The 234,407-nt window shown below is 34.4% G+C and overlaps 22 protein-coding genes and 1 long non-coding RNA gene across 33 annotated transcripts; 11 read left to right on the forward strand and 12 right to left on the reverse strand.

Annotated features, from left to right (window-relative positions):
* The first annotated feature begins 12,128 nt into the window (after positions 1-12,128).
* Positions 12,129-68,548, forward strand: LOC129244498 (MAP/microtubule affinity-regulating kinase 3). The gene is given in 17 exon segments (XM_054882154.1): positions 12,129-12,268; positions 14,427-15,777; positions 37,818-38,033; positions 38,136-38,356; positions 40,090-40,371; positions 40,554-40,738; positions 42,254-42,366; positions 42,428-42,608; positions 44,817-44,940; positions 45,033-45,160; positions 45,252-45,414; positions 46,312-46,422; positions 51,783-51,853; positions 54,206-54,329; positions 66,260-66,409; positions 66,487-66,605; positions 67,370-68,548. Coding segments are annotated over 16 exon segments (4,272 nt in total). The 5' UTR covers positions 12,129-12,268; positions 14,427-14,601; the 3' UTR covers positions 68,278-68,548.
* Positions 68,549-81,245: 12,697 nt separating this feature from the next.
* On the forward strand, positions 81,246-84,556 carry LOC129244949 (TAR DNA-binding protein 43). Of its 3 annotated transcripts, none has more exons than XM_054882875.1 (7): positions 81,246-81,353; positions 82,338-82,589; positions 82,672-82,982; positions 83,044-83,248; positions 83,306-84,018; positions 84,070-84,231; positions 84,292-84,556. In XM_054882875.1, exons 2-7 carry the CDS (start codon positions 82,349-82,351, stop codon positions 84,385-84,387), a joined length of 1,728 nt encoding a protein of 575 aa, XP_054738850.1. In that variant the 5' UTR covers positions 81,246-81,353; positions 82,338-82,348; the 3' UTR covers positions 84,388-84,556. The 3 variants fall into 3 exon arrangements, with proteins under 3 accessions (XP_054738850.1, XP_054738849.1, XP_054738851.1); XM_054882874.1 differs by having other exon boundaries at positions 81,317-81,662; XM_054882876.1 differs by having other exon boundaries at positions 81,317-81,662; positions 84,082-84,231.
* A 5,078-nt stretch (positions 84,557-89,634) lies between these two features.
* Positions 89,635-111,580, reverse strand: LOC129243725 (calpain-A). 3 transcript variants are annotated; one of them, XM_054880971.1, is made up of 11 exons: positions 111,447-111,575; positions 110,327-110,515; positions 100,174-100,350; positions 99,754-100,076; positions 98,823-99,687; positions 98,524-98,642; positions 97,810-97,855; positions 93,654-93,804; positions 91,194-91,421; positions 90,775-91,104; positions 89,635-90,688 (listed from the first exon to the last, which is right to left on the reverse strand). In XM_054880971.1, exons 2-11 carry the CDS (start codon positions 110,498-110,500, stop codon positions 90,603-90,605), a joined length of 2,499 nt encoding a protein of 832 aa, XP_054736946.1. In that variant the 5' UTR covers positions 110,501-110,515; positions 111,447-111,575; the 3' UTR covers positions 89,635-90,602. The 3 variants fall into 3 exon arrangements, 2 of the variants coding, with proteins under 2 accessions (XP_054736946.1, XP_054736947.1); XM_054880972.1 differs by lacking the exon at positions 111,447-111,575 and adding an exon at positions 111,175-111,340; XR_008582337.1 differs by lacking the exons at positions 89,635-90,688; positions 90,775-91,104; positions 91,194-91,421 and having other exon boundaries at positions 93,728-93,804; positions 97,810-97,882; positions 111,447-111,580.
* Positions 108,781-112,680, forward strand: LOC129243728 (uncharacterized). Its single transcript, XR_008582338.1, has 3 exons — positions 108,781-108,984; positions 112,344-112,440; positions 112,499-112,680. It is a non-coding gene; the product is annotated as an uncharacterized LOC129243728 (long non-coding RNA).
* On the reverse strand, positions 112,189-113,180 carry LOC129243727 (deubiquitinase DESI2). The gene is made up of 4 exons (XM_054880973.1): positions 113,043-113,180; positions 112,674-112,982; positions 112,529-112,617; positions 112,189-112,466 (listed from the first exon to the last, which is right to left on the reverse strand). The coding sequence occupies exons 1-4, from the start codon at positions 113,175-113,177 to the stop codon at positions 112,385-112,387; spliced, it is 615 nt and encodes a 204-aa protein (XP_054736948.1). The 5' UTR covers positions 113,178-113,180; the 3' UTR covers positions 112,189-112,384.
* Positions 113,181-115,160: 1,980 nt separating this feature from the next.
* LOC129244970 (transcription elongation factor SPT5) lies at positions 115,161-119,475 on the reverse strand. Its single transcript, XM_054882901.1, has 12 exons — positions 118,968-119,475; positions 118,772-118,896; positions 118,526-118,663; positions 118,020-118,470; positions 117,883-117,953; positions 117,648-117,814; positions 117,337-117,509; positions 117,003-117,256; positions 116,742-116,937; positions 116,369-116,684; positions 115,890-116,303; positions 115,161-115,818 (listed from the first exon to the last, which is right to left on the reverse strand). Exons 1-12 carry the CDS (start codon positions 119,370-119,372, stop codon positions 115,250-115,252), a joined length of 3,279 nt encoding a protein of 1,092 aa, XP_054738876.1. The 5' UTR covers positions 119,373-119,475; the 3' UTR covers positions 115,161-115,249.
* A 3,848-nt stretch (positions 119,476-123,323) lies between these two features.
* LOC129246165 (benign gonial cell neoplasm protein) lies at positions 123,324-127,970 on the reverse strand. Its single transcript, XM_054884737.1, has 5 exons — positions 126,449-127,970; positions 126,035-126,391; positions 125,000-125,977; positions 123,727-124,501; positions 123,324-123,660 (listed from the first exon to the last, which is right to left on the reverse strand). Exons 1-5 carry the CDS (start codon positions 127,953-127,955, stop codon positions 123,525-123,527), a joined length of 3,753 nt encoding a protein of 1,250 aa, XP_054740712.1. The 5' UTR covers positions 127,956-127,970; the 3' UTR covers positions 123,324-123,524.
* Positions 127,971-129,101: 1,131 nt separating this feature from the next.
* Positions 129,102-132,767, reverse strand: LOC129245398 (actin-related protein 5). Its single transcript, XM_054883524.1, has 7 exons — positions 132,623-132,767; positions 132,379-132,563; positions 132,165-132,312; positions 131,457-132,085; positions 130,934-131,404; positions 129,432-129,612; positions 129,102-129,374 (listed from the first exon to the last, which is right to left on the reverse strand). Exons 1-7 carry the CDS (start codon positions 132,717-132,719, stop codon positions 129,145-129,147), a joined length of 1,941 nt encoding a protein of 646 aa, XP_054739499.1. The 5' UTR covers positions 132,720-132,767; the 3' UTR covers positions 129,102-129,144.
* LOC129245399 (NADH dehydrogenase [ubiquinone] 1 alpha subcomplex assembly factor 3) lies at positions 129,877-130,958 on the forward strand. The gene is made up of 3 exons (XM_054883525.1): positions 129,877-130,180; positions 130,233-130,431; positions 130,497-130,958. Exons 1-3 carry the CDS (start codon positions 129,948-129,950, stop codon positions 130,635-130,637), a joined length of 573 nt encoding a protein of 190 aa, XP_054739500.1. The 5' UTR covers positions 129,877-129,947; the 3' UTR covers positions 130,638-130,958.
* A 1,114-nt stretch (positions 132,768-133,881) lies between the features above and the next one.
* LOC129244815 (elongin-C) lies at positions 133,882-135,004 on the reverse strand. The gene is made up of 2 exons (XM_054882682.1): positions 134,667-135,004; positions 133,882-134,065 (listed from the first exon to the last, which is right to left on the reverse strand). The coding sequence occupies exons 1-2, from the start codon at positions 134,867-134,869 to the stop codon at positions 133,924-133,926; spliced, it is 345 nt and encodes a 114-aa protein (XP_054738657.1). The 5' UTR covers positions 134,870-135,004; the 3' UTR covers positions 133,882-133,923.
* Positions 135,005-136,309: 1,305 nt separating this feature from the next.
* LOC129246106 (trifunctional enzyme subunit beta, mitochondrial) lies at positions 136,310-139,657 on the forward strand. Its single transcript, XM_054884654.1, has 7 exons — positions 136,310-136,495; positions 137,468-137,642; positions 137,722-137,896; positions 137,954-138,154; positions 138,391-138,565; positions 138,686-138,816; positions 138,876-139,657. The coding sequence occupies exons 1-7, from the start codon at positions 136,405-136,407 to the stop codon at positions 139,377-139,379; spliced, it is 1,452 nt and encodes a 483-aa protein (XP_054740629.1). The 5' UTR covers positions 136,310-136,404; the 3' UTR covers positions 139,380-139,657.
* A 183-nt stretch (positions 139,658-139,840) lies between these two features.
* LOC129246105 (focal adhesion kinase 1) lies at positions 139,841-152,199 on the reverse strand. Of its 3 annotated transcripts, XM_054884652.1 has the most exons (18): positions 152,168-152,199; positions 151,984-152,099; positions 150,982-151,112; positions 150,496-150,911; positions 150,155-150,426; positions 149,833-149,942; positions 149,528-149,775; positions 149,147-149,453; positions 148,843-149,070; positions 148,637-148,769; positions 146,932-147,064; positions 146,658-146,799; positions 146,392-146,596; positions 145,706-145,842; positions 144,299-145,635; positions 142,325-142,797; positions 142,155-142,265; positions 139,841-142,023 (listed from the first exon to the last, which is right to left on the reverse strand). In XM_054884652.1, the coding sequence occupies exons 3-18, from the start codon at positions 151,043-151,045 to the stop codon at positions 141,504-141,506; spliced, it is 4,836 nt and encodes a 1,611-aa protein (XP_054740627.1). In that variant the 5' UTR covers positions 151,046-151,112; positions 151,984-152,099; positions 152,168-152,199; the 3' UTR covers positions 139,841-141,503. The 3 variants fall into 3 exon arrangements, with proteins under 3 accessions (XP_054740627.1, XP_054740625.1, XP_054740628.1); XM_054884650.1 differs by lacking the exon at positions 152,168-152,199 and having other exon boundaries at positions 151,984-152,147; XM_054884653.1 differs by lacking the exon at positions 152,168-152,199 and having other exon boundaries at positions 139,843-142,023; positions 145,484-145,635; positions 151,984-152,144.
* On the forward strand, positions 147,058-148,060 carry LOC129246108 (uncharacterized). Its single transcript, XM_054884656.1, has 2 exons — positions 147,058-147,474; positions 147,953-148,060. Exons 1-2 carry the CDS (start codon positions 147,123-147,125, stop codon positions 148,027-148,029), a joined length of 429 nt encoding a protein of 142 aa, XP_054740631.1. The 5' UTR covers positions 147,058-147,122; the 3' UTR covers positions 148,030-148,060.
* Positions 152,200-152,613: 414 nt separating the features above from the next.
* Positions 152,614-153,786, forward strand: LOC129246107 (60S ribosomal protein L11). Its single transcript, XM_054884655.1, has 3 exons — positions 152,614-152,763; positions 152,824-153,121; positions 153,608-153,786. Exons 1-3 carry the CDS (start codon positions 152,683-152,685, stop codon positions 153,733-153,735), a joined length of 507 nt encoding a protein of 168 aa, XP_054740630.1. The 5' UTR covers positions 152,614-152,682; the 3' UTR covers positions 153,736-153,786.
* Positions 153,787-154,660: 874 nt separating this feature from the next.
* On the reverse strand, positions 154,661-157,156 carry LOC129244637 (WD repeat-containing protein 47). 2 transcript variants are annotated; one of them, XM_054882373.1, is made up of 5 exons: positions 156,989-157,156; positions 156,312-156,469; positions 155,842-156,238; positions 155,231-155,454; positions 154,661-155,159 (listed from the first exon to the last, which is right to left on the reverse strand). In XM_054882373.1, exons 1-5 carry the CDS (start codon positions 157,031-157,033, stop codon positions 154,934-154,936), a joined length of 1,050 nt encoding a protein of 349 aa, XP_054738348.1. In that variant the 5' UTR covers positions 157,034-157,156; the 3' UTR covers positions 154,661-154,933. The 2 variants fall into 2 exon arrangements, with proteins under 2 accessions (XP_054738348.1, XP_054738349.1); XM_054882374.1 differs by lacking the exon at positions 156,989-157,156 and adding an exon at positions 156,835-156,978 and having other exon boundaries at positions 154,662-155,159.
* A 581-nt stretch (positions 157,157-157,737) lies between these two features.
* LOC129245684 (uncharacterized) lies at positions 157,738-159,317 on the forward strand. The gene is made up of 2 exons (XM_054884010.1): positions 157,738-158,411; positions 158,472-159,317. The coding sequence occupies exons 1-2, from the start codon at positions 157,818-157,820 to the stop codon at positions 159,132-159,134; spliced, it is 1,257 nt and encodes a 418-aa protein (XP_054739985.1). The 5' UTR covers positions 157,738-157,817; the 3' UTR covers positions 159,135-159,317.
* A 3,493-nt stretch (positions 159,318-162,810) lies between these two features.
* LOC129243789 (tubulin beta-1 chain) lies at positions 162,811-165,925 on the forward strand. The gene is made up of 2 exons (XM_054881101.1): positions 162,811-163,000; positions 164,522-165,925. The coding sequence occupies exons 1-2, from the start codon at positions 162,944-162,946 to the stop codon at positions 165,806-165,808; spliced, it is 1,344 nt and encodes a 447-aa protein (XP_054737076.1). The 5' UTR covers positions 162,811-162,943; the 3' UTR covers positions 165,809-165,925.
* A 1,170-nt stretch (positions 165,926-167,095) lies between these two features.
* On the reverse strand, positions 167,096-177,059 carry LOC129244606 (probable ATP-dependent RNA helicase DHX35). Its single transcript, XM_054882329.1, has 6 exons — positions 176,943-177,059; positions 174,696-174,916; positions 171,116-171,292; positions 170,453-171,035; positions 170,050-170,379; positions 167,096-167,815 (listed from the first exon to the last, which is right to left on the reverse strand). Exons 1-6 carry the CDS (start codon positions 176,980-176,982, stop codon positions 167,133-167,135), a joined length of 2,034 nt encoding a protein of 677 aa, XP_054738304.1. The 5' UTR covers positions 176,983-177,059; the 3' UTR covers positions 167,096-167,132.
* Positions 172,324-177,059, reverse strand: LOC129244607 (ceramide phosphoethanolamine synthase). The gene is made up of 2 exons (XM_054882330.1): positions 176,943-177,059; positions 172,324-173,809 (listed from the first exon to the last, which is right to left on the reverse strand). Exon 2 carries the CDS (start codon positions 173,615-173,617, stop codon positions 172,505-172,507), a length of 1,113 nt encoding a protein of 370 aa, XP_054738305.1. The 5' UTR covers positions 173,618-173,809; positions 176,943-177,059; the 3' UTR covers positions 172,324-172,504.
* A 352-nt stretch (positions 177,060-177,411) lies between these two features.
* LOC129244608 (uncharacterized) lies at positions 177,412-177,906 on the reverse strand. Its single transcript, XM_054882332.1, has 2 exons — positions 177,864-177,906; positions 177,412-177,688 (listed from the first exon to the last, which is right to left on the reverse strand). Exon 2 carries the CDS (start codon positions 177,674-177,676, stop codon positions 177,512-177,514), a length of 165 nt encoding a protein of 54 aa, XP_054738307.1. The 5' UTR covers positions 177,677-177,688; positions 177,864-177,906; the 3' UTR covers positions 177,412-177,511.
* A 5,785-nt stretch (positions 177,907-183,691) lies between these two features.
* Positions 183,692-202,483, reverse strand: LOC129245359 (alpha-catulin). Its single transcript, XM_054883472.1, has 7 exons — positions 202,280-202,483; positions 201,059-201,176; positions 200,629-200,815; positions 193,878-195,388; positions 187,614-187,919; positions 184,540-184,746; positions 183,692-184,181 (listed from the first exon to the last, which is right to left on the reverse strand). Exons 2-7 carry the CDS (start codon positions 201,083-201,085, stop codon positions 184,053-184,055), a joined length of 2,367 nt encoding a protein of 788 aa, XP_054739447.1. The 5' UTR covers positions 201,086-201,176; positions 202,280-202,483; the 3' UTR covers positions 183,692-184,052.
* Positions 202,484-203,230: 747 nt separating this feature from the next.
* On the forward strand, positions 203,231-205,915 carry LOC129245471 (5-aminolevulinate synthase, erythroid-specific, mitochondrial). The gene is made up of 2 exons (XM_054883650.1): positions 203,231-204,578; positions 205,345-205,915. The coding sequence occupies exons 1-2, from the start codon at positions 203,321-203,323 to the stop codon at positions 205,734-205,736; spliced, it is 1,650 nt and encodes a 549-aa protein (XP_054739625.1). The 5' UTR covers positions 203,231-203,320; the 3' UTR covers positions 205,737-205,915.
* Positions 205,916-215,947: 10,032 nt separating this feature from the next.
* Positions 215,948-229,988, forward strand: LOC129244989 (transcription factor Ken). Of its 4 annotated transcripts, none has more exons than XM_054882927.1 (3): positions 215,948-216,114; positions 223,455-223,624; positions 228,103-229,988. In XM_054882927.1, the coding sequence occupies exons 2-3, from the start codon at positions 223,464-223,466 to the stop codon at positions 229,628-229,630; spliced, it is 1,689 nt and encodes a 562-aa protein (XP_054738902.1). In that variant the 5' UTR covers positions 215,948-216,114; positions 223,455-223,463; the 3' UTR covers positions 229,631-229,988. The 4 variants fall into 4 exon arrangements, with proteins under 4 accessions (XP_054738902.1, XP_054738898.1, XP_054738899.1 ...); XM_054882923.1 differs by lacking the exon at positions 215,948-216,114 and adding an exon at positions 216,641-216,795; XM_054882924.1 differs by lacking the exon at positions 215,948-216,114 and adding an exon at positions 217,393-217,432.
* The last annotated feature ends 4,419 nt before the right edge of the window (positions 229,989-234,407 follow it).

Below are 234,407 nucleotides of genomic sequence, written 5' to 3' on the forward strand. Positions count from 1 at the left end.
ATTTTGTTGAAAGCTGGGATAGAGATGTTACTGCGTATGAATCGACTCGACTTTCTCGTCTTATATTTTGCATTCAACTCTCTCCCATTGTTTTACCTTAGATGCATCATACAAAATGTAGTTATTGGGTACAAATTTCGAAAATTCAATTGTTTTCAAATAATTTGAAGTAATAATTCATATGATTTTACTATTCAAACAAATTTGTAATCACACATTTTTCAGCACTTGTTGTCTAGTATTGTGTTATGATTATTTCATATAAACTAAATCTTTTTGCTTTTCTTACAGATGGCCGTTAAATTTATCTAGTGAAATCGCAGCTTAGGCTTGGTGAACATCTATCGATGTATGGTTACACATTTTCGGTGTTCACTGATGCCAAAAACTAAACAAAACAAAACGAAACGGAAAGACTTTTAGTACACCGCGAGGAGAGCAAAGGAGCAATAAAAAAGCATATTGTTGACACACATACATACACTCATACACCGCAAAGAAAAAGCAACGGCAAAGGCAATCGTTTGCGCAAACATTGTCCACTTTTGTGTCGTATTAATTTAAGATTAAGTTGGCGTTGTTTGAAATAAAATGTCTGCTACAATGCGAGCGACATTACAAACAGTTCCTGAAACCCTACCAACCGAACATGTATCCTCAACAACGGATGCGGTCGCGGTATCATCAAACACCCCAACGACAAATTCTTTAACGGCCACTACCTTAAACACTTCTCAGCAGCAGCAGCAGCAGCAACAACAACAACAACAGCAGCAATACAGCAGCACCATCAATAGTTCAGTGCATTCAGTCAAGGACCAGCAACATGACACGGCAAATGCCAATATTATTGCACTGCCACAAACCACAACAACAAGTGTCGTTGTTGCGACATCAACAGCATCCACCCCAATAGTTGCGACCAATATAACAGCAAATACGACTGTCAACACAACATCCCAATCACAGCAACAACAACAACAACAAACACATCAGCAGCAGTCACATCAGCAACATAGTCATCAACATCAGCATCACCATCATCTTGTGAATAATGCGACAGCAACAGATGGTGGTGGACGATTGCCTCCAAATAATACGTCTACAAATACGGCGGTTATAAATCACCACCAACATCACACCTCCGGCCTAACAAGTGTCGGAGGAGGTGGTGGTGGTGGTGGTGTCGGTGTTGCACCGCTGCCCGTTGTTAATAAAAACATTTTGGCTTCACACTCGAATTCAGCGACGATGAAACAGCGAACCTCTTCGGCTAAGGTGAGTGGCCTTCTTTTTTAATTAAATATGTATGTCCGTTTACATACTATTTGTTACCAGTTATACGACATACTACATGCCATGTAGTTGTTGATTAGATCTCATTGTGGAACCTTTTTCGAAATTTCAACGATAATTTTTCAAATCATACTTCTAAGCATCATACCCCAAAATACATAGTTGTGTATTCAAATCGATAATTCTTGCAATCCTCACACGCCCGTACATACATACATACATATACGTATGGATTTATGTATTTTTTCCATAACCGTGGACTTTTGACTAACCTATTTGATTTTAGCAGTTTTTGATTTTGGTGCAATTTAAATACTTAATTTTTTATTTGGTGCTTCTTAACTTATTTGGAAACTGAACTAAAATTAAATAAATGAATGATAAAAACTTTGAATTGAGAATTACTAGTTACTTCGTGTCTCACATGTAGAAAGTGCTAAATTGAAATAGGTCGTTTTGACAAATTTCCAGAGATATATATGTATGTAGGCACGTACATATATATAAATGTATGTATGTTCAAGGCAAGTGTGTATTGTGCATTTACATAGTATGTAAAAATGTGTTGGTTTAGTAGTGTCAGTTGCATTTACCATATACTTACCTATACTCTTATACATTCGATGTGTTCTATAGTTGTTCTGTGCGCTTCCATTTGTAGTTTTTTACCAATCGCAAAAAGGGTATCGGCCAAAAAAGTGTTCCAACCATTACTATTTCATGAACAATATAAGAATAATATGAAAATAATTAATTCATATACATGCTTATAATGTGCTTGTATGTGTGTACTCTTTTTTTTTTGAAATGTGCTTACAATTAGCAGGTGATTGGGTTTTCAATAAGAAAAATGTTCAAATATAATCAAAGTATATACACAGATTTCGATGAAAAGGCTAATAAGTCTCAGATAGAATAATGCAATGACAAGAGAACGGCATGCAAATCACGCTGGGTAATTGAAGTTTACGGTAATATAAGACGGTTATACTTCCTAGGGTGTGAGTGTAGGTCATGCGTCGGAAAACAAAATCAAGCCGAAAACAAATTAAAATAAAAACTATACAAAAAGATTAAAACAGATAGGATTTTCATACATATTTACCATAAAGAAGGAAATATGCATACATACATACATAATTTTGATGTCAACTGCATGATAACACAGTGCAATGCCCGCATAAAAGCGCGGCCCAAATTTATTTCTTACAGATTTAATAACCTTTATTAAATATGTACAGTAAATTACTCTATATACGTAACCAAAGGTTATTTTCTTCAAGGGAATGCTTTATTTCAAGGAATACTTAAGTTTGAAGCAAGCATGCAGGATCTATAATCAAATTCAATAAATTCGACAAAAATACCACTAGATCGTGAAAACGTATCAGGAAGTACATATTTCTTCAACTACACCGACGAGATCCTAGACCAAACACGACTGCCTCTATTGGATCGGAAAGTACATAGATAGACACTAAAAGACATTCAACAGGAGATGGTTGTTGTTGTTGCAGCAGCATAAACATTCCCCATACATATACGAAGAATGCTGCTGAAGTGACAGTCCTTGGCCGGATATAAGTCCGAAAAGCCAACTGCCGTGGGAACGTCATCAGTAGTCTCTCATCATTTTCCTCCACTCCCGCCCTCGAATGTCCTAATCGGAGTCCAAGTACCTCCTGCTGCAGACGAAGAGCTTCAGCTGTTTCGGAAAACTGGCGCACAGTGCGGCCGATTCCCGAAAAGCTGGCCAAAACTCAAAAAATTAAGTAATTGATTCAAAATTTCTTACTCGGGGGTTGTCGGGGTCGCTGATTACGAATTTGATCTTAAAATTTTGAAAATCCACCCCCTTCCACCCTTATTGGCCAGCCCCTCACGTGAAATAGCGTATATTCTAGAACATAATCAAGATGCATGTAAATTTATATGTTTTCGGGGTCGCAAGGTAGCAAGTGGTAGCAGCTGAATCTTGGTTTATTCAGTAACCATTACTTTTTTGAGTAACCTTTAATAGGTTTCAAAGCAGCATATGACGGCGTTGTATTACTATACAGTTTGAAAACTCAAATTTTATAAAAAAAATTGCAAAAAATGTATCTACGTATTGCTGCAGCTAAAAATTTTGTGTCGAGGTATTGATATGTACTAAAGATTTCTCGTATTTTACTAACCTTCCGAAGATGATTCCATTTGGTTTTGTTCAATTTACTCCATTACAAAATCTTTCAAATGTGTACAACTTTCACTATTCATCGACAGTAATACGATGCTCAAACGAAGGCCACGTTGCGACTGAAAATACAGAGGATACTTAGGGTACAGGACGTTGCTATGAACGGTTTTCACTACTCAAGGCATTACTGTAGCCAACCCAAAGACAAAAAAACTCTATCTAGAAACTTTTTTTTTTGACTTTTGGACAGCTTTTTGGGAATCGGCCGCACTGTGTGGCGTAACCATGGCTCAATTAAGATGTGGATATTGTAGCAGATTAAACTTCTTCCAGAATCGATCGGATCAATATATATCCGGCATGTGAAGGTATCCCGCACGATACTAACCACTTATTCACATGCCCTCTTAAAACCACTCACCTAACACTCCTCTTCTGCTGTACCCAAACTGTCGAAATAGCTCGTTTCCTGGGCCTACTATTAGATGAGTTAGACGATGACGACGGTTGACTACACCGCACTGGGAGGGCCTAGTGAACTGCTACAACAACAACGATCAATGATGTTGGGTATCATGCTTGATTACCTGATCTGGCCTGCGAGTGGGCAAAGCCTTCTTGAGACTGCTTAAAGGAAAGCTGTTTAAAATTTTAAAAATTTCGATCGCTTTATAGTATAGTTGTTGCTCTAACAGCATGATTGTTGTTATTGTAGGGTTAGTACATCCCCCTCAAGTGGGTGATCCGTTTAAACAATGGTAAGATGGTTACCTAATGGTCTAGGTGAATGTGCAGTTTTCATTCAGTTATAGCGGATTCGGATCCAAGGAAAATAGTTATTGATGATATAAGCCTTTATATTGAACGCTCAACTGCAGTTTACATACATATATATACGTAATTGGTGCGTACACCCTTTTTGGGTGTTTGGCCGAGCTCCTCATCCTATTTGTGGCGTGCGTCTTGATGTTGTTGCGCAGTTTGCAGTTCTTAAATATGACAAGTACAAGGAGTTTCCCCAGGTTTGAAGTTAAGTCTAAAGATTCATTTTTGCTTACGGTTAAGGTTTGCTGATGACAACAAATGACTACCAGAGCTGTATTTTTTATAAATAGGGACACGTGAAAAATTTGTTTAATTGGTTTAATTTTTCAGCATTTGTTATTTCCTTATAGTTGTGGTTGTCCAATACGGCGAATGACAGTCCTTGCTTGGATTTAAATTTGGGTATTTCCGGTAGCGTTGAACTAATTGACATGAGCACGATTTCCACATAGTGGAAGTATTCAATTCGTTCTTTACAGCAGGCACATATTTATGCTAAAACTAAGAGAAAACAATAATTTTTTGCAGTTCTTCCACCCAGAACTTATTTAAAGTTTCCTCTTCTGCTTTCCTCTTTTCCGACTCTGCTTCGCCTAAAATCATTATATAAACATTTTTACATATGAGAGTTCACCAGTTTTGACACAACTACAATTGCATATGACTAGGAATTTAAATGCGGTGTTTAACAGTAGTGAAAAGTACTCGTTAAAGTTTAGGTTCGACGGAAATAATCTGTGAGATGAGTTGATTTAAGCAGCCAGAAGTTGAAATGAAAGCTAGCATCGTTCGGGGGCTCCATTCCTTATCCTAATTTCGGGTACCAACTGTAGCTATGGGAACAGCAACAATAATAAATAATATTCCCCAACGAGAATGTCGGTTTGACTTTGCCGAGCCGTATGAATAGCCATGGAGATTATTTTTGAATCAATAAACTCTACGTATAGATATAATATTCACAACAGGTTGCGTAAAATGGAAAAACTTAAAATTATACGTCAGCTGTTTGCTTGGCGGTGCCATGATTGTAAGTTATTTCCTCTTACCGCACAATGTTTGCAATATACTGTAGATTTATGTGTAAACATACTCTCTTTGAGTTCTAATAAAATATACGAATATTATATCATACGGTTTTAAATTATATTAAATGACATGACAATATGGTATTATCCTAATATGTCGTAAGAAGGGCATGAGAATAATTAAGTATATATGTGTGAATGTGTGCGAATCAGATTTAGAGCCACGAGAAGCATCTTCAGAAATTCATTGTACACATACATATACACCCGTTCCAGATAATAAACAAGATAAGATATGAAAGATAGACTGCTCCAGGGCAATTGTCACGAGTGTATGGTGACAAAAAATTACACAAAGGGTTGGATTACATTAAATGACGCAAATTAAGTAGCTTTGTAATAACTTGGGGCAAGTTTATGTTCACAATGTATCCCGTATTTGATTAATTAATTTATGCATTAAATATTCGCCTGTTTAAAAGAATCGTACACTAATACTAGTGGAATTGTAGTACAACCGATAATTTCAGTAAAGTGTTTATGGTGGAATAGGCGAAGCAACTAGAAAGTATGGTTAGATTTTGTAGCATCCTTTGAATTTCCCAGATTTCTTAATATTAATAATGGTTTCTCGCAGCCATTCCTAAAAGGTGCCTTAGGGCTAAACTGCAACTTATGATGCGTGCCACAGTGTAATGCTACCTACAAACAACAAATGGTTTCGTAAAGAAGTCTGTTACATTACGGAGCAACCGGTTTTCGAAAACTCTATATAACTGGGTTTTTAGAATATTTGAAAAAATTTAGTTTCAAAGTCTAGGCACAAGTAAATTTCTATTAATTTAAGGCAAGATACAACAAAACAGAAAGAAACAAAAACTAAGAAGAAAAGAAACCATAAAATATACAGTCAACGTCAAAAGAAAGTGTACATCAATCATATATTGATAAGTTTTGACTATTTAGTTTGCAATTTTAATTCTTTTTTCATAAAAATTTAGTTAATACTACAAAAGAAAAAAAAACCATATTAAGCAAAGTTGCGAACTTCGTACAAAATTTGTAAAAATTCTTCAAATTTTCCTCAAAATTTAAAACTTTTTACTTAGAATTTTTAGAAAAATTTGGGGTATGCAGTTTTGTAGATCATTGAATTTTGATAAAGTGCAAGTTTCAAGTAGATCAAAAATCCCACTGGTTTTTGAGCATTTTTTTTGGTCGCGTTCTTATGCATATTCTCCATTTCACGCCTGCTCCACATTTTTTTATATGGAAGAAAACACTCAACTCTGTCAGCAGAAAAATTGTCAAAAATCAACGCAATTTTTGGACCACTGGAAACTTGCAATTTACGCAAAAGTCAGTATATATTTTTCAGTCAGTCACTATATTTTTATAAGAAAATAATTGAAATTATACACTAAATAGTCAAAACTTATTCTGAGTAAAAAGTTTTAAATTTTGATGAATACTTGCCGATTTTTTTTAAATTTTATACAAAATTCGAAACTCTGCTTTATATGGGTGTTGTGCATGAATATATTTTTATTAAGAAATAAGCTGCCGTAATAATGGCAGTACAGTTTTATATCAAAACACAAACACAAATTTTACCACCCAAAAACCAATTGAAACCAATTAGAATCAGTGCAGAACTTTTATAGTGTTTAAATTTACTATCCAAACTTAGAAGCGGGACGGGTCGGGAAACGCACGTTTTATTTTATTTAGTTGAGCTGATAATCTTTGGACGAATATAATCCGCGTCGTTCCGTTAACGTAGAATTGGCTATCGTGGGAAAATTAGAGTCACCGCTTTGAATGTTCCGACCTTGCAATATTCTTTAAAGTCAAGCTAAATAAAACCTTGCTCCAACTTGTCGTCGTGGAATATGCGCGTATGTATAGGCTGCAAGATATTCTGTGGGGAGCTGCAAGATATCGCAGGTTTACTTTCGTCTGCGAGCGAATCGTTTATTGGCCGAATCATAACGATAGTTTGTGCTACAAACGGTGAATTTCGAAAATTCGAAAAGAGTGTGAAAAAAATTAAGTGTTATATATTTTTTTAATTGTATAATTGGGTTATAATTTCTGTTTTATAAGATCCAATTTAAGATAAAAATACAACATTCAGTAAAGTTGCATTTTAATAGGACTACCCTCGGTAGGCAGGCGATGCTGCTATCAAAAAAGATACTTTAATTTTTTAATTACTTCAATCTTATATGCATACATTTCATACATATATTTGTATATCACTTAATTATTAATCTGACAATGAAATGTAGATGTTAAAAAATGACCCTGATTGACACAATTATTTTTACGGCAATCGAATTGATTTAATCGTTTAATATCTAATTCGATTAAAATTTAAACTAAGCTTTCTTTATAAATAAGACGCGTGTGCGTTTGTAAGTTTCAACATTGAGACACCACAAATTAGAACAGTAGAAAGGCAATGTGACAAATTTGGCCATAAGTGAATAATGTAGAAGCCGTTAAGTGCAAATGCACCATCTACGCTACTTTTGCTAACGTTACACGATATTATCTACATACATATGAGTGTGCGTATATAGTGCATATGAACTTTCGCGTCTATAAATAATAAAAAAATAGAAATTTGTAAGTAAGCCACGTGCCCCGTTTTTGGTACAAAACGTGCATACCATTTACATCTGCATGTATGTGTGGCTGGGTGTTTGCCTTTCAGTTATATGCAATTCTCACGATAAAATTATCTAAGTCCACTTAAATAAAGCTAAGTCTACTTAAAAAGAGGGTGCGTTTTCAAACGTACATACATACATATGTACCATATGTATATGAGTTATAATTAGGATATCTGTCAAAGTAGCTGTTAATTGAGGCATTGGGCTGTCTGCTGATTAGCTGGCTTTTAAGCTCGCAATATGTTCGACTTTACTTAAAAAAATTAATGCCATAAAATGTTCAAGCTATTAAAGTCAAATTAATGGCGATTTCATTAAGTATTTTTCTGTCACGTTCGAAACAAAGGAGCTATACTTCTAAAAGAACACCCGTTGTATTGTGCTTATATATAATATTATGTACGTATATATGACCGTATGCACCTCACTACTTTATTTTTCCCCACTATGTACATATATTTTTTTTCTGCTGTCATTTTAACAAAGATAACGACAAAAAGATAAATCACAAGATAAGCTTTTTAGACATTAGCTTACATATGTACGTGAATACATAGATATACTCACACATATGTATGTAGGAAAACATATACATATGTATGTATGTATAGAAACTAATATGCAATTGTGCTTTTTAGCCACTTTCGTATGGGCAAAGGTATAATATACACGTATAAATATACACATACATATAAATATATACATACATACATATACATATGTAATATTTATTAGCGCAAGTTATGTGAATAAGAAGAAAGGCACAAGATAGATAATGCAAAGTAAAGTGCTAAATGCCATAAGAATAGCACTCTTGGAAGAGTGAGAGAGGCTAAAACACTACTGGAATCATTGGATAGTTCAGTTGTTGACATAGACCCGACCGACACTCTCTCCGTATTATTGTTGACGTTGGTGTTATTGTCGTTGAGAATATGAGCGCTTCAAGTACGCTAAGTGGAAAATTCAACACAACCACGTTTAAACAACCATAATGTTTATTTGGATACTTTCGTATCATATACAGATTTACACACATCTATGTATACGGTTATATGTATGTATTTACATATCGCCATACATATGTATTGACTTGTATGTCTGTCGTTTCTAAAATTAAGTACAGGTTTTTTGCAAATTGAGAGCAGCTCGTCACGTTGGTTATGCGGTAAAGCTTAAACAATACATATACACACTCGATCATCTATCGAATGTACAAATATCATCATGACTGCATTGAAAATGAAATTACAAAAAAAAAAAATGATTTCGAAAAAGCGTAGCTTTGGCAAGAGGTTGCACAAGCGTATATGTATTTAGGTAGTCATTTATACGAGCGAATATGTAGGTATGCGTGTGCTGTCCAGATGTGTGCAATAGGCGGACATATTCAGTTTGGTTGGAATGCAACCCAATAAGCCTTCAAAAAGTGGTGTTGTCTAAGACAACCTAGGTATTTGTATTAATGATAATTTTGAGGTTTTGTGTACTAAACAAATATCGAAAACATTGTATTCTAAATTTATGTAGTTATGTAGTTTAGGGAGAGTGGAGGAACCGAGAATTGAGGGCGTGTTACCTGAGCTTCTGGGTGTGCTTGTTTACAGATTGTTTATTTGAGCTTGACAGCTCAGAAGGCTTTTTAGCGCACATCAGAGTGATACGGCTAAATATATTTTAATGCATTGATTGAGTCTTGTGGCGCGGGTACTTCTTTTTGAAAGAGTCGCTTTTATTGGGAAGAGCTTCTTAATCCGCCGCTTTTAATTTACCATTTCATAAACCATTTGAAAGATGCAACCATCAGCTAGGCTAATGAAATGTTAAACAAAAGCGCAACTTGCTGTATGCTTACTGGTGATAAGAAAATGAGGAGGAAGTCCCTCACTCAGCTACCTGGAGATGATATCACTAAAGTCATCAAATTCGAAAAGAAGTGAATTGAATTGAACGATAGGTTAAACTGGAGTAGACCTGCATTTGAAAAGAAACTCCAGAAGTGTAACCTGCACTGCTGCACAGATGGTTCGAAAGCCCTAGAAGGCATAGGCGCTAAACTTTACGCTCTATGCCATCTGTCTATATGCAGAGATAAACTTAGACAAAAATTTCCGGAATGAGCGAATCTCCATTCTGAGCGACAGTCAGGCGACACTCATGATCATATCATCCTGTGAGATCAATACCTCACTGGTTCTTGAGTGTATCAAGAAACTTAGTCAACTAGGAACGCACAATTCAATCCGGCTAATTTTGGTCCCAGAACACAGGGGTATAACTGGGAACGAAATAGCGGACGCATTAGTGAAAGAGGTCGCGGTGTCGCCTTTAATAGGATGCGAACCCTTCCTTACTATGGGACAATAACCCATGAAGGAGAAGCTTAGGAGTGAAGAGTCAGGGCTAAGGGAGGTTTGCTGGCACTAAACTATGGGGCTACGCCGTCGAAATCCTTACTAGGAGGGTACAACCAAAAGAGGTTTAAAAACTCTTAACCTTCCCCAAGGATAAACTGAGAACACTTACGAACATTCTCACAGCAAACTGCAGACTGCGACGTCATATGCACATGATTAAGATTTGGTCTACGGGCTCTTGTCCTTTCTGCTACCAATCTCAGGAGACTCCAATACACCTTATCCTGAAATGCAGGCCTATAGCGCAGGTTGAGACATCTTGGCCAACTGCAGCCAGAAAAAAGGCACATACGCTCAATTCAACCCAGCTCTATCCTGAGTTTAATAAGGGTACTGGGTCTGGATGAGGTACTGTGATGAATAGAGGGTGCAAAGGACCATGAGGTCGAAGTGCAAACCTCTTAAAGTATCTATCTATCTAATAATCGAACATACTTTATGTGCCGTAGTGAATAAATGCGAGTCAACTTATATCACTATTGAATGTCAGTGAGACAGTACGCCGGTGGTGACGTCGAAAACATTGCAACTTCAGTTAAAAAACAAAAACAAAAACAAAAAGAAACTAAATCAATTGATTCCATGTCATTCATAGGATTTGTTGTTGTTGTAGCAGCATAAACATTCTTCATACAAATACGGGGAATGCTGCTGAAGTGACAGCCCTTGGCCTTATATCCGGGTCGTTCCGGTTACGCAGAACCGACTGTCGTGAGAACGGGATAACTTTTAGTCACCGCGTTGTACTGAATTTTCCGTAAAATCATAATTGGTGTATGTCAAATCCTGACCTGCCATGGATGTTGTATTCAAAACTAAATTTACCCAAGAAGTGTTTTAGTAATTTGAAGTATCGAAGCATCGACGTACGAAGCAACGGCATGTTATGCTATATTTTGGAAGCTTTTTCGTGTCTCGTGAAAACTAACGTACCTTGAGAATGCCGATTAAAGGCTAGACTTTTTCCCACTTCGTCCTCATTTGGACCCTGCTGTTTATATTTTCTCCTGCCACTTTTAAACTTTAACATAAACGTTGCTGCGTTTATTGCTTTTGTTTAGCGCTGCTATTAGTGAAATTGACTTTGCCCCGCTGCCTTGTGTCCAGTCGACTCGGCTTTTGTTCGTTTATTTGCATTCCAACCAGGACATATGTATGTATGTATGTGTTAAGGATTGTGCATTTATCAAAGAAACATTTATCTGACCACATTTTCCTACACAACAACTTCATTTGTATTTTAATTAGATTATAACACATTTGCTTTTATTTTTTTCAATGCATAAGCAAGGCATAAACGCTTACTGGGACACTGCTGCAGACAACAAAAACACAATTACTTGTTATATCTACGTTTGTTGCTTGTGTCTGACGCTGCTGACTTCTGACTTGCGGCTTGTGGCTCATATTTACACTTGTCTCAATCTAAATTAGTTTCCTCATCGAACTGAGAGCTTTTCAACATTCTCTTTCGTACGTTTGAGAATTGCAAAAAGGTCGAGAATTAAAAATTTCTATTCAACATTATATGTATGTTGAATCTTTATATGACTACTCCGCTTGCACTATATGTAGGTGTGCTTGTGTGTGAATATGAATGTGTGCTTATGAGTGGAGGTATGCGTGCTGGCCCGAGCCACAGTCAGACGGACAGTGGTATGAGAACAAGTCTAAATTGAATAGACTTCTCAGTATCATGGCGACGTTTAAAGCCTTCGTATTATAATAAACTTTTCGTTGTTGAAGCGTTGAACGGTTCGGTGCTGCGCGTACAATTTATAATATAGTATATACAACTACGTACATATACGTGTGTGTAAATATGTGTATACATATATGGTGAATGTACGAGTAATTGTGCTTAGCATAGATTATATATAAAATTTAATCAACAAGTGCAGCCCTAGACCATTACTTGAAAATGTGTAAAATTTTATAACAAAATTCGCTTAAACATTCGTGGCATGGCGAAGTGGGATTCATTAAAATCCGTGAAAATTAAATTGATTTGAATGAATGGAGAAGAAAGAAAGGAATATGTGAATAAGTTACACCTATACCCATATAACATTAGTCATAAAAGTTGAATTGGAATACAAAAAGAGCTTTGGTACCCTAAGTGATTTAAAGTTTTTATAATTTTTTTATTTGTTTTTTTTTTTTTTACCTTTCTTAAAATTTTGAGTGCAATCATTGTGTCTAATATGTTTTAATAAAAATCTTGATTAACTTACTTTACGTAAGTGCTATAGAGTACATCAAAAATTTATCAAGTGTGAATAAGTGCGAATACTTTTTTCCAAATTGTTCAGTATACTCACCGTTGCTTCGTTGCAAAAGTGAAATAATCCCCAACACAATGATACATTTTTTGTATGTTAAAAAGCGTAAAAGTGTAAACGCGTTGTGAAAAATGGTGCATAAGAATCCCCTCTAATCTACAAGTATAGCGTAAAGTGAAAACGATAGACTAAATGGACAGCAAAAAAGCAAAAATCGCTACTTAAAAAAGCTCCTACAAATATTGTTGGTCTGTTTCTTTTTGTTTTTGTTTAAATTAGAAGACAACTTACTGCCTGGCGAGGCCTGAAATAAACTACACTTGTACCGCTTGGCTTTAGCACATAAAAGTGCATGCGTTTGTATGTTACATATTTATGTATGCACGTACACAAGTATGAATGTAGTTGACGTTGACGTAATGTAAAAATACGAAACTAAAGCCGGAGATCAAAAATTGCGATAGTTACTTATTCGCTAGTGTCTATAATTTTTGCTTGTTCAATTCGATTTGAAATTGGCTATGAAAGACATGACACACGTTTGTTTTTTTGTTTTTAATAACATGTGAGCTTTTAATTGAGAATAATGTTTTTTTTTGTATTTGATACAATCGCAGAGGTAGTGAATCGCAGAGGTAGTGAATCGTGCAAATAATATGTTAGTTTGTTTTTTTTTTGCTAAACAAGTGGGTAAGCTTTTTCTGCGTGTTGTCATTTTTTTAGCGATATTGCTGCTTTGCTGACTTTTAATCTACAGTCTTTTGAGCTTTTTCTTTTGCTTACGTACATATTTACATACGTACATACAAACACGAATTGTGTAATTTGTGAAACATCTGTATGTTTGGTCGTCCCAGTCGCACCGATGATCAACAAACCACCCAACCAACCACTTGTGTATTTTTTCTAAGGTAGAAAGAAACACCTCCGAAGTGTGTATTTCATACGGCGCAGTTGTTTTAAACCGATTTAGCTCGAAGCCGAGCTCATCAAGCAAGCTTTTGCAGAGCAGACCGGTCAACGGGCGACTGGCCGGTCTGATGAAAACAGAATGGGAAAAAATCACAGGTATATCCCAGAAAGTCGGCGCGCAAGGGAAAAAATACATGCTACGATAAAAGTGAAGTTCCAAGCATTGCCATGTCGCTGGAATTGGTTACATAGTATATGAATGAATAAGAAAGATAAGAAGAATTGAAAGAAACCAATCAAACGTACATGCGCGCAAAGTGACTACGAACAAAGAGGAGTTAAAAGAGCGGCGGTTAGTTTTAGCGGTTTTAGTTAACTTTTTTACATTGGCTTCTACTACGTTGAAAAAGTTTCGTAAGGAAAAGCACGCACCAGAGTTCAAATGTACAAATGTATAAAAAGTAAACAAGCAAACATTAAGAAAAAAAGAAACTCCATTACTTATGCCGCGTTATTACTTAACGTATATTAGTTTCACTTAAAAATACATCACAATGATTTTCAAATAACGTCTGTAACGTACAATGCAAAATGTATAACAAGATTTTCCGCCCACTGGCGTCATGTATGTAAAAATATAGCACAACCACTCGTTATAAACACTGGTTTAGAGCGCGCACTCTACGCTTTAATCTCCTTCGAAACTCAACAAAGAACTTTGGCAGCAACCTACGTACATAAACACATACATACGTATAGACTTGTATCTGTATTCAACTCTTTTTTGATTCACCATTTTCAAAATCTAGTTACAGCAATTAATCGACGACTTGTATAGTGATTTTTATACCAAAAAAAAATATATGTATACATGTATATATGAATATATAAGTATGTATAAGGGCTTATACAATGTTCAATATTAAATTTTTGTCTGCCAAACAAAAATAAAGTAGTGTATAATCAGGTTTTACTTCTGCCAATATGTGCAAAGTGGAACTGGGACGAGAGGTATACGTTAAAGTTGTAATATATAATATAAAACAAGTTATGGGCCAATTATCCAGCCACCACGACAAAAGAAACAATGAGAAACGCTTGTCGACCGCCACACACTTCAGCAACCGTAATCACTCCATACGGAAGTCGAAGGTGCACAACAACAGCCATTCAACACTTGAATCACCACCCTCTGTCACCAGCACGGAGGAGTCATCAATACTGCGGGTTGGCAACCCACGCATCAAAGGTCTCGCCAATGGGCGTCCAGTTACGATCAGTGAGATTGGCAAGCGCATAGATTTAAATACCAGTGATATTTTCGATATTAAGGACAAAGATACGAATAGTGTTTGTAGTGGTGGCGGTGTTGGCGGTATTGGCATTGGCATTGGCGATGTCGGTATCGGTATCGGTGGTGCTGACCGTGATTCATGGTCCAATAGTAACTTGCAAGTGCCCAAATTGGCGGTGTCTTCAGCAGCTACACCAACAGCAACTACACCAATTCCATCAGCGGAAAATGTTACGGATGGTGTTGGTGCACTCGCGAGCGCGACAAAGAAAACGGAGTATTTAACCATTGGCGATAGATATCACAAAACAAACAATTGCTACTATCGCAGTCCCAATGGAAATTTCCATAAGTTGCCGTCAGATTCCTATCATAAAATGACTGATGGGTGCTATATACGTGCTTCCGATGGCACTTTTCGTCGGTTGGAGCCACCGAGTACCGTCACAAATGGCGGCGGCGGTTCGAATGCTGGTAAATTGCATCAGCGGGGTGATGCTAGCGGCAGTTCAACACGTATAAAAAATCATATGCTTAAATTTTTGAAACGTTCCAAAAGTCATACACCCGCAACCATGAAGGAATTGGAGAAGGAGCGAGGAAAGGAGAAAGGATTGAAGTCAAGTCGTGGTCGAAAAGCGCGCTTCCCATCTACAATACAGGAGAATTGCCCCACACTGCCCACGAGTGGCGGCAAAACGCCCAGTGGTAGCATAACGGCCGGTAGTCGTAATAACAAAGTAGTTGTTACTATGATGGAAGGTGGTGGTTTGCCAATAATAGCGACCAGTAAAGCGGAACGTTCGAAAAATAAAGATTCTGCAACGGGCAGCACAGCTGATGGATCGCGCAGTGGCCGATCGAGGGTATGTATGCTAATGCGTGTGCGTGTGTGTATGCGTAGATAAATTGCATTGATATGCAATGCTCAATCGTTAAAATATATTCACATACATATTTAGTTCATTTTTGAAGATTTTCTTAATAATAATAATACGATTCTATTTCCATATAATAAATTAGCTTTGAGTAGTGAAAATGTTGCGACTGTTGTCTTAAGCATTAAACAGCTGTAGTGAGGGGAATGGTGGCAGTATATGATTTTCTATCTACATATGTATGTACATCCAACAGTTTTTATTACGTAATGACATTTTCTCAGAGTACTTTGGTCGAACCTCTTATGCTTGGGCACATATTTTTGGGTCTTTACGTTATCAAAATTTTACATTGTTTTGTATAAAAAAGTATATATTGAAATACGAGGGCGGATCAATAAGTCCGTGACTTTTTGTATTTCTGACCTCTTTACTGAAAAAGAAATACTGCTCCTGTCAACAGGCATCTGTCAGTTGACTCCTGTCAAAATTTGAACGTGCTGCGTCAGTTAGTTTGTGTTTTACAGCTACCTTTATCAAACTACCCAGTAATTTGAGGAGAAAATGGAAAAAACTGAATTTCGTGTGCTTATTAAGCCGATTCACCCTTAGAAACCCACTGTTTCGACTGCTGTGATGGATCCATGTTTCGTCCACGGTTACAAAACGGCGCAAAAACTCCTCCATATTGCGATTAAACAACGTCAAACCTTCCTGTGAAGTTGTTACACGATTGCGTTTGTAGTCGACTGTGAATTACTGGGTAGCCTGATAAAAGTAGCTGTAAAACACAAACTAACTGACGCAGCACGTTCAAATTTTGACAGGAGTCAACTTCTTTTTCAGTAAAGAGGTCAGAAATACAAAAAGTCACGGACTTATTGACCCGCCCTCGTAATTCCTACAGCACTAAAAGGCAAATATGCCCCTTCTTTGCTTTGTTTGAGTTTTGGGAAATTTCATTTTTGAGCTCAAAAATAAAAATAAGAAGTCACGAGCGCTTTTGTCCCGAAAAAACAAAAACATTGCAATTATTGTTATGACATACACGTAAAAGGGAAATGCTGAGGTAGTTGGCTCTTTCTCTACTTTATTTGAATTTTTGAGAAATTTAACTTAGCAGCTCAAAAAATAAAATTTATGAACGATTTTGTTCACTCACTTTTTATTTGCTTTTGAACTAAGTTTTTATCTACTTTTTCGGCACTTCGATTTGGCTCCGAATTGTTGTTGTTACGTATGTCCATATACGTGCACGTGGAATCCTGCGTGAGTGACAGTCTTGGTCTGATATAAATCCGGGTCGTTCCGGTAACGTAGAACCGACGGTCGTGGGAACCTTCTGCGACTTTAATTTGTAATGGGTTGAGTCAATCTGTGGGAAATCCGGAAATAATAACAAACACACTTCCGTGATCCAATACTTCAGCTTATAAAATATTGCCATTTTCCGCTGTGAGTTTCCGATGAAGGTACATACATATATGTACGCTTTTGATAAATCATTTACTACCCCAACTCAAATTGAGATGGTCCGAAAATTTTACTTCCATTATCACAGCGTGGAAGCAAGACTTTTAAGAGCTCCAATGGCATTAGTGCAGTACGACATGACCTAAAAATTCTTGATTTGGCCGTCTACGAAGATGGTGATACTGTAAATCGTTAAAATATTCACCATCAATTTGTGTGGAATACTGTTGAAGTTACACTCCCCGGCCAAATTGAGAACCGCGGCGTTCCGATAACCGACCGTTTTTATTTGTATATTATAATATGTATTTCTTTAATCTATGGTTTACTTTTGTAAACATGCCTTAAATAAAAAATGAAAAAACATAAATATATTTGACTGCTCCTAAAATGGCATCCTAGCAACATCCGATATACCAAGGTAGGCAAATCTCTAAACCTGCCCAATTAAAGTTCGATAAGAGTTTTTGTGTAGTTTCCTTAGCTAATCAGAGCTCTCATACGTAATGACCAGTGGCTGATAAATATGATAGCAAATGCTGATTACTATAAGTAGATGTTTTGGTACCCCAAAACCGGATATTAGGTAAATTAGCTGCTGAGAAATATATTTGATCACAAATATTACCTCTATCGCATACAGAATATTATTTAAAATTTTATTTTTGATGTACATATATTGAACTTAGCACTTAGTGAGTTGATACGGGTGAAACTTTCTTTCTTATTCCATTTCTCTAACAATAATTTTTCCTATCAAAAATATTCTGACAAGCTTTCTTAATTATACATTTCGTTTAAATCAAGTATTTATTTATTAAAAATTATTTAGAAAATAGCAAATTACTGTCGGGAGCGTGGGCCTCTCATACTTGTGATTTCGTTTCCATCTTTTTGCTTGAAAATTTCGAATTTTCTTATCGGCAAACTATATTTTTATTCATTTACGTTTTAACTATTAGTGGTAGAGTTTCAAATAGTGGCTATGCACAATTAGAATATAAACTTAACTTATGGTTGGATTTGCTTATCTTTGAAATATACAGTTTTTATTCAAAAATCTGAATGTACGGTGCTTTCTTGAATATTTTCTATTTGAAAATAATTTTTTAAAACGAAACAAAATTTTAGCGTTTTTTTTTTATTATTATCTTCTATACCTGACTTGGTTTTGTTTGCCACACATCCTTTTTCTAGACATATGTACATATGTGCATTTGAGTATATCGATACGCATTTGAGTATACCGTTGTAATTAAAGCGAACAAAGGGCTTTATCGGTTACTGAAATAAATAAATTTTCCTTTAGATTCTGCAATGATGTTCCGCAAACATTATTTATATAGTGCCGCACACATTATGGAGGGGGTAAGGTTAGTTCGGTAAAAGAAAATATGTTTTTAATAGTACTTTTTTGGCGATACAGATACAGTAAGTGCACTCAGTCAATTTCCATAATGTACTACAACATTTCAACATTATTTTCTTAAACTTGCTTTGCAAAATATTGAAAATTGAGCGAGTGGCAGTGAATCTCCGAAGACGCCTCGAAAAAAGTAGTTGTTATGCGGTGTACTTATACATACTTCATAACTCGCACCAGAATCATCTGAAACAAAAAAATTAAAATGCATTTGCTAACGGATATGTTTTTCGAGGTATCCCTGGGAGAATTGTTTTTTGATTTTTCAATTTTCATAAAAATGAACAAATTTTCATAAAAAAGGTGTAATAATTTACCCTCGCTTAAATTTATAATGTAAACCAAACCAAGCGGCGACATTCGCTGGATAGAACGGCCCTGCCGATACATTATTCTAGCGATTTTTCTTGTGATACTAAGGCTACGGGCTGTGCGATGATTACTATTTAGCGTTTTAAGTCTTAAAGCATAGTACTAAGTTCGCGTTTCACGTGAAATGGCTGTACAAATCTATACAAATTGCATAGCCATTAAATATGTATGAAATATCCTATGTACCTCGCGACAAAGTAGTGAGTGTAGTGCTCAGTTCACGCCTTAAAAACACCGCGAAACATGCTAGTAACATGTTTTCACACCTATTTACAATGTGACAATTCGTTTGCGAGTACTCGTATCTGAATACTCCGAAGATATGGCATTTTTAAGCGAAACGTCTTCGCAACGAGTCTAGGTAAATCTTCTTTATATCTTTTTTGTGTCAATATCTGTATTAAATTGCATAAAAACTTTTTTCTTACAAAAATTTGCCAATTGTTTCTGGGGCGACGCTCACAAAGTTGACGTTTCTGCTCATGTGACAATCACTGTTGCTGGCGAAATTTTATGGCAAACCCAATGCATTTTGCTGTCGAAATTTCATGGCTGCAAAGTTAGTACTAGCTTTAAGCTCAGGGTTGAAACACATGTGTGATAGGATTTTGACTTTCAAGTTCTTCCTACATGTCGCATTGAAGGTTCATGCCGTAGCATAGCTTTAGGCCTCTTCTTTTCGCCAACCGTTAGCAAGTGGCGGATAAATGATGATATCTTGGCAACGCTGGAATAGAACAGGTCTTCACAATGAAGTTTGACATCAACCGACTTTCTTCTAATAAAATTTGCTATCAGCTTATTGCGATACGAGTGGCTGCGCTCCGACACACTTCCAGTTTTATAAATAGGAGTCGGTTGGAAATTGTTTCGTTGTTGTTGTTGTTGCTGCTGTGACATCATACAGGATGCAGCAAAAAACATTTTCCATCAGTTTTTGGGGAATGCCGCTGAAAGAAGTGATAACCATTGGCGGATTTTAAATCTGGGTCCTGTTGGTCGTTCCATTTAATTTTTTAAGTTAGTTTTAGTTGTATAGGATAAAGGTTGGTTACTAAAAACATTAAGAATCCAAAAAATTTACAATGTTTAGTTTAAAAATATGAAAAGTAATTGAAGAAAGCAAACCCACCCGTTATTTATGTAAAACCTAGTAGTCCAGGTAGCTGTGTGTAGACAATGTTAATAATTTGTTATACATCTACAAAACTTTGATAAACCTATCGATCGTATGTTTTCTTATAAAGAAATATTGAAATAAATGTTCCTATATATTTATATACATAGATATATATATATATTATATTTAACCGAACAATTTTGTTAGTTTTGGTTCTTACGCAAATGCTAAAATGCAAGGACACAATTAAGGAAACTTTAATTAATGCATATACTCGTACATCCATACATATGTACATATGTATACAGTACATACACATATGCATTCAACTATCTATGACCTCTCTTTGTATGTAACAACTAAAAAAATGTGACTCATCAGCAATAAACAAATGTATAGTACACATTTTTGCTGCGTATTCTATGTACATTCATATGTATGTATGAGCCACGGGCAATCACTGTAAACACTCACTTGTTTTTTTATTGTCTTTGGTGATAGGATGAAGCTTTTTTATGTTTGTATAACTATTTTACTTGTAATTAATAATTATTGAGTTCTCTGTAAGCACATGTGTTTGTCTTATTACATTAAAAATGTATGTACATATATATTAATATATTTGATCTTTATCAAACATCACATTTTAAAATTGAAAAATTGTGCACATTGCCTTTTTAATAATTAAGCTATAAATATCGACCTATATTCGAGCATCATTTCTCCAATATCGTGTACTTTTGCCTACTGTCTGTAAAAATTAATATATTTTAACTGTTGTCCTTTTTTCTCACAACAATTAATTTTTTTTCTTGTAGAAATTTAACAAGTGAACCGTAAACTGAAAGCTAATTTTTTGTTGTATTTAATTTCAGATATTTCAGCTACCCACCCTAATTCCTAAACTACTTTAAGCGAATGCAAAAATATTTGTTATTTACATATAGATTATATTTTCCTAAAAGAAAAATTACTGTATAATTTCGCATGTATGATAGTGCTATGACTTTTGTTCTGTACAACTAATCACTGAAAAATGCTTAGCTCTGCAAAAGTGCAATTGCAAAATGCACCAAAGGTTTATTAATAGTTTAATTTAATTTAAACAACACAATGGATCCTATAAAGTTTTCAGAAAATAAAATTAAAAAAACTTAAATGAGCTTACAGGTAACCAATTCCGCAGTTTAATTATCACCATCAGGATAAAATCATAAGATTTGATAGGAAACATCTTCGCTTTATTTCTACGCTTTAGCAAGCGATTTATCGATTTTTTTTGTATGAGGTCTCTTTTCAAATTATGATTAAATTGTTCAAAACTTAACACCAACTGTCCATTTTCAATGCATTACAATTATTGTTTTCCAATTTTGTATACTTGAGCGATATTTTGTATTGATTGACTTGGAAAAAAAAAACATTTTGTAAATTTTGTAAATTTTTTTTTTGGTAATATTTTTTTTCGTTAATTTAATTTTATCTTTTTGTTATTTTTTTTATTTTTTTAATTTTATTTATTTTTAATAATTTAATTTTATTTTTGTTAAATTTATTTTGTTTTTGCTAACTTAATTTTTTCATTTAATTTTTTTTAACTTAATTTTTTCATTTAATTTTTTTTGTAACTGAATTTTTTTTTTGTTAAATTATTTAAATTTAATTAAACTATTTTTTGAATCTTTTGTTAATTGTTTTTTTTTTTTTGTTAATTGTTTTTTTATTTGTTAAGTTTTTTGTTTTGTTCATTTATTTTTGTTAATTTTATTTGTTTGCTATTTTCTTTTTTTGTTAATTTTTCTTTTTTTTGTTAATTTAATTTGTTTTCTTAATTTAATTTTATCTTGTTTGTTAAATTTTATTTTATTTTTGTTAATTTTATTTTATCTCTGTTAGTTTTATGTACTGTTTTTTGTTGAATTTCTTTTTTTCTAAATTTAATTTCTTTTTTTAATTAAATTTTTTTTTAAATTAAATTTCGATTTTTTTAATTTAATTTCTTTTTTCTTAATTTAATTTTCTTGTTTTTTATTTAATACATTTTTTTTTTTAATTTTTTGTTATTTATTTTTTTATTTGTTGATATTTTTATTTAATTTTAATTAAATTTGTTTAAATATTTTTTTTTGTGAATGCTTTATTGTTTTGAATTACTTATTGTTAATTTTATTTTTTTGTTAATTTAATTTTTTTGTTTTTGTTTTTGTTTCTGTTAATTTTATTTTTTGTTATTTATTATTATTCGTTTTTTTTACAATCGACCAACAGAACTCCTCAAGTATAGAATCAATCCTAGTTACTTCTCAGCTAAATAATATTCGTATATAATTAGCGAAAATGCCAACTAGCAATTGAAATATTTGAAGAAAATTACCTGATCCTGAAACACGGAACACCTATTCGTAATCTACGACCCACAACGTAATTTAAGAATTTGATATTTTGCCTAAAGTGTTATAAGTATTTGACTTAAAAAGAAGTTGTTAGCAAGAATGATAGATTACAAGTTTGGACATCCGAAATTGTGAGATTAACTTCGGACTTTTTAACCGCGCCTCAGAGTGCCTTTTGGTATCCGGATAGCAGACTTCACAAGTATGTCTGCACTCGAAAATCATTGCCAAGCTGATGCGTTAGCTTCGTTCAGACGTAAAGTGTTATATTTTGTGCCGCGGAGATTCAATATTAAGCCTTTGCGCGAAATAACTGTTAATATCATATACAAAATGAATGTGCGCGAAGCTAAATGAAAAACTGCACTCTGTGGATTTGAAATTATTGTTTGAGTTAGGTTCGTTAAAAGCCTAGCATAATATTTAAATTCAATCTAAGTGCATCTAGAGCAATTTACTTTAAAGATCCATTGTGTTGGCGCATATACCTACTAAGTACGTGCATATATCTATCTGTAGTTATTGGGTAGTAATTTTAGATGGTCATTTGTGTTTGTGGTGTTGCAGTATTGCAAAGCTTGCCTCGCATAGTTAGCTGAAGCGCACCCACTCCTAAGTGATGGGCACATTTAAGTCAGCCTATTGTGCTTGCCCTGCTCCCCTAAACGAATATTTTATGCTATGTTATTTCAATTATTTTTCATTATTTTCTTGCATACGAATGCCTATCGCTAAATCTTCAACGCTAACATCAAATTCGGAAGATTTTAATTGCTCTCTGCAGTATTTGTCTAATAGGACACTAATATAACAAGCTGTAATTTTTCACATTCACAAAGGTTGTTTACATTATTTAAATGTTTTATTTTTTTTTATTAAATTTTTTTTTTTTAATTTTGTAATATTTTTAGTGCCGTTTTTTCGCATTGTTTCTAATTTTTCAAGTTACCAAATTCTTACAGATATGTCTGTATGCGCTTATGTACGTATATGCTTTAATTATAAGCTAATTTTTAAGCTTCTTACTATAGGTTAAGTAGAAATTAAGGAGGTACTCCGCACTTCAAGGCTATGTGTAATTTTGTGCTTTAAACGTGCAGATCTTTAAGAGAGGCCTTTGATTTTCACAATATTTTTTTACATTATTTGATTTTAAATACCATATTTACAGTATTAAAACTAATTGAAAAATTTATAGTTGTATGCATAAATTTATAGTTTAAAAAAGAAGTGGAGATCTCACAATCTCATAATGAATTACTATCACTAAAGCAAAGCTATAAATAAAATGGCTGCTGGTGAAATGTAAATGGAAACGAAACTTCGTCGTATGCTCAGTTATTTACCTTACCTAGTCGTATACATACATTTTCCTAGTTCAATTTCAACTAATACCTTTATTATTCTTTCTTTTTTTTGTTAGTAATATCCGGGACCACAGAATCGGCTGACATACACAATACTTAATATTTTTAAGTGCGCGTGCCTTTTAATTTTGATTTTAGTCAAACCAAACACCCACACATTTTTCGTATAATATCTAATTTTAATTTTTATAGCAGCACTCACGCATGGATCCTATGCTCGATGAAAGTGTGAGCGGTAACAATGTGAAATAAACAGCTGATTTTTGTTTATGCTAGAAACGTAGTGATGCCACTCTTTGATGCAATTTATGGTTAGATTTGTATAAGCAAATATCTCAAAAATGCCAACAAGAAAGAAATGTAATATTTTTATAGAATGACGAGCAGCCTTGAATATTTTGTTTTCGTCATAGTTAGCAAACACACAGACATACATAGGCATGTAGATATGCCTTGTACTCGAATGCAAATCAGCACAGCGTTGCTATAGTAAATTTTTAGTGCCTTAATAGCGTGACACTTTAGAATTGGAGCATTGCATATTATTTTCAAAAAGTTTATTTTTAATTCATAGTATCTTAGTTTTTTGGCGGAACTACGCAATCCCATTGGCTGAGAAGCGCATTCACACCATATCGCCCTACATAATATTGTTCTCTGTTTGAAAATGAATTGATTTACAAATAAATAAGAATCAATTGTTTGGCATTAGTTGACTCAGATGTTTATCTTCAAACAATTTTTCACACAAATCATTAATTTTTGATACTTTTGAATATTGACCACATACATAAAAAGTGTTCTGCCTCTTGAGATAGGCGCGGTAATATGAACTTAGAACAAATACAGCCACAAACGAGAGCGATTAGAAGTCTCACTTACATGATAGAAATATGACTTAATGAAAAATTCACCTGGCTTCTGTTAACGTTTTTAATAGCCGTGGATGGGAGTATAATAGCTGGTTGCGGGGTAACGGAAACATTTCTCTGGCAAAATGTTAAGTTGTATCATTTTCCACTGCTGCCATATGAGCAGGTGACATTGCAGTTTAGTATTATCCTTGTGTGTCTCTCCAATATATAAGGATGTCAAATATATCACTAATACTATGGACCAGACATAGCTTTAAGATCCTGAAAACGAATTCAAATTCACACAGTAAAGAATTGTGCGTTTTATTTAAATTCCGGCCGTGAACTTAATTTACTGAAATAATATTTACAATTTAACGGACAAAAGCAAAATACACAATGATACTATCCGGTTAATGGGCTATTGACTAGTTTCGGAGCCCTGCAAGAGCTCATTTCATATTTATTGTGCAAATATTTGATACTGCAAAGATATTACGGAAAAATTGTCCACATTTGCTCAAACAGCAGTGTAGTTTTAATAAGGGTGCCGATGAGCTTTAGAAAAACCTTCTATGGTCAATGAACCTTCTTGAACAATGAACCTTTTCTGGCCTGAATACATGTTATCTATTCAAAGCGTTACCATTTGCTATTTTTTGCATACTTAAAAAAATATCAATATTTTTTTAACTTTATTATTATTAGTTTTTGATTGTTTTTGTCAATCGTGCAACTGTCAAATTAAGTTTTAAATTGAGGATTAAAATGTCCTATAGTGATGCCGGTCAATAAATCTGAATTACCAAATAATTTATATCACTTGAAATGAAAACACTTCTTATAATGACATTTCTGTCTTAGATTGTGTTATCTTAACATTGGAAATCCGTTGGAAAAATCACTTTCATTCATAATTTAGACAACTTTGTTTGCCGTTATAAATGTGTGGTGACTAAATTACTTTATTTTATTCAAGACTATTTGTAATTAATTTCAAGTATTTTCGTATTTTCATTGAGATGCGATAAAGTTTCAAAATTACATCCAATTATATATCCCTCAAAGCGTAAGGCCTGCACTTTAAATTACAAAGCGATATACAGTTAACTTAAGTATTTTGTAAATTGTATAGGGTACATTTATGTACGTATGCAAAATCGAATGTAAAATTATACAAAATGGCTGCATTTGTGAATTAATATAGTTAAAAATATTAATTAGTACTTAAACAAGTCGTTCTAGCACTTATTTTGTCACATTAATCGTGTATATTAATTAGCGTAAATTTATATAATGTTCTATTTTCACCCAGCTATATATAAGTTAATATTATTATATTCATGCGCATCACAAATGCGACAGTGGAAAATTTCGCATAACAAAATATAGTTTGAAATTAATTCTAGAGCAAAAATTTTACTATAACGAGAAAGACATGCTTCCTTTAATTTCGTTAACTTTTCATAATTTCATTATTAGTCAGTATCTAATTAAAGCTGTCAACAAATGCGACACAGTCACATATTAAACAATGCGCATCATTTTTGCGACTTTGCACTTTTTCGTAGTGAACACAAATATGTACATACATATGAATACGTTAAGGTCTTCGGGATAATTTCGTTTGTAAATACGTAATGCTACGTTTACACTTGGCCGAAAATCAAGCACTTAGCACTTAATTTGGATGAATTAATTTGCAAACATAAAATTTGCCCTAGCCGAATAGGTTGGTGCGTGACTAGCATTCAGTAGTTCCCAGGTTCGAAACATCTGGCACGAAAAACCACTATAGAAAATATTTTTTCTAATAGCGGTTGCCTCTCGGCAGGCAATGGCAAATCTCCGAGTGTATTTCTGCCATAAAAAGACTTCTCATAAATATCATTTGCCGCTCGGAGTCGGCTTAAAACTGGCTTAGGTGTCTTCATTTGTGGAAAAGCATTAGCACCCACACCACAAATCGGAGCAGGACCTCGGCCAAACACAAAGCAATAAAGTAAGCGCCAATTATATAAATATTATATAAAAAGGACCGATTTGTATTTTTAAATTTTTTTTTTGTATTGTTAAATGTAGTACGAAATTTAACCATGAAAAATGTCTATTATTAAAAAGAAAACAAAAAAAAATAAATATCAACAAATGATATCTCAAATCTTACTGCATGCATAATATTGTGGCATCGCAAGGTTGCATTTACGCTGCCCTTGTTGTGGTACTAGCATAAACATTCCCCATAAATGTTTGGAGAGCAGTGCTGGAGTGACACTCCTTGACCGCATATAAATTTGGTTCGTTCTAATAACATACAAATTAATCACCCTGTCGGAGGATTTATAATTTTTGCAAAAGGCGTACGTCAATCATATTTGACACTTGTGAACTACAGACGTCAAATATACAGACTGACAAGCAATGGAGCGCGTAAGGTTTAAAATAAATATTCCCATCGCTTTAAATAGTTTATTTAGTAAAAAAGTTACTCAAAAACAAAATTGGATACGCCACCTTGTAGAACCGACTGTCGTATTATGGCGCTGCAAGTTTGCGTATTCGTTAATAATTAAATTTTTCAACGATGTTCATTTTGCTAATATTTGCATTTAAGGAACACAAATTTCCCTTAGTAAATATTCGCAGTAGTTTCTTTAAGAACATTTTGTTTTTGTAATATTTTACATTTGTATTATATTTTATATGCCTAATGTACGAAATAGCGCTTGGCGATTTTTGTGACAATAAGTTCAAGAACGACTACATTGTAACTAGTCCATAAGTTTTATGTTCCGAACAACTAAACTTAAAAACATTTTCATGCGCGTAAATTAAACAACTTTACCGTCGCTATGTCTGGTACTCTTTAGAAATACATACAATCACCCAACTAATATTTCTATCGTGCACCAGACTCCGGTTCGATGTAAAATTGTTTAGTTCTTATATCTAAACATATTTTTGTGCAAACACAGGTTATTTTAGATTGAAGTAAAGCGAAATACAGTTCCTGCTGCATCTCGATTTGCTTACATACGAATACGCTTTATATGCGCAAGTGTGTTATCAAACGGAGTTGCAACGCTTAAAAAGAAAAATTTAAAAAAAAAAAACAAAAAAAAAAAACAAGTAGCTGCTTTGCTCCAATATTTGAGTATTTGGCCATGAGAGAAATGGAGACTCCCGATTTGAATCGCGCTGATAGTACGCGAAAGAGCTTCCGCCTACCGACGCATCGTAAAGGCATGGCACCAGCACCGCCGACCATTACTAAAGTCGATTTAGATATCGATGACAAAAGTGATGACATGGCATCTGCCGTTGGCGAATTTGATGGAGAGCAGCAGTCAGCAGTAATCAACGCTGGTGCTGTGGACGAAGTTTATTCAGCACAAGGCATGAGCGGTAATAATACTAAAAATAATATGGAAATTATTCCGCGATCCAATCGGATGACTTTGCCAAGGGATAACGATATTATTATAGATGAAGATGTGGTGAGGTTGCGCAATAAGATACCAATTACTCGAAATGCAGCTTCATCTATAACACCGTCGTACACAATAGCAGCAATGCCAACAACAAAAAAATTGACCAAGGAACCCACCTTAGTGCTCACTGCCGAAGATGATGTGAATGTATCCTTTGCACTCGGCTCCATTGAGAAGCATATTTTCGAAATGGAAGAAAGTTTTAAGAAAATGGAACATGTACGCCAGCCAAGTATCGAAGAATTAAAGTTGGACCGGAAGAAGCAAAGTAAACGTTATGGTGAAACAGAGAATTTACTACAGCCTGGCAATAGTGAAATGGCCTCCGGCACCGGTTTCAGCTACCTGCCTCCGCCCTCTGATATGGAAAATTCAAGTGACTCCATTACTGATTTCCAACGTGGCACCGGCGCACGCAGCTCTGTCGGTGCTTACTCCAAAGGTGTTACAGCGCCATATAAAACGAAAATTACACGCACATCTTCCGACACTAAAAATAGCGAAACAATGGCAATGCGTGATATCATAAAGCAAAAGAAGACTGTGGCAGCTCCGCCACAGCCAAGCATTAGAGAGACTTTGCGTTATGGCAACGAATCGAAACGGATTATTACTTCAACGAACACTCCGCACACCTCGCACACCACAAACAACACCACTTCTCCCAATACTGGCAAAACGATCTCGCATGCAGATGCAGCTTTAATTGATAAACATCGTGAAGAAAATTTGAAAAAGTTTGAATCGATGATTAGTCAGAGGGCGGCAGCTAATAAAAGTGGAACTGCCAAACATGTGCCGTCGACGCGTGTCACGACGGCCGCCGTGCCAACCGAGCGTGAGAAAGTGCTGGCAAGACCAAATCATATTATAACTACGCCAAAGGTAGCAGCAGCACATATGGCACCAGCGGAAAGGACGACTGGATCGAATGCCGTGCACACTGTTTACAATAATCGACACATTGGCAATGTTGTACATAATAACCAGGTAAAGTTTGAGCTTCTTGAGTAAGCACCTTTGAGAGCAAATTCTCTTAGGATATGAAACCGTTCTTTAAGGAACCCTTTTTTTGTATTTCTTTTTATACTCAACCAATACTATAAGTAATAAAAATATGAAAGATTTAGTAGTTTTAGTCTAAGTTAGCTTTGCAATATAATAAATAACACAAATAATGGCACAGTGGTGAAAGCATAAAAAATAGTGTTGTGTGTAATTTGCTTTTACTCATATTGTTCACCTCCTTCTCTAATGCAGGAAGTGTTAATTTTTGCTACAAAAAAAGTGCCTAACTGCCTAAAGCCTACTCACAATCACTAGCCATGCATGACAGGTTCTTTTAAGCTCGAGTTTCTGCTATACATTTTTATTTAATACGTATGAGAACTAATTATTTCCTTATGGACATGCAGACATAGCAGAGGGGTCTTCAATTTATGCACAATAAATGATATTTTCTCTACCTCGATAATTTCGCAAGGAAATGGTCCTACAGAAAATTATAAAATTTTTATTGATTTTTCCCGGGAATTTCGTTTGCAATAAATTGTTTGTTTCGTTGGTGGCGTGGCATGTCCCATCCAATATCTCTTTCAAACCACTTATCGTCAATATTTACACCATGAATAATAGCCCAAAAATCGTTGTTAACTTAACTCGGTAGACGGTGAGCGAATTTCCAGCTGGATTTGGTCTCAATCTTCTCAAGTTCAATGCTTTCCCTTAAGATGCACTGATGTTCCTAAATTGTATGCCTAGCCAGCCGGTCGACTATAAATTTCTAATTTAAATTTTTATTTCGGGATCTGTTAGAAGATTATAATGGCCCATATTTACAATTAATTGTAGTTTTATTGTAGAAACGCTTTCGTAATGTGATAGCTATCAGAACAAAACACCACTAAAAAGAAACTCGAACTTGAAAGACCCTGTAAGTACTACACTTCTCATATAATAAACAGTTTCGTACTGAAACCAACTACCTGCGATTGAACCAACACTTAACAAAATTGTTGCATAACCTAACATTCGTGAATATATGAATATAAATTAACAAAACTCTTTAATTTGAAAAGTTAACACTAAAACTCTTTAATTTTACAAACATTTTAATATTCTGCTGGAAGCTGCTTTCATATTCACTAGCCGCATAGCAAGTTGTGAAAAAAAAAAAACAAAAAAATGTCCTTGAATCCAACGTTACATACAATGTGGCAGCACTGCATTATTATTATTATTATTTTTTTTTTGACAGAGGGCAAACAATTTTGTTAGAAGCAATTTGTTGTGATCAAAGAGAAGTAAACGAGACAAAAATACATCTAAATTTGCAAATAGACATAGAACTATTAAATTTGGTGAACAAGGATATTAAAAAATATCCCTCCCTATACTTGGAAGCACTGGCCTAAATGTGTCTCTTATGAGATAAGAAGCTAAAAACAGGATTACGTGAATACCGCTAAACTATTGTTGCTTTCACATAATACTTCGCTTAGCGAGCAGGGGAATTCTCTTGCAACTAGGAAAGTGGTGAATCCAAAGCCGCTATATTTGTTTACAGTTATGAAGAAAATCTCTTGTGGTGGGTTTATATACGAAGGAGTCATCGATGAAACAAATCACAAATATTTATAACTTTGAATGCACTGAGGGAAAATTTAGAAAGAGTATCGAAATGGGCAGCCAATCGGGTAACTAATTGATTTAGCCACCGATAGCGTATCGCTAAATGAAAAAGTGGTCTGTTGTTGAATGCTAGACATGAGCAGAGATGATGAATAATAGAATACAAGATTAGGCAGATTTAAGCGGAATTTGCTGTGACGGTAGATGAGCTGCGGGAGAGAACTAAGTAGAAATACCATATGTCAGAATAGTGAAGTTTTATAAGTAATAATAAATGTGCGGTTAGACTAATTTAATTATTAGAAGAGAAGATATTCTTTTTTTTTTTTGTTTTAATAGATTTGATCAAATTCAGTGTGAGTGTGGTGTAATGATATCGCGATATGCGCAGTTTTATGTGTTTTTTCAACCGTAATTAAACCATCTACAAAAACGGCCATGGTCAAGGAGTGCGAATGCATAAAGTAAAGTAACTGTGACCAGTCGTCTACGCCGTGAACTCGTCTATGTAAGAGGCATTGCATATTTTTGGGGCACAACTAATTTATTTATAATTATTTTTTGTGTGTTCTTGATTGTAAATGTTAAGAATTGAAAGCAGCTACAACTTACTTACCTATTTTGGGTTAAATTAAAAAAAAAAGTGGCGCGCATCAGTTAAATGAAATGATGATATATAGTAATTAATTTGCCAGTTTAGCAAAGGGTGCTTTATAATATATTTGGTGTGCAACTAAGTTCTCGCTGGTTTTTTTTTATGAAAATACAACTTTATTCTGAAAAAAAAAAAAAACGTTACAAGTGAATCTTTGAAAGTATTGCCCATCGCTGGATACTACTTTTTCCCATCTTTCTGGTAGATCTCGTATACCGTCGCAGTAAAACTGTTCATCTTTGGAGGCTAGCCACGGATAAAGCCATTTTTTGATGTCTTCATATGAATGGAACTGCTGGTCAGTTAGACCATGTGCCATCATCGGAACAGGTGATAATCGGACGGCGCAATATCTGGAGAATATGGCTGGTGTGGTAGGATTTCCCCATTTCGGTGTTTCCAGGTAGGTTTTAACGGGTTTGGCAACGTGAGGTCGAGCGTTGTCATGCTGTAGAATAACTTTGTCATGCTTCACGATGCGATGAAGAAAACCCTTCCTTTTTTGCCGCTGGAGCAGTTGTTCACAGGCGAAAAAACGACATTCAATATCCCTTGGTTTTAACTCATAAGGAACCAAAGTCCCCTGTTTCTGAATCATTCCCAAAGTATGCAATTCCTTGGAAATGGATTGGCGGGTAACTTCTAATGCTGAAGCAAGCTCTTCTTGCGTTTGACACGAATCCTCCTTTTTGTAGCTTTCGATGCGCTAGAGCCGCCATTTTTTTTCGAATGAAAGCACTTCCCACTTCGGCACACAATCAGACATTTTCACAAAACCAAAAGTATATGATATCAAAAGAAAATCATTAATGTGTTGTTGTTGTTGTTCTTGTTGTTGTTGTAGCAGCATAAACATTTCCCATACTTACATACGGGGAATGCTGCTGGAGTGGCAATCCTTGCCCGGTTATAAATCCGGGTCATTTCGGTAACAGAGAACCGACTGCCGTGGAAAAAATGCATTAATGTGTCGAAGCAGTTTGTTTACCATATGTCTAAGCTTAATTTATGACGTTTAGGTTATGTTAGAATCTACTAGCACACACTGCTGGTGGCATCTATTGACAAACAGCGGGAACTCAGTGGCACACCTTATGGTATCGACTTTTTCAATTTGGGATGTTTTAGTTTGTCTAATAACTGTCTTTGTCTTGTCTTGAAACTGCCAATTTTGTTTTTTAAAAAGCCATATTTTAAATTTAACAATTTCTAGTACAGTAAGCGAAATAATGAAAACATAAAATTTTGATTCAATACAAAAGAAAAAATATTAGGTTTTCTAAAAGGTTCGGTAATAAATTTCAGCAAAGTGGAAACATTCTTATTTGTGTTGTCATATTTTATTTGATTTTTTTGGTTGATTTTTTTTTGTTTGGGTAGAATCATTACACCAGCATTGCAAAATCTCTCAGATTTCTTCTATTTTACTTTTACTCATTACGCGAGTTTTTAAGAGAGATCGAAGCAAACGATAGTTTGTAGATGCAGAAGGCATTCAAACTTTCCCATCAAGCTTTCTTTCCAGTCCAGTGTTGCCCTGACGGATATCACGCCGTTGCTGATTTCTAATTCCATCCGTTTCATTGAATCATTGTTGAAATCAGCGGAAATCGGAAATTAATCTTTTGGTGGTTATGCTATAAGTTCTCACAACAGTGTACGTATATACCCTTCCTATGCCAGCAAACATACAATGTTACCTCTCTTAGCGTAAATTCCACCTTTGTTAATATTTTAGAAGGTTTAGCCCCGATCTTTTGGGTACGCCATTGTCCTATGTGATCCTTTCTTAATCAACCAGTGTTCATTCTATCGAAAAGTTGCTTGATTTCGTTTCGCTTCAGCAAAGTTTCGCAAAAGAAAATTCAGCCCCTCAATTCATTTGACCCACCCACACCTCGAACTTATTTTTGTATAAGGATTTTGGTTTTGTTTTGTCAAATGGGTCAAAACTGTTTGGTGATGCTGAACATCCCTCTCTAGCAGTGTAAAAATTATTATTTCGTCGCGATCTCTTCTCGAACTTTTTCTATGATTTCATTTTTTTAGTAATGGGTCGTTGAACTAACAACATTTTTTGATTTTGCTTCTTTTAAATTACAAATGTTTTTAGCAGTCTTTCCAAGAGATGTTCGAGCCACTTTTAATAAATTACTTCCGGTTGTTGATTATTAATCAGAAAAATTAACCGAATAAAAGATAAATAAAACTAAATAAATAAATAACTAAATTAATGAGTAGTTAACACGAAACCTATTTACAATTATTTATGACACCCCCACATGAATAGTAATTTTATAAGTCTCCAACAATTGATTGAATATTTTAAGCTTTTCCTGAGCGCGAACTAAGCTTGGCAAACATGCAGTTATTTAAGTAAAAAATTGGAATATTATTGTAAAAGTTTAGACTCATACATACCTCTTCCCTTTCCTCTTCCCCTTCTTCCTTTCAATGGTACCACAACATATTAATTAAAGTTCTCGTCCAAGTTATACGAGTATGCATCCATTTATGGGCCATATAACGAAGCCGCGACCTAAATTTGTCAGATTTCCGTATATGGGATTCATAAAGAAAGTACGGAAAGATAGGTGCGATTTTCAAAGTCAGCTTTACTGTTATGCATATGACACGCAACCGTGCATAATAATTTATTATAAAAAAGTAAAAAAGGGTGCTTGTGTTGGTTATAAAGATTTACTATTTCTTATATTAAATGTTTGATTGTTGATATTCTATCGATAAATCGATATTGATGGCAATCATCTGATTTTACAGGATAATTCGTGGTTTTGTTGTTGTAACAGCGTAGAAAAATGTCCAATATATTTTTGGGAAATGCTGCTGAAGGGTCAGTTCTAAGCCAGATTAAAAACTTGTTTTCTCCGGTAACGTAACGCCCCTCGTCATCACTTAATAAAGAATTTAAATATGAGTTTAACTGCAAACCCAATTTACTAGTTCTCCAACACCTAAAAAAAAAATACCTAAGTCATGTCTGACTGAATGAATATAAAATGTAGAACTATCGAAAATTAGCTGTTATTAACATCAAAGCTGTCGCTGCGATTGAAAAATTATAGGACCTTTTTTGTAGTAGAGAAGACACATCGATTAACAAGCCTACTAATGAGACGCGATGCCTGCCGCGATACTTGCTGTTGCTGTTGTAACAGTATACTTAATATACCGCGATACTTGCTCTTCAAGCCCCATTGCCCAAATAATGTAGGGTTGTAGTTGGAAGTGAGCATAGGCTTTAATCTGTTTGGTTTTTTAAGTGGTTTCTCGCCGAAAAGTGGGCGTTGGAATTACATAATTTTCCAAATACCGCATCGCAGTGCTCTCAGATAGTCGGGATTTTGGTATATTCAGCCAATCGATGTTAATTTAGCAATTGTGCCTACAATTTTAGCGGGCATACAATCAGGTAATCGAGGGTAATCCAACTTGAGATTCTAATAATCCAATTATTCCCCGCAACAGTTAAGCTGAGATGGTTGAAATGGTGATTTTGAGTAATCTTCCAATTAGAGTGATAAGCACCTGAATTTTCTGCAATTGCAAACGCCCAAATATCAAATGTAACGAATATGAGCTGAAAAGATCGTCCAATCTGTAAGTAAATCTCATCAATATCTTTACTGAGCTTAATGACGATTCTAGGAAAAAATGGAAAAAATAAACAGGATACTTTGCAGCTCGTACTCTGCAAATATTAAACTAAAAATGATCACGAAACTGTGGTTTTGTTTAGGTAAAGTCATATGGTTGCATAAGAGAGCGTCCACTTAAATATTTTCCCTTGTGGTATCATTGCAGCGGAAAAGGGAGATGAGGGTTATGAAAAACAAAAGACCGGGTGATGCATAATCGTGGTCGTGTCGACTGACTCATGTCGCTGCTAATAAAATTCATCAGATGGTTAATACGTGGGCCTGCGTAGCAAGGAATTGAATATGAAGGGGCAAATCCTAGCGCTATGAGAGCAGAACAGTTGAGGAGAAGATGCTGAGATGATTCCAGCTCGAACTCCCGGCAATTGCCACAAAACGGTTTTGAAGTAAGGCCGAGTCTCAACCGAGTGTACCTAGCAGACAATCTCCGACTGGTGTTTTGCTAATCTTAGGAGCTCCCTTTGAGCGCCTCTAATCCACATTTAAGATCCAGAAGGATTCAGCTACCTTGCAAGTTGTTGTAGTTGCGCAGCGCTCGCTAAGTTTACGCGAAGTCCATCTTTCCAGGAGCAGGCCACAAGTAGTGAAGGGGATCCCACTTCTCTTGTTTTGCGAGGAAACTATCTCAGAAGCTCCTCGTCTAGCTCACTCGCCCAGCAGTTTCTCGGAATGCTCCTGTAGTCAGGTACCTAATTTTGAAGCCCACGGATGTGGTCGAGAGCGACGTCAGGCATTCTTCCCTGATCCATTTCGGACGCACCATTATCGTCCCAGGGCCCTAATTGCTACTTGGCTGTCGGAGTAAATGTTTACTTAAAACTGTCGAGTACTTTCTGTACATCTGTTCAGAAGCAGGCCACCATCTAGCGAGCATTTGAGTACAGATCTGTGCTGGATCTGTATTCGTGCTCACTTTGATGGATGGTGCTTGTTTTCTTCAATATAGTCATTTAATGTTGAAATGGCACTGAGTTTCTATTTAAGTGTTCAGTTTTATCGCCGACATCATCTTAACATCAACTATAGTAATATTCAATTTCATTATGCATTAAAAAAAATTTAAATAATTTTAATATGAAACGCACTTAAAACCCATTTGTGGACTATTTTTTTAATGGTTCACAAATCATCTACTACTTACTTCTAAAACCAAGATTAAATTATATAGATACTAAATAATAAAATATCGGTAAAGTGTACAAGTTAGAAATGGATAACCACAAAATGTATAGAAATATTACCTACATTTATTTTGCTAATTGAACAAACCCAATTTATAAAAAAAAAACATACAAACTTACATATATTAACCAATTTTTTAAGCAACTACAAAAAGAACATACCCAAAACTATAAATAAATTTGCATACATCAGTCAGCCTTATCACTGAGTCCGTCGTAGAAAAGTTACGAATACAACCTTCCGCTACGACCACGAATTCGGCCATACTACATATATCCGGCCAAGGTCCACCGCTCCCGCAGCACTCGCCGTACATATATGGGGAATGTTTTTGCTGCTACAACAGCAACAAACCCGAAAAATCTATCACTGAATCCATGTAAACTCGGAAAAAGTGCTGCCAGACTCCAATGCCAAATATTGATGTTTCGACACCAGCTGGCATGAAGTAACCCAACAAAGTTTAGTTCTTTACCGTTATTCTACAATTATTCCCCTTTACTTGCGAATCAAATGAATTCTTTTGGGAGAGTGGGAATATTTTTGCATAAAGAAAGGCAACAAAATTTAAGAATACTTCAAATGCAGCTGAAAACATTGAGAAATGCCTTTTTAAAACTTTGTAAATGGTGGAAAATTTGTGAGGAAAATTCTTATATATAATAATTCTTATAATTTTACAACTTTAAATTGCAGATTTGTTACCATTTTTGAATGAATAAATTCGCTGATAGGCTAATCACCTACAGCAAATATCAAAAAAAAAAAAAATTGTTAAATTTGATGCTCACATTTCACTAATTTACCACATTTTTATAAATTGGTTTAATAAAAGAGATTATTCCTTCTAAAGTTATTTTTTTTAAGCTTTTCCGACAACCAAAACACGTCATAAGAAGTTCTTCGAAATGGCGCTACGAATAAACTCAGTGAAGCCACTCTACCAATCTCGAATTTACGACTTAACCATTGGAACTCAGTGATACGATTTTTTATGAAAATCGTTCTATCGATAGGTTCAGTGATAGGGCTGAGTGTTTACTGAAAAACTTTGTCTTCGTACCATATAAAGGCATATTCTGACATTCATCTGATTCATTTTGTAATGAACTAAAAATTTGAGAAAAATAATTAAATTTTGCAGTTGAAACAGGTTGTGACGTCACTAGCGCTTAGAAAGTGACTGCAATTCACTATCTTGTAAAATGAATCAAGTTCATGTGAATTTCAGAACGTGCCTTGAAATTAGGTTTTATTCATAACCATCACATAACACATAAATAAATATTATATGCACATAGTACATATGTACATAGTACATATGTACATATAATTCACGTATGTACCATATATCACATTTATTACATTTCACTTTTCTCACTTTCAGGGCTCTCCTAATATGCAACTGCGTAGCAGTGCTCCAATGCGTTGGCGTGCCACAGAGGAACATATTGGAAAATATAAGCTTATAAAAACAATCGGAAAGGGCAATTTCGCTAAAGTAAAATTAGCAAAGCATTTGCCTACTGGTAAAGAAGTGGCTATTAAGATCATTGATAAAACCCAATTAAATCCGGGGTCCCTGCAGAAGCTCTTTAGAGAAGTAAGTTGAACGAAACTTTCATATATGTATAGTATACCTTTAGACGGTATAACTTTTTTTATTAAATTAAAGGAGAATACTAAATTCAAATTTCTATTCAAGGTTAGAATTATGAAGATGCTTGATCATCCAAATATTGTGAAACTTTTTCAAGTTATCGAGACCGAAAAGACATTATATCTGGTTATGGAGTATGCGTCCGGTGGGGAGGTATTTGATTATCTTGTTTTGCATGGCCGAATGAAGGAGAAGGAAGCACGTGTTAAATTCCGACAAATCGTATCAGCTGTGCAGTATTGCCATCAAAAGAGAATTATACACAGGTTGGTTATGAGAGAATGAAATCATTTTAAACAAATTACACCGCAATTCAATATGGCAGCGATCAAACAGACTGAATATATGCGTTTAACCCAACGTAAGGGTCAAGCTCCATCTGGTACCACTAAGGACCAATAGGTCTATGTGATGGCTTTCAGCCAGCCATGTCAACCTAACCTAGCCTAACCCATTAACATCATTCAAAATTCAAATTCAGAGACAAAAAAAAACACTTTTGACATATTTTCGTTTCTGATTGATGGCAGGCTTTAAATAAAAAATGCCTTGAGCACCACAAGTTGATTTTATTGAAGAATGATACGAATTTCAATCAGTTGCTATTTTCATATGCTTTCATTTTTAATTTTATATTCAGCCTCATTGATGAGAATCCTGTGTGAGCAAATTATTTGCATCAGTTGAATCATCATTATTTGAAAAGTCCGTGCAAAGCCAGAGAGATGGCAGTATTGGCACATATCGCGGATATGTTTAGTTGGTAACATCTCTTAGAAGAACACACACCAAGTTTCAGGCAGAGCGGTATATTTCTTTGTGTTTGGCCCCACCTTTTTCCGACAATGCACCAGCTTACGCCTCAGCAGTTGAGGTCGCAAAATGAATGGGCATAGGGCTCCAATTCGTTTCTCATCCCTTCTTTCCTCTAGACTTGGCTCCCTGGTGTTTTTTGTTGGTTTCTTAGAAATGTGAACGTGATGCTACGACAACCTCTGTGCATTTCTATTATGAACAAGTTTTTCATATTAGGAAAAGGCATTATTTGTTAAACAAATAGTTTCAAACAATTCGTGGGCAGAGGAGAACATACTCACATGCCAGTCCGACTCAACGATTTCCATGATTTTATCAGCATTTTCTATGATTGACCTATCAGAATGGATCCATTGGAATCTCCTCTTTGCTGTTGCATTTGATGCTGTATTGGGACCATAGAAATATAAATTTTTCTAACGCACGCCACTTATAAGAGGGGGAGCTCGGCCAAAGACCTAACAGAAGTGTACGCACCACTTATTTTTATTTACATATTTTTTATTCGAAGAGCATAACAAGTTCCGAAGGGTGTAACTTTTAAAAGGCCCTTTATTTGTTCCACACGACCGCCGTAGCCGAATGGGTTGGTGCGTGACTACCATTCGGAATTCAGAGAGAATGTAGGCTCGAACCTCAGTGAAACACCAAAATGAAGAAAAAGTTTTTTCTAATAGCGGTTGTCTCTCGGCAGGCAATGGCAAACCTCCGAATGTTTTTCTGCCATGAAATAGCTCCTCATAAAAACCATTTGCCGTTCGGAGTCGGCTTGAAACTGTAGGTCCATACAACAACATCAAGACGTACGCCACAAATAGGAGGAGCCGGCCAAACACCCAGAAAGGCTGTACGCGCAAATTAAATATATATATATATATATATATATATATATATATATATAGATAACGTAGAACTGCAAAACGTGCGCGAAAAAACAGAAATGTAGCTGCTACTATTTATTGTATTTTATTTGTTCTATTTTATTATTATTTTATTTTATAATTATTTTTATTTTATAATTTTTTTATTTAATTATTATTTTTATTTTATTATCATTTTAATTTTTTAATTATTTTATATTAATTTTTATTTTATTATTATTTTTATTTCAATATTATTTTTATTATAAATTGTTTCAACATTCTATACGCTTTTTTTGCTAATTTTATCTTGTTTCTTGAAGGGATTTAAAAGCTGAAAATCTGTTGCTGGACAGTGAATTAAATATAAAAATAGCCGATTTCGGATTTTCAAACGAGTTCACGCCCGGTTCTAAACTGGATACATTTTGTGGCAGCCCACCATATGCTGCACCTGAATTATTCCAGGGAAAGAAATATGATGGACCTGAGGTGGACGTTTGGTCTTTGGGCGTGATTTTGTACACACTAGTAAGTGGTTCATTGCCATTTGATGGTTCCACATTAAGAGAGCTTCGAGAACGTGTGCTCAGAGGCAAATATAGGTAAGTTATGCACTTACATAGCACAAATAGTGATTTCAAATGAGAGTAACTAATAAAAAACATACCTTAAATATCAGCAAACTAAAAGGAAATAGATTTTCCAATAACAAGAGTTAACCACTAATGTAAAAAGAAACATCCAAACTTACAAAAATACGTTTTCTGTTACTTTACTTCAATAGGATTCCCTTCTATATGTCAACTGACTGTGAAAATTTACTTCGTAAATTCCTTGTATTGAATCCAGCCAAACGCGCCAGTCTGGAAACTATTATGAGTGATAAGTGGATGAATATGGGGTTTGAAGATGACGAATTAAAACCCTATATAGAACCAAAACAAGATCTAGCTGACCCCAAACGGATAGGTAAGACGGGTACTGTACACAAACTAATACCTTGACTTTTTATGTGTGTGTAGTTAGTTAGCAGTGTTTTCTCCCTTAATTAATGCCTGCATGCATTTTCAATTATCCAAAAAGTATTATATTATAGTATAACTTTAATTTTGAATGGGGTAGTAATCAAGTATTAACAAATGTATTGTGATTGAGCTGATTTTGAAATCACTCAGCAAAATTTTGTACAGGCCAAACTACAATACTACATATGTGCGATAAGGTCTAGTGAAAATTTATTTTAAAAATGTATAATATATAGAAAAATATATAGAGAATTTGTGCGATAACAATTTATGCGTTTTCTTCAACGTAACGGAAGGATTGATGTTGTGCCCCAAATGTGTTTTTTTTTTTTTGTTAATTTTTTTTATTACCTTCATGTATAATATTTGTTTTGGATTCGTATTTCTCTATGACAACTTATTGTTATAGTTTACATATTTGTTTGTATATTTAAAACGAATAAGTACATATAAATACTTTCCTAACTATTTGAAATAATGTAAATACCATAGTACAAAAAACTCGAGCACGAGCCAACAACAAATGTTGAAGTTGCGATTAATCATTGTGAGTATAAATTTAACTTGAATTTCCATAAAAAACATTTAAAGGCCACATACAAAATTACTACACATACAAATGAAAAGTATGTACACACAAATTGGCACACGGTATATGATATTACACCCAATGTATCTGCCTTTTGTCCGTTTTAAATCAACTAAATCAGCTATAATATGCATATTTGCGTTATATTTGCTGTACTTTAGATGTTTGGAAATTTACAATTTTATTTCAATTAAAGGAAAAATACCATTTATGCATCAGCGTGAGCAAACACTGGACTGTATGTATATAGGAAGGTTAATTTACAGGATTCAAGGCCTTTGCATATTGGGGTTAAATACTAAACGAGCTGACGAAGATGCTTTATTTTTAGTATATCAATATTTAAAAAAAAAAAAAAAAAAAAAAAAAAGCAGCACTAGCTAAAGGCCATCAGCTGAAATATTAAACAAAACAGAGGCAGATGCTGTTGTTGCGTAAAAAATGTATTTCAGCAATAAATGCTCCTTGAAACTTGTCGTCGATTGTGTATATAAAAAATTGATAAATGGCTAAGTCAAATTGCATCCATTTGATGTATAACACTTGAGTTGGGTAAAAAATAAAAAACGACTCATGCAACACCTGAGCCACCATTGCCATGGAACGCAATACAATCCCCCACAAATACTGTTTCCAACACATGTTCATCTAAAAAGTTTGGCTAGACTATCAGAAAGTAACAACATTCATGTTTTATACATGCATATATTGAAAACACCCAATCCTGTTTAGTTATGTTGAAAAATTATTAATTGTTTGAAAGCATTCGAATTTAATTAATGACCTCAATTGAATGGATATTAGTTGAATGTAACATTTTATGCAAATGTCTAATACACATTTTTTTCTAACGAAATACATAAACTACAGAGGCTCTAGTGGCAATGGGTTACAACAGGCAAGAGATTGAAGTTTCACTATCCCAGGTGCGATACGATGATGTCTTCGCAACTTATCTGTTACTGGGCAGAAAAAGCACAGATGTAAGTGTTCATAATAAAACCAAAAAAAGAGAAATATTCCAGTCTTTGTATTTTATTTCAGCCTGAAAGTGATGGTTCACGTTCTGGTTCGTCACTATCGTTACGCAATATGGGTGGAAATGATGCGGGCGCCACCACGAACGCGTCCGCACAAAGCCCCACACATCGTGGCGTGCACCGAAGTATCTCCGCTTCAAATACGAAACCAAGTCGACGTGCTTCATCTGGCGCTGAAACACTTCGTAAGTGTTTGATTCTCTATAGTTTTTGTTGTTGTTTTTTAAGCATTAAGTACATTTGTTAGGATTATTGCAAGGATTATATATTCTCTTATACCTAATACAGTTGTAGCGAATATCAAATAAATGCAGTTTTAAGTGTTGCTGCATTCTGAGGGATAAAAACTACAATAGAAATTGATAAGATAACGAAATACATTTAACTATTTCGACCCCATTTTTTTTCTTTGACTTTCATTTTCTTTTTATTCTCTTGGAATCTTATTAAATGCATTCTAAAAGTGTCTACATAAAATTTCAAGTCGCTACTCCATTTATTTGGGCGCTATACAACGTTACTTGTGAGCAAATTTGGTCAATGGTGACATAAAGTTTGCTCGAAATAGTAGACGACGACTTTGATTTTCCACTTCTCTGCTTGCTACATTTGAGCACTGCTCACTTGACGAAAAATTTGCATATGAAAGCAACAACCACAAAGTTATGAAGTAAGATTCGCCAAAGTTGAAGCAACAAATGTTTCTCTGTCTGAACGCGGTCTTACTAATACTCCTTAGGTACCTCCGAAGAAATGTAAATTTTTGGCAACTCTTCAAGTGCTGCCAACATATGTTTATTTATGCCAGTTGCTTCATCTATTCTCTAACGCATGACGAAACGAATACGGCTAATTATTAATTCAACGTTTGCTAAAACTTACTGCATTTGCATATTTATCATTTTCATTAAAATTATTAGAAACCATTTTATATATAGGAACGTCTTGCTGAAATTTGAAAAAAAAATCGCCAGCACTGCTGCAGTTTTTAAAATATAGTTTTAGTTTTTAGTAGCAATTTTCACTTAAAAGCAGCCGGAAACTATACAGTTCATAATGGTTTTTAAGAAAAATTTTTTATGCGGTGTTAATCGTGCAGCTGTTTTAATAATAGCTCTTTTGACCTCATTTTCTTAGACTGTCCAGTCAAATTTGCAATTGTTTTGCCGTCTTAACAACAGCATTGTCGAAACTATTTAAACGGTTGCGGTCTAGACATAATTAGTATAAAAACATAGAGCAATATTTTTAAAAAATTTTGATAGCAAATTTTCGAATTCCATTACTCAGTTTTTGGGTCACTTACATATGCGCGTTCCGTTTATCATACTTTTATTCAATACTTTACTTACTTATTTATATGGCCTGATTAAGGATCACAACCTGTTACCGGATTAAGGCCGGCTGTAACAAGTCTCGCCAGGCGTCTCTGCTTTGCGCGCGCCTTCTCCAATTTTTTACACCAAGCGATGATAAGGTTCCCTCGACTTGATCCTTCCATCGGAGGCATGGTCTTCCCCTACGTCGTTGTCCTCTAACTTGCCATCCGAACACCTTCTTTGCTCGAGTTTCTGCATCCATACGCTCGACGTGACCCAGTCAGCGCAAGCGCTGAATATTTATGCGCTTCACTATGTCCACATCGTCGTAGAGCTCATACAGCTCGTGGTTCATTCAGCAGTAGTAGTTATCGCCAACACGAAGAGAGGCCTTATCTTTCTCTCGAATACTTTAAGAGCTGCTGCATCCGTCTGCGACACAACCCATGCTTCAGTGCCATAGAGTAGCACCGGTAAGATGAGCGTCTTGTAGAGTGTTAGTTTTGTCGGACGAGAGAGGTCTCTGCTACACTACTAAAATCATAGTAACACCTATTAGCAAGCGTGATTCATCGGCTTATCAATTATTCAATAATTGACCATTATTTACAAAAACAAATATTTTTGTATGCATATTTTATTACAATAAGTATTGAATTCGAGTAAGCAAACTTCTTATTTAACTCTAAATTTGATTGATCAATCGAAATTAGTAGATTTTTCATAATTCCACACTTTATTTTTGCGAAATTTACTATACTCGCATTTTATATTATTTAATACCGAAAATTCGATACCCACTTATTCATATTCACATAATTTAATATCAACTCCGTTAAATCATTTCAACATAATTGCAATTTTTAACTCAGTAATATCTATTTAATGCGCCTTATCTACTTTTAATTATATTTGTGTTTTAAAGCCGTGCTACTTTTGTTATATTCGTACAAGTTGTGGATAAAGTTTGTATCGTATTTGTAGGCACATATTTTCAAATCATCCCACACATTCTCATAACATAACATAACATAATTTTATGATGTTTAGAAATCTTTCAACGTTTTATCGCAGGTGTTGGCCCAACAAATGCGGCAGCAGTTGCAGCCACAGCCGCTCCTGGTGCTATAAATGCAGCGCCGTCCAACAACAATTACGGTGGCACTGGCTCGGGCTCATCCGCTGAGCGTTCTTCAATGTGAGTGCTAATAAAAGTGTATTATGTTTTTTTTCTCTTCATTTTATTTATTCGCTCCCTTTCTCTCTCTCTCTCTCTCGCTCGAATTGCAGTAGCAGCAACTTTAAACGTCAGAACACAATTGATTCGGCTACAATAAAGGAAAATACTGCGAGGTTGGCAGTACAAAATCACAGACCCTCATCAGCTACTCAAAAGCTTTTAACAACTGCAGATACAAGTAAGTACTCGTACAATATTTATTAAGCTTAATCAAATGATCTTACAATGAAAGAGGTTGGTAACGTAACTTATTTCATTCCTTTTCATAGCGCTTAACAGTCCTGCGAAGCCGCGAACTTCAACAAAATACGACACATCAAATACTAATCGCACTACTGTTGGCACAACCGGCATGATACCGCGTCGTTCAACTACATTATATGAAAAGACTTCATCAACTGAAAAAACGAATGCATTGCCAGCGGAAACAAAGTAAGTGATGTGTCAAAAATTGATCGTAACAAAATCATTTCGGTTTTTTTCATACACTGAGGGTCAGTTTTTCCAACTCTGCAATACATTTTAGCTGGAAAGCAGGGTTGCTTTTGCAATGAAAAACTGGCTCCAAGTAGTTTGCCAATTTGATAGCCAAATATTTAAGCATTTGTAAGCTAGATTTTAGTAGAAATGTTTGATTGGAGGAATCTTTATAGCACAAGATAAAAAGCTATTCATTGTTTTGTTATTCTCAAAAATTTGAAGAACTTTTTTTCGCAAAACATATTTAGAGTTCCGTTAGAAATTCACTCTGAGGCGACTACACCCTACACAATTGAGCCAGTTTTAGTTATTGACAACGTATTGAGACATTTTTTCCAGCTCTGATGAAATTAAATAACGGCTAAAATTCGGATATTTACGAATGCCGCAGTTAATAAAATGAAAAAAAAATTTAGCATTTTGAAACAAATATCTGCTTTTTACGATTAGTATATAGTTTTACTTGTATGATATTATTTTTCATAAATACGTCATAATTTTTATTACACAAATTTTTATGTTGAGCATATACCTAGTACCTATCTATGTGTACATGTTTGTATATACACTTGAAATATCTTCATATATCTTGACTAAATGAATTATACATATAAAAAAGAAATTTCGCGTAATTTTATTTTTTAAACTATACAAATTTGAGATTTTCCATTTTTTCAAAACGTATGCTCTTCTTTCATATTTATAACAAAATTATCTATTTCTAATAATTTTCACTCACGCACTTTCACTCTTCAACTTGAGTGTTGTGTAATATTAAATTTTTGAAAAATTACTGTTTTTTGTCGATTCGATTTTTCTGAATAAATCTTTCTTGAAACGCACAATTAGTGGATCTGCCAACTCTACAGGAAAAGGCCATGTTAAAAGCGCCTCTGTCTCCAGCCCTGGCTCGACCGCTGAGGGAGGAGTCGCTGTTTCCAATGAAACACTCGGAACGAGGTATAAGACATAATACACACAAAAAAAAAAAAAAAAAAAAAAAAAAAAACACTAATAAACAGTTTATACATTCGATAATCTTTTTTCACAAAGAAATATTTTAACATTGCAATTGGCGCTATCTTTAATGTTATAGGAAATGAAATACATAAGTACTGTCAGCATTAAAAAAGTGAACACCACAGATTGGCAAAAAAGTACCAACTATTTTTTTATTAAAAAAAAATATATAGTTTATACTGCAAAAAAAAACCATGTAACACATAATTTCAAACCTTGTTCAGATTAAAAAAAAATCGGAAAATTTTCATAAAAGTTTCAAACTTTTTAGTCAGAATTTTTAGAAAATCAAAAATGCAGTTTTTAGTATAAAAATATGACAATTTTTTTCGCTGAGATGTTGAAAAAAAATCGTGCATTCGTTAAAAAGTTTGAAATTTTAAGAAAAATCTACCGAATTTTTATAAATTTTGCACCGAGTTCGAAACTTTGCGTTATAGTATTTGCTGGAATATGAACTATATTTTTTATAAAAAATAAAACGAACAAAAATTTACAATAATTTTTTGTCAATATGTGGTGTTCACATTTTTTTAACACTGACGGTACATACTCTATATAAAAAATAAGGCTAGTTTAAGTGTTTTTGGCGCAGAGAAAATTTAATAAAACATTTTTCCAACATTTAATAGTTTACATAAACTTTGTTATTTAATTAATTATAAATTACGAATTATAAAAGATTTTTGTATGCAACTAAGCGTAAATGTGACGTTAACAACATAACAAATTTCCAACTTACTTTTTAAATGAATATGCACTGTTTTGCAAACAGATATCTATAAATCCAACATACACTTTTAATGTTCTCTGTTTGCTAACCGCAGATCTAATTTTGCATTATGTAATTTTCGAAAATAGGCAACATTGTTCAATTTTCTACCTGACTGTACTTTAGATGCTAATATGCACACTCGGTCAATTTGAAATCGTTTTTTTTTTTTTTATAAAAGGATGCCATTTCTAGTTTATATTTTTCTTAATCGTAAGTTTTTAAATGATTCGCCGTGACTGGCTTCCATTTTCTAATAATACAGCCCATTTTTTTCTTTCTTGCATAACTACTTGTATGGATTTTTCATCAACAACAATAATGAACGCGCACTTACTTGAACTGATTGCATTTCAAATATGTCAACTTTCCAAAAAAAAAAATTAAAAAAACGGTGAGTGTAAATATTAAAAGTTATTTATTTTAAAAGCTTAAATTTAACAAATACATATAATGGCACTTGCCTAAGTCATTAAGCAATAAAAAAATTTATCTTAAAAACATCAAGTATATGTTTAAAAAGTTCAAAATGTTAGGCGGTTTAGTGATTCTCTAAAGAAGATAAATATTTGTATTTTTTTCCCCCATTTCGTTCTAAAAAAATGTATTAGTATGCTCACAAAGTGAGGTCAAATTACTAAGCAAAACAAACGATTTTTTAGTACTAGATGATTAGAAAAACGCCAGAAAAGGACAAAGCAAAGTTTATTTGACGTGTATTTTTTCACTTTTTTGTAACGTAACCAGGAAAATTCACTAAAGATACACGATCTTCACCAAGCATAGATCTAAATTTAACTCGGCGTAATTACAAAATTATGACTAAATCTACATCACTAAAACTTACTAAATTAATTATTAGCAGTTCTTGAAAATAAGCCTAAAATTAGAGCATGTTTACACTGCGTTTCGGATTGCGAAAATCAACTTGTTTCCGTTATACTCGTACATTATGTTCGGAATCACATGAAATATTCAACTAAATTATTCAAAGGCAATTCGCACTAACTTAACTTATCATGCACTTTACTACATACAAATCATTGCCTTTTTTAATTCTTAAATTTTTTATATTTGAATTTCACTGACATTTTTTAACCGGCGGCAGAAAACAATGTCAGTCCTAACAAGTAAACGTATTAATAGAAGACGGGTGTACATAATAGAAGTATAAACGTGAAAAAATGATGTAAGATTAAATTGAGCAATTTTATTTTATTTGCACTTTGGTAGTATATACATTAGGGTGGTAATAATTTGTATGGGGGGGAAACATTTTTTTTTTTTCGGGACACCTCCCAAAAACTACGAAATATGAAATTTGAAGCAGATTGGCGCAGGTTTAGAGGTTCCGACTAGAGTCTCAAGTTTGAAAAATGTTTTTGTTTTGGTTAAGCATTGTTTTTTGTCATTTCTGAAAATTTCCCCACTTTTTTTTGTAGTTTTTTAATAATAGCTTAGAATTTCTGCAAGGTTCATAATGAAATTCAAAAAATTGTTTAGGCTCTAGCGAAACGTTAGCGTACAACTGGATGTACTTTTTACAACGCTAGAATAGTCGTATTTCATTTATTCGCTTCGACTTTTAAAATCGTTAGTTATCTTATAATTTTGAATATTAATAGAGTTCTGATGAGAAAGATCATCCAACACATCGACTGGTTTGGGAAAATTGAAAAAGATATAACAATTTTTTTTTTTTTTTTACATTAAATGATCTTTATTAAGAAAAATATTACTTTTTTGAACTTCAGGCTCAATTCGGAACCTCTAAATCGTATCCGTTTGGGTTAATATTCCTTATTTAGTATTATTTTAGGTAATCTCATATTGCTCATAGCGCCCACCCTAATATACACATATGTACCTTACGGACAAAATAATCGAATCGCGATAATTTTATCAGTTTTAATTACTTTACTTTGTTTCTTTTTTGGTTTTAATTTTCATAAATTTTCTATAAAAATATAGCTTATTCTACAACAAATCTTATATAAAAATTTTCAAATATTCACCAAAATTTCAGACTTTTTAATCAGTACTAAAAAAACATAGGTATACGGTTTTACAGTTTAGTATAATATAGTGTTGATTTTTGAACATTTCCCCCCTGATGGAGTTGCGCATTTTCTTCATATAAAAAGAAATCTCGTCCATTCATCGGTACATGGCTGAAATGCGAACATCGCCAGGGGGGGAAAATGAGGCTGAGATGTGGAAAATCTTAGCTAGCAGACCAACATGCAAGCATATACAAATTTGTAGGCAGCTTTGCATTTTTACAATAATTTTTAAGCAATGTCCTTTTCTATAAAATTTATTTGTATGACTTGAAAATATTATACAAACTAAAATGGTTTGACCCACTAAAATTCAGCTCAGCACATGCTTTCGCTTAATAGACGATTGGCAATTTTTTGTTATTTTTTGTGTGTAAAATCTTCTAAAGCAGCTTCGTTGAGTGTTAAAGTGCAAAGTTAAAATTTATGTTAATTACATATTTTTGAACAAGTGAATTTTTCACATAGAAATGAAATTCATTTATTTATTTATTATAATTATTATTATTATATCGGAATAATAGTGGAGAACCACTGCATTTACTTATTATCATTATTATTTAAATTTTTTTTGTGTTTTTGCTTTGTTAAAGTTGTCAGTTATCAGTTTAATGCTTCGGTGCCTTCGTTTATATGATTTTGTGATTTAAATTTCATTTGTATATATTTATGTACATATATCTCATACTCATATACACGATAAATGCATTTTTTTTTATCATAAACAATATATACATCTACGTCTATTGCGCTAAAATGTTTCAAAATTGTTATTTTTTTCAGTTGAAATATTTTCCATAAACAACAGAGTTTTAGAAATTTCAGTTTTGAAAAATCGTGCAACAAAAATATTTTGTATTGAAGCTATAAATCGCGAAATTTGAACCAATAAGTTAACTTGTACATATGTATGTGGCACTTTATTTAATAAATATAATTTGTTTTGGCTTTGATTGAACACTTAAATGGCAAAGCGTTAAAAAAATTTGAAAGCGAGTGCCGCATTAATGCAAATCAGCAGTCTCAATAATTGCGCAACGATAGATGGAAGTCGCGGCCGCCGTAGTCGGATGGGTTGGTGCGTGACTACCATTCGGAATCCAGAGAGAATGTAGGTTCGAATCTCTGTGAAACACCAAAATGAAGAAAAAGTTTTTTTCCAATAGCGGTCGTCCCTCGTCAGACAATGAATGGCAAACCTCCGAATGTCTTTCTGCCATGAAAATGCTCCTCATAAAAACCATTTGCCGTTCGGAGTCGGCTTAAAATTGCAGGTCTCTCCATTTGTGGAACAACATCAATACGCACACCACAAATAGGAGGAGTAGCTCGGCCAAACACCTAACCTAAAAGTGTACGCGCCAATTATTTTTTTAATTTTTAATACAAGAGACTGATTCTTTGCATTAATGAGTTTATGAAATCACTCGAGCACCGAAATGTGTATGTAAAAATTCTAATATATTTGTCTCTAAGCGCACATGACATATATGCATTTACGTAAACTATATTGCTTAAACTTATTCTATCGCTGCCGAGTTGTGACGGCTATATAATTGCGTTATGTTAAATTTAATCAGCTTTATTATTATTTTTTTACATGAAATTGATTTAAACTTATTTTTTTATTGCTTAATTTTTGTAATGCCTTACAAAATTCACTTATTTTGCCAAAGCAAAAGAAAATCGTATTTTAAGAGGTGAAGGAAATTTAAACTTCCAACTCGAAAATAATCGAAATCTATGCGAGTATTAAACGTTTGCTTTGTTTCATCATTATATTCGTTATTGCTTTGCTTATTTATTGGCACTTTTGTTTAAATAAATTTTACCAAAATGCAGGTCACTAAAAAAAAACAACTCTTGAATAGAATATTTGTAAAATGAATTAGAAAATAATTGAACACGTGGTTAAAGTAACGATCATTGTAAATATCTATGTATTTATTTTATAGCATAAACTGCAATGCAAAGCAATCAAATAATAGTACTGTTCTTATGTATGTGCACTTTATTTAAAAAATTATTATTTCGTTGTTTTTAATTTACGTTTTTTATTCTTATTTCTCTTACGCATGAAAACACATTTTGGACATCGCTACGATCTCAAATCCAACATGAACTACCTAATTTGCTGCCTAACTGTTTGTTCGCTTACCGTTCGTACCGTTCCATCCCGTTCAATTGTGATTACAAATCAAAACTGACCACCACCACCACCACATGTACATGCCTCCATCTCGAATTTAAACAAACAAATCAATAAATCAAAAAATAAATAAATAACATTCAAACGTAATGATTGATATGGCAAATAATCCTACGCTCTGCTCCTACAACGATTTGTTTACATTTTTATAACCATGTGTGTTTGTTGTGTATACATCCTTGGACGCAATCAAATCATGTATTTAATTATGAAAAACCAAAAAACAAAAAAAAACAAATAGTTTCCTCAAACAACTTAGAATGACGTCGGCTGTTAAGTCTAGCAGGCATTTCCCCAGGAATGTGCCATTACGATCAACCTTTCATTCTGGTGAGTTGTCCCTTTAAATTTAGAGTTTTTAATCTATGTAACACATACATATTTTTTTCTGATATTTTATAAGTAAAACATTTGTATTAAATCAAAGAAAAAGATATACTCGTACATATATATTAAAACACAAAAATTAGTAGACTAAATTTTCAGTTTCCACAATGGCATTGATAAATCACTAATATTTCAAAAAATACGTGTTTATTAAATATTAATGTTTTCTGTTCCAACACCTGTTGTAGTCAATGCACACTTAGAAAGTGTTGAACAAAGTATAACTAGCACTGGTATATACATATGTAGAAAATACGTACACCCCTAACAAAGGCTTTCAGTAGTTGTAATTTAACTAAGAACTGACATAGACCCGAGTAGTCTTCCATGTAAGATTGCTGCAACTATCGAAACCCCAAAAATGTATTAACTATTTAGGGAGTCCATTTCAAAGATTGAGGTTAGGGCTTACTTTTCTGTGGACAGTTTGCTTTTTTCAAGTATACGAGCATGATTTGTTTTTATGGAAAGAGTGGTGCTTCAATCGGCTCTCATTATCATAATTCATTAAAAAAGCTTTTGCAATTAAGCATGTACTGGCGAATTGCATTAATAATAGGACGGCTGTAAGCATATTTGCATCTAATCAACACAATGTTAACTATCAAATGAGCGCAAGGCAAGTTTCATTTAATTGCTTTGGCCCCTGCACATACTTATTTGATTGGCGAAAATTTAGTTTTAAATTAAGATGTTTTATTCCGTGCTTAAATTTTTTTTGTTTAGGTTACGTGTTAAGATCTTGGAACAAGCTGAAATTCATTAGTTAACGCATGAAATCGATTGCTGCAACCAATATCCTCGTATTTTGCCAAAATTTACCAAAAACTTGTGAATCAGCGGCATGTGAAAGTGTGCCTCTCATACATCCAAAAACATTACCGTTCACTTTTTAGATTTTCTCTGTTAAGAAATTCAGTTTCTGAAGATAATTTGGTTTTTAAGCATGACATTATAATTAAGTTTTGAATTTACTTTCAAATAATTCTTTTTCGTGTATTGCTACTTTAATTGGTTTTATATAAGTTATCCCAAGCACTTAAATACTCGACGTGGAGTTATTTGAATTGAGTTTCCAAAGAAATAAAATAAAATTTATATAGTGAAAAAAAAAAACACCTTAATGTAGATCGATTGTACTGTACTCCTGATGAGTGTTTTTTTTTTTGCATCGCGTTAGGATGTTTATCGAAGCGTCACGTTTGTTAAAAGGATTTCCGTTTGCGAATTTTGGAAACTAAAGGATTTTCTAATAAGAGGTGTTATTTTGATATTTGAAGAAAAATGCTATTTTTTAATATAAATGATTTTAATATAAATTCATTATAAAAAGGAAGGTATACCGTTAATAGTGGAAAATAACATCAAGCAAATGACCACCACGACCACGCTTACAGGACAATATCCTTTTCATGAAATTTTCCATAACCGAATTGCAAAGTGGCTGCCCTATGTCCTCGATAGCCTCACGAATTCCATCTTTGAGGTCTTGAATCAACCCTGGGCTGTTGGCGTAGATCTTCTCTTTCACGTGGCCTCAAAGAGAAAAGTCACAAGGTGTTAAATCACAAGATCTAAGTGGCGAATTGTGATCACCTCTTCGAGAGATAACACGGTCCGGAAACTTTTCCCGTAAAACATCAATGGTTTCGTTGCTTGGGTGGCACGTAGCGCCGTCTTGTTGAAAATAAGCTTTGTCCAGATCAATCCGGAATTGGATGGTAATTCCGGTAATAAAAAATCGTTAATCATCTCTCGATAGCGATAGATAACACCTGTTATTGGAAAACCCTTTATTTTCGATCATCTTGGGTCTGCATAATTTCGCATTTGGTGTATCTACATATCTAGGGTAATCTTAGTATACACAAAGTGTAGGGTGGCTAGAATGTAGTCTTATACCTAAGACCGTTATGTGGCTTATAAGGTGTTGTAAGTGTTGTATTGCTTTATGTCGTAAAATTTTGAACGGTTAAATAAATGGTTAAAAGACTTGAAACAACGGCCACCAACTATTTTTTAACTGTATGGAAATTTATAAAATGACTTGTATTTTAAATATATCTTTAGCCGTTTAAAGTTTACGAAACATAACAATACGACGCCATTGTGAATACCCTAGGCATTTTAACGCGTAAAAATTTGAGAAAAAAAGTCTTCCCAAATCCCACACAAATGTTACTCAATCAAATCTTATATGTATTATGCCTCTTGTTGTACTGCTCTTACTAACTGTCACTAAGTATGTATTGCACAATTAATTAACAACTATGCATTCAATACATAATTTTACAGGTCAAACAAGGACTAGAAACAATGCTGCATTAGAGTACTCCGGAACGAGTGGTGCATCGGGTGACTCTCCACATCCAGGCCGTATGAGTTTTTTCTCGAAACTGTCATCCCGATTCAGTAAACGGTAAGTAGAAACAGAAACAGAAACAAAAACAAAAAAGACAAGCAAAAAACCCATAAAAAATACACGGGATAAATATTTAATTTAAATATTGAATTTTTCACCCATTCTCAAATTCACCACTCTTAATTTTGTTCCATAAATTGAAAATTTTGTAATAATTTAACATTTTAAAGAGATGCTAAAGCATTAAATTATTTCATTGCTAACTACGAAAATAGCCGAGCGCTTCTCATTTTAAAACTCAGATACTTGCTTATTTGAGAAAAACGTTTCCTAGCATGCCATCAAAAGATTATAGCTATTAAAAAAGAACAAAAGCACTGTGGCAAATATTTCATTATCTTATTTCACAAATGTCAGTGAACGTAATCATTAACATCAAACTGAATGTTTGTTTTCACAATTAATTCATAGCAAATGCCAACATTCGTTATAACAATAGTAAATACGTAATAACTTCATCTTCTGGGATACGGAAATGTGCATCATACACACATACACATACTTATCGTGACTCAGGTGTTGGTTGTTGTCATTCTTTTAGTCTTGGTTAACTTTTAATTTTTTTTTTTTTTTTTAATAGAATTTGCGACACTCTAAAACATTGCGGCTATAAGTAATGCTGCCAATAGTTAATAATTGCGAATTGCATTGTGTAGAATCATTTGAACTTGAATGAATATGCATTTTTTAATATCAATCTGTACATATTAATGTGTTATCGCTTTTCTATAAATTCTGCGTGAGAAATATTTATAAATACAGGGTGTTTCTTACAAGTGAGAGATTCCATTTTACCTATATTACTCTGCATTTCTTCATGTGCCAACAATGGACTTGTACTCTTTGACATTTGAGTAGCAACAACTAATGTATAATAAAATTGGAGCGGTACCTAAGTGGGAAACGATTGATACAGGGGAAATTAATTATATACAGTGCCTTACAAGAGTATCCGAAAATATTTTTTCTAGGTTATGAAATATCAGAAGCTGCTTTCAGTTTTTGTTTATTGTTTAAAAACGAATTTCATTGATAAGCTTCAATTTCTCATTTTTCTTCATTTCGTAAATTAAATATTATTTTTCTTTCCTCCAATGTAGTTTCTTTTGACTTTCTACCCATATTTTAAACAACTTTTCGTATTTTAGTACACATTAAGTGAAGTGCTAAATTCTACAAACAACAATGCTCTTTGGGTGGCGGATAACGGTGCCTTTGCGGAGCCTATTACGATTTAAAATTCCGAATACTGATGTAATTGTGTATTGAAGTCAGTTCATGTTGACGCTCTTTTTTTTTTTTTTTTTTTTTTTTTGAGATGTTGAATTATTTCTTTCAAGAGAAAGCTAAAAGTTTATATGTATGTATTGAAAAATGAGTTTTTTAATTTTTTACTTTTCACTAGGAAAATTAGATTTTTGAATACTTTTGTGAGGCACTGTCTGTATTATTTCCCAAGGTTTTTTTTTGTCAATCTTCCTTTTTCTGCTCTCTTACGGCACGAAAATCAATAAATAAGGTGTTGTTTGAAACATAAAATTATCGCTATTTTGCCAATCATAATGGAAAGGGCACAACGCCCGTGCCTGTTTAGTAGTAGCAATATTTTGTTAAAACAAAATGTTAAAAATGAACAATTGTGAGCTCACAAAAAAGCAAATTCTACTTTCACACTGTGGTGAATATCAGATTGCAGCAAATTGGTTTTACTACCAAAGACCCAAAGAATTAGTAAACTTTAAACAAATAGTTACATGGTAGTTTCTAGAATGCGCAATACCTGAAAGGCTTTTACACAATCGAAGTACTTGAAGTTAAATTCCTAACCATTTACTATCAAACTTATATTTTAAATACACACATTTTGTTTAAACAATGCTTGTAGAGAAAAAAAGGTGCTCATATGTGTACCGATGGTCTGAGAGAAAAAGAGTCGAAGTAAGCAGATCCGATGTGGTCAGTTGGCAAACATCCATCACCAATTAGCATATTCTGTATTTTGCCCAATTCTTTTCGAAATAAATATTCTTACTAAAGCACCCTGTTGGTAAATATTTAGATATAACACATTTGTCATTAACTTTCGCACATTAAAAAGCAAAATAGAGTGTCGCATATCGAGGAAATTTTTTAACCGTAGAAACAATTAAATAATTTTTCATTAATTAATGTATTTCTATTGGGGATGTAATAGATGTATGTACATGCGTATTAGCATTTTCTTAGCTAAATTAAAAAAAAAAAAAATAATATTCCTTATTGTAGTATTGCTAAGGGCAAATGAAATAAATTCGGATTTTCGCATATGAAATATGAAGAAGTTGGCTATTTATGTAGTTGTATATACAATTTTTAAAATCATATTGCATAATACTCGCGTTTTATAGATGTTTTGAATTCCACTTAAAAAATAGAATAGAAAATGTATAGCTCTTTGTTAGAATTCGATGTAAGTGTGAAAAAGTGGCAGCATTGATTGTAAATGATTTACCAAAAGAGTGGCGTTTAGAACTTAAAAAAATTAGTATGAGATTTGCGATAATATTACATCTGCATTAAGCAATCAGTTCAATAGTCTTCCGTGAATTTGAGCGAAGATCCAATTTTGAGATAATCCAGTACAGTTAACCATCTCGATTTCACTTCTTGACTTTTGAGGTATTATTAATTCAAAAATTAAATCAAAGCATAACAGGAAACCGATATGAGCCTGCGTTTTAGTGCTTCTTAGTATTTCTAAAGTTGTTGATAATTACAACTTTCCATATCGTGATCATTAATCTATATTTTTTGCCTGATTTTGAGGTCTGATGACGGCACCAATCACGATAACTATTTCCGCTGTATTTCTATTTCTCTAATGTAAATATAATTGTACGAGTATTTCCCACATAATATTCAAAGTTCATATGCGATCTTGGCTGAGATCTGCACTGAAACAACTGTATGTAACTTGTAAGTACACAGCAAGACGCACACTACAAACAGGAGGAGAAGCGAACACTTTTCAAAGATGTACATTAGGTTGGGCCGGTCCTCATAAAAAAACAAAAACAAACAACTACCACTATATAAATAGTACATAAATATAGACTATGGAAAGTGCCTAAACAAAAATTTTTTTTGGACCTCCCTAAAAAGCGCCTACATGAATTGTTTGCTTTAACTTTGCGAAATGATGGTCGATTTTTATAAGGGCTGAATCTTTGTAAAGCGCCCATCGACGATAACATTCGTTTTTATTTTCTTTCAATGTGAGATTTACCTCAGAGTTGTACCTCCCTAAACGCAATTTTGTGTTTTCCAAGAATTAAAGCCCGTCTTGGACAGTAAATATTTCAATAATAAAATGGACAATAGCCGACGTTGATTTCAGAATTTCTTCTTTCGGAAATTCGACCAACAACTTTATTGAAGTTGAAGTGATTGACTTGTAGCGTTTGTTTTGTCGCGATTTAGTCTCTCACTCACCCCTTCAATAACTAACTCTTGCGTTTAAATAATCATCAAGATTTCTTTTGAAAGTTTTTTTTTATATACAGGAAACTAACCATGCAAGCTGTTAAAGTTCTTAACGACAAATTATTCTCTTAAATGGATGTCTTAAGCCCTGTTATTTCATTGGGCGTTCTCACACTAGGAACATTTCTTCCACCGAAACAACTCTGTTTATGGGCAAGAAAGACGAGGTGAGGCGGTGGAGTAAGGTATTTTTGCTCAAACGTTTTTCCAGCGGCCGCCGTAGTCGAATGGATTGGTGCGTGACTACCATTCGCAATTCACAGAGAGAACGTCGGTTCGAATCTCGGTGAAACACCAAAATTAAGAAAAACATTTTTCTAATAGCGGTCGCCCCTCGGTAGGCAATGGCAAACCTCCTAGTGTATTTCTGCCATGAAAAAGCTCCTCATAAAAATATCTGCCGTTCGGAGTCGGCTTGAAACTGTAGGTCCCTCCATTTGTGAAACAACATCAAGACGCACACCACAAATAGGAGGAGGAGCTCGGCCAAACACCCTAAAAGGGTGTACACGCCAATTATATATATATATATATACCCTGCATAAAAATAATAGTTCTGCTGGGCAATTACAAAAATGTCGCTTCATAACGTTCAATTTAGCGTAGCGCGTCTCGTCGTCAAACACACTCAGAGATCCTATAGGTATACTAGTTCAAATGTTGTTCTGCTGGGTTTCATCTAGTGTGAAACCGTGGGAATAATTCTTCTGTCATTCTACTGTGAAAGGTATTCTCATAATTTAGCTTTGATAAAAAACATTTAAAATAGTTGTGGAATACATTTCTATTTAAAAGTTTCAGTCGACATCTGACTGCTTGCTGCCATTGCTTCGTGAAAAATAGTTTTTCCTAAGCACTTGATTTTTCTTCTTATATGTAATAACAACCAAATATTTTGTACCATTTAGAATTGAAAGTTCTACTGTGCGTCCATTTGCATTGCAGTTGTTCATGTGCGAATCATTTTTAGTGAATTTAGCTCATTTTATAAAACCCACTAGGGAGGCGATAGCAGTAGCTGTATGGTTTCAGTTTTGTACGTACATATACTAAGTTTCAAAGTTGGGTACTTGTGCAGATTTCTATGCACAGCTTTTGATGGAGCTCAATGATTTGCTTGCTCTTGTTTCAGTGTTAAAGATTTAGAAAGTGAAATACTACGTGAATTTTCTCACACCCTGTACACTTCCTGCTTTTCTCTAGTTAAGCGGCTTGCTGCCAGTATAGGAAAACAAAATGAAGTCATGCGAAAAAACACTATAAAACACAAAAACAAAACTAACGAAACAACAAGCTCGCCATTAATATCGTTACATATTGCATTAAAGCGGATTGTATGTAAATGCATGTATTAATTAAAAATTACAAATTTGCACACAAATCAAAATCAATGCCATAGCCAAGTGGGCTACACGCAATTTTCTAATATTTTCATACTTTTGAATAGTTATGCAATACGTACATATATATTTTTTGCACAATTTTCTATCGCAGTTAATTTATTTTGTTCAACAGATTTAAGATATCGATAACACCTTGTGTCAGTAAAAGTTATCCAGAAAAAATCTCATATGCACGTGAAACTATAGATTTTATATACAAGGTGAAGTCCAAAATAAACAAGACTGGCGTCTTAAAAATGTTTTTGTTGGGCCCATCTTTTTAATGAGTTAGTGCGTTTGAAGTTACATCCCTAGCTGACTTCCAGTGAAAGCTTGGTGACATTCGGTTCAGTGGAAGCGAAGTCATTGTGTCTAAAGTGTCTGTATGTTTGTGATATCGGTGCAAAAATGAGTTTAAAATCCGAAACCGAAAACTCCATCGAAATGGTTCGTGAATTTATCAAAAATTAAACGAAATCATCGTTGAAATTCATGGATATCTCCAAAACATCGATTTATCGCATTTTAACTGATCATTTGGGCTTACGAAAAGTCTGCACGTTTCATTCCGCACAAGTTAACTGAGGACCAAAAATTGCTCGAATTCAACATTCGAAAGACCACATTAAAGAGGCAAGAACTTTCTTTACAACATTTTAACTGGTGATGACACGTGGTGTTTCCAAAATGAACCTGAAACTAAGCGTCAAAGTGCCAAATGGAAGGCCCCAGACGAGCCACCACCCAAAAAATTACGTTTGGAGAAGTCAAAAATCAAGTCGACACTCATTTGTTTTTACGATTCCAAAGGAATTGTTCACAAGGAGCTCGTGACAATGGGCCAAACCGTCAATGACATTTTCTATCTTGGCATTTTGAAGCATTTGTTGCATCGCATTCGTCGAATTCGCCCTGAATACCGCGAAGGAGGAAGCTGGCGCTTATTGTATGATAATGCACCATCTCATCACTCCACTCTTGAGGATGATTTTTTTGATTGAAATCGAATTTTAACCGTCAATCACTCACCGTAGATTGCGCAAACACGTGTATCGATGCCAGAAGGGACTATTTTGAATAAATAAACTCGAAGTTATCAGAACAAAGCTCCTGTCGTTTAGCTCAGTCTTGTTTATTTTGGACTTCACCTTGTAGTACGCTCAGCAATTTCATTTTGAGAAGCCTCAGAGGAATAATGTTTTCAAAAAAAGGTTTTAAATACATACATATACTCACTGTTTGAGATTAGTATGGATATCCAACGAAAGAGGATATATCCAGCTATTAAAAAAAGAGGTTACATTTCACCAGTACAAATGTAATGCCTTAATACCCCTTAAATGATTTATACTTAAACATTGATTGAATTTCCTAATGAATTATTAAAACAAAATATAGATATATATGTTATATATTTATTTAAATGTTAAAAGTATAAATACCTCAACTTCGTTCTTCCTGATGAGTTATAAAAATGTGCAAACATACAGGGTTTGATTGAAAAGTAATGAGCCTTATTTTTTTTAAGCAGTTTTATTAAACCTTTTGGCTTATACAACTAATATTCTTCAAAATAGGACCCTTGAGCGTCAATACACCGCTGGTAGCGGTCCTTCCACTGCAGGAAACATTTTTTAAACTCATTTAAACTAAATCGCGTTCAATTCGGCTGTCACAGTTTTTTGGATCGCCTCGATGGAGTCGAAACGCCTCCCCTTCAGCTTCCTTTTCAGGCGCGGGAACAAGAAGAAGTCCGGAGGGGACAGGTCTGGGCTGTAGGGAGGGCGGGGAAGCACCGGAACCCCCATCTTGGCCAATGCAGAGGTGCAGAGGAAGGCACAGTGCGCCGGTGCATTGTCGTGATGAAGGGTCCAATTGTTGACGAGGTCGGCCCGCACCCGGGCGACGCGGTTTTTCAGCCGAAGGAGCACTTCTTTGTAAAATGCCGCGTTTACAGTGCTTCCTGGAGGTACAAACTCCTTGTTTAGCTTTACGCAAAATTTGATCGAGTAACGTTGCTCCAACGATCGCTGCTTTTTCGCCACTGCAAAATCCTAACACACTTTTAAAACAGCTTTCACGCGCGGAGCGATGTTGACTGCACCGCTGTTGCCAGCGAACTGGGGCCGGTTTCTAGTGGAAGGGGAAGTCCAACGATCATTTTCCCCCACCAGCCGATTTGGATGATCGGCTCATTACTTTTCAATCAAACCCTGTAGTTAAACTTTTCCCCATGAGATCAAGTATACGCAATGGATGCCCCTGTTTATGTTTTCCGCCTTGATATTTTAAAGCCCTTTAACAAACTGAGTATGCAGCATTACAATATAAAATCTATAGTTTCACGGGTATATGTAATTATTCTTGGAAAACAAGAAAAGTTGATTTTTTATCGCAGGGTGTAATATTGAAAAAAATAAGTATTTTAGCCGGTTACATGCGTGCTGTTGCAGGATTTTAATTTTTTAATTTTTATCTTATTTGGGTTCAGAAACATGCCGTTTATTTTGAATTTAATTTTTTTTGTGCACTTATCTGTATAAATTTTCTTTTTCTAATGGAGCAAAAAAGTCATGCACTTAAAAGTAAAAAATCAAGAACCAAAAAAAATCACTTTTTAGATATTTTCAACTAGCAAATCTGTAAATACTTGAAAAGCGTTTGTCTTGCACTTCCAAATACTTAATATGATTGGATTCTCATCCATATCCATTCATTTTATGGTTTGACGTAAAACGTCATAAAAAATTTGACAGGTGACACGCTTTACCAATATCATCTGAAACCGAGTTCAATCACCACGCGAAGAATGAATAAATCCCTATATTTTCTTAAACTTATCGAAATGAGCTGTAAAACCAAAACAAAACAGCAACTGACAGAAAGATATTATTATTATTTTCTTGCATGAAACACAATTAAGAATAAAAGCATGTATATTTTATTTTCTTGCAATGAAGTTGTATATTTGTTTTTAATGAAATTTTTAGCCAAGTGGAAAATAAGAAGCATAATGATTACGAATGTGTCGTATAAACAGGGCAGCATTCCTACGCATAATTCGTAGAGCCGTATTGAGTAATTAGAGTTAGCGTGGGTACAATATACATACCTATGTACAGTATATATTAGAACACGTTGTTGTTTTCGAAAATGTTTTATATGCGTCTATAGGAGTACTATTTCATTTGCCAACTGACAGTCCTTACATTTTTCTCCAAGCCATGTATATGCGCGAGTACAAGTGAGTGTATGTAAATATATGCATATGTAACGGTTAAGTAGCTCTTGTAGCGTTCAATTAATTAATATATACATATACATATATACATACATACTATAAAGAATTCTTATATACTTACAATGCAGCTTGTTTTTTGTGTAATCTTTTGTCATCTTTTTTGTACGCGTTAAATCGAAAAGTTATAGAAATATTTAGTAAATGGTCACATGCGTTACTACAAAAATACATATGTATGTTTTGGAAACAGCTAAAAGTGATGTACATACATACAACATACATACCACATAACAGTTTCAACAAATAATAATAATTTAATTATAATAATAATAATAATCAATTTGGGGAGAGCAATGAGAAAGATGAAAATCAGCTTTTTATTACAAATATACGATATAGCTAAACAAAAAATTATAATAATAATAACCTCTACTATTTTACGTTTGTTAGTAAAGCATCTTTAAAAATTACTTCTCTCCTTCTATTTTTTATTCATTTTATATCGCACATGCTATATATTTGTATTATTCGGTTTCATAAGAAGAATATCTAGCTGTTTTTGTCTTTTCGTTATTTATTTCTTTTCTATGTTCATTTGTAGTAGTATTCTTCAGTTGATTGAGATATTTAATGTTTTAGTATTTCTTGAAATATTACCAAACAATATTTTTTTAACAGTGAATAATTTCTTTTACTATTATTTTTTCTTTAATTTTAGGCCAAACCAGTAAATAACAAAAACAATGTTACGATTTAACGAATGCTAGTAGAAATTAAAACGAAAATAATTGAAAACTTGAGTGAATGAAGGAGAGAAAACATTTCAAGTCTGCGGCAACGTTTGAAATGAGAAATAATCAGTAAACGCAACATGTTACGTTTGAAAAATACTACACGTATACTTTAAATAATTGTAAAGTAAACGAAAGTTTGCAAAACAAATCCAACAAGAAAAAATAAAAACAAAAAATATATATATACATACAAAGTAGAAAAAACAATGCTAAAAAATAAGAAACGTCAATATTAGACTAAAAATTAAAACAAAAATATTTTTTTATATCACAACATTCTGTAGCAATAAGATCGCGCTGAAAGTTATATACATTTTAAATAAATTAATAATTCTTTGTTGACTTAAGTTAAAAATAGTAAACGCAATTGTGACCATTTAATTTCTATAGTTTTTTGCGCACTGTATTATCAAAACTAATCTAACTTCGTGATCTTGAAAAAAAAAATTCTATTAAATTTATTTAGAGCATGAATATCGAAGATAAGTAAATGATGCAAATGAAAATGCTAATTAAAGTAATGAAGACATAAGCAAATATGAATTGTTTTGTCTATTAATTTAAACGTATTGTCTCAACTTATATATACACACATATGAATAAAATTAAATAAAAGTGAAAATTACTACACTCACCACCACCAACCAACATACACTTAAAACACCCACACACACTTGGCAAAAGGAAAGCCTTAATAAAATGAAAAAACAAAAGAACTGGTTAATTCTATTTCCTAACTGTTCTATTATTTTTCTGGTGTTTATTAAAAACAAAACGAAAAAAAACTAAATATATGCTGTATAAAACTCCTAAACAGTATGTCGTACGATATGAATGAATATTTGTCAATACATTAAGTAGTTAATAATATTTGTGTATGTGTTTTAAAAAATCCAATAGACGCAAATAAATCAATTTAGTAAACAAGATATCGAGTTTATATTTGTAATGGATAGACTTGTATTATAAATTAAAAATGTATGCTAAATACACACACACACACTAAGATATCGTGAATAAATTAAATCATTGATTGTAATATAATATTAGCTTCTAAGTATATAAGTATGTATACATAAAAATATTATATCCCGTTTGTGTAATAAAAAGTGTGACTATGTTATTTTCAAATACAATAATTTTGAAAATAAATCATGTATTTTGTAATTACTTAAAAATTGTTCACTCTACGAACAGACGGCATGAAATTATGATAAATATTAGTTCAGTACTTTCTTACACTACTTTGGCTTTTACATTTGTCTGTAGTCTGTACTATTTATGTAGAATGTCCATTATGTGTATTTTATAATACAATTAATAAAGCATGCTACTTGTACATAATTTCCTTGAAACATTAATATTAAAAGTTTTGAAATAAGAAATAAAAGTACAAAAATACATAAAATATAATAGGCTTCAATATGCAGATGTGCGTGACAAATCGCCTAAATCTTTGAGTGATGGTATTGGTCACGCAAGTTTCTTTCCCCCATATTATTGGGGGGAATTGAGTGCACTGCCACTGCTCTCACTCGCAAACTAAAGTTACAACTGTGGGGTTGAATAAAAGTGGTTCAAAAACACAAAAAAAAATAAAAAACAAGGTAAAATAAAAAGTAAGGAAAAAGGATTTAGTAACTTATTTATTAACAGAAAAATACATTTTTATTATAAACCAAAAAAAAAATAACGGGAGTTATTGAAAACTTGAATTAAATGAAAAAAGTGATTTATTTAACAACTGACTAAAAACAGTAAGCAGTCAGCTGTCGGTCGAGCAATGCAACATTTTTCAGAACAATTTCATGCTAATCTTAAATTTGGATAATCGTTAATCTAAAATTTTGAGCTTAAAATTTAAAATAAATAAAAAAATGATTTATCTTAATTGCCTAAAAGCAGTCCGCAGTCAGCTGTCGGTCGAACAATGCAACATTTTTCAGAGCTATTTAATGCTATGAAAATATTGATAATCTAAAATTTGAATTAAAAGTGATTTATCTTAACTGCCGCCTAACAGCAGTCAGCAGTCAGTCCAACATTGGAAAATTTTTCAGAGCAATTTTATGCTATGACAGCATCCGTAATCTAACATTGGGTAGTGACTATACGAGTATGTATATGTATGATAGTAAAACAGAGAGATCAAGAGAATATCGATAAACTCTCTCTAGGGTCAAAATACTAACTCCTTTGCTACGGATAATCTCAGTGTTAAAAGATTTCCAAAACATTAATAAACACTGGTGAGATTTGCAAATTGATTCATAGAATAATCGATTCGCATGTTGTCTTAATTTTTACATGGCTTTCATTGCATATTTATAAGTCATTGATTTGCCAATAAATTAGATACACAATAGGCTGATTTATCCTTTAAAGAAGATACCGTTAATAATGATATAAGTCAGGTCCTTTCATGTCAGACCGTCAAACCATCTAAGAGTTGTACCGAAAAGACCCGGTTACGGAATAATGGGTAAAATTCTAATTTAGGCGTAAAATGGGATTGAAGAATGCGACAGAAAGAAACATAATAGTTCGAAATAAATTGTTGATATTATTTCCAAGAATACGAAATTAAAACACGTAGTTCCTTCTAAAAATATTTTTCTGTATTCAAAACATTCTATTCGCAGTTCATGTAATTACCTCACTACTACTAAAGGTATTTGGTTGCAACTGTTTTTAAATTTATTTTTTGAGGTACTAAAGTGCAATTACAAAAATTTTGCAAACAAAAAATTAAACTTTTTTTATATCATTTAGGATAATAGAATATACGTAGCATTATAAAAGATCCTGCAAATATTTATATTGCAATATTTTAACTTGTTTATCTTAACAGTTTATAAATAAATCCAATCGCTCCATACGATAGAGTTCAAAATATCATATTATTCCTTGCCCGCGTCATACCTTCTTCGTAGCTTCTTAATTATGAGTGTCAAATACATTTTTTTGTTTGTTTCTTAATCTCTGCAGGGCTTCAGCAACCGAAGAGTCGGCTAAACCACGTGTTTTGCGTTTTACATGGTCCATGAAAACCACTTCGCCTCTAATGCCCGACCAGATAATGCAGAAAATACGAGAAGTGCTTGATCAAAACAACTGCGACTATGAACAGCGCGAAAGGTAAACGCGTTATGCGCCGATTATCTAAAACTGAAAGAAAAATCAAGTGAATATTTGCCTTTTATTCCCATTCCAAGGTTCGTGCTTTGGTGTGTGCATGGTGATCCGAATACCGATTCATTGGTGCAATGGGAAATTGAAGTATGTAAATTGCCTCGATTATCACTCAATGGCGTACGATTCAAGCGAATTTCAGGTAAGCAACTAAAAAATAAATGTTTATATAAACATAAGTAGAGGGTGATCAATTTAGAGATATTGGATGTTAAATTGAAATAGAACAACGAAAATTCAAATTTATTGCGTAATCTTTATTATTTTTGTGTAGAACCAATCATGAAATTTGTTAAACATAGTCCCTTTCAAATGATGACCGCAACTGCTTCGTCTTGTTGTTGTTCTGGAGATTACGGGCTTCGATTTCCGGCATCAAAATGGTATGCCTTTATCATGGCGCAATAGCGTTCGCCATACACTGTTACATTGGCACCAGCCTCGTCTTTGAAGAATATGGGTCGATGATTCCTCCAGTCTCCTCTGTTCTTGAATGGCTTCGGATTGTTCTTCAGCCCAAATATGATAATTTTGCTTACTGATGTAGCCATTAAGCCATAAATTGGCCTCATCACTAAACATTAAGTTGGCCTGAATGCACGATTAAGACTTTTCACAGAGCGTCGATTTTCGTAATATATGTAGTTATACGATTTGTAAACGTTGTTGAGGCGTAAGTATTTCCATAATGAAATGTCAATGAATACTGAAAAAATTATGTATTTAGTTTAACAGTAGTCTCGCGTGGTCTGTCGAAAAAACCCCTATTGGAAAAAGTACTTCCAATCTGATCACCCTTTACAAATTCTTATACTATACAATTTTTTGCAAAATAGTTTACCCTAATGTAATTAATTATTTTCCTTTTTTTCTTATTTATTTATTTATTTTTTTTTCCTATTACAGGAACCAGTATAGGATTTAAAAATATTGCATCACGCATAGCATTTGACTTACGACTGTGACTCCACCAAACAAATACTGACGCGGCTGCCTTTGCTTCTGATAGTACCACAACCGCCACTTCACGCTGTCATCAACCGCTTACCACATCGTCATTCAATCACACAACAAATATCAAAACAATTAATCTATCCATCGCCTCCTGCATCATAAATGAATCGATTACAAAAAATAAAAAAAATCCCGAATGTGGCAAAAATTGTACCAGCAACATTTTTCGTAAGAAGAAGTACAATAACTTTGATGGCAACAAAAGGTCTTTGCTATTACCACCAACTCCACCATCTACTGCGAATTCGCAGTGCTGTTGTTCAGCATTCGATCCGATAGATATAACCTTAAATAATACAAAGTTGATGTTATCTCCTTCGAAGGCAGCAACAACAACAACTAAAACAATGGAAAATGACTGCAAATCAATTATGACAGAGAATGTTATTGATTCAGCAATGACAAAATGTTCTACAGATATGTTGGAAAATCCGATATCGATTAATTCTGTTATAAACAGGAATGCACAAGAATTATCGCAATCACCAGCATCTGCATCAATGAAGGAAAAGTCTATTTCAAAAGGCAACAATTTGATGAAAAAAACATTAGTAGTTGAAAAATTAAAAAGTACTAATAGCGTGATAACACGAAAAATATTTTCAACGAGGAGAGTTGCGCAAAACAGTAATCATAGTGATGAAAAAAATAAGGAAACATTAAAAATAAATGATTCATCAGACTTGGATGTCCAGACCATAACAACAAAAACTGATACCGCTACAACATTGAAAAACAATATAGTTAAAGAGGATAGTCATAGCATGATCACCTCACTGCTGCGTACAACAACGCTGTAAATTGTTTACTGAAAGTCATATGCTTCAAAATTTCGTCTTAAATACTTCTAAAATCTCTAAAACATAAACAAAGATATTGTATTTATATTAAAATAGCCCCAATTATAATCTACCCTTGTTTTTATATATACGTATGCCCTTTTCATGTTCAATAATTGTTACGATACTTACCCACAATACACTGTATGCCTGCGTGATGCATGAATGATAAAAGGACTAAAAGGTAAAACCGTTCGCTCAATTTATTCGCCATTTAGTGTGTTTTGCTGCTTTCCTGTTACACCGCTGCTTTCCTGTCACACACCGGTACGCGATGCAAATGCCACTTAAAAGCAACAAAGCAAAATTAAGTAAAAAAAAATATAAATGATAAAGTTAAAATTTGTTATTGTTTGAGATTTAAGGAGTGTGTGCGTGTGATTGATAATGGAAACCAATTTTTATAAGAGCCACAAATGTCAAAAATGCTCAGGCTGACTCTAAGCGGTTTTACCTTAAAATCTTTTCTATCACGCATTACATGTAGCTTGTTGATTTTATGTTCAAAAAAGAGACCCAAACAACAAAAACAAAAACTGAACAATATTTTGTAAATCTGCTCTCCGTTGTGTATTCTAGAAGGTATATGTACTTGTACATGATAACGCATGCATTCGTCGACAACTTTGACGAGACATGATTTCAAGGGAAATTTGGTGCATATAATTCAAATACGTTTTTAAAGAAAATAAACTTGGGCAGAATAATTTCGATACGACGCATTGCAAACTGGAAATTGATTCAAGTGGATTGGTTTTCTTCAAAAGCTCGTTATTTCATTTATTACAAAATATATCCCATCGAAACCCTTTCACGCCAAAGTTAAAACGAAATTTGAAGTATTTGTTTCTCTTGCTTTTGCTTCTGAATGTTTCTAATATATGTGTTTTCAAAAACTCTTATAATAGGTACCATAATTTGTAATTGCTAAAAAGTTCATTTTAGATAAAGAAAAATGTGGCGATCATTTCTTTATGCATGTTGCCTATAGCTTTTTAAAACAAAATAAAATATTTTTAACAGAGCATCATTTTATTCAAAAATACTTTCGAAAACAAGCGCTCCTATTCATAGTCAGACTCGAGTCGACGCTCAAACCAGTATCTACTATTTGTCACATATCTGTAGCTCAGGTATCTGTCAAAAAAGTGGTCATCACATTGAAATCGACTCCATTTTGACTTGTGGACCTGCAACATCTTTTACAAAATTTTAATCTAGAATTATTAACAACCTGCGAGCGATCGGATGAATTGCAAATATTTATTTTATAATATTGCAACAATTTATATTAACTATAATATTTTTTTTATTTTTACTGTAATTATTATTTTTTTTTTTTTTGTATTTAATACACTTTTATCCATATAATAGATTTGTACTACAACTTGTAAAATTTAATTTAAAAAAGAAATATATAAGCGAAAGTGCCAACATATAGTAGCTTATTGACTAAGGCTCCGAGTCTGTTTGTCTAGATTTCATATTTCGTGTTTTTTTATTTAGTTTTTCATTATTTGTTGGCATTGCAAACTTTTGTACGACAAAGAAAATGTTTTAATGGCGAATTAAGCAAAACAAAAAAAAAATTAATAATAATGAACAAATTGATTAGAGAAACTACCATTTACACTTCCAAACAAAGCACTTTAAATTTGAGGAAAAGTAATCATTTAGCCTATCACTTTATAATCTTGTATTCCATATTCATACGGAAATACAATAAAAATAAATAAAATTGATAAACAGTTCAATAATGATTTCATGTAACAAAAAGAAGGGGTTCCAGAACAAAGCACTTCGTAAGACGTGTGTGACGTGATAAACTGTTCACTAGACAGAGCTAGTTTACTGGGGCGGCAGCCCTTGGTCGGGAAAAACCCGAGTCATTCCGGTAACGTAGAACCGGCTGTCATGGGAATGGCACAATTACGTTCTGGATATTGTAGCAGGTTAAACTCCTACTTATCCAGAATTGACCTCGACATACCAAACATATGTCCGGCATGTGAAAGCACCCCGCATGACACTAACCACCTTTTCACATGCCCTTTAAACCCACTCATCTAATACCCCTCTCCCTCATATTTCCTGGGCCTACCTTTAAATGACCCTGACGAAGACGACTGGTGATATAGGCCCTTATTATGAGCAACATTCGATCTTCGACTATAGTCGAAAGTGCTGATCGAACGAATTTTCATTTGGTATTATGGTGCTCATTCGTTGAAGAATAGGACTATTGTGAATTTCGATCGCTCGACGCATTTACAATAGATAATTTTTTCTCAGCTGATACAGCAAATCAAAATAAAAGAAAAACCGATTGTGTTGAAATTCTCTGCTAACAACATTTTTAAAAGTTAAAAAAAGTAATTTATGTGAAAATGAGTACAACGGAGTTGTGGTTCGACGATTCATCGGTCGATGAAAGATTAGTGGAACTAGCTAGGTGTAGAAAACAGCTGAGGGGCGCATAAATCCCCTAGAAATGGCTTCCACTGAGTAAGTTTAGTATTTTCAAAATGTGTTGACTTACTTAATATTACAGAAATTTCCTTACAGTTTTTTAAAGAACTTTAGATTATCTAAAGAGGCGTTTATGAACCTACTGCCCAGTACAGAAAACCAGTTGCAGCAGTGCACCCGAGCCAAGAGCTCTTCACTATTCTCCAAAAAAAGCAACACAAATTATTAATGTGTGTGCAGCTTTGCACAACATTTGCTTGTTTTATAATGTTCAACTTCCGGATGATGCTGAAGATATTGAAGTGGAGCCAAACAACGGAGAAGCAGGAAACATAAGAAATGAAATTCTTAGAATATTATAGAAAAATCTAAAAAGTATTAAATAGAAACCTGTACGCAGGTTTCTGTTTTATTTTTGTTATAAATTTTCTTGATTCAATTAATCGTCATTCGCAAAAAATATGTATTTCAGTTCCTCTACGTATTTCAGCCCATACCTGCCAAGGGGGAAAAAAAATTATTTCTATAAACATCACAAAAAAAAAAAATCCATTATTAACTTTAATCCATTTTGCTGCCGTTCTAACTGGTGGTCCCAAGCAATTCAGCTCCGTTGTAAATTCCTCCCATTTTTTCGCTGCTTGTACTTTGGTGGAAATCCCTTTTGCGAATTGTGGATTCTCTTCCATTAATGCAACTAGCCTTTCTAATTGCTGTTTGGTACTCACGACTTTCGACCTGCATAAAATTAACAAAGTTAGTATATATTTATTATTTGGTTACTATAAAACCATAAATAATCCCAAACAACTTACATTTTAACAAGTTTTCCCACAGTACGCTCCACGATCGAAAGCAAAATTGCATTCGACTCTAAATTCGGTAAACAACGAAAATTTCGATAGGGTTGCACCGCTCATAATACCAAATTGACATTCGATTTTCGATCTTCGACAACCAACGAATATCGAAGATCGAATGCAACTCATAATAGGGGCCATACTCTACACTGACAGGGTTTGTATTACTGCTACAACAACGTGCGTAACATTTCTGCGACATTGCGATACAGGATATGGTATTTGAAAATGGTCAAGTAACTGAAAGAGACTTGGTTTCAGAAAGCTGTGTGCATTCGCTAACAGTGGAACAAAAACACATTCGAATACGACTTTCTCAGCAACGGATAAAGTGGATTTTGTGCGTCGATTCATCACTGCGTATGAGACTACATTAAAACAAGAGCATAAAGTGTGGTGTGAAGCTGGTTCTTCGGCTCCGAAACAAGTTCGTATGCAGAAATCAAATAAGAAGATGTTAGCATCAGTTTTTCGGGATGCGAAAGGAATTTAGTTTGTGGATTACTTGCAAACTGGTAAAAGAATAAATCCTGAATATTGTTGTTGCCGTTTAGACCAACTGAAGGAAAAAATTTGAGAAAAACTACCCAGTTTGCAAAAGAAAAATTCTTTTTCATCAAGAATCAGTTAGAGCATACACCGTATTCACCAGATTTAGCCCTCTGCGACTTCAATTTGTTTCCAGGCCTAAAAACAAGCATGCTTGGAAAGCGTTTTCCATCAAATCATGAGGTCGTACCAGCTATGAAACCGTATTTTGCAGCTTTTCCAGATTCTCAATTCAGCGTTGGAATTAAATTGGAATCTCGTTGGAACAAGTGTATTGATGTTCAGGGAGACTATACTAAATATTATAATAAAGTGTATTTCATTGTACTATAAAATTGTGTTTTTCTTATTGAACCACAAAACTTATTGAACAACCTAGTAAATCTAGCCACTCACTGCAAATATGCTTGTTCGATGAGCTAGCAAGTTTTCATCCACCGAAGTGCACAGCTCGAAGTTCCATGCATCGTGAAACATCCGTACATAGTGAATGACGGTATGTTATTTATTTTTTGTTAACAACTTCAAAGGCGAAGAAAAACTATTCTGCACACATACATACATATGTAGACAGATCGAACAAACAGGTTTGCACTGAGTATCCGGCATTATCAAGAATTTACTAAAAACATAAAACATAGCAATGAAGTTCCTGCGACAGTGGATTCTGCTTTATCGGAACGATCTGAATTTATGTCCGACCAAGGGCTGTAACTTCAACAGCACTTCCCAAAAATTTATCTATTACAAAAACATTGCAATGACAGTCAGAATAGATTGAAGTTGCATACCTCACATTTTTGGGTTGAGTTGTTGTTGTTTTAACAGCATAGGTAGCCCTGTCAGTGTAGGCATATCATCGGTCGTCTTCGTCTAGCTCATCTAGGGGTAGGCCCAGGAAACATGCTGTTTCGACAGGTTGGGTCCAGAGGGAGAAGGGGGTTAGATGAGTCGGTTTAATGGGGCATGTGAAGAGGTGGTTAGTGTCGTGCGGGGTACCTTCACATGCCGGACATGTGTTTGGTATGTCGGGGTCGATTCTGGATATGTAGGAGTTTAACCTGCTACAAGGAGGTGTCTCCTGACGTGCCTGGGAGGCGGCTCAGGCGCAAGCAGGTGTCTGCAGGGATGAAACCTGCGGTAACATCCAAGCAGGAACTGCTTGCTGAGCAATTTGTTGTGCTCCACTACTGGGAGCATTTGTGCCTCGTTATGTAGGTGTTGGATGGGTGGCATCAGGAGGCACCCGGTCGCTGTCCGAGTGGTGGTATTTTGACAAGTCTGAAGCTTTGTCCACTGCGAATCACTAGTTCCAGGCGACCAGACAAGCGCAGCATAGTTTAGAACCGGCCGGCCAATTGCCTTAAATGTCGAAAGCAACAGTTCTTTGTCCTTGCCCCAAGTGCTGCCGGCCAGCGATTTGAGGACCTTGTTGCGATTTTGGACTTTAGTGGCAATTGCGGTTGTGTGCGCAGAGAATGAGAGCAAGCTGTCAAAGGTTACACCCAAAATTTTGGGGTTATTTACCGTCGGAATTGGTGTATCATCGACTTTTACCTTAAGGAACAGCTTGACCTCCTTTGTCCAGGTGGTGCCAGGTCGCCGTGGACTTGGTGGGGAAAAGTTGGAGAGTCCTCGCAGTGAAAAAGCGAGAAAGGTCGGTGAGGTAGTTGTTCACTTTGGAACACAGGCCCGACGCCATTATCGTGCAGTCGTCAGTTGGTTGAGCCCGCGATTTATCTGGGCTTTTATGGCGGTGAGTGCCGTGGTGGTGCTGTGCACTCGTCGGAATCCGTGTTGATGTGGGGCTGGGGCCAGGTGTTTCGTATAGAGTGGGAGTAGGAGGGCTTCAAATGTCTTCACTACTGGGGAAAGGAGAGTTATCGGCCGATAAGACTCCCCTTGGTTGGCGGGTTTCCCAGGTTTCAGTAGTGGGACCACTCTCCCTGCTTTCCACTTGTCAGAGATGATGAGAGTGACCAGGGACAGATTGAAGACCCTTGTGAGGAATCCTACTCCCAGGGGTTCCAGATGCTTCAGCATCAGCGCGTTTAATTCGTCAGGGCCAATGGCTTTCGATGATTTCGATTTGTTGATGGCCCCCTGAACCTCATCACCGGAGAAAGTAAGTGGCGCACTGTCGTTCGTCAGTTTGTGCAGCCTTCTGGTAGCACGATGTTTGGTTCTGTCGCCCAGAGGATGCAGTATGAAAAGCCGGCTAAAATAGCTCGCGCATCTCTTCGGGTCCGACGAAGTGCAACCGTTGAAGGTGATAGCCACCTTGTCGTTGTGCTTCGTCGGGTTTGACAGGGACCTAACGGTGGACCAGAGCTTACTCACCCCAGAGGTGAAGTTGCAGGTCTTCAGGTGCTCAACCCATTTGGTCCGCTTATGCTGATTTACCAGTTGCCGGATCTCCAAATTGAGATCCTTTATGCGGGGATCCCCGGGATCGGCCTGGCGTAGGTGGTCACGCTCGTTTGCTAAACTGGCTGCTTCGGCTGGGAAATGAGGACGAATGTCCTTATAGCTTCCAGCTGGAATGAAGCGAGTCGCAGCAGCTGTGAGCACCTTGCGGAATGCGCGTTCGCCTACGTGCACATCAGTGGGGATAGGAAGAGCGGTGAAGGTGTCCTCGGTGAATTCCGTGAAGCCGGCCCAATTAGCTTTTTTAAAGTTAAAATAGGACCGGTAATTCGCGGAAACAAAGTTGGCAGGTCTCTCAATCGAGGCGACAATGGGCAAGTGGTCAGATGATAGCGATAGCATAGGTCGCCACGTTATGCTATTTATCAGACCCGCGCTAGCTATTGTTAGGTCAGGCGAGCTGCTGCAATTGCCCACTACCCTGGTGGGGGCGTCGTCGTTCACTGTGCTGAATGTCGAGTCGTCTATCTGCGCTGCCAGTTGCTGTCCCCTACGATCATTTGGCAGGCTTGAATGCCAAAGATCGTGATGCGCATTGAAGTCACCTACAACCAATCGGTTTTCACTTCTGATGAGCGCACCTATATCAGGGTGATATCCTGCCGGTCAACAGGTGACAAGGGGTATATATATGTAAAATATTTCGAGCTCGGAATCGCCTAACCGGACAGCAATGCCTTGACATTCTAAGGTGCTGTCCCTGCGGTCGATTCCTTCATCGATGAGACGATACTGCACAGTGTGGTGGACTATGAACGCTAGGCCACCACCATTGTCTCGCTCGCGATCGTGTCTGTGCACGTTATAGCCATCCCTGGTGATCCGAGGTATTACCGTCTGACACACGGAACAGACTGTGCGGGGGACCAGGAGCTGCTAGTTTGTCCCCGCACTGGGGTTGGAGCAGGAAGGAAGGGGAGGGGTTGAAGGGGAGTTGTGTTGCTCCGATAGGCTCCTAACCGTGGAGGTGTGGGTAGTGGTGGCGGTTGGTAGTGCCGGCCTATCAGGGGGTGTAGTAGCCGTGGAGGCATCAGACGCCTGCTGGCGGGAGCAACACGTGGCCACATACCGTGTGGACCACCCCCTATGTGACTTAAGACCTGAGCAGGTCTTAAGGTTGCTCCACCCGTTGCACTTGTTACACCTAACCGAGGTGGAGTTCGGGTGAAGCCGTTTGTGGCAGACGCAGCAGTAGAATACTTCTGGCCCAGGGTTGGATTCGATTCCAGCCCTGAGGAGAAGCATTTGGAGCAGGATTGCTGCGAGAGTTTGCTCCTGTGACGTAAGGGGTGGGATGATATGTATTTCACTAGACAGGGCTAGTATACTGGGGCGGCAGCCCTTGGTCGGGAAAAACCCGAGTCATTCCGGTACGTAGAACCGGCTGCCATGGAAATATTTTGGGTTGAGTGTTTTATGCTGTTATAGCAACAACAACAAGCTTGGAAATGCATAATTTTGGGCTTTCCAACCGAATTTATATTGGGCCCAGAGATTATCAATGCGGTAACATTTCTTTAGAATATTGGGAAGTGTTTATTATTAGGTAGTTGTGATTTAATTTCACATAAAAATAATAATAATAGTGTTGGAGGGGTAGTTTTTGTCGAGTTTCTTATCTTTCAGGTTGCGAGTCTGTAGTTTTTTACACAAATGCACTATGGGGGTTTTTTTGGCATAAATGACAAATTTAAAGATAATGACTTAAATTTTTGCAGGAGAATCACGTAGATTAAAGTAGAATTTCGGTTTTTGTTTATTTTTTCATTCGATTACGCCTACACCTCCGCCCTGAACATGATCTTTAAAATAATGTGACAATTTATAGTAAATTTGTGTTTCCATATATTTCAATTATTTCGCGAATTTGTGCATTCTTAAACAATAAGTATTTATTTAAAATTAATTAAATTATTTCTTTGTTTTTATATTAAATTTGTCTAGGTGAATAATTCCCTTCCAAAATGGCTTAGGTACATTTTTAAACTGCATATATGTGTTCTAAGATGAAAGAAAAATATTACATAACTTACAAACAGCTTATTGAGACTACTTACTAACAATATAAACTTAGTTTTCTTCTATTTTAATATATTCTTCGTCAGAAGTAATCACATCAAGTTCAATATCTTCATCTTCTTCCTGATAATCTTTGTCATTATTTGTTAAACGCTAAAAAAAAAACACTTTTTTCATGAATTTATTGTAGCGAAACGGTTCAAGTCAGTTTATTAAAAGTTGTTGCATATTATAAAGTAACATTTCAAGAATATTTGATAAAATTTTCATGTAAAAATATTGCAAAATGAGCGAATGAGAGCACATTTACGTAGACGTCTTTTCAAAAATACATTTTGCAGTAGTCAGCATATCTCAGCGTAGAATCATCTAAAATCAAAAAAATCGAATAATTTAGTTAAAGTATGAGTTAAACTTCCCCCCAACGTTTATTTTGACGATTTATTTTCATTTTCAGCCATTTGGTAGTCGTTTGAAGTAAAAAGTGATTTTTGACGAAAAAATGCCGCCATTTTGTAGGTGTAAAACCACCTTAATATAAAAAAAATGGCGAAAAAAAACGTTGGGGGAGGTTTTTTATATGTAAAATATGTGTGCAAAATTTCAAAAGGATCGGTTGAGTAGTTTTCAAATGCCAATGACTACGCACTTAAAAAAAAAGGTGCGAGAAAACCGCGTTTAAAGTTTGTAACGGACTACGCGCACAACTGTTGCGTCTCGGCAGATGTTTGAGGCGGCTCGGCTTTATGCTCTATAACTTAAAAAGTTTTGCTCGGATTGACTTAAAATTATAACACGGTATTTTTGAAATGTTTTACTACAATAACATGCAAAAAAAAATCGATTTTTATCCCTTACCCCGTTTTGGCCTTGAAAACTTCTGAATTAATATCTTTAATATTAAGTAATTGTGTTGGCTTTGCTCCGCAGATGGGGTAAGACTGGCATGAGTTGCATCCCGACAATATATTTAAAACTTTCTCATCAATTTTCCACAAATATCTTTTTACCATTATACCCATACATATATTATATGATTTCAGATTTCGAATCTCAGTATCCAAGTACTCTTTTTCTGTTAATATAGAATGAGAGCATGACTTTCTTTGATGAATTCAATCTTCAATGGCCGACAAAACCGAACTGAATGGGGGGCTTTATTGACCCAAATAATTTGATCGGTCTCGTTAATCAGTTTTAAAGGAATAATTGTTGTTACGAACATTTTACAAATATCTTTGCTTTTTGCAGCAGCTTTTAAAAAAGCAACCATATCTTTCTCTTCTGATTTTTTAGCTGAAACTGTAGCAGCATGTAAAAGCAAGGGCAATGAGTTTTCGTGTTCTTGCGAAAGGTCTTTTGCAAACTTCCGTTTTAGTCGGGAGCTAGCATTCTCGTAGTCCACTTTTGGACGACCAACTTTATTTTCGGATACACGATTAATTGCGGTGTTGATTACTAGGCTTTTATCAAGCGATTCTGAAAGTTTTTTCCTAAATTTTGACATAACTCGATGACAATGGGGCCAGTGTTTTTCAAAATATTTGACAAAAGCTCGTACTTTTTTATTAATTTGGGCTACCTTAGATTCATTCAGACTTTCACCATTTTTTTTTAATATATGCTGCTTAACTGCGACCTCTGCCCGATTATTTTTTATATAAATATATCTGTAAAAGGCGATTTTATCAAAAAGGGGCAAATTTGTGCAAACAAAGTTAGTTACATATTATTGTGGACGTTTTAGTAAGTAACTCTACATTTAAAACTCTGTGCACTTCTGTGCGCCTTGGAAGTTTTATTATACGAAACGCACCTATACTTGTTAAGAATAATTTAAATAATACATATGAATAAAACACGATATACAAAATCTAAACCACACATAATTGAAAAAATGTTACTAAACTATAATCTTATATACCTGGACTATGACCTTCCATCATTTAAATTTGGATTCTTTGTTTCATTTGGATAACTCGAGCAATCAAACTTTTTTCAATGTATTCCACCAAACTGTGCACAAAGCGAACACGATAATCAGCTGACTTTAAGGCGTACCGTTCAATCAGTGTGACCATAAAAAATTTTAACGACTAATTTCTCAAATAATTAGGGTATGGTAAAAACAAAAATAAAGCTTATTTTAAAAAACAGGATACGTTTTTTTTTAATATATGCCAAAAAACACGCCAAAACCCCCATAGTGAAATGATGAGTAAGCAGAATTGGTAATGTTTTTAGTATTTAAGAATGAAGTTAAGTGGATTTAAAATCAAATGTTGAAAATATTGTACATAAGAATTGGTTGGTCGGTTTTTCAGTGGTAGTTTTTTTTTCCTTATTCACTCCTCTTAGGGAGCATAGGGCCTCGACAAGACTTGTCTTGCGTTGATTTCGTTAATCTGTTTGATTTCTGACAGGGTAGGTGATTAGCCTGCCGCTACCAGTCCTAAGTAGTGGGAATGCTTACCTATGCTGCTTAGAGCGCCATCTGTGTGTCACATTTTTCTGGCGGAAGGATCGCACAGATGGTTGAGGATTTCGCTAAAGTGGTGTATCAGCGGTATTACCGCGGCTGCCCGCTTCCTCTTGCTGAGTTGAAGCCTGCAAAATGGGTAATTTAGTTTAACTGGAAAGCATAGACAAATTAGCACTGAAAACTGGCTCTTATAGTAGTGAAACGTCATGCAGGTGGTCATCAAAAGACAGCAACGTCACGTGAAATGGTTCAAAAAGTGAAGAAGCGACTTGAGCGAAATCCCCGACGAAGTGTCCATCAAATGGGGAAAGAACTGAACATATCTGACCGTAGCATCCGCCGCATACTGAAAAATGGACTCAAAGTCAAGCCTTACAGGACTCGGTACCGTCTCACAAAGTTTGAGTGGACCAAGAATGGCAAAAAAATGGCTCTCAAATTCACCAGATGCGAATCCGATGAATTATTCTCTTTGGGCCATTTTGGAAAGCAAGGTCCGAGGTAAAAGATTCACCAGTCTCAAGGCACTGAAAAAGGCCATTGTCCGCGAGTGGTCCAAAATACCTGCAAGTCACATCAGCTTGTGATTCGTTTCTGAACCGCCTCAAGGCCACAGTCAAGGCAAAAGGTGATCATATCGAGCAAAAGGAAATTGATTTGTATTATTTTCACACATTTTTTACATTGAATTGAATAAAGGTAATTTTCCTAACTGAATTTATGACCTTTTTAATTGATTACACTTCGACCCTGTAGTTGCCGGTAAGCTGTCAAAAAAATTAAATATTTTTTGCCATCCTCTTGCAAGTTTACAAAGATTCGCTTTCAACTTATTAAGCATTTAAACGAATAAATAATTAGATTTTTCCTATGTTAAAATTCAAATAAACCTCTCACAGCAATTCCTCTGAATTCGATCACTAGATTATCAAATAAAATTTACAAATTAATGGCAACACAATTTACTTTATCACTTTTCGTTACACGTTCACCTAAAGACTGAATACCCTATGCGCATGCACCTCTGCTTACAGACATGTGCTTAATAACTATCGTAATTTCTAGATCTGGCAGCTCGTATCTTCTGGCGAGTTCTGTCTCGCCATCTAGTGTCAAGGCGAATTCATATATACTACTTTCCTTTTGGTTCGCTAAGTTTTACCGTTAATTCAGAGGCTTTTTAATTATTATAGCTTATTTATGGTATATGCCCAAAGGCATTACGAAACTTTTTTCTTTATATTCGATCAACGAATGCCATTAATTTCCGAAGTTATATTTTCAGTGGGGAGTAATTCCTAGACTGTAACTTTTTTTATGTCATCTTTGACAATTGTCAAGTGGACAGATAGAGCAACGAGTTAAAATTGTTGAAACTTATGAAACTGATCGGCCTTTAAGAGCCACATATCGCACAATTCGCTATGTTTTTTATGGAAATAATTGTCCGAATAAGTCAACAATTCAAAGCTTGGGGAAAACTTTCAAGAAACTGGTTTTGGTAAACTGAAAACTTGACGTTCTGTTGAAAGTATTGCTCTCGTAGTGCAATGTGTTGCTGAACAACCGTTATCAATATCGTTCAATATCGATATCTCAACGTTCTCAACAATTTGGCATTCATGAATCGACTGTTTGGTGGTCTTTGCCTGTCGACGGTGGTAGACACTTAAATGATAGAATTTTTCACAATAATTGTCAAGAGCCGGATTTTAAATAAAAATAGTGAAACCTGAAAGAATCTATATTTTTTATTTTAAAACAACATTTATGCACGCCTTTTCAGAGATCCAAAATTACGCACGCTATCGGAAGATTTATAATTTTTGCAAATGGCGTTGATCAATTCATGTTTATGAATAAGACGGCTGCAGTATACCATCAGAAAAGCAATAGAGTGCATTAAGGTCAAAATAAAGGTTTCCATCACTCAAAATCTTTTTTTTTAGTTAGTTACAAATTATGCCACCTTGTACGTATGAAATAAGTCATGACATTCTGTTGAGTGTTAGGATTGCATTTGAAAGTTGTTCTCTGAATTTTATATGGTCTGGCAACATAACATTGAATTATTCAATCGGCTGGGTTCTTCGGATATTCCAAGCACCAGATTAACACCGGTTATTCTCGCAAGGGCGGTCATAAGTTAATAAAATTTTGTTTAAATATTAGGAGTTAGTTGTAAAAAAAAAGTGGAAAATGAGTGCTTTACGTTCACATTTTGGGAAATTGTAAATATATATTTTTATTTCTGCTCATTTTGTGAATTGTGTCGACGTGAATGAAGCTATGAACGGTGACGAGTGAAACGTGTGCATAGCGTGAAAAGAGCGTTTTGAAAGGAAGAGAAAAGTGGAACACTGGCGTAGTTCTAGATGTACATTGCTTAAAAGAATATACTAATTACAACAGCACACAGTTTTTATAACTTTCAATATAAGTTAAAAGTTGCTTATTTCAAAATATTAGGTGTGAATTTTGAGAGCGAGCGAGCGAGCGAACGAACGAACAAGCAGCGTGCGAAAGCGTTAAGAGAGAAGGTGACAAAATATGATTGTGTGTATTGTGTGTACAGTAAAAAAAGATATATATATATATATTATATATACATACATCGTAGAAGATTGATTCTAATGGGTTGACTGGTGTTAAATTTATTGCATTAGCGTTTATATATAAAATTTATAAATTTCCTTTTCTCTCTATAATAAAGGCTAATTTTGGTTCTATTCAACTAGCTCACCCTGCCCATATAAAGTAATTTTTGCCTAGGGTTGTTATATGAAATTAATCCATATATTATTGATTAATCAAGTTTCATTTTATGTAAGCCTTACACTCGTTAATAAAAAGCAAATATATGTAATTTTAGTTTTAGGAAATGTAATTCTCGTTCAATTTTCTGATCAAAATTCCGTTCGGAAAAAACCCAAATTGTACAATTCTTATTTTCTGCTACTACATTCCCTAATGGCTTCAAATAGCACAACTATTGAATTTTATTATTTATCCAGTAAATGCATACATATTTATGAATTTGAAGTTTTTTTTTGTATTTTTTTTTTAGGTGTAAAATTTTTCAACATTTAAGATGAGTGAATTAAACAATAATAATCAGACACTAAAAATATTTGTTGAAACTTCTTTTGAAAGGCGTTAGAGAACTTACATTTGTATTAAATTAATTTCATTTTTTTGTTTTGGTTTTGCAACAGTAAAACGAATTATGGATTTTGTACAAGTAGCAGAAGAAGAAGGTGAGGAGCCCATAGAGCTTCCAGCAGAGGAGGATGGAACCCTACTCCTTTCCACTTTGCAAGCCCAATTTCCCGGTTCATGTGGTTTAAAATATCGCAATGAGGATACGAAGGCCGTACGTGGGGTACGATCGAATGAGGGACGCTTGTACCCACCCTCTTCTGAAGATGGTTGGGGTTCTAGCGTATTTTTCTGTGTTTTTCCAAAAGGTTTGTACATTCGTACAATATAATCAAAATTTTTGTGTACATATTATAAGTGGTATTTATTTAACATCAATTTTTTTTATAGAAAACAAGCGGAAAAGTGATGACAATTTGGAGAATTCCACCGCCAAAACAAAACGCATTGAAACTCGTTTACGTTGCACCGACCTAATAGTTTTAGGTTTACCCTGGAAAACAACGGAGGATAGTTTACGCGAGTATTTTGAAAGTTATGGCGAAGTGCTAATGGCACAAGTCAAAAAGGATATGAAATCTGGTCAGTCGAAAGGGTTTGGATTTGTACGATTTGGTTCGTACGAAGCCCAAATGCGTGTACTCTCATCTAGACACTTAATCGATGGTCGTTGGTGCGAAGTTAAAGTACCGAATTCAAAAGTATGTTTTGCATTTAAACGAAACTTTAAAGAAAAAAATAATATTTTTTCTGATTAAATAGGGTATGATGCATCAAGTGCCATGTAAAGTGTTTGTTGGTAGATGTACTGAGGATTTGACCGCCGATGATTTGAGAGATTATTTTTCAAAATTCGGCGAAGTAACCGATGTTTTCATACCGAAACCTTTCCGTGCATTTAGTTTCGTAACGTTTTTGGATCCTGAAGTAGCGCAATCCTTGTGTGGTGAAGATCACATAATAAAAGGTAAGTGGTTAAAAAAAAAAAACCTACTTAGTTAACAAAAGTTTATTTTTACTACAGGTGTATCGGTTCATGTTTCGAATGCAGCGCCTAAATCTGAACAAAATCGCAATTCTGGCCATAATCAACAACATTTTTCCTACAATTCTCAGAGCAGCATCGGTAGCGGACTCCATATGCTGCATCATCAAGGCCTTAATGCCAGTAGCAGCGGTAGTGGCGGTGGTGGGGGTGGCAGTAGCAGTTCTTCTTCTGGCCGTAATGGACACCAACGATCTAGTAGCTCTAACAATATGTTGGGCGACGGTTCTATGAGTGGTGGTGGTGGTTCTAGCAGTGGTTCTTATGGCATGAACGGTAACAGCTACGGCGGTAATAACAATGGATTCAATAGTGGAAGCGGTCTGGGAAGTAGCAGTAGCGGATTGATAGGTTCTGGTAATCGACAAGATGGATCAATCACTCCATATAATCGTGGTAATGGAGGTAATTATATGAATAGTCGTTCAATGGGTCCTCAGCATAGTGGTAGTGGAAATATGGGTTGGAATAATCAAACAAATCGTGGGCACCTAGATATGCCAAATTTACAAGCATTAGGCATAAATCCCCAAGGGCCGAATCCACCAAACCAAGGCCAAAACATGAACAATCCATTGGGGGTGGGCCTTAATTTGAACTCGTTGCCAATGAATCCTGCTATTGTGGCGGCTGCTTTAAATCAATGGAGTATTCTGGGCAACCAGTTACAGAATCAGTCGCAAGATCAACAGGTAAACATTGAGTTAAGTGATTGTGAAGCTCACAATTTAAATAAATATAAGGTATCAAATCAGGGAGGCAATTTTTTGTCTTGGATGGCCCAAGCTAGTAGCTCCGGAAACGGTGGAAGTTTAAATGCCGGAGGCAAAAACAGCAACTCAAATAACCCTAGTTCTAATGGAAATCCAGGCATGGGCTCAGGATCCTGTAATGACACACAACAGGTCCTAAAACTTCAATATCTACAATTTTAACTCATCTAAAATATGTTTTTCTCATTTTAGAATGGCAGTACTAATTCGAGCAGCCAAGGTTGGTCTCGTCAAAATTCTGGTGGCGTGTCGCAAGGTCCGGTGGATGTTAAACCGAAATTTATTTAAATTTACAAAACTTAGGAGAGCGTGTGTGTATGAAAATTTTGACGCGATTTTTAAATTCTGACCGGTATTTCATTAAACATAAACAAAATATGTAATCGTAAAATGGTTAAAATCATTCTTAACAGTATCTTCATCTGAATAAAGTTTTAACCTGTATTGTAGTGAAAAATCAGTGGGTTTTTATTGTTTTCACTTTTCAATAACTTATAATAGCTTGACTCATTCATTCTTAGAAGTAGGGCCGAACTTTGCTTCCAATTTGCTCATCGTGAAATGACTTCGAGGCTCTGTAGGCTCTAGACTAATAGTCGATCGAGTGTGGAATAATGGTAATCAAGAACGATTCAATTCGCCTTGTTGAGTCGCTAATGTCATACATTCTTAAGTACGTAGTAGGTAAAGTTGACTCAAAGTAGAAGTTGATGTTTGTTAAAAAAAATTAAAAAATCTTCAAAATGCAATACAAAAAAAATTAAAAAATCTTCAAAATGCAATACAGACATACAAAAAGCTCCTGATTATCTTCTCATGAAATTATATGCTAATGTCTTAGAAATTTAGAACTGTGAGTGAGCTTTATTTCATGGTATGTTTTTCTATGTTTCCTATTTTTGCTTTTTGCACGCCAAGCGTTAGCAAGTGGCGAATAAAAGGCGCCTAGTATAAATGAAAGACAGGGGTGTTTAATTCATAATGTCAATTCCGACGAATTTTCATATTCATAGCTGCAAAATTCATTGAACTATTGGTTATGTCAGTTTTTAAGCAATGTCCATTCATTCATTGGGCCTCTTCTTTTCGCCAAGCGTTAGCAATTGACAAATAGATGAAGTATAAATAAACATATATTGGCAACGCGGAAATAGAGCTGCCTTGGTTGGTTGGTTGGTTTAAGGGTGACCCCGCATTGGAGTGCCACATAGACCGCAAGTTGGGTCCGTTGTGTTGCCCTAGAGCTCATTATGTTATATGATTTCCCCACCTAACCGAGATTTTTATTGTAGATTTTGGTCAAAGATATTAATTCGTTTCGAGAATTTGATTGAGAAAGATTGTCAATTGTTGGAGAGCCTAGAAGAGCGAGTCGACTTCTGGCTAGACCGGAACAACTGCACAGCAAATGCCTGCTCGATACTTCCTCATCTTCGTCCTCCCAGTATCTGCACAGGTCGTTTTGAGGCAGTGGCCGGTGATAAGAGATATTATATGCCTTAGTTCGTGTTTCGAAAGACTTATAAGGGTTTTTGTCTGTTTGAGATTGTAGGATGGCCAGATTTGTCTGGTCGTAACGCAAGTAGTTTCCACTCGCCACCTCCGATCAGCAATGCTGTGAAATTCTCGATCAATGAGCAATTTACATGTTGAGAGCGGAATGTGGATTGTGGGTAAGTTACTAACATTTGATTGCACAGCTCCAGCTCTTGCGAGCTCATCAGCTTTGCAGTTGCCTTCGAATCCACTGTGACCCGGTATCCAGATAACTTGGACAGAATTCTGAACACTTATCTCGTTAAGAGATAAGAGACAGGATCGAACCACATCTGAGTGGGTATAAGAGGAGCTGAGTGCTCGAACGGCCGCTTGACTGTCGGTGAAAAAGCGGATATCCTCTAGTGATATTCTATTTTCTAAGAGAGTTTTCGCAGCATACCAGATAGCGCATACTTCCGCTTGGAATACGCTACAGTAGTCGGGTAATCTAAATGATAGATTGATGTGAGGGGAATTGGAAAAGATTCCAAATCCCACTTTGCCGTCTTGTTTTGAACCATCTGTATATATAATCAGAGGGCCATCGATTTCGGTTAGATTTGTCTTCCATTCTTCCCTAGTTGGGAGTGAACAGGAGAATAGCAAAGGTGGTGATGGAAGACTTACATGATAGTCTATGTCGGAAGAGACAACAGTGTTCCTGTTCAGTATGGCCGAATGGCCAAGATACTTATTCCATTTCGATATAGCATTCATGCGTGTCGCTGCTTTCGCTGCAATCGCTTTGCCAGCCAGATCGATAGGGAACAAGTGAAGCAACGTATTTAGAGCCTTAGTAGGTGTTGTACTTAAGCATCCTGTTAACAGGAGGCAGGCTGTTCTTTGAACTCGATCAATTGTGGCTACTCTACACCGTTTTTCGAGTGCTGTCCACCATACAACCACACCGTAGAAGAGTATCGGTTTGATGATCGAGGTATATATCCAATAAATGATCCGAGGTGAAAAACCCCAGGTTTTGCCTATAGCTTTCTTACAAGTATAAAGAGCTATGAAAGCTTTTTTACATCTGTTTTCGATGATCAATTTCCAACTCAACTTCCTATCTAGAATAACTCCTAGATATTTAGCTGAATCAGATAGGAGTAATGATTCCCCTTTTAAAGTTATTGTTTGCAGTGGAGGAGATTGTTGTTTCCTAATGAAGAGAACAAGATCTGTCTTTGCTGGATTCGTATTTACTCCGCATTCGGTGCACCATTTTGACAGAATATTGATTGAGCGTTGCATGAGCTCAGTGAGGGTATTCAGGTGTTTGCCTGATACGCAGGGAGCAATATCATCTGCATAGGCTACGACCTTGCAGCCTGCTTTTTCGAAATTTCGAAGCAAACTGTTTACAGCGAGATTCCAGAGAAGGGGGGAAAGTACTCCGCCTTGAGAAGTGCCTTTGACGGCGTACATTCTCATGCGGCTTAACCCAAGCTCTGAAGTGATTATTCTATTTTGGAGCATTTGTTCATCTGATCATCTTTCGGATGGAGTAATTAATACCCAATTTGGCAATTTCAGACAGAATAGCGTTGGGTTCAATATTATTAAAAGACTGCCTTAAATTTCAGGTGTTTGTAAGATAGTGAGTTGTACCAGTTCAATGAGGTACAACCACACTCGCTACCAGCGAATCTTGCTGATAACTTTCGTTGCTTTCGCATGCAAATTTTACGTCAAATTAACCGAGCAGAGAAGTGACGAATAGAATAGTCCTATTATATGGAGAAATGTGCAAGACCTTTCCCTGCGGATGGATTTAGAATGGGCTATATTTTTATAAAAAATTCATGAAAATTAAAAAAACAAGAAAAGTAGTTAAAATATCGTGATTCTATTATTATATTTTGTCTGTAAGTGTAGAAAAATAATTTTTGCGCTTGAGTTTTTTGTAGCAGTACAGAGCAATGCTTATAATTTTTCATTTTTTGTGAATATTTAAATGTTGTTTTTTAAATTGTTGCATATGTAGGCAAAAAACTTTTACCTAAAATAAGAATTTGTATAAATATTAATATTAAAACTTCGAATTCATTTCATATAAAACCGAGAAGGTCTTCCTAAGAAGCTGCCTTTCTGTAAAGCTTCATGCTCAAAAATTCGCCGATTTATGCTCACCTAGATTTTTAGGTTATGCTTTTCTGCGTTTCAAATTCTGATATTTTCCAACTTATTGCTGCTACTTCTAAAAACGTTTAGTGCTAATAATTTCACCACCAAAATATTCCCAATAGAAATGAAGTTGTAGAAATTTAAAATGGCAAGTATAGCTAGTTTCCAGTTCCCGCAGATTTGTTTAAGTGTCCCATATTTCTCTAAACACATACTAAAATACATATGTATGTATGGGTGAGCGAGTTGAATTAAAGGCTATATACAGTTAGAAGGCCGAAAAAAGCGAATTTACCAGAATTTTTTGTGAGAAAACTTTTAAATTCATTGATCTAAAAATGTGTACTTGTTTGTTTTAACTGTTTTTTAAGACTTAGTATTAGTAAAAATATTTATTTTGAAAGGAGCTACAGCTGATCTCCGGGAGCTCCTCTCAAAAAAGACGTTTTGCGATGACCACTATATCTCTGAACTGGATCCTCTGAAATTAAAAAACCAAAAAGTAATGTTGCATCTAGTAATTAATCGAATGAATAAGCAAAATAATTTTTTTCTCAAGGAAAAAAATCGTTTTTCGACCAAAATTTCGGTCTTAAATTGTTTATAAAAAAAAATATTTATCGGCGAGAAAATATCTTCGATTAATTACTAAAAATATATTAAGGAAAGTCGTGTTAAAATTTGAGACTAATCGGTTTAGCCGTTTTCGAGTAATGTTGGTCACCGACTTTGAAAACACTATTTTGAGAAAAATGCGCTGCCGCTCCGGCCTTGTACTTTCAAGCACTCTGAACGCCTTTTCAAATTTGCGTGTAACTTCGAAAATATTCACCGGAACGATATTAAATTTTCTGTGCGTATTCTTAAATATACTACTGTGTCCAAAAAATAAGGTGACATTTGATTTTAAACTGCGCGCTTTGAAGGATTAGGAGAATTCTTTTTTTTTTTAGGTTGGTAGTACTGTGAGTGACATCTATGTCAAATTTCATGTTAAATATTCATTTACTGTTTGAGATACGCGTCGTTTTGTGAGCTGCTAAAAGTGAGTTTCTCGTTTTTTGCAATGTCGAAATTTGTTGAGCAAAGAATTTGCATTAAATTTTGTTTGCGGAATCAATTTTCGGATACGTTGAGGATGGTGCAGAAAGCCTTTGGTGATGAGGCTATGTCTAAAAAAAATGTTTACAAGTGGTATAGTGAGTTCCAAGCCGGTCGTGAACGTGTCGAAGACGAAGAGCGTCCTGGGCGACCATCAACCTCAACTGACGAAGCTCACGTCCAACAAATCAAAGATTTGGTGTTGAAAAACCGTCGATTAACGATTAGAGACCTTGCTGATGATGTTGGCATATCGAAAGGCTCAGTCAATACCATTTTGAAGGATGTTTTGGGCCTCAAGCGCGTCAAATCTCGACTGGTACCGAAAACATTGAATTTTTTGGACTCGTAATTCGTGATCATTTCATCAAAAACTCAACCCATATCGTTCCGCAACCACCGTATTCACCTGATCTGGCACCGTGCGACTTCTGGCTGTTCAGCAGGCTCAAAAGACCGCTCCGGGGACACCGTTTTGACACGATAGAGGAGATTCAAGCCGCAACGAAGACGGAACTGAAGGCCATCCCGGAAAGTGACTACAACCAGTGTTTCGAAAATTGGAAAAAACGTTGGCATAAGTGCATTGTGTCGGGAGGGGATTACTTTGAAGGGGATGAAATTGATTTGGAAGAATAAATAAAGAATTTTCAAAATAAATACAATGTCACCTTATTTTTTGGACACAGTAGTATGTACATTAGGAAAAAAAATCGATTTTTTTCTACCTGTATATAACCCCTTAACTAATTCACTTAACTAGGCAGCAACTTTTAATTTTAATATTATATATAATTATTTATTTTATTGCAACAGATCTTGTAACAATATCTCAGAATTAAAAAATTGCAATACAAAAATACAGCATTTAAGTTCTACTTGTTTAATATATTGAATACAGTTTTAAATAAAAAATAAACATTTACGTATTTATTTATCCTGTCAACGATAACTACAACTTGTTCTGTCTTTCCTTTGTTAAATATTGAACGAGGTAATATGAGTTTTGCAGTTATTGTAAAAACTCTGCATAGTACATGGAAAATTTGCTATGAAAATATTACTGTGAAATAGAAGGAAGCATTCTTTTTACAAGGGAAGTGCAACACATAAAATTGCTTATGTGATACAACTAATGCATTAATATGCATACATACAAAGGAAATTCCAAGTAGGCTTTCTTATAATTATATATGCCAAACTGTGGTATTTTTAAGAATAAAGGTTGTTTGTGTATTTGGATGTGTTATGAACACTATTTGAATTGTAGAAAAAAATATATGTTTCTTTGTATGCTTGCAGATCTACACATTGCCTAAAACGCGTTTTAAATGCAGAAAATTAAATTTAAACAATTTCAAAGGACAAATCGAGGATTATTTCTCTATAGCATTATTACTTTGGCCATATGAGCATGTTTCGAAATAGAGTGTGAGAGGGAGAGATATATTATATAAATTTATAAGTTTCATATTTTGGAAGTAATTAGCAGAGACGCAATAGCTGATACAGATAGCATAGAGATATTCGTTAAGTGAGATTCGTTATTTCCAATTAGCCATTTCCTGAAGTGAATAGATGTATGCAAGTGTGTACTTTAATTCATATTTAACGGATGAGTATTGGTGTTGAATGTTCTTCAATTCGAGTAATGAGATTCATCATCTTTTCGGCTATGAGTTTGTTCAAAAATTTAAAAGCTTTAAAAGTTCCTCTAGATTTTCAGTGAAGAAATTATTTTATGAATATATAGTTTTTTCAATCCATTCGTCCATGCTGAATGTAGCCACATCTTTGTTTTCGGTGTCCCTCTCTTTGAATATATCTACAATAAATTAAATATTATTTATTTTACATATGTTGCACATCAAAACACTATTTTTCTAAAAGCCAAAACTTTCGAATACACACCAATATAAGTTCTAATTTTGACTGCACACATGAGGAAATCATCGAATGAAATTTTGCCATCACGTGATCCATATCGATGTGCCAGCGCGTTGAGTATACGATTGTTGAGGTGATAGCCAGCTGAGGTGAGCGCATCGCGCAATTTGAAACCTTCAATGCGTCCGGTTTGTTCGGTGTCATAGAGTTTAAACACCGCTTTCCATTTTGCTATATCGGTTAGTAGGGATTCGAACTCTTCAAAACCCAATTTACCCGATTGATCGACATCCATCATGGCAACCATCGAGCGACAGACGTCTTTAGAAAATCCAGTATTCTCCTCTAACACAACTGCAAAATACAAACAAAAAAAAAATACAAAATAGTTGAAATTGTTATTATACTTCTAATATTGAATTTATTTATTTGTGCCTTCTCACCTGGTGGCAACCCCACATTGCCGGGTTTGACATGATTCGTGTTTGTTTGGCTTTGTTCATTGCCATCAGCAAACATGCTCTCAAACGGGGTACCTTTACAAAATGGACCGCAAAGAAGCGCTAATATATTGAGACCACCGCCGCCCACCTCTGGCGCAGCACCACCACCTATATCTGCGTTTTGTAGATTATAGTTGTAAGGCGTATAACTTGAACTCTTTGGTAAATCTGTAAAACATTAAACATAAAAATGCCTAATTAGAAAACCAATAGAATTTTACAGTTCACGACAAACTTTAACGAACAAAAAAAAGGTTGGTAGATTTTTAATATACGAGTGTGCGCATGTTTGTAGCTATCTTTATATCACTTAGTAGTATTTAAATATAGAAAAGTGTGTGCTCCTAAACGTTGAGAGACAATATTCTGTAAGTTTTCAATTATTATAATTAACCTAATTTCAATTAATCAAAAGTCAAACGACTCGAATAAAACCGGCCGACACGTTTTTGGATCTGGCATGTAAAATTTTGGTTTCTTTTATTTCCATTTTTTTTATTAATCATCATTATAAATAAAAGTATTAATCAATAGAACAATACAATTCGTTAGTCATTCGTTTCGTCCTCGCTACTTGACCTACTCCCGATCGGTAGTCATTGCGAAAATTTCTTTTGCCCAAAAAATATATAAAAAAAATACTTTGCAACATTAAATTTCTTTACAAGAATTAGAAAAAATGTGTTATTTAATTAAACAATTTAGTTTCAAATCTCAAAAAAATTAATAAGGTTTGAGATATACATATGTACATAGAAATTAATAAGCCATTCCATTCCATTCTTGGGATCGAACAATTTTTTTTTTCATACAAAATAGTTTCATATACAGACTTTCTCAATCTGCCATGAGCGGACGCGAAGCTCTAATAAGCGAAGAATTTTGTCTTTTTTATATCACAAAAGTAACTGATTTTCCCTTTTTAATGGCTTGGGATGTTTTTCGATAGTTCCCTACCTTTTTTTTTTTTGTTTTTATGAATTTACTAATGTAATGACATAGGTAAGGCCTCTTCCATTCGCCATTTCCCCTAATCGCTGTCTATATGCTCGATTAATAATACGTTCACATATAAGTAGATGATCTACTTTTTCGCGCTTAACTCAAAATCCGTAATTAAAAAAGCGCGATTTCCCATACAAAATTTTTCTCCCAAAATCTGAGATTATAAAATAATCCCAGATAAAAACGATACTTATTGACATACAACCCTGTGTTTTCTGTGTTATCGATAATTATTATTACGAATGTAAGGAGAAACATTAAAATAAAAACTAAATAAAATGGATGTCGGCAAAGCAAACAAAACAAACTTTTTGGTAAATATTATTATTTAGGGATTCATTTTACAGAAAAAAGCGTGTGCCCATAAACGTTTTGTCCTCTTATTACTTATTATAAAATGTAATATCGAATTTCGAATGCGTATTATTGCCATAATTTTTTGCAACCCCAGTAAACGTCGCATACGGATTTCCTCCAACTGTTTACATTAGCAGCCAATTGCTCAATTAAATTAGCTATTCCTTCTCCTTGTATTTTCTTCATATCATTAATAATAATTAAAGAAACCAAAAACACCGAAATATTCCACCAAAATAATTTCTATGAAGAAAAACCTCTCAAAGCAGTATTGACAGCTGACTGTCAATTTTGCAGGTAATCTGCCATATGTGAAGGGGTAGATTAATTTGGTGGATTTATAGGTGAATAATGCATATGTGAACGTATTATAACTGATCGAAAAATTCGTATGCGGAAGCAACAACAAAATTTAAGTATAACTCACTGTCTTACAAACACATGTAATTTATGGCGGCTCTATTCCAGCGTTGCCAACATATGTTCATTTTTACCGTTGATTGAGCTATTCGCCACTTGCTAACGCTCGGCGAAAAGAATAGGCCTATTGAAAGAAGAACTATAAATACTAAACACTTATGAAAGTGAACAAGTTTCTGTTCAAACTTTAGGAAAACGGTTAAGCATCGGCAAAACGCAAGCCTTGTTGATTGTAAGAAACAAAGAAAATATCAAATTTCTTGTCATCACTCTCTTAACATTGCCTCATTTCTCATGTATTCACACACTCGGCCAATCAGTCCCAAACTTCTAAGTCTTTTTAGGTGGGGGAACCAGGTCCATTTCGAAAGTATGTGTCATTAAAATTTTCGGGCGGCCCTAAAAGACCCAATGCGCTGGCGGAGGGTAAAAGTAAAACCTTTATTTCGGATAGGTAACTGGCACCTAGCGACATTTTATACTGGTATGACCAGCTTGAAGTGGAAAATAATATTTTATAATTTGCACATTTTAGATTCTTATTTACAAAAGACTCCAATTAGAAAACGTTTGGATATTTATTTAATATATGAATATGCACATATATATTTCACTTACCATCTTTCATCGAATGATCCAGTATTCGTTTCAATTCCACCCAATCAACCTCCATGTCTGGACCAGCAATACTTTTGAAAAGTTTTAAAAGACTTTCATTATGTGAGTCCGTTGGCTTTGGATCGATCGGACTTGGAAAGTTTGGCGACACCTACAGTTTACAGCAAAATAATAGCTTTAGATAGGGGATATGTAATATGTATATATGTAAATATTTTTGATAATATTAGTAATCGAACAGCCGATTGTCTTATCAGAGGAATACTTTTTTAATTACTACTCTTTTCAATAAATAAATAATAGAAGAGAACTTATTATATGAAATAAATTTATAGATGCATACAAATACAAATATGGTATATTACTACACATATATGTACATACAAGTATATCTACTATAAGTAAAAAAAAATAAAGTACGTCCAAGGTAACTCAGATCTGAGAGTACGTAATGAATTTTATTTTTCTCCGTTTTTGAGTGAAAAATAAGCAAACGACTTAGTGTTTATAAAAATAACTTTTAAGGAGGCATTTTATGCATATTGCAATAGATTTCTTCCGGTGGCAGAGTAGGATAGGAAGTTTGGGGGAAATTACAAAATAATCGAAAAAACGTAAGACCAGTTTTGAGTGCAAATTCAACCCTGCTTTCTAGATAAACTAATTTTAAACATTTACTATAGATAAATTAACGCTGAAAAATATATTCATACTAATAAAGCTTTATTGTTAAAAATTAAATATGCACATACACATGTATATATGCAATATACATCGATGGGACTTACTATACCCCCTACAATAGTCCCCCATACAATAGTCGTCTAGAGATTATTAATTTTCCCACTCTTGCCAGTCGTTTAAAAATGCTAGGATAATATGAAATAAAAATAATAATAAAATATATAAAATGCGAATATTTATGATTAAATTGCTCACAGGGTCGATTTCTACTCCATTTCCTTTGGCAGAAGTTAGCCTAAATTTTCACTATCCGTTTCAAACCTCTTTTTTAAACCTTGTAAAACAAATTATGAACTTAATTTCACCACCTCTGATTTTTCACATGATACGGCGGCCGCCGTAGCTGAATGGCTTGGTGCGTGACCACCATTTGGAATTCAGAAAGAATGTAGGTTATAGTCTCGGTGAAAAACCAGAATTAAGAAAAAGATTTTTCTAATAGCGGTCGCCCCTCGGCAGGCAATGACAAACCTCTGAGTGTATTTCTGCCATGAAAAAGCTCCTCATAAAAATATCTGCCATTCGGAGTCGGCTTAAAACCGACTTCATTTGTGGAACAATATCAAGACGCCTACCACAAATAGGAGGAAAAGCTCGGCCAAATACCCAAATGAGGTGTGCGCACCAATTTTATTTATATATAGTATCCGCTCTCAATAAATGATTAAAGATGGTATATCTCTAGCCTTTCATAAAGCTTTTTTTTGCTGCGGCCTTTCTTGGCTCAGCGCCAAGACGAAAATTCCCCGTACGTCAGTGGACTATGAGCCTCATATTGATTGGACGGGAGGATTGGAGTGTTAATTTTATTATAAATAAAAAAATATTAAAAAAAAATTATTTTAAAAAATAGTAAAAAAAAATTATTTTAAAAAATATTAAATAAACTTATTGGAAAAATTAATAAAAAAAATATTAAAAACAGGTCATTAAATAAATGCGTTATTATCGCATTTTAATCTTTTAAATTATTAAAACAAATCTTTTAAATTATTAAAAAAAAAAAACTTTTAAATTACAAAACAAAAATCTTTTAATTACATTATTAAAAAAAGTATTACAAAAATTATTAAAACAAATCTTTTAAATTATTAAAAACAAAGAAAAAAAAAACAAAAAAACTTTTAAATTACTAAAAAAAATTGTTTAAAAAAAGTATTTCAAAAAAAGTGTATAAACAGAAAAAATTAAATTATTAAATCCTTTAAATTATTAAAAACAAAAATCCTTTAAATTATTATTAAAAAAAGTATTACAAAATGTATAAACAGAAAAAAAATTAAATGATTAAAAAATCCTTTAAATTATTAAAAAAACCTTTTAAGTTATTAAAAAAAATCCTTTAAATTATTAAAATAAAAATAATGGAAACAGAAAATAAAATAAATCCGATATTGCTGGCTTTGTCTTTATCTTTCACCTAGTTATATAGAAATACTACATGTACATACAAATGCACAAGTATATAGATAAGTATTTGGAGCCTACTCAGACTTAATATACTAAGGGCCAGTTTTTCAGTGCAAGTTTACCTCTGCTTTCCAGCTATACCAAGTTTAAACGCCCAAAGTGGCAGGGTTAAACTCAGTTCGAAAATTCACCACAGCCGAACTCGCACTGAATTACTTGCTTTTGGGAAGTAACAATAATTTTATTACCCACCTCTTTCCAATTATAGTATATCCACCATATTCACGAAATTTTAAATTGTTAAAGTTATTGATTAATAAATTGAATAATAGATAACTCTTTTATGAGTGTTTTATTCGAAATGAAAACGAAAGTTAAATATACCGGAATGCATTTTATGGGGAAAAAATTATTTATGAATTTTTCTAAAAACGATAAGGTTTCTGAGGTAAAAGCATTGACCCATACTCATGAAACAGTTACAACTGGTTAACTTTTCGTGTGGGAAATTTTATTTTGACAGTGATTATGATTATTTATTTCATATATGTGTAATTTACGAGTATGTTTGTGCCTCTGTATATGACTACGTAAATGAATTACTAATTTAAACCTTAGCAAGCAAGCAACTGTTATACCACTTAAAATTTGCTGCACTATTAATACTCGATCAATGATTAAAAAACAGTATTATCAGACAGGTTCTGGAATCCTTTCCGGAGTGAAAGTGGATCTAAATATAAGCGAATTTAGTTTTGTTGTTCTGAAAAACGCACTATTTATTTTGTATTTTTAAACTCGTTTTTTATTCACCCTAAAAATTAGCTTTGCAGTTGACAGCTGTCTATTTAACCAAAAGCAGTAATAGATTTTTAAAGAAAAACAAAAAAAACAAGTGCATTAACTACGTTTGCGACTATTGTACAAGAAAATGAGAGATTTCTTTATTAGACGCTTTTGCTTCCCTTTAACGCATTCGACCTCAACGTTGCCTAAAAGCGATTCCGCATATTTATAGGCTTACCAACAGCGTTCACCGTAATGATAACGGTATCATATGTGACTGCAAAAATTGTGTTTAAATAATAACTCATTTGTGAATAATTAAAAAAAATGCAGCAGTGTTGGCGAACAACACATATAATTGTTAAGATTCATATTTAAAAAAAAAAAAAAATCCTGAAAGGATATAAATTTTTACATGTTTTATTTTAAAACAACATATAGACCCGTCTTTTGAAATACGCTTTATAATACGATTGCAAGTGAAAAAAAATTAAAGTCAAACAAAAAAGTCGAGGTCGAAATTATTGAAAGACACACACCCATTCCTGCTCAACTGTAATTGTTTAGCTCGACTATAAGCTCCTGACACAGAGTGTTCACTTTCGTTTTATCGCCCTAAACGAATTCACGCAAATTTCTCTCTAGTCCTCCATAAATTTAAGAAGGATCGCATCCTGAGTGGAATTCTCATGTTTTCCTCTTAAAAAATTATAATTTATGTTTAATTTCTTCTCTCTTATTATTTTATTATAAATCATTTGCCTTGTGGAATCGTTTTTCAGGACATGCAAATTCACTTGGTATTCAATTTAGAAAAAAAGTGGCAATGAAACCGTAAACACAGAAAAAATGCTTTTGGATTCACAGTGAATTTGATAGAAATTCACTCGGAAGTGAATTAGAGAACCTGCCAGTATATGAAGTGCGTATTAGATGAGAGTACATATGTCTGCTGTGCGAGGTAGAGGTATAAATATAATAACTCCAAAAATCATTTTTTGACAGCAGAGCCGTCGAACTTTAAAAGAAGATGCAAACTATAGAAAAAAGCAGACTTTGATACTATGGAGACAATAATTTAACAAAATGGAAAACTAACAAACGTGGAGTTATCATTTTTATACGTGGCACTAGAAATAGGTATTAGGTAAATATAGTTTTATCTACCATATGTGTAAGTATGTAAAACAAGCATTGATCTTATAAAAATACTAACCTTATCATCGGTCGGGCTTCCATATCCAACATGGTCGTCATTCTCTCTGGCGTATTAGTAGTATGGGAAGAATCAAAAGGAAAAAAGGAAAAAAGTTTGGTAAAATGGTGTAGATTACATAGCAAAATCACAAATAATTGTGAATCATATATATACATATATGTTATATCCAAGGCGAATCTATTAAAGGTGGTGTTGGTAAATCAGCTGATTTGTTTTTTTTTTTCAGTGTGTCCATGTGGCTGTCAGCGCAGAATAAAACAAGGCGAATTAATTTTTTGTTTTTTACTTTTCCAATACTTTGCCGTGACAATCAAACGTACAAAACATTGTTGTTGGTCTAGTGCCACCACCTTTAATAAATGCGCCTTGGTTATATCCATATATGACGTAAATATCGTCCCCTTATGCCAGAAACAGGAGTTTGTAAAAACGAAAATGTTGGGAAATCAACTTTAAAAGTTTATTGCACAATGAAAATTAGCATAAGGTGTGATTTCTAATACAAAAAAATATTTGTGGTGTTTTGGCATTCAACGCATTCATACTTCTGGCATAAGGAAATTATAATTAAAAATGGAAATGGAAATGGAAATGGTATAAAATGCTGAGCTCATTTTTTTCCTTCCTTTTACTTTTAGTTAGTTATGAGTTGAACGATTTTGCGCACCATACTTAAAATTAAAAACAAAAACAAATTAAATATATACATACTCCATGTTATTCTGAGTTTCCGAGAAAACACGAATAACGAATTCACCTTCCTCATTCTGGTCAAATGTTGATGGTACGATTAAATAATGACCAGGCGGAAGTTTAAAGCGTGCACAAACCTAAAGAGATATAATAAATGTTATACTATATATGTATGTAGGTGTGTAAATAAAATAAAATAAATTGTTATATGCATTAATATTTAAACTTTTTGTTTTCGTAATTTTTTATCTGAAAAAATTATTTATCTTGTGCGAAAGTGAAATTCTGATCTTCAAAAAAAAAAAAAACATTCTCACCTCTCTGGTATTTATAAAGTGCGGTGAACGTCCGACCGATGCACGATATTTGAAGAAATTTATATCTTGCGGTCTGGTCTGCAAATCTTCTTCGGATAGATGATAGATAGCGAAACCGATTGTTAAGCATTCCATACCCATATTACGTTTTGAACGTCGATTTTTTTGCATTAACGCCACAATAACGGTACATTTGCCATCGTCATCATCCTCATCCGGATCTCTTAGTGTTATTACATACTGAGGATTAAGCCAGAAAGTATCTAAAAAGTTACGACAACCACCAGCTGTTGTACCGAGCGTCCATTCGCCCTCAAACATGGACATTTCCCATTTACGTTTGCCACTAATTTGTTGCTCTTCCGTGAGAGAATCGGGTGATAAATTACAAATTTCAACACGATCGAATTGATTTAGAAAATCTTGAAATGACATCCAAAATTCACCATCTCGATCAAATGTTAAACCGATTTCTTGCTTCTGATCTTCAGGTATATATCGCCATTCAGGCGAACTATCACTCCATGGACCATTCCATTCGGCCTCATTTCCCCACGGATTGCGCATACGTATCATTGGTATTTTGCCTTGTCGATTGGGCACAGCGATATCAATCAAGCAAACTTTAGTTATAGAATATGCATGACCGCGAATCAGGCCTTGGGGTGTCTCGGCTTCCAAAACGTTCGGATCGGGTTCCAAAGAGCAACCCATCAAAGAATTACGATCAACAGCTTTATGTAGAATATTGAATAGGTTTGGTGGTGCCTCTTTGAGGTCATACCATTCCGTTACACCACCTGTAAAATCTTCCATACCTTCACAAGTGGTACCGCCTTTTAAAGCCTCATATGAGCCATGCAATCTAAAGATGTAGAGAAAAGTTGATCATTTAATAAAAAATTCATTAACAACGAGAATGCGTCCATACTTTGCATAGGCCTTCTCCAGAAGCGCACTCCAAAATTCATTATTCTCAGTGGAATGCATGTACATCAATTCGCCACGATATGTCGGCAAACGATCATCGATCACCACATCGATCCATTTTCCATATTGCCAAAAGCAGAAATGGAAAATGCCTGCGTAGTTTTCTTCAAAGTTTTGATCCGGTGGCACAACGCGGAAGAATAAATTTGGATCCTGAGTCAAATTGGCGGTGGCGGCGAGTAACCAACAATCGCCCAATTCACCTTGCTGAACGTCGAAGCGCGAATAGCCTTCCACAAAGAATTGTGGATCATTAGCGATCTCCTACAAATAAAAATAAATTCAATTAATTATTTATGAATAGCAATTTTTTTGCTAGTTAAAATATTTTACATATTTGTTAATTTATTGCGATACTTACATGGGGTCTCAGCCATTCGATGTGTCGATCAGGTCGTTGTGAAAACATGAGAGATTCGTTGTTGGCTGGAAATAATGGATCTTCAAACAGCGATCCATTCGCAAGGCACATTCTACGGATGGACTCAAAATCTTGGACGTCTGCTTGCACACGTGTACCACTGCCTCTTTCTCCAAGCTAAGGAATAATAGTTTTACAAAAATTGCTCATAAGCTAAGTCGTATGTATATGGCTTTATTATTCGTTGTACAATATTAAAGAGTCTGAATGAAGCATTATTTTGCAAACTGTGCGTGAATAAAAAATTATAAGTTTATTTTTTTTTTATAAAATTAAAGTATGCCGACATTTTCGAATAAAAAAAGTATTTTCATTTAGCGAAAAAAAATTGATTTAAAAATATTTATTTTTATAAATGACTTACAATTTTTAATACGAAAAATATTTTTTTTTTGTAATTATTCCATTATAATAAGAAGACTATTAACTACCATTAATGTGAATTATTTCATTAAAACTGTCATAAAAAATTAATAAGGAAGTGCTAAATTCGCACTTACGAAGTTTGGGCGAGTGTTATATACAGGGTTATATATAGTTAGAATTTAAAAAAATCATGTTTTTTTTCTTTTCTTAATGTACATATATTTAAGAATACTAACAGAAAATTTAATATCGTTCTGGAAAATATTTTCGAAGTTGCACTCAAATTTGAAAAGGCGTTTCAGAGTTTTTGAAAGTACAACGCGTTAAGTTAAACGACTTTTTCTCAAAATGGTGTTCAAAGTCGGTGGCCAACATCACTCGAAAACGGCTAAACCGATTAGTCTCAAATTTTAACACGAGCTTCTTAAATATATTCTAGTAATTAATCGAAGATTTTTTCTCACCGATAAATTTTTTTTTTCATAAACAATTTAAGGCCGAAATTTAGGTCAAAGATCATTTTTTTTGTCTTAAGAAACCGCCATTCTGTCAAAAAAATTTATTTTGCTTATTCCTTTGATTAATTACTAGATTTAACATTACTTTAACGAAATCTGTTTGGTTTTTTAATTTCAGAGGATCCAGTTCAGAGATATAGTGGTCACCGCGAAACGTCTTTTTTGAGAGGAACTCCCGGAGATCAGCTGTAGCTCTTTTCCAAATAAATATTCTTACTAATACTAAGTCTTAAATACAGTTAAAAGCTAACATAATATGTGTAAAAATTTGTAGATCAATAAATTTAAAAGTTTTCTCACAAAAAATTCTGGAAAATTCGCTTTTTTTCGGCCTTCTAACTGTATATAACCCCTTAATTAAACGAGATACGCGCATTTACACAAAAGCGGTCGCGGTACCGCCTATTTTTCTAAATTGTACTTGCAACATATTTATTTCCTTTCTATACCTACTCGATTGCTGTGCATTTTAAATTTTTTTCTAAGCCTTGTTATTTTTGAAGCCCTTGCACACTATAACTCAAAATCGACTGAAACATCGTTTTAAGATTTTGCGTACTTCATACAATTCTATCTATAGTTTATTCCTGGAAGTTTTATTTTATTCAGTTTTTAAGCGAAAATCGGTTTTATGCCTTCCAACTACGGCGAAACATTTAAGAATCGAAAAAAAATTCTTTTAACAAATGCATTTTGATTTTTTTGTTTCAGATAATTCTGTTGGGAGTTACGATGTACAATTTTTTTCGCGTCATTTGCCAAATTTTCAATATTTTTCACGCGATTTTGTAGTGTGTTACTTTACACTTTCTGAATCGCTAAAAAAATTCTTAAAAACATGCATTTTTCACCGAATTAAACTTATCCACCTCCTTAGCACAACCGTTAAATAGTTATCTTACGATCTTCATACAACTTCACCCACACCACACCTCCTCTCTACTCCTGTTCTTTGTACCTTTTCCGCTTGCAATGGTATCTCAATGGACGAATTTAATTTCTAGTCCAAGTGGGCCCTCTCTGGGGCAAACTCATAGCCTAACCTAAAAGCTTTTACAATCAGCTAAGTGTGTTTGTCGAAAGTTGCCAGCTATACTTATGCTAGAAGCATTTTTTTAACCAAATCATACTTTATAAATCGGCTGCCCATCAAAAGTTCTCTTCCGCACCAACAACGCAGGTGTCTGCTTAATAGCTTCATTTAGTTGATTCTGTCGTTTAACTTCACACTTCTCAAACTGCGCCTTTTCGCTATCCACGCTATCCGCATCAATCAAAGCCAAATTATTATAAAGAGCTTCGAAACTTAGGCTTGCATCCAAACATGCGGTCTTCCGCATATTATTCGCATTTTCAACTGCACGGATATCCGTTTTAGTACAAAAATCGCTTTGCACTTCAAAAACACACGAATCGGCTGCTAAAGTAGACGTGCGACTATAATCACTTTCTTTCGTTAACATATTTGCACTTTTCCACTTAGAGGTCGGAACACTTCTATGTTAAAATTGACTTTTTAAAGTGAATATTTGCTCTATAGTGAATTTTCACAAAAATTCGCACGTCTACTCAATGGAAACTTTCACTTGAATGACGCTTATTTAGTCGGACAAAATACTCTGTAGGTCCTGCTTGCTTGCTTGCTTTCCTCTTCAATGACCAACGGCTTGTCTAGACATGTCACGCTCTTCACAATCATTTAAATAATATCATGATTATTAAGGAGTGCTACGCGTATTTACCGCAGCTATGCTGTTGGGAATGATATGAAGCACCAATGAAGGGATAATTTAATGTTGTTTTAACACAAATATGTCACGAATAGTAGTTAACGCATGATTGTTAAGTAAATAAGGCAAAAATCTCTTATAGCCGGGGAAAAAAATTCGCATATTCTTGAGGTAGGCGACGAGAGCAGGAGGTTTGTATGTTGTCGCTATTCCGAGTTCATACTTGATACATGCTTTCAGGTGATTTTAAATAAAAATGTTTCCATTAGCGAGCATTAAGTTTTAGAAGTTTATATTGAGAGTTGGTCGACGCAGTAAATGGGAGTGCGTACGAGCGCATCCTTCAAATATATGTAGTTTGAGAGTGTTTTACATACATATTTTGCTTCAACTATCACATGTAGACACTCCTTAAACTCAAACCCAACACTTTCAGGTGTCATAGATATGTACATACATAGGCATGTATGTATGTAGAAAATCAGTGGCGTAGCCTTTTTCATTTACTTGTAGCACAAAGTTACAATAATATTATTTATTTAAAAAAGTAAATAGATTATAAATTTAAAATTTTAATTTCTAGCACTAGCAGCTGAAGGTTCAGGAGTTCAATATTAAAATTTTGGTTGGCTCTTTCCAACTATCAATACGGGTAGGATAAGAATGGGCTTTCCGAAATCTATAAAATTTTTAATTTTAAAATAAATCTTTGCCTTCTGGAGTTTTTACGGTAAATTAGTAAACCACAACTATTACCCTAATAAATAAATAAAGGGCCCAAAAAGTATGAATGAAAAAAAGTGTAATTATAGGCAGAAGTTTTTGACTACATAATTAAAATTTTTGAAGGAATGATCGAAGAAGATAAGTTGTACTTTGGTTTACTAAAATTACCATTTTACCAAACTAGCATGGATATGTCACTGGTAGGTCTAGTTAATATTGATTTACAGCATACGCAGCTCCTTTCAAGTCGACGCCAATTACACAGGTTCTTCTAAAGCCTTCGAACAGAGTATCTCAGAAAATTTTATTATGTGAATTAGCATCGCTCGTTTTTCGTTCTATTTTCTTTCAATGGCTGAAATTTTATTTACGATATATGATAAAGATTGAGCGTGTGTGCTCGCGATTTTCACTATGGATACAAATATCGAATACAAATTCTTTGGTCTAAAATTTTGTGTTTTGAAGGGGATTTTGTAACCGAGTCATTGAAAATATTGCAGAAAGCCTATGGCGAGTGTGCTTTATAAAAACATTGGTCTTCGAGTGGTATAAGGCTTTTGCAGAGGGCCGAGAAGTCGTGGAAGATTTGCGCCGATCTGATCGTCCATCAATCAACGTTTTCAACGGATGAAAACATCGAAAAAGTCAAGGAAAAATCATTTAAGTTTGAGGGAGGTAGCTCGTGACCTTAGCGTGTCTCACGAATCAATTCGCAACATCGAGAGAATGTGAGTAGGAAACGGCCCAATTTTTGGAAAGAAAGCTCATGGATCTTGCACCATGATAACGCACCATCTCATAAGGCTCATATTGTGAACACTTTTTTGACCAAAAACTCGACAAATAACATCGAATAACCACCTTATTCACAGGATTTAACCCCCCGTGACTTTTTCCTTTTCCCAAAACTTAAATTGTCAGTCCGCGGATGTCGCTTTGAGTCGCTACAGGCCATTAAGAAGAATTCGCTGAAGGAGCTCAAGAAAATCTCTTCAGACGCGTTTAAAAGGTGCTTTGATGGCTGGGCTAATCGTTGGCATATGTGTATTGCTTTGAATGGGGCCTACTTTGAAGACAACAAAATAATTTTTCATGATTAAACAATTATTTTGCGTTTTATTGAACAATTCCCGGTACTTTTTTTACAGAATGTATATGTACACATACATATACATATATATCAAAATATATATACATAAATTTTTGTATAAAAAAAGAAATGTATATATATATATATATATATATATATACACTTATATATGCGGGAAAATGCGTTTAAATATTTTTTTTGTTTCAACTTGGGACAATAGGTCTACTGCTAATCATTTTTATTAGCACGAATGAATACAGGGTCCCAAAACGAATCATACTGAATTAATTAGAGTAATTAAATTAGCAGGTAAACAAAATGAAGAACACGAATGGTTAATTATTTCGACCATGTACCTATTATTTTATTATGATTCATACCAATAAAATCTGATAAATTGTATATGTATTCTATGTATAAAATATGTAGTATTCGATTTTTGCTACGGAAAGAAAAACTGCTGAAGTGAAATACATATATAATATATAAGTAAGTACGCTGCTTTGTTAAATATTATATTCATGGATATATGTAAAGTAATTAAGAAACTTACACTCGATGTCTAAGCATACACATATGAGGATTTCAAAGAAGCCGCATAAAAAGTGGTTAGAGCAATTTATTAAATTTTTTAATCAATACTGTGTAAGCAAAAATGCGAAATTAATATAAGAGAATGAAATTTGTGCTTGTGCTCAAATATGTACACATATACACGTACATAGATAGTATATTTTGTAACATATATATACATATTTACGTATGTATAGCCCATTTGCCTAAAATTATCGTTACTCCGATGAGTAATTCTTGAATGTGTAAAATAGAATTTATTATTTATGGATAGAAAATATCCACTAATTTGAAATTTAAAAGTTTTTCTCAATAATTTTTGTTGCTAACGGGTTATACATCGCTCGTTTGCTGGAAAAATGTCATAATACAAGATTAGATAACATATTCATGGCGCTGCGTGTCTCATTACATGAAAATATGTTCTTCTTTTATGTGCAAAGGGATGCGACAATTGAAAACTGGGAAACCGTTTTTCGTGAATTTTTCATTTTTTGAGTTATGACGTTTCATATGTATGTATGTATGTATGTAAGGGCTTATATGCTGTCCTAAAATTCAGATAAAAAGTAATTCTTATAAAATTATGCATTTGCATTTACATACATACATAAATTTTATAAATAACTATACGTATATCTTCGGTCTCCGGTAAGTAACGCCTAATTATTATTTCTTTGAATGCAATAATCAAAAATTAATTTACCCCTTGCCGTGCCATTTAGCTCGCCAAAACTCGGGCCCAAGTGTTACGCGTCAACGCGTGGTAAACAGATCAGACTGATGCGCGAGAAAGGTCACAATATGAGTCGAAATGTAAATGTCTCTGATATAGACACTTTGCACAATACTGCATATTAAAGCAAATAAACTCTAATACCTTTTGTATTTATTATTTATTTGAAATCGATTCATTACATATGATTTATTCACGAGCCAGGCTCGCCATGTTCATGTTTGGGCCAAAATTTTCATCACAAGTCAGACTCGTTAAGGCACAGCAAAGGGTTAAAACACATCGCAACATTTTAGTAAACTGAAGCTCGTTAAAAGAAAAAAAATTTTTTTGCACCTGGCTTTAAGCTTTAACAGACCAATTCCGCCATATTAGCGGCGAGAAACAAACATTTTATTGCTTCTATCACTCTTGTTGCCATAATCTACAAATAATGCGTTAAGCATTGCTCCTAGTCAACTCAATTTGGTTCCCTCTTTTTAACTATGTTCTGTCATCTTATACCTGGAAAACACGCAAATGCTGGAGAGGACTGGCAACGACTAGATAAAAAGCTCCACATCAGTGAACTAAAACAGACTGCATAGTACGAGTATGGTTATTTCGAAAGGTTCCGGGTAGAAGACGAGAAACACAATTTCATTTACGATTCTTTCACTCTCAAACCAGGGGTACATATGGCAGAGCGCTTAGAAGTTTATGATACACTTCACACACATACACACACTAAAATAATATAAAATTTAAATCATCTAGTTATTCTATTACCCTGAGTTCATTTTCAATATTTTCCTAATCTTATTTTCTATACTTGCTTAAAAATATCGAGTAATATATTTTTTTAGTACGAAAAATATCCTCACTCTGGTGGAAAGTAAACTGGAAACACTTCCGGACCGCTAAGGATTATTATTTTTTGAGGTGAAAGGCAAATTCCCTTTTCATAGCTTTTCTTTATTTCTTGAAACCTTATGAAAACGATCTACATTACTAGAAATGCATAAAAGGTCTCCCAAATATTTTCGACAAAAATTTGGTTTTAAATACAAAAATAATTTAACTTTAATCATAGTCTCGTATTTATCGCATATTTATAAAATAAGTCGGCGGGTTTTATTATCCTTCTTCAATATATCCCAATCATGTCATTTTTAAAGTTAATGCAATTTTTGGACCTATATTATCTTATATATTGGGTATGGGAATAAGTTTCCGTCCTTTCTTAGCCAAAGTTACGAATTATTTAAACAATTAAATAATTTATGATATTATTTGAAGTATGTGCCATTGGAAGCTACAACTTTACTCCATCTTTCAGGCAGCATTTGATTTGATCCATTCAATGAGCCAGTTTGCGATGGTCTCGTAAGAAGTGAACCGCTCTCCAATAAGGGCTGACTGCATTGATCGAAACAGATGGAATGTCTGGGGAATACGGCGGGTGGTGCAAGATTTTCCAATTCAGTCCCTCTAAATACTTCCGGACCGATTTAGCAACGTGTGGCCTGGCGCTGTGATGCAGCAAAATTAGTTTGCCATGTCTACCGTCCCTTTCCGGCCGCTTTTCTTTAAGAGCTCGATTCAAATGCATTAGCTGCAGTCGGTAACTATCGCCAGTGATGGTTTCAGATGGTTTAAGGAGTTCATAAGAGATGACACCCTTCTGATTCCACCAGATGCACAACATAACCTTTGAAGCATGAATATTTTTTTTCGCTGTCGATGGACCTGGTTCACCTGGCAAGCTCCAACATTTTCGCCACTTAGCGTTATCATAATAGATCCATTTATCATCGCCAGTGACGATGCGATGCAAAAAACCTTTTCTTTTCTGCCGTTCAAGAAGCATCTCACACGTCTCTCGATATCCCTCTCCCTCAATTGATGTGCCACCCAGTTACCTGTTTTCTAGACCATTCCCATCGCGTGCAAACGTTTACCGACGGTTGATCTGTCAACATACAACTCTTTAGGCATATCATCAAGGGTTCGACATGCGTCTTCATCCAATAATTGTTTTAGTTGAGTATCTTCGAATTTTTTCAGTGTGCCTTCGCGATCTTTATCACTCATGTCGAAATTGCCACTTATTCTCTTACAAGTTGTATTTGATGGAGCGTGATTACCGAAAATATTGATCAATATACGACACATTTCAGCTGCGCTTCTCTTTAAAAGGTAATAGTAAAGCATGACTTCCCGCAAATAAAAAAAGGATCTTTACGCTTCAAACGAATGTCAACTACTGCGATCGAGACCTCACACATACACCTTCAAATCACCAGTACATTACTAGAACGAACAAAAAAATAGTATCAGCAGTGGCACCTATTTTACTAGGGCGGAAACTTATTCCCATACCCAATATAATACTTCACTGCTAAAAGTTGTATTGTTTTAGTATACTCGTATGTGCTCTTATGCAGCAATGTGCTTTTAAAGTTTACAGACATATGTATGTATACTCGTATATATCCTATAGAGTATTTAATTACCTACAAAATATTTAGATATGTAGTTACGACATCAACTCATAAACTACGAGAAAGCCTTTGGTTCATAAAGTAAGAAAGTCCTCAAAATCATTACATAGCCTCTGAAAGCAATCTCTGAATCGCAGCAGTCGTAATCGGGTAAGCAATTTTATCGAAAAAAAATATTGTGACGCGTTGGATGACTGGATTGCCACACTAAATATGAAACCAGTTTAAATTTATTCACAGTGACAAGCCCGGCATTGCTATAAATTTCATTTATGAAACGCCAAATCGACGTAAAATAAGAAAAATATTTGTAATATATATAAATCGAATGTGAGAACTCAAAGCCATTTTAAATTTGTAGAAAAATTAATGAAATATAGTTTTTGGAAAAATAATATTGAACCCAGCCATACATATCTAAGGAGGAAAACATCGAAATGTCCATTAGAAGTTGAGTGCATGATAAAATAAGCGCATGACTTAGTCGAAAGCAACGTATGAAAATTAAATTTTTATTATGTATTGAGTAAGTAGGAAAATTAATTTTTTATATTTAGAATAATTTAATTTACTTATATATACAAGTATTATATTATGTAAGTATTTATAGCTTCAGGAAACGGTTCAGACTTTCTAAATGCGTATTTAGCTTCGTATTGGCAGAATGAAAATACTTAATATTTAAACGGAATATGCCAAAGCATAAGTTGCAGAATTGTTGCAAATTTAAGCCAACAGTTGGGCTGCCAAGGAGTCCCATAGTTAATTGGTAATTTGCGCTATTTTTGGCCAAATCTGACAAAATTTCAAACAAAGGTTCTCGATTACGCAGTGCCACAATCTAAATACCAAAAATTTCGAACAATTTTACTCCATTACAAATACTGCCATCGAGCTCAGCGGTTCCCAATGTTTTTTGTATTACGATTCCCTTTACAAAATTATTTTTTTTTTTTTGTTTGCGTCGTCCTAACAGAAAATTCTGATATCAACATTTAGCTTGAAGATGATTTTAGTTATTGTATTAACTAAAAGTCTTGAGATTAAATATTCGAAAATGTAGCAGTGCAGTAAGAACAAGTTTTGAAAAAGCTAATTTAAGCTCTTTCTCTCAATGGATTTGTAACTTCAAATTCACTAATGCAACTCCGGAAAAGATCAGCAGATTCTAATATAATTTTGAAAACCTTATTACTATGAAGAGGATATCCCGGTATACATTGTTTTTTATTATTGTTTATGAGAAAAAAACAGTCTTGAACGGGTCGCAGTTTTAAGCTCCTATCAGGTGTCGTTGATTATAACCGTAGATATCTTAACTGGACGTCAATGAACATATTTTTTGTCACACCGTGAGTGAACTGGGTGTGTCGCACACGAGGAAAAAAAATGTATATATGTATGTACATATAAAAAACAGCTACAATTAGATTATTTTTTTATGTGGTTTATTAAGTTAATAATATTTGTATGCAACTACAAATATTTTTGCGGCATCATGACGACATCAGTACTCATTTAAAAACGGCTTGGGTGTCTCAAACTCATGTTCATTGACAGCGGGTGCACGTTGTACAGATGTGTATTTTATCATTCTTGCATATTGCGTATTGAGATATGCCCATAAATATTATACATATGTACACCAAAACTGTCTAAATAAGGTTATGACTTTGCAAATTCTTGTATACCCATACATATGTACATATCTGTAACTGTTAATGGATAAATTAAATGATTGTAATGATTGTGTGTATTTCTTAATAACGAAAATTTTAGGCAAATTCTTCTTTCCCGAGACCGATGATATGTAATTATAATAAATATTAACAAAACATTTTTTGTAAATAATCTATTGCAATACTTACAACGCGCATATTTTTAATGCTTGGAAGAACACGTTTGGTATCAGCCTCTTTTTTAATGAAAATTTCATTAATAACCGAACCAACAACTTCTTTTGCAGCACCCATTGCTGCATCGCCGGCAGCATTTAGGAATTCTTTCCCCGCCTGCTTGAAAAAACTCGTCAATTCATCCATTTTGCATTAAGTTTTCTAAAAATCAAAAAGTATATATGTATGTATGATAAAATCATTAGAAATAAATTTTATTAGACACAAATAATTTCTATAATACAGTGAAAAATTGTTTTCGAAAATTTTTGTAGCCAAAGAAATTTAACTATAAGTTATTTAAACGACCATCAGAGAACAAATGTGTTATTTATCACAAATATGCCAATTATCTGGAATTAAATGACTAATCTCATAGCCAAGAGTAATTGCTTCAAGTAACGATACATGCATATCGACGAATCTAACAAAGTTGTTGTTTTTGTTTCTTTTGAATCATGAAATAATGTGCGGTCTTTGAAAAATGCGGTTGGAATTGTAGAGCACGCCGTAGTGTACAGAATTCGTGCAGCCAGAGCAACGTAGAAAATTTCTGATCTGAGAGCTTAATGTTCAGCTTAGTATATGTAGATTACCTTGCACCGTAAAAGAATTTTTGATGCAAGCAATATTTTACTCAGTAATAAAAAACGGAAGTTAGCCATAATGATTACATATATATGTACCTATGCCTCAATTTCACGTCACCGCACCACGAATGGCTATAAATTTGCCCTTGTAATATTTACATCACATTTAATTATCTGCAACATCAAATATTTGCAATTCTATAAATAATCAAAGTTTAAGTACATATTTACCTAGTATAGATGGCAGATACTAGAGCATAAACTTTTTATGTTGGATAATGTACAAAAATATTGATACGTAGTTTATCCGCAGTTAATACATATCAAAGTAAAATTTCTAGCAATGGATAGTGAATTGATTAATAATGTATTAAGTTAACCCATTAGTTTTATGACATCATCAACTGGAATTATATTCATATAAATCAAACAAGAGCTTCGCGTATATTATTTTTCGACCGGTATTATAATCATATATTCGACACTTATCTTTTTCCACCCACCTGTTTTTTTTTTTATTTTTATTTGTACTCGCGTTTATTTATTTTCTAATGTTACACTCAACAACTGTATTTGCTTATCCAAAATTGATTCCATCTAGAGAAAGTCAGCTGCGCCATGAATATAAATAGGTGTGCATGTGTGTAAAGCGTCGTCGTACATTCCGTGAGTTACTATATACACTGTGAGATATTTAAATTTCTTAGAGCCGAAATCAAGTAAAGATTCAGCACCGCCATTGCTCATAAAAGTACTTACCAATAATTTCATATACAAATATTTAATCCATTCATAATTTAATCCATCAGTTGTATCTCTTATCGTTCAATAACTCTTTTAATATTATGACTATATGTTCACATTTATTCGAAAAACTTTTAAACTTTTAGACGAAATTTCAAAGTTTGAATCATACTGTTATGTTCCCCTTCAGGTGTATCGCTTTTATTTTTGGTACTTGTCTGCCTTGCCAGACCTGTTGCTTTTCGTAAAGCTACGTATTCATAGCAACCAACCGGAAATAGCTTTTAACTTAAAATGATTTAATATCAATTTCTTTAAAATCGTTAAACGTTTTTCCCAAAATGTCGGTTTACGAAATGAAAACGTTTAAAAAAATATGAAATATGTATTTTTGCCTGATTTCTATACATAGTAATCAAACACATACTTATATAACTCAGCCAGTCCAATTTAATGTAAAAGTTCTATGTATATGATATTTCTGTTTAAAATGTTATCGAGTATAGTTTAATATTAATTTAAGTTTAATTTTAAGAAATCAAATGTATATATAATATCTTACAAGAACAAATTTTAATTTAATGTACATAAACCTACAACTGATCTGAAGTTATTCATTATCGTTAATTACATAATAATAGATTGTTTAATTTTAGGGTGTAAATTGTTACTATGTTCTTTCCTATTCCCGTGGTTCTCAAAGAGGACTGGCGTCGGATTCGTCACGTTCGTGGATTGCAGTTATGCTCTGTTGTAAGGCATTTGGTGTTAGCCATTCTCTATAAAAAAATAAATATATATACACATTTAGCTTTAACAAATTGATAAGAAAGAAAGTTACTTTGGCAAGCATCTTTGAAGAAATGGCACACAGGAGCTAAAATGTGCTAGGCGATTAACCCAGCTGGGGATTTCTTGGCCACAAAGAATCTGTAAATTAAATGGTCACACCTGCATTTAATAATGATTTCAAATATTGTACAAACCTGAGTAAGAGAGCTGGAAAAATGATTACAGTTGTTGTTCATTAAATGGTATCGATCACCACGAAATTGATTACCCAACTCATCAACAATGCGTCGAATTTCTTCATAAGTAAAATCAGTGCAACCGATTTGTATACTTTGTCTAAATTGGAACTGCTCCCCTAATTCGTCATGATCTCGGGGTGTTATTTCGAAAACACCTGTAAAAGGAAAAGGATGTCCTCCATATGCGAACTCTGTACCAAATATTTCAACGCCGGAATGGAAAACTCCTAAACCTATCGATGTTGTATATTCATTTATCCAATACTGCAAAAAATTATTAAATTTAGTATACACATGACATGAAATTGTTTATTTAATATTTACCATGTCATAGACATTTAATATAACTGGTTCACGATTGCTCATGTTTGTTGGTAGTAATTCGTCGCTCCCACTGTCTTTAGGTACGCCAAGGCAACTGGGAAATGACAAATTGCAAGGTAGGCCGTTCGAAAACATTATATATTAAAAACTCCGATGTTATAATAATATCAATAGGGATGAAATAAAAAATTTCAATTTATAATCCAATAACGAGGCAATTTTTTGTGAGCAAAACAATCAAGCATTTAACTATAAAACTCGCTTGTATGTTGTTGTTTGGTATGTATGTATGTTGTTTTCGAGAGGGCACTACTATTTAGATAAAGCTTTTGTGGAGGAAGACTACGAAAATTATCAGATGGTGATGAGTCCTGTGAATAAAAGGTAGCTGATATTAAAGGAATAAACATTGCAATATAAAGGTTTACATACATATAAAATATGCATTATTCTAAATTAAACATCAACTCAAAAGGTTTAACTGTAACATTAAAGTAACATTTTCCTCTTTATTTAATCTAGCCCAACCCTATAACTACCATTATCAATTTTACATGACTCAGTCGATAAACAATTTAAATTTCAAAACAATGCGCGGCCTAGAAATATTTCTGGCAATCGGCAAAAGTATATATTCGGCTATTACCACAAAAACATCAATCCCTGAACTGCATTATGATCTTAATCTTAAATCTTTTACACATATTTACCCAACAAAAACCGCAGTGACCAGTAGAGCATCCAGCTTTCTATGCGACTAAGGACTACAACTACAACGGCATTCTCTAAAGCATATTCGTATTTTTGGGCGATTGACTTGCTATTGCCACACAACAGCCTATTTATATTATTCGATATGCAAACAATTTCTAAACAAATGTATACATTGCCTCGAAAAGTGCCACTTCTTTATACCAAGTTTTACGTAGACATACTTGTATGTATGTATGTTTTCATGGGTATGTATGTAATCTATTGCAGTGCGAAGCAATTGTGCTCTCGATTGACATGCACAGCTTTGTGTTTGGAACAATAAGTTCTCCTTGCTTTTTAGTAACTAATAATTCAAAACAAACTAAATTATATGAGTTAATAATAATTATCCTTAACGTAAACACTTATTCCGGATTTTAATATGGCACACGTACCAGAGAATGGCTGAGTTTCTTGAATACTTTGAGATCTTCTCGTAGGTATCCTAACGCACACAAACGGACGAAGAGAACTCGCCTGGAACATGTTTCTATCGGCAAGCCAAGTTATTCTTCCTCTATTAGCGTTTTAATATAACATTTAAGAAATAAATAGTTGATAGCAGTTCTGAATTAAAATATCTGAATGCATCTGCCATCCAAATTTTTCTTCTGCAATACTTTTAGCGTCTTATAATATACTAAAGTTGATTATCGTCCAGGTACGAATGAGAAATTGAAACACATTTTTAATTTAGCTGGTTGCCAACTTTCAGAATATGTTTAAAACAAAAAACACAAATATAGTTGCCAGACTCAGGGCACAATAGTCATCCGGAGTTTAACTTAAGATACTATATATTAAACTGGTCTGAGTGTTTACTTCCTCCCGAGCCTGGGTAGCTGACATTTTGTTTTCATGGTGGTGGTGATGATTATCAGACCGTTAACCTGCTCTCAGCGAGTTTGAAGGAATCAGTTGATTTTCTAACGTAACAGGGGATGTGACGGCGGTTTATTGGCAACAAAACTGATATTGTGCTGGCTATATAAGGAAAAATCAACACAACGACTGATTTGAAGAGCGTAAAAAAACGTATGAAATGAACGGGCGCAATTCTGCTGCCGATACCCTCTGACGTGTAGCCGAAGCTACTCTTATAATTTGGTTGCGGATGGTTAAACCTTGTAATCTATCATCGTTGTAATTACGGCGGCGGTGACCTTGAGAGCCAGTTAATGCTCTTGGTTAGCTCTGTCTCTCTTGCGATAACTTGTAAGCATTCAATTTTTAACTGCTATCGATGACAAACAAAAAAAAAAACCTATTTCTATTGATAAATTATCTATTTGGCACGAACCACTTAATTTAATGATTTCATTTAAATAATAATGTTAGTATTTATGAATAAAAATCACATTTTTTTGGTGGATACTGTTTTTATTTTCACACCCGAGAAAAAACACATACAAAATAGTTGGCTAATGTTTTCTTATCTTTTCAATCGTGTTTCTTTAGTCAATGGACTTCATTTTGCACAAATAAGCGGTTGGCAGCAATTTAATTTCGTCATTAATCTGGCAAAGACTGGTATCCTTATCAGATACCGATCTTACTTTTCCCACCGATTCTCTTTCGTCACCATAAATAACTTTGAATTCATCGCCAACTTCTGGAGGTACAGGTGCCAAATGTTCGCTCACAATAGACACGCTGCGATCTTCTTGACGCAAGAAAACAGAGCACACTCCATTCGAAACAGTACGAATAATGCCCGTTTGCCCAACTAAATCAGCATCGTCATGGGTATGAATTTTAACTTCAATGTCTGTTGTACACCAATCTCCAATTGGCGAGTCCAGGCTTGCCCCTGGAGTTTGTGGATTATATGGTGATTGCGGATTCCCACCTGGTGTATTTGGGGAATAAGTCGATGGAGATGGTGTGTTCATATAACCAACTGGATAGGGGGATGGAGCCGGGCTGGGACTTGGATTGTAAGGACTATAGCTACGATCCGATCCGTATAAAGTGCCTGGTGTTTGCGGTGCGAATTGCGTATTCATTTGATAGCCTGGTGTACCTAAAATACACAAAAATTAAATTTTATGTAAGTCAATATGCATTATATCCGCTAAATGTGTAAGATCATACTTGGGTTGTAACCAGGGCTTGGGCTAGGTTCTTCCAGAGTGTAATCAAAGTCGTTGGTACGTGCCGGAGTATTTGCTATACTAGGATCCCAAGCGCCATGGCGCGGAGTCATGCTACCGTCGTGCGATGGCGTCATTGTACCACTGTACGGAGTGCGACCTTCTGAATCCCAATTAGGCGTTTGATTGCCAAGCAGAGGTGTCTTCGATCCCACTGCTGCATAAACTGGTGTCTGTGAGCCATATCCAGGTGTACGTGCTGGAGTACGACCGTATGTCGAAACACTTCCGCCCTCTTTTCCAGGAGCTCCAACCATAGCAATATGGTTACGATCTACTGATATAGTTTGGCATGATGTATGCAGTTCCACGCGAACTGTGCTCTCAGTGGCATCCTTAACAATTCCGACAACTCCTAAGGATTAAAGTTTTGCAAAGTTAATAAAAATAACTGGTTATGACTGCCACTAAGCTTGTTACCCTTATATGGTCCGCCGCTAATCTTAATGGTTTTCCCTAGTAATTCACGATCGCGTGTTACACGGAACCCACCACGACCTCCTCTACCGCCAACGCGTCCACCACGCCCACCAGAAGGATGCATAGGCGATTGAATGCGTGGAGACATGAATCCAAAGCCGCCAAGTGTACCAGCATTGTTTGCCTGACTTTTACTACCCCCAGCCAACTGCAAATGACGCGTTTTGCAAACAAATATTCCTCCATTTTCTGTGTACATACGGCAATGCAAGAAAGCTAAGCTTCGATAAAGATGTTTTATTTCACCAGATCGGCCCTGAAAATATTTTTACGGTTAATATTATGCAGTCCCTCCCTAATTTTATTTACGTACAGCATGTGGTCCTTCCATTACTTTAACAATATCGCGGCGCCTTATTTGATTTTGGTCTGCATCCAGAGCAATTGTATTGCGATTCTCTCGACGCTTGTGTAATGCTGTCGGTTTGCATTCAATAACTTTCCCATGCATTCCTAAAACATGAAAGTTCTCCCGTTCCAATCGTACAATAACTCCAACATTCTGTGGACTGGAATATTCAAAATCAAATGTAAACTTATCGATCTAAAAGAAGATATCCAAAAATAAACTTACTCCAGTTGCACAAGATCACCCCATTGAAATTGGCCAAGGCAATCAACGCCGGTAGCCACATCAGAACAAAGTTGCAAATCACGTGGCAAAACTTCCAGTTCGTGATTTGTTAAATCAGATACCAATACAATGCGCATCGGTTCCACCCGTATGATTAAACCAGTTTCTCCTTCGTAGCGTCCTGCCAAAACCCTGGCATGATCACCAGTTTTGAAGAATTTGCGTAACTCACTGGCTTTAAAGATTAATGGATCCTGTCAAAAGAAAATATATTAAATAATAATATTTATATATATGTATATATTGCGATTGCTCATAGAAAAATTTAACTTACTTTAAGATCTTGATGCTTCGGCATTACTGTTATCATGCCACCATCAATTGCAATTATTTTTGCTTGCAAATTTTCCAAATCACCAACGCAAACCTCTACGTTGTCACCCATAGAGAATGAATGTGTACTTGTTGGATCGTCTTTTGAGCCCGCAACTATCTCCAAATTGACATCTAGAAAAAATTTCATAAATTCGGAATCAGTTTAAATTGATCTTAGTTAGCCCTGAGTTTTAAAGTCTAAGATATTATTTTTAGCTTGGCCAATTAAATATATAAACAAAATTTATCAAGGCAAAATCATTAGATTACCTTCAGGTTGCTCTTCAAAACGTTCCAATTCTGCCAATGTAGGCTTCACGCCGTCAACCAAAATGGCTGACATTGTAAAATTTTTATATAAAAATCCTTTACGCGAGTAACGATTCCCTTCAAAAAGCAAAAAGTCACCATCTGAATGAACCTCCCCGCCAATAGCTCTTTAAATAAAATAAAATATAAATTGCAAGTGTTTTCTATCATAATTTGTAAAACAAATTTGTCTTACCTTACGGCCTCTGGGTCGAAGGGCTTTGCAGCTGGTCTACGTTTCTTTCTGCGTTTAGAATCATCCGATTCCTTAAATATAGACCAGAACATCATTATTATTAAGGCATTAATACAAAGTTGACTGTAAAATATTACCGTTGCTGTGGTTCTAAGAGCCCCGCGCATACGTGTATAATCAATTCTGGGCAGTAGTTTTAAATGTACTTGATTTTGAGCCAAATCCACGTAATCAACTTGAGCAATATCGTCCTTATATAAACCACGCTTGAGTCGAACCCATTGTTTCACTTTCAATCCAACTTGCTCCTTTACTACTTTCAAAACATCAGTCATTTCCTTTATGGGCACCATTTCTTGTTTCCATTTGCCCATACGTAAATTGCCAACATTGTCTATAGCGGTTTTTACATGCGTTTGCTTGTATGACTCCAGATATATATAACCCTTAACTCCTTCGGGAGCAACCACAGATTTAATCTGCAAAGGTTCATCCGTATTCAAATATGTGAGAAATTTGCGCATCAATAAAAGAGCGGTGGCTTTCTCCTCGCCAATACGGCATTTGACCATCCATAGATTAGGATCTCTATAAATTGTATAAGTTAATGAAATATGTGTTTCCCAAAATGAATTATTTATACTTTATTCCCGGCAACAATGTCTGCTGTGTTATTTCATCGGACATTTCCTCACCGCCATCACCAAAGTGTCTTTTAACAACAGATTCATCGGCATATTTCTTTCGTAGATATTCCTCGATTTCATCTTCCTTTTGAGTGCTAAAAATAAAATAATTTAGTTACAAATTAAAGCATTAATATTTATTATATTTAATTATATTTAATTATTAATATTTATAGTAATATATTAATAGTTTATTATCTTACTCCCATAGATTTGTGCCACGACGTCGTATTTCTATATCTCGTGCTGTAGGGCCTAACTCGTCAATCTCGTTACCAACAATACCAAGTTCGTTAGCTCCTTCTTCCCATTCATCATCTTCATCAACCTACCAACAACATTTCATTACAAATTGCTTTTGTTCAACTATTTTGCTTCACAAATTTGACTATAATTTACCTCGTCATCCACTTCGGCTTCATCAATAATGAAGCCTCCAAAACGTTCCTTTTTCTTCTTCTTTCTTGGGCGATCGTCGTCTTCATCCTCCTCTTCATCATACTCAGAGTCAACCTCATCTCCATCGAGATCCTCACCATCCTCAGGTTCCTCATCACCGGACCGACTGCGACTTTTACGCTGCCTATTACGAGAGGGACTCTCATCTTCCGAGCCCGAGGCGTCAGAACGTGAACGCGATCGCGAGCGCGACCTAGAGGGCGATTTAGACCGAGAACCGGAACGCGATCTATATACTGAGCGAGAACGTGAACGTGAACGCGCACTTCGTTGTGATTTGTTGGAACTTAAGGATCCCTCGTCTGATCCACTATCAGAAGCATTACTTGCTTCGGAGTCCGACATTATAAAATTAATTTTTCAACCAAAAGCACAACTAATAGCCACGAAACTTTTTACAAGAATAATATCGGTTTGCTGAAAAACTTACATATAAGAGAAAAACGTACAACGTCTTGAAGTGAGATGCTATTTAATTATAGGGTGATACAAATACGCACCAAATACTAGTAGTCATGGTGAAAATATTTTTAATGGTGTGGCCAATATCAGACTTTAGCGAATTTGACAGAATCAGTTAATGGGCTAACGTATCAGGGGTAATGAATTGGTTTGCTTACGAAAAGACTAAGAATGTATTAGTGATATACGAAAAAATTAACAAAATATTACTTCGTTGCCATCTGAACGACAACTGCTTGGACGATTATGTAAATATATGTGAAATTATCGTGCAGATTTTGGCTGGCGGCAAAATTTTGATAGTTAAATAAATTTTGTGAAACACAGGCTGAAATAAATTTTGCTCACCATACCTAACGAGCAAACCTGGTATCTATCATCCTTGTCTTGATAGGTATGGTGAAAAACAAAATTTTGAGGGGAATTTTGGATGCACGTCACTTCGCGCACCATTTTGTAGCTATTTTTGAATTATACGCAAGATATAAATGTGACTAAATGTAGGTGTGTTACTACTGGCATATCTATTTTAATTAATCAAATTCTCTCTTTAAATAACGCACAATAAAATTACGCTCTTTCGCCCATTTGTATTCACTGTATTCGTAAACAAACCGTCGCCATGGTATAAGCATTATGTTCTCTGCATTATGGTGTTCACACTCACCAACGTATTGTAGTCCCTTTCCGTTGCCTGTAGCATACACAAAATTGAGCAAAGTTTATCCCGTAGAAAACAACTGCGTTCTTTTAGTGACACAATGTTGTCATTAACATTTTTGCATACATACTTTTACACACATCCGCATTATAAGTTACAATTTTTCATTGTATAACAAACCAAAGCCAAAAACCAACAAACGCAATTAGTTTATTTATCTATAATTAACATTATTGAACATTGTTTTTAAGTTATGCTAATAGAAATTAAAATTTGTAAATGATAAGGATGGTGAGAATTTATTTAAGGGGTTAGGGGTAGTCAGAATTTTCAAAAAATCGATTTTTTTTTTTGCATTTTCTTAAAGTATAATGTTTTAAAAATATTGTGTAAAAATTTGAAGTGAATCCGACAAATACTTTTCAAGTTATTCAACAATTAACAAAGGGCGCTCGGCCGCTCCGGAGCCGATAGCAAAACTTTAAATGCGTTTTTCTCAAAACTATGTTTTTCAAACTGGTGAACACTGTAACTTAAAAACCGCTACGTAGATTTCAATAAAATTTATACAGCTTTTGAAAAACATAAAAAACTTGTGCCTGATCGAAGGATTTTTTTTTTCAAAAATTTCGATTTTTTTTTAACAATTAACTGTTGGTTTTTTTGCTCTAAAATCTGGAAAAAATTTTCTGAGGCCGCCATTTTGTTCATTTTGAAAAAAAAAGCTTCGATCAGGCACAAGATTATCTATTAATAAAACTAATTTTTCTTGTCCGATTGGTTTTAGATGAATCTGCAAGGACTTGTGATGTTCACCGCAAGGGACTTCTGGAGAAACGGGCTTCACACAAACAGCGATAACTTTTGCAATTATTAATTTTTTTTTTGAAATTTTGGTGAAGTCAAGTTAAAACATGATGTTTTTATGCTATGTTTTTATTTTTGTTAAATAAATTAATTAAGTAGCAAAAAAAAATTCGTGAAAATCATCATTTTTTCGGGCCTCTGACTACCCCTAACCCCTTAAATAGGCCTCTCATTAGTTTCATCGTGTCAGCTGATATAGGTGTCCGTTTACATTGGTGAGTGTGAGCAACATTAGTATATTGACGGTATGATTTTATTATACTTGTGTTCCAGTACCACAAGCTAAATTTTGTTAAACACATCCCAATTAAGTTATTAATATTTACTTCAAACAATGTCTCCATTTTAAAACATGAAAGTACAGACAGACAACAGAAATCTAAATTTGTACTGATTGTGCTCGCCCTTAATTCAGTAGCCGTGAACCTTTTCCATTTTTATATATTTACAGGTAACACACCTGCACTTATTACCTGATATTGCATTTCTCTAGGTTTTTCCAGTGTATTGATAGTCTGGTTTTCAAGATTTCCAAACCATTGTTGTTGTCGCATTATTAACTACCTACCTGCTTAAATTCGTGAACATGGAAAAAGCTTCACTAAAGATACACTAGTTACCTCATTATTTGGAAATCGAACGCAGGTTGCATTACCTACCTGCTTGGCCAATATTTAAATAAAAAATATTCAAATGAAATTCTGAAGCAGAAGCATTATTTTGTTAGGTTGCGCATATACATACATATGTACATACCATACATATATTTTTTTTTTCTTCACTCCTCTCGGGAGCATAGGGTCTCGACAAGGCTTGTCTTGCGTTGGTGAGTAGGTGATTAGCAAAAACAGGTTTTTACCTGATTGTTTATAAAAAAAACACTTGGGTTTTAGTTTGGTTGAGTGCATCACTGATAACTAAACTTTATTTCTTTAAAAAATACTTATGTATGTATTCTTATGAACGAACATTTTAGTTTTTTTTATATTTCGAATACAGTGGAGGCTATAACTATTAGCCTGCCGATACCAGTCCTAAGTGGTGGAAATGTCCACCTGTCGTTGCTTAGGAACAACACCCTCTTTACTGCTTGGAGCGTCAATGTTTCACATTTTTCTGAAGAAGGCAGAGAATGTTAATGGAATTCCTTTGGAGGAATGGAAACCAAGGAGGAATGGAATGGAATTCCATTAACATTCTCTGCCTTCTTCAGAAAAATGTGAAACATTGACGCTCCAAGCAGTAAAGAGGGTGTTGTTCCTAAGCAACGACAGGTGGACATTTCCACCACTTAGGACTGGTATCGGCAGGCTAATAGTTATAGCCTCCACTGTATTCGAAATATAAAAAAACTAAAATGTTCGTTCATAAGAATACATACAGTATTTTTTAAAGAAATAAAATTTAGTTATCAGTGATGCACTCAACCAAACTAAAACTCAATTGGAATGGAATTCCATTAACATTCTCTGCCTCTACTTTATGCCTTAGGAGAAAATTTTCGCTTACGCTATTGCATTGCAACGTTTTGTTATCGAATACTACTAATACAAAGATGGCGCCATCCCTGTACTAAATTTTTTTCCTGGCGAATTTGATAGAAGTAATGTCGTCACAGAAAATAAATTAACCAATCTTCGTGTGAAAGTTGCATATTTGTGAATCAATCATTGGATATTTTAATTTTTAAATTATATAATTGACGCTTATACCCTTTTCAGTGGTTTGGCGGAGCTTCTTTAAATTAAAAAAAATCAAATTTCGTCGGGCGGCTAATTCGGCTTTGTTGCCAGACTAAAAAAACGAGACCAGTATCTCACTTTAATTAGAAAAATGAGAGAGTTCCATATTATATAATCGTTATCAATCTCCCCCCTAAAAATCGAACAAAAACAAAAATTAAAAGTTATGATATTTGTTACACATTATATCAGTGGCGCCAGCAAGAGGAATCGGGCAACTGCGGCAATAGCGCAGACACATCAACTCTAACGAAGTCGTCAACAATCTGTGTGATCCTTCTGGCAGAAAAATGTAAAACACAGATGGCGCTCCAAGCAGTAAGAAGACGTTGTTCCTAAGTTTAAGACTGGTAGCGGCAGGCTGATCACCTACCCTGTCAGAAATCAAATAGATTAACGTAGCGAACGCAACACAAATGTCTTGTCGAGGCCCCATGCTCCCGAGAGGAGTGAGAGAAAAAAAACATAAGAACTTCATAGTAAATAAGAACATCAGATAAAAACACAAACAAGTTTACTTTTTATTAATCTTATAGCAGAATTCACTTTATTTTCAACGATTGATGCGCGGTAAATTTATTCAAAATTAAAATTCAAACTTTATTCCATTTGTTCGAGTTGATTATATGTTTCTCCGAAGTAAAAGTATGACAACTATAAACCATATACATTATTGATAATTATAGATACGATTACATACCAAATTTGCGAATTTTCAACTTAAATATCTATGAACTTCATTTTCATTTAAATGAAATGTAGCTGTTAGTTATAATCTAGCCAATTATTTCGAAAAGCAAATAGATCTAAAATTATTTTGCCAATTAATGTATCGATTTGAAAGGCATTTCGTTTTTCAGGGAATGAAGGCACACACATATTTTGATTTGAACAAATTTTCCTATAAATAAAAAAAAGTATATTTAAAATAGTTTATAAGCAATTTTTAAGTTAATATCGTACTTACAAAACTTCGCTAATAGGTATTTTATTTTTAAAGTACTCTTGCAATCTGAATGCCCCAAATATCTTTGTAGCCACTGCCACCATGCAAAATTGATCGGGATTCCTGTTGTACAGAATTACGAAAGTCAGTTTGTCACACTTCAAGCAGGGCTCAACTACTTTTGAAACGGCTTCACGAAGCCAATCTTGTGGATATTTTCGAAATACTGAGTCTGAATGCGATAGATAAACAGCAAAAAATTGTTTTTCCAAACAAGAAAACTTATAATCTCGTTGACCGTCCGAAACGTATTGTTTCCTTGTGTCAGCTCGTTTCGAAGCGTTGTCTTTTTGAATCGTATGAACAAAGTTTGAACATTTTCCCTCATTCCAACTTATAACGGAGTTGAATGAATTTATAAATTTGTTCGGTACTGCCTTAGGACGTAAACCGATGTTAAATGGCTTTATAAAACCACATATCTGATCTTCGATAGCAAATACTCTTTCCAATGTATCAAACAAACGCGATGCTGCAGTTAAAAAAGTGTTGGTGCGCCGCCACTTGTCTAGGCTGCCACAATTCTGCAAGAAATTCATATAGGCGCTATAAAAATATTGCCGTGATTTAAAGAGCAGTTGAGCAGTGGTATGTTCCATTTTCATTTCAATCCAGTCATCAATATAGAAAATTGACATTGTAGCTTCTTTATCAGTCGCAATATGATTTCCCGGACCTTGATAGTTGCCATAATTACTAAGAGGACAAACGTTTGTTGAATGTATCTTCGGTGGACCTAAAAAGCACACAATGTTGAGTGATTACTTTTCGTAATAATTACATATTCCTTAAATTCTGGGCGCCATTATTTTTCTACCAAATAATAAAATGTGCACATATAGTTTTACATGACCTTTAAACGGCATAAGGTTGCATAAGAAATATCTTCTCATCAGAAAAGTATTATATTATTAATATACTATAAAAAAATTATTTCATTTTGATATCTCCTGTTAACCGATGTGTCACACAGATTATATACATACGCATATTATATATAAAAGTGTATAAAATATTTCGATTAAAATTATTATTAACACTTTATTGCGATAGTAACATTTTCAAGGATCTCGACTTTAGATTTTGGAGTTATTTAAGATACATTTTTGAGTGCGTCAATTTAATGGGCCTCTAGTCTACATTTAACTACAACACGGTTCTGATTGAATACTTAGTCTTGTGCATATTTCTAATTTTAATATTCATATTTTTGAACAAAATAAATTAAGCATACCTGCAAACATAGCAACAGTTAATGGCGATACCAAGGAACAACATCGGATGCTGTTACGGTTAGCACTATTAATTTCATTTCCATACACAATCCAGTTGGAGGGAAATGATCGTGCATTGGAGTTTAGCGGTTCCAAGGCGAGTTCTCGAAGAATGGATGCTGGATGTATGACAAGCTCCTTAGATCTATTGCATTTAAGACGTCCTTCAAATGTGTCGACGATGCAAAGACAAGGATAAAGACCAGCCGCAAGCGTTGCCTTAATCATGGGCCAACTATTTGACTTTAAATTTATATAATGCATGCTCAATTGACCTTGGTTGTGTATAAGCTGTGATGAACGTAATGCGCCCACTAAATGTGTGCGTATGTCGCAAACTTTTTCCAAAATTCCATTTAGCACATAATCATGTTCGTCTATAAGCACCATTTCTGGATTATCGTCACGCAAATTGTTTTGCCATTCTTGATATAATCGTAGATATATTAAATGATCCGAAAGTATACTTTCTGCTAGACGTTTTCGCTCTTCCTTTACTTTGGCACGGACCTCTTCTAAAGCGACGTGATTTTTATTATCTATCTCGCTGGGCAATTCCAATGGATCAAAAGTTGATAAAAAACTGACTATTGTTAGTACGGGATCCAGGCATTGTAAAAGTATTGCAAATACGAGTAGTTTTCCCAACTGGCAATCGATTGGAACATCTATTAGCCGACATCCTAACCATGTCACGTCTTCTAGTTCATCAAATACGTATATTTTCTTCAAATTTTCGACTGTATTGTGTATGTGTATAAAGGGTGCTTTCGAAATGGTTGATTGCAAATATTCCGCAACCATTGTATGCGGTGATAATAATTTTACAGTTAAACAAATTCGATCCAGCGGCATTGTTAATAAATCCGCGGTATAGGTATTAGACAAACTTTTGACCAGAAAAGTGGGAATAAAACGAAAGCATAATACGCGCTCACCTAAGAGTTAAAAACTATTATTGAGAAAAATTTAAATAATTGAATATTTCTCCGTACCTTGACGACTAGTTAAACGTGCACGATTTTCAAGCGCTTCTTTAGCTACCCAGTCATAAGCAACCTCCTTACAAGCCGCATCTGCATTATATTTGGTGCGTCGTGTTCTTGCCAAATCAATTATATATTTTAATGGATATTTCGGAATGACGCTTTCAATAATATCTGTGGCAATTATGACATTTATACATTCGGGTGTACCTTCGATAACCTTATCCAAATGGTCCTTTTCAATATTGTTATGCAACATGTACAAGACAACTTGTTGTGGAATATCGCCTATCATTTTACATCGCAATACCCAATAATTCATACGCAAAAGTTGCTCATAATCAGCTACTATAATAACAATATTACCTGTAATTAAAAATATGTTTAAGTTTTCATTTATATGGGTAGATTTGTATTACCTACCAGGTTCCCATTTCGTACTTATCATCAAAACTTTAATAAGATCCATTACTAAACTGTAATCCAATGTTGATGGATTTCTGTTTTTCAAATTTGGGACGCTGCTTAGCAATTCAACACTCTTCATATTTCCTCCGGCAATCGCGTTAGATAAAGCGTTAAGATTTTGTTTATCCATTATACAGGGATCAGCAAATCTGTCCAATAATATTTTTATATGTGCGACATTTCCAAGTTTAGCAGCTATAATAATCGCAGTCTTTCCAGTTATAGAGTGCCGATAATCTATGGAAATATTTTCACCTTGAACCATATACAAAAATGATTCAAAAACTTGATCGGCACCAGTAAGCTCATAATTTTCAAGTATACGGTCCACATTGAAGTAATTTCCGTTAATCATTCGCGACATATTTGTGTAGTTCGTATACGATAATTGAGTTCTCATATTTAATTGGTCTTTTTCTAGTATCCTTTGTATATCTTCTATATGAAAAACGTTAAATGTTTGTAAAGCAGAATCCGAAGGAAATTCCAACTGAAACACTTCACCCTCACCAAAATACTCTAAAAAATCTGAATTGTGCTCAGAATTGGAAAGTAATATTATTTTGAGATGTGCGTGGCAACGTAGAGCAGCGCGTAATTCACATAATAATAAATCAGTAAATGCTTCATGTCGATGGACATCACAAACAATAATATGCGAAATATGCCGGAAACTATCAACAATACTTTGACCCATAAGTACACGTAGCAAGAAACTTGAAGTGGTATAGATAAGGTTTGATCCTTCGCTGATTCGACTCTGCAGATGTATTTGAAAAGCAACGGTATTCCCCACTTTTTCACCTAAGTATTCCGAAAGCTTTTCACTATTATGAATTGCCAATAATTGCTCTCTCTCCACACAAATTATTTTACAATGAGCTCTGCGTTCAGCACAATTTTCAATTATATACATAGGCAATCCGGTCGATTTTTCAAAAATGCAGTCACCATTCACTATCAGCACCCGACTACGGCGCACGGCTTCAAGTAAATGTATTTTGTATGGTTTTAGAGAGCATTTGTCTTGAAAACACTGTTGTCCACGAATATTTTGACGAGCCATTGATTGCTTCAAACCCAAAGAGAATCGATGTGGTGGAATGGAGGGCCTTGCACAATTTGGGCTGAAAAATTCCGGTGACATTTGCATTTCTAGTTGACTACCAATAAAGTCACTTTCGCGTTGCAGCATAAAAAGCTCTTTTTCTGTATGTGGGGTCAGACGTAATTCTGGTATCTGATTCATAAAATGCAAGCAATCCTTTTTAAATATTTTGATGAATTCAATCCCATTGTGTAGCAACGGACGACAGTTGTATCCAAGTTTAAAAGCATACTCTGTAAAAATAAGTCTTTCTGTTGAACGAAAGGATCCACAAAATTTTTGGCAACAACGATTGCCATCTTTAAAATGCATTAATTGCTCAAAAATATATTGGTGCACAATATTTCTAATCATAATGTATGAAAGGTTCACGATGTTAAAAATTCAAATTCAAAACGGAAAAATCGACTGCAACATTTTAAAATAATCAGAATGTCGACATTGCCAAATAAGAGTTCAGAATTAGTACAGCATGAACTTGCGATTTTATTTTAAGCAATGAGAACCAGAGACCTGAACCAGCAATAAGTCATCGTTTGTCAACCATTTATATACTCGCATAAAATATGTTTTCCATTAAGATGTGTTATGTAACCAGTTATCGGACTTATAAATCATCCTACGAGCAAAATGTACAAAGGTATCTGCACAGACTGGGGATATGGTATAATAATTACCCGCTGCTTGTGCTAATTAAACTCTGTTTACAGTCAGACTTAAAGTTAATTAAATTAGCTGTCAAGTTTGTGTATACAAAAATACGTTAAAGTGTTATTTGGCCACGCCTCTACACAAAGGCAAACAACCTTCCATGGTAAATTCTTACTCAGTTCCTTTAAAATTTATTAGAATGTGTATATTGAGAGAAAACTTTGTAAAAAAAGAAAACATAAGGGTTACAATAGTATATTTTTCCTTTGAGGCCAAACATTCTAATATCAATGTCTTATTTTGTACCGTGAACAAGGTTTTTAAGTAGGAAATATAGAATATCAGTTTACAGATCTATTGGCATACAAATTGAAAAACTAAAAAATGGAAAATGGTGAAATGTGAAACGAAGAAGAGGGCGCCCCAGAGAGAGATGGCCCGAAGATGACCTTGCAAAGCTGAACGTGCAGCGGTGGAAGGAAGTATAGGTGGGTGGCGAAAGGTTATGAATGAAGCAAGGATTGTGATGCTGGAGAATAATAAACGTCAAACAATACAATTTATTTTAAATATTAAGAGCGGCGCTCTCCCCAAATACTTGTGTGATAATTTTAAATATGGTAACAAGTAACAATATACACACAATTGTCCCTATGGATAATTTTAAGCTCTTACTAAATAAAAAAATAAATTAACATATAAATTTTGATTTATTCGAAAGAAAATTAACTCTTTTACATATTGGCATAATATCGATTACTGTATAAATGCTCCTTGAAGTAATCATAACCTTTCTCTTCGTAATCCTTTTTAGAGCTCAACGATTCTATTACTAAATAAAAAAATAAATTAACATATAAATTTTGATTTATTCGAAAGAAAATTAACTCTTTTACATATTGGCATAATATCGATTACTGTATAAATGCTCCTTGAAGTAATCATAACCTTTCTCTTCGTAATCCTTTTTAGAGCTCAACGATTCAGTAAAATCATTAGAATTTGCAAAATCTTTTGCACCAAACCAAGAATCCAGTTCAGGCGACTGTGCAGAAAATATTTGAAATGGGGTTTGGAAGGGACGCATTTCTCGAAGCTCTTTCGAGAGCCGTTCTTTTAAGCCTTTAAATAAATAAATTTAGATTCGCATCAGATACTCATAATTAAAAGTTGTACTACCTGTGAACTGCGAACATCCACCTGTTAGTAATATATTATTAACCAATCGCTGCTGCTCATCAGCCGGAAATAGCTTGAGTACAAAATCAATCAATTCAGCTAGTCCCATTTCAGAACATCCTATTAGGCTTGGTTGGAAAATCACTTCAGGTGCTCGAATAGACTCAACACTAAAATGTAGCTAAAAATGGATAAAAGGACATTAGTAAAAATTATTAAATAGATCTAATAATTTTTGACTGCGAAAATTGTTAAGGATGTATTATAATTTTCAATGTGTACTTTTAGGTGGGATAGTTTGAAAAACAATGCAATTACATAACAGCTTATCTTTTACTTGGTTAAAATTTAATAAAAACACTTTAGCATTATATTATTGAAAAATGTCTTGATTCACCCTGTAGTGTTTTCATTTTTCTGTTTTTGAAGGAAAGAGGAAATTTGCTACTATAAACAACATCCATCAAAATACATAACAAGACGTAACGCAGGTAACGTGCATTAATGTTGTAAAAGATGGCTAAAGTTTTGCAATTTGCTTTCGGCGGACTACGCAGACTAAACAAGAATATTATTACCTCCGCATCACGTCAATATGTAAAAGCTGCCTATGACGCTGACGGCAAAACGAAGGTCTCAATATTTAATACTGAACAGGATCACGGTCTCATGATAACCGGATTCAGTCAATTCGGATTTCGTCTAAATAATGACATGGTAATAATGGGTCCAATGGCGATATTTCCACGGTAATAAAAAGCAATCACAATGTATCAAATACATAATTTTCATTATTTTCAGTTCTGTTCTTTCGTGGAATGTTTCTTCTTATGAGGATATCAACGAAGACAGCTTAGCTTTTTTTTGCACTCTTGAACCAAAAATTGATATACTTATTATCGGCATTGGAGATCAGCCCGTTACACAAGCCCTTTCCAAAGTAATAATTGAATTTATGAAAAAACAAAAAATCAATATTGAAATACTTCGTACGGAGCAGGTGAAACCAAAAAGGCGAACATCTAATAGCACTTTATAATTACTTTTGTATACATTTACCTTTAGGCGTGTGCAACATTTAATTTCTTAAACGCAGAAAGCCGTATGGTGGCTTCAGCACTTATACCACCTCTTCATATTAGCTACAACGAGAACGATATTTTGCAAAGCAAACTGCGAAAGAAGGAGCTTTACGAAACGGACTAAAAAGCCATTGGCTAGAAAAATATTTATGTAACTCGTATACTATATATTATTTTAAATTAGCAAAAATTCGTTGTTAGAAGTTAATAGTTAGGCACAATTAAGAGGTTGACAAAAGCCTTAAATGGAGTCTTGTAAATAAGGAATTTATAGGTTTTCATGCAAGCAAAGGAAGTTTGTTGCCTAAATAATTGCTTTTTACAACTTTTGGCTATAATGTTTATGTTATAGTTGTGTCAGGTAAATATTTTGTGGAATCGAATGAATACTAAAAGTCAAGTCATCACAAATATACTCACTTGATAGTTTTCGGCAACATCGCAACTTTGTATCGTACTTTGTTTGAAGGACGGATCATATTGTCGAAGAATGTTTTCACATTCTAAAAGTTTGTCATTATCACTATCACTGTCGCTTTCATTATCCTTGTTTATAGATTTATAAACGTCCCAGTCGTTGTCGTTAACACCAAAGTTATCGATGCCTTTATCATTGTGCGCGAGTAACGAAATAATTCGCATCCTTTCTTGTGCTGCTGCGGTATGACGTTTTGCAGCTTCTTGTCGGCGCGCCTTACGAAGTTCTTTCCGTCTTAGGATGTCATCTCGTTTATAATTTATTTCAGCTAACCATTTTTCAACAGGTACATCTGAAGGTGGTTTTTTCGAATTGGATGGTTTTTCTTTTTGCGCTCGGTTGCCAGTTACTGAAGTGTCTTGTGTAGCTGATTCCATTTGAAGGAGTCGTCCGCGTAGAGAAGCTATTGTCTTCTGTAAAAAAAATATATATTATTCTTAAGAAACATTTGGAAGGTTCACTTACATCCAGCATAGCTAAATTTTCTATATTATTTTGTTTTAGTGCAGTTTCGAATTCCTCCATTTCTCCAAGCTCGTAGAGATCTCTAACATTAGACATAAATCGTAATTGATTCTCCATGTCCAATTGTTTGTTTTTAGCTCGGCGGGCATTTATTTCATTGAGACGACGCGTTAATTCCTTGCGTTTTTCAATTTTTTGATCCAGATTCTGAGGAGTATTTTGAGCACTGGGCAGCACGAATGCCAATTGAATCTTCTTTACATTATCCGTGTAGTAGTCCATATCAGACCATTGTCTCAACTCTTGCAGATAATCCAAAGCTATACTACTGTGACAATGCAATAACGTTTCAATTCTACTTATCGTTATTGAATTTATATGCATAGGATATTTCATTTGCATAAGTCGATGAAGGTAATGAATAATATGATATCCGCCTAAATTTATACGACGGACATTCTCTATCCTCATAATTCCATTTAAGACTGGTATTACATGTATGGTGTTGTATCCAAACGATACAATTAGCGTATCAGCCCCTATGTCATTCCTCTTCCAACTGAAGAGTGAATCAATCCCATAACAAACAGAAGGAATAGCATAGCACTCGAAAAGCAACTCATTCATTTCTAAAAAAAAAAGAAAATGATGTGGGAGTAAAGTAAAAGTTCTTCGTCATTTTTATTAAATTTAATACAAGAAACTTACGTTGGCGGAAGTAATTTGGATTACCAAGAGCTTCAGTCAATAGAACTGGATGTGAGAAGTTTTCCTCGTTGTTAACACCCAAATGCGCAAATATATAGTCAAATATCTGCTCCTGATTGTGGAAGTGTGTAACAACATTCCGGTCGAACTATAAAAATCACAAACATTAAAATTAACTAAATTAGCAGGCAAACAAAGTATATTTAAGAACTACCTGAGTTTTAAGATTTAACCGCACAGACTCAATATTAGTTATGGCATTACCAATTTGTGTGTGTTTGTTTGCAATAGGTTCTGCTACTTCTTTCCTTCTATCCCTTCTTGGTTTTAAAATGAAGTTACGAAATTCTAGTAACGGATGCGAGCTGGTACTCCAACCAGCCCTACACTTAAAGGAACCTGAAGATGATCGTCATTAACAAATTTACCATGACTTTTATATACAAGTCTGTTCTTGCCGTTATCAATAATAAGAGCTCCGAGTTTACTATCTGCGTCATAAGTGTGGAATATGTCTGCTTTAGTTGGAGTTTCAGCTAAATTAATAATATTCATTTCACCAGCTAGAAGGTGCACTGGACAAATCTAAACAAACCAGAATCACACATTTGCAAGCGCATCAATTTCAACCTAGGTACAAGGTGAGTGAAGTGTTTAGAATTCTGTTACCATTGTGTAGATTTTTCAAGTATGGTTACTTTGAATCAGTAATGCAAGAAGGGATAGGTTTAAATTAATTATAGTACATATATTTATCTAAAATATTTTAGTTAATAATTATTTGTGGTGAAAAAATTTTCCCATAATTTAAAGAGTTGTATAATACAATGCATCCAATCAGAATAAAAGAATTTATCCCAATAATTTAATAAATTCAGACACTTTAGTACGCCATGCAGAGAACGTAAATTCACATTATTAAATTCAATTTACGTTCTCTGCGCCATGCACAGCTATAATACGTTACATATAAGTAAATGATCTACTTTTTCGTGCTTTACTCTCAATCCATAATTAAAAAGCGCGATTTCCCATACAAAATTTCTCTCCCAAAATCTGAGATTATAAAATAATCCTAGATAATAACAATACTTTTTGACATACATCCCTGTGCTTTCTGTGTAATAGATCATTATTTTTACGCTTGTAAAGAAAAACGTCAGAGTAAAAACTAAATAAAATGGACGCCGGCAAAGAAAAGAGGTTTGTAGACATAATTCTAATAAAATTTTTATTAATTATGCACTCATATACAGAAAAAACGTGTATCCATAAACGCTTTGCCCTCTTCTTACTTATTATAAAATGTAATATCGAATTTCGCATGCGTGTTGCTGCCATAATTTTTTGCAACCTCAGTAAACGTCGTGTACGGATTTCCTCCAACTATTTATTACTAGCAGCCAGATACGCTATTAAATTAGCTATTCCTTCACCCTTGTCTTTTCTTCATTTCGTGAATAATAATTAAACAAACCCAAATATTCCATCAAAGCAATTTCAATAAAGAAAAACCTTTCAAAAGTCTTGACAGCTGCTTGTCAACTTCGCAGCTAATCTGCCACATGTGAAGGGGTAGATTAATTTTGTGGTTTTATTGGTAATTACCCACAACTTCAAACATGTATTATATTTGAACGAAATTTTTCTTTTCAGACAAATTATATTTCTCCATTTCCTTTCACACATAGAAGTTAATTAGAAATAGTAACCAGTATTTATAATGATTCAACTAAAAAATGTTTATTCAATTTATTATTCAACAATCTAAGAAATTTGCCGCCATTAACAACTCCAACGCGATTTCAGGTGCAATCGGAAATTCAGGAATTTCAGTAGAACTATTGGTGTAACGAACTTTATATGTGAAGTACATGCATACCTTCTGAAGAACATGAGATCTGAAACGTAGGAATAAAATTAAGTTAGTTAATAAGATATTACAAAATAAAATTATTTCAAATGACTTTTGAATTCTTCATTTAAATTATTTAAATTTAAGTTTATTTGTGCAGAGCAGTGCATTAGATTGCCCAAAAGCTATTTAAGTAAAATGCCGGCCCAGGTATTAAGTCAAGGGTTAAAAAATGTTAATTCGTGTTCAATATTTGCCGGTTGTGAAATGTTCAAGAATACGAGTTTAACAATGAAATCATTTTGACAACGTACAGGAGGTACCGTCTCCCATTTACTTTTGATAATTTCATCTTTTGTGAGCTATTAAAAGCAAGAACGCGATTTATTGATACTAGTCCTACAAGTCATTGGTATATAAATAGGTAGATATGTATATTGGTTTTTTAGTTCCAACGTACGTATGTCGCTAGTTTAAACAACAAAAACTACACCAAATTATAACTTTTACACTTTGGCAGGTAGATATACGAATATTGAGTAATTATCAGTTCCCGAAAGGAACTTACTCATTAAAAAAACAATTATTATTAGCCACAGTTGTTATGCATAGTCACCCTTATATATCAGTTTGCTATTTTTACTTACGGGATTTCTCTGAAATGAACTTCATTTGCTTCGTTTTCTGCAAATTGTCCAGGACCCGAAAGCATTGCCTTTATGGTGCCAGAGGTCAGAGCATGTTCCCGTTTCACTATAAATTCCTGCCCATCCGATGAAATAAGCTTTACATACATGGCATCAGGGCCTTCACATCCACCATAGATTTTGTCGCTTCGTTGTTCCTCCATCGCTAATTTTTGCTATGTGTAAATAATATCTCTAAGATGACAAATTTTGTCTTGAGATCGAATCTGCTAATTATATTTTCGTATAGAATTCGTAGAATGTTAATAACCTTACTATATACCAGGGATTACTAGAACATAACAGGGTCACTCAGATGCTGCTACTGTCCAAGATGTCACTACAGGAAAAAGGAGTGTAGCAGTTAAAACCAAATGTTCAGTACTATTTTAACTATGGTGAATATATCCACTGGAATGAATGCCTAAAAATTGATGCACCTAAAAATATATATAGAATTCAATAGATGTCCATTAGTATCAAAAACCGATGTAGAATATAGATGTGAATGTTGCATATAGTTTCCGGACACTTTCTTCACACAATCAGATTGCCCCAGATATCAATAGTTTCTTTGAATTCGCACCTGTTGGACTTCCATTGAGACGCAATCGCCTGCTAAAAACCACAAGGACAACTAAAAACTATGTTTTTAACGGTCCACATAATCGAATAGCTAGGATCGTCAACTCACTGCACAACGAGGTGGACTTTTACAGCGGATCACTCAATACCTTCATACCAGATACTAAATCACGACTATTACCATAGCCCTAGTCAAACAACATTTCGAAAAATTTGTTTGAATCAATTAATTGTTACAAATACTCAATTAATTTGTTTAAACCTTTCCCCTCAAAATTCATTTTTTCTCTTTTCATTAATTGTTACCAAGTTGTATATTGCCGATTGGCGTTTGTGTATTAAATAAAAAATAAATAAATAAAATAAACAGTCAAAAAGGCAATATTACCACTAAAAGTCCTTTAATCACAAAAATTGTTGTGGTTATCTAATGGCTGCAGAAATTTTAACAAATCTGACTAACAATTCCGCCAATGTGGTGTTCACTTTATTAGCATAGCTTGAAAGTAGAGTTTAACTTGCATTGAAAAACTGACCCTAAGAAATACATATTTCTTATATCCTTCATGAGTTTGACCCATAAATAGATACGCATATATTTACACACACAAAGAGTATTAACTAAGGTTAATTCTACTTTTAAATGGTCCGTTAGCACCAGTTTTCGATCTAATCTAGCACTGAGAAACTGGTATTTAGTAACATTTTTCTGTCTCCTTTTCCATGGGCTTGAGCAAACCAGTTCTATAAAGAAAAGTTCTAAAATGAGAAAACTTTACATTTCTGCTGTGCCAATTCTCAAATTTTTCCTGTGGGAATTTTTTACAGTTTCTTTGATGCAAAAAAAGAGTTTAACAAATAAAAACGGTTCGACAATTTTTATTCACCTCGTACCTTTTAATCCGGACTACTTTTTTATCAATTGGCATAAGCTTTGGGCCAGTCAAAGTTTAAACATTATGTCGCCCTGTGTTTTCATAAAAGCTGAGTTTCATTTAAATTTACCGAGCAATATTTTCTGCTACTTTAGTATATTCTCGTTCGGCCACACCACATAAATATTTTTTAATTTCTAGTTTTTGAGATTTTTTATACACACATTTTTTTATTGAAAATGCAGTCTTCGTTGCTCACACCCTTAAGACATGGAAGAGTTGTATCCAATATGTTTAGTTTGGGCTTAACAACGTCCTCCCCAAGGCTTGGTAAGTGGAATCCAAATGGGACAAGGCCTTTATTTTGGACATATGTATGTATGTTTATTTGTAAATCTATGACGCTTGCCAAAGTAAAGTGGTACAAAGTTCATTTCTCATACATTTATAAAGATTTTCTTATAATCAAAGTGTTTTCACTTGCATATTAATGGGACTTTTGGTAATTTGTATTTCGTTACCTTACTAGTTACTTTTTCGCCGGTAGAAAAAAAATTATTGGAACCTGTTGCACTAATTACCTAAAAAAAAAACAATATCTAGTTGTGTGTATTTGTAGAATACGCTAGGGTATATAAATATTTAGATATGAACTATAAGGTTGGCTTTAGTGGAACGCCCCATGAGAAGTTGTAGGCAAACTATAATGATTTGTTTAATGAGACGATAGGGGGAGTTCCTGAACATCCTTTATAACTCCCTACATTTCGGAATAATGGTTTTGCAATTATTTGTCTTTAAAATGGCTTGAGCAATTTTACTATATGTAGTCCTCAATTCGAATTTTTGCCTAAGCAAACATAGTGCGGATTTACAAACATCCTTCTAGTCAACGCCTCTGTAAAATTGAAAGGACTTTGTTCTCTTCAGGTGTCTGGCAGCACTAACTTTTCGATAAATTACAACTTCAACAAATTACTTAACAATTATAAGTCTGCGGGAGGTGCTGCTTTCAGTTTTAGGATGGGGATACAATCCTCTACCTTCTTTACTACCTTTACCCTCCTCTACCTCCCACCCCTTTTTCAAAGCATGTACACCACTTACTCATCATCATCATTAGCATTACAGTCTTGTGCAGACCATTGCTTCCACTGTACACCACTTACTATCCGAATTATATAATCAACTTTTTTTTCTCCGTTATGTTTCTTAATATTTGAATTAATAAAACATTAAAATAAATAGTTTGCTTAAATATATGTACGTTTCTACGTTTTTGAAAAATTTAAATTATTCCAGCATATGATCGAAAGGTATCCACTTCCAGCGCATTGCACAAAGAAAATACCAAATCTTTTAAGAGGAAATTTGAACAAAACATTGTTTTGGTTGATGGCGTTCGAACACCTTTCTTACAATCGTTCACCGACTATTCGAAGCTAATGTCATATGAGTTAGCACGCCATGCTTTGATGTAAGTTATTGAATGAAATACCGTTCCTTCGGCCGAGAATTTAAAACTAATTATCCAAGTGTACTTTTTAACATTACAGAAGCCTACTGGACAAAACAAATCTAAGCAAAGATGTTATTGATTACATCGTTTATGGTACAGTGATACAGGAAGTGAAAACTTCGAATATAGCTCGTGAAGCGGCATTAAGTGCTGGCTTTAGCAACAAAACCCCTGCACATACAGTCACAATGGCCTGTATTAGTTCGAATGTGGTATGTAATTAAAGCAGTTCAAAATGTGCACTTAAATTAATTGACCTATATTTGCAGGCTATAACCACTGGTATCGGACTTTTGGCCACAAACACATACGATGTCATCGTTGCCGGTGGTGTCGAATTTATGTCCGACGTTCCTATTCGGCATTCGCGTAAAATGCGTAGTCTACTGTTGAGAGCTAACAAGGCAAAAACGCCAGTACAAAAATTGGCTTTGCTTTCTACTTTGCGTCCGAATTTCCTTATTCCCGAAGTAAGTTTCCTTCATAATAGTTGTTGTTATTAAAATCTAAATCGAAAAATATTTACCTACCTACTTACACCCTAAGTAGGAGCAAGAGCTTGGTCAAACACCTAACAACCAAATAATCGAATACATCAGTAAAAATTGAGCAGTATCGAATATTTAGTGGCTTCTATCGTGCTTTCTCATTGATTTATTATTGATTATCCTTAAATTTACATATACTTTTATTCCTCTCAATACAGTTGCCAGCTGTAGCTGAATTTTCTTCTGGAGAAACTATGGGCCATTCTGCGGATCGTTTGTCTGCAGCTTTTAAGGTATCTCGAAAAGAACAAGACGATTACGCCGTGCGTTCACATACTTTAGCAAAACAAGCACAGGACAAAGGGTATTTCACTGACATAGTTCCTGTTAAAGGTAATTTTATAAATTTCAAATTTTCTATGCTCCATTGCATTATTTCTAAGCTGAGATTTTATATAATATGTAATAAGTAAGTATATGACAATCCCCACAACTTATTAAAATTATTTCCAGTGCCTGGCAGCACAAAATTCATTGAAAAAGACAACGGAATTCGTGTTTCCACGCCGGAAAATTTAGCTAAACTGAAGCCTGCATTCGTTAAGCCATATGGAACCATCACAGCAGCCAACGCTTCATTTTTGGTATTATTTCTCTACATTCTAACCGCGACTGTATTTGATTATTAGTTTTTAATTTACAGACCGATGGTGCATCTGCTTGCGTAATTATGAAAGAAGAGACTGCGAAAAAGTTAGGTCTTCGTCCTAAAGCGTACTTACGGGATTTCTTGTATGTATCACAAGATCCAGTTGACCAATTGCTTTTAAGTCCTGCCTATGGTATCCCGAAACTTTTAAAACAGACTGGTCTTACTCTGAAAGATATTGATACTTGGGAAATCCACGAAGCTTTTGCAGGTCAAATTCTGGCGAATCTGAAAGCATTAGATTCCGATTGGTTCTGCAAAAACTATATGGGACTTAGTGAGAAATTCGGCTCACCAGATATGAGTAAATGGAATAACTGGGGTGGTTCGTTATCTATTGGCCATCCATTTGCGGCTACCGGTGTGCGACTATGCATGCACACAGCAAATCGTTTGGTGCGTGAAGATGGTCAACTGGGTGTCGTGGCTGCTTGCGCCGCTGGTGGTCAAGGTGTCGCCATGCTGCTGGAGAGATATCCCGGAGCCACTGCAGATTAAAGAAGCATTTACACATTAGGTCAATAACCGTACATGAAACAGATGTTGCCTTTAGTAACTCACATCTAGACGTAGGTAGAAAAGTGTTAAAATTTTTTAAGAAATAATTGAAAATACAAGACATGTAAAAATGATTAAAATACGATGTAATGTGCGCCAATTCCTATTTTTGAAATAAAATGAAACTCCCGAAAAATCGAATGTATGCATATAAAATATATATATATATGAATTAACTTTTATGTGGAATAAATAACTCCCATTTTTACCAAACCATATTTCAAGTAATTACCATATATTATTACGACTTTCATATTTTATTTACTTATTATAATACATTTGGAATCAGCTCAAACTCATGTTTGTTATTATCATTATTATGTTTTATTCCAGCTTTAGAACTGCTTAAGTCGTTTAAAAATATGAATAATAGCGTTGAAAATTCAAATACAATTTTATACGAAAGCATCATTCAATAATATTGAAAACTGAGGTTTTAATTTAATAAAAATTAAGCTAATAGATATTCAGGTAATATTTTTAATTTGTTTACTGCAGAGCTTTTTTATTTGGAATCGCAATTAATGAACCTATGTAGATACAAAAAATTGGAGAAAAGTGAACACAAATTATATAACATTCCTTATATGCACATGTATGTACTTATAGATTCAGCTTTTTAGGGACGGAAAAACGTTTTAAATGCTCTTATGGAAAAATAAAGATCTCTACGATTTCTTTTAATTAGATTCTGAAGTCGGTCGATTAGCGATGCATCATGCAGTTAATGACGTTCCGTTGTTCACCACATTCATTGTATATGCGTTGATAAGGATAAATCGAATTGGTCTCTCGCGCTTTAGTTTTTTTTGGTTATAAGTAAACAAAGCAGTTGAGTCCACAATCGCTAGATAGAAATTAAGAACCATAAAGGAAGATTTTTAGTAGGCTAACACTTTCTTCTGCCTGCAAGATTGGTTGTACGTATTGATTTTTAAATTGAGGGCTCTAAAATTGTAGGGCACCTCTTAATGGCGATAGATTTTTCTTAGAATTTTTTTTTATTAGAAAAGCCATTCAAAGGCACCAACCGATAAGCATTAGGGGTGGGATTATTTTCGAATAATATTCGAATAAACATTATTCGAATAAAACGAATAATACTATTCGTTTCAAATAATTCGAATAGTTCATTATTCGAATACCTGTGCTCCAAGCTACATATTTCGGGGCTAACAACAAATGTCACGCACCAGTACACGCGCAAGGCGATGAATCCGTGATAAAACTCTTGACCGAATATAACAAATCAACTGCCCCCAACTATCCGGTGTCGAGTCGCTCTTATGCGAACATTTGTTTTCTATTTGAAAACGTCAATTCTGCCCTGATGGCATTACTTTCTAAATTCCATCGATATAAAAGAGGTACGATTTTGTCTTTAAGAGCTAATCTGTAATATTTACTACATCTTAAAAATAATATATCCGAGCCTATCTGTGTTAAGGAACTAAGTCTAAACAAAATTAAAAAATCCAATGAAACAAAACAAAATTTGTTATGGTTAAAAGCGGTTAAAAATGCAATTGTTTACCAACATTGAGTTTTGTGTTAAATTTAATTAAAGAACGAAATCAAAACGTCCAATTAAAAAAATTTTTTTTTTAATAAATTTATAAAAACAAAAGAAACATTAACATTATTAATTTTTAATTGAAATTTCGTAGTCACAGCAAATTGTTAATGAATAAATATGCAGTCCTATGACAACTCGTTAATGAAAATTTCTTTAGTGGAAAACAATATATATATATAGGTTCTTAAATAAATATAAATTATAAATTATTCAATGCCTTTGTATTCAAAAATGCAATGTTATAATTTTTCTCTTTTTCAAGACTGTCTTCGCTTTGAAACTAGTAGGTAAGTGAAAATAATAACATTTTTTTCTTTCGTTAAAAAATTATAAATATTGTATAAATTGTTTTTTTGTGTTTTTTTTTTCTTTGCACATACATATGTTAATCTTATGTAGGGATTACATATATGTATGTACGAGTATGTAAAGTACTTTTTTGACTATAAATATTTATTCTGCTAGCGTTAAACACATACATATGTAAATTAGTTGCACCTTTTTTGTGAAGCAATATTAGTGTTCGAATATAAATGATCGAATTCAGAACTATCTGTATGTTCTACAATTTGTAGTTGTTCATTCGTATTATGCATAATATGCTCAAATGCGAGGTTGGACCTTCTCACAACCCCGTCGTTATTTACTTGGGTTGTCAAATGCAGATTCCCCATGTTTGATTGTTGCTGTGTCAGTTCCACATCAAGTTTGTCTTTTTCGGCTACTAAATTGTTGAAATTTTGAAATTTACTGTTGGACATTACTTGATAACCATCTTCGGTTAGAGTTACAGTTGTCTCTTCATTCAGTACGTTTGCATGACTGGTTGTCTTCGCCACAAAATCCGTAGAATCGCCCACAGATGAAGATAGTGGATTGGAACGAGCGCGTTCCTGTAATGGCGCAGATGGTGGTGAAAAGATGCCGTGCCGCCTGCGAATGGAATCCACTACGTCAAATAAGTTTTTCGCATCCATGGCTAGTATATGCGCTGAAGACAGCATATTGCTGCCATAGGAAAGAGAAGGTACAGATTTAATCGAAAACTTTTGCAAGCATATGTACGTATGTACATATGTAATGTAATGTAATTATGAAGACGTTAATGGCACGCCTAAAATTTCATATATTTTACTCACCGTCTATATTCACTATCAAGTGTGGTGTCACTGTATTGTTGTGCGAGTCGCATTGTTGCCACCAAATCCTGCATGTCCTTCGATAGCACCTTATGTGCCATTTCAACCTCTCTGAAACCACACACATTTTATAATCCGTACTCATGGAAAAAAAGAAAATTAGAATTTACCTATGCGCTTGCGTTGGGAAAACCTGTGACAGCCTATCCACGGATGCCAGTAACGTACGCAGTTCAATTCCAACATTCCTTACTAAATGCAAATAGTTATTGGCATTTGACTTTTCTACATCTTGCGAAAGTGTCATTATTGCCTTAACCACATTTGTGGTGGCTATGTAGACTTCGTCGTTGCTGCGATCGATTGTCATACGTGGCTTGTTGCCGCTACTACCAGTTAATTTCGATGATGGTACATCATTATTTGGCCTTGAATCACTTGGTGTATCGTTACAATTTTCTATTGAGGATGTGCTATTCTTCAGTGCGTCAAGCTTGGAGTCTGGGGTGTGGGGACGTGAAGCTCCTAGGGAATTACTAATACTTGGTGAACACTCTGGTAAACTTGATGGCCCATGATTGGAATTAAAATAGCCCATAGCATTTAAGTCCGAATTTGATGTTGCAAGACTTAGGCGTTTTTTCTAAAAACGGATTTCCAAGGTAATAATCATTAAAACTGTACACACATATGTAGGTATTTATAAAAAACACGTAAATTAGCAACAAAAATAAAAAAAAATAAACATAAACATTAAAGAGACTTATGTATATAAATATATTGTAGTTTGTGCTACCAAACAAATTAAATATGAAAAAAAAATAATGTGGCCCTAAAAAATGTAAGCTTTATTACTGTAGGCCTGTGACTTCACTCTCTGTGGAATGACTCAGACACGAATCTGTGAACAATTTAAACTAACTCAGCACTTTTTCACCAACATCAATGTTGTTCGCCTTGGCGTGGGGATAAAGCATAAGTGATAAGATGACTGTGCCCCGCAGCAGGTGCATATCATCGTACACTAAGAAAAATGTTTCATGATGATTAAGATTTAAAGCCTACGTCCTTTAAAGCCTACGCCTGCTTCAGCTCTGGTGGACGAGTTTCTCACTATAATCCACACCAAAACGGTATCCTTCAACATCTCACTTATTTGCGCCCACGCCCCGACGAAAGAGAATCAAAGACCGCTTCTATGAGTGCTTCACCCGCCATGGCGTATAAATCACGCTTGACAACTTCAAGGACTGACACTGATTTATTTCGCTTCCTGCCATCAAACAAACACTGGGCGGCGTACTCGCGCATCGACACCCACGCCACTGTTGACAGTTATAATTTTGAAGTGGTACGAGACTTTGTTTATTTAAGAAGCGGCTTTAACAGCGGTAATAATGTCGGCTTTGAAATTCACTCTTGCCAACAAGTGTTACTTTGAACTAAGTAGGCGCTCTTTATGAGTCTCTCTTAATGCTCATCCTATTATATGTATAGAAGTGTGGAGAATAACAACGTCCGATAAAGCAGCCCTTCGAGTGTTCAAGAGAAAGATTTTGTGCGAGATTTTTGGACCTTTGCACGTTGATGAATAAGGATCCCACTGCTCCGCTAGCTAAGTCATGTCGTCTAAATGAATACAAACGACCCAGTTCTTAAAGCAGGAACCTGCTAGTCGTAGCAGAGGAAGTGGAAGAGCTCCTTTGCGTTGGAAAGATCAGGTAAACAAGAGCTTCGTTTCATTTGGTGTGCCCAACTGGCGCCGACCGCCTTTGTAAAACTCGGCGAAAATCGCTTAAACAGTTATCGCACCAATCAAGAAGAAGAAGATTGTATTTATAAACGAAATGAAGATTTTGTTTGCAAAATTCGTGAAGTAAATAAAATTTAAATAACGCTGCATATGCGGCGCGCTCATTACATAAATTGTTTTTCAAAAATTAAATAAAAAATTGACAAGCCACAGATATTTTTGTGAATACTACTGGGTACTATCTAATAAAAACTGAATTATAGAAAACTTGTACATATGCAATATAACACAACAAAACTAAACACACAACGAAATCATTTCAAATACTTTGAATTAAAAAGGATATAAAACGAAAACCAAATAAATTGCGTTTATTAGGGCAATCTCAAACCTGTGCGCCTAGTTGACACTCAGCAGTGTGACCGCCTTCCAGGCTTGTACCTGCTATTTGCTGCGCTAAATTAACATTATCTGTATATTTGGTTGCTTTTAATTCGCAATTCTCGTTAAGTGGATAGGGGCACTGCTTGGGCATTGTATTAAAGTCCTTGCCTATATCATAGCTAGATGTGAAAGCCTTGCTACCAGGCGCCATTGGCGTATATGTAGAGTTGGGTGAGACTTTCGGATCAAATTGTTCGACGATGGGCTGAGATTTACAACTCCCGATCAAATCCCGTTGTGGCAACATACTACGTGGAATCATATCAAAAGTGCGATTGCGGTTGAGAGAACTTGAAGCACACGATTTCACGTTGCTGCCACCAAAATCATAAATTTCTTCTTGTAATGGTTCCGTTTCCATTGAACTTTTCATTTGATTACGATATGTGCGATATGAAATATTTCGTTCTAAGCTATTTGATAAATTTGCCTTTGCCGTTTGAGAATGAAATGTGTCTAATGGTGTCGCTCTTTCTAAACTACTACTACGTTGAACCCAATCGCGCATAAAATTATTTGAAGTAGAAATTGATTGATTACGTTCCAGGCTACCACCCTTGGATTGCATTGGTTTTACTGTGCCAATTATGAAATTATCTTGATTTCTTTCTAAACTGCCATAGGAATGAGGATTGCATCTTCGTAATAACTCAGATTTTGTAATCTTTGGATCTGTTCGTATGCGTTGAAAATCGTAAATATTCGCTTGTGGATTATATAAAACAAAATTATTTGGAATTTGGGGCTTCTGGCAGGGCATATTAGAAGCAACTGTACGAAAACTATTTGGATTTTCGGGACCCATATTGTGCAAGCATGCTGCAGTTGTAGGATCTATAGCATTAAGAAAAGTGCATTTCGAGGAATGATTACATTTATCTAAACAACTACATTGTATGGTATGGGGCAAAGTTTCTGATTCGCTGCCGATTATTGTTTGATTAAATGATGCGCCCTGTGGCTGTGCACCAGCTGAACGCGTTAACGGTGAAAAATTTTGCTCATTTACAATCGGATCCAATTTTAACAATTCGGAAGCTGGTAGTTTAGTCATTTTCAATGGCATATCTGTACTATTTGGGACTTTAGTTGATTTAGTTTCATCTATTTCTACAGCTAATGTATTAAATACCGAAGCTGGTGTTGTGTAAGCTGCTGGATTGATGCTGCGATTCTCGTTTTCCATCATTAACCTGGCCAAAACTTCGGGATTTTGTGCAATAATATACGTTTGTGGACTTAACTGATTCTTTTCGCTCACAATTGATGACTGCAGCGCAGAATCTGAAAAACAAAAACAAAATTTATCAGTAAAAGTTTGGAATCTATTCAAAAATAAATATTGCAATAGTACCTCCTTCGAAGGGAGTTCTGGTTGGTTTAACTGGTGGTACTTCACCTTCACAGCCACTCCATGACATGGCCGCGACTCGACGATTTTCGCGTCGCATTGTCTCTGAATCGCTAATTTTTTCATCCACTAAAATTTCACTGTAAAAAAGGTGAAAAAGGTTGAGTTTTATTTAAATACTCCCGTTTCGGGGGGAAAACGGCAAATTAAAAAACAGGAAAATGTCGAGAAAAAACATTTGTGTGTGTATGTATATGCGTTTTTACTAATTAAAAAAAAAAGATTTTCAGTGATGAAAATCTATATTTGGACCCTATAGCGCTCCTTTCATAGTCTGTTGTATACTGCGAAAATTTTAATAATTCAGCAAAGGTACTTGCTGACCCTTTTTTGAAAAATATCATTATTTCGATTCTGTCGATACAATTTTTAAATATTTTTATGCAGACCGTTTAAGCTTAAACGCGTCTATCAGCCGAGGTGATTTTTTGGAAAAAATATTTTTAATACATATCTAATTGTATTTGTAATAAACTCGATTTTTTGAGATACTTTCAAATCGTTAAACAATAATTTTCCGAAATATTTTGGCGGTAGTCTTAAAATATAATAAATTTTATAATTCCGAAGGAAAAACAGCACCGTTTTTTTTTGTATGGAGACTGATGCATACAGGGATTTAAACTTACTAAAGTGTTTCCTTAATTCTCTGGAATGTTGGCCTTTTCGATGGTTCATGAGCCCAGCATTGTGACATTAACGAATACAATCGTGGCGGGCAATCTTTCGGTAGCGGCAATCGTTCGCCATTTTCCAATTTAGTAATTACATCGCTATTTTTGATACCTTGAAATGGCTTAACACCCAACATAAGTATTTCCCACGCACAAACACCTATGACGTAGAAAAAATTATTTAGAAACACATGCTGACCAAAATACTGTGTCCACAATACCAAACATCCAGACATCGCTTGCGTTTGTGAATCTTCGAAAGTTGATGGACTCTGGCGCCATCCACTTTATTGGCAAAATGCACATGCTTGAATGGTAGTACGATTGATCCGACACCCAACGAGAAAGACCGAAATCAGCAAGCTTTGTATAGTATGGAAAAAAGTTTAATCACACGAGCACAAAAAAATAAAAATAAGAAACAATTTTTAAATTACAAAAATACAAGACTTTCATTATCAAAATTCATGTATCAAACGCGATTTTAGACTTTACCTTGATACAAGTTGGTGAACTGACAAGCACATTCCGTGCCGCAATATCTCTGTGTACGAACTTCTTAGATTCCAAATAACTTAAAGCTGTGGATAGCTGGTAGCAGTAAAGAAGCAAAGTGCCACGCTTAAGCCTTTAAATATAAGAAAAAAGGAAGATAAAGTAAACAGAAATAAATAAAATTAAATATCATGCGTTACTACCCGACCGCGGATGTCGACTTTTATGTTGAGTTCAGTGATGGATGGGATAGATATTGTCGGTGGCCCAATAAAAAATGGAGATATAAAGATTTATCTCCTACTACGACAATCTCTTATTGGCGCGACCTTGAAGGCGCAAAAAAGGAATATATTCTATTGGCAGATTTATATTTTGATAAATGGTTAAAGACACGCTTAAATGAAGGTGCCTGTTTGCCGTTATTATATTCAGTTGGTAATCGATTCATTAAGCTGGAAAAATATTTCCCTGCTGGATTCAGATGCGCTCCATTGCCAATGAATCTTAAGGAATACAAGGAAATGCAAGCCATAATAAAAGGTAGACATTCATTTGTTATGATACGTAAGCGAACAATTTCACTTAATAGATTACTCAAGTGTTTTTTTTGTGCCTGGAGAAGACTTAGTGAGTTTTGAATAGAAGTAGCCTGATGGAAGACTGACTTATCGGATCTTAATACAATAGTCTAATTAGACAGCTGGGACAGTGAAGAGGAAGACACCAGAACAGTGTAGTGAATTCCAAATCTAAATAATCGCTAGTATACACTTTTAGACCCAGCTTTTAGTGCTAGTTTAACTGGTGAATTCTCAATCTCAAACTGAGTATAAATTTAGTTTAACTGAAAAGCATAAACATTAGTATGTTCTAACATTTTGTTTTTGCAAAACGCTAGCAAATTTGAGAATCCTTGTTAATGAACTTACACCGATTTCCATAAAACAATTCTGAGCTGGACACTGTCGACTAATCAATTTCGGACACGTGTCTAAAATTTTTATTTGTATTTTTCCAGAGGAAGCAAAACAGAAAAAGAAGGCTGCTAAAGAAAAGAAAGCCAAAGGAGAAAAGGGAAAGAAGGGCAAAAAATAAACACAAAACGGAACGAAGAAAATTATAAAAATTAAATTAAATAAAAATTATTAAATTGCAACAAAAAAAAAAGTACTACTAAATTGAGTTTTCGCTAACAGAACGGCTCTTGCTTATATCTGGCCAAGGACTGTCACTCAAGAGGCACTTCCCAAAATTTTTTGGGCGGAAATAGGAGTAAAACTCGAATGACGAATACGTAATCAAAATTCAAGGCGAATCTATTAAAGGTAGTGTTGGTAAATCAGCTGATTTGTTTTTTTTTTTTCTTTCTCAGTGTCTGTGTGGGCTGGCAGCACAAAATAAAACAAGGCGGTTAATTTTTTGCTTTCTACTTTTCAAATACTTTGCCGTGACAATCAAACGTACAAAACAATATTGTTGGTCTAGTGCCACCACCTTTAATAAATTCGCTTTGCCAAAATTCATTAAAAAGAAAAAATCATAAAAAAACAACACTAGTATTTACGCCTGATTTCAATACTCTAGTTCAAGCCATAAAACAACAATTAATTTATTATTGAATCATGAGTTCAAACCGTTATTGAATACGTATCCATTGTGTAATCCTAAATGATTAGTGTTAGAAAATATTTCAAATACATACTTCTTGCTGTTGGCCTTTAAATATGCCCTGAGCTCTCCGTGACGCGCTAGCTCCATAACAATCCAGATAGGTGTCTCACTACATATACCAATCAGCCGTATTATATGCGGATGGTCGAATTTTTGCATAATATCTGCAATAGTAAACATAAATTTGCTCGGTTAAGTTAGGATTTGCTTATGTTTTTTATATGATTTGTGACATACATGCTTCCTCTAGAAATTGTTCCATTTTTTGTGGATCATCGCTGGCTTTGCACGTTTTAACTGCCACTTGAATTACAGACGACTTCATTTCGATGTTGCCCAATGCATTGAGTTTGGTATTTTTCTTAGCCTTCGGAAAGTACGTGCCTATATGAACATCACCAAATTGTCCAACGCCAATTTTTTCATTGAGATTTATCTGAGATCTTTCTAATTCATAATTTCGAGCTTAATCGATGTTTGATTTAATAAGTAAATAAAATTTAATGAACATATTTTTGAAACATATCCTCTATTAACATACCAGTTGGCGTTGAGTAGTCTCCCTCATCATCGATTAAGCCTATTTCAGCATAATCTTCAGTTAATGTCGGCTTTGGTTTTGCGCAGGGTTGTGTTGTTGCACCACCATCCGTTGAATCTTCGATATTATTCTTTGCTTTGCTTATACCGTTATTTTGTTTTTCCTTTAAAGCCGAGGTGGATGCCTTTAAACCATTATTTAAACTGTTTAAAGTATTAACATCGTTTCGTTCCCATATAGAAACATAACTACTGCCATGAATTAAGCAACAATATCCATCAATAAGATCTGCAATGCTTTCAGCCGTCTTCAGAGAGAGTATGTTAGTGAAATTAAATTACAAAAAAACTTATAATTAAAACTGATCCAGCAAAAACGTACATTTATACCATCACAAGTTATTACTAAGTCTTCATCATTGCTTCTTGTTGTTATTCTAAGTTGAGTCTTCACTTCCCAGCATTTGCATGGATTGTATTTTTCCTCTACATTTGCCGAGTTTGCAAATGGTTTCTTAGATTGGTTGCTTACATTATCCCTGGGTATAGCAAGTGTTACGATTTTTATAATGTCTTTGAATGTTGCGACGCTAGTCAGGTCTGCTTGTGGATGAGTTTGGTAGGAAATGCCTGGAAACAAAAATATTAAATATTTATGAGACTGAAACAAAAGTTGATAGCCAATACCGATTTGTGGGCCGATATATAATATGCCAGATATATTCCATGCTGAGCTTAATGTTACTGAAAACTTTTCGTACCCATTAATTTTACATGTTTGTAAAATATCAAAAAATCTAAAGAGGAAATAAAAGAGTATATAAATAAATATATTGAAAAAGTGGTATTTATGATTGATTGATTAGCTGATTTTTATTTTTAATTATGTACAAATATCATATAAATATTTATGAAGTTGTGCAAAGACTTTCGATCAAAAATAAAATATCATGTTGGTAATAAATGATTTCTTATTTCATTAACATTGGGAGCGTTTTTTTTTTCTTACTTGGTTATGTATTCAATGTCCGTTAAATTGTACACCTTCTTGTATCCAGCTTGAATTAATTTTTTCAAATTCTTTGGCTTTACTGAACTTATCACAGATTTTGGAAGAAAAGAATTCAAACCAATTTCCTTCTCAACATAGTCAATATGATGTTTTTTATCAGGCGCTTTGATAATTGTATTTTTAAAATAATGCCGTATACCCAAACAACATAACTGTATCGCCGTATCGACATCGATTGTGGGATCAGATAAAACATAATCTTGCTTTGCCTAAAATAAAAAGCAATAATTTAATTTATTTATCGTTTTCAGGTGCATATCATACATAATAGCACTTACTTGATCAAAATAATATAAACAACTTGTTTTGTCTTCCTCATAAAACTCCGCCAAACTATTTGGAATGTAACGTATCCGTAGCTCAGCTCGCCAAACACTATTTACCGAATTTCTATTGCTACTTTTGACTTTTGCATTATCATAATTGGAACACTCGAGATTTGGACAAATCGGGTACCATATGTATCTTATAACTTGATTCATCCCCGTTGACCTCGTCATCCATAATATTTCTTTTGTTACAACATTATTTAACCTTAGAGCGTAAAAATGTGGATTCGGCATATGGCCTGGTATTAAACTACCCACAGCACGCTCAATAACGTGCAACACAGTATCATTTGCCTCGTTGACATTAATAGGCCGCATGCCTTTGTTGGGCATATGTAAATGCAGGACCAACTCATCCATTTGCCCTACGTTGAAATGTGAATGTGCTTAATATTTTTTCAAGTTAGTATTTAAACAAAATATAAAATACGTTACCTTCATTTTGCAACGAAGGCGCGAGTTGAGTCGCAAAACCGCTCGAAGATTGTGATTTCGACATTAGTGTATATAGAAAATTCACTACGTGGTTGGTGTTCTATGTAGATACCATACGATATTTATCCATTCTAAAATAAATGATAAACAAGAAAACATTTCAATTAGGAACTAAAAATACTTTTTATAAGGAATACCATATTTAGAAACAGAAATAATTAGAAACTGATAGTAAAAAATTACAATTTTATGTAAGTAATCTTGTAAATGAGGCTTCAAATATTGTTAGTCTAATTTCTAAAGAATCATCTAATTTTTGAAGAATCATAATAATAATTAAACACAAAATTCCGGATTATTATTATTCGGAAGCACCGGTGAGTGTTTTTACATTTAACTTCTATATTTCAAATGGACAGCCGCAACTTTCTGTAAGTAATCTGAAAATACTTTCCTAATGCGGAAACAAAGTCAGTTCCTAAATAAATATATACCGATTACTTTCAATAATTAAAACAATATTTTCAGCACGCGCATAGGAGTTTTCTCACACAACATATATTTACTATTGAAATGAGTGATATCTAATTACCATAATTTAGAAATTATTTTGAACGTGTTGGGCAAATCATATTGTCACACTTTTAATTTATGCCAATGAATCCGGCATTTGTGCATACATTCCTATGAAATTTCGACATCGCAAAGCATAACCCTAATTCATTGAGCTAGATACAAAAACAAAAAACAGATTTTAAAGGTGCTTGCACCCATTCCACATATGTGCATGTAAATTTGTATGTAAGACAATCGGAGTACTTGCGATTCACGCCTACAATACATTTAGCACTGAATATTTGCGTTTATTGTGTTATTTTTCTTGACCCCTAAATAATATTTTTAATTTGTGATACAATTCTTTAGAACAAATTGGTCATAAATACACTTGAACACCGTGTTTTCCACTTTAATCATATTAATATAAGGTGTTGTCAATCTTACATATATAGTGAACGTCGCATTTCCTCTCCGATTTCACCTGCGTCTATATATGCTGCAGACAGAAATACCACATTATTTAAATGTTTTATTGTTTAATGCCGTTCTGTTGCTACACTCTGCAATATCAGAGAATAAAAATACTTTTTAAAACCTAATTTACAACTTTTATTTGATAAATAGGTACATTTGTGTTACCAAACAGATTGATTAAAGCCGGTGCTGCCACATAGTTGCAATTTTACTTTCTGTTTTTAACACATACCGCAAAATTTCCAAAACGCTACAGGGCGACAGCTTTTCCAAAAACTCGTTTACACATTTTAACACACTTCAATATGGTAGCACTAATTTCTGCACTGCTTTGCCAATAAGAGGAAATGACTACCACTGAACCATAATTGTGTTTCTGACATCTTGACATATACACATATATACATATCTTTCTTTTTTCTTCTACTACCATGGCGGTAGGTGTTTAGAAATTTTTCTGTCGTCTATTATCCGCGTTCATCAGTATTTTTAATATATTTTCATCATGAACGGCTTGTGATTTTCCCAGATTTTTAGTGCTTTATATAAATTACATTCATATTTTTTCGATTCAACTGTGCTTTTGTGGATTAATTGGTGTTTCTTTTTCATGTAAAATCTCGAACGAAGGATGTCAAGAAAATCAAACGCGACCCTGCTAAGAACCCTATGCGGGATCTTCACATTAGGAAGCTGTGTCTAAACATCTGCGTTGGCGAATCTGGTGACAGACTTACCCGTGCCGCTAAGGTAATGCGAAATTTGTCATTTAACTAACAATTATAATTAATGTGAACAATTAATAATTAGGTGCTGGAGCAACTGACGGGTCAACAGCCAGTCTTCTCAAAAGCTAGATACACTGTGCGTTCCTTTGGTATTCGTCGTAATGAAAAAATCGCCGTCCACTGCACAGTTCGTGGTGCCAAGGCTGAAGAAATTTTGGAACACGGCTTGAAAGTACGTGAATATGAATTGAGACGCGACAACTTCTCTGCCACCGGTAACTTCGGCTTCGGTATTCAGGAACACATTGATTTGGGTATCAAATACGATCCTGGCATCGGCATTTATGGTCTGGACTTCTATGTCGTTTTGGGTCGCCCAGGTGAGAAAAATAAATGCGTGGACATGAATGTGGGTTTCTGTTGCACTTAATTAGGTGTCTGTTGGTCAATCGCCTCTGGCACTCAGTAATGTGCATAAATTAAAATAATTCGCATCTGTGCTTAATGTGACTAACATAATTTTGGTTAGTTGCACGGTATAGTTTCAACAATCAGTTTTTGGAATTAAGTGTGAGCAGTTTTGCGATTGGTTAATTCCGATTTGAAATATAGCTAGCTTATTTGAGTTTGACATACAGACATTAGATGGTGAAATATCTATTACAGCAACAAACCTAAGTGTAGCTCTGTAATGACTAAATTTGCTGAAAAGCGTGGTCAGGAATGTATGCGCCAGCCTTTTGTTATTACTAATTCAATGAACAGAGCAAATGTAATATTTAGTTCAAGACATTTAAACTATAATTACAGAAGCATTTATTTCCACTAATCCTATAAATCTTAAATATTTGTATTTTCTCTTTCAGGCTACAATGTAGCACACAGGAAGCGTAAGTCTGGCACAGTTGGTTTCCCACACCGTCTTACAAAGGAGGATGCCATGAAATGGTTCCAACAGAAATACGATGGCATTATTCTTAATAGTAAAAAGTAAATAATACGCTTGTATTCATTAGACGGGGAAATATAAGATTTTTTAAACAAAGCTTTCCGCCTTTTTTATGTATAAAATACGCGCCTACTTATTTTAGTTAATGGAGGACTGTTTTATATTTCATATGCATACATATATAAATATAAATTTTGAACTCATATCAGCAGTTTTTGTATGAAAATGTGAAATTGAAACTTAGGATGCTGATGACACATGTACTTGTGCTAAAATAATTAAGTCGCTATATTCTTATAATTTTCGCAATATCTTCATTCAAGGTTTTGTTCGTTAATTTTTTATTAAGATATTGTAAGATGATTCATTTTATAACAAAAACCTTATAAATCAAAGTTCCAAGCATTGAACAAAATTTAACGAATTTCATAAAATCGCCATCAAATTTTTTAATCGGAAATTTTAGAACACTCCCGGGTATAAAGTTTTGAGGCCTTTAAATTGCTGTATAATGAAATTTTTCAATTTCGCGTTCTTTTTTGCAATTTTTAGGTGACTTACTTTTTTTGCACTAAAATTAAATCGGCTATAAGGCTGAAATACCAGAAGTTTTCTAAAAATGCTAATCAAAACGTTGAAAACTTTATGAAATTTGTTAAATTTCTATGAAATTGTAAAAGTTTGGTTTTTGTTATGTTTTTATAGAAAATTTAGCGTGAAAAATATTCCGAATATCGTAAAGCGAAGAAGTGGCTTAATTATGTGAGCACAAGTGGATGTATGTTGTCTGTAATACTCGTTCCCGCGTGCAACAAAAAATGAACGCTAGTTAATGGCTAAGAATTTGTGAAAAACAACATATCCGCAGGTCGGAACAGAAAAGTACAAAAAATTCCAGACTAAAATCAGTTCATACAAACGTTATTAATAGCTGCTGACCTATCAAAATATAAATCAATTAATTCTTTTTCAATAAGGCATTTAATTATTTTCTGGCAAGAGTTAATTTATCCGAAACAATTATTTATATATATGTGTATATATTTAAGTACAATGTTTATTTTGATTTATAAATAATATAAAAAGGTAAACAATAATTTAAGTAGGTATATTTAGAATGGTAAGTTAATGAGTATTTAAATTAGGTTGGGGTCACTGGTAAGTGTAGGGAAATTTGTATAATAATATATGTATGGACGATATTCAATTAATGGTAGGAAGGTACATTGTTAAAATGAAACATTCAAAACGGAGGCAATGCCCATAATGTCGATGTTTTATCAGCCGATGTGGAAAGGAAGGAGAAATCAGTCGGATGCCAACGTGCTGATATAGCTTTGTCGCTGTGTTGTGCGACTAACACAGATGGGAGGGGTAGGGTTAAATCGCCTTGCAAGTCGGTAAGCACAATATTGTTGTCATATCCACATGTAAGTAAATAGTACGCCGAAGGGGAGAAACGTATCGATCTGTAATGAATAATGAATGTTAAGAATACATCAGTACATGTAAGGAAAAGTTAAAATACTTTATAACATACCTTATGTCTGCCGTATGTGGTTGAAAACATTGTATTGGTCTATTTCCACGTATGTCAAAAAGCACACAGGCACTATCCTCATGCCCAGAGACCAATAATCGCCCAGAAGGATCAACACATACTGATGCTACCGGTGAGCCAAAGGTAGACCCTTGAAGTGTTATTGGAGCCACAGTGTTTACACATTCGTTGGTTCGCAAATCCCAAAAACGAACTGTTTTGTCCTATAAATATATATGTATGTTATATATGTGATAACTCGTTTCAGAAATGTCAGTCAAAATCAAACTACCGATTGTGTTGGTTTAACTCATAAATGATATACTAAAAAAATGTATATTATATGAAAAGAAAACTCTCATATGCATACATTTTTATAAAATCATATACATGTACATACAGCTAAATTTACTATACATAATATCATTTACTATACACAATCACATTTTTTATAATGCATTCATGCATAATATGAATCCGTCTTATTTCTAAAGCATTTGCTTTTATTTTGCACAATACTGTATGTTCTTGAATTAACACTCACACTAAAATAATAAATTTAAACATTTAAGAAGGGATAACGCTTGTTTGTCTAATTATACAATACATACCTGTGATCCTGATACAAACATAACACCACCCCAATTGTATAAGGAAAGAATGTGCCCACTGTGACCACTGAGCGCCTGATAGGGTGTTGCGGTTGCACAATCGGTAACATAAATTTTACAATTGCCAGCTCCCCCACTTATCAGCAGCCGAGATTTGTTTATGGAATCTTCCAAGAAGCATAGATCCCTAACTGTGCCGTCGTGCATAGTTAAGTCTATCTCGCGTCCTTCCAATTGTGTTTCATCATTATTGAAATGCATTAGCTTAACGGTCTTATCATTGGAGCCCGTTGCTATTAATACACCATCCGCCGACCATGCTGTGCAATAAATTGAGCCTTTATGATGTTTTGTGCGTTTAAATAAAACAGTGGGCTGTTGCACCTCCTGAAACTTTCTAAGTTAAATAAAAGAGACAATTTAATTTATAATAAAGATTGTGACTTTTCTAAATAACAGTAAATACCCACTTTAGTTCAGATAACTGGGGATATTTGCAAATTCGAAATGTTTTCGAATTTGATCCGACAACATATAATTTTCCATTCGGATGAAATTCGGCGCAGCGAACAGCCTGGACATCTGTTAATGTGGTGACAGGTAAAAATCTCGGTCGTTTTGATTCGATCTACATACATACATACGTATTAGACAAATAAAATGATTAGTCAATATTAATACCTAATTAGTTATGAATTCCCTTCTTTATTGTTAATATAACTGAGACTCTAACTGAATTAACTTTCTCAACATAGCAGTAAATTTTATATGTAAATACAATAGTTTTTGCTTCTGTATACACACATACACCCAAACGCACACGCGTGTATGTAACGTAAATACGCACATACATAGTTAAATAGAAATGAATATGCACTGCATTGTATACTAGATAAAATGCTAGAAATTTACAGCAAAAACTATCTAATTAGGAGTACTAACCAAATATAGAACTCAAGGGAAATAGGTATAATAATAGATATTAAGACTCGCCTCGTTTGTTGTTTTTGTTTTTCCCGAAATCATTTGCAAATAATAAATATAATACACTTATTTTTTCCTATTAACGAGAACCAATTTATTACTGACACAATTTGTTTTCACTCCTAAATCTCGATTATGACGTACTAAACTAAAAGTGTATTACCCATGTCAAATCTAGATTGGAGAAACTGTGTGGTAGTTGAACCATGCTCCGCTGTTGTTGTATGGGAAAGTATCTTTCACCTGGCTGTAGCTTGTGACTTAGCACACTCTGTTAGTAAGCGGCTAGTTAGTAACGTTAGTAACCAAAGGTTTGGCAATTATTATATGTGCAATATATGAAAACTGAGACCAGTTTTTTAACTAACAAATCTCATTTATAATTTTTTATAATATATATTTTAAAAAATAATAGTAATGACAGAAAATTTCAGCTTCTAATACTAAAAGTGGAATGAAAGAATAAAAAAATATAAAACTAACAGTTTTTGTTGTTGTTATTTCTCTTCTTAAAACATTGTTCTAAAAGTTTTAGAAATGCTGTTTGACAGGATAAAAATCCATTGTATCTAAGAAACCGTTATAAGCTTCTTTCCGTTTTCAATGAAGAAAAATCTAAATTATCTTAATCACGTCATTTTAAAGTTAATATTCTTTTTACTCAATTGTATCATAAACTTATAATAATATAGATAGAACATAATTGTTCCCAAGAAGAAGGACTCTCTAGAAAATATGTTGTAATTCGACCATTGTGGAATTATGATAATACAGTATATTATATATATATCTATAAACTTTGCGAATAACATCAATCTAAAAAAATACAATATTTCAGATTGTTCCGCATATTCAAGTATTCCCGTCAGATCCATTCGACTGGTAAATTCATAATTTTATTTTAGCACTTCACTCAATATACACCCTCTGTGTTGTATTCCATTTCTTATTGTATAATCAAATTCGCCGATTTGAATTGATACAAGATCAAGATGTTTAGGTTAAGAATAGCTCACACGCAATTTAAGTTCGGTTTTCAAATTTATAGAAATTATTTATCAAATGAATACAAAAGTGCTTTAAGTTATTTCGATATACATTCTTCGCACGTCAACAATGTTCGATCCAAAGGGCTAGCTGCGCAAGGCATCATACAGATTGACATAGTCGATGGCATTGCCCACGATGAAAATAGAAACAACGAATTCAGTGAATCATTACTGAAGTTGCGTTCAGAGCCACAAAAATCAGCTACATTCGAGGCCACTAATTATGCTATATTCAGGAATTTTATTGATCATGAAAACATAGATGAGTTACTACCTCTCTTGAAGAACCGCCTGGAAAGTGGCCTATTCATAGACAACTTCCTCGGTTGCTATCTTCTAAACCATTTTCTACAAAAACAGAATTATTTGGCTGCTACGGAAATTGGTTTGGAATTTTTCAAACAGGAAACTTTGGAAAATAAACTAGTTGTGGGGTTGATTTTGAAATCATTTTTGGAATATTTGAAGCAAAACATTGAGCAAATCAATGCACCAGTGGCTACAGAAACAAAAAAACCAACAAAAAAGTCGGATGAGGTGAGTATTCATTCAAAATATTCGAGTATTAAGTATATTGATAAAAAATAAACTTTTTAGATTAAAGTACGTGTAAAATTTATTCGAAATACCGAGGACAATACAACTTTTGCTGGTCAGATTGGAAGAGCTATCTGTAGAATAGCAGAATTGAACTCGAATGATGTTACTGCAAACTTCAAATTATTAGGAACTTTATTAGTTAATAAAAAAGATTTGGCTCTATCACTTCTGGATGGGAAGAATATCAACTTTTGTAAGGACACATTACAATACAGCCAAACCTTGTTAAAAAACATGGGTGAAGTTGATGAGAAGATAACAAACGCAATAAATTCGAGTTTGGAACAAACAGCAGACTCACCCACGTTAGATGTCCTACTGTCTGCCTTTTTAGAAGCGGCTAGAAAGGAAGAAGAAGGCAAACTAATTGAAGAACAAAAAAAGAAGTATACGTTCTGGAAAGAGCAAGATGTTGTAGAAAGGGAAAAGAATGTAAATACTGAGCCTCCTAATCAACGTAAAGAACGTATTGAGCAAATATTAGCCGACGTGGCCCAGAAGAAGCAAAAACTTTGGTATTTTGAAAACGAAGAACTAGTCGATCTTGAAATATTCAAGAAGAATAAAACTTATCCCAAGAAATGGTTCGGAAAGAAGAAAAAACCTAGAGTGGTCGATGAAAATTACGTTCCTCCTGAAATAAACAGGAAAAGTGTATAAAGCAAATGCTACTTTAATATCACTATTCAAATTTAAGTTTCCGATAAATTAATATATAATAAAAGAATTCTACTTTTCTTGATATAACCTTATATTGGAATATAAAAATATAGAACGTTTTTATCCATCGCTAAGCCAAAACATCTGATACAATAAAGGAATATGTATAAAGGAAATCGTGAATATAGTTGTTGTCGTTTTTGTTGCAGCAGCATAAACTTTCCCTGTGCTTATATAAAAAATGATGCTGAAGTGACTGTCCTTGGCCGGATATAAATCCGGGTCGTTCCGGTTATGCAGAACCAACTGTCGTGGGAACGAATAGTGAATGTAGTATTTAAGCGCGGGATGAAGACGAGTAAATTGTACAACACCGCAATCAGAAAACTTTAAGCTAATAAGAATTTCCACACCGAGCTTGTTGAAATTGTATTGGTTATTCGAAAGTTCTATCGTGAATTTGTTTTTATGAAATTTCTGATTTACAGAAAAAGTTTTAATGAGCTACCAAGATATTTCCCGATTTCGTTGTTTATGTTTTAACCATAGATAATGTTTTAACAGCATAAACATCATAGATAATATAAACATGATCTTTAAATCTTGGAGAATGTTGTAAATGCATGTAAATGCAAAATCAGCTGATGTACATGATTGAATACGCCATATTTACACTTTCGGTTGGCTATGTTAAAAAACCTCTCTGATAAAAAAGACATGCCACCGAATTGCTTGTCATCATACTAAAGAAAAAGTATCTTTCTTTGCCTCAGCATTAAATTTTTATTTACAAATGAAACACTGCACATCATTTAACAGCTTTCATGAATTTGACGGAAGGAAAACTTCGGAAAAAATTTCATAGCTTCTTACTGAGAATGTTTAAGTTAATTTTACGAAATTTTTGTCCGCAAGGACGCTTTTTGTGTAACTTCTAGCTTTGTGTAATTCTAGCAAATCTTCCTCAAGCTGAAACGCGTCTTATGAGAATACGAACATGCTCATCAGTTTTGTTCAATATTTCAACGGCCTATAAAATTGAAAAAAGAAGAAAGAAGAACGGCCTATAAAAAAGAAAATAGAAAAGTGAACAAAATAAAGCAGAGAATTAATTAGTGAAATTTAAAATGTCCTATAAAGCAAATATAGTATAAATTTATAAAATAATGGTTTTAACAATAATTGAAATTCATTTAATTTTCGGAACATAGTTTTAATATTTATTTCCGTAAATTTTTAGCATTTTGCATTTTTCCAAGGGCGGAATTTAAAATTTTTGGGAAATCTTTAGTACAATGTGTATTACATATATAATGTGCCTTGAAAAAAATGTTGTAAAGAGGGGTGTATCCCTATCTTAAATTCCACTTCGCGTCGGTGGCCTTCGGTCGCGCTTCATCAGTCCAACTGCAGCTACGCCATCTACAGTATTTTTGCATAGAACTCCATTCCGCGTGGGCAATTAACCTCCGGCTATGTCATCATAGTACTTTTGCGTAGATTGGCTTTCCCGCAAGAGCGGCTTTCGGCTGCGCCTAAAAAAAATAACCCTCATCAGTCCAACTCCGGTTACGCCATCCATGGTATTTTTGTATAGAACTCTTTTCCACTTCAAAACCATTAGACCAAAAATTAAAATGTCATATGCGTGTGTGTAGTAGGGATGCACAATAACCCTCATCCTCATTAAGAACACTGAACTGAAATACTTAATTTTTGTTCGTAATTTTATTTTCATTTACAGTTATCCGGCAACACTGTACTGTTTTCAATTCCAATGAATTGTTATTCTCGTTAAAAATTGGAAAGTGATGAAAGAGCACTTGCATTTAATTTTCATTGAAATATTTCGAATACAAGTATAAAAATAAGTAAAAACACGCATGTGAGTGTATGTTTTGTGCATTTAAGTGAAGTTCAGAAAAATATATATTATAATATGCCAAACTATATAGTAAAGATCCCGAGGGCACTTTGAAGGCAAATAATTACAAAACTATTTTTAACTATATAATATGCACCACTCTATTTTTCAATTAAACATTAGCTGTCAAATATTTCAAAATTTTCAGTCGTTGAATAAAAACATAATTTGCAGCTTTTGCCATTATTTTACCGAAAATCTGTACGTTGGGATCGCACAAAATAGTTCCTTGTGATAAATCTACTTTTTGCAAATACTTAAAAGCGAGTGTTTTGTGTGAGCGTTTTAAGTTTCTTGTAGATTTTTGCGCATTTAAATTTTTATTGTGCTCAAACTCTTGGTCTTTGCTTTCTTAAAAGAACTTGTCAGAAGTGATCAGCTGGTTAAGACAGAAACGAAATCGTAAACTAAATTGGCTAAAAATGAAAATAATTGTGTTCAAAACTGCATTCTGTGAGCTTAGACATAAGGCGGCTGCGGCACGTTCAGTACATATTTCATGTTTGGATCGGGATTCCTATCGATGGATTCCTTAAGTCTAGCTGGATTGCGCGCCGATAGTACATGCTTTATAAAAAATTAAAATAAGTATCGCGTTAGTATTTACATAACTGCAGTGCTGTGTGGATTATTAACTTTGTCAATTTTATCATAATAAGATTTACCCGACGAGTCTCACAATTCTGTTCATGCCCCCGAAAAAAATGAGCTCGTAAAAATTGTTACTCCTTAGGTAACTTCGAATCTACTGTATGAGTTTTACGCCGACATTCACACAGTACAGCGAATAAAGACCCAGCGTCTTCGTCGGCTGGGTCATGTCTTCCGAATGAATACAAATGCTCCGGCTCTGAAAGTATTCAATCTGGTACCTGCTGGTGGTACTAGAGGAAGAGGAAGGCCTCTGCAGCCGGTTCTACGTTACGGGATTGACTCGGGTTTTTCCCGACTGCGGACCCAGTAAACTAGTCCTGTCTAGTAAACCGTATCTCACCGTAAGGCCTCCTCTGCGTTGGCAGGATCAGGTGGACAAAGACTTGGCTTCAGCCATTATATTTATCCACTGTACCATACAACTACACAAAAATGTATTGTAGTGCCATATTATACTATTTGTTTATTTTTTCCACTACGAACTGTCGTATTGTCATTGATTTACTTTCTTGTGTAATATTTTTATCGCACCCTGTCGTATCGCTAGTATTCTTATTTAATTTTATTTGTAAATTTGTCGCGCTATATCGCAAATTGATATCATATATGTTAAGCATTAAATACAAATATAAATCCCCAATCCGGAGTTTAAAGTATATGTTATAGGCATTACATATAGATAAAGATATTTTGCAATATGGATCATAATTCATCAATGCTGCATGCTAAACGTTCCATTAAGCAGCATTTGTACGAGAGGATTTTATAGGCGATTCAATATAGCTCAACAAAAATCACTTTCCTCAAAGTAAACATCAGATTAATTTTCACAAAAAAATCGCTTCATGTAAATATCGTAATCTTGGATTGAAATGAAATCAGTGTGTAAGTATAGAAGCATTCAAGTAAATTTTAGTTCAGTTTGTAGATGTTAAAATGCAACAGTTCTGTAGTGAAAAACGTGCGCATTTGTTATTACGCACATTTATTCACGGTTGTGGCTTAATTTTTGGGGTGTGAAAAACTTTGGCAACCCTGTGAAAAAGCGTCGGCCAACGCAAGACGTATTGGGCGTTGTCTGATAGGTAAAAAGGGCGGTAGAAGCGCTTGCTGTTTTTAGAAAGTAACCATAGCTTGCAGTAATCAGTTGTTTGAAGAACAAACATCGTTGGGAATTTGCGAAAGTTATATTTGTATTAAGTTGAAAGTGTATTAAATTTGATTGTACAAAATGAGAGAAATCGTTCACATTCAAGCTGGTCAGTGCGGTAACCAGATTGGAGCTAAGGTAAGTTATTAAATTTAAAAAATAAAAAAAAAAAAAAATTGGAATTTGTGATGTTTGAAAAGTTGAGTACATTTGTAGAATGTACCGATAGGTACATATATGTAAATACTATATAAGAGGAGAAATCAATATTTTCCGGGTCATACATATTTAATTGTTAGATTTGTGTATATGGTGTATATGTGTATGTGTATCTGATAGGAAATAGCTATGGTTAAGGATTTTCGATATAGAAATGGGATTTATCGACCAGGTGTTCTCTTTATGAGCACAATGTACAGTTTTTTCAGTGAAGTTTGCGCAAACAGCAATTGATCTGCCGGCGTTGCTACATATACATAGGTCACATTCAAATGATTGAATACATTTGCAGTAAATATTTCATTCTATAGGAAAATTTGTTTATTTCTGGCTCTAATATCTTCAGATATAGCTATTAGTTGAAAACACATCCAATTAGAAGTTGAACCGAGGTAGCGTTTTCACCGAAAATGTTCGTAACAATTGAGTGACGTCGACATTTTGTATAAGTTGTGTGTGTATATGAGCAGCTGTAGAGGTTAGAACTAGAACGAAGAGTTCGTGTTAGTTTTTATGTACAACAGATTTGCCGGTATGAATCATCACAGAAGAAATTTTATGTATTGAATATGGTGGAAAAGGAAAAGTTGACGAATATAATTTTCTTTGATGTAAATATGTATGTTTTTATATATAGGGAGGAACTAGAGAAAAGAGGTTGGTTTATGCGATATGGTACACTTAATAGTTGTCTATAGACATCAGGCTAGCCTTCATTTGTTTAATTGGAACACCCACATATGTATATGTATTTACGTATATGTTGTAATGAAAATACTATTTAACCGCCCACACCTTGATATTTGTCGAAAAAATGACGTAAGCTTCAAATCAGTCTTAATTTTCCTACTTTAATCTAAGATTTGGTGACGTAAGTGTTTTGCCGCATTCAATTTGTTTCGTACGCCTATGCTGTTACACACCTTTGTGATATGTACATACTTCATTTATGCTGTTACATAGCTTTCTATATGTATACACACATGCATACTTGTTTGTGCATAAATGTGACCAACTGCAGACTACAGACTTTTGCCCACGTATCGCCTTGGCTTTTATGATTTACCGCGATGACTTCATCACTTAAAAAATGCTAAACATGGTTGTGGGTAAACAAGTTCTGCTGTTATACATATAAAAGTTAGCGATAAATGGTAATAGTGAAAAAATTTTAGTTATTCGTTCGCCCATACAAGCATATATGCTTATACATATGTATACAAATCAATACAATGGTATATGCTAACGTAGGCAAATATAGATGAGAAAGGTGGTATATGTTATGTGTGGATGTGTGTCTGTATGCATATAGATCTTTATAATTGGCTTCAAAGCTGAGATTAGAGATTCAATATTTATATTTTTAGTAATCAATGAGAGCGATTCGTAACAAATTTTTCTTAATCAATGAGTTTTGTTTTTTGTTTTATCTAATTTTAGTTCTGGGAAATCATCTCGGACGAACATGGAATTGATGCGACTGGTGCCTATCACGGTGATAGTGATCTGCAATTAGAACGCATCAATGTGTATTATAATGAGGCGTCCGGTGGAAAATATGTACCACGCGCAGTTCTTGTCGATCTGGAACCTGGTACTATGGATTCAGTGCGTTCGGGACCCTTTGGACAAATTTTCCGTCCAGATAACTTTGTCTTCGGACAATCTGGTGCCGGAAACAACTGGGCGAAGGGCCATTACACAGAAGGTGCTGAGTTGGTCGACTCCGTGCTTGATGTCGTCCGCAAAGAGGCTGAATCCTGCGATTGCCTTCAAGGATTCCAACTGACACATTCCTTGGGTGGTGGCACCGGTTCCGGTATGGGAACTTTACTCATCTCAAAAATTCGTGAAGAATACCCCGACAGAATAATGAATACATACTCAGTCGTACCCTCACCTAAAGTATCAGACACAGTTGTGGAACCCTACAATGCTACCCTTTCCGTGCATCAATTGGTGGAAAACACAGACGAAACCTACTGTATTGATAATGAAGCTTTGTACGATATTTGCTTCCGCACTCTGAAATTGACCACCCCAACATATGGCGATTTGAACCATTTAGTCTCATTGACAATGTCTGGTGTAACAACTTGTCTCCGATTCCCTGGTCAATTGAACGCTGACTTACGCAAACTAGCAGTGAATATGGTTCCTTTCCCTCGATTGCATTTCTTCATGCCTGGCTTTGCTCCACTAACATCACGAGGATCTCAACAATACCGTGCTCTCACCGTGCCAGAACTTACACAACAGATGTTCGATGCCAAGAACATGATGGCTGCCTGCGATCCCCGGCACGGTCGTTATCTCACTGTTGCTGCCATCTTCCGTGGACGTATGTCAATGAAGGAAGTTGATGAGCAAATGCTGAATATCCAAAATAAGAACTGCTCATACTTTGTCGAATGGATTCCAAATAACGTGAAGACTGCTGTTTGCGATATTCCACCAAGAGGTCTAAAAATGTCTGCCACATTTATTGGAAATTCGACAGCTATTCAGGAATTGTTCAAGCGTATCTCGGAGCAGTTCACTGCTATGTTCCGTAGGAAAGCTTTCTTGCATTGGTACACAGGCGAGGGCATGGACGAAATGGAGTTCACTGAGGCGGAAAGCAACATGAACGATTTGGTCTCAGAATACCAACAGTATCAAGAAGCAACTGCTGATGAAGATGCCGAATTCGAAGAAGAGCAAGAAGCTGAAGTAGATGAAAATTAAATTTTCAAATATGACTGCTTAGATGTTCAATGGGATCCGTGAAATTGAATTGTATTTTTATTTAATTGAATAAAGTCAGTTGGCTTCTAAAGTTCGAAAAAAGCAAATAATACTAAATTATATTGTATTTTTAATAAAATGGGGTGGGGTTTCTGAAAGAAAATCCGAATAGATGGTATTGGTACATAGAATGGTATAAATAAAAGACTAAGTAAAAAATTAAAAGAATTTGTGTACAAATTACACACATTGACCTAAACTATCACAACTTGCGGCAATGTAGCATCGTTGTGCGTAATGATACGTTGAAATTAAGCATGGAAAGTGCAACTATTTTTAGAAGAAGTCGACGTGCATTGAATTCTACTCTATATGTTCTATTTGTGCGATATGTTGCAAAAACTGCCATTTAGCATTTACAGAGCTACTTGCCTGTTTCTGGTTTCTTCGAACTTTCTTTGGCAAAACAATACTTAATCTTTCGAAATGATTGCATTTCTTTAGGAAAGTGAAAACTCCCAAAAGTATGCTTTCATAAAATTTTTCGTTTCAAAAACGGATGACGTGTTTGTATGTATTTAGTATGTATGACTCATATTACTTAACATACTTTCGGGGCCATGAGTAGTAGAGGAAGAAAAAGAAAATATTAGGCACAACAGATTATGAGCAAGATTTTCCATTTACAATGCACATTTCCGTGCTATGAATCACTTCAACCCTTACGTTATACTTAACTTTTCCCCACAAAGAAGTACTAACAATATTGTGACTCATTCTGTCCAATTGTTTGCTTAGTCGCCTTGGTGACACTATTCTAGTTGCATTCAATTGTACATTATATACTTAAATTGCCAAAACGATTGCAGCATTTACATATGTAACATATGTACATAGTTGGAAAAAAATATTTTGTCAAGCATTTAAGGGCAGAATTATAAAAGCAACAAATTTGGGCACATGTATACATATATCAATATGCGTAGTACAGGCAACAGCCTAAACGTAGGCAACTACTGATACAGAAGCAACCCTATTTTATCTTTAAAATTTACTAACTAAAAAAAGTTCTTCCACCTTCAACATTTTCACCAGGCGCAAAGAAATAATAACCGTTAGTGGAAATGTTGCACAATGTTGGAAACATGAGTCTGGCAGTATGGCAGGGGAATGAAGCTGGTAACTAATTTCATTTGCATATGATTTCAATAGAAAGCAAATAACGGGAGTATTTTCCAGTATTCAATGATTGCGAACAAAATAAAGTTAAATAATAATTTATTTATTTATTCATATTTCTTTGTGATTCATTTATATATTTCTTTTATCCAGATGTTTTACAATAGTAATGCGATGACAGTTCTGCCAACCATTCTTCCCGAATAACAGTTATATTGCTCATATAAAGTTTTGTCGTATGCACTAATTCAGTGAAAAGAATATATTGTGGTTGTGGTAATGTGTACAACGATGAAAGTGGATGTATGAACAGGTCCAAGCCTCCTTGTATTCTTTTGTAGACACCCGTATAATGTAGATATCCGGCATTGAGGAAAAATGCTGATGTTATGCATTTACATATCGTCTCTACATTTCCCTGACATGATTTCAAGGGTATATTTAAATGCTTCTTAGTAAGCTTTACAAGCTGCTCACGCAATTCATATGCGCAGTTGAGATTTCGGTAGTTCAAATAATATGTTCGACAAAACTGTTTGCTCTGCTCGTTTTCAACAAATGCAGTGAAAACATTTAGCATAGTAATTAAGTCACCTTCGGCCACTTCGAAATGCCGTTTGGCAACGCGTGCCTTGATCTGACCTTGTCCGGTGGCTGGATGGGCAAACACGGTCTCCACTTGAAGCATGGCGATGATTGTGAGAATCTCTTCGGAACAACTCATAGAACTGGACATGTAAAGCATGCGACTGAGCATTGGTGGCAGCGGCATTTCGGCCATGAAGTAACCAAGAGGCTTTGTGAGATTTCCATCACTATCGATGGCTCCTAAAAAAAAAATGGTAAATATTTCTATTAATATTATTTTATTAAGTTCAGTTAAACACTAAAAAATGATATGCATACATATGCGCATATGTAAACATAGCTTGCGTTTGCCAGAAACGTAATTTAAGGTTCCAATTTACCATTGCTTTTTACTCTGAAGAGATGCTGTTATGAATTTTCGACACAGTATAAAAGCAAAGCATCAGCATGTTTTTGTTCATACATACATACATACATACGTACTGGAGCACAAGTTATGTTGTCTTTTACGATTTATTTATTTTTGTTGTATACAATTTTTATTTAAATAGGATTGTTGCCGTATTTCCTTATCCGGTAACAGCATTTGTGTTCGATAATTCCTAATTTTTGCTGGGCGTTCGTTAACGGCATACAATTATCCATCATTTAACAAATTTTTAGAGCAAAGTGACAGTTCGAAGCAAGAGAGACGTTCATTTTGTGCTGGAGAAATTTTAGCCATCAAAATGTTCGCATCACCAAAACATAAAACCTCTAAGCATTTTTTTTTAATTGTATTTGGCCCACCTTTGCCTGCCGCCGGTTTGAAATTTACAGTTTGTACCCAGAAACAATAGGATACAAAATTTACCAACAAAAAACCGGAGTATGTGAAACATATTTATTGCCAATTTTTATCTGCTCTTATTATGCTCCACATTAGGATTAATGGCTGGTGATGGCTAATTTTGTTATCAAACGCACTGCTTGACAGTCATAGACAAATGTAGCTTAGCTTTGTATTGCGGAAGTGAGCATAGGAAACGAAAACGATACTTTTCGTTTTTCAGGTAATTTTTTACAAGTTTAGAGAGAATGAAGGAGTTTTAAACACAAATTTAATTTTACATTGTAATGTTTTAAGAGTCCCTTAAGGGATTACATGCGTCCAGAATTTTCAAAAAATCGATTTTTTTCGATATTTCGTAAGTATAGTATCTTAAGAATATATTGTGAAATTTTCATGCGGAAATCCCCAATATTATAGCTTCCACAGCCCATTAACTAGATGGAGAGCGAACCCCGCGCTCCTGTACCTCAAACTTTAAATTCGTTTTTCTCGAAACTACTTTTTCCGGCACGGTCTGCATGATAACTCATACAGTTTTAATGCGTTTTTTTTAATATTTGAAAGTGTTTTCACTATTTTTATTAAAAAAATTCATAAACATAATTAAAGTGTGACATTTATGACGCAGAACGCATACTTTTTTTTTTAAATGCCGTAAATTGGTCGACAACTATAACTACAACTTTATTTGACAAGATTTTTTTTACTTTTTACAGATCCATCAACGAGAAATGACGCAGACCGTGGAGCAACTTTTTTTCATTGTACTTTGGGTCGATTTTTTATATATTATTTATAACTTTTGTAAAGAAAAATTAAAATTAATTTTTGTATAAACTTTAAGTACTAATAAACAATGTATACAATTTTTTTATATTTATTTCTATTGTTATCCCTTCTAAAAACAGTTTTTCTTTTAGCGCGATTTTGGCGCTGCTGGACGTATGTAACTCCTTAATCTAAGAATAAGGGCTACATTGAAGGATTCAAAACCGCGCAATTACTTTTTAATTCTATATTTAATGCCGCTGACATTAAACTCGGTGTCGGTTTTCCAAATTCAAAATTTTAAATTCCTAATCAGCAAGCCGAATGGATACAAACGCTCCGGCTTTAAAAGTATTCGATGCGGTACCAGCTGGTGGTAGCAGAGGAAGAGGAAGGCCTCCTCTGCGTTGGAAAGATCAGGTGGAGAAGGACTTGGCTTCACTTGGTGTGTCCAATTGGCGCCGGTTAGCACGAGAAAGAAACGACTGGCGCGCTTTGTTAATCTCGGCCAAAATCGCGTAAGCGGTTATCGCGCCAATTAAGAAGAAGAAGAATCAGCAAGCTTGAAAACATCAAAGCAAACATTTCCGACAAGAAATAACGAATTCTAAAAAAGTTGTTGCCATATTGAATCAACCATTTTGAATTTGTCAACTTCGATCACAGAATTCAACTCAGCACGTCCACAAACTTTAATCAAACTACATTTTCTTTTTCTTAATAATTTTTAGAGTTTGTGGGGCCTTTAAAGAGGTAAGATACTCATAAATGTATATTACATTGCAAATACATACACACACACACACACATATGTATATGTATATGATGAATGTAAGTATAAACTTTGTTTTTGTTCCTACCAAATTGCACTTACCTAGAGCGTGAAGCGTTTCTAACGCGGCCAATACATTTTTGGCGGGTGGCGGCGAGGGGAAATTGAATTTCAATATATTAGTGATTCCAAGCGCCTTTAAATTCAGTATCATTGCACTCAGTTCACATCGACGTATCTCAGGCGGAAATCGATCGGGTAATTTTTCAAAATCTTCCTCAGTATAAAGACGATACACCTTTCCAGGTCGTGTACGACCAGCACGACCAGCTCTTTGCATAGCTGTAGCTTTGCTGATGGGCACCACGACCAACTGATCTGTTGCGCTGTCCGAATCGAACCATTTTATTTTAATAAAACCGCAATCAACAACTGAAAATTATAAATAATAAATTTCAAATAAATATGTATGTATGTACATACACAGGTATACACTTCAATTTACCATAAACAACACCTGGTATAGTGATCGATGTCTCGGCGATATTTGTTGCGAATACAACTTTGCGTAGGCCTTTTTCCGCTGCGAAGAATACCTTCAATTGTTCCCTATGCGTTAGTGAACCATACATTGGCACAGGTTGCAGCGTGCTGTCGTCCTTGGAACTCATATAGTCTTTTGTTAGACTAACAGCTTGCAACACTTCTTCTTGTCCTGTTAGGAATACCAGAATATCACCTGGCCCTTCCTTTTTATGAATCTTCCAAACTGTTTCAACAGCTTCGTTTACATAGTCAGCACAGGGGTTACTTATATAGAATATGCTAACTGGATGTGTTCTGCCTTCAACAGCCAAAACTATGCTAGAATTTGCTTTGAAGAAATTGGCGAAATCATCGGCGTCAATGGTGGCTGATGAAATAACCAGTTTGAGTGCAGGCCGCTTGCTAACGATTTTCTTTAATAAACCAATAATGATGTCCGTTATTAAATTGCGTTCATGTGCTTCATCAATTACAATAACGCTATAGCGCATAAGTAAAGGATCTGTTAGAAGTTCACGCAATAGGATGCCCTCTGTCATGTACTAAAAATAAATATACATACAAATGATGAGCAGTCATTTGAAATTCATACTAATATTTTTACACTTCATTGTGAACTCACCTTTATGGCGGTAGCATCGGAACGTTTCTCCAAAAACTTTACCACAAATCCCACAGTATCGCCAATGGCTTCCCCTCGCTCCAGCGCCACACGGTTTGCCAATGTTATGGCGGATATTCGACGTGGCTGTGTTAAACCGATTTCGCCCTTTGTATGCCAACCCAATTCGTAAAGATACTTGAAGATGAGCAGTTTTTATTACAATTTAGTATGATTTATAAACAATTTCGGTGGAAGGATTTAAGCGTTTGGGGGTCTACTTAAAAAATACGCAAAGGTAGACGTTAAGAATTCTTTTTAATTACATAATTTTTCCGATCCTAAGTATAAACTTTAAAAAGTCGTTAGGAAACAGTTTATTTATAGTTAACCATTAACCGTTCGGATAAGAAAGAAATCAGACGGGCCAGATATTAAATATCAAAAGAGTAAATTTTATGTGATTTTCAAGAGTTTTTTACGAAATCGCATTGAGCATAATTTTTATTATATGCATTTGTACTCTTGATGTAAAGTTTGCAAAAAAGGTTTATCTTTATTAACTATTAAAACTACAGGGTTGGCCATCTTAAACTGACCCATGTGATTATTAAAAAAATATGGAAAAAGAAACATTTTTTTGTGTTTCATTGTGAAAAACATTTAATTTAGTTCAAGGAGATTCGTTTACATCACTTTTTGAATATGATATCGCGCAAGTGGTCGCCCTTAGCTCGTATAGCGTAATGTGCCCGTTTTTCGGCGTTTTCCATAGTTTTGGCCAGCGTCTCGGCCGATATGGCGGCTATTTCCCGTCGGATATTGGCCTTAAGTGCGCCTAGTGTCTTTGGCTTGTTGACGTAAACCTTAGATTTCAAATTACAGTAAAAAGTTATAGGGTTACTCAATGGGTCAGTTTAATATGGCCAACCCTGTACATGTATGTATATTTTGTTTTTGCAAATTTGGAGTTTGAATGTAAGACCCATTTGATTTCTTTCATGGCGATTCTATTAAAGGTGGTGTTGGTAAATCAGCTGATTTTGTTTACTTTTCCAATACTTTGCAGTGACAATCAAACGTACAAAACATTGTTGTTGGTCTAGTGCTACTACTTTTAATAAATGCGCCTTGGTAGAAAGTATTTCTTTCATTCTGAAAGATGCTTCTTATCAATAGCTTTAATTTTCTTTCGTCCCCCTCTGACTAATTTAAATGAAAATGCACGCTTACACAAATATATAACTTATTTTATTAGCTTTTATTTAAAAATCGACACAATTTGTTCTTGATTTGAGTTTATTTCCATATATATTGAGTTTGTATAGTGCCAAATTTTACATAAAATATTTTCGATTTAATAACAATTCACATATTTTACAAACACGACATTTAGAAAAAGAAAATGGATCACAACGATGTATTATTACCAGACATAGTGTTAAAAATGAAATTATGAGCCTCTAAAACATGCATTTCACTGATACAAATTACAATCAATAATATGACATAACCGACATATTGTATGGCTTTTAAGAAATCCCACAATTTATCGCAGAATATACTTAGTAGCACAAGATGAAGCAGCGAATGTACATTCACTATTCGCCACATCCAAGCCACACACAAGAACCACGCTGACTTGAATGTAATATTTTGACGTATGAATTGTGTTGGCGTTACATCGTTTCGCTCCAACATGTCTTGGTATACAGCGATGTATCGATTCCAAGCAGTCGAGCTAACAAGCAGCTGTCCGGTAAAGCTTACAACTTTCTTGACGACTTTTGGCGTCATTGACTTCGCTTTTGGTCTCGTCACTGGTTCAGGTAGTTTTGATTCACTCATCGGTAGTTGCGAGTAACCACGACGTGGTGGATTATTTTTAAGATAAAAGAAGATACCCAAAAGTAAGGCAATACAACCCAGACCATCGCAAAGACCATCGATATAGTAACCGGATGTTCCAACTTCGGATCGTTCGCCATGTATATTTTTTTTAGCACGCGCCACATGACCATCCAAATCGTCAAGAAAAGTGCGGAACTGGAAGAGCACCACACCCAAACGGCGGTAACCCAAACTGTCGGATGAAACCATTTTTCCCGAAATGCATGCCACTCCCACATGGAAGAACGATATCATATTCGCCGTTATGAATGAGCTACGCGAAATCCCAACGACATTGTCAAATATGGTAGCAAGTGGTGCAAAAAGATAATGATTTGTATGATCGAGGAGCACAGCTTTCACAGTTACATGGCACAGTGGATTTACATCGCAGGAGAGCCAATGATGTTGCTCGTAATAACCGACCGATTTGATCATTGTCAAATCTGTTGTTGCTACACCACCTAGTGCATTGTTCGTTATTAATGTTGTTGTATTCAAATGGTAGTCTCGTTCAATTGGGTAATTTGTTATACGTAAATATAATTGAATGTCCATAAAAATGTAAAACGCCATCAAAATGAAGAGAAGGCAAAGTAGCATTTTACTAACTTGGGAGCTTGGACCCACCATTTTGTTGATCGTGTATTTGGGTGAGTGGGTATGTGTATAAAAACTTTTTTATGTGAATAAAATCAATTTTTTTTTATTTTTTCTGTTTTTTTGAGTTGTTCGTTTTTTACTCAACCGCTCCAATTAGCACTGCAAATAAACGTTCATGTCACAATAGTTGTGTGAATGAGTAAATATGATTGCGATGTGAATCTGAAAAGAATATCACTTTAGCATAAACAAAAACGTACTATGAAACAATCAAAAAGCGACAAGCAAATAAACTTACTTCAAATTTATGTTGGAACTAGAAATTATTAGCTCTCAACTTTTCAATAGAAGAGTATCATATTTTTTCAATATTGCATTGAATCTGATTAAAGTCGTTCTTAAAACACAAAGTGTATGCAAAATTTCTATTGATGGAAGTGCATATAATTTTCCATTAATACAAAAGCACGCAAGCAATTCTTCTTTAACTTTTTTTAAAGACTTATAAAATTTCCATTCAATTTTTCTTTCTTCAAACATAATCATCACTTTTAATATCTCTGCTGGTTCAGCTTTATTTAAAATTGGAAATTTACGGTTTATTGCTGATACCGCATGGTCCACTTCAGAGCCTTTTCCTGGGACTATCCCAAGTACCTTGTTTTTAAACAATATGCATCAAGGCCAGTTTTTCAGTGCTAACTATGTATGCTTTCCAGTAAGACTAAGTGTAAAAGTCAAATTTTGCAGGCTTAGCTCAGTTAAAGAAATTCCCCACAGTTACTAGTACCGAAAAACCGGCCCTGAATGTGAAAGTCAGTTCCCACAAAAAGCGCTTTTCGTTCTAACGATACGTCGCTTTTACACACAAAATCATTTACCGACACCGTGTTTAAGTAATTGATAATATTTTGTTGCTATATAAACTGAAATAAAATGGAACTGGATTAAATGAAAGCCTCTATTTTGCAAGCTGTGCTAAAATAATGGCACATAATCCATAATAAAAACTTGAAAGAAATAATAAACTGCTAAAAGATTTACTCACAACCTAAATTGCATTTTTTCGCACTATGATTGAAGTAAATACGTATAAAAAAACTAATACCTGTGGAAGTTGAGTGCTTTTTCCGCTACCAGTTTCGCCAACTAATATCAAAACCTGATTTTTTTCCAAACAATATAAAATATCTCGGCGGTATTTATAAATAGGAAGACGTTTTTGCTGTTCAATTATTGGCAAAGTATGGTTCGCATTGAATACAAAACAAGAATCCGTTTCACTAGTAGTAACATAATCATCCCTTTTGGACCCTACTTCATCGACATCTGGAAAAAAGTTAGAAAGTAATTTGTTGATGAAATTCGAAAGGACAGTTAAATCTGTCAAACTGTAAAAAAATTGAAACATAAATTTGCGAAACCTCTAAGTGTTTATACATTTTCAATCAATCAAACTACGTATATTTCGATTATGTATCGGCTTTTACTGAAATTTCTGAAATTAAAATCTACATTAGAGAAATTGCTATTGACAGACTTAAGATTAATAGAGACTAAATGAGATAATTATATTCAAATAAGTGTAGACAGAGAAGTTGATTTGATTAAAACATCTGCCAGAAAAACAGAGGTAGATAATATTTTTAAGAAATGTGTTGTGTAAGTTTTGGTGTCAAAGATGAGTCTTGTCAAAGAGTGGTGTATAAATAGTCGTAGCATTGCATCTCTAAACGATCATTTGTAAAGCTAAATTTAATCGAAGCCTATACATTTCATTAGAACCATTATCACCAACAATTAAAGACATATTTTTAACAGGAGTTTGTCTGTTTGTTGACATATGCAGTAGAGAGAGGATCTATAATTTGAGAATTATAACTTGTATTTTCCAAATGGCGCCAAGTGCACGATTAGATACGCACATATGCCAATTGTATGTTGCGGCGGAGACAAATTATTAATAGTATGGATACCAATGACAAACATATCTTGATATAGCTTACAAATCCCAGCTTAGAACGGTTATTGGTATCGTCTAAAGATAATCCTGAGAATTGAACAATTTTGACGGTTTAGACCAAAAAGAGGGGGTGTTAGATGATTAGGTTTAAGCGGGGATTTGATGGGGTGGTCATTTGCGATGTACCTGCTACACATATTTTGAGTATGTCACGTTGGGGTTATTTAATTTACGTCTGGATCTCATCAGAGATTTCGATCTATTTCAATTATTTCTTTTACAGTAGGAATGTGTACTAGTATTTCCATATCGTGAGTCGTATATTGCAGCGAGCCAGTTTAGTCAAATGTTTCCATTAATATAATTTTCAAAGATGCGGCATCGAATTGCGACAGCTTTCCAAAACAAAACAATGCTAAAAAGAATACCGAACTCCCTATATACTCTATATTTGGCTTTAAGGTTTAATGTTTTATATTGCTTTAACTTGTTAACGAACTTTTTAAGACACTCCATATACTATATGTATGCATCTATGCATACACATTTACTAAATTTAATACATTTTCTGTTTGAAAATCTAATCAATATACGAAATTAACGATCTACAACTGAGTATTCCGTGCCGGATTTTAGATGAAGACATATGTATGTATATGTATATATGAACCATTCGGAAACTTAAAACAGTCGACAATAAAATAAACACATTCTCTACTTCTTTTGGTTGTAATTGCGAAAGATACTTCCAAAAACATAATTTTTGTTTGGGAAAGTACTGCATCGGCTGTGTTGGCCAGATATCAGCCGGTTCGTTCCGGCAGAGTAAATTTGTTAGCTGTGAGAATTAAATTGAAAATTGTATTGGCATTTACTAATTATGCTCATATCTCTCGTCATTAAACACAATTGTCAACGATTGGAAAGGTTTATTATTGCCTATGTGTATATGAGTCAGAACTTTACACAAATGGGTCAAACTTAAAATGCATAAATGCGAATCAACGTTGTTGCGCATATTGCAACCTACTAGGACTTGATAGTAAAACAGAATATGCTTGGATAAATCCATGTCGGTATTCACCAAATATGTGAGCGGCATAAGTAGGTGAAACCCAGTGATAAGGGCAGCACAGATTAGCTTCAGTGCGAGATATAAACATACCTTACGCTAACACATTGTCATTATTATAGCACCTTAACTTAGTTTATTTATTTGCAATTCTAAGTCACACTGTAAATTACTCATGTGTTACTCAGCACTTTTACAAAGAGCACTTTTATTTATAGATACTTGAAGGCAATTTAGGACAGTACGTACTCCAAATTTTTTCATTTTGTTTATTTGCTTGCTTCTTTACGTATGAATATAAATACGTCATATACACTAACCTGGGGCGAGAAAATTCGGCTTCAGTTGTAGTGAAACCATAATACTCTAATATTAATAGAATTTCTTTTGTGTGTGCTTAACTTTATTAACAATATTGACAATTACAAATAATGGACTTCACTCTGTTTCACTATTAATTAATAAACTGAATTCCAGCCTTAATCAACGTTCTCTGATTCGAGCAATTCGAGTTTGTTGTTTTTCCTGAAGTAAAAGAAAATAATCAAAACGGTACAGTATGCCACCTGTTTCGCCAGAGTTCACTGAAATAGGGTGACACAAATTAATTTCTTCGACAGTATCTCTCTTGAACAGTGGTTTTGAGCGGTGTGAAAAGCGAAATTTCTAAATTTTCTTTAATTAGTTACAAATAAGTATCAACAACGAAAATAGCAGTTTAGTGGTGATCATTTATTAATTAATCTAATTTAGTAAATTATGAACACTTGTATATTCATATACTTATTTACTTAACAGGAATACAACGATGCTGTTATAAATACAATTTACGCCTTAAAATTAGTTCTATTAACATGGGTCTCTCAAAAAATTAAACTTTGCGATAATTTTAAAGAAGGTAACATTTTCTCCTCCACAAATAGCAGCAGCACGAACGATGGTATGAGCGACAATAACATCTGTAGTATTTGTAATGACTGCAACAAGAATGTAGAGTTGAATGGCAGAAGCATGTGTCATGCAAACAATATAAATGACAAGATGAATCACACATGGCTCTGATTTGCTGTAAAATAAATAATATACATAAACAATTGTGTTTTAAACGGAAATACTCAATACTTCAGTGGTTTGCACATTGAAAAATCACTTTGATTAATATCGTTTTATTGCTATACATGTAGTGTTTTTTATTACTGTTTTTCTATAATTGTGTAATAGTTCAATTTGTCAGCACTTACTTCTGATAAACAATTTACTTAAAATAAATACGTTCCGACAAAGATTTCAAATGCGACTAAAGTCATAGTATCCAGATTTCAAAATATTTGTAGGCGAAAATGGATGAAAAAATGAACTTGGTTACCAAGTGAACCGTGTTTGGTCGATGTTATTTGATTTGAATCGTATGCAAATATATGTAAATGTGTATATAAATATGTAAATGTTGAAGTTGGTATGGTCATGTAAGTCAATATTAAAACATTTGTACTACAGTAAACTCACTTCGAAGGGAACATTAAAAAACATTTAATTGATGCGTGGCGGTTTTGACAATGTTTGTTACGCCAAATTGGAAAATTTAAACTCTTTTCATTTAAGTTTTGAGAGCACTTTGTTTAATTTTGATCGAATTTCCATTAATTTTTTATATGAAATTGTGTTACGGCGAACTTTTATAGCATATAAAATTTTTGATATCTCGTGTGAGGGGCTTAGGCATCTGCATGTCTTCTTCGATAACAGTGAAGCCTGCTCCACTGTTCCTTCTTTCTTCCTTTTTGAGTCTTAAACTGCTACAAGACCCTATATCTCTCTTCGTGAACAAAGGGACGGAAAAAGATGTTAGCTATATATTTAAATAAGAACTGACTAGGACGAACGACTGCAATTTAATTACATACCTTATTCTACTTGTACTTTATGCTGTATATAAAGAGTATTGCAAAAGAATACTAAAATACCTAGAAATAACGATTTAACCTGACCTAGTATCAATAAATACGCGTTGTGTATATTTTTGTTGTTGCTATTGTTACAGCCATTATTATTAAATCACTATTACCTATTAAATATACATATGTATGTACAAACTATGTCAGTCGACCAACTCAATGTATTGAAAAATGGATTTGTATGTACTTATGTATAAGTATATCCAAAACGTATACATGTATGCTTGTAAAAGAGAGCAGCACTTGTAATTCATTGAAAAGTTACGTATAATTTTAGTTCGGTCATTAATAATTCATTATTTATTGAATTTTGCAAGTCGCACACGACCATAATCAATTTGATATCCCTCATCATTGTTATACATATATACATATGAACATACCTCTCTATACAGCCGCTCTTCATACGTCGGTTATGTCGGTTAAATGGACTTTTTCAATTACCTTTTTCGATTTACGGCCAAAAATATTTCATTACACGGGTGAATAACTTGGTGAGATAGGGAAACCTCTTTCAAGCGGGGAGCTAATGCAGTTATTATTATTAGAAGGCCATTACGCACTGCGACCGGAGGTGATCTATTGTGAAAGGCCTATTTTGTAACCCTAGAGTTTTAGGCTTTTTAGAAATTTTAGCACAGTTTTGGGTTTGTTGTTCCAAAGATTGCATGGAGATGCTACGATACCACCAAGGTGGTGAAGTCTTTGTCTGCCCAACGCAGGACATTCACAAAGCACATGTTCTGAGCTTTCTATGTCCATTTCACAAAAGCGGCAGACATTGGTCTCGGATAGACCAATATTGTTTAGATGGTACCTCAGGCTGCAGTGACCTGTAAGGTATCCGGTTAAAAGACGCAGATCTACTCTGTTTAGTGAGAGAAGTTTGTCAGATATTCCTTTGTTGGGACTTAGGAATAGTTTGGCTTGACGCTGACCGACACAGTTTAGCCAGTGTGCGGCAAGTTTTCTTTTCTCCCATTTCCTTTTGTGAGTCCACAGAAAGGCTCAGGACCAGTAAGTTGTATATTTGCTCCTTGTTTTGCAAGGTCATCAGCCATTTCATTTCTCTCAAGTCCTTCATGTCCCGGAATCCAGCCTAGTGTTACTATGTTGAGGTTTCCTAACGTGTTGAGAAGGTTTAGGCAATCATTTACCAATTTAGAGGTGATAGTTGTTGATAGAAGGGCTTTTAAAGCCGCTTGGCTATCTGAAAGTATGTAGATGTGAGTACCTCTCATTTTCCTTCTAAGGCATTCTCTCACACATATTTCAATGGCATGTATTTCTGCCTGGAATATTGTTGGGTAGGATCCCATCGGAATCGATTTTTTGAATTTGGGCCCATTGATTCCTGCCCCTGCTCTACCATTTTCCAATTTGGACCCATCAGTAAACCATAGCTGGGAGCCAGGTTTGAAGGTGGTAGAGTTAGTTCTCCAGTCTGTTCGTTCATTGATTATAACTTGGAAGTTCCTGAAGAGTATTGGTTTGGGTGATAGTATATCATCCCTATGAAGAATGGGACTATGTAGGAAGTCTTCTAAGATCTTTAAATGTCCCCACTTTTAAGTTCAGATATACCTTATAATCTTAAGGCACTCGAGCGAGCTTCGCTTTCAATCAAGATTGGAAGCGGTGGTATGTTCAGGAGCACACCCAATGCATCCGTGGGACACGTTTTCATAGCCCCTGTAATACCAACACATATCAGGCGATGTTTAATTCGTTTACTGCTTTTCTTTGCTTGACCTTGGGCCACCATGCTAAGGATGCATAAGTGACTATGGGTTTCACAACTGTGGTGAATGTCCAGAAGGTCATTCTAGGGCTTAGTCCCCATGTCTTACCAAAAAGCCTTGTACAGGCAAAGAATGCCCTTGTGGCTTTTGAAGTAACTCTCTCAATATGGGAGTTCCACGTAAGCGTTTTGTCAAGACTAACGCCAAGATAGTTCGCTTCTGTCGAGAGTTCAAGTGTTGTTCTATTAAGGGTCGGACATTTGAGATTTATGTTCCTTCTCCTAGTAAACGGTACAAGTGCTGTTTTGGATGGGTTAATGGAAAGCCCTTTTTCCGCGCACCATTTGTTTATTATTGTAAGGGCTTGCTGCATGCGATCCGAAATGCTTTCCTCATGCCAGCCTAATACATAAACTACTAGGTCATCAGCGTAGCCCTGAGAGTAAAAACCTAGATTGTTCAGTTTGTGGAGAAGTTCATCTATGAGTAGAGTCCACAAAAGAGGAGAGAGTACGCCTCCTTGAGGGCAACCTCTTGTGGCTTTGATAGATTTGATTGTTCCTCCTATTTCGGTGCTGATCGTCTTATATTTCAGCATGAATATTATCCATCTAGTGATGGGTTCAGGTACCTCCTTTAGATATAGGGCATTATAGATTGCTCATAGGAGGTGTTATCAAAAGCTCCTGATATGTCAATAAATGCACATAGAGCTATCTGTTTGGACTCAATAGCCTTTTCAATAACTGTTACCAGGCTGTGTATTGCAGTCTCAGTGGATTTTCCCTGTTGATAGGCAAATTGAAGTCGATGCAGTGGGAATTTAGCTAGATTGTATTCCCTAATATACTGATCAACTATCTTTTCCATTGTTTTAAGGAAAAATGAGCTGAGACTAATTGGTCTGTATGATTTAGGCAATTGTTCGAGTTTTTTCCCTACCTTTGGAATAAATACGACCTTAACCTCAGCCCATTTTGTAGGCAAATATCCTAGCAGTAGGCTTGCTTTGTATAGTCTGGTCAAATTAGGGATAATATGGTGTGTACCCTGCTGTAAAAGACAGGGGAATATCCCATCAGGACCAGGAGATTTGTATGGGCTGAATGTTGATATCGCCCATTGTACCCGCTTTTCATGGAATAGCTTGTTTGCTAGTTTTAAGTTCTCAGCACCCGCAGATGTAGTAGTTTCTGCCGGTACAGAGATCTCGTCTAGTACAAGTGATCCAGGGAAGTGAGTGTCCAGCAGAAGTTGACTGGTTTCCTCTGGATTCCTTGTGTAGCTTCCGTCTGGCTTTTTCAAGGTACTAATGCCGTTTGAGTGATCTTTTAGTAGGGCTTTTTGGATACGAATAGCATCCGGAAGACTACAAATCTTTTCACAGTGATTCCTCCAAGTAGCCCTTTTAGATTTCCTCAATTCTTTATCATAGTTGGTTAGGGCTGTTGAGTAGGAGGACCAGTCCCCCATTGCTTTAGCTCTATTTCATAGGGTTCTTGTTTCTTTACGCAGGTTGGAAAGTGTACTATTCCACCAAGGAACATTTCTTTGTGGGGTTTTTAGCTAATGCAGTTAGTAAGCGAACGAGCACTTGGTGTGGAGCCAAAGCCTTTTTTATTCAAGCAGCTAACAACAAAAACGTTGAGAGAAAACTTCTTCAAGGGGAAAAACTTTCTTTCTTCTTTTACTGGGAATCGATTTGTATTAATTCGTTTGCATTTGTATGACAACAATTGGTTCGCCAAACGTCTTTTCGCTTTTCGCGTTTACTCATTTTGTTCTGCACCATGGCGTCGTTAGAGCCTTGATCGCGGGTTGACTATCGGAGAAAATGTTAATATCTCCCTCGAACCCGCGTTCCCCAAGCATTTTGCATGCCTGGAGGATCCAAGAGACTTCTGCTTGAAAAAAACCAGCCGTATTCGGAAGTTTAAAGGAGATAGATAAATTGGCTGATTTAGAGAAAACCCCTGCTCCGACTTCCGATTCCATCTTGGCACCGCCAATGAAGAAAGAGGTGCAAGCTTCGGTGCAGATTTTCCCCTCGATCCAATCTTGTCTATTTGGAAATATTACCCTAGCACGTCCCTCAAACTCTAGTTTGCGGATAGAGAGATTTGTTCGAAGTTCGGAGAAATACGGTGTTAACTGCCCGAAAATGCTACCAAGTCCCTTGAGAGATTGTCTCCAACCTCCTTTAACCTGATTGCACTTGAGCTGTGATGGAAATAAAAAAAAAAAAAATAAATAATTGGCGCGTACACTTCTGTTAGGTGTTTGGCCGAGCTCCTCCTCCTATTTGTGGTGTGCGTCTTGATGTTGTTCCACAAATGGAGGGACCTACAGTTTTAAGCCGACTCCGAACGGCAGATATTTTTATGAGGAGCTTTTTCATGGCAGAAATACACTCGGAGGTTTGCCATTGCCTGACGAGGGGCGACCGCTATTAGAAAAATGTTTTTATTAATTTTGCTTTCACCGACCTCTCTGTGAATTCCGAATGGTAATCACGCACCAACCCATTCGGCTACGGCGGCCGCTGTGATGGAAATATCTACTAAAATATCACTTAAGGGGGGAAGCTGGTCTAGAATTTTGAAAAAATCGAAAAATTTTTTTTTGTCTTAAAAGGTGCTTTAGGGTCTTAGAAATAATATACCAAATGAGGGATGCCAGCAAAAATGTCTAAATGCCCAAATTTTTCATTCGACGGCAGTGCCTCGCAGGTATGCCCCGAACGCTATTTACAACTTTAAACGCGTTTTTCTCGAAATCACTTTTTTTAAACTGGCCGAAGACATAACTCGAACAAATCTTTACCGATTCTTACGAAATTTTGACAATACATTCGAAATACCTTTCTCCGGAGACGTACGTAGGATTTTTTATTTATATTACATAGTTTTTTTTTTAATCAACAATTTTATGTCGTTCTTTATAGTGAAAATTGTAACTTTTTGTTCAAACGTGCACCATTTCGCGAAAAAACAAAATATCGAAAAAATCCTACGTACGTCTCTTTCTGTTGTTATATAGAAACTAAAAAAATTTTATTTTTTGATCCAGGACAAAAATTAAGGAGTTTACGTCTTCGGCAATGGACCCACTAGAAAAAAAGGCGCCTTAGGAGAACTGCTGGACAGCGGCCATTTTGAAATTAATTCAGACGAAAAATTTTGTATTTGTACCATGAAAGCTATATTATTAAACCTATTTCACAGATTTTCGATTGATTCCTTTGTTGAGTCAAAATAAATTCATAAAATATGCCCATTTTTTGCGCTCTAGACCAGCTTCCCCCCTTAATCAGTTAAACCCACAAATGAAGTAATTTTCTTGATTTTACACATTCGATTTAGCATACGTATGCATATATTTATTGATTTATATTAATAAACAAAAAATGAAGTAATTAATTTAGCCATTTTTAATTTGTAAGTTGAAGCAATAATGCCAGAAAGTTTGTACATGCATAAAAAGGGGGAAAACAACATCTATCAACCTCAAAATACATTAGATATCTTTTTTACAATTTTAAATTGAAATTTTGTTTCCTTACTAGTACAAGTCTAACATAACATCAATTCATCATATGAATTACATACAATAAATAAATTTGTATTTCTAATTGAATTTTATATTCAGATAGTCGTAGGTATAGCTAAAATAATAAAAATGACACTCTTGTCCTGCGCGCATCACCCTTGGCTCTTCGAGCCATCCCGTAATGTCACATACTCCCCTCTGAACTGCTTGTTGTGCCTTTTGAATCTCCCATTCCACCCGCATTGTTATCGTCTCCTCCTAAAGCACCCGCAGATGACAAGCCACCAGAGAGACCACTAAGGTCCAATTTGTACTATAAAAGAAAATGTTTTCAATATTTTAAATATCAGTGCTTTCACAATTTTTTTCAAATATATATTGGGTATGTATGTGTTATAAAAAAGTTGGTGAGAGCCAAAAAAATTTACTCTCATAAAATTCTTCAGTTCCAAAAATCAAATCAATTCGAAGAAAATAATTTTTCTTTATTGAACCAGTTGCGTCATTTGGTAAAACTTAAAATACAAATACAACAGAAATTACATATTAAAAGAATAGCAAAATAAGATATTGCCGAATTATGTATATACAATCAAATATATAAAATATGTATTTAACAAATGTAAAATAGTTGCTGTCTTTTGTTTTTGAATTCACAAACGAACATTTACCTTAGTCGCACATTCAAAACATTTTGTTACAACCTTGTTAATTACACTCATAAGATTTTTAGTTTCTCGTATAACATGATCCACTTTCACAAATGTTGCATCCTTTCCTACGGTATGATCTTTAACAGTAAATTGAAGAGTTTGAACAAAAGTTGGGACTCTATCTAAAATATTCAATAGATCCTTTTTATTTTGGCTTGCTGGAACCTTTATGAGTAAAAGATATGGAATATTTGTAAACAGTTTTGAAATTTATTACAACAACAATGAAAAGGATACAAATAACAACAACAATACAGTGATACAAAACTACATACAGTGCATGTCGAGATGTAGTTTTTCAATTTCCTTTCTATTTTCATAATCTTTTACCCCATTTGTTTCGTTCTTTCATACCGTGAAATGTCATAACAACGATTTGCTTACGAAACAACTGGGATTGTAGGCCTCTTCTATTCGCCACTTTCCCGCTCGCTCTCTTTAAAACTCATTAAACTGGTATAACTCACTGTCTTACAAACAAATGCATTTTAAGGTGCTTCACCTATTCCACACTTGCTAACGCTTGGAGAAAAGAAGAGGCCTTGTGTTGCTGATATACGAAAGGTGTCAATACAGTCTACGCTCATGGTAAAAATAATTCAGAAGAAGTGACCTAGGTCAGATCGTTAACCGGCTCTCAGCAAATTTGAAAGAGTCTGTTAATTGGTTGATGCCAACGGAGACATGGCAGCGGTTTGTTTACGAAAAAATTGAGATTGTGTTGGTGATATACGAAAAAAATGAACACAGTCTTCACTTATGTTGCTGCGTGGCCGTCTGAATTCTCGTGGCCACTGATTGGACGAGTGTGGGAATACTTGTGAAATAAGCGGGCAGAATTCGACTGCCGAGTACTCGGTGACAGCCGAAGTTGCTCGCATATTTCTGTTTTTCTCAATAGCAGATTGGCCAAACCTGGTAACCTATCATCCGTGGGTTAATTCGCTGAGAGCCGTTTAATGGTCTGAATATTTTTCACTATGACAGAAATAAACGTCGAGTTTAGTGTTTATACTGCCTTCCGTTGCAATATTTGATAGTTGCCATGGAGGGAAAATTTAACAGAACGGACTGCATAATATTTTAGACAAGAATAATTTCAGAAACTGCTGGATTATCTGAGCTCTCTAAAATTAAAAAGAAGTCCTAATTGATAACACGCGTTTTTTCTTCTTGGAAATACTGATGAGAGTTTGATTGCGCATACGCAGTGGAGGCCGAAGAAAGCAAGCTTGAAAGCATAATAGGAGCAGCCCAATCAATTTGGTGCTTTAACTTATGTTAAAAGTTAAAAACATAACTCTTGAATTTCTAATAAAAGCATACCATGACAGTATTCACCTTTAAAATTATTCAAATTGCATTTTTGGGACTTTGAAATCCTTTTATTTTACATACGAGACCTGACGACAAATTTTCGTACTCAGCATGCAAAATTCATTCGAAACCTGTAGGTGACATTTTATTCGCTAATTATTTTTTACACGGATGTAGCTAATAGATATGTACTTATTGTACTACGGATACATATATGTATAAATAATTGTGTACATTTTGTGGAACAACATCAAGACGCACACCACAAGTAGGAGGAGGAGCTCGGCCAAACACCCGCAGAGGGTGTACGCGCCAATTATATATATATAATTATGTACATATGTATGTATATATAAATATTTATTATATAAGGTTGGCCAGAAAGTCTTGCGGTATTTCCGCAAGCTTGTCTTTGCAAGCGCGTAGTTCTAGTTGTATTCGTCGCATCGGTTCACGCTAGAGCTTTTTGGAAAGCTCTTTTCACGTGCTAACACTTGTTTGATTAATTGTTGTTTGCTTTTAGTCGCTCGTGAGTTATAGCGCCGCAAACATGGAGCAAAATAAAGAGAAAATACGTCATATTTTACAGTACTACTACGATAAAGGCAAAAATGCATCTCATGCTACCAATAAAATTTGTGCAGTTTATGGACCCGATACAGTTTCCATTTCCACCGCACAACGATGGTTTCAACGTTTTCGTTCTGGTGCAGAGGTGATCGGAGATGCGTCACGGTCCGGAAGGCCTGTCGTCGAAAATTGCGATAAAATCGCTGAATTGATCGAAAGAGACTGGCATAGTAGCATCCGTAGCATCGGCCAAGAGCTGGGCATGAGTCATCAAACCGTTTTGAAGAAGCTTGGATTCAAAAAGAAGCTCGATGTATGGGTGCCACACGACTTGACGCAAAAAACATTTTTGCCCGTATGGATGCATGCGAATCGCTTCTGAATCGCAACAAAATCGACCCGTTTTTGAAGCGGATGGTGACTGGCGATGAAAAGTGGGTCACTTACGACAACGTGAAGCGCAAACGGTCGTGGTCGAAAAGCGGTGAAGCTGCCCAGACGGTGGCCAAGCCTGGATTGACGGCCAGGAAGGTTCTTCTGTGTGTTTGGTGGGATTGGCAGGGAATCATCCACTATGAGCTGCTCCCCTATGGCCAGACGCTCAATTCGGACCTGTTCTGCCAACAACTGGACCGCTTGAATGCAGCACTCATGCAGAAGAGGCCATCTTTGATAAACAAAGGCCGAATTGTCTTCCATCAGGACAACGCCAGGCCACACACATCTTTGGTGACGCGCCAGAAGCTCCGGGAGCTCGGATGAGAGGTTCTTTTGCATCCACCGTATAGTCCGTATCTCGCACCAAGTGATTACCACCAATTTCTGTCCATGGCGAACGAGCTTGGTAGTCGGAAGTTGTCCACAAGAGAGTCCTGTGAAAATTGGCTCTCCGAGTTTTTTGACGATAGGGAAGCGAACTTCTATAAGAGGGGCATTATGAAGTTGGCATCTCGTTGGGAACTCGTCATCGAACAAAACGGCGCATATTTGACTTAAATCGCATTATTATACAATAACCAATTTTATGAACAATTGAAAATTCAATAAAAATACCGCAAGACGTTTTTGACAACCTTATATATTATATATACATATATATATTTAAGTACATATTTAAATAAACAACTCAAAAATGTGCAGCTTACCTGATATGAAAATTGTCGTAAAACTTTATACAAACGATTTGCCTCTTCGGCAAAATATTCCGCTTGTGTGAAAAGATCTTGGGTGGTCCTTAAGGTGCCATTGCCTTTCGTAAACTGATACATTGCAAATGCCATTGCCGACATATTTTTAGCACGCTTAATTATGTCATTATTATCGTTAACTTCATCATTCCATTTCTCATTGAACGGAGCAATTTCCGAAGGTATTTCCTTTGCATCCGCGGCTGGTACCTTTCCTGGCTCCTCTTGACCAACGGACAAAGGGCGCGCAGTGGTTTTATATTTCTGTTGTAAAATACGAAAGTATAGTTAAATATAAGAGGTAAGCAAGTTAGTGAAAATTAAGTGAAGGATGATCAAAGGCATACGAAAGCCAAAATATTCGGATTTTGATCTAAAATCATCCTCATCTATATTTAGTCATCACCGACTATGTCAACTAGCAAAATTAGTACTGTTGGATCGAGGAAAATCTTCAAGTACTCGAATAAGGATCAATGCATCCACAAAGATTGACAATTTGGTGCGTTTATGGGTTGACGACACCATTGGAGCTTGTTTCTGTGGAAATGAGGATGGAAAACAGTTACAGTTAATTGCCCTCAGTGTAGAGTGACGAGAGTTCGACAAAATCGATTCATCTTAGCTATAATTCCAACAAGCAGGCGCTACATGTCGTATAAACGACACAACGCTCGAAGTTGTGAAAGAGAAATTTCAGACTGGGTCAACTCGTGAGACGAGCATTCATCAGTTGGCCGTCACAATTATAAGTAAAGGACTTCGTACCCTTCGATTATCTTTTTTAAAGCTACGACAAGTCCTTAGTTTACGCTGACATGCCAGCCTTTTTAGATGAGCTCGAGGCCAACATTTAATACGCTTTTACCGGAATACCGCCGCACATAATGGACGCAACTTTTGAAATCCTACCAGCAATCAATTTAATATCTCCCACCATTGTTTATTTAAATTTCTTTTCCTATCGTTTTTATCTGGCTACTGTACAGTTGCTTGAAGTGCTCACGTTTATTGAATCTAACAAATATGCAAGAAGTATTTATATATTCTTTTCGGACGTCAAATAAAAGGGGTAACAATCAAGGCATGTTGAACAAGTAGTAGCAGAAGAGCAAAATCAACAAGGATATGTATTTGGTTTTTGCTTTTGGTCTGTAAAATTTTAAAATCTATAAAGAAAGTTTGACAGTTTAGAGAAATTCAAAGAAGATTTCACAATTTAGAGACAAAAAAAACTAAAAAAAAAGCTGTTTAGGGTGTCAAAAATGTAAATTCCTGAAATACCAAGGCGAATCTATTAAAGGTGGTGTTGGCAAATCAGCTCATTTGTTTTTTTCTTTCGCCGTGTCCATGTGGCTGTCAGCTCAGAATGACACACGGCGAATTCATTATTTGTTTTATAGTTTCCTAATACTTTGCTTTGACAATCAAACGTACAGAAAATTGTTGTTGGTCTACAGGGTTTGATTGAAAAGTAATGAACCTTCCCGCGCGGAGCGTCTGCCAAGCGATCAACCGAATCGGCTGGTGCGGGAAAATGATCATTGGACCTTCCCCTTCCACTAGAAACTAGAACTAATCTCTGTCCAGTGCCCAGGTAAAAGGGTGGCACAAGTTGTTCAAGGAAGGCCGGGAGGACGTCGAAGATGAACAGCGATCTGGAAGGACGTCGAACGCAAACAGACGAAGATGTGAACCGGGTTCATGAATTATTGAACATTGATCGTCGTGCTAGTCTACGTGAGATCAGTGAAGAGTTAAATTTAACTTATTAAAATGTGCGGGAAATCGTGACCGGAAAACTTGAAATGCGCAAAGTGAGGTGATCCAAAAAACTGTGACAGCAGAATTGAACGCGATTCCGGCGGATGAGTTTAAAAAATGCTTCCTGCAGTGGAAGGACCACTACCAGCGGTGTATTGACGCTCAAGGGTCCTATTTTGAAGAATATTAGTTGTATAAGCCAAAAGGTTTAATAAAACTGCTTAAAATAAATAAGGCTCATTACTTTTCAATCAAACCCTGTAGTGCCACCACCTTTAATGAATGCGCCTTGTGAAACACATTTATAGCGATATGGTTTAATTTCTACATAGGTTTCTCAATATCTGCTTAAGCGCTCGGTAGATGGCTAAAAAAGCGATTTTTCAATATTTGATTAGCGAATACCTGCCACTTACTATAAAGTTATGGGAATAAGAGCAGCCACTTAGCTGCTAACCAAAATAAAAACTGGCAGCTGATAGCAATGAAAATAATAAGTAACACTTCGTTTTACTTTCATTTTGCAGCTCTATAAAGATTATTCTTTTTGAGTAATGGAGCAATTGGGGCGAATTCGTTAGAGGTTTTTTAGTTATTATAGATATAATAAAATTTTATTCGAACGGCCGGTAGAATCAACAACTTTTTTAATCATCGCTCGAAAAATTTGTTAGCCGATTTCTTGCTTTATTTTCTATGAATTTAAATTATTACTTAGTTTAATTGGAAGTTTCGTGTATCCACAACAGATTGTTGCGAATTTTCTTCTAAAATATTATATGCACAATGATCGATCCAACTCTACGCAGAGTGTAACGTAGCATTATAAGCTGTGGCTAAAAATAGTAAACGTGCTCCTATTTTGCTGAAATACAAGGTGAAGTCCAAAATAAACAAGACTGGCATCATAAAAATGTTTTTGGTGGCGCCATCTTTTTAAGGAGTTAGTGCGTTGGAAGTTACATCCCTAGCTGACTTCCAGTGAAAGCTTCGTGAAAGTCGGTGGCGATGATTGTCTATCTCGTGCCAGAGTTCATTAGTGGTTTACACGTTTCAGAGATGGTTGTGAGGACATAAATGACAATGAACATACCATACATGAGGCCGCTCAAAATCAGTAATCAGTAATCACCGAAAACTCTATCGAAATTGTTCGTAAATTCATTAAAAATCATCGTTGACCTTCATGGAATCGGAGTTAAATACAGGGTGGCTGATGAAAGCCGCTACCAAAAAAAAATTGAATAACTTTTTTTCTTTTTAAGTTATCTGTTCCATTTTTGTTTTAATTTGCAGATTGATCTTTAAAATTTATTAAAATGGATAACTGGGACACGCAAACAAGAATTTGGATAGTCCGCCGCTTTCACGCACTGGAGTCCGTAGTTTTGGTACAGAGAGAGTACAGGCGGATATTTGGCGGCGATCCCCCGAGCAGATGGACCATAATGAGACTGGTGAATAATTTTGCTGAGCAAGGAACAGTCGCAAGAAGGCCTTATCATCGAAACCCACCAGTTCGGACGGAGGAAACGATCGCTGCTGTAGCTGCAGCTATACAAAGCAATCCAAGGGTTTCAACAAGAAGCTTATCTGCTCAACTTGGTGTCAGCCGAAAGTCTTTGCAAACAATAATGCACAAAGATTTAGACTTATTTCCCTACAAAATTCAAATGGTTAACAAACTGAATGCAGCAGACTTGCCGATTCGCTTGGAATTTTGCCAGAAGATCCTGCAAATGGTGGAAGAAGACCAAAACATGTTAAACTGCCTTTTCATGTCTGATGAGGCCCATTTCGATTTAAGCGGCAATGTGAACAAACAAAATTGTCGAATATGGAGTACTTCTAACAGATACTCCACGAGACGGAATTGCATCCTCTTCGCGTGACAGTGTGGTGTGCGATTTCTTCACGCTGTATTGTCGGGCCTTATTTTTTTGAAGAAAATGGTCACACCGTTACGGTTACTGGAGACCATTATTTGAAAATGCTGAAAGAATTTTTCTATCCAGAACTACGCCGAAAGAGAATTCCTTTCAACTCTGTGTGGTTTCAACAAGATGGGGCAACGTCTCACATAGCCCAGACTGTTATGACAGAGTTGCGACGAAAATTTCCCAATAAACTGATTTCAAGAAACTCCGAATTTCGTTGGCCCCCCAGGTCGCCTGACCTTACTGCATCTGACTTTTTCTTGTGGGGTTTATGTAAACAAGAAGTTTATAAAACAAAGCCAACAAATTTGGATGAACTAAAACAATCCATTCGGGCAACAATTGCGGCTATTCCTGTCGCAACTCTCAAAGCAGCAATGAACAACTTTTTACTAAGATGCCGCACTTGTGTCAACGAGCATGGGGGCATTTAAATTCAATTATTTTTAAAACTATATTAGTTAAGCTACATTTAATAAAATTTAATGACCCTCAACTTGAAAAAAATAAATGAATTCCATACACTAAAAAAAAAGTTATTTGAGTTTCTTAATGTAGCAAAATTCATCAGCCACCCTGTATCACCAAAAAATCGAATTATCGCATTTTAACTGATGATTTGGACTTACGAAAGGTCTGTGCAGGTTCCATTCCGCACAAGTTAAGTGAGAACCAAAAATTGCTCAGAATTCAACATTCGAAAGACCTCATTAAAGAGGCGAGAAAAGACGAGAACTTCTTCTACAACATTTTAACTGGTGATGAAATGTGGTGTTTCCAACATGAACCTGAAACTAAACGTCAGAGCACCGAATCGAAGGCCCCAGACGAGCCACCACCTAAATAATCGCGTTTGGATAAGTCAAAAATCAAGTCGATGCTCATTTGTTTTTACAATTCCAAGGGAATGGCCTACAAGGAGTTCGAATTCGCGCTGAATACCGCGAAGGAGGAAGCTGGCGCTTATTGTATGATAATGCATCATCTCATCGATCCACTCTTGTGACTGATTTTTTGACTAGAAATCACATTTTAACCATCAATCACTAACCGTATTCACCTCCCGGTGATTTCTACCTATTCGAAAAATTGCATTTGGCTATAAAAGGAAAACGTTTTGCATCCGTAGAGGTCATCCAAAAGGCTTGTACCGACATCCTGAAGAACATTCCCGTCAATAACCTGAAACACTCTTTCGAAAAGCTTTAAGATCGCGCAAATCAGTCTAACGAGGCCAGAGCGGACTATCTTGAATAAATAAACTCAAGCTCCTGTCGTTTCTATTTTAGCTCAGTCTTGTTTATTTTAGACTTCACCTTTTACTGGAAACATCGTGCACTACCGCGTTTGCCCCCTAGTGTTTATTTGTGAAACTGACTGCACGTCACGCTTTTAAAACGAGACCATTTTGCAATGAAGATGAAGTGATCATAAAAAGTAAAGTGTTAATCTGTGAAAAAAATCTTTTTGGTTTGCAATATACACACTGTTTCTTGTTAAACTGTATGCAACCCTTTTCGTACAATCGCGGACAATTTGTTTACTCCATTAAAAGTTTGCAACTGGAGTTTTTTAGTTATTTTCTATTGTGCTTTTCTTTTAAGCGATGGTGCCTTCATACTGTCCAACATAGCAGAAGAAAGGTATGTACTCTTTAGAATATGTCGAATTTTCAGCACAATTACTGCCAGGAGGTAAAAAATTAAAAATAAACACATGGAAATTACAGCAGCTTGAAATCAATTAAAAATATTAGTTTGGGGAAAATGAAATCCATTATTTGGGCGTAACATTTTTGCGCAAATGGTTTGAAACTGTTCTATGGTCGATCTTTAGCTCCTCAGCGATGCTATGACTACTAACATACCGGTCAGTCTCGATTATTTCTGTGATTTTGTCGACATTTTCTTTAACATGAAAAGTGCCTGAACAGAATCGACGAAACCAAAATTGCATGTAATTAGCTGTAACGGTATCGGCACCATAAACACCATTCACAATTTCAACGCCTGCCTAGCATTTTCGCCTTTATCAAAGAAAGGCTGTAAAATGTACCGAATTTTCTCTTTGTTGACACCCTGTAGCTCACAACTGAATGGAACAAGCAAAAAACAGCAAAATAACTTTTTTATTGTGAAATGTCATGTTGACAACGAGCATAAATTTTAAATTGTTTGATCGATACTTTACGAGATATCCGGCCATCTACCGAGAAAATAATGATTTGCTTTCCCTCAACTAATATTTAATATGTTTTCAGAAGATATTGTTGATTTTGAATCTTTCACTTTGAATACTCTAAAATGTAAGTAATTATTGCACAACTACAAAAATGTTTGGTAATTAATAAACTTGAGTTATTTAGAGAAAATCGCCATTTGTTTTTTAAATTCAAACATAAACTTTTCCATATTTTCTATTTTCTCATTCGATTAAGTTACCACAAATTAAAGACAACTGGATTACTGGATTTACTGGATATTGAGAAAAGGACTCTGAGTATTAGTATATTAAATCTTACCTTAGATGTTTTATTATCGCATTGTTCCCCCGTTGTATCCAAAATTTGTTGAGCAACATTTGTAATTTCTGATATTAACCATTTCCACATTTCTGCGAAGGCATCCATATTTTCGTTCGCAGGAACACTTGAAGGATATCTCGATAATATTTTAGCTGCTAGTATAACTTGTGGACCGTATATCCGTAAATTAATAGCTAAGCATTTCGATTGTACTTGTAAGCTCTCTGTAAAAGCAATGTGCTGTAACAATTTGCAAACGTCTATTATATGATCACAACAGTCATGAAATTTATTTGACCATTCCTGAAAGGATGTCGGATCCTCGTTCAGAGCCAACAAATGAAAACTATTTACTAATTCCACTGATGTTTTCAGTGAATGATATAGATCAGCTGTCTGATCGGCAACCGAGAGTATTAGTTGTTGTGTTAAATTTTTTGATATACTTATAACTCTATCGATTTCTTCATCCATTATATGTCTTGTATTACGTTCGGTTTTATATAAAATATTTAAACATTTTTTAAGCTCTAGTTTACATCGATCACAAAGGAATAAAATATGTTCTCTATTTTCGTGACTTGTATAAGCAGAATCTGTAAAGTCATGTGTTTTCTCTAATAGTTTTTCAAAAGCATATATCAGTTCTTCGATTAATTCAATATTAAATGGTGTCATCAAGTCTCGATCCGAAAATGGAGAAATTTTTGTACCACATTGTTTATAATTATTTCCTATAAGAAGATTTTCATCTTCGCTACCAAACGAATTTCGACGTTTGCTATATTCATTGTTCCATTTCTTTTCGGTTGTCGTAGTAGAGGTGGCGATTTTTGAATAATTATTATTTGCTATATACATAGTAGGTTTAATATCGTCTAAGGGTTTCGTTCGAAATTTCTCCAGCAAAAAGGTTAAATAATTCGTTGCTGATTGTACAGTTTCTCCGTTAATGTTTTTAGTGCCATGTTCATTAAATGTCAAAAATGCCGATTCGAATATGCAATCTTTCACAACAAAATGTATTAAATCCATAGCACGTCTTATTTGACAAAATACTGTATCTCGATTTTCCTTAGCCAACATACAATCATAATGCAGGAGACTCGCTTTAGACGATGATAATAAAATAGAAATCGAATGTTCAAGTATTTGTTTGGCTGAGAACATTTGCGCTCGGCGCCGTTCTTCTTTAATATTATTCTGCTGATTTCGTATTAGATATGCAAGCTCTATCATTTCAATTCCGAAAAGTGAGTAAGCTCGGACAAATTCCGTAAAATTCACAACGGATTCAAGCTTTCGCAAGCTTTTTACGATTTTCCTCTTAGCAGTGAGGAGTTGTTTAACAACAACAATATCAACTAAAAGCAAAATTCTAGTGACAGCGGATATGAGTGCTTTAGCTGCTATTATAATAGCATTTTCATCATAGACAGGTAAATCTAAAGTTGAGTAATTCATGTTATCCATGGCAGAAATATCACATAAGCGTTCGATTGATTTTCCTGTAAACAAAAATGAAAGAAAAGCAATTAAAATTTTACATTGGTTAGGTTAAGAGGAGCAGGGTGTTTAACCTTTTTATTCCACTTTTTATTTTTTTTAAATAGATGCTTATTAACCCTTTCGCTACATCTTTTTATTGCGCCATTCAAAAAATCCAAATTTTTGTCTGAGTATAGTAAATATTACAATCATTCTATTGGCAACTACCTATGTACAGAGGGTTATGAAAGTGAAGCAAAATGCATCCCACGCTTTTAACTCTAATTTGAATTATTCTATTTGTATCTTAATTTTTGTTATAATTCTGTGCTGAGGTAGTTGACTATGACTGATCGTTCGATTTGCTATTACTTCATTATAGGTCGCTTTGTCATTAAAATTTATTTTATACTTTTTAGTTCGATTGGCAATAAAAGCGTGTTTTTTAGTTTTTTTAAACTATTTTTTGTTTTCTACTTTTTAGTTCGATTAGCAAAAAAGCGTGTTTTTAGTTTTTTTTTTTAAACTATTTTTTATTATGAATGAAAATTAGTGTTATCATTGCAGTCAGTGAATTAATGATTCGATATATTCGTGTTATATTTGATTCCTTTCTTATCGACTGTGAGTCTAAAGCTATGCAGTTATCGGCCGTCATAAAGAAGTAATCGGGATGAAGAACTTATTTCGTGGAGGGAGCCTGAGAAACGGCTACCCCACTCCATTGGCCAGTTTTTTTCGATTTTCGTGGTGTGGTGCACTATGAATTCCTTCCACCTGGCCAAACTGTTAATAAGGAATATTATTTGAGCGTTATGCGTCGTTTACGTGAAGCAATTCATCTAAAAAGACCAGAATTATGGGCCAACAACTCTTGGTTTTTGCATCACGATAATGCACCGTCTCACACTGCACTCGTTCTTCGTGACCATTTCGCCAAAAATTCCACGCATATCGTTCCGCAACCACCGTATTCGCCTGATTTGGCTCCGTGTGACTTCTGGCTATTCCCAAAACTCAAGAGACCACTCCGGGGAACGCGTTTCGAGTCGATTGAGGAGATAAAAGCTGTATTTCATCGAGAGGGGATTGTTTTGAAGGGGATGAAATTGATTTACAAGAATAAATAAAGATTTTTCATTTTACAACCAAATTCACCTTACTTTTTGCCCACAGGTAAAAAAAGAATATATTAATCCTGGCAATCCTAATAAGGATAATGGAAAACTTTTATCAAATTATGGCATTGTCATCGCTCCTTGATAGGTGTGCAAAATTCCAAGTCGATCAGATTTTTAGAAGCCAGTGAAAATTAAGCTCAAAGATTCCGTTACATACATACATACATACATACAACCCGACCTAATAAAAGTGTGTTAAAAACAATCAAACCTAAGCTTATTTAATAAGCAAATATTGGGTTGGCAATTAAGTAATTGCGGATTGCATAGATGGCTTCAATTGAATTTTTAGGTTTGTAGACGTGGTACAAATGTAAACACATTTTGTTATTTGATAGTTGGCAATTCCGCTGTCAATCAGTAAACAAAATTTTTTGACCGATTGAGTAGTTTTCGTTTAGCGTTCGTTGAAAAATGGAAAATCAAAAGGAACATTTTCGTCATATTGGGTAGTCGAAAAAGTCTTTTCGTATTTCTAATCAAACTTCCACTAATTTTTTTTATATTTATAATGAACTTTATTAAACCAAATATATACCATTTTGGTCGACCACCTTTTGCCATTTTTCTTCTAGAGACATTATTCCATCAGTGTAAAACTTTTGTGGTTTCTCGGCGAAAAACTGCGACAAAAGCTTCTCTTGAAGCCAACTTTGCTCCATTAAGGTAGTTCTGCATTGACCGAAACAAATGGTAGTCCGATGGTGCAAGGTCAGGGCTATATGGTGGATGCATCAAAACTTCCCAGCCAAGCTCTCCCAGCTTTTGCCGAGTCATCAAGGATGTGTGTGGCCTAGCGTTGTCCTGATGGAAGACGACGCCCTTTCTGCTGATTAGTTCTGGCCGTTTTTTTCGATTGCTTGCTTCAATCTCATCAGTTGTTGACAGTAAAGTGTAGAATCAATCGTTCGAGCAGGCTGGAGCAGCTCATAGTGGATGATTCCTTTCCAATCCCATCAAACACACAGCAATACCTTTCGAGATGTCAATCCTGGCTTTGCGACCATTTGTTAAGCTTCACCACTCTTGCACCATGATCTTTTTCGCACATTATTGTCGTATTTGATCCACTTTTCGTCTCCTGTTACCATTCGCTTCAGAAATGGTTCGATTTCATTTCGTTTCAGCAAAGAATCGCAGAAGTTAATGCGGTCCATTCAATTTTTCACAGACAATTCATGTGGTACCCAAACATCGAACTTCTTTTTGTAACCAGCCTTTTTTAAATGGTTCAAAACTGTTTGATGATGAATGTTTAGTGCCTTGGCGATGTCATGGCAGCTTATGTGACGGTCCTGGTCAATCATTTCCATAATTTCATCGACTTTTTCAACGATAGGTCGACCGGAGCGAGGTGCATCTTTCACATCGAAATTTCCAGAACGGAAGGAAGCGAGCGAACCATTGTTGTGCTACACGAACTGATACAGCATCGTCTCCGTAAACTTCACAAATTTTATTGGTGGCTTGCGTGGCATTCTTCCCTTTTTTATACAAAAATTTCAAAATATAGCGAATTTCTTCATTATTTTCACACATTTTTGAACAGCTATAACTTTTTTTCAACTTCTCCGAATTTAATTTTTTTTTGGTTAGATGAAGCTTGAAATGTCACCTTTCTAACACCATATGATATGACGCAATGTGATTGGTAGCACTAGAGATAGATGACTTCAACGACATCTATTGACAAAATACGAAAAGACTTTTTCGACTACCCAATATTTTGATTTTTTATTTTCTCAAAGGGAAAACCGCATCGCGAGCTCATAAAAAGCTATGTAGTGTTTATGGTGACGAAGCCTTAAAAGAACGGCAGTGTCAAAATTGGGTTGCCAAATTTCGTTCTGGTGATTTTTCACTCAAAGATGAAAAACGCTCTGGTTTTGAAGTTGAAGTTGATGACGGCCCAATCAAAGCAATAATCGATCGAATCGTCACAGTACAACACGTGAGATTGCAGAAAAGATTTATATATCACATACATGCATTGAAAATCACCTAAAACAACTTGGCTATGTTAAAAAACTCGATACATGGGTTCCTCACGAACTGAAAGAATCGCATTTAACGCAACGCATTAACAGCTGCGATTTGCTAAAGAAACATAATGAAAATGATCCATTTTTAAAACGACTGATAATTGGCGATGAAAAATTGGTTGTTTACAAGCGGAAAAGATCGTGGAGCAGCCCAGGTGAATCAACCCAAACAACATCAAAAGAAGGTTTTGTTATCAGTTTGGTGGGATTACAAAGGAATTGTCTATTTTGAACTCTTACCACCTAACCGAATGACCAATTCTGATATCTACATTGAACAACTAATGAAATTAAACAATGCAGTTGAAAAAAAGCGGCCCAAATTGACAAATCGAAAAAATATTGTATTCCATCATGACAATGCAAGGCCACACACATCTTTGGCCACTCGGCAAAAACTATTGGAGCTTGGTTGGGATGTTTTGCCACATCCACCATATAGTCCTGTCCTTGCACCATCTGATTACTTTTTGTTTCGATCTTTAAAAAACTCCTTGAATGGTAAACATTTCATGGGATTATGATGTTGCCTGAAAGATGGCAAAAGGGCATTGATCAAAATGGGCAATACATTACAAAATAAAGTTATTTAGTCCCATGAAAAAATTGTCTTTGATTTTCTAAAAAAAAAAATCCGCAATTACTTAGTTGCCAACCCAATAATATATAAATCAATAATAAGACCGACATAATATACAGAGAAGTCAATCTAAAATACTAAGAATACTAAGGACAATCAAAAACGCAGATTGGTACATAAGAAATTACGACATTCACCACGACAGTCACTGAAACAGTAATGAGAAGCAGCAGTAAGCATATCTTGCAGCTATTATGGAAATTGAGAAAAGTTGAGCAAAGCTAGAAACGATTATTTTCCATACAATTTACTGCATCCGACTGAAGTGTTCATAAGGAGCGGCAGCGTCTGTTTTCCATGAGATGCAGCTGCAAGTGAGCGTCTGTTCTATAGCAAGCGGCTTGCTATTTAAATTAGCTAAGGCACCATAAAAATTCTAAAACAGGATTTTGTGCTACACTTGGGTGCCAAGGTAGTTTAACAAATTAAGCTCCTCTGCTCTGATTCTGAAAGTAAGAACAAGAGCTCTTGTCTTGAAAGTATTCGTTGCAGCAACAACTCGTTATGACATAATTTACGCCGGTTAGCGTGGGAACGCTAGCTAAAATCACTTAGGTGGTTTCAGCATCTCTCAAGAAGCAGAAGAAGGATTTTCTCAATTTTCGTAACGGTTCTAGCAGTATAAAGAATAGTTAGATCCTTTTAAAACAAGATATACATTTATTAATTACACAGGCCTGCGAAATTTAACTTTTTTCAGTTTCTAGAATGGCTGTACTTGTTTCTTGTAGTTTTTTATGCGCTGAAAACGAATCTGACCTTCAAAATGCTCCATCACGTCAGGATTTTTGGTAAATGAAGCCTAAAAGGTCAAAAAATGGCCATTTTAGTCATTTTTGATAATTTTTTTTGGGATAGAAAATTTTTTTTTTCAATTTTCGACGAAAGGGTCGCATAGTACAACTCTTTAGCTTTAAAACCCATTTTTTTAAATTATTGTACGATTTTTTAAAAAAAAGTTATGACATTTTGAAATTAACAGTTTCAGTTACGCCAATAGACGTTATACCCAACGTATACGTAACTGAAACTGTTAATTTCAAAATGTCATAACTTTTTTTTTAAAAAATCGTACAATAATTTAAAAAAATGGGTTTTAAAGCTAAAGAGTTGTACTATGCGACCTTTTCGTCGAAAATTGAAAAAAAAAATTTTCTATCCCAAAAAAAATTATCAGAAATGGCTAAAATAGCCATTTTTTGACCTTTTAGGCTTCATTTACCAAAAATCCTGACGTGATGGAGCATTTTGAAGGTCAGATTCGTTTTCAGCGCATAAAAAACTACAAGAAACAAGTACAGCCATTCTAGAAACTCACCCTTGCAGGACTGTGTTATTTTTCTGTTGAACGAAGACGTATAGACGGATTTTAAAAACTTATCCATTTATTAAATTACCTGCATCTCTTGCATTTCTGCAACATTCTAAAATATCCGATTTGATATCGAGATTGTCCTCGGCAATTATTTCTCCTATTGTCACGAACCTCTCAATTGCTAAATTAACAGCATGGCCGACATGACTGATTACCTTCACTCTACGATCGGTTGCTCCTACGATCGGTTGATGTTTTTCTGTGGCAACCTAAAAATACAGACACAATGTATTTCATTTGTAAAGTGATAATGGTAAGCTTACTTGTTAATCTTATTTAAGCAATTAGTACAATACATATAAAATTGTATTATTCATAAAAATTAAAGCTTGAATGAATAATTTCTATACACATTGTCGAAGCATAAATTACTTTACATTAATCAATTACAATTTTTATGAATTTGGAGTATATTTTATACGTATGTATGTACAGAGTCCTCACGCACTTACCCTTCTCTCACATTCATACGACGACATTTTTATTATAGTAGAATAGCATTCAGTTTAAATTCTTAGAATTAGATTAGTAATATATGTAGGCGCAGTTTGGAAAGTTCGAAAAAAGTTGCTGGAATAATCAAAAAAGTTCAAAACACATATTTTAGCATAATAATTTATTTACATAAATTGATTTTATTACATGTGGGGGGATTGTTATTGTAGAATATTTAATTTATTGTACAAAAAATTTTAAAATAAAATAAAATAGATAAATAAATAAATTTCTGAAATAAGCTCTTATATTTTATGATATTCAGTTTCTGCTCTTGCTATGTACAATGCTAGTCGTAGACTTTCGGAGAGTAGAAATGCACTTGTCAATTCAAATCCGTTTTAAGCGGTCAACAGGGCAATGTAAATGGCTTCAAATTGTATATGTGTTCGTGCCTTATGAAGGTAATATAATAGCCACACAAATTTTCGAATTCATCCTAGCTACGCACTTTCATTATACATATAAGTAGGTACGTATCTATTTCTTCAAAAACGTACAATTTTTATATGTGTGCACTTTCATATGTACATACACGTATATATATTTATATATACACATATATTATATATGTATTGGCGCGTACACCTATCTAAGGTGTTTGGCCGAGCTCCTTCTATAGTTTGTGGTGAGCGTACTGGAGTTCTTCTACAAATGGAGGGACCTATGTACAGACAGTTTTTTATCAGGAGCTTTTTCACGGCAAAATACACTCGGAGGTTTGACATTGCCCGTCCAGGGGCGACCGGTATTAGAAAAAACCGTTTCTGTCATTTGGTGTTTCATGCACACAGGGTCTTGAACGCGGGTCCTACCAAATAGTAGTCACGCATCATTCTATTCGCCTACGACGGCCGCCGTATACATATACATATGCATATGTAAATTAGTGAATCTGCATTTATACGCTTCTTCAGGTGTGTACGCACGCATACATGCTTATGTACATCTACATACTTGCAACAGTATGAATTATTAAATTTTTGTGGTGGAAAAATTGATGCCCGTTTTAATATTATTGCGTATGTATAATTGATATGTCCGTCACTTTCTGTTATTTAATTTGAACACCTTTTATCGCTTTAAACGATTATACATATTTTCCTTGTTTATGTACATTACTGCAAACACATACATAAAAGTTTTTTATTGCGAAGGTGAATCGCAAACAAGCTCACCTGCGCCTGTTACACTGATACCGTTATTTAATTTCTATTTCGTCAATACATCACGTCAGGATTTGATCCAAATATTATTCAACAACCAATTACAGCACATTTTTAGTTAGTAGATATTTATTTAGCTTGAAAAAATCAAAATTGAAAACAAGTATTGAATTTTATGTTACAAAGCGCAAATGCGAAAAATCAACTAAATATTATGTTCAAACGACCTAGCCACATTTCCTTTTACACAACTGGAGATGCCGTATTTATAAATTTATAAATATTTTTGTTTTGGCTTGGTACCGTCAAACAGTTATTGCATATTTATGGGCGCATAATGCAATTGCCGAGAAGCCGGCATTTCGTGAATTTCATTTCACTTCACAACACATTTTCTTTAAATTAATCAATGAAAGTATGTATTTCCTAATACTATATTACTATATATATACATATGAACCTAATCGGAAAGAAGAACCAACCAAAACCAAGTAAAAAATATATATTTAATGAAATTTCGATTTAAATAGACAACTGGGCCTGCTAAAATCGTATCGGTAATTTGAAAATGTATTGAATTTATTAAAAATTTTAATACAACACCACCAATTTAATGAAAGTAAATCGTACCAGATTTACCAATCAATGTCCGAAAAACGAAAGATTGTGCTTCCGTTGCCGGCCTAAATTTTCTTTTAGAAGTTTATGATTTTAATGCAATGAATTCCGATGTTTCGTCGAACGTTTTTATATTTTTATATTCTTTCAGCAGGTAGAAAGTGATAAATAGACATAGGTCGTTTTGTGAAAAGCTCACGGGTTTGAATATTAGTTTTTGAATCCAATAGGAAATAAATAAATGCTGATAGCTGGCCACATCAATAGCTATGCAATCGAGCTTGATAATTAATCAACTTTATTTATCGATAACATTTTTGTACAATATGACATAGATAACAATATGACTTGCATGTACAAGCAGAAGTTTTCGTTCACAAGTTTTTAAGTGTTTGCATAATCTAGACGTGTTTAGTGAGTGAAGAAAGTTGCATCATGTCGTGCCCATTTTTAAGTCGTTTTAGTGCAAATTATGTTCGCAATTATTCGGAGTTTTTGGTACAAACGTATGGCGTGTATTGTCCTGTTTTGAGCAAACAGTTCCATACCGTCAATGAAAGCAATAAATTGCAATTGGTAGTTGCTGGTGGTGCAGAGCCAAGGACGAGCACCACTCCCACTCAACGCTCTTACTCCTCTGCTCTTCACCCGAATGAATCGTTGGCAAAACCAACATCGAATTGCGTAAAAGATTTTGGCAAACTAAATGCAGCTGAAGTGACTGACAAATTCGCCTATGAAACATTTTTCCACGATCAAATTATGAAGAAAAAGCAAGATTATTCGTATCGTATTTTCCGTAAAGTAAATCGTCTAGCGGGACCTGGACTTTTTCCTCATGCCTTGGAATATTCAAAAGATGAGATGCCCATAACTGTGTGGTGCTCAAATGATTATCTTGGTGTGTCAGCACATCCAAAAGTAAAAGAAGCATCCATTAAGGCTATAGAGTGTCATGGAACTGGTGCCGGCGGGACACGTAACATATCGGGCAATTCTCTTCACCATGAAACGCTCGAAAAGCGTTTGGCTCAACTTCATCAGAAAAGTGGAGCACTTGTATTTACATCTTGTTTTGTTGCAAACGATTCCACACTATTTACGTTGGCAAAACTATTACCTGGATGTCATATATTTTCTGATGCAGGCAATCATGCTTCTATGATACAAGGCATACGAAATAGTGGTGTGCCGAAACATATATTTCGTCATAACGATGTAAACCACCTGAGATCACTGCTGCAACAGGTGGATCGGAATGTACCGAAAATCGTCGCTTTCGAAACGGTACATTCAATGACGGGCGCCATTTGTCCGCTAGAGAAATTGTGTGAAGTTGCGCATGAGTATGGCGCTTTGACTTTTATTGATGAGGTGCACGCAGTTGGTTTATATGGTCATAATGGTGCAGGTATTGGTGAGAGAGATGGATTGTTGCCCAAAATGGATATAATATCTGGTACTTTGGGCAAAGCTTTTGGAAATATCGGTGGCTATATAGCGAGTAGTGCAAATTTGATTGATATGATACGTTCATATGCGGCAGGATTTATATTTACCACATCTTTGCCACCGGCTGTAGTCTGTGGAGCTTATGCTGCGATCGAACTTTTGGCATCGGACGAAGGACGTGCGTTACGTGGGAAGCATCAGTCTAATGTGAATTATTTGAGAAGCTTACTAAAACGTGAAGGTACAAACTTGATACTTTTTACTATTTTTAATATAGAATATTTTTTTTTTTTTATTATGGATAAATTTTATTTGCAATCTATCAGTTGACAATCAGCAAATTTTTTAAATATAAGAAATCAATTATGTTTCCTCAAATCTGTTTGGGAGATCCAAAATATGAATTTTTTTAAGGCGTATAGAATATTTGATTTTAAAATAGCAGTTAATTTTTCAAGTAATATTTTAATATATGATCTATGTATATGTACATATGCATGCAGAAACGGACAGCAATAGGTAGTACATTTTTATTAACCTCAATCGTTTGCAAATTTTTCATTGCATAAAAAGTCGTTAATTTGAGAGATACACACAAAGTGCGAATATCTGTGCCTGATATGTAAAAAATAAATTCCAAGCGATGCTCGTGCGCTATAGTTTTTTCTTAACTTTTTCTACGTAAGTAATATGTACGTGACAAATTTCATAGTCGCTATACTTCACCAAAAAGATTGTAGTTAAATTACTACTATATATGTGTGTATATATGTATGTTTATACGGACAATATATAAATATAGCTATACATTTCTTCGCACTTTTCCTTACGCGCTTGCCTCGACACGCTATTTCTTAATTCATTAGAAATTAGAAAAAAGTTATTTTTTGATTATTTAATTGATTCAATTTTATTACCAAATTTCTGCACGCAACTAAAACATGCAATTACCTGAATCTTATTTTAATGTTCCTTAATCGATATCATTTTATATATTTTTTTTTTAGGTTTTCCAGTTGAAGAAACGAAAAGTCATATTATACCTATTCGTATTGGAAATCCTTTAAAAACCACTCAGATATCGGACATTCTGCTCCATGAATACGGTCATTATATGCAGGCCATTAATTATCCAACCGTTGCTCGTGGTGAAGAAAAATTACGCTTAGCACCGACTCCATTCCATACGGTCGAAATGATGCAACAACTGGTGTCTGATATGAAGCGCGCATGGAAATCATTGAAACTGCCTATGGCTGTACCCTCATGTCCTGAGGGATGTTTGTTCTGCAGCAATGAGCTAGGAAACGTCTCGAATATGTTAATTCCGCCGTCTGTAAATGGCGATTTGCAATGCAAAATTCCAAACTGCCCCAGAGTTGTTGCTGCGACGGCTTAATGCATTTTATTTACATACATACATAAAATATAAAAATATACTAAAATTTACAAATTTACGGTTTTGGCCGTGGAACTTTAAAAGGATATAACATACATATTACACGGTATGTGGTTACTGAATTGCTAATAAATTGTTACTTCAGGCACAAAATAAAGGTTTTCTCATAAATAAATATATATTTCCGTCGGGGTTTTATTTTGCAGATATATTTATATACATATATATTGTTACACATACGTCCACATCATTCACATTACCTACATCACCAAAGCCACCTGCAGCAATAATAGCAACAATAAATGCTATCACCCCGATCTTTTAGTCAACTAGATATAATATTATCTATGTTAATAATAACATGCACTGAAAACTTTACATTCCAAATAATGAACACTCAACAAGTTTCATAATAAAGTAATCAGACGACAATCGGTTTCACACACATTAACAGAACGAACCGAATTCATATCTGTCCAAGAACTGTCACTTCAGTAGCATTGTGCAAAATATTTTTGCAGTCCAAACTCATGAATAGAATAGAAAGCCAGGTCAAAGCCATCTTATTATTAGGGATGCTGGAGATTAAATGTCATTCTCGAATTCTGACTGGACAAATCTTACGATGTTACATCATCTAGAAATCACAGCTAAGAGAATACATTATATCATTTTTGGTTTGTGTATATAACATATGGCGCATGCATCCTTTTTTGTGTGAGGTGCGTGCTTTTATATTGCCCTACAAATAGAGGAATCTACAGTTTTTTATGCTACCTACGAACGCCAGATGTTTTTTGTGGAAACTTTGTCATGTTAAACCTATAGCAGTCATACAAATCCATTCTATTTTTAAATAAATAAATTACTTCCAATTGCTTGAATTGACAAGTTTTTTTTGTTACTTTTAAGTTAAAGCAAAAACCAACTTTATAAAGAAACATACGAGTATATTTTATGCATTAACGCTTTCGCATTAAAACAGGCATTTTTGATGTTGCTGCAATAACATTTTTTGTGAAGGTGTATTTGAGCACACACTTTTAAAGAACCGGTTTGGTGAAAAAATGTCAGTTGAGTTCGATGTTTTGTGTTAAAGGCGAGGCAAAATTGAAAAATAAATACAATTAATCGTCGTTCACGTGCATTGGAAATATTAACATACATACATATGGTATATGTACATACATATATGCAAATTTTGCATTATTATTATTATTATTATTTTCTTTTCTACTTTACAAAATAGAAAAAAAATGTTAACTGACCAATTCCTGTGAAATAGGCATTTCCCATTAAGTACCTTATCTAGGCTATTAAGTCCGTATAGTGAAGCTTATCAGCTTCATACGTGGTTGTACCATAACAAACGCAAATGAAAGCGAGTCGGAATCTGGAGGAAGTGTAATAAACTACTATTTGCTTTATTTAGCGTCAAAGCGTTGGCGGCAAAACCAGTAAAAATTGGTTATAAAGAAAATAAGTAGGCAATTTTTTGTTGCTTTGTCGAAAAGAACGGACAAATGTTCAAACAAAAATGCGACCTACTACAATTTTTGTAGATAACCTTAAGATTGCAAAAGTGGCCGTGATGTAGCGAAAAATAAAAATTATCTTAAGTTGGCTACAAATTTATAATAAAACCCCAGCGCACACCCAAATCTTATTTTAGCTTAATTTTGCCGAAAATGGAATTTGTTATATATTATTAGGATCGATATTTTATAAATTTGGAATTTAGTATGTAGTGGCATAATCAGAACGAGTAGTTTAAAAATATACAAGTACGAAATATATGTACGTACATACATATGTAGGTATGTATATTTACAAATAAGTATGCAAACAATTTCCCAGTGCCTTTTTCTTATCAGCTTTCTATTTGATTTGAGTCAATTTTATTCGCACATACTTGTACCTAAATATACATATGTATGTACACACATATGTATGTAACTTACAGCGAATTCACCGAAGTGTTTCATATTCTAATCAATTTATTCTAATTAATTTACACTTAAAGGGGAATTCCAGCGAAATTCAAATACTAAATTGATATTCATTTGCATCTACATATGCACGTACCTATGTATGCATGCACATAGTATGTATATGCACTTGTGTGTGAAAAATTTCCGTGCTGTGGAGAAATATAAATTAAATGTAATTACAAAAAAATAGTAAAAATTTATGTATCTTGCATCGTAAAAATTACTCGTATGTAAGAAGTAGAATACAAATTAGAGTAAAATCTTAGTATATTTAATTATAAAAAAAATATTTATAGTTCCATTACTAGTAACTAGGATGTTACAGCTTAGTTAACATAATGACAGTTTGTGTGAACGATTTAACGGATCATGATGGATTTTGCTTTTTATGCGAATCATCAGTTGGTTAGTGTCTGTTATATGAATTGGTAAATAACAACGCTCATCTTTCATATAACGGTAGTTTTTCAAAAGTAAAAAAATCTAAATAATGAAGGAAAAATAGTTTCAATTGTATATGCGAGGAGGTTGGCCGCTGGAGGCCATCTCTCAAGGGACATGGTAGCATTTTCGGGCAGTTAACACCGTATTTCTCTGAACTTCGAACAGATCTCTCTATCCGCAAACTAGAGTTTGAGGGTCGTGCTAGGGTAATATTTCCAAATAGACAAGATTGGATCGAGGGGAAAATCTGCACCTCTATCTTCACAGACGGTTCCAAGATGGAATCGGAAGTCGGAGCAGGGGTTTTCTCTAAATCAGCCAATTTATCTATCTCCTTTAAACTTCCGAATACTGCTAGGGCTATTCAGGCAGAGGTCTTTGAGGATCCTGCAAGTATGCAAAATGCTTAGGGAACGCGGGAGCGAGGGAGATATTAACATTTTCGCCGATAGTGAGGCCGCGATCAAGACTCTGACGACGCCATGGTGCAGAACGAAACTAGTAAACTCCTGTAAATAGCAGATTAAATCTCTTGGGTTTGCAGGTATCATTTCTCTAATCTGGGTTGCTTGCCAGAAAGGAGACTGAATTGGCCTCAGGGCCCTCCTACCCGGTCATCGGCATCCCCCTGATAGTTAGCGCAGAAAAGATGGAGCTCCATTTATTCATGCACAATTTCAAAAACCCTTCGGCCCCAGTACAACATACGGAAGACTCAGAAACCTTGGAGACTCCACGCCATTCAATTTCCAAACTCGTAGCTGTGTTTACTGGTCACTGGACGCGGAAAAGCTAGGTTTATCATTTAAGGGGGAGGTAGGGTTTAGCGCTAAAAAAAAACACTTTTTTTGTGAATTTTTTACAGAAATATGGCTTAAGATACTTTAATAAAATCAGTTACATGTTATTGTACATCTTTTCAATAAGTTTTTAAAAAATAATAATAAAATATTGACAAATAAGCCCATGACAGAGTTTTTTTGGAGATATGTTTTTCGAGAGGTGCTCTGCGGTACCAATCGGCATTCGTCGTAGAATCATCTGAAACCATTAATACAATTTTTTTTTTCATTTTTGTAGTTTTGGTGGCAAAAAAACGTAAAACGAGCATTTTTGGCGAAAAATTTCGCCATATTTGTAAGTGAAAAACAACCTTAAAAAAAAAAATAAAAAAAAACAGTGTAGGGGGGAGGTATTTTTGATTTAGAAAACGTGTGCCAAATTTGAAAAGAATCGGTTGAATAGTTTCGGAGTTGTGATTGGCACTGACTTTTAAGAAGTCGTTTCGGGAAAAACGCGTTTGAAAAAATGACTCTGAGAAATTATCGATGCTCCGCATTCGAGGTAGAGTGCCTACAAAGGCTATAACTTTGAGAGTTCTGCTCCGATCCACTTAAAATTTTGACACAACATTCTTGAAATGATTTACTATAAGATGAGTGAAGAAAAAAAATTTCGATTTTGTGACCCTACCCCCCCTTTAACCCCCATTGCACAAGCTGTGGGGACCTTTCAGAAAAGGAGACTATTGAGCACTTTCTCTGTAAATGTCCGGGTTTGGCAGCTAGACGACTAAGGTCACTGGGTGGTTGGAGGTCTCATAATGGTATCAAAACGGCGCTTTAGTGCTACTTGAGGAGTGCCAGACTGGCATTTCAACCATTTCACCTACCTAACTACTTATGAGAAATAATCTAAAGATAATATTTAACTACGCATAGAGGAAAATGTTTGAAATTTAATGCCCATCCACCATTTTCTATATGATTTTGTTTGCTTCGAAAATTTCTTCACGATTGGAACGACACAAACTCAAAATTTTTGGAAATCTGAATGCTATCAATTCCGACTCCTTCAATAGATACCTGATTATAGGTGTTTTTCCGATTATTCTTAGTAAGAGTAATTTTGAATAAAAAATCGGTTTGATGTGTAAAAGTTTGTCTTCAGTTGACACGAAAGAAAAGAAAACTGTTTGGGGAACGGTGTCTTCATAAGAAATTGATTCATTAAAACCGGAAGAATGAATTAGCAAATGGATATAATTCAAATTATACAATAGTAATTACTCATTTTCGCTCATCCCATCTATTTTTGCATATTTTACATAAAATATTCTCACCAATTTGAAGTAATAACCCTAGGTCGCACCTAAGTCCAGGTTATTGCAGTAAAGGAAACCCAGCTATAGTGGGGGGATGATTAATTGCTAGCATGCACCGCTGTAGTCAATTAGAAGAGCGCAGCGTTCCCACGCTCGCTGAAACATCAAGTGAAACCTAATAAAACAAGTTTTTACCCAATAGAGATCGTCTGCCGATAGGTAATGTAACCCTTCGTAGGCATTTCGATTATAAAACAAAAAAAACTTTTTATTAAAAACCAACCGGCGTTTGAGGGTGGTAGAAAACTTAAGATCTTTTAACTTATAAAAAAATTTATGTGCAAAAGATTTGTATGAAAATAGTTGTGCATAGCTGATTTCAAACCCAAGCCTAAAACTGGGGGATTTTTCCATTGTAAATATGAATAATGTAAATATGTATACGAAAAGCAAATTGTAATTCACCTCAACCATATTATATCAAATTCTATTACATTGCTCATTAAACTTAAATTTATTTCACTGTAAAATATTTTTAATAACAACAGTCATCCTGTTATGTGCCGCAGGGTGGTGTCCTTTATTCCTTGCTCTTCAACTTCTATATCTCGAAGCTCTCCAACCACCAGAGGAAGTTTCACTGGTCTCCTATGCTGACGATTGTTCGATAATGGCGTTCGGCAATAACATCAATGGCTTGTGCTCCAAAGTGAACGTTTATCTTATCTCGCCAGCCTTTCTCGCTTTTTTACTGCGAGGAATCTTCAGCTTTCCCCCACTAAATCCATGGTGACCCTCTTTACCACTTGGACGAAGGAGGTTAAACAGCAACTAAAGGTGAAAGTCGATGAAGCAACCCCAACATTTTGGGCACCACCTTCAGTTTGCTCTTCATCTCAGCGCATACAACCGCGATCGCCACTAAGGTTCAAACCCGCAACAAGGTCCCCGAATCGCTAGCCGGCAGCAATTGGGGCAAAGACAAAGAAATGTTGTTGGCGACATTTTAAACTATTGGACAGCTGGCTGGTGAAAAATAACGCCACGTCCGTCTGGTCCCCTGGCACCAGTGACTCGAAATGGACAAAGCTCCAGACTTATCAAAATACTGCTATCACGACAGCCACGGGAAGGCGCCGGGTGTCTCCCCTGCAACACATCCTCAACGAGACTTCCATGCTCCCGGTCAAGGAGCACAGCAAAATGCTCAGCAAGCAATTTCTGCTTGGATGTTATCGTCGGAATCACCTCTGCAGACATTTTCTAGCGCCTGAGCCATCTCCCAGGCGACTCAGGAGACATCTCTTCGACTACACCGACGATATCAAGGACCACACACAACTGAAAATACTCGACTTGACACCTTCCTAAACTCCCGACCACCGAATGATGTTATCGAAGTCCAACCACCACCTGGCTCAATCACGGTCTGGATATTATAAAGGGTGTTTTTTTTAGAGGTTAGGTTTTCAAGTTGGCACTACTTTTTTCGTAGATGGTCTTTTTGACAGCTGTAACTTGATTTATGCTCAGTTTGGTTTGCCATTTCATAATGAATAGACTTACACCTGAACAACGTTTGCAAATCGTGCAAATTTATTACGAAAATAATGGTTCGGTTCGCGCGACGCATCGAAGAAAATTTTGTTCAGCGATGAAGCCCACTTTTGGTTGAATGAGTATGTCAATAAGCAAAATTGTCGCATTTGGAGTGAACATAATCCACAAGCCATTGCTGAGACGCCGTTACATCCTCAAAAAGTCACTGTTTGGTGTGCTCTATGGGCAGAGGGAAATCATTTTTAAAACATAATGGCAAACCCTTATCTTTATAATAAAGCTAAATTCTTGGCCATAACATTAAATTATATACGTTTTATTTCATCTTGAAAACCTAACCTCTAAAAAAACACCCTTTAGCATGTTAAACTCCTATCTATCCAGAATCGACCCCGCCATACTCAATATATGCCCGACATGTGAGGGTACATCACACAATGCTAGCCACTTATTCACATGCCCTCTTAAACCCACTCACCTAACACTCCTCTGCTTCTGGACCCAACCTCTCGAAGCAGCACGTTTTCTGGGTGTACCGTTAGATGGAGTTAGACGATGAGTGATCGATATCTCGTAAAGTATCGATCAAACAATTTAAAGTTCATGCTCGTTGTCAAGGCGACATTTCACAATAAAAAATTATTTTGCCATTCAGTTGTGAGCTATAGGGTGTTAACAATGGAAATCAGCAAAGAGAAAATTCGTTACATTTTCCGGCTTTTCTTTGATAAAGGCGAAAATGCAAGGCAGGCCGCTGAAATTGGTAATAGTGTTTATGATGCCGATACTGTAACAGCTAATTACGTGCAATTTTGGTTTCGTGGATTCCGTTCAGACCTTTTTGATGTTAAAGAAAATGTCGATAATATCCATAAAATTACGGAAATAATCGAAGTTGATCGGTATGTTAATAGTCGTCGCAATTGTCGGAGCTAAAGATCGACAATAAAACTGTTTTAAACCATTTGCGCAAAAATAATGGATTTCTTTATTATCCATCACTCAAAAAATTTAGAGAGTAAAGTAACATTTCGATGCAAAAATTATCCATCACAAGATTGAAATTTTTGTAAAGGAACAAAGAAAATAAATGTATTTTAGAATCTGGTATTTATTTTGTGCACCTTTGCCCTTTCGCCGGTTTGAAATTAACAGTTTATGGTCAGAAATTTATAGTCAAAATGGAAATTTTATCAGCAAAAATGTGAGTAATAAAACGTAAATAAGAAATGAACGTGAGTAGTAATAATACAAATTATATTTATGTATAATAATTTATGATGGCAAATTTTACGTTCGTTAACTTTTTTGGTTTTCTCCTCTTTTTGAGAGAATTTTCGGTTACGCTCTTGATTTGGATGAATGGCTAATTCTGTTATCGAACACAGCTAAGGTTTTTTTGTTTCCTTTTAAGTATATTTTGTGTGGTATTTAATTTAAATATTTATTTTCATTTGCATTTTCATCTGGCCGATATCCCTAAACCTAAATTTAATGAAATACGATTTCACAATTATTTGAATTTATGAATCTGGTTTAAGAATTGTTTGCTTGTGTTATTTTGACCTAAATAATCAATATTCAAAACCTTTTTATCTTATGTATTCAACAATTTTATTTATTAGTATAGCTGGGTATGCTGAAATAATTCTTATGGCGCTACAGTTCTGTGTGTACTTAAGCCTGCTGAACAAAATGTCCCTTGATTGATTCCTTCCAGTTGTATACTTGGAGTTTCTTCATGTCATACCCCAGTTCGTCGATCCATCTTGATCTTGGTCTACCTTTTTGTTTTCGTAGTAAATGTTTTAGCGTCAATTAATTTTCGTTGAGTTCTCGTTGGGTCCATTCTCTCAGATGGCGAAGACTGCGTTGATTTTATTCGCATATCACCAACACAACCTCAGTTAACAGTAAACAAATCCCGGTTACGTCAGCCAATCAGCAGATTCTTTCGAATTCACTGAGAGCCGGTTAACGGTCTGATATTGTAAAATATCTGTAAAAATGCTTTCAGCATTGCACAACGACTCATTGGACGAGTGTGGGAATATATATGAAAAGAACGGCGAGAATTCTGCTATCGAGTGCCCGGTGACGTGGTAGCCGAAGTTGCTTGCTCAATTTCGTTTCTCATTGATGCCACACCATTAGGCCATGCGACATCACTCCCATATCACATCAAACCGGACAGATCAAATCAATCATATCCGGATTTCCTTTTATGTAGCCAACAGGTACGGATATGAGATCTTACTAATTAGAGCAAAACACTCTAATGCAATCTGATCCTCCTGCAATCACACGCATATCATATCAAACTATGTGTATTACTATTACATCAACTCTTTATTACGTTTGATGGCATTTTAGCATTTCATATTGTAGGTTTATTAGTTAGCGACTAAGGAAGATTTAATTTTTAGTATGGCCGCATGATAGTTTTAGCAGGCCTTGTGGTCCGAGTGAATGCCCGAGGGCTCTGCGCTGTCTATATTGTTTAAAAGTAAAGTGAAGAGGAAATTAACCTTGGCTTGAGTTTGTAGTTGACGTTTGTGGATTGTAAAAAATAGCGAAAAAAGTATACCCTTCTTTAAGTCAAAGTCCATTTTCGGTATTTATATATATCATTTTTTGGTGAGTAATAAGTCTGCCTTATTAGTCAGAAATTGCTCAAAACCGACACAAAATTGCTCTTCAAACTAAGTCTCCTCAAGAGATCTGCGACATTTTTGCGCAAGCTTCAAGTTAACGAAAAATGAGTTTTACATCTACTATTGGGTTTTAAATAAAACACAGATTACGTGGGATATTTATCTGAAATTTATTTCAGGGATAGAAAATATGCTAAATTTGGGTATGGAACGAGGTATCGCTCATATAAAACTTGTGAGCACGTTTTAAGCATCGATTCTTTGGAGATAATTTACCACCACTATAAGTAGTTTCAGCATATCAAATGATCAAGAGGTTTCACTTATGGTGTTAATTTGATCTTCTAAAGGTGTAGACCATAATCTTTGCAATTACGGATCTACTGTAAAAATTAAAACCCCGATCTTACGATGACCATAAGATCTTTTTAAATTATAGAGAACTGTTCCCTAACCTGTTGAATGGTGACAACAGTGAAAAGGAAATTTAATACCATGATTGATACTTCGTTGACGGTTGAATTGTCGTGACGAACAGCAAAGAAACGAAAGCCGACGGACTGTCCCCTGAGCAATTCAAATACAGCGGCGAGGAGCTGCTAAAGTGCATGCATCAGATGAATTAATGCTCTTCGATCGAAATTTAAGCATGCTTTGCCTAATCCATAAGAAGAGCGGTTCTAGAATCTGCGCTAATTAGCGCGGAATTAGTCTTCTGAGCATCGCATATAAGGCCCTATCGAGAATATTATGTCAACGAACTAATTGGACGTTAGCGGTATGGTTTTGGGTCTGGTAGGTGAATCAACTGTCGGCCAAGTATTCACAATATGCCAAATCCTGGAAAATACCCGTGGAAAAAAGAATCGAATAATCAAAGGCTGGTTCGTACCAAAGAAAATCTCATACATATATTTACATAAAGCTCGAGTGTCGAATCGCTCTATAGCCTTTATGGTGGACAATGGGGACAATGTAGAAGCGAGAAAACAGCACTTTTAGTTGTTGTTTTTATGTCAGTTCATATACCCCTGCAAAGCGCAGTGAAGTTATCGCTCGTCGTCGTGTATCCCATCTAAAGGTATGTCGCTAATAGAAATTGAGGTATCCTTTAAGACGGTATGCAACTTTGTATACCTTCACTCCCGTGAGTGTCGATGCGATGTCTGCAATCAGCCTAATGACACTTGCATATACCATCAATGTCAAAGCGTTCGCGGAAAGTTTAATTTATTTAAAAAAGCTGCAACCCTCACTACCAAAATAATACCCACGCATGCAACTACTCTCAAGTGTGGGGAGAATGTGGAAAGCTAATTAAGCTCTGCTCTGTGTTGTATGGCTAACTGGCTGCCTGCGAATAGCGTCGCGTCGCGTCGTGTAGCGTCGCGTCGTTGTGGCCAACGCCAACAAAAACACCACACGAGACGCCTAAGCAGAGTACAGCAGCTCACAGAGTACGGTTCGGTTCGGTTTAGTAAGCGCAAAAGCTTTTACTACTTATAAAATGTAAAAGCACAACAAATATGTTGAAATTCTCGATCACATAACATTGTTGTATGCGATCGTTGAAGAATGGTAGGAAAGAGATACATACATTAAGACTATCTGTATGAAAATTGCAAGTAAGTGAAAGGGACGGTGAACTGCAACGGAACGACGGTGTATTATAAACTTGTATAAGTTGTGTCTATAGACCACATTTAGTAATATGTTGAAAATGTGTACTCAGTACGTGAAATGATAGTTAGTAAAACACATCTGAGAGATTCACTCTGCAGTCGGATTTATTTAAGTTTAATTTTTATTATTTCGTAATAACATATTGCAACAATATTGATAGCAAATAAAAGAAGCAACAACAACAACACAAAATTAATATAAAAAAAGAAAAAAAATCACGTACATGAACATTGCGCAAATGAAGTAAACAAACTTTTTTCCACAATTTAAGAATCCAATTGAAACACACACACACAAAAGAAAAAAAAACATAGTTTCCTGAAACTAAAGAAAGTGCATTTGCAGTGAATTTGAGATACATACAAGTACAAGCATAAATAGAGTGTACCCATTGAAAATTTATGGAACTGTGTTAAGTGTGCACTAAAAAGTAATATGTGTACTGATATACAAATATAAGTAAAAATATACATATATATAAATATATATATATATTGTATATATGCATACATAAATCTATACATATGTGTTTATATGTGCACATACATAATTATTTCTTGTTAAGTTAATCATTTTGCCACTGTTTTGGATTAAAGTATTTCAATTGCTACTTCATGCGACAGGTAAAAATATTTAATTGAATTTTTAAATTCTCACTAAACTTGTTGTATGTATGTAGGTATATTTTTGAATACACATGCACTATAGTATGTACATTAATACAACATTATGCAAAGCAAAAGAAGAAATCATTGAAAACAGCAACATAGCAGTAAAAACATGAAAGACTATTCCGCAGATATGTATGGATATGTGTGTATGAATGTATGTATGAGTATGTGTGTTTTTATGATCGAGTCGAAGACGCCTAGAAATTACGCTGTACAATGGCCAGTAGTGTATTAGAAAGGCTTGTTTGTGACCTTCAAGCCAAGCATATTTCCAACAATTTACACATTTTGAACGTCGATTTAGCCAAAGCCATACCAAGCTAGCCGTAGCTGTAGCCAGCAATAACCATCGATCGCACATATATCTACTTTTGTATGCCAGCTCATTGCTGTTGTTAGTTAACTATGCATAAGAAATTGTGTAGTTAATGGGAGAAGAAGATGAAAACAACAAAAAAAAAAACAAAAAAAAAACATAATAATAGTAAAACTAAAACGAAAAGACAAAACTGTTTTCACTGCGCTCTGTGTGCTCAGTGTGATGTGTGCTGTGTGCTGTGTGCTGTGTGAAGGAGTTTTATTAACTATGGTGAATGGATTTCATTTACATATGTAGATCTATACATACATACAATTTGTAGATATGTATATACAATCATGCATATAAAAGCACCAATATAAAAAAGTAGCAGACATGCATACATACAAACATATTTGTGAGCAATCGTATATGCAAGAGCTTGAAGGCTTCTTGCTTTTTTGAAGAGATTAAACAATGCGCTGCAAGTAGATTTGAAAACAGAAATAACAAAAAGAAAATATTTAACACTATGAATATTATTCATAGTTGTGTCTATATACATTTGTGTATCTACAATATACATACACACATATGTATACAATATTTGTTTTTGCAACTAATGCAATCTCGCAATTTTGCTTTTGCTCTACACCGTTGCTTGGTAAAAACTCGAAACTCGAAAGTGATCGCGTTTGTGTGGAAAATGTTGAATTTCGGGCGGAAAAAGTCATTGAAGTGGTCGGTCGGTCGGTCGGTTGGTTGACGGACGAGTTGAGAAACAAAAACAACTGCCACTACTGTGACTGCTGGCTTGCTTGCTAGTTGGCTTTGCAGCGTTTTCACTCCAACACATTGCCATTATCTCTCACGCACACATATATTTTTTAGGTCAGTAAGAAGCTTTAAAAAGTTTCATAAACTGGCAAACTGGTAGACAAGTCGACAAGCGGCGGTAGCAAACGAGCGACCAACTGGCGCTGGAGCTTTTTGTGAAAGGGAGTGTATGTAGTGTGTGTATGTGTGTATGCATATATTGTACAAGGAGAAATATATTGAAAAATTACTACGATTTTCATTTCCCCTTTTGTTTATTAAAACTCCAAGACACGTTTTTTCAGCCTTCGTTTGTGTACATGTATGTATGTATGTATGTATGGATATTTATACACATTATAAAACAAATGTATTGTAGCTACGTTATGCTCTCACATATACGCAAACATATATACATACATATTTACATGCATATGTATGTTTATTCAGTTAACTTTTATTTCGTTTAGCTTTTTCTTAAAACAAGAATAAAAGAAACATAGTAATATTTCGTTATACTTGATCATGCTAGCAGCAGACAAAGTTATGTACATATTCACATAGGTACATATGTATGCACATATTTTATAGATAGATGTGTGTGTGTGTTTGTATCTGTGCTTGAAATGGCACGGAAAAGGTGAATTCTGCATGTTGGCGCATAACACATCCACATCACTCTCCACACCAGTCCATGCAACTTTAACTCCATGCTTTTGTATTTTTATAGCAGTAAGCGAACGAATTTTTGTGAAAGGGATATTTCTTTATAACGTCATACCTACTTACTACTTGTACTGTATATAGGTGAATGTAGTTACGTACATTTGTCCGTACGTATGTACATATTTATGTCTGTAAATTAGTCCGGGTCGATTTGTACATGAGAGAAATCGCATAGAATCCCATAACGAAATCAATTTTAAAATATTTATACATTCTTGGCAAAAGGCCCCAATAGACAATGGTATAGTCCCCAATAGACTCAGGTCTAGTGGATTTTACTTTTATTTTCTATAAATTAATATATAAATGCAGTTTTCACAATTAGGTCTGTTATGCATTCCAGTTACGTTTTTAAATGAAAGGGAAACCTTTCTTCCACTTTTAGAGTGCTCTTATTTTCAAAATCCGCGTAAAATCGAATCAATTCTTTTCATTTCATTGTTTATTTTTCACTGTTCACAGTTTTGAAATAAAAAAAACATATGATAGGAACTTGAATTATTAATTTCATTAGGCATCTGAATATCTTCAGAATCAGCAGTAAGTCAGAAATGATATATTTCTTTATTTTAGCGCCCTTATGATATCTACTAACAGTATCTCCTTAGATGAAAGTTAGTCTTTAATTTTACTTAGGGGGGCATTGCCAATTGAAAACTTTGAAGCCATTTTTCTCTACTTTTTTAGTTATGGCACTATTACAATAATAGAAGATATATTTAATTTGTGTATATACGAGTAAGTATATAACAGCCGTTATATGAAAAATTATCAACCTCTAGCTCTGATATGGAATATTTTTATTTAAAAGGCACTTAATTTCATACATCTTAAAATAACTTTAAATGTATTTATTATTCACCCACTTCAGATTTGTTAAGAACAAAAAATTAGTCGAAAACAAAAAATTAGTAAAACTACCAAAACATTTAAGTATAAAAAAGTATATATATACAAAAATTAGTATAATATGATGAAAAATTAGAAATTTGGTAAAATTTGATGTTTAAGTGTGGTTAACAATTAATGAGTTAAGAGTAGACGGTTTTCAAGAGAATTTGCAATCGAGGTAGGATCGTTATTATGACGAGTGGTTCGTTGCATGTCTGAAACGAAAGAATGAACTCATTACTTGCCAAACGATTTATGTTTTGATGTTCAATTCTAATTTTAAATTGCTAGACTATTGATTGAAAATAATGCCGACCCTAATATGCAAATTTACATACATACATATGCACATACGAGAGTACAATACACCATAAGCAAAAAAGAACCGAACGGTTTAGGCATTTGTGTCATCGATCGCTTTACACGCTTACACTTTCGATTTTCATAAAATATTTTGTGCTATTCTGACCAAAAACAGACATATATGTATATGTGTATATATTGTATACATAGATTTTGTTTGCTTTTATAATTATATTGCAGGTGAAGTAACTAGGGAATTTACTTTTAAATTCAAGTTGGAGGAAGAATCGATTTTCTCAAATTCTTTTAGATTGTAGTGAAAAATACTTCACATTTGACTTGCTTCGGAAATGCTCATTTTGCCTACTAAAATATAAGTTATACAAATATTTACATTGGTGATTGGTGAAAAAAGATAATAAATTGTTTAACAAAATATAAAATAATTTTAATTCATTTTTTTATTTTATATTATATTATTTTTATATTTATTTATTTTACTTTCTTATGAAATTTATTTATTCATATTTATAGATAATTATTATTTTTTTTTTAAAGTTTATTTACTTTTTACTATTTTTATATTATTTTCGTTTTATTTCTATTATGTGTGCTTTTATGTTTTTTTTTTTTAATTTTATTTAATTAATTGTAATTTAGCTTAATTTATGGTATTTTAATTCAATTAAATTTATTTTTATTATGCTTGTTTGTTGATTTATTTTTGTGATAACTTTTTATGCGATTTTATTTGGCTTTATTTTATTGAATCTAATTTTATTTCATTACTTTTTATTATTTTATTTTAGTTTATTTTATTCACATTAGCTCTCTTTAATTTTATTTTTTTACTATATTATTTCACATTTATGGCTATTTCTTCTATTTTAATTTATATTATATTATTTATTTGGTTCAATATTATTTAGTCTAATTTAATTCAATTAATTTTAATTTAGCTTTATTGAATTGAATTGAATTTAATTTTATTTTACTTTATTTGTTATTTTAGTTTTACAATTAGTTGCCTTATGTTGTTTTATTTGGTTTAATTTTATTTAATCTAATTTCATTTATTTGTATGTACATAAGCAAATTTTATTTAATTTAATCTTATTTTATTTCCTTACATAGATTTTGCTATTTTATAATCTAATTTTATTTCATTCAATTTTATTTAATCGAATTTTATTTTAGTTTGATTTCAATTAACTCTTTTTAACTTTAAGTTTTTTATTAAACTATTTCATATTTATAGCTATTTATTTAATTAAAATTATATTAATATATGTTTTTTTTTATTATAATTGGTTCAGTATTATTTAATCTAATTTAATTTAATTAATTTAAATTTGACTTAATTTAATTTAGTTTTATGTTAATGTATTTTTTGTTTAATTTTTATAATTGGTTTTCTTATGCTATTTTATATGGTTCGATTTTATTTAATCTAATTTCATTTATTTATGCATACTTATATGATATATCAGATAACTTTGTTTTATTTAATCTTATTTTGTTTACTATTTTATTTTAGTATATTTAATTAATTATATTTAATTTTATGTTTTTTTGAGTACTCCATATTATGTATTATTTAACCTAATTTTAATTTAATTTTGTTTTATTTATTTTATTCCATTTATTTTATTTTCTGCTATGCTATTTTGCTTTATTCCACATTTATATAACATTATATGAAAAGCAAGTTCCGCAATCAGTTTTCCCCCCATTGCCGACAGTTGCCATCACTTTATGTAGAATGTTCGTACACATGTATGTATCTACAGATACGCACATACATACATATGCTCATATATGCGCATAAAAATATATGCTCCTTTCTCATTTATAAAAAGCTAATTCATATTAGAATTCGCACAAATTTAATGTTGTGCAATAGCAACAAAAACTGTTAGAAACAACAGCTCAAAAGAGGCATAAGTCTGTCCATAGAGCAGATATGAATATCTTTTTTATGTAAGTAAATGTTGTACATGTATGTATGTAAATATATGCATGGAATAAGAGTATGTAATTGCACATACATAGCTATGTATGCATGTATGTATGTATGCATGAAATTGCTGTTGTGTGCATGCAGTTTTTCAACTAAATAAACTTGCTGAAAAAGTCTTAAGCTCACACCAAACCGAACTTACACTTTAACAGTTTTTAACGCTTTTTTGGAGCGTCAAAAGTTTTTCTAGCGAACAGACAATCAAAAGGCGATGTGCAGGAAAAAATTCAGACAGCCAACGCACATTTTTACTAACCAGTCTATGTATATACAACATACAAACATACATAGTATATGTGCATGTGATTTTGTACAAGTATGAGTTCATATTCATCAGTGTACATTGGTATGTGTATGCATTTGCAAGCAAATCTGAAATTTCCAAATTATATAAAACTTTCATGCTGCATTGTTCAATATTGTTATATCTACTTACTACAAACATACATACATACATACAAATTTCCGCTTACAATGTACACACACACATGCATACAAAAAACAAATACTTTCCTATAGACGAATGTATGAATGTATGTAGATGCATATGTATATAATAAAGTTAAAAAGCCTTCACTACTTTAACCACAACAATAACAAAAACAACAGCAAAAGTAATAGCGCAACTTTTTCATACTAAATGTATGCCCGCCGTTCTCCACACAGCTCGATCGTGGAATCTCGATCGTCGTATGCCTCCGTCGCTGTATGTACGCTTATTGTTGGTGCTGTTGAGCCAGCAAGCCAGCAAGTCAGTAAAGCCAATACGTATTACCTACTAGGTAGAAAGTATAACAGCCAATGGCAATTTGCCTTAGTTGGAAAGTGCCATAAACGTTGGAAAAAAATCACACTTCATTAATGTAGAATGTTGGTGTGTTCAAGGTCGCAATTGTTGGATCACTTCTTTTCATCAATGTTAATGATGATGATTGCTAAATCACGGAGAGAGCTACAAACACAAGTACACACGTATACAAATACACGTGCGCACTTATATAGTGTCAGAGAGAGAGATATGTATGCAAGAAATTTCCATACATTCAGTTTTGAAATGTCAGCATCAAGTGAAGGGTTCAAGTGGTAGAGAGTTAAAAATAGAAAGGCTAGGAAATAACGTAAAAAAAGTGAAAAAATCTTAGTGAATGTACGAATACTGGTTTTGATTGTGCAAATAAAGTAAGTAAATTAGTTTTAGTTCACAAGAAACAAGCTACATTTGCATATCAATAATACCATTTTAATACAAAAGTGTTTGAATGTACTCAGACGAATGTACAAGTAAATAGTTTATGAATTGCGCGTTGTGTGCGCATGCGTGCAGATTGGAAAAGCGGATGCTTAGTGCAAATAATTTGTCATCATTTAAATATTTATAATTGTTTTCTTGTGACCTGAAAATCTTACTTAAGTTAAAGTTAGTTAAAAATTACTCGTGAATGTGTCCTCATAGAAAATGCATAAAATATAAACATTTCTACTTTTTTCCATATCTTAAAACGTGTATAATTCATTGATATATATTTAAAATTTCTGTATTTTTCGTGTCTTCCAAAGTTTCCTAGAATGCTGATGTTGCAGTACAGCAAGCATGGAGAGTGTATACTCAAAGAAATTGGAGCCGCATTCCGTGGAGAACACCCAGCCGATCTGACGATAGTTTGTGAAAACAGAGTCAAACTCCATGCACATAAACTTGTATTAGCTGCTGCAAGCCCACTCATAAGGTAAAATTGCCATGCATGCTAGGCAAAGTGAAAAAAGTACTTACATACATATACAAATATATAAATTGGTGAACAAATAAATTGAAAAAAGTTTGTGCACTAAGACATAAATTAATTTAAACAAAATTTAAATATGTATATGACTATTTTACAGTAAGTTATATGATATAATATAAAAATATGAATATTTCTGGAAATTCTGAAAAAAGAAAAATTCAATCATTTAAAATAATATGCGCTGTAGCGGCGGAAAGAACAAGCGTATTTTGGGACTTGTTTATTTCTTTTAAGCGAATACCGAAATAATAAAAAGTCTGAAAAAATTTCTTTATTAAACTGTTTTAAACTGTTATTCTGTGCAAGTATTTTTTTTTTCGAAATAAGTAGTGCAAACATCATCACAATGCACAATGACCCTGTGTGTTTCTCATAGTGAACAACCGCTACAGCCCAACTCGACCCAAGTAGCAGAAAAGAAGATGGCGGCCGCACATCTTTTCTACAACGAAGGCTTTTTAAGTGCGCGCGCCCAAACCAATAGCACCTGCAAAATAAATCATTTCTATAGGGGGACTCAACAAAATCACAGATTAGCTTTTATAAATACACAAAGAAATGCGTCGAATGATTTTTTTTTTATTTCATAATATTATATAATAATTTCTCGTCTAACGGCAAAACATATACACCACGATTGCTCTGGCAATAGGAGATGCGCATTGCAAAATTATCGATGACTTTTTGGCATGTGATGTGTAGCTCAGGCAGTTTATCATTTATAACGCGCATGATTTCTTTCTCCAGCTGCGGAATCGTCTTGGGCTTATTGGCATAGACCATAATTTTCCAGTAGCCGCGGAGAGAAAGAAGTCCATGGATGTCAAATAGCAAGAGCTCGTCGACCATTTGACCACGTTATTTCGTGAGATAAATGCGTCGGGGGGTTTTTTTGGATATATCGAGATTGTAAAAAAACGGAACGTTTAATAAAAACAAAGGTAGAAATCTTCAACAAAGACGTGATAAATCGAAAAAAAATTCATCCATATTTCCATGCACATATTTTCTTCAAGGAAACCCAGGATCTTTAGGATATATCGACATTTACAGAAATTTTTAAAAAATTCGTATTTAATGTATCAAAAAATCCACCAAAGTAAAATGTGATTGTCAATCGGTCAAGATTTGTTCGAGTTATGAGTTATGCGGACTTAAAAATGCAAAAAGCCTTTAAGGTTGCCGAAATATGGTAAATAACAGTTTGCGAAATTGAAGATATAAATATCTACTACATTTTTTTCACTTTAAACCATTGACGAAGACTTTTTAATGTATTACAGTATTTTTAAGCAAAAAAAAAAAAAAAATAAGGCTTCTAACTCTTAAAAAGTGCAGATTTTTTTTGATTATAGTAAATTATTATGTAATATAATATTAAAAAGATATATATTTTTCAAAATTCTGAAAATTTGGCTCGTTTTGCGCCTTTGACCACAGGTTTATACATATGTATGTATGTTATTAACTTTTTCCTGAACTATGGCCTAAGCATTTTCATAATTCCTTAGGTCTTTGACTTGTGTTGAAGAGAATGACATTAATCACTCAGTCATTTTTGAATATTTTTAGATTGATTAGCTCATTAGTATGGAATCTTTTTTTGCACAACAATAAAATACTTAAAAAACAAAATAAATTCTAAAAGTATTAAAATACAGAAATTAAAAGTCAGGCATATCAGAGATTTTTAAAAATTAAGGTGAAAAGATTTTTTTTAACCCACTGTTGAGAATTATCATAAAAATATACTAAAAAGTTGTGAAACCTTTTGCGAAGGTTTAGTCGATGCATACGGCCTGAAATGTCTGCTTATGTACTTATAAGAGTACATACATACAGATTCCTTTCTGCATTCATACTACATGAATACTCGCATTTCGATTCCCAAAGGGAGTTTGATATTGAGTTAAAGACGTAATAAATCGTTTCCCGTTTAAAATAATTACTATTTACCTAGCATATATTTTTGTTTCGCATTTGCATGTACACATATGTATATATGTATATACATAAAATCGTTTATGTATACTACAAAATTAGAAAATTTACGACCTTAACGCGTTAACTCAGCACACGAAAAATTTCACTCAAAATAATGCAGAACAATGCGTAAAGAAATACCGATTGAATACGAGTATTCGCATTTTCAATGTACTGATGGCAATCCTGCTGTACAAATTTTAAATTATATGAAAATGCTAAATTTGAGAATTATGTTATCGAAAATTTGGTTAAAATCATCTACTATATTTATGTGCGAAAAATAGTTTAACTCATAAAAATAAAATAATTTTGTCCAATCGGTTGCGTGAACCTTCATATTTAGTTTTTTAATTTACTTGAATTCATTAAAATGAAATAAAAATCAAATAAAAGGCCGAGTATTTAATAGAATACAAAAATTAAATCCGAATTTTGTTTTATATGGGGAATATTTGGAATAAATGTTTAAAAAATTCGCTCAATTACGGGTTAAAATTAAAAATCATTTGGTAATTATAAGTGTTTTTAATCGCATATTTATGAAATTGGGAAAAGTAGAGTTAAAGATAGAAAAAAATATAGCAACGTTGTACATAAAAACATATGAAACTAATTAAGGTTTATGTTGTTATTTAATTTGTGCGATTTTATATTTAAATTATTTATTTATTTTTATTTAATATTTTTATTTTTACTTTATTTTGATATTTTATTTTATTTAAAGTGTTTTATTTTACTTGATTGTATTTATCTTTGTTTTATTTTTTTTTTCGTTTTATTTCATTTTATGTTGTTATTCAATTTGTGCGATTTTATATTTAAATTATTAATTTTTTTATTTAATATTTTTATTTTTATTTTATTTTAATATTTTTTAAATTGTATTAAAACTGTTTTATTTTACTAGATTATATTTATCTTTGTTTTATTAAATGCTTTTTATTATTGTTTTATTTAAACTAATTTTATTTTTTTTCTTTATTTTTTGTTACTATATTTAATTTAATAAAATTTTTATTTAATTTTACTCATTTTCTTGCATTTTCTATTTCACTTTTTGTTTATTTTAAATTTTTTATATTTTTTGTTAATTTTATGTTTTGTATATATTTTTATTTTATTTATTTGATTATACTTAGTTTAGGTTTTTTTATTATTTTCTTTAACTTTACTTATTTTTTTATATTTTATTTTTATTTTATTTAAATTAATTACATTTTCATTTCATTTTACTTTATTTCATTATTTTATATATTAATTTTTATTTTTATTTTATTTTAGTTGATTTTGTTTAATTATTTTTTTTTTTACTTTTTTCACTTTATTTAATTTGTTTGCATGTGTTTTAATTTAATTTAATTTTTATTTTACATTATTATATTTTATTTATTTTTTTTTATTTTATTTTACATTATTATATTTTATTTATTTTTTTTAATTTTATTTTTTATAAAAATATAATGCTATTTATTTATACATATATAAATATTTTCTATTTAATTTCGCTTTATTTTGATTATATTTCACTTTATTTTAGTATTTTTAGCTTTTGATTTATTTTAATTTAATTTTATATATACATATACATATATAAAATTTGCCCGTACACCCTTTTTTGGTGTTTGGCCGAGCTTCTCCTTCTATTTGTGGTGTGCGTCTTGATGCTGCTCCACAAATGGAGGGACCTACAGTTTCAAACCGACTCCGAACGGCGGATATTTTTTATGAGAAGCTCTTTCATGGTAGAAATACACTCGGAGGTTTGCCATTTCGTGTCGAGATGCGACCGCTATTAGAAAAAACTTTTTCTTCATTTTGTTGTTTCACGGAGATTCGAACCTACGTTCTCTCTGAATTTCGAATGGTAGTGACGTACCAAGCCACCCGGCTAAGGCGGTTGCTTTAATTTTATTTTATTTAATTTTGTTGTATATTTTTTCATTTAATTTTATTCTTATTTTATAATCCCTTATATTAACTTTTTTTATGTCATCTAATTTTGTACTTTTGTTTTATGGTTTTTTTGTTTTATATATATTTTTATGTAATTAATTTGTATATAGTTTTTATTTTTATTATATTTTACTTCATTTTTTGATTTATTAAATTTTTTATTTTTGTATTCAATATAATTTTTTTTTGTGTTGTATTCAATTTTATTTTTTATATATTTTTTAATTTTTTTTTAATTTATTTTTTATATATTTTTTTATTCAAATTTATTTCGCTTTATATTTAATATACAATATTATGTTTTTATTTTTTATTACTTTATTTTATTTATTAACATTTTTTATTTTATTTCTTATATATTACATTTTTATTTAATTTAATTTTATTTTGTCTAAATTTTACTATAATTTTTTTTAATTTTTTTATTATTTATTGATGTTTTTCTCTGCATTTCATTTAATTACATTTGGTTTATTTTTTAGAACTCTCTTGGAGGACACGCAACTTTCCGACTGCGCGACCACAGTTTATTTCCCAGATGTAAATGCTACATACTTCAAATTCCTTTTGGATTTTCTATATTCCGGACAAACTTGCATAACATCCCGAGATGTTAACTATTTGCATGATCTTCTGTTGTTGTTGCAAATAAAATCCGACAATTGGAAGACCACGGACTCAGCAATTCTAAGTAGTAAATGTAGTAATTTGCGTGATCGATTGAATAGCGATTCAAATGGAAATGGTAGACAACATATGTATTGTTCAACAAAACTAGAGCATTCCTATAGCCCTGATTTAGAAGGTAGTGATGATTTAAAAAAATGCTCGGATGGTTCCAAGGATTCAGATACCGTTAAGGAAGATCCGGGCAGCCCTAAGTGTTCATTAGAAGATAATATACAAAAAGATTTAAAGGAGAGTAGTCCGTCGACCAGTGAGCAAGAGGCATATTCAGATGCGCAGCTCAATACAACCAATAAGAATATACCTTCTCTAAATCCTGTTAATTTATCGCTTGGTTTACGAAGTAAACCTGAATTTAGTACAAGAAAATTATTATATACGGACAAAAACATTTTCAATACGGATAGTTCATCGTTTAATGGCACCGAAAGTATAAAACGTAAAGGATTTTTCTTCGATTCCGATAAAGAGGTTCCAAAATCACTACAAGATCCCGACTTGAATAATTCACCGGAAAACTATGTTGTAACGCCACATCGAAAACGAAGACCGGGCTTTCATCATTCCTCCAGTCATAATCAACCGTTCGCTTCGTCATATCAACATACATTAATTGATGAATTACGATCCGCGAAAACAGCATCTTCACCCATATCATCGTACATGTCCGACCGAAAACTGCTATCTCCACTTGAAGAAGGCCTATTAGGCAACACCGAAGCACTGGCGAAAAATCGTAAACCTATTGAAAATCAAAGACCCAGACCGCAAAGTCCTGACGCCGCACTACATATCTCACCACAATTTGCTTACCAATGGCAATCGACACAAAATCCTGCCATATCCACCTTCTCAAATCTGCAGTCTGGTCTCAGTAGCATACCACAGATAGGAGTAGGCGGTGGAGGTGGCGGTGGTACGGTTGAAACAAGTAGTCGTGATACACCAGGAAGTGTTCGAGATCCCCCTTCAAATAATGCGAATATATGTGGCACACACAATACAGCTCGGGAATATCGTTGCGAATACTGTGGCAAACAATTTGGCATGTCATGGAATTTGAAAACGCATTTAAGAGTACATACGGGTGAGAAACCATTTGCTTGCCGCTTGTGTGTTGCTATGTTTAAACAAAAGGCCCATCTATTGAAACATTTGTGTTCGGTTCATCGAAATGTTATAACGACGACAAATGGTGCTGAAACCGAAAATCGATTCAGTTGCTGTTTTTGTTCAATGTATTTCGAATCAGTACAAGAGTTAGTGAGGCATTTATCGGGACACCACAATAATTTGCTGCTAACAAAAAATTTACGCGAATAATAAAATAAAGAATGCAAGCAAAGCTTAAATTATTTTTAATAAAATTACATGCATACATACCTACATACTTATTACATACACACACACATACACACACACACAAAACACATATACATACACACACGCATACTTACAAAAGTATAATTGTACTTTGAAGACGGAAAGTGACCTGAATTTTTACTTTGTTTGCAGAATATTTCTCATTGTCAGAACCTGCAATATTTTTATACCCTTGGGACATATGTATAATAATTCCAATTCTCTTTTATATACGTTTTTTTCATCACAATGAGTATTTGTAAATTTTCATTCAACTTTATAAATAATAAAATAAATTTTGATGTGAAAACGTCTTGTATATATGTAGTTTCATTGCTTGGGAAAAGTAGGCATTAGAGAAGCAAAAGAGTAGCGAATGTAGGCTCCCACGACAGTCAACAAGAACTGTCTCTTTAGCAGTACTCCTCAAAAATTTTTAGAGGAAATGCTTTACGTTGTTATAATGAAAACAAAAACTGTAGTGATTTAAGACGGAGTTCTAATAGAATAATCGGCGTCAACGACGACGAAATCATTCGCCACACAGAAATGTGTGCCCAAGAACTAAAAGTTTTTATAAACAGTAAAGCAAGAAACAGTTAAAAGTTGATCTTAAGTAAAAGCTCAATGTTTGATTACTACATTAATTGCAGCAAAAGAACCTTTTGGTTCGAATCGACGGCTGCGAATTGCTTTTGCTGCAACTTAAAGAAATCGACCCATTTTGAAGCGGATGGTAACTGATGACGAAAAATTTTGAAAAATTGGTCACATACGAGAAAAGCTGAAAAATATCGTAATGAAATTACAGTGAGCTGGCCCAAATGATCGCCAAGTCTGGATTGACGGCCAAAAAGAGTTTATTTTGTATTTGGCGGAGTTAAAGGGAATCATCCATCATGCGCCACCAGATTAAAGCAGATTATTGAGCAGTTGCAATCAGAATTGGCAATAGGAAGGGTGTTGTGTTCTATTAAGACGTGCCAGAAGCTTCGTGGGCTTGGCAATTTTTATCGTTTCAAGCATTTTCAAAATTATATACATATATATAACTGAGCTCAAGGGTGTCTCGTGAAGGCAAGCCGGTCAAGCTTTTCACCAATAGGCAATAGGAATAAGAAGCTCTTCAAACGCGAATGGACAAAAGTTAACGAACAAACCTAAATAGAGATTGTATAATATTTCTATTTCTGGAATGCAGAATGTAGAATCTGTAGAATTTATTTGAAGGACCTTGGTTGGAGTGCACTGGGAGTATGAAATACTCAATTATACTTGTAGAAAAAGGTTTTTCTAATTTCGATCACCCCTCGGTAGGCAATGGCAAACCTTCGAGTACATTGTTGTCAGGAAAAAGTTTCTCGTATTTTTATGCAAAATTTCGAATTATCGAAAAAAATACAAACATTTTGGTATGCAAATTTGTATACTTAAAAATATTTGAATCTCGCCCAGGGACTCCTCGTAAGAGCATCTTTCATAGTATTTGTTTTGAAAACAAATGTTAAATCTCAGATCGGAAATGATAATTTTTTTTTGAAAAAATGAGAACGAATTTTACTTCAAATTAAATACTTTCTGTTTTTGGAAAATTTATTTATAAAATTATATACATATTTAACCCATCTTCGGCCGCTACAAGAATTCGACATAATTTTTCCATTTCCTTTTTAGTCAGTGCTTATAGGACCATAATCAAGAAAAATTAAAAAAAAAAAAAAAATTCTGACCATCGGTGTTTTAGATATGGACTGGTCGAAAACTCGACCACTGGCCAAAAATCGTCAAATATATTAAAAAAAATGCAACATTTATGAAAAAAATTTAGCACACGAAGTCAATTTATTTCATTTTATTTCAAATACAAATATTTTTTTGTTGTTTTATTGATAGAAAAGTCAGCTTACAAATTTTTATGATAATCATCAAAACATTTAGTATGTAAATGAATATTGCATTTTTTGCAAGTAAAAATAGTATGTTTCTTGCAAAATTTACACCGAAATTTGTTTTCAATGCTTCTCATGACGGCGTGTACCCTTTCATTGATCCGAGGAAGGTTCGATGGACCTTCATCTCCTTGTTCGTTTTCATACTCGTCCTCGTCCTTTTCGTAATTCAGTAATTCTGTTGTGACTTTATTCTATAATTTGCCACCGCATTATCAGAGATCCACACCACCCATGCCATGATTATACTCTTGAATAGCTTTTGGCTGCGTGATAGTGATAGTTTGTTTTTCCTTCCGACAATATCTTTTAGTGCTAATAATTGGATTGACTGTGGAGTTATTAGTTATAACATTGACTACAGCATTATCATTCCATCGAACAGTAAATATTTCTTGCTGATGATCAAGTAGTTGGTCAAATGTTCCTCGTATTTCTTTTTTTAAATTTCTCAAAGGAGAATCGCCCATTCTATTTTCGCGTATAGTTGCAAAAAATCGACGTTCGTTCAGAGGGCACATTAGATGGCATGAAGAGAAAAAAATTATCAAAGAAAATCATGTGGCACTCAGGGTCAGATACGTTGGCAAACAAGTCTAAGACTGTTTGTGCGCCTAGACCAATAGTTTTATCGTGAGGGGTTGCTGCTCCCCCGTACAATGAACTAGAAAATAAGTACCCACTTTCAGAGCACAAGCACCATGTTTTAAACCCAAACCGGATTGGCTTTCCCTTGATAAACATTTTGCAGGAGTGGCGTCCAAAGTATGGAATCATCTGTTCGTCTATAGAGAGATTACGGCTAAAGACTCCAAACTGCATAAACTTTTTGTTGAGAGCGTCAGTAATGGGACGAACTTTCGCAAAACGGTCTGCTGCGTTTAAATTCGTGTTGTAAGCGAGATGGAAAAACTGCTTAATTTTTTTAACCAATTACGACTCATAGCCTGCTTCACAATTGGAACTCCCATGTCCGGTCGAACAGACCAGTAGTGGTCAATGTGTGGCAAAGTATGGTACCCCGATAGGTACAATATTCCAATAAACCTACGTATTTCGATTGGCGTGATGTTAATTGGAGCATTGTGTTGGTTTGCATACTCATTTGTGAAAGTGGTAATATTTGTGATCAAAAAACAGATCATAGATCATAGGGGGATTTTGAGCCTACAAAATAGCGCAATTATATATACGTATACAAAAAGGATTGATTGCTTACCAATTTCAGAAAACATTTCTTCCAATTTGATTGCTTCCACATTTATTGCGGTCCTTGTGTATTGAAAATCTCTGGGTTTTCGCCATATGGGACGGGTAAAATCCGATTTACTCAAGCGAAAAACTCTAGAACTAAAAATCTTAGCGGAATGCCATCATTCCACCGCTGCATCCCTTTTAGGATAGTTCCGCCCTAGTTCGATATTAGACGAATGAGAACTAGTTCGATTTGTAGGTATTTTCTAATAGTCCCGTACCATCCAATATAGGACAGGTTCGATTTTGGAGGTAAGGTACTAGTGCTGAACTAGAATTTTGGTTCACTAGTAGTGATTTTCCCTGCAGGGGTAGTACCTTTCCTATACCACAAAGATAATCACTTCCATCTCTTTCAATAAGAAAAAAATATTGCTAGATTTTGTTCTATCCTACATGACAGTTCCTGGCCAGCGGTCGATTTCTCGACCACTAAAGTTTACGTCCATGAAACATTAAAAATTATCGCAATATCGATATGTTACTTTTTTGATTCTCTTAATTTCATCTTTTCTCTTCACAATAAATTAGTAACAATTATTTGTTTTTTTGTTTTTCATTATTTTTTCATCTGCACAAAAAACACGTAAAAATAGTGATAATTTCATTCTTTTACAAAAATCTGCCCTGAACCTTTTTTTCTAAAAAAATTATGCTCTGGAAATTAACTAAATTCCAAATTTAAAACTTGTGAAAACTGATCAATAAATTTACATTTAGTTTCTGAGATATTGGAGTCCGAAGTTGGTGGTCGAAAAAGCTGCCGAAAATGGGTTAAAACAATTATATATATTTTTGTGAAGTGCCTATTTTAATATATATATTTTAAAATTTTTTTGTATATTGTTTTTAAGGTTCTTTTTCTAAAATTCTTTTTCAATAATCTTATTAGGAATTTTTTTTGAAATGTAGAGTAAAGAGCCTCAAATTATCACTGAGTTCTTTATCTGCGCATTTTATGACTGCTGTAAATTTACAATACAATCCTTCTGGTCCAGAAAGAAACACAGGGTGACGGAGGTTAAAATTTATGTACATGAAGCTGAAGTTCCTGAAGGCATTATTGTTGAAGATCCAAGCCATAGTTATCGTTCCCCTCACGCTGTACAGAATGCAGAGGTGTGGCCAAAATTTGACCGTTGATCGGCTCCCAGCTTTTTTGAAGGTATCAGCTCATTTACTTACATCATGGGGATTGTGACGGTGATTTGTTTACGAGAAACCTGAGATTGTCTTGATTATATATGAAAACAAAATTAACACAACAGCTGCTCATGCTGCTTTCTTGGTGTCTGAAAAATTGCTGATTGGCCGAGTGTGTGAATGCGTGTCAAATGAGCGCGTAGAATTCTACTGCCGAGTCCCGAAGTTAATCTCAAACTGTTGCTTCGGAGGACTAAACCGATAGGATACTCGTACTTATATCACATAGAAATGTAGAAAACTAACATACTTATGGGATTATAGAAGTGTTCGCGCGGCTGATAATATAAGTAATAACAAGTTTGTGCAAATAAGTATGAAATTTGGTCTAA

The sequence above is a fragment of the Anastrepha obliqua genome, chromosome 4 (assembly GCF_027943255.1).
Source record: "Anastrepha obliqua isolate idAnaObli1 chromosome 4, idAnaObli1_1.0, whole genome shotgun sequence".
NCBI lineage: Eukaryota > Metazoa > Arthropoda > Insecta > Diptera > Tephritidae > Anastrepha > Anastrepha obliqua.

What these genes read in the sequence shown, in the direction of transcription:
- LOC129244949 (XM_054882875.1), top strand. Translation starts at nt 82,349, where the DNA reads ATGGATTTTGTACAAGTAGCAGAAGAAGAAGGTGAGGAGCCCATAGAG. An exon ending in TGAAGATCACATAATAAAAG is followed by an intron (nt 83,249 to 83,305) that starts GTAAGTGGTTAA and finishes TTTTTACTACAG; the next exon opens with GTGTATCGGTTCATGTTTCG. An exon ending in CCTGTAATGACACACAACAG is followed by an intron (nt 84,232 to 84,291) that starts GTCCTAAAACTT and finishes TTCTCATTTTAG; the next exon opens with AATGGCAGTACTAATTCGAG.
- LOC129243725 (XM_054880971.1), bottom strand. Translation starts at nt 110,500, where the DNA reads ATGGATGAATTGACGAGTTTTTTCAAGCAGGCGGGGAAAGAATTCCTA. An exon ending in CTGGAGAAGGCCTATGCAAA is followed by an intron (nt 99,688 to 99,753) that starts GTATGGACGCAT and finishes CTACATCTTTAG; the next exon opens with ATTGCATGGCTCATATGAGG. An exon ending in GAAACTCAGAATAACATGGA is followed by an intron (nt 97,856 to 98,523) that starts GTATGTATATAT and finishes CTAATACGCCAG; the next exon opens with AGAGAATGACGACCATGTTG.
- LOC129243727 (XM_054880973.1), bottom strand. Translation starts at nt 113,177, where the DNA reads ATGTTTTCGAACGGCCTACCTTGCAATTTGTCATTTCCCAGTTGCCTT. An exon ending in TATTAAATGTCTATGACATG is followed by an intron (nt 112,983 to 113,042) that starts GTAAATATTAAA and finishes AATTTTTTGCAG; the next exon opens with TATTGGATAAATGAATATAC. An exon ending in CTTCAAAGATGCTTGCCAAA is followed by an intron (nt 112,467 to 112,528) that starts GTAACTTTCTTT and finishes ATTTTTTTATAG; the next exon opens with AGAATGGCTAACACCAAATG.
- LOC129244970 (XM_054882901.1), bottom strand. Translation starts at nt 119,372, where the DNA reads ATGTCGGACTCCGAAGCAAGTAATGCTTCTGATAGTGGATCAGACGAG. An exon ending in AAGCCGAAGTGGATGACGAG is followed by an intron (nt 118,897 to 118,967) that starts GTAAATTATAGT and finishes TGTTGTTGGTAG; the next exon opens with GTTGATGAAGATGATGAATG. An exon ending in TAATGGAAGGACCACATGCT is followed by an intron (nt 116,685 to 116,741) that starts GTACGTAAATAA and finishes AAATATTTTCAG; the next exon opens with GGCCGATCTGGTGAAATAAA.
- LOC129246165 (XM_054884737.1), bottom strand. Translation starts at nt 127,955, where the DNA reads ATGATTAGAAATATTGTGCACCAATATATTTTTGAGCAATTAATGCAT. An exon ending in ACGTTTAACTAGTCGTCAAG is followed by an intron (nt 125,978 to 126,034) that starts GTACGGAGAAAT and finishes TTTAACTCTTAG; the next exon opens with GTGAGCGCGTATTATGCTTT. An exon ending in ATACCTATTAGCGAAGTTTT is followed by an intron (nt 123,661 to 123,726) that starts GTAAGTACGATA and finishes TTTTATTTATAG; the next exon opens with GAAAATTTGTTCAAATCAAA.
- LOC129245399 (XM_054883525.1), top strand. Translation starts at nt 129,948, where the DNA reads ATGGCTAAAGTTTTGCAATTTGCTTTCGGCGGACTACGCAGACTAAAC. An exon ending in CCAATGGCGATATTTCCACG is followed by an intron (nt 130,181 to 130,232) that starts GTAATAAAAAGC and finishes CATTATTTTCAG; the next exon opens with TTCTGTTCTTTCGTGGAATG. An exon ending in AAATACTTCGTACGGAGCAG is followed by an intron (nt 130,432 to 130,496) that starts GTGAAACCAAAA and finishes ATTTACCTTTAG; the next exon opens with GCGTGTGCAACATTTAATTT.
- LOC129245398 (XM_054883524.1), bottom strand. Translation starts at nt 132,719, where the DNA reads ATGAATATTATTAATTTAGCTGAAACTCCAACTAAAGCAGACATATTC. An exon ending in TCCAAATTACTTCCGCCAAC is followed by an intron (nt 132,086 to 132,164) that starts GTAAGTTTCTTG and finishes TTTTTTTTTTAG; the next exon opens with AAATGAATGAGTTGCTTTTC. An exon ending in AAAATTTAGCTATGCTGGAT is followed by an intron (nt 131,405 to 131,456) that starts GTAAGTGAACCT and finishes TTTTTTTTACAG; the next exon opens with AAGACAATAGCTTCTCTACG.
- LOC129244815 (XM_054882682.1), bottom strand. Translation starts at nt 134,869, where the DNA reads ATGGAGGAACAACGAAGCGACAAAATCTATGGTGGATGTGAAGGCCCT. An exon ending in GTTCATTTCAGAGAAATCCC is followed by an intron (nt 134,066 to 134,666) that starts GTAAGTAAAAAT and finishes CCTACGTTTCAG; the next exon opens with ATCTCATGTTCTTCAGAAGG.
- LOC129246106 (XM_054884654.1), top strand. Translation starts at nt 136,405, where the DNA reads ATGCAGTCTTCGTTGCTCACACCCTTAAGACATGGAAGAGTTGTATCC. An exon ending in TGACATAGTTCCTGTTAAAG is followed by an intron (nt 138,566 to 138,685) that starts GTAATTTTATAA and finishes AATTATTTCCAG; the next exon opens with TGCCTGGCAGCACAAAATTC. An exon ending in CAGCCAACGCTTCATTTTTG is followed by an intron (nt 138,817 to 138,875) that starts GTATTATTTCTC and finishes TTTAATTTACAG; the next exon opens with ACCGATGGTGCATCTGCTTG.
- LOC129246108 (XM_054884656.1), top strand. Translation starts at nt 147,123, where the DNA reads ATGCGTTACTACCCGACCGCGGATGTCGACTTTTATGTTGAGTTCAGT. An exon ending in AATGCAAGCCATAATAAAAG is followed by an intron (nt 147,475 to 147,952) that starts GTAGACATTCAT and finishes GTATTTTTCCAG; the next exon opens with AGGAAGCAAAACAGAAAAAG.
- LOC129246105 (XM_054884652.1), bottom strand. Translation starts at nt 151,045, where the DNA reads ATGTCGAAATCACAATCTTCGAGCGGTTTTGCGACTCAACTCGCGCCT. An exon ending in TAACTTGTGATGGTATAAAT is followed by an intron (nt 149,454 to 149,527) that starts GTACGTTTTTGC and finishes CTCTCTCTGAAG; the next exon opens with ACGGCTGAAAGCATTGCAGA. An exon ending in TTAAAGGCCAACAGCAAGAA is followed by an intron (nt 147,065 to 148,636) that starts GTATGTATTTGA and finishes TTATATTTAAAG; the next exon opens with GCTTAAGCGTGGCACTTTGC.
- LOC129246107 (XM_054884655.1), top strand. Translation starts at nt 152,683, where the DNA reads ATGCGGGATCTTCACATTAGGAAGCTGTGTCTAAACATCTGCGTTGGC. An exon ending in GACTTACCCGTGCCGCTAAG is followed by an intron (nt 152,764 to 152,823) that starts GTAATGCGAAAT and finishes ATTAATAATTAG; the next exon opens with GTGCTGGAGCAACTGACGGG. An exon ending in TGTCGTTTTGGGTCGCCCAG is followed by an intron (nt 153,122 to 153,607) that starts GTGAGAAAAATA and finishes TTTCTCTTTCAG; the next exon opens with GCTACAATGTAGCACACAGG.
- LOC129244637 (XM_054882373.1), bottom strand. Translation starts at nt 157,033, where the DNA reads ATGGTTCAACTACCACACAGTTTCTCCAATCTAGATTTGACATGG. An exon ending in CCAATCTAGATTTGACATGG is followed by an intron (nt 156,470 to 156,988) that starts GTAATACACTTT and finishes GTATGTATGTAG; the next exon opens with ATCGAATCAAAACGACCGAG. An exon ending in CCACATACGGCAGACATAAG is followed by an intron (nt 155,160 to 155,230) that starts GTATGTTATAAA and finishes TATTCATTACAG; the next exon opens with ATCGATACGTTTCTCCCCTT.
- LOC129245684 (XM_054884010.1), top strand. Translation starts at nt 157,818, where the DNA reads ATGTTTAGGTTAAGAATAGCTCACACGCAATTTAAGTTCGGTTTTCAA. An exon ending in CAACAAAAAAGTCGGATGAG is followed by an intron (nt 158,412 to 158,471) that starts GTGAGTATTCAT and finishes TAAACTTTTTAG; the next exon opens with ATTAAAGTACGTGTAAAATT.
- LOC129243789 (XM_054881101.1), top strand. Translation starts at nt 162,944, where the DNA reads ATGAGAGAAATCGTTCACATTCAAGCTGGTCAGTGCGGTAACCAGATT. An exon ending in GTAACCAGATTGGAGCTAAG is followed by an intron (nt 163,001 to 164,521) that starts GTAAGTTATTAA and finishes ATCTAATTTTAG; the next exon opens with TTCTGGGAAATCATCTCGGA.
- LOC129244607 (XM_054882330.1), bottom strand. Translation starts at nt 173,617, where the DNA reads ATGGTGGGTCCAAGCTCCCAAGTTAGTAAAATGCTACTTTGCCTTCTC.
- LOC129244606 (XM_054882329.1), bottom strand. Translation starts at nt 176,982, where the DNA reads ATGGTTTCACTACAACTGAAGCCGAATTTTCTCGCCCCAG. An exon ending in GCCGAATTTTCTCGCCCCAG is followed by an intron (nt 174,917 to 176,942) that starts GTTAGTGTATAT and finishes ACTTTTTTCCAG; the next exon opens with ATGTCGATGAAGTAGGGTCC. An exon ending in AGAAACGCTTCACGCTCTAG is followed by an intron (nt 167,816 to 170,049) that starts GTAAGTGCAATT and finishes TTTTTTTTTTAG; the next exon opens with GAGCCATCGATAGTGATGGA.
- LOC129244608 (XM_054882332.1), bottom strand. Translation starts at nt 177,676, where the DNA reads ATGTGTGATTCATCTTGTCATTTATATTGTTTGCATGACACATGCTTC.
- LOC129245359 (XM_054883472.1), bottom strand. Translation starts at nt 201,085, where the DNA reads ATGTCGTCGTATGAATGTGAGAGAAGG. An exon ending in CAGAAATGCAAGAGATGCAG is followed by an intron (nt 195,389 to 200,628) that starts GTAATTTAATAA and finishes TTTTGTTTACAG; the next exon opens with GAAAATCAATCGAACGCTTA. An exon ending in GCGATAATAAAACATCTAAG is followed by an intron (nt 187,920 to 193,877) that starts GTAAGATTTAAT and finishes ATTTTACAACAG; the next exon opens with AAATATAAAACCACTGCGCG.
- LOC129245471 (XM_054883650.1), top strand. Translation starts at nt 203,321, where the DNA reads ATGTCGTGCCCATTTTTAAGTCGTTTTAGTGCAAATTATGTTCGCAAT. An exon ending in AAGCTTACTAAAACGTGAAG is followed by an intron (nt 204,579 to 205,344) that starts GTACAAACTTGA and finishes TTTTTTTTTTAG; the next exon opens with GTTTTCCAGTTGAAGAAACG.
- LOC129244989 (XM_054882923.1), top strand. An exon ending in GCTGCAAGCCCACTCATAAG is followed by an intron (nt 223,625 to 228,102) that starts GTAAAATTGCCA and finishes TTTATTTTTTAG; the next exon opens with AACTCTCTTGGAGGACACGC.